We start from the raw sequence: 288,358 nt of genomic DNA, 5'->3' as shown, positions 1-288,358 counted from the left end.
GGTTAAATATCAGTTTTGAAACTGTAACCCAAGAGTGCAAGAATCTCTATGCCCAAGTCAGTGAAGGAGATAAGAAACTCCATGAATTAGGTGAGGAGATGAAACAGTTGGCCCGGGAAAAAATAGATGTGCAGACAGCACTGCAGGATGCAGAGAGAGTGCTGCAAGAAGAACGTGTCTCCCTGGAGCAGCGCACACAAGCAGAAAATATGCTACAGAGTCAGCTGCAAGAACTGCATACACATCTGCAAGACACAAAAGAGAAATGGGTTAAATCTGAGGAAAAGCAGCGAGTTCTGCAGGAAGAAAATTTCCAGACTGCCTACAAGGTAAAAATGCTGCAAGAGTATTTAAGTACCAGTGTGTCCCCAAAGAGCAGCATGAGGAGCTGAAGGCCACACTTAGCATAACCAGAGCCTCTCTGGAGGAGGAGCTTAGAGCCCAGGTAACCCTGTATGAGAGGGAGCACAAGGCGGTTCAGACACTGAAGCAAGACTTAGAGGAGCAGAGACTAACACTAAGCTCCATCCCTAACAGCCAGTACACCCAAAAGAAAGAGACCTGGAAAAGACAAGCTGCTGAGACCATAGCAAAGGAATTTGCAGAGCTCCAAGACATGATGAGGGATGCATGGAAGCGGGCTCAACATGATCACAGTGAAGAGATGAAAGCCCTGAGAAGAGAATTGCAGGATGCACTTAACCAGGGATCTCTCACTGAGGAGTGGAAATTGCAACAACACCTACAAATGAAAGAGCTAAAGCTGACAGCTGAACACATATCACAGTATCTCACAGCGCTACAGGCGCAGATCGCTGAGCTCAAGACACAGCTTGCCAAAAAAGAGAGGGAGGAGGTGTCCGTCCGTCAAGTGGCTGGCCTGACACTGCGCTGTGGGGGCAAGATGACTGATGCCTGCAAAGTGTTGAATCACACAGCCCATGAGAAGGCCTGGCTGCAGCTGGACAAAGTCTGTGATGAGTACCGGCAGCTACAGGTCAGAAATAAAGAAAAAGAAACACATTTAAGCCTTGTTCCAAGTCAGCTGGGAGAGATAGAGTTGCGACTCAACTCCAAAGAAGCTGAACTGACAACTGCTTTGAGTGGGAAAAGAAGTGCAGAAGGACAGCTTCAAGAGCTGAAAACTCAAATAGCTGGTCTTTCATTGGTGATGCCACGAAACGGCAGTCGCAGGAGGAGACCATGGAGAGCGAACTCTGTGTCCCCACTGACTCATGTGGAAAGGCAGCACCCGACTTTGATGCCCACTTTCCTGATGTCTCTGCCCCTGCATTTGGATTGAACGCACCCATTCGGAGGTTCCTTGCAGCACTCAATGTACCTGTGCAGTACCCTCTGCCTGCTGACAAACCACCAGAGGTGGGTCACCTTGAGTCCACTTTTCATCAAGGCCTCCGGGAAGAGCCTGGAGGATCGTCCGGAGAACGCTCTTGGGAGGGGGTAGTAATGTCATATTCTCTAGCCTGCTGTACCCATGCTTGGCCACCGGGACTGCTGCCACTCTCAATGTCTTGTTCTAGCCTGCAGTACCTATACTTGTCCACCGGGATTGCTGCTGCTAAACTAAGGAACATTCCAGACTTTGATACCTGACACCTCTGCACCTGTGCTCCCTCTCAGCCTGCATATATAAACCTCCCTTTCCTGTTCCTCCCTTGCCTCTGTTTCAAGTCAGACTACTATGCACATGCCTCTGATCCTGATCTGTTCCTGTACCTGTATTTGAGTCTGTTCGCAGTAAAGGCCCTTGCTGGTAATCTGGCTTGTCCCTGTTTGTTCCCGTTCTCATTCCCTGCTCCCAGACCTGTCCCTGCTCGCCTGTCCTGTTCCAGTCTCCTAGTTGCCGACCTCTGCTTGTTACCTGAATTCGCTACCTGCCGCCTGCCTCGGACCCCTGCTTGTTACCTGACTTCGCTATCTGCCGCCTGCCTCTGATCTCTGCTTGTGACCCCTACTACGCTCCTGCTGTTCCGGACACCGAGATCCTACACGCCACAGGAGTCTCCCGTGACAGTCTTATCTGTTCCTTGTGGTTTGGAGGGAAAATCTTCTCTGTCCCTGGTTCAGCTCCCTTTTCCTCAGGGTGTGTCAGCATTCAGGTTTAGAAGTTTTCCCTGTGTCTGGAAAGCAGCTCTGCTGTGTCTTCTGGCAGGGCTCAAGACAAGTTGTGAGTGTCAAAGACAATCTCTGCTCTGTCTCCAAGTTCAGCTCAAGTATGAGCTAAGGAGTCTCTCTTCCTGTCTCAAAAGACAGGCTTTTGTAAGCAATCTAATCAGGCAGGTGGTGTTTGTTAATTGACTACCAGCAGTTAACCACCACACTGCTGGATTAGAGGCACATTACGTGAACAGGGATAACTCCCCTGTTACAGGTCCCAATAACAAACCAGTCTTACTCCCCTCTTTGGAACCATACATTTTGCGAATGGCCCATGGGTTAGCCCATGCTGTTATCTATCAGAAATTACTGGTTTGCCCCTAATATCAAGCCTAAAGTGGAGGAATATTGTTCCACATGTCATATTTGCCAACTTCACAAAGTTGCAAACACGCTCTGGTCTGTACAGGTAAAATTTTGTGCCCCCAAAGTCTTTTTCGCAATTTGCAAATCGATTTTATCGAAATGTCTCGCAGTCTGCATTATCAATATGTACTGGTTGTTATTTGCATGTTTTCAGGATGGGTTGAAGCATACCCTTGTCAGCACATAGACGTGCGCACAGTGGCTAAGAAGCTGCTACAGGAGTTCATACCTAGATATGGAATTGCCCAACACATTTTTTTCAGACCAAGGAACACATTTCACTGGAACTGGCTAAGGTTTTAGGTATTATTTACCATCTACATTGCCCATTTCACCCTCAGAATGCAGGGAAAGTTGAGAGAACCAATGGAGTGCTGAAAAATAAGATCAGCAAAATTTGTGCTGAGACCAAATTACACTGGCCAGATGCGCTGCCCTGGTGCTTATGTCAATAAGAAGCACTCCACAAGGCAAAACTAAATTAACCCCTCACGAAATCCTGATGGGTAGATCCATGATTAATGCAGCGAGTAGTTTAAAATTACTGATGCATGATCATGCTATGACTGATAATTTAATTAGCGTTTATTGTAGGAAATTAATGCAATTGATTCAGTCTTTCCATTCTCAGGTGAAGACCACACAGTCTACCAAAGAGAATACAAAGCAGCATCATCTAAAAGAAGGAGACTGGGTGATGGTCAAACATTTTCCACGCAAGAACGCTCTTCATCCCAGGTGGCGTGGACCATTCCAGGTACTACTTGCCACCAATATGGAAAATAGCTGAAGCGCTCAAATGCAGGTATATCTCAAAATGATAATAAGCCAGACCACTGTACCAGGGTACTAACAATTGATATAGTACCTATTGTGTCATATAATGGGTACTATCCTCCTGAAGACAGGTGGTGTGTGGTGCAACCCACTCACCATATGTCTCATTGGCAGGTTCCCCTGAAAAATATGCAAATACTCACATCCTGGTAGGGCAGGCAGGCAGGCTGTGCAGCTACTCAATGCAATACAGGGAAAAGGGAGACCAAAAAGCGCACCAGCACAAACGGAGCAGGAAGAAACCAGAACAAAAAAATGATTAAAAGGGCACTTTAATGTGGCAAAAGACCCATCCAATGCATTTCGAACGTCGCAGCGAAAAAGAACGCTGCGACGTTCGAAATGCATTGGATGGGTCTTTTGCCACATTAAAGTGCCCTTTTAATCATTTTTTTGTTCTGGTTTCTTCCTGCTCCGTTTGTGCTGGTGCGCTTTTTGGTCTCCCTTTTCCCTGTACTACTTGCCACCAACACTGCAGTAAAAGTTGCTGAATTATCTTTTTGGATCCACGTCACACACATAAAGAAAGTGCCAGCACCACCGCAAAACAGCTAACAAAGACAAAGTGCCATCAGGTTAGTGAATTGACGGGATCCTCCCTGACCACTAACCAACCAGTTGGTGTATCTGAGCAAAATAAATCCCAGAACAAATAACCAACGAGGGAATAAGACTCCAGCCAACACATGGTCTTATCCGAACAATTTGTTTTTTCAGGACTCAATATAATTTTTTATTCTTTAGAGTCTGTTTTTAAGATGTGTGCCCCGCTAGGCAAGATCCGCCTACGCAATACAGATGATAAGGCAGTGTTAGGGATGATGGGTTTTGCAACATTTGTAATGTTTTTTGTTTTGTGGACACATCATTTTGCAGACAACCTCTTTCACAATGCTACACGGGTTAATGGGTCACAAGAGAATATATATAATGATTCTCTGCCATTCTCTAGTGGCCCCCAATGACACAAGAGAGAATTACATTTAACCCCTTGGGAAAAAGACAATACGTTCATTGACGTTTGCAGATCCATATATAATAAATCTGGGGTAAATTAATCCTGCTGGGTCTGCGATTACATACCACATACACAAACAGCCCCCTGGGTAGGGATACCTTACACTGATGACGAATTTAGAAAAGGGAATATCAATTTGAATTTGTTTACAGGGAACTTTTCTAAACTTTTAAACCGAATTCCACTGGTAAATGAGGTTCCAGTAGGTGGATTTTATATAAATTACACTGTGAACAACAATCAATTTATGGGTCAGGTGCCTCCACCAACCAATGAAACTTGTGTAAAAATGTGTTTACAGCCCAGAGCTACAATTTTACAGGGAGGATGTAGCCTTAATTTTACAGCTTTAATTAATATAGTAAAAAGTGCTTGCAAAAATGCTAGTTTACCAAGAGGGCTGTATTGGATTTGTGGAAAATGGGCCTACAGAGTATTACCATGTGGATGGATCGGGTCTTGCTATCTAGGTACAATTGTACCCGCCTTTACTATAACCAATGAATTACCCACTGGCAGGATCAGGAATAAGAGAACCACACCCAACACACAGGGGTTTAACAGTAGTCTATGGAAAGAACAATTTTGGGCTAACCTATTCCCTAATGTAGGAGTTGGATTGCTATATGACAGGCTCAATGTACTTACAGATGTACTGGATGATGTCCTCAATCATACAATTATATCCATTAACTCATTTAACCAAGAACAGGTTCAGATTCGATTAATGCCCTACAGAATAGAATGGCTCTTGACTATATTTTAGCATCAAAGGGTGGGTGTATGTGCCCTTGTTAAGGAGCCATGTTGTGTCTTTATTCAAGATCAAAGTGGTAAGATTGAGCATGAGCTGGAGAAGATAGCAGAGATACAGGAGAGATTGAGGAAATGCGGAGATGAAAGTTTGGATCCGTTAGGAATTAGCGGGTGGGTTTGTTCCCTGGGAGCGAAGCTAATGAATGGATTTGTCTGTGTGCTTGCAGTTCTGGTTGTCTTGTATGTCTGTGTCGTATACAGTAAATGCCTGCTGCTAAGGTGTGTAACACCCCCTACCCAGGCCATGCCACTGATCACAGACGACCCGCAGAAGACGCAATCTCGGAAGGAAAAGTCAGTCCCCCCCAATGGAATAAAGATGAAGATGACGGCAGAAAGACCAACCTGGCTGATTTAATAGCCTACAGCTCTGTGAGTTATCAGAATGATCAAAGTCATGCAATCTTTGACCCTTCAGGCCAGCACAGCGTTTATGAGTTTTTATCTGAATTATCCTTAAAATACTATTTTTTAAGAATAAAAAGGGAGGACTGTGAAGATTGGAGATAATGTATGTGTATGGCAGCTGTTTACTTGGGTATGAAAGCTGCAAGGATGAGGCTGCAGAGAATCGCTCCTGGCAAGGACCAACCCTTGCAGCTGCACACACATGGCTGAGAAAGGTTTACTCCTTAAGTCAGGAGGTTGCAAGGCCCCAAATTCTGGGGGAAAATGTAGGGTAAAGGTTAGTTAGCTTACGAAGCATATATTTTAGCCTGTGTAAGGTTTTTTGTATGTCACTATTTTTTGTCTTTTTCTCTAAGCCAGTCCCCTTAAGGGGCGTATTACTCATTGGAAATGTATAAAATGTGATGTCAATCATTATGTGATGGGGAGAGAGAGCTCATTTGAATTTTTTCTCTTCTGCATACCAAATAAACTCACTGTGATATTTTTAACCCTTTGACTTATTGATATTATTTCTACCACTTTCACAATTTCTTCACAGCGAACATAGAACATAGCCTCACAATCTATGACCTCTGGGAAATCCTTACTCCATCTATCTACAGTAGTAATGTTTTTGAGGCGGCAATTTCTCTTTCTTCTTTAAGTAAATTTGTCACTAAGGCCATGGAGAACCCATTCTTAACTGACTCTCTTAAAATCATATTCAAGTAAAGCACATGCGCAACAGCTAAGGATATGGAGGACTAATTTGTGAGTTCCACTATACCCCAGAACACTTATAAGCAAAACCAACTAAAATCACCCCAAAATAAAACAAAAGCGGTAGTTTCCTAAATCGGAATACTTAAAGATGACGACGAGATCGCAGAAGAAGCGTACGGGCTCGGGTTTAACAGCCTATTTTCATAAAGAGAACGGAGTGCAGGAGCAGGCATACAGCGTGGGCTTAAAGTCTGAAATTGACTCAGCCATGGAGCAACAATCGGACCTACTAAGTCAGATGGTCACAAAAAGTGACATGAAGAAGTTTATAATAGATATAAAGGCATTTTTTTCAGGAGGAGATGAAAGAACTCAAAAAAGATATTGGCAGCATAGAGGAGAGGACGGACATTTTAGAAAAAAAATTGGACACCACTATTAAAGCTTTACGAAAAATGAGAAACTGACTATTTTTCTGAAGGAACAGGTCTATGAATTAGAGAGCAGAGAGGCAGGAAGATTCTGAAAATAGGGACCGACGCCATAACATTCGCATCAGAGGAGTCCCTGAATCAGTCACTGAGCCAGAGGACTTTGTTTCAAAATGGCTGAACACCATGCTGCCTGAAAAGACAGAGGCAGTGCTGGGCCTGGACAGTTGCCATAGGGCTCTGCAGAGCAAACCACAGGCTGGAGACCCTCCCCGTGACATTATTTTACGTTCCACTATTTCAAAAAGAAGGGTGCCTCTGTCAAATCACGCATAGCTCTAATAATCACATACGAGGGAATAAACCTACAAATCTTCCAGGACTTATCCCCCCTGACACTAGCCAAAAGGCGCAAACTACAGCCCATAACAAAATGTCTGCGAGAAAATGGCATTCAGTACCAATGAGTCTTCCCTTTCAGACTTCTACTAATCAAAAATGGCTCTGCCAATACCATGAAGGAACTAGAACAAGGTGAAGAGTTCCTAAAGAAATAAAGAAATTAGGAATATTAACAACCATTACTCACGGAGCTGGTGATGAAGAAAATTCCCCGGAACCGTCCTGGAGTGTTGTGAGAGCTAAAGCAAGAGGTGGGAAGGCAAGGGCGACAAAATAGAGTCAATTATCCAATTAAGGAATCAATTAAGGACTTAAAGGGAAAGGATCCTAAAATCCCGCAAGTGACTTCAGGAAACTTAAAGACACAGCACACCAAGCAGGTACCCACACCATTATCACGGACTTACCCACAGCTCCGGTACTGATCTTGCGAGCCATGATGATCCCAGGTTAGGCAGGGGAGAAACACACAGCTGAGGAAGCCAGGTGCCTGGTTAGAGAGGTTCGGCACAGAAGACCCGGTGAATTGTAGAAAGTGGAGGAAAAGAGGAACTCCGCTGCGGTCTGTATAGGGAATGGGTACGGGGGCTGGGAGGGAGGGGGGTGACCCAGCAGAAAGTGTCCACTTAGGTGGAATAGGTTGTAACACTGGAAGGGCCCAGGCTCCGGACCCATGGATATGCATCTCAGGGAGAGAAGAGTCCGGCTGGGAGCGTGTGGGCTGCAGGGGGTGGAGGCATAGGAAACATGGCTACCCACGGCGCACAGTTTGCCGAGATCTAAGAAAACTGACATAGAATACCGGTGACGTTATGTACTTAACACTGTAAAAAGCGTTAATAAATAAAAGTCATCTGGGGATTATTTTGCATAATAACAAATAAGTTTATTGCCGTGTACGGTGCACACGCAGAAGGCAGTTTCAAAATAAAACTCCCCCAACGACATGGTGGCATACAGGTCTTATTTATACACAAAATACTAAGCCCACGCCCCCTATACAAGGTTTCTTGTGCGTCACTACGTAAGCATATAAGATAAACAAAATATGAACATGAACACATTGAGTTAATTGCCTTACTATGAGATTCATATTAGAAATGAAACGACTCAGCTAATATTCCTTATAAAAGCCGTTCACCTTTTCTCTACATATGGGACTTCATGGGAACCTCCCTCGGAATGCGAGACGTGTGTTATCTATATTTTATTTTCATAACATTTGCGCTTTTCACAACACATAGTGCGAGGCATGGGACTTGGCTGCTGAACGCTCCCGGATTATAATGCCCAGATTAATATGCATTAAACAGAGAATTGGGGTTGGTGGATGGGTCAGGAAGAAAATAACAGAGTTACACGGCATCCCTCTGGGGAACGGAGGAACAGGGGCTATGCCTTTATGTGTTATTTCCTTGGACAATATTATTATTACTAGTATAATTGTTCCCGAAATGTTATTATTCTAATGGTGTACGGTGTCTCAGGGAGAAAATACAAAAACATTTGATTTGGGAGGAGTCTCAGAATAAAGAGTTGGATTAGAAAGCAACAGGTTAAGACCTATCCTGGAGCCTAGATTCACACAACAAAAGAAGGTGATTAACAGTTGGTACATAAGTTATAAATAAAAAACATGATTAGTTAGATAACAGTAGGTTTTTGAGGTACATATTGGGATGAGAGAAGGATGAGGGGCAGTGAGTGTAACCCTATACACCAAAAGGCTGTCCAAACTGAGATAGGAATGTTGAATAGAGCAGAAAGAGAATGGATAGTCTAGCGGACAAGGTTAAAAAATAATTAATACAGCTGACAGGGTGCAGATGGACTAAAAGTTACAAACATCAGTTAATTCAATGACAAGGAGATAGGTGAAAATAAATGTCAGCAACTTATAAGGCAGCTAGAGAGAGGCGCACACACTGCTCAAGAGACATCATTGTAATATGTGAAATTCCATTGATTAATAGATCCTATATGTTGCAGGTTGGTTGGATGTTAGTATAACGTTTACTTAAAATTGGTTGTGTTTTGGGGGCAGAGGAGAAGAGTAGGTGCCCCGGCTGTTCACATGCATCCTCACAAGGTGGCCATGGGAGGTTCCCACGACACCAAAAAAAGTCCCTTGGGTCTCTGATGGTCTATTAACCCAGAGACACAGATTCAGTGTCTATGCTGATCCGAGGTTAGAATTTCACCCAAGGGCAAACTGTATGTCAGGGTCTCAGTGGACCATGACTGACTCAGTCCAGGTTTTGGTTTTATTTGTTTTCCCATTAAAGTTTAACCCCCCTCCCTGTCCCTTACCCACCTTCAGGTTGGAATCGTCCACATTTCCAAGAGTGCATCTCAGAAAGAGCAGGATAGTCCCCTGTGAGGTAATGTTAAATGGTTTGCTAACTTAGGCAAGAAATTGATACCTATCCAATGTCAATAAACATTTTATCACACAACTTCAAAGGTTTCAATAACCCAGGCAAGAGGCGGGTAGCTGTGGCAGATAAGCGTAGAAATGTAGATATTGTCCTGTTACAGGAGACACATTTCAGCATCAATAGTTTTCCCAAATATATAGATAAACATTTCTGTCAATGTTATTCCTCCTCTGCCAAAGTAAAGAAAAGAGGAGTGGCCATTCATTTTCATAAAAAATTCCCATTTGTGGAAGAGACGACCAAAATAAATAAAGAAGGTAGATTCCTGATTTTGAGTGGCTCTATACAGGGACAATATTTAATGATTGCCATGGTATACGCCCCGTGTAAAGAAGATCCCAGGTTTTTCTCAGCATTTTTTTGTACATTAAGCAAAGTTTCCAAGGGTCAAGTAAATCTTCGAGGAGATTTTTTTTTTTTTATCTGTTTTTTTCTTTATTGGCATCTTACAAGGTACATACATGTAGAAAATAAAGTTAACATTCACAGCATGGTAAATAATTTTGGGACATAGGCCTACGACAGTGAAGAACTTTGAGACACTCAATAAACCTTTTTTCTTCTTTTTTTAGTGAAAAGATAGGGAACGACGAGGGTCGGGTGGATAGTTGGGAACGACATGGGGATGTAGGGGGGAGGGGGAGGAGGGGGAGGGAGGGGGGGTTGTGGTGGGTGGGACTCCCGGGCCCCCCAGCTCAGGGGCATCAGAGTTGGACCAGGGCTTGTAGTAGTGACGGAGCGCCTGAGCCTGGCCAGGGTTCCCAGGTTTTATAGAATTGAGGCATTCTCTGCTTCAGCATGGCTGTCAGTCTCTCCATGTTCATGACCATATCTATTCTCTTAATTACTGTTCTTCTGGAGGGGGCTTTTATTTGTTTCCAGGCCGCCGCGATACAGCATCTAGCGGCCGTGAGGATCGCTGAGGTCAGTCTGGCCAAAGGGGCGGGGCGGTCTTCAATTGGTTTTCCCAGCACATACGTCAGGGGGTCCAGGGGGACCTCCAGTCCCAGGGTTTCTATCAAGAGACTCTGGATCCTGGTCCAGAACCTCTGGATCTCTGGGAATGCCCACCAAATATGGGGCATGTCCCCAGTTTGACCACATCCTCTCCAGCACACATCTGTAGTGCCTGGGAAGATCTGATTCAGTCTACTCGGGGTTAGGTACCATTGGAATAGGATTTTGTATATATTTTCTTTGGTGATAGAACAAATTGATGTCTTGGTGGCGGCTTCCCAGATATCCTCCCAGTCTTCCAGATCAATTGCATGTATATCTATATATATATATATATATATATATATATATATATATATATATATATATATATATATATGCAGATCATATATGCATGCGCGGGGGGGGGAGGGGGGGAGGCCTATATTGTTCTATAAATTTCAGAGATTAATCCTGTCTGGTATTCCCCCTTCAGGCAGAGGGTTTCGAATCTGGTGCACTCTGGGAATTTATGGTTTGGGGATAGGGCTCTCAGGAAGTGCCTTATCTAAAGGTATTTGAATCTGGGGAGGTCTGGGGAGAAGAATTTGTTTTTGAGCTCTTGGAAGGACAGAACCTCATCACTTTCCAGCAGATCCGCAACCACTCTGATGTTTAGGTCCTGGAATTGACCAAATTGGGTACGGGAGCACCCGGGTGGGAAGTCCGGGTTGCCGAAGATGGGGGTGAGTTGTGAGGGGGAGGAAGCTAGGCCATGTAAACCCTTGGCTTTAGTCCAAGTAGACCATGTGCACCTCATCGCCCCAAGCTCAAGTCTCAGGGGCCTCCTTTCTTTGTGAGTCTGAGACCATAGTAAGGCCGAGAGGGGGTGGGGGCCGCGTGGTGGGTTTCTATCGCCAACCAGCAGTTGGAGGTCGGGGGATTATTCCAGACTGCAGACTGCCTCAGCTGGGCTGCCTGGTAATATCTGACCACATCCGGGGCCCCCAAGCCCCCTCTCGTCCTAGAAGCCAACAGCACCGATCTCGGCACCCTTGGTCTGCGCTGCCTCCATATAAAACGGAGGATATGAGCCTGCATATTTCGTAGTTCTACTAGCGGGAATGGGACTGGGAGAGTTTGAAAATAATAGAGTAAGCGGGGGAGGATGTTCCTTTTAGTGGACACAATTCTTCCAAACCAGGAGATCTGGTGGGTATGCCAAGTCTCCAGGTCTCTTTTGATCTGGCGGAACAGGGGGGGTAATTAGCTTGATATAGAGAGCTGTATGAGCTAGCTATTTTTACTCCTAGGTATTTAATGTGGGAGTTATTCCATTTTTTTTTATAGTTGGCTTGCAGGAGTTTCCATATAGGGTCTGGGAGGGAAATGTTGAGCACTTCGGACTTGTCCATATTTATTTTATAGTCGGACACTAGACTAAATTGGTCAAGCAGTTTCTGCAGATTGGGAAGAGAGGTATGTGGGTCGGCCAGGGTCAAAATGACATCATCGGCAAAGAGGGAGATTTTATACTCCCTATCTGCAATTGGGAATGCTTTTATGCTGGGTTCGGCTCTGACCCGGGCTGACAATGGTTCTATTGATATGGCAAATAGTAAAGGGGATAGAGGGCAACCCTGTCTGGTTCCATTTTTGATTGTTATAGGGTTGGAGTGCCCGCCCGGGAGTTTTAGGAGAGCGGTGGGGTTGTTGTAGAGGGCTCGTGCCCCCTCGAGGAACGGTCCCGAGAAGCCAAACCGGAGCATGGTTTGGTCGAGAAAGGACTATTTGATTCGGTCAAATGCCTTTTCGGCATCAAGGCTTAGGATCATGGCTTGGGACTTGTTAAGGTGGAGGTGGTCTATGATATCGATAATTTTACGGGTGTTGTCAGAGGCCTGTCTTCCTGACACAAAGCCACTTGGTCTATATGAATCAATCTGGGGAGAATAGGGTTCAGTCTGTTTGCTAGGTCTGTGTTGAGTAGGGAGATCGGTCTATAGCTACCGCATTGTAGTGGATCCCTTCCTTTCTTGTGGATGATGGCAAGGTTGGCGGCCGAAATTGTACCTGGGATTGGTTCCCCATCTAAGAATGAATTGAACATATCCAATAGGTAAGGGGAGAGGGATGCTGCAAACTTTTTATAATATGCATTAGACAACCCATCTGGGCCCGGTGTCTTAGCTATTTTGAGAGAGCTAATGGCTTGGGACAGCTCTTCCTGAGTTATTTTTTGATTAAGGAACTCAAGCTCTTCCGCTGATAGGGATGGGAGGTTGCATTGAGTTAGGTATTCTGCGGCTATTTTGGCACTGTCCTGGTCCTGGCCGGGGGGGTGGAGGTTGTAAAGTTCTTTGTAGAATTTTGCAAATTCCTGCACTATTTCTTTCTCGTTATAGGTTAGTTGCCCATTTCTGGTGCGTATTTTTGTGATCTGGGCTTTGGCTTTTACCCCTCTAAGTTTTGAGGCCAGGAGTTTGTCTGCTTTATTGCCCCTGTCGTAGAACTTTTGGTTAGTCCATTTCAGTGCTCTCTCTACCTCGTCAAGCTGCAATAGTTTAAGTTCTGTTCTTGTTTTATCTAGAGTTCTGAACACATTTTTTGATGGGGTTTGCTTATGTTGGAGTTCTAGGGCCAGGATCTTCTCTGTGAGTTCTTTTTGTGCTTTGAGTTTCATTTTCTTCCTATGGGAGGCTAATGAGATAAGGTCTCCCCTGATGGTAGCTTTGTGCGCTTCCCAGAGCAATGCTGCTGCTGAGACCGAACCGCTATTTATTTGGAAAAAGGTGTTTAGTTTTTGTTTGATTGACTTAACCACCTGGGGGTCATTAAGGAGTGAGACATTCAATTTCCACTTGTACGCAGAGCTTTTGACGAAAGGCAGAGAGAGGGTGAGTTCGACAGGGGCGTGGTCTGACCAGGTAATTGGGCCTATGTTGGAGTGGGAGGATGCCTGGAGAACATTGTTGGTACCCAGAAAGTAGTCAATCCGCGAGTAAGACTGATGAGGAGCTGAGAAGAACGTGTAGTCCCTCTGGCCTACGTGCTGGGCCCGCCAGATATCTGACAGGGAGTAGTTTCGCAGAATTTCACGGAACTTTTTGGCCTTTTTCTGTGTCTGGGCAGTGTGTGGTGTCGTGGGCAGAGTGGATTTGTCTTGGTCTGGGCAGAGGACCATGTTGGCATCTCCAACTAGCAGTAGCGAGGAGAGTACCGATTGGTCTAACTAGTGAACTAAGTAGATTCTGGATAAATTGGATTTGATTGTCATTAGGGGCATATATATTCAGTATGGAGATAGGGGATCCTGACAGTGTACCCTGTAGTATGTATGTATGTATGTATGTCTTTATTTGTATAGCGCCATAAAATGTACATAGCGCTTCACAGTAGTAATACATGTCATATAAATAACAAATATAAATAACAGATCATGGGAATAAGTGCTTCAGACATACTGTAAAAGTAACATTAAGGAAGGAGTCCCTGCTCCGAGGAGCTTACAATCTAATTGGTAGGTAGGGAGAACGTACAGAGACAGTAGGAGGGAATACTAGTAAGTGCATCTGCAGGGGGCCAAGCTTTGTGTCATGTGTCCATGATTATCCAGTGCTACTCATATGCTTCTTTAAGCAGATGTGTCTTAAGGTGGGTCTTAAAGGTGGATAGCGAGGGGGCTAGTCGGGTATTGAGGGGAAGGGCATTCCAGAGGTGTGGGGCAGAAAGTGAGAAAGGTTTAAGGCGGGAGAGAGCTTTAGATACAAAGGGGGTAGAAAGAAGACATCCTTGAGAAGAACGCAAGAGTCGTGATGGTGCATAGCGAGAAATTAGGGCTGAGATGTAATGAGGGGCAGAAGAATGTAAAGCTTTAAAAGTGAGCAGAAGAATTGAGTGTGAGATACGCGATTTAATCGGAAGCCAGGAGAGGGATTTCAGCAGGGGAGACGCTGAGACAGATTTAGGAAAGAGTAGAGTGATTCTGGCAGCAGTGTTTAGGATAGATTGTAGGGGAGACAGGTGAGAGGTAGGAAGGCCGGACAGCAGGAGGTTGCAGTAATCGAGACGTGAGAGAATGAGGGCCTGAGTCAGAGTTTTAGCAGTTGAGTAACAGAGGAAAGGGCGTATCTTTGTGATATTGCGGAGGAAAAAGCAACAAGTTTTAGAAACGTTTTGAATATGAGAGGCGAATGAGAGAGAGGAATCAAGTGTGACCCTTAGGCAGCGTGCTTGGGCTACTGGGTGAATGATCGTATTTCCAATAGCAATGTGGAAGGATGTAGTAGGGCCAGGTTTGGGAGGTAGTATAAGAAGCTCTGTTTTTGCCATGTTAAGTTTCAGTCGGCGGATGGCCATCCAGGATGATATTCCAGAGAGGCATTCAGAAACTTTGGTCTGTATAGCAGGTGTAAGGTCAGGGGTTGAAAGGTAAATTTGTGTGTCATCAGCATAGAGGTGATATTTAAACCCAAAAGATGTGATTAGGTCACCTAGAGAGAGTGTGTAGAGAGAAAAGAGAAGGGGTCCCAGGACAGAGCCCTGGGGTACCCCCACAGAGAGATCAATAGAGGAGGAGGAGGTGTTAGCAAAAGAGACACTGAAGGTACGATGGGAGAGGTAAGAGGAGATCCAGAATAAAGCATTATTCCGAATAACAAGAGAATGGAGAATGTGAAGGAGAAGAGGGTGGTCCACGGTGTTGAATGCTGCAGAGAGGTCGAGTAATATGAGCAGAGTGTAATGACCTCTGTCTTTGGCAGCGTGGAGGTCGTCAGTTATTTTAGTGAGAGCTGTTTCAGTAGAGTGAGCAGTGCGGAAGCCAGATTGTAGAGGGTCTAGTACAGAATAGGTGTTGAGAAAGTGTAGCAATCGAGAGAATACAAGACGTTCAAGGAGTTTGGAGGCAAAAGGCAGGAGGGAGACAGGTCGATAGTTAGAAGGACAGGTAGGGTCAAGCTTGCTGTTTTTGAGTAATGGTATAACGGTTGCATGCTGGAAGGATGAAGGAAAGGTACCAGAGTAGAGGGAAGAGTTAAAGATCTGTGTGAGCATAGGGATTATAGAAGGAGCAAGAGGTTTTAGGAGATGGGAGGGAATGGGATCAAGAGAGCAAGTGGTAGAGGGAGAAGAGGAGATCAGCAGTGATACATCCTCCTCCGAGATAGCAGAAAAAGAGTCAAGAAAGACAGGAGGAGAGTTGGGAAGCATTGTGGGATGGGAGGAGGCAACAGATGGGATGTTCTGCCGTATGGACTCCACCTTTTTCTTAAAAAAGTCAGCAAAGTCCTGAGGTGAGATGGAGGAAGAAGAGGAGGCAGCTGAGGGTGGTCTGAGTAGAGAGTCAAAGACAGAAAAGAGACGGCGTGGGTTAGACTTGTGTGTGTTGATTAGTGATGAAAAGTAGGTTTGTTTAGCCTGGAAGAGGGCAGAGTTGAAACAGGATAGCATAAATTTGTAGTTAATGAAGTCTGCGAGCGTATGAGATTTCCTCCAGAGGCGTTCAGAGGAACGAGTGGAGGAACTCAGCATGCGTGTGTGGGAGTTTAGCCAGGGTCTGGGGTTAGAAGGGCGAGGACGGCAGAGAGAAAGTGGGGCATGAAGATCAAGAGAGGAAGATAAGGCAGAGTTGTAGTTCCTGACCAGGTTGTCAGGGTCTGAAGCAGAACTGAGAGAGGAGAGGGAGGAGCGTAAAGTGGAATCAAGAGCTGGTAGGTTAATAGAGCGCAGGTTTCTGCAAAAACGAGGGCGAGATGGAGATGGAGATGGAGAGAAGCGAGAGAGAGAAAATGAGATGAGGTGATGGTCGGAGAGAGGAAAAGGGGAAATGGAGAAGTCGGAGAGAGAGAAGTTTTTAGTGAAAACCAGGTCTAAGTAGTGGGCATCCTTGTGGGTGCTGGCTGCAGTCCACTGTTGAAGGCCAAAAGAAGAGGTTAGAGAAAGAAAGCGGGAAGCCCAAGGGAGAGAGGGGTCATCAATGTGGCAATTGAAGTCCCCAAGGAGAAGAACAGGGGAGTCTGAGGAGAGAAAGAAAGAGAGCCAGGATTCAAAGTGAGAGAGAAAGGCAAAAGGGGGATGAGTAGAGGAAGGTGGGCGATAGATGACCGCCACATGGACCGGGAGAGGAGAGAAGATCTGGACAGTGTGAGTCTCGAAGGAGGGAAAAGCAAGAGAGGGGGGAATAGAAACTGTTCTGTAACGGCAGAGAGAGGAGAGCAGGAGCCCCACGCCTCCACCCCTGCCACCAGGGCGTGGAGTGTGGGAGAAGGAAAGGCCACCATAGGAGAGGGCAGCTTCCAGAGCAGAGTCAGACTGAGTGAGCCAGGTCTCAGTTATAGCAAAGAGAAGCAGGGAGTGAGAGAGAAAGAAGTCATGCACAGAGAGGAACTTGTTAGAGAGGGAGCGAGCATTCCAAAGGGCACAGGAGAAAGGGAGAGAGGAGGGAGGGTGGCAGGGGATGGGTATGAGGTTAGAGGGGTTGACACCAGAAGGAGTAGAAGTTGCATGTGGAAGGCGAGGACGAGAGCAAGTAGAAATAAGGCAGGGACCAGGATTGGGAGAGATATCCCCAGAAGCAAGGAGGAGAAGCATGGACAGAAAGAGAATGTGTGAGGATGATTTGTAGGGGTGTGTTTTAGTGCAGGCGGCATAACTGTGTGGTGACAGAGGGCGCAGGTAAGAGAGGAGTTCATGTGAACTGAGAAGTGGTGAAGTAAGGAGAGATGGCGAAATATGAATAGAGTTAGAGATATGATGAGGCTGGTGGAAGGAAGTGCATAATTTGATAATAAGTGAGGTTACAGCAAATATAAAAAGTAAAGGCGGCATCACAGCAATAGTAATGTGTTGAGATGTGCAGTGTGGGATGATAACCTCCTTTCCAGCACAGTTCAAATGCAGGAATCAGAAGCAGTAGATTGTGTCCACTTTTTCCACTTCTTTTTGAACTTCCTTTTTTAAACCTCCATACTACTTTAAAGATTTCTACTTAAAAGCATTTCTGCTTAAGAGCAAAGGCTGCAAGCAGCAATGGCTGTTGTAAGTTTACTTATATACATTTAGAAAGTCACCTGGTTGGTACAACAAACTTAATTAGCACATGTGAGGGTAGTTAAAGCAAATGGTTTTTCTAAGGTGGGTGTTGTCTTGCACAAGTGTGAAAGATGAATTAAATTAAGGCAATAGGGGGATGATTTCCATACAGACAATTTGAGATGTTTTTACCTAAATTGATCTAAAATGAGCTAAATAGACAGCAGGGTATGAGGATTGCAGGACACACAGACAATTTGAGATGTTTTTACCTAAATTGAACTAAAATGAGATAAATAGACAGCAGGGTATGAGGATTGCAGGACACACAGACAATTTGAGATGTTTTTACCTGAGAAAAGACAAGAGATGAGATGAGATGAGAAGCAGATCAATGTCCCAACTTCCTTTTTTTAAACCTCCATACTACTTTAAAGATTTCTACTTAAAAGCATTTCTGCTTAAGAGCAAAGGCTGCAAGTATCAAGTAACAAGTATCGTCCTTCCGGGTCTTTTATTACCTTTGTTGGGGCGAAGGGGATGTTATTCTTGATCAGTATGCTACACCTCATTTCTTGTTTGGGGAGGATGCAAAGAACGCTTGGGGGATAGTGTGTTTGAATGTGTTAGGTGGATCTGGGGCATTGAAGTGGGTTTCCTGGATACATATGATATCGCCTTTGTTTTTTTTTAGCTCTTGGAGAGCCAGTTTGCGCTTTCTAACTGTATTAAGGCCCTTGACGTTCAGGGAGATGATTTTAATTGAGGCCATTAGGTAGGGCAATGGTTCCTGGGGACAAACCCCGGGCCCCGAGTGATTCCTATGTTGGGGGTGGATGGGTCCTCTGAGCAAGGGGGTGGGGAGCCATCATGTAGTCCCTGGCAGGACCTCCGAGGGTGGTCATGGCTTAGGAAGGGGGGAGAGGGGTGGTGGGGGAGGTGGACACATGGGGGAGAGAAAGAATGTGGGCTGTCCGGGAGCCCAAAAGAGTTTCCGCTTGACACCGTGGTGACAAGGGAAGGGGGCAAAAACCCCTGGAGAACTTTCCGGGTCGCCAAACATGGGGCGAGACCAGGATACGAGGTCCAACACCCTCGTTGTTTAAGGCAGGGGGGGGGTCTGCAAGTAGCAGGTGTGAGGGGGATAGAACGCCAGACTGTAAACCGTTCAGAGTGGCAACTTTGGGAGGCAGTGAACTCTGCTAGGGGTTGTGTCATGGGGGGGAAGGGGGAGGGCGGGTAGGGGGGGAGGAACGGGGAAGGGGGGAGGGAGGGAGGGGGAGGGGAGGGGGAGGGGGGAAGGGATAGCAGGGAGGGGGAGGGGGGGTTGACAGAGGGGGGACCGCAATATCCAAGGCATATACACGGGGACCTCAGGGATCCTGGAGCATACTTAAATTACACAGCATTACAATTAGTTGAGAGGTACTTTAGGTCGGGGTGAATCAACATTTCAGGTACATATATGGATCAGGAAAACCTTTTTTTTTATCCCCCTTGTTTCAGCATGTGGGAAGGGAGGGGAGGGGGGGGCTGGCAGGGGGCGCCAGCAATTTCAAGGCAAATACGAGGGTTATGCATTAGTCCAAGAGCATACTTAATTTGGGCTGCCGGTTTAGTGGCGCTTGGGCACATATGGATGCTTTGTGTCATGATAGCTCAACATTGCACATACATATACATATACAGATCTGACCAATCGGTTTCTTGACTTGGCGTGTGGGTGGGAGGAGGGGAAGGGAAGTGGGGAAGGAGGAGAGGGAGAGGAGGGGGGGAGGAGGAGGGGAGGAGGGGGGAGGGGGGAGGAGGGTGGAGGAAAGGGGGTGAGGGGAAGGGGGAGGGTGGGGGGGAAAGGGGATGGTGGAGGGGGAGGGGAAGGGGGGACTGACAGGGGAAGTCATCAATATCAGCGGTACATACATAGGGAAGTCAGAGATCCTAGAGCATATTTAAATTGTGCAGCAGTTCTATTGAAGCAGAGATAATTATGGATACTCCAGGTCCTGATACATCAACATTGCAGGTACATACAGGAATCCAAAAAAAAAAAAATTCTTGTACATAACAGTTCCATTAACGCAGAGGCATTTATGTATACTTTTGGTCATAATGGGACACCATTACAAATTTCTAACTCAGACAGATTGATGTCTTACTTCAGCTTGTGGGGGGGGGGGGGTGATATTGCCGGATGTATACTCGGTAGGAGATGAGGGGAGGCAGTGGGAGCGCTTTTGGATGAAATGTCATAATCATTGGTTCTCAGTTCTTGAACTCAAGCGGAATAGGCTTTGCGCATGCGTACATAAATCAATACACCTAAACCACGCTTTGTCACATGGGGGACCCGGAGGGGGGGGAGTTTTACGGGGGAGGAGGGACAAGGTATCAGGGAGGGGGTGTACCGGAGGGTGAGAGGCCTACTACCCGGTCGAGTGCGTTACGGGGGGGGGGACCGGGACAGTGGTTTTAATTTGGGGTGAGCTGGCGGGTACCGACATAGTTGGCCAGGACGAGTTCAGCATTGTTCGGGCATGAACATCAGTGTTTTATCTTGGGGATTCGTTGGGTATAGTGGGGGAGGGGGGGGATGGGGAGGGGGTGTGGGTAGGGGTTGAGGCGCATTTATACAACCTGGCCTCTGTGGTTCAGGGAGGAGGGGGGAGCGGGGTAGTTGTCCCTGGTGGAAGGAGCGCCTCTGGCTTGAGTGAGATAGTGCACTGTGATGCTTCTGGGTGAACATGGAGAGTCTGGGGATGCAAAGGGTTCTTGGTGGCCATCTTTAAAGTGTCCCCGGATCTGGCTGCAGCGACCTCTGGAAGGGGTTGCGAGGCAGGCTGGATCTCGTTGCTGTTCCTGCTCATGGGGAGTCGGCAGAGAAGGTAGCGTAAGACGGGCTAGGTGGTCGGGAGTCCTCATCTGCTGCCGGCGATCTTGGATGGTCAGGGGATGCGGGGGAGGGGGAGACCATGGCTGCCATCTTTGATGAACTGGAGGCTCCGTAATGGGGGCCGGGCGGTTGGCAGGGCCTAGTTGTGGTGTCCGTGGAGTCGGCGGAGCAGGTATGTGAATGAGGGCTGTTGGAGTTCGATGTGGGTAAGCCACCCAGGGGCGCGCCTCAGGTCTTCTTTCAAGAAGGGAGGCAGGATCTTCTGCAGAGGGGGGGCAGCTTGATCCACGTAGTTTCTGGCTGGCCAGTCTCTCTGACGCTCGAGGGGTGTCTGAGGGGTCCGAGCCTGCAGCGGTGCAGGGGGGGCGATTGTTGCTCTGTTGTGGGGGATCCCCAGGGCCTTGAGGAAGTCCCTAGCATCCTCAGGGCCGAGATGGTATAGTGGCGTCCATTATGGAGCACCACCAGTTTAAAGGGGAAGCCCCAACGGTACTTGACACCCTGGTCGCGGTGTTAGTTGGTGAGTGGCTTCATCCCTCGTCTTCTAATCACTGTGGTCCTGGAGAGATCGTTGAATAGTTGTATGTCCACGTTGTCCATCTTGATGCTGCGCAGGCCCCTGGCGGCCTCTTTAGTGGAATATGCGTGCAATCTGATCACCACGTCTCTGTGACGGTTGGGGTCTGTTGGTTTTGGGCCCAGGGCCCAAGGGGCTCGATCCATGAGGAGTTCGTGTTCAGAGAGGCCTGGCACCAGCTGCAGGAACAGCCTGCAAAGGTAAGTTTGTAGCTCCTCGTGGGAGACAGCCTCAGGAATGCTTCTGAGGCAAATGTTCTGCCTCCTCTTATGGTTCTCGAGGTCTTCTAGTGCATTCTGGAGGACCCGGATTGCTTCGCCGCATCTGGAGACTTTGTCGTGGGGTCTCGGTCTGGGAGTTGATGACTCCCTCCATTTTGGCCTCGAGTTCCTCTGTTCTGTCCGTGAGGGCTCCCACATCGGCTTGGATGCTCTGCAGGGCCTTCTCCGTGTCTTCCTGCACCCCTCTTCTCATTTTGGCAATCAGGAGTCGAAGAACTCTTTATTGAGAACAGGGGGATCTGTGTCGGGCTGTTCTTGCTGGTCATTTAGTGCCGCGTGCTCCGGCTCTTCGGCGCCATCTTGAGATTCCGGGCTCAGCTCTGCCTGGCGCGGTGCTGGGGTGAAAAACTTCGTGACCGAGTTTTTTTTTTTTTTTTAGCCCTTCGTCGCCATCTCCTTAGTGCTGGGAGCAGGGGTGGGAGTTACATTCAGGCAGTTTGGTTTGGGGGAAATTGCTTATTCTGGTTGTTTTCGTCTGAGGGTGTTGGGAGCTCTTCTCCTAGTTAGCCATCCGTGGTGACGTCACCGGAAGTCCTCCCTTGGAGGAGATTTTAATGTAGCAATTGACCCTGTAGTAGACAAGTCAGCCCAACCCAAACGCCTGAAAAAAGGGCAGACATGATGGTCCTACTTAAAGGGTTAAAGGACAATCAGATGTCAGACATTTGGAGAGAGTTACACCCTAAAGAAAAAGGCTACACTTTTTATTCTCATCCTCACGAAAGATATAGTAGGATAGATTACTTATTTGTATCTAACAGACTGGTTACAAAGATCTCCTCTACGAGGATCCATGATATTTCATGGTCGGATCATGCACCTATTGAACTAAGGTGCACTGAATTGAACCTAGACAGACCTGGACCAAACTGAAAATTGAATTAATCAATTATTAAAATCATTGAGATAATCCAAACAATTAATGGTGAGAAAAAACATTTTTTTTAGCATTATCCAGGGCAGTTTGGACTTCCAGGCTACTCTATGTGAAGCACACAAGGCAGCGCTTAGAGGTTCCCTCATTAGCATTGCCACAGGGAGAAAAAAGCAAAAGAGGCAAAAATCGTTCATCTACAGGCAAAATTGGCAGAACTTTCTGATCTACACAAAAGACATGGCAGAACAGATACATTGAAGAAGCTAAACGATATCAAAATAGAGCTTAATCTGCTTCTAACTTCCCAGGCTCAGAATGCCTTCAGTTGGTCAAAGAGGAAATTTTTGGAAAAATCAAACAAGCCAGATACACTTCTAGCTAACAAAATTAGAAATAGACAACTAACTATAATATTCACATGCATTGACTCAAATCAGGAACCATAACATCTAACCCTAAGTTGATACTGGAGGATTTAAAAAAAAAAGCTGTGTGTGCGGTGCACGCGCATAGTAAGTGAAACTTCTTTGACTTTTGTCACAGAAATTGACTTATAACGCGCGTGCTCGGCACACATGTGTCAGTCAGTGTATGTGTCAGTCAGTGACTATGTATGTGTGTCAGTCAGATAGTATGTATGTGTGTCAGTCAGAGAGTATGTATGTATGTTTGTGTATTTATGTGTGTCAGTCAGAGATTATGTATGTGTGTCAGTCAGTGTGTGTATGTGTGTCAGTCAGTGTGTGTATGTGTGTCAGTCAGTGTGTGTATGTGTGTCAGTCAGTGTGTCAGTCAATGTGTGTGTGTGTGTGTGTGTGTGTGTGTGTGTGTGTGTGTGTGTGTGTGTGTGTGTGTGTGTGTGTGTGTGTGTGTGTGTGTGTGTGTGTGTGTGTGTGTGTGTGTGTGTGTGTGTGTGTGTGTGTGTCAGTCAGTGTGTGAGTGTGTGTGTGTCAGTCAGTATGTCTCTCTCTGTGTTGTGTGAATGTCTCTCTGTGTCGGTCAGTGTGTGTATGTGTGTCGGTGTGCGTGCGTATCAGTCAGTGTGTGTGTGTCAGTCAGTGTGTGTGTCAGTGTGTGCATGTGTGTCAGTCAGGGTGTGCATGTGTGTCAGTCAGTGTTTGCATGTGTGTCAGTCAGTGTGTGTGTGTGTCAGTGTGTGTGTGTGTGTGTGTGTGTGTGTGTGTGTGTGTGTGTGTGTGTGTGTGTGTGTGTGTGTGTGTGTGTGTGTGTGTGTGGTGTGTGTGTGTGTGTGTGTGTGTGTGTGTGTGTCAGTCAATGTGTGTGTGTGTCAGTGTATGTCTCTCTCTCTGTGTTGTGTGAATGTCTCTCTGTGTCAGTCAGTGTGTGTATGTGTGTCAGTCAGTGTGTGTATGTGTGTCAGTCAGTGAGTGTATGTGTGTCAGTCAGTGAGTGTATGTGTGTCAGTCAGTGAGTGTATGTGTGTCAATCAGTGAGTGTATGTGTGTCAGTCAGTGAGTGTATGTGTGTCAGTCAGTGTGCGTGCATATGTGTGTCAGTGTGCGTGTGTGTGTGTGTATGTGTGTCAGTTAGTGTGTGTGTCAGTCAGTGTGGGTATGTGTGTGTGTCAGTCAGTGTGTGTGTATGTGTGTCAGTCAGTGTGTGTGTGTGTGTGTGTGTGTGTGTGTGTGTGTGTGTGTGTATGTGTGTGTGTCAGTCAGTGTGTGTGTGTGTGTGTGTGTATATGTGTGTCAGTCAGTGTGTGTGTGTGTGTGTGTGTGTGTGTATGTGTGTCATTCAGTGTGTGTATGTGTGTGTGTGTATGTGTGTCAGTCAGTGTGTGTGTGTGTGTGTGTGTCTATGTGTGTCAGTCAGTGTGTGTGTGTATGTGTCAGTCAGTGTGTGTGTGTCAGTCAGTGTGTGTGTTTGTGTGTCAGTGTGTGTGCATGTGTGTCAGTCAGTGTGTGTGCATGTGTGTCAGTCAGTGTGTGTATGTGTGTCAGTCAGTGTGTGTGTGTGTGTGTGTGTGTGTGTGTGTCAGTCAGTGTGTGTGTATGTGTGTCAGTCAGTGTGTGTGTGTGTGTGTGTGTGTGTGTGTGTGTGTGTGTGTGTGTGTGTGTGTGTGTGTGTGTGTGTGTGTGTGTGTGTGTGTGTGTGTGTGTGTGTGTGTGTGTGTGTGTGTGTCTGTCAGTGTATGTGTGTCTCTCTTTCTGTGTCCTGCCCCCTCTCTCCTGACTCCCCCCCCTCACAGACAGGCAGAGCTGCGGACCCGCGGCGGCTCTGCCTGAGACTCTCCTCCTCCCCTCACACCTCCCCCCCCCCCTCACAGACAGGCAGAGCTGCGGACTTGCGGCGGCTCTGCCTGAGATCCTCCTCCTCCCCTCACACCCCCCCCCCTTCACAGACAGGCAGAGCTGCGGACCCGCGGCGGCTCTGCCTGAGACTCTCCTCCTCCCCTCACCCCCCCCTCACAGACAGGCAGAGCTGCGGACCCGTGGCGGCTCTGCCTGAGACTCTCCTCCCCCCCCCCCCCCTCACAGACAGGCAGAGCTGCGGACCCGCGGCGGCTCTGCCTGAGACTCTCCTCCTCCCCCTCACACCCCCCCCCCTCAAAGGCAGGCAGAGCTGCGGACCCGCGGCGGCTCTGCCTGAGACTCTCCTCCTTCCCTCACACCCCCCTCCTCACAGACAGGCAGAGCTGCAGACCCGCGGCGGCTCTGCCTGAGACTCTCCTCCTCCCCTCACACACCCCCCCCCCCCCTCACAGACAGGCAGAGCTGCGGACCCGCGGCGGCTCTGCCTGAGACTCTCCTACTCCCCTCACACCCCCCCCCCCTCACAGACAGGCAGAGCTGCGGACCCGCGGTGGCTCTGCCTGAGTCTCTCCTCCCCCCCTCACCCCCCGGCGAGACGCGGCTGCACCGGGCACCGGGCAGATACCTTAATAAAGGCCCCCCCCCCTCCGGAAGTGCTGTGTGGGCAGAGGCAGTGTTGGCGGGGGAAGGGGGGCAGCGCGTCATCATCAGCGGGAGCTGGCTTCGAGGGGAGCGCTGCAGCGATCCCCTTCTGATGGTGCTGTGGGGAACGCAGCTCACTCTACCCCCCTCCCCCCCCCGTTCCATGCCACAGCCGAGGGAGGTCAGCAGGGAGTGGCGGCAATTAAATTTTGAGGGCTAGCGCCGCATGTCAGCGGGTGGGGGGAGCAGAGCTCGTTAGGAGCTGCGGCGGCGAGTAAATGTTGAGAGGGTGGGGGGGACCGTTTGGGGCGGAGCAAATATGGTTAGGAGCGGCGCCGGCGGCTATCGCCGCCGCCGCATATGATTTGCCAGAACACAGCCTGGCCTCAACTGCCAGAACTGTGACGTCAGCACTTTGACGTCACATCCGTTTCATTTTCTATCCCCACAATCCATTTTTGTCCCATTAGGAATGAGGTGCCACAAAAGAAGTTTCACTTCAAAAATATTATGAGAATCTATATAACAGGGAAAAGGTAACTCATAACGTAAGCACGAGTCAGGCATTAAAGAACTTTCTGGAAGATTCGGACTTGCCTAGATTGAGCAGGAAGGATAACAAAGGTTTAACAAGTGATTTCACAATGGAAGAGCTAATACAGTTGATCAAACAGCTGAAGCCTTCCAAAGCACCGGGTCTGGATGGGTTTTCAAATTTATATTATAAAAAATTTGATAAAGTATTAGCCCCCCACCTCCTACGTATGTTTAATGCAGTTTTGGAACGTATGCTCCAAGCGTCTATTTCTCTCATACACAAACATGGTAAAGATCCGACAGATTGCAAATGTTATAGACGAATTTCCCTAATAAATACAGATATCAAAATCTACCTGTGACAGGGTAAATAAACGTCACCAGCCATATACCTGGCAAACCTATGTTTAGGCTTGCAGTGCAGCAGTGACGAGGTTAAGTTTCAGTTTAGAAGGGCTGCTTAATTAGTCTGACCCCAGCTGCATAATCAAGGTGTGTTTTAAAACCCCCAGGCTGTACACACATGCAGGCTAGCTGGTCAGGAGACAGGACTGAAATACTGAAGAGATTACTGCTATAAGGTCTGTTCTTCAAGGTACATGTGTGATGAACTGTCTGTGTCCTGCATGCTGAAGAGAAGCTTCTTTGTTTTCTATGCTGAAGAGAAGCTATTTTGTTTTTGTCTGCTGAAGAGAAGCTATTTTGTTTTTGAATGCTGAAGAGAAGCTATTTTATTTTGTGTGCTGTATGTTTTTAAGTCTCAATAAAGAAGCCTTATCAAAGAACCCGCGTGTGTGTTTGCATGTACCCTGCAACATATGGTGTCAGAAGTGCCGGAATTTTGAGAGGCCCCTGCAGTTGAAGAAGAAAGAGGAGTGATTGATGCAGCAGCCGCTCTTAATACTGGGACTCACCAGGTAAAACGTAAAAAATCAGGCTTTATTGAAGTTACATTAAAATGAAGACACTCGGTACATACAAAAATAGAAGAACCTCCACCCACGTGTTTCGGGCATGAACTGCCCTTTCTCAAGGAGTATGAGATGAGCAGTGGGAGGAAGCTATTTAAACCTCCCACAAGCTAATAAAAACAGATGTGTTACACCTGAATGAATAGATGAAGTCTAAGGAGAAGTTGCATTGGATACTTCAGGTCTACATAGTATTGTGTTTAATATACTAATTGATATATGTAAAGGAGACCACTGTTACATCACATCTTTATGATTGCACACAAGGAGTTGGGTGCTGCTCATGAAAGATTATCATCAAGTTATTGCCTATATTGGTATATAACCATATATTGGTAAATATTTTGCTTGCAAGGCAATTTTTAAAAATGTTAATAAATTAATTGCCTTGTCTGGTTGGCACTTTAGATATATTTAGGCAGGTGTTGGTATAAACATGAGCTTGTCACTATGTTACATTTTGTGCAATAATTATATAAAATCAAAATGTTAAATTCAAGATATAGGCCCATTGTTTAAGCAACAGTTGAAAATCAATGAGTTTATCCAATGTGTTATCAACAATATTGGTGGTCAATATTCATATAGAGTACATTAAGAATCATAAATTCACTAGGTAAAACATGTTAATAATCAATTAAAGTGGAATCAACATCAGATTACATTGTATATATAACCAGATTTTAACCGGGGAAGGGAAATGGGGGAAGGGAACAGGAAAGGGAGGGGGGAGGAGAAAGTGGTGGGGGTTGGGAGGAGGGGGGAAGCATATAGCAGGGCCATGGAAAAGCTCCCCGGGTCGAGTGTGTGTGTGTAAAGTTGCCTGCCCCAGGTCTGATCAGGTAGATTGGACCTAACATCTTTGTGTCAGAAAAGTGGGATTTGCACAGAAAAGGTGAGTAAACTGAATTTTATGGTTTCTCACCTTTTCTCTGCGAATCTAAAGAATCTAAATTTTATAGGGCAGAAGAATCGAGGGATTGTCCCAGATTTATATAACAAAGGGTTGGACTCCCTGTTGTTTAATTGAAATGGACTGAATATGGTGTCTCAGATATCATGGTAATTTAGGTTAAGATAAGATAATAATTGTTTAAGTTAAGATAAGAATTACATATTATTACATACGCATAAAGTGTTTAGATTTATTTTCTGTATAAATTTATTATGGCCACGTCTGGAGATAAGCCATAGCCACTTTTTGCACTTGACAAAGACCTTAGGGTCGAAACGTTGTGTATGCTTTAATAAATCTCTTTATTTTTTAAATCCGTGTGCCCCATCTTCATCTCTTCTTTTTTTTTCACGTCTGGAGGTAAGCCAGATGTTATTAAGTATAAAACTAACCTTATTGTATATTGTTAAGATAAAATTCCTTTATAAATTGTTTATGGGCTTATAGGTATATGAAGAAATGTATTGTAGTATGAGTTAAAAATAACCCTTATGGGTGAAAAGTGTTGCTAACTGAAATTTTTATCATTTTTAAAATGTATATCTATCCCTGCCCCTATGGTATTGGGACAATTATTACCTCCATATGTTGCCCCCATTTACCCCAGTTTCCCCATTCTCAAACCCCCTGAGCCCCTTGACCCTTTCTGGGTCACAGGCACTGAGGCATTCTTCAACTAAGAAGTTTTTATGACTTCACTAAAAACCCGAACAGCCCCTAGACCACTCACTATTTAAATGCCTTTTACGCAGAGGAGATGGACCCTAGGCAGAATTAACCTCTGTCAGTGACTATTCCCGGGACGGGGAACAGACCAGGGGATGAATGCAGTGTGGCACAGGGATGTACAGGTCCCTCAATTAACACTCGGGCACAGCAACAAAGCTGGGAAGATAAAAGATTTTTCTTTTGACAATCTGTCCCCCTCAAGTTAGGCAAAATGTTATGTTGAAGAAAAGGAGAGTGTCGGGGAAATAAGATAACTCCAAATTATATTAATTACAGGGGAAATTAAGGGCCTGTATCTAAATATGTGAAAATCATCTCTGTCTTTCTTTCTCTCAGTTGCTTGCATGTATAGCAGCTGTAGCCCCCACCTTTTTTTCTCTTCAGTTATTTTTATCACAAGGCATAGGAATGTTGTAGACAGAGATCGCGGAAAAAAAATGACAAGAGTTAGACAAGTTACAGAAATGGTTTTCTTTTTGTTAAAATGTTGTTAGTAAGTCAGAATAGCTCTTAGGAGAGATAAAGACAGAAAATATCATTTTTCCAATCTAATTTCAAAATGTGCAACCCAAATTATTTGTGCCAGATTAATAGATGGGTTAATTAATTGGATTAATTAATGGGTGCTTATTGAGTTGAATTAATAATAAATTACCCGGATTGAAAAGTCTTATATATTGCAAAGCTGAGTGAAAAACGAGATTATAGTAGGTGTAAGGTTTCTTTTCTCTTAGAATGTTTTATTACATTTTCAGGCATGAATATGATAAAGAGGTTGATTGTATGAATAATCCCTGTGTGTGTGCTTGTAAGAATCTAAGTTAATTCTATCCATGTGAAAGTTTTATATGCTTTGAATATTAAGAATACCGGTTTATTGTATGTATACAAAATTACTATCCAGGAACTTGCAAGTGCTTCTAATTAAGAATATAATTAATTGCTCATGTTGAAATTAAAATTTTAAAGGTGTACACCCCCACTATAATATAAACTAATTAACATTGGGCTTAGGAGAGTTTGGGTATCTGTGGAGAAAAAGAAGCATAAAGAAAGGACAAAATTCGGAAAGGTCATTTGATCTTTACCATCTTTTTGTAAACAGTCCGGTCACTGGAATAATAAGGATGTCTATCATACTGGCCAGGCGATTTATTTCCTTATTGTTGATGGAATTCCAGGGGAACGTCGCCGAGTACCCAAAAAAGAAGAAAGGTGGATAGTGTAAAACTATGTATACAACGTGATAATAATTAAGTAAAGAGCTTCCAAATTCCTACTCACAAAGTAGAAAAAGGAGCATTTGTGCCAGTCTGGAACTATAGTGTATCCCGGTCTGCAGGTGTGGTATATGGGTCAGCAATCTCAGAGAGAAGAGAAAACAGTCATAGTGCAGATAAAAAATATAAAATTTATCAATCAAAAGCCCACAAATGGAGGTATACGGCAATCAGAGAAGCAAAAGCATTGGCCGGTCTTTCATGCATAGCAGCTCTTCTCGCCCGGTACACACTGCTACAGCTCTCGCGTACGTCACTTCCGGATCGTGACGTCACAGCTCACCGGAACGGAGGACACCGCCGAGGATCCCACTGCTTCTCTCCTCCTCTAAGATCACTAACAAGCCGGACTCTACGCGTTTCGACGTAATGACGTCTTCATCAGGAGTGGCTAATTGATACTAATAGCTAGGTATATATACCCAATACTTAACTATGATTGGTGCAAACGGCGCACACAATAATCTAATTATTTTTATATAAACATATATTACTAGTGTATAATCCGAAAAATGTATCTTTATTATATAAAATCGAAAGGTTGGTGCTAGCTGCGGTGAATCTGATTGGTCCTCAGCCTCTGGCCAATCAGATTGGTGGGTCTGACGTCACCCAACTGCCACTCTCTTCCCCCTCGGCCGGTGCCTGCCTCTTTCTGCCTCTCTCTGCCTTTCTCTGCCTCTCTCTCTCTCATCGCACTTCCCTCTCCCTCCCCGGCGCTCACTTCCCTCCCTCCCGGCGGGGGGACATGCAGTGGACAGGCAGCCTTGCAGCGCCGAGTGCCTAAGATGGCAGCGCCCAGAAGGACCCCCTTCCTCCCTCGCTGCGCCGAGTGTCTAAGATGGCGGCGCCCGGAAGGAGAGGTGACATATCTGTGTCTGTGTGTGTGTGTCACTGTGTGTGTGTGTGTGACACTGTGTGTGTCACTGTGTGTGTGTGTGTGTGTATGTGTGTCAGTGTGTGTGTGTGTGTGTGTGTGTGTGTGTGTGTGTGTGTGTGTGTGTGTGTGTGTGTGTGTGTGTGTGTGTGTGTGTGTGTGTGTGTGTGTGTGTGTGTGTGTGTGTGTGACACAGTGTGTGTGTCAGACACTGTTGGGTGGGGACCGGAGCTGCGCATGGGGGGGGGAGGAGCTGAGAGAGAGGGGGGAGCAGAGAAACATACAAGGGGAGTGGAGAGGAGGGACCCGGAATATTTTAAGCAACCCCCCTCTGTCCACTGTCCCCCCCTCCTGTCCACTGTCCCCCCCTCCTGTCCACTGTCCCCCCCTCCTGTCCACTGTGTCCCCCCCTCCTGTCCACTGTGTCCCCCCCTCCTGTCCACTGTGTCCCCCCTCCTGTCCACTGTGTCCCCACTCATGTCCACTGTGTCCCCCCTCCTGTCCACTGTCACCCCCTCCTGTCCACTGTGTCCCCCCTCCTGTCCACTGTGTCCCCCCTTCCTGTCCACTGTGTCCCCCCTCCTGTCCACTGTGCCCCCCCTCCTGTCCACTGTGTCCCCCCCTCCTGTCCACTGTGGTCCCCCCTCCTGTCCACTGTGTTCCTCCCTCCTGTCCACTGTGTCCTCCCCTCTCCCCCTCCTGTCCACTGTCCCCCCCTCCTGTCCACTGTCTCCCCCTCCTGTCCACTGTTCCCCCCTCCTGTCCACTGTGTCCCACCATCCTGTCCACTGTGTCCCCCCCTCCTGTCCACTGTCCCCCCCCCCTCCTGTCCACTGTGTCCCCCTCATGTCCACTGTGTCCCCCCCTCCTGTCCACTGTGTCCCCCCTCCTGTAAACTGTGTCCCCCCTCCTGTCCACTGTGTGTCCCCCCTCCTGTCCACTGTGTGTCCCCCCTTCTGTCCACTGCCCCCCCCCCCTAGCAGGAAATTTAACTCACGGGCAATGCCAGGTCTCTCAGCTAGTGTTAACATATTCATCAATTGTAACAAAAGTGTAAAAAGATCGATAATTTTATAATTTATATACTAGGAAACATAATTTAATACCTACTGTATACATGTAAAATTCTAATTGCAAATAAACTACATAGCATCAAACTATATATTAGTGGCCATGTTGTCCCCAAACAACATAACCACAGTATACAGTCTCTTAAAAACAATATACACGGCGGTTGTTGATACCTAATAATCATATGAGAGAACAAGAAAAACAAAATTAACATACAATATATATCTAGCATGTGAAAAATAAACATTAATAATATACCATATTAAAAATTAATTTAAAAATTAATTTAAAAAGAAGGAAAGACGCATAATAACCCATTTAAAGTGCTAACATTATAAAAATACTTTTATGTCAAGCTCAGCAATTAGGCCATCTGGAACTAACGTCTTTAATGTGAATATCCAAAAGGATTACCTTTTGTTCAGTTCCAGATCTCTGTCTCCCCCTCTCCAATGGGGGAGAACATGTTCAATGGCACTAAATTTAAAACCTGACATATCACTTAGATGTTTATTTATAAAATGTTCAGACAAAAGATGGGTCATAACTTTGCGTCTAACGTTACCAATATGTTCTAATATTCTGATATTCATTTGTCTCTTAGTTTTGCCAACATATTGTAACCCACATGGGCACTCAATAAGGTAAATAATATAGTTGCTTCTACAAGTAATGTGTTTATTAATAGTGTATTTTTTCTTTGTTACATTAGAGACGAACTCATGTTTATCAGTTGCTCGATATACACAAGCTTTACATGTGGTGCAGCCGAAAAAAACTTTAATACTTGGTAACCATCTATTTATTGTTAGATTATTTTTGGGCAATGCACTAGGTGCAAGTTTATCTTTTAGTGTTTTAGCCCTTTTAAATATAACAACTGGCTTATCAGGAACCATATCTCCAATGATCTCATGATTCTTGACTATACAGTATGCCAGTATTTGTTTACAATATTAACAATCTTTCCAGCTTGTCTATTATAATTAGTAATAAAAGAAAATTTTAAATCCTTCTAGTCTTGTTTTTTTTGGTACATCTATTAATAAGTCATCCCTTTTTAAGTCTTCCACTTTTTGTATGGCTGACTGTACTGTTTGTTATTATAATCTTTCTCATAAAACCTTTCTTGAGAAAGGGCACTAAGGTGCCTGAAACGCGTAGGGTTGTTATGTAACAGTTTTTTGTTTGTCCTGATTTTCATTTTTTATGTAGTCTTTATTAAACAGTTTTAGTTTCCATTTTTGGTGAGCTGTCTGTGCTTTTTGGGGACCTTGCGCGAGTCAACCTTCCAATCATCAATTCTGCTTCCTTTAAATCCTTCTAGTCTTGTTTTTTTTGGTACATCTATTAATAAGTCATCCCTTTTTAAGTCTTCCACTTTTTGTATGGCTGACTGAACTGTTTGTTATTATAATCTTTCTCATAAAACCTTTCTTCAAGGAATTTAGTTTGAATCTTAAAATTTGCCTCATCGGTACAATTTCTTTTCATTCTTCTAAACTGCCCATATGGCACATTTCGAAGCCAACTTGGGTGATGGCAACTTGTTTGTAATATATAATTATTTTTATCGACATCCTTGAAATGTGTCATGGTTTTAATGGTCTTCAATGGTCTTCAATATAAATTGCCAAATCAAGGAAATTAATTCTATTTTTACTATAGTCACAGGTAAATCTTAGGTTCAAATCATTATCATTGATATACGAAATAAATTTTAAAAGGCTCCCTTCATCTCCCCTCCAAATAAAAATGACATCATCGATAAATCTCCGCCATAGGACACAATTCGCACCCAGCTCTGCAATTGACCAAATATGGTCATCTTCCCATACCGACATGAAAAGGTTTGCGTAGCTGGGGGCGAATTTAGTACCCATGGCGGTCCCACATTTTTGTAAATAAAATTATTTTCAAACAAAAAATAGTTGTGTTTTAATGTAAAATGTATACTGTCTAGGATAAAATTGGCTTGTTCATGAGTCATATTGTGATCTTTAGAAAGTGTTTTGTCTATTGCTTCAAATCCTTGTTGGTGACTAATAGATGTATACAGGGATGTAACATCACATGTGACAAGATAAAAATCATCTTCCCATATCTGTCCTTTAAGAGTTCTTAAAATATCTGTTGTGTCTCTGATATAAGATTCTTAACATATTCTTAAAGAAAAATGTCTACATAGGCTGATAAATTAGAGGTAAGGGAATCAATCCCTGCTATAATGGGTCTTCCCAGGGGGTTCACAGGGCACTTATGCAATTTTGGTAACTAATAGAAGATGGGTAATTTCGGATTTTTTTGATGAAAAAAATCAAATTCTTTATCATCTAGTATACCATCAATTTTTCCTCTATTTAGAAGTACCTGTAATTCTTTTTGAAATTGAGTTGTAGGATCTCTAGGAAGTTTGCAATATGTTGTTATGTCGCCTAAGATTCTTTCAGACTCTTTAATATAGTCTTCTCTATTTAATATAACTACCCCTCCCCCTTATCAGCTTGTTTTAAAACTATTTCTCTGTCTTCAGTTAGTGCTTTTAATGCTTCCCTTTCTGGTTTTGAAAGATTATTATTAAATGGAGAATTATTAGACGTTAACTTTTCAAAATCTTTTATAACTAGCTCAGAAAAGACCTCCAAGTTCCTACCCTTACAATGACCAGGATAGAGCTTAGACGGCATCTTAAGGCCAGAATGAATTATCGGTTTATTCATATCTGGTTTAGGGAGACTTTTTGTATCCATTTTTAAATTATCATTAGTCTTAATTTCCACCTCTTTAGACTTAAAAAATCGCTTGAGAGTTAGCTTTCGTAGAAATTTTTGAGCATCAACAAACAGACCAAAATTGTTTGGACCTGTAGTTGGTGCAAATTTCCATCCTTTGGAAATAATATCTTTCTCTGGCGAAGTTAAAGTTCTTGTACTTAGATTAAAAATATTTTGTGTTTCCCTTATTTTCTTTGAATTTTCCTTTTTTCCTTTTCTTCTCTTTCCTCGTTTTCCTCGTTTCTTTCTCTCTTTTTGGTATACTTTTTGCCTGATGGGGGTTCTTTCTCCCTCAATGGATAAAACCGATTTGAGGACCCCCCTTCCCTGTACAAAAATTTAACAGAGATGAGGAAGATTACAAAGATGGTCCACCTCGAAAGATAATACCTAATAAAAAGAAAATCTTTATCACTAAAAAAGAAGTTAATATTGATCTGCAAGAATTAAAAATTCAAATTCCTCCTAAAATCCCTCAAATTAAAAAACTAATCAATATGTGGATAAAAAGGGAAAAGGAAATTATCACAAAGCCAATAGCAAAAAAAGTCACTATGCTTCAGAGAGGGGTAATTGGAGGTTTGAACGTAAAAGGTCTCCCCCAAGACCTACGGAAAAACCTCCTTAATCCAACCCACATAGTGATAATAGGAAGAAAAGTGACAGTGAAGATTCTGATGATGAAAGTAGCAACACACATAGAGGCCTATGCAGAGAGCAGTGAGAAGGCTAATATCGCCAGTAATTTGCCAAATTTGCCTACAGCAATTCAGAACATGGCGAAAAACTGACGAGCTGAGTAAAACCCGCCAGTTTTGTATGTGTTCTTAAAAAACTCGCTGCGCGGGTGGCGAGAAGCCATATCTCGCCCGTTTAAAAATCCGCCGTACTCTAGTAGCCCCGATCAGCATCTCGGCGCTGATCGAGGCTATGAAATGGAGAGATTTTCTCCAAATCGCTCCACCAACAGAAGTTGGCAAAAAGCTGCTGCTGAGCGGCGATAGGTGACATAAAAAAAAAATCTGGCCCTTTTCCTGCCTCAGATTGACGCAGGGGGGCTCCAGAGCTGATACCCAGGAATATCAGCACCGAAGCCCCCCCCCCATGCATCCGAAGCAGGAATAATGCATTAACAGCCCAATTCATTACCTTAGCGGCCAACCGCTAAGCCCCCCCCATGCACCCGAAGCAGGAATAATGCATTAACAGCCCAATTCATTACCTTAGCGGCCAACCGCTAAGGCAATGAAGGGGTTAACCATCCATTACCATGCTTTCTGTGGGGAGCGGCAGTGGATTAAGGGGGTATTTGGAATTTGGGGGGGTGTTTATGGTTTCCGGGGGTGTTGCGGGTCAACTTAACCCCTTCATTACCATAGTGGTTAATACAGCAACGGTCATGAAGGGGTTAAGTTCGCAAGTGACCCACCCGCAACCCATAAACAACCACTGTGGGGGCGATTACACACTGCACCCATCCCTGCTAACCACAATATATATATATATATATATATATATATATATATATTATTTTACATATATATATATATATATATATATATATATATATATATTATTTTACATATATATATATATATATATATATATATATTATTTTACATATATATATATATATTATTTTACATATATCTTTATAAATGTATGTAAAATATAAGTATGATTAAGCAACCTACAAAGAAATGAGAAAGGATATGCATGTAGCTATTTAAAACATCCGATCTGCAATTGACAACATCACTGCCAAATTCAAAACAAAGCCAAATAAAAATTAAAACACATCTTATAAGAGAATAAAGCAAGCACCTATCCAAAGCAGTAAAGAGTAAATTGGTGTAAAACTTACTATTGAACAATGTGTACATGAAGCAAATAATATTTACATCATGTACACAATTGCAATCAATGCTCCAAAACAAATACACGCTTGAAAGTAAACATTCTATATAAACAAAGCAAGTCGACAATAATAAATTAACAATACACAATTAATGCCATCCGAAATACATTACAAGTAAATCTAAACAAAAATCCCTATTCAAGATTGGTAGACAAACACAAAACCATTGCAAAAACAAATTTATTCCTAAGTAACACGATCATAAACAATCTAAATGCACCAAATAAGCCACATTAAACCATTAAGGCAGGGTCCCAACATATACCCATGCAATCATAATCATCTGAAATGAAAGAAGTAATTCTACATTACACTGTTAATGTTAAAGGGAAAATGAAGCGCAGCCATTCTGATTGGCTGGCTTCATTTCCTTTAAATGACGTCATCATTTGTGTTAGCCCTATCCAAAATCTCATGCTTTTCACGGACCACAAATTAAAATATTTTTAATCTAAGTACAAGAACTTTAACTTCGCCAGAGAAAGATATTATTTCCAAAGGATTGAAATTTGCACCAACTACAGGTCCAAACAATTTTGGTCTGTTTGTTGATGCTCAAAAATTTCTACGAAAGCTAACTTTCAAGCGATTTTTTAAGTCTAAAGAGGTGGAAATTAAGACTAATGATAATTTAAAAATGGATACAAAAAGTCTCCCTAAACAGATATGAATAAACAGATAATTCATTCTGGCCTTAAGATGCTATCTAAGCTCTATCCTGGTCATTGTAAGGGTAGGAACTTGGAGGTCTTTTCTGAGCTAGTTATAAAAGATTTTGAAAAGTTAACGTCTAATAATTCTCCATTTAATAATAATCTTTCAAAACCAGAAAGGGAAGCATTAAAAGCACTAACTGAAGACAGAGAAATAGTTTTAAAACAAGCTGATAAGGGGGAGAGGTAGTTATATTAAATAGAGAAGACTATATTAAAGAGTCTGAAAGAATCTTAGGCGACATAACAACATATTGCAAACTTCCTAGAGATCCTACAACTCATTTTCAAAAAGAATTACAGGTACTTCTAAATAGAGGAAAAATTGATGATATACTAGATGATAAAGAATTTGATTTTTTTCATCAAAAAAATCCGAAATTACCCATCTTCTTTTACTTACCAAAATTGCATAAGTGCCCTGAAAACCCCCCGGGAATACCCATTACAGCAGGGATTGATTCCCTTACCTCTAATTTATCAGCCTATGTAGACATTTTTCTTCAAGAATATGTTACGAATCAAAAATCTTATATCAGAGACACAACAGATATTTTAAGAACTCTTAAAGGACAGATATGGGAAGATGATTTTTATATTGTCACAGGTGATGTTACATCCCTGTATACATCTATTAGTCACCAACAAGGATTTGAAGCAATAGACAAAACACTTTCTAAAGATCACAATATGACTCATGAACAAGCCAATTTTATCCTAGACAGTATACATTTTATATTAAAACACAACTATTTTTTGTTTGAAAATAATTTTTATTTACAAAAATGTGTAACCGCCATGGGTACTAAATTCGCCCCCAGCTACGCAAACCTTTTCATGTCGGTATGGGAAGATGACCATATTTGGTCAATTGTGGAGCTGGATGCGAATTGTGTCCTATGGCAGAGATTTATCGATGATGTCATTTTTATTTGGAGGGGAGATGAAGGGAGTCTTTTAAAATTTATTTTGTATATCAATGATAATGATTTGAACCTAAGATTTACCAGTGACTATAGTAAAAATAGAATTAATTTCCTCGATTTGGCAATTTATATTGAAGACCATTGAAGACCATTAAAACCATGACACATTTCAAGGATGTCGATAAAAATAATTATGTATTACAAACAAGTTGCCATCACCCAAGTTGGCTTCGAAATGTGGCATATGGGCAGTTTAGAAGAATGAAAAGAAATTGTACCGATGAGGCAAATTTTAAGATTCAAACTAAATTCCTTGAAGAAAGATTTTATGAGAAAGATTATAATAACAAACAGTTCAGTCAGCCATACAAAAAGTGGAAGACTTAAAAAGGGATGACTTATTAATAGATGTACCAAAAAAACAAGACAAGAAGGATTTAAATTTTTCTTTTATTACTAATTATAATAGACAAGCTGGAAAGATTGTTAATATTGTAAACAAATACTGTCATATAGTCAAGAATGATGAGATCATTTGAGATATGGTTCCTGATAAGCCAGTTGTTATATTTAAAAGGGCTAAAACACTAAAAGATAAACTTGCACCTAGTGCATTGCCCAAAAATAATCTAACAATAAATAGATGGTTACCCAGTATTAAAGGTTTTTTCGGCTGCACCACATGTAAAGCTTGTGTATATTGAGCAACTGATAAACATGAGTTTGTCTCTAATGTAACAAAGAAAAAATACACTATTAATAAACACATTACTTGTAGAAGCAACTATATTATTTACCTTATTGAGTGCCATGTGGGTTACAATATGTTGGCAAAACTAAGAGACAAATGAATATCAGAATATTAGAACATATTGGTAACGTTAGACGCAAAGTTATGACCCATCTTTTGTCTGAACATTTTATAAATAAACATCTAAGTGATATGTCAGGTTTTAAATTTAGTGCCAATGAACATGTTCTCCCTCATTGGAGAGGGGGAGACAGAGATCTGGAACTGAACAAAAGGTAATCCTTTTGGATATTCACATTAAAGACGATAGTTCCAGATGGCCTAATTGCTGAGCTTGACATAAAAGTATTTTTTATAATGTTAGCACTTTAAATGGGTTATTATGCTTCTTTCATCCTTTTTAAATTAATTTTTTAATTAATTTTTAAAATTGATTTTTAAATTAATTTTTAAATTAATTTTTAAATTAATTTTTAATATGGTATATTATTAATCTTTATTTTTCACATGCTAGATATATATTGTATGTTAATTATGTTTTTCTTGTTCTCTCATATGATTATTAGGTATCAACAATCGCTGTGTATATTGTTTTTAAGAGACTGTATACTGTGGTTATGTTGTTTGGGGGCAACATGGCTACTAATATATAGTTTGATGCTATGTAGTTTATTTGCAATTAGAATTTTACATGTATAGGTATTAAATTATGTTTCCTAGTATATAAATTATAAAATTATCGATCTTTTTAAACTTTTGTTACAATTGATGTATATGTTAACATAAATTTTGCGGATTATACACTAGCAATATATGTTTATATCAGAACAATTAGATTAGTGTATGCGCCGTTTGCACCAATCATAGCTAAGTATTGGGTATATATACTTAGCTATTAGTATAAATTAGCCACTCCTGATGAAGACGTCATTACGTCGAAACGCGTAGAGTCAGGCTTGTTAGCGATCTTAGAGGAGGAGAGAAGCAGTGGGATCCTTGGCGGTGTCCTCCGTTCTGGTGAGCTGTGACGTCACGATCCGGAAGTGACGTACGCGAGAGCTGTAGCAGTGTGTACCGGGCGAGGAGAGCTGCGATGCATGAAAGACCCAGCTGTTCAATGCTTTTACTTCTCTGATTGCCATAAGCCTCCATTTGTGAGCTTTTGATTGATACATTTTATATTTTTTATCTGCACTATGTCTGTTTTCTCTTCTCTCTGAGATTGCTGACCCATATACCACACCTCCAGACCAGGGATAAATTATAGTTCCAGACTGGCACAAATGCTCCTTTTTCTACTTTGTTTGTGAGTAGGAATTTGGAAGCTCCTTACTTAATTATTATCACGTTAAATTACAGTATTACACTATCTACCTTTCTTCTTTTTTGGGCACTCGGCGACGCTCCCCTGGAATTCCATCAACAGTGCATCTCCTAGACTTTTGTAACAGTCTTTTCTACAGGGTCGAGTGATAAGTTGTTTTTGCCTATTTACTCATTTATTTATTTATTTGTTTTATTCACCTTTCACTGTTGTATATATATATTGTTTATTCATTTTTCCCATCACTGTTTTTTGAGTGTAGTAGAGCGCCATCTAGCATTCTTTTTTTACTGATTTATTTCCTTAACCAGAATTACAATTCTTTTCCTCTAAATTTCCACAGATAAAATCAGGTGAATATGTTATATAGAAATAATAGGCAGAATATATTCTAGACACAAAGCTAGACATAAGCTCAGTATTTTTAAATTCGTTTTAAAGAAAAGTTAATTATGTTATGGGGAAAGAGAAGGATATCTTTATTAATATAGTTTGCAGGATCAAACTGTTTTGTTTTTCTATTTATTAGAATAGGTGAGAAAATATGTGTTTTTGTTGTTATTGTAAAAGCTGGTTGAATGTGTGAGAGAAATTTAAAATTCTGTTTGTTTTGTGTCCGTGCTCTGTGTTCTTTTTGTGTGTAACCAGTAACTATAAACTGTTTAAAGTATATGTTAAGCCTATAATTTTCTGTTTAACAAAGATCCAGTTTTAATGTTTGAATACTAGTAAAAGTTATCCTGTATCGGGTTGAGTGAGGAGCTTCATATTTTTAGCTGTCCCAAATTGTATTGCAGTGTATGTTAAACTCCAGTAATTAACAGTTTTTTTCTGTTACCAGGTTTTGGCAGGATGCCCAGAAAGTTATTTCAGCTTGCTGTATGGTTGGAAATGGACAAACAGTTTTAAACTGACTAATGTAGCGTTCAAATGAACAGAGAACAGAAACCTAGAATGGGCACTCTAAACACCTGGTGGGTGGGTAATGAAGTGGTTAAAACGTAAATCTCTATTATCCGTGTAAAATAATGGGGATTAAAACGAATATTAAACGCTCAGATCCTATAGTATGAACACTTAATGTAATTTTCTGGATCACTGATGAACTGCATAGAATCACTATACGTTTTTTATGCTACAGGTTGTTCTTTCAGCAAACCAGATGTTATTTTGTGTTTTAAAAGTTTCTGTCAGAAGACTATAGCAGATTATATTTATATTCAGTAGGGTTTTGAGATTTTTTTAATGTAAATTTTATACCCAAAGGTTTCAGTTTAGTTTTGCTATACATCAAGCATCTATAGTTAAGCCATTAAGGTTATGTTTTAAATACTGTTATCCTTTGTATGATATTGTTCACATGTAATAAGATGTGAAAAAACGGAGGGGTATTGTTGCTGTATTATTGCTGTCTTGTCTATCAGAAAGACATTTTTCTCATGGGTAGACCAATGGTCACCCCAGGTACCTTGTAGATTTAATGTTGTATGATTATGCCCTAACAGACGATTTTAATCAGCGTCTATTGTGTGAAACTAATACAATTGTTTGAGTGTCTCATGTTCAGGTGCAGTCCTTCCAATTAGAGGAAGATAAAGGTGACTGGCTCAAGCATATTCTACGCAAAAGCGCTTTTCATCTAAAGTGGAGAAGCCCATTCCAGATTCTACCCAGTCAGAGTATTTTTCCTGGATCTATGTTACACAAGTGCACCCACAGTCGCTTTAAATTAAATCGCAACACAGGAGGGAAGGCCTAAAGACACAGCTATTTTCAGTTGGTGTTTTGTGTCATAATAAAACCCGGCACTAACCAAGAAGAGAGAAGAGTTCATAGACAGAAATCCGGACTTCAATATATGAACTTTGAAATTTTTAATAACCTTTTTACAGGTTTTAATATTTTAATTATAATGTTTATTCTATTAGGTTTATATAAGTGGTGTTCACATGAAGACGATATGGTAGTAACAGGAATATTTTGTTTAATAATATTTCTTTTGTTTTATTGTCCTGTGTATAGCATATATGCACACCTTTTTGTTATATAATAGAATCCTGGTGAACAAAGCCCACATCTTATGTGCAATGTAACCCAATGTAATATCCATACCCAATAGGTTGCACCCCAGGAACATGAGAGCCCCTTGGAAAAAGACAATATGTTATAAGATATTTGTAGAACTATATATATATAAGAAATTGGTTACGAAGGGAGTGGAAATACGAGTTTTCCCTAGGGAAGTTATTGACTCTGTAATAGAAGGATAGATAGAGTATTATCCTGCAACTAGACCAGATGATTTTATTTGGGAAAAGTGGTTCCAGTGATTAAAGGTAGAGATGAGGAATGGGATTTATTGGGACTTGGTGGTTAGATTACTTTGCTGGGAGCGAAGCCAGTGAATGTTTTTGTATGTGTGTCTGTCCTACTCATTACTCTCTATGTATGTGTTATGAACAGCAGAACTTTGGTCCAGAAGTGTGTTGCACTCCCCCACCGATGCTATGTCTCTTTTTGGTGATGAAGATGTCAGCAGTCCCCCAGAAGAAGAGACCGCAGAAGGAATCAACTGGGCCGATACAATGGTCAGAAAGGAATCAAGTTATGCACTATGGGACTATTTTTTTGGTCCGGCAGGACTATGATATGGTTAACTGTTCTTTAAATAGACTGTCTCTAACAGATAAGAGGGGACAGAGAAGATTGGATGTGAGGAAGGTGGAGAAGTCACCCAAGAGCGTGTGTCAACCACAAGGAAAGGATCACAAGTCAGCCATTTTGACCATGGCAGGCATTTTGTCTATTCTGAGTAAATGTAGTACAGCAGGGCCCCGCTTTTCGGCGCTCTGTTATCCGGCATTCCACTTATAAGGCGGCACCGAGAAGGGGGCCGCCATCTTGGATTTCCAGTCGCGCATGCGCAGAACGGGCGGGTGCGCCCGGCGTGCATGCGCATACCATAGGTTGCACATACACAGAACGGAAATAGAATGTGCCCACTTTTCAAATAATGTCCACTCTATCTAAGCAAAGAATACAAAATTAAAGGGCATTAATCATTAAGAGTAGCTCAGTTAAGAGAGTTGCGGGAGGTCTAATACCCTTTTTAGGAATGTATGATTTATATGCAAAATTAGATTTTTTTAGAAGTCAATATAGATGCCGTTTTTAAACAATACTAAAGACGCTATTTTAAGGCTCAGCTGCAAATAGCAACAAATTAGAGCAACAGTATTGCAAAATTGTATAGCATTAGGTTATCTGATGGCAGCACAAGGAAGGGTTTGTAAGTTAGGGGGTAAAGAATGTTGTGTTTATTTTTACAACCAATCAAAAAGCATACACCATGATATGGACACTCTAGCTGAAACCCAATCTAGAATGCGAGAGGAACCAAAAGGGTTCGATTGGACCTTTGGTCTTGGAAATTGGCCAGGTGCATTGGGAATGAAATTTTTTTATGGAATCATGGTAATTGCAAATGTATTACTTTGTGTGTCTAAATGGCTAGATGTATAATCAGTTCTATTTTTGCCAAAAAGGCTGCTTCTGCTTCTAGCTCTACAGTTATGTATATGTCTCCCACAATGAGGGCGAGAAATACCAATAGTTTTGGTACTCGCAAACCACCCATATGTTCATCTCTAATTACCAAACGAGATACCTAAGAGAGATAGGTTTCTGCATTCACATGGTCTCTTGGAGGTTTCTCCCTTGGAGTTTCTCCTCTCCTGAGTGGTATGCAGAAGAATAAATGGGCCTGGTCAATTGTATTGTATTGTATGTCTTTATTTATATAGCGCCATTAATGTACATAGCGCTTCACAGTAGTAATACATGTGGTAATCGAATAAATAACAGATAATATAAATAACAGATCATGGGAATAAGTGCTTTAGACAAACATAACATTAAGGAAGAGGAGTCCCTGCCCCAAGGAGCTTACAATCTAATTGGTAGGTAGGGAGAACGTACAGAGACAGTAGGAGGGAGTTCTGGTAAGTGCGTCTGCAGGGGGCCAAGCTTTATGTATCATGTGTTCAGAATGTTCACAGTGCTATTCGTATGCTTCTTTAAGCAAGTGTGTCAATTGGATTGTTCTTCCAGAACAAAAGGAGGGTGTAAGGTTAAAAATTGTATCTGTCAGCTCTGTTCCCTTCAGGGACTGAAAAGGTTAAAGCAGTATACTGCTGCGGCCAAGTTTATTCGAGCATTTGCCCGTTCTTGGCCGCAGCAGTAGCCTGGCGCGCACCCGAGAGTGACGGGCGCGCGCCGAAGCAGCGGAAGAGCGCCCTCCGATCGGGGCGCTCTCCCTACCGCTGCCGGGTCCGCCGGGTCCCCCGGAACCCCCTGCCGCCGTCCCGCGATCGCGGGACACCAGGGCTCCCTCGGGGAGCCCTGGATGCGCGTGCAGGGGGCGCACGCTCCTATGACGCGGCACGCCGAGGGGCGGCCACTAGCAAGCCGGGAAATCTCCCGGCTTGCGGATCTGGCCGCAGTGCGATAAACTGTGTCGCCACTGTATGCCAGCTTTGTTTCTCTCAGGGACTAGAATAGTTACATATTTTAGCTTCAAGATTTAGACCAGCTGTCTCAGGATACCTTACACGAGAAATAAAACCCCAAGCCTTGTGTAACCCCATTGATAACTGTTTGACCTTAATCCCTATTCTCAGCAGTAACATGTTTAAGTTTTACAGGAAAGGCATTTTTAAAGGTTACATGTAAATTTAGATGTGTGATCTATATATGGGAACTCAGTTTGTAACAGACGTAATGAACTGAAAACGGCTTTATGTATATAAGACCGCTCCGTCCACATATTAAACAGTTGTAAGAAACCAGTATCTCTTGTGTTCCTGTTTTCTTGCACTCCGGGCTCGTAACTATCATATCTGAGACCATAAGCATATAGCAGGGCCGTGAAAAAGCTCCCCGGGTCAAGTGTGTGTGTGTAAAGTTGCCTGCCTCAGGTCTGATCAGATAGATTGGACCTAATAGATGGATAGAAAAGATTTTACAATCTGGAGTCAAAAAGGCTTTACGAGACTATTGGATCTGGAGGGTAGAAATACTATCAAAACATTTGAACAAATTAGGTCAGAATAAGACGTGCCACGCTCTGAATTCTTTAGATACCTCCAGATAAGAGCATTTTATAACAAATTCAACCCCCGGCCCCCATTAACAAATTTTCAAAAACTCTGTATATTAGAAACAGATACTAGTGTACTCACATCTTGAATGTATAAAGAAGTGATCTGTTCTAGTCCTGAATACTCCAGCAAAATGACGTTTGTATCTCAGTGGGTAGCGGATCTGGGAGAGGTACTAGAAGATGAGGAGTGGGAGGAGATCTTCATTGCACTATCCAAGAGCTCAATTTGCATGACGTTAAGGGAGAACGCATATGGTAATGATGAGGTGGTATCTCACCCTGCTAAAATTGTCAAAATTTGTAGCATGTTACTCCTCATTGTGTCCGAAACAATGTGGAGAAACAGCTGACTTGTTACATATGCTGTGGTCCTTCCCTCAGATTTCCCCACTCTGGGAGAAAATTAGAGATTGACTAGAGAGGATTTTGGGGCTCAGCATTCCATTAAACCCCTGGCTGTTCCTCTTAAATAGAAAATTGCCACGTATTTCCAGGACTGAAAGCAAATTAATTACACATTTTGCTACAGCAACTAGGTGCGAGACCGCAGCATTATGGAAACAGATGTGATATCCCAAACATCCCCAAGATTTGGAATAGAATTTGGTTTGCCTGACAGATGGAAAAGCTGACAAGTTTGGTCAACGATTCTGGGATTAAATATCTAAAGATGTGGCTACCATGGCTTGCCCAAACTGATATCCCTGGGGTGAGCATACAGTAGCCACAATAATGAAGTTGATAAAGTTGTAACACAGCCGGGATGTAGTAAAACCTTAACAAAAGTAGACAAAAAGGAAAAAAGTAACCACACAGGGGACCGAATAGGAAATATGCAGTAAGAGGTTCTAACTTGCACTAGGAGGTACTGGATGCAATGTCGTCGTCCCCCCTCCCAGTTGTAAAATCTTTGTTTTTATTAATATTTTATATTCTACACTTTTTATTTAAATACATATGTTAAGAAAGAAAATGTCTGTACTGTGATACGGACCTTTTGTATGTAATGCCAAAAATCTCAATAAAAACTTTTGAGTTAAAAAAAAAAAAATCATATCCAAGTTAGTTTCTTGAAACAGGTTAAGATTGGGAGCAGAAAAATCTATGTGGGAGATATAATGTCTGCATTGTAGAAACATAAAGAAATGCGTGTTTGACAGAGATAATCTTCCCTTGATATCTTCAAATGTAGGAATGCGCTTATTCAATTGGTCAATGAAATCGTAAATAGAAGCCATACCAGCCCGTTCCCATAGTTTATATGCTTCATGCATATCTGGGTTGCCTCTGAAAGGCAGACATAAGGAGTAATTAGGACTAATTTTAAGTATTTTCCTAAGCATCTTCCAGGCCCTGAGGGAATCATAAAACAATAAATTGTTTTTTACATATTTCGGTAAAGATGCTAGGGGGGCATGAGGCAGTTAAGTCAAAGATATAGGGTGTGCCATGGCAGATTCAACACCATTATTTGAGTATACTGACAATTTATACAGCCAGTCTCTTACGTATTGGCTATGACAAAAGAATAGTATTAGGCCCATGTGCCCATGCTTTATATGTAAGTGCGCTTTTACTTGTACCAATACATTTTAAAAGTATATACAGTTTGCACTATGTTTATTTTTCTTCTTCGTTGAGAGCATCACACCCAGACCTTGACTGTCCTCTGAACCAGGAAGTGAAGCTTTATGATTCAGAGCCACATTTATTGTTTGATATGCTGTTTTTGAACTGAGAAAATGTGAGTCTCAGTCCTACTGAATTTCATAATATTTGAGACCCAGTTGAAACATATTGTGCTATGTAGTGTCGATTTGCTTCATTTTTCATGTGGTGATACCTGCACTCCCCAAATCTTCCAGTATATTCATCTTACGTGTTGGGTTAGACAAGCCATGTTGAAATCTCCTACGTTAGGGAAGTTGGTCCCTCCCCTTTCTTTATCAGCCCACTGTCTGTCAATCTTGATTATATGCTTTTTCCTCCTGTAGATGAAGTCTGAAAAATCTTGTTAATAAGAGAGATGGCTCTGCGCTTTATTAATAGAGGAAGCATCTGTAACGGTTAAATTAACTTGGGGAAGGAGTTCATTTTCAATTGGGCAATCCTGCCAAACACGGAAACTGGGAGCGTGTTCCAATATTCTAGGTCTTTTGAATCTTGACTGTCACAGGAGACCAGGACTAACACACAGGGATCAACTCGCCAAACAGAAAAACAGAGTTAATAAAAGTGAATATATTGGTAAAATAATAACCACAGCCGTCAATACAGAAATACACACTCCCAACTGGGGTAACTGGGGAATTCCCTGCAGGCCTAAGTGCAGGGACCTCAGTGAGGAGATTTTCCCCGTTCTTCTCTCACTCAGTGTCTCAGAAGAACTGGACTTCAGGCCTGGAACTGGCACTGGAACTGACACAGGAACACATGACTGAATAACTAATAAGGCCTCCCTCTCCACCTTTTATACCCCATGCCTCAACATGGGAACATTATGGGAGGGTTAAGGCCAGGTGAATTCAATATAACCCAGTGCCTGATTGGTGGGTTAACATGCAACATAACTTTGGTTAAATAAAAAGAGTTACATGGAAAAATCACATTAAACTGTACAACATTTCTCCTGAGTACAGAGACAACCCCTGGTCCCTGGACACATATATATATACAACCATAATACAGGTGTATTATTGACAGGTAGAGGTAATGGCGGCCTTAACCTTTATTAAAAGCAGCCAAATTTACCCCTACCGTCACATTGACCATGATGGGTTACACATAATTTTGAGAGGTTACGAGGAATAACAATGCCAAGATAGTTAATGGAGTCCTTTGCTACTCTAAAATGTATCTTTCCCAGTTCCAGATCCTTAAAAATCCATACCCTAAAAGACTTTTAGGAGGTAAATCATTGCATGCTGAAATGAAATTTCCAGACAGCCCAAAGCTAACATGTAGAGTCAATGCATGGTTTATTTATTACAGGACCATTTATGTCTTCAAGTAGTTTAGAGCAAAGTTATATCTTGGAGTGAACTCTACTACCTCTGAGGCCTTGTCCCCTTTTCCAGGCTCTGCAGCAACCCCCCCCCCCCCCACCCGCACCTCTCCCCTATAGATGGGGTCTCCGCTATCCCTACCGAGCTTGAAATGTATGTGTAGGGATAGCTGACCCCAATTTAAAGCCATCCCAGGCATTTGGGTGCCCACGGGAGAGAAAAGGCCCCACGCATCCTGATCTTCTTGGAGTTGTGGACTTTATAACTTCAGACTCTTGCAGACTTTTGCACAGTACAGAAGTGAATTATGGGTAAACCGTTACCATAAATGAATGTATTTCAATATGCTGGTGAACCTTAGAAACATAGAAAAAGGTTGCTTATCTAATTATAAACTTTCTTCCTTGCTGGCTGCATTTCTGCTATTACTCCTTTCTCACTATATGGAGGATAAAAAGGAATCTGCACCATTTCAGAAACCTCACTCCAAGGCAATGTACCCAAACTACAAAAGCAGTGGCCTACATGGTACTGGTACCCACAGAGGAGCAGCGAGCAGACGTTAACCAGGTACAGCTGAGGACCAAGGCAGCGGTCCCTACACCATCTACAGCCAGCACAGCGGAGGAGATACTGTAGATGGGCATAAAGTTGCAGCAGTCAGGCTGCAGGTGAATTATGTCTGGTTAAAGCATTTACAGTATGTCTAGTGACCATCAGAGATCACCAGGTGGTCAGTCTGATCGACTCTGGTGCCACATTCTCTCTGGTGCAACCTGATATGGTCGGCCCAGAGGATCTTCTCCCAGGAACAGGGATGAAGGTCATTATGCCAGACGGGGGACCTAAGTTAATCCAGGTCACCCAGGTGTTTCTCGACAGGGGTGCCAGTCGAGGAGTGAGGGATGTAGGTGTCCTGCCAGGGTTAGATACTGAGGTGCTACTCAGTAATGACCTGGGACACCTCATCTGCTCTTTTGCAGAGGAAGATGCTCCTGTAGCTGCGGTCACAAGAAGCCAAAGTCAGGCACTTGCCCAGGCAGGGGAGCCTTTGGTACCCTTGCCCACTGAGGAAATCACAGACCCCCTTAATTTGGGACCAACGAATCCTGGGGTCCCCACAGAGACCGGGCAGGTAAGCCAAACCAAGTCTATACTGTGTCCTGACCTCCCTTCCCATGTACCTGTTTCCCCATCCCCTGACTTAGTGACTGAGGATAAGTGGCCGGAGCTCGGGGCATGGTTCAGAGAAGCAGTGCAGTCCGATCCCAGCTTGGAGGGCATAAGACTTTGGGCGTCCGAGTATACCTCTGAGAGTGGGTCGGATTTTTATCTCTGTCACCGTGGGCTTCTGCACAGAGAGCCTGCCCATGATGCTCCAGAAAGAGTATGGATGGGGAGGAGACAGCTAGTGGTACCCAGGGAGTATATGCAGCAGTTATTGCAGGTAGCCCACTCCATCCCACTAGCGGGGCATTAGGAGGTCACCCACACCAGAACCCGGCTATTGCATAATTTCTACTAGCTGGGGGCATCCATGGCAGTGGCAGATTTTTGCCGCTCCTGTGATGCCTGCCAGCAAGTAGGCAAGTCGGGTCACCGTGTGAAGGTCCCCCTGAACACACTACCCGGTGATTAGCGAACCTTTCCAGAGGGTAGCGGTAGACATAATGTGTCCACTCTTAGTTCCCAGCTTGACGGGAAGCACTACATTCTCACGGCGGTTGATTTTGCAACCAGGTACCCTGAGGCTGTGGCACTTTCGTCCATCGAAGCTAAAAAGGTAGCAGAAGCTCTGATAGGGATTTTTACCAGAATAGGATTCCCTAGTGAGATTCTAATCGATTAAGGGGTGTGTAGGCGGACGCTCACAGAGGTATGCAAGGGAGACTGGTTATGGTGAAATTAAATAAGGCTTTTATTGCGCCTGTTTCCTTAACATCAGGAAACCATCCAAACAAGGGGTAAACAAAGCTTCTATTCACTTGGGAGTATTTCTAGGGAAACACTATGCAGTCCACAACTTCCTTTAGATAAGCATGTCTCCCAGCCCCAAACATATATCATGAAAGGAACAGATTTAAAAAGTCTTATAAATGAAAGTCTTATCTGTTCCTGGTGGTTTGGAGGGAAAATCTTCTCTGTTCCTGGTTGCTACCTTTTCCTCAGGGTTTTGTCAGCATTCAGGTTTAGAAGTTTCCCCTGTGTCTTGCAAGCAGCCTCTTCTGGTAGACTCAAGACGTCTGTCCCCATGTCAGTCTCACAAGTTGTGAGAGTCAGGGACAATCTCCCTTCCTGCCTCAAAAGACAGGCTTTTCTAAGAAGCTAATCAGGCATGTGGTTTTGGATAATTGACTACCAGCAGTTAACCACCACACTGCTGGATTAGAGGCACATTACCTAAACAGGGATAACTCCCCTGTTACATACCTCCCCTGTTTGTGGGAAGCTCGGGCTTGCCACGGCCAAAGCCCATCCTTCCACTCTCATTCTAGTTATCTCTGTGACTTGAATGAGAGTGGATGGAGGAAGAGAACCCTCAGTCCCGCTGGGATCTGAGCCCTTTCTCCAGTTCATTCCTGTCTCCTCCCGAAGGTGCTTGAGATCAGCACTCCTCAGTCGCTCGAGGAGGACTTTTTCTAAGTATAGTCTTTTTGCTACGTGCGCGGTCATGAGATTTCCCTCGCGTCGGGTGCTCGTTTTATTGCAGGTAGACTGTATGCCAGCAGTTGCAGAGCGTTTAAAAACAGCCCTTTGAGTTTTCCGCTCTTGTAGCTGTCTCTCTGCACTTTTTCCACTTAATGGAGTTGCTAGTTCAGCCTCTTTGGGATTAAGTTGCAAATCCATATCCACTTCCAGAGAATGTCCCATCTTTTCAGTTTCATCAGCTAAGGATTCTTCTGGTTTTGATTCAGCATGTGTACCTTCTTTTGTTGCCTGTTGAGTGGCTGAAGGTTTTGCAAGTGCTCGTTTAGGTGGTTCAAATTTTGCAACCTTGTTTTTCAGACGAGCGGTATTCCCAGCTCTCACTACACCCTTGTCTTCATGGGAATTTGTGGCTGTGGGATACTGACGCTTAGTCAGGGTCAATACTTGTCCTTGTAGAACTGTCATCTCATCCGCGAGAGATCACTGTTTATTGAGTGCATCTTGCAAGTCTCTTCTCAGGGAATTTATCTGTACACTTTGTTTTTTCTGATCTTGCTTCCACATTTTCACTGCATTTTGAAGCAATATGAACTTCTTTGCTTGGGCCACAATTACTTGTTTCAGTTTCTGGACCTTCTTGTGCTCCCTTTTGTGCCGAGTCACCTGGGTTCTAAGCTTGGCTTTTAACGATGCTTTGGTGATGCTCAGGGTAGCCTTCAGTTTCTCATGCTGCTTTGCGGGGACATACTGGGTAATCAGATGTTCCTGCAGCACTTGTATTTCTTTAACAGCCTGCAGATTGTCTTCCTGCAGAGTTCGCTGCTTCTCCTTGGACATCTGGAGGTGCGTACGCAGACCTTGCAGTTGGTTCTGCAGTCTGTGCTCTGCTTCAAACTTCTCACCTTCCAACAGTCTATTTATTTCCTTAAGCTCGTGCAGCTTTTCATTCTTTTCCTTGACTTCGTCTGTCAAATGAAAATTTTCTTCTTCCAGATTTAAGTTTTCTCTTTTTAATCTTAAATTTTTTTCCTTTTTCTGTCTCTGTACTATTCAGGGCCTCCTTGCAGTCCTCCTTCCATTTACGCACATCTGCTTTGATAATGACAGTCTCCTGGCGTGAGACTTCCTTCTATAGGTTGAGGGTCTGAAGTTCCTTCTGGGAGACTTGGAGATTTATATTAAGATTGACAATCGTTTCTTTAGAAATGTCCAGCTCCTCAGTGAGACTGTGTAGTTCCTTTCTGGAAACTTCCAAGTCTGTGCGGCAGCTGTTGGTCTCATGATGTGAGGCCTCCAATGCTCTGCGGAGTGTCTGAACCTCTTTCTGAGATACGTCCACCTCTGTCCGGACATTGTTGACCTCCTGTTGTGAGGCATTCAGCTCTACGCGAAGAGTGTGAACCTCTTGCTGAAAGACTGTCATCTGCTTTAGTGCCTCCTCATACTTCCGCTTCAGCTTAGTCATCATTTTATCAGATTGGCTTTGCTTTTCATCCATGGTGGAACTAGTAGTGTTTGCAGTATCTAGCTCAGTCTTGAGATCATCCAATTCTGTCCTGGCCAAAGAGAACATTGTGAGCACATCTTTCTGTAGCTTCATGTTATTTTCCCTGAGCCGATCACAGTCACGTCTGGCAATTTTCAGGGTGTCTTCAGGGCTGGTCAAGGGATCATCACTCACTGGTTGCGGCTCCGCTTCCCTGGGATGATTGGTTGAGGGTTCCTCACTGTTGGCACCAGACAGACACTTCTTTGAGGTACACGACTTCTGCCTTGGGCCCTCTGGATATTCGGTTATCCACGGGACGAATTCTCCATTTTCTCTAGGCTGCAGGGCCTCTCGGTCCCCCTTTATCTCCATAGGATCTGCGGACGTGTCTGTTCCTTCCACGGTAAGTGAAGAACCGCTTTTCTTTTTTCGCCTTTTTGTTTTGCATGACACCGTCCACTCAGGGATACTGGGGTCTCCATCTTCATTTGAAATTTTAGCAGCGTCACTGGATCCACCTGGCTTTTCTTGCAAATGAAATAGCTGATGGAAATATTCGGTGATCCACTGCTCCCGCTCTTTCTCCTGCTCATCATATTCGTCATTATAGGGAGCGTTCTTTTCGGTTCGTGCCGAGTTCAGGCACCCCCACCATTCTTGGGGTGTTTTATGGGTGTGACTCAGTTCGGGTTCCTCATAAGAGATGTCTTCCTCTTTATTGGACTGGAAGGGCCACTCTTCCGTGGGGTAGGGTTCATTACAGGAAAGCTGCATCTTGTCCTCCATTTTGTGGCTATCAGGTGTAATTTTCTTCCTGACCTCAGGAGGCGCTATTGCAGCTGTTGCCACTTATTTGCTAGAAGCCCCAATTGTGGTAGTCCTACAGGTGGGCATATTTTGCTTGTAGAGGTCGTAGCTCTCACAGGCATCTCTGCAGACTTTTTCTTTCTTGGGTAAGTTTTACAATATCAGCAGTGCTGTGCACACATTTTCTCTCATCAGGTATACAGGATGTGCAGTTGCTACAGTAGTTAAAAAAGTATATTTGCTTTACACCATTTACTTGCTAGGTAACTGTAATCTCTCATTAGGTATGCTGGATGTGCAGTTGCTAGGTAAAAACTTCTGTTTGCTTTACACCATTTACTTCAAGGATCTCAATCACTACAGATGCTTGCGGAACATGTGCACAAGTCAAACAAGGCATGCAAAAGCACAATATTACTCTGACAATCTCCACCAAAATACATCAAACCCAGCTAACTTCTGGAAGGTTATCAACAATATATTCCAGCCTCCTAACCATCAACAACCAAGTAATATCACTAAGGGGGATATTACTCTGACAAACCCCACTGACATTGCAAATGCATTCAATGATTACTTTGTGGGGTGTGCCACTAACTTATTAGCGAAACGCAGCCCAAACCACAAACCTGAATCTCATCCTGAGAGTGCCCACATAGCCCCACCCCTTCCCAACACTGCCCACAATTTTCAATTTGGCCCAGTATCTGAAGAGGAGATTACACAAGCGCTCCTCAAATTAAAACTAAGCAGCCAATGTGGACCCGACTTACTACAATCTAGGTTCCTACGACTTGGTGCCCCAGCCATTGCCAAACCAATTGCTTCCATAGTCAACTCTATCCTGTCTGCAGGCCATATCCCTAAGACCTGGAAAACTGCCAGAGTTGTCCCAATCTTCAAAAGTGGGGTCAAAAACACTGTCTCAAACTACAGACCAATCTCACTTCTCCCAATTCTATCCAAAGTCATGGGAAAATGTGTCCACTCCCAATTAACCGACTACAACACCAAGACAAATTCCCTAGCCAATACCAATCTGGCTTTCGCCCCAAACACTCCACCGTAACTACCCTGCTAAAAGTTTGCAATGAAATACAGTGTGGAATGGAACGGGGACAACTCACTGGTGCAGTATTCCTAGATTTTGCAAAGGCTTTTGATACAGTTGATCATGCTATCCTGCTTAACAAACTCCAGAGCTCTGGAATAGGGAAGCATGCTTTAAACTGGTTTCAGTCCTACCTATCAGGAAGATCCCAACATGTGTCCATCTCAGGCTCTTACTCCAACCCCCTGGATATCACCTGTGGTGTCCCGCAAGGCTCTGTTCTGGGGCCCCTACTCTTCTCAGTGTTCATTAATGATCTTCCCATAGCTTGTAAGGAAGCCTCATTACACATGTATGCAGATGACACAATCCTATATGCACACAGCCATAGCCTCTCTGACCTTCAACACATACTTCAGTCTGACTTTTTCAGACTCGAAAACTGGATTTCCCAAAACAAACTGTTTTTAAACACTGACAAGACTGTAACAATGGTATTTGGGACCAAGACTAAATTCTTAAAGCTTCCAGCGACTGAGCTCCATATTAGAACCAACACTAACACCACCCTAACTCCTGTTACCAGTTTTAAATATCTGGGCTTATGGTTTGACTCCCACTTAACATTCGGGATGCACATTGATACCCTGACAACCAAGATCTATGCCAAACTAGGGGTACTTTACAGGAACAAATCCTCCCTAAGTCTCCTGGTCAGAAAGCGTATCGCACAGCAGATGCTAATGCCAATTATTGACTATGGAGACATAGTATATGGCACGGCACCTCAAACCCACCTTAGCAAACTTGACACCCTCTACAATTCAATTTGTCGTTTTGTTCTCCAATGCAACTACAACACACATCACTGCGAAATGCTCAAAGAACTAGATTGGTCATCACTAGAGTCTAGGCGCAAAGTTCACCTTTCCTGTCTTGCCTTTAAATTATTTATGGGCAAGCTACCCAGCTACCTGAACAAGCTCCTCACCCCTACCACATGCAGCACCTATCATCTGAGATCTGACTCCAAAAGACTGTTCATGGTCCCAAGGCTCAACAAAGTATCCGGCTGTTCCTCCTTCTCTTACCGTGCACCCCAAAACTGGAACAACCTACCAGAGACTCTCACATCCACCACCAGTTTAAGTTCTTTCAAATCTAAGGCTGTCTCACATTTTAATCTGGTCTGTAACTGTTACATACGCCCATCTTATACTATATTAGTGAAAGCACTGTATGCATGCATGCATGCATGCCTGCCTGCCTGCCTGGATGTCCGGTGTCCCTAGGGGAAATCTGATTGGTCCCTTGGCCCGCCCCCGCACACCTCTCATTGGCCTGAGGCGGAGTGACGGGCCAAAGGACACAGGGACACAAACACACACACACAGGGACACACACAGGGACACACACAGGGACACACACACACACAGGGACACACACACACAGACACAGGGACACACACACACAGGAACACACACACACAGGGACACACACACACACACACAGGGACACACACAGGGACACACACACACACACACACACACACACACACACACACACACACACACAGTAGGGGGGGGTGTACATTAGCAGCATGTATAACCCGGGGGGTGGGGCTCACATACCCACCGGTCCCGGAGCCTCCGCCTCTTCCTCCCCGAACATCAGCCTCCACACCCGCGCGCACCTCCTCCTCTCCCGTGTCTCCCTGTTTCCCGCGCTTTTAGCCCCCCCCCACCCCCCCCGGCGCCGCTACAGTCAGCGGGGGAGCGAGCGAGCCCCCGGGACACAGCAGGGGAGCGCCCACAACAAGCTGCCTCCCGCCTCTGATCCACGTGGGACCTTCCGGACGGGTGAGTGAGCGGCCTTCACCTCCCCTCACCCCCCTTCACCCAACCCTCACCCCCTTCACCTCCCCTCACCCTCCCCTCACCCCCCTTCACCTCCCCTCCACCCCCTCCCCCCCCCCGGCGCCGCTACAGTCAGCGGAGGAGCGAGCGCCCGGGACACAGCGGGGGAGCGGCCACAACAAGCTGCCTCCCGCCTCAGATCCACGTGCGAGCTGCCGGACGGCTGAGGGAGCGGCCGGACGGCTGAGGGAGCGGCCGGACGGGTGAGGGAGCGGCCGGACGGGTGAGGGAGCGGCCGGACGGCTGAGGGAGCGGCCGGACGGGTGAGTGAGCGGCCTTCACCTCCCCTCACCCCCCTTCACCTCCCCTCACCCACCCCTCACCTCCCCTTCACCTCCCCTCCACCCCCCCTTCACCTCCCCTCCACCACCCCCTTCACCTCTCCTCCACCCCCCCCTTCACCTCCCCTCCACCCCCCCCTTCACCTCCCCTCCACCCCCCCTTCACCTCCCCTCCACCCCCCCTTTACCTCCCCTCCACCCCCCACCCCCTTCACCTACCCTCCACCCCCACCCCCTTCACCTCCCCTCCACCTCCCCCCCTTCCCACCACCTCCCCCCCTTCCCAACACCTCCCCCCCTTCCCCCCCCCTTCCCACCACCTCCTTCCCACCACCTCCCCCCCTTCCCACCACTTCCCCCCTCCTCCCCACCACCTCCCCCCCTTCCCCCCTCCTCCCCACCAACTCCCCCCTTCCCACCACCTCCCCCCCCCTTCCCACCACCTCCCCCCTCCCCCCTTCCCCCCTCCTCCCCACCACCTCCCCCCCTTCCCCTTCCCCCCCACCACCTCCCCCCCTTCCCCCCTTCCCCCTTCCTCCCCACCACCTCCCCCCCCTTCCCCCTCCCCCCTTCCCCCTCCCCCTTCCCCTCCCCCCCCTTCCCCTCCCCCCCTTCCCCTCGCCCCCTCCCCCCTCCCCCTCCCCCCTCCCCCTCCCCCCCTCCCCCCCCTCCCCTCCTTCCCCCCCTTCCCCCCCCTCCCCCCCTTCCCCTCCTCCCCCCCCTCCCCCCCTTCCCCTCCTCCCCCCCTTCCCACCCTTCCCCTCCCCCCCTCCCCCCTCCCCTTCCCCCCCCTCCCCCCTTCCCCCCCCTCCCCCCTTCCCCTCCCCCCCTTCCCCTCCCCCCCTTACCACCTTCCCCCCTCCTCACCTCCTCCCCCTCCCCTTGCCACCTCCTCCCCCCCCCCTTCCCACCTCCTCCCCCCCCTTCCCACCTCCTCCCCCCCCCCTTCCCACCTCCTCCCCCCCTTCCCACCTTATTGGTCCCTTGGCCCGCCCCCGCACACCTCTCATTGGCCTGAGGCGGAGTGACGGGCCAAAGGACACACAGGGACACACACACACACACACACACACACGTAGACACACACACACACGTAGACACACACACACACACACGTAGACACACACACACACACACACACACACACACGTAGACACACACACACACACACACACACACACGTATACACACACACACGTAGACACACACACACACGTAGACACACACACACACGTAGACACACACACACACACATGTATACGTAGACACGTACGTATACTCACACATGGAGACATACACACAGGTATACACACACACAGGTATACACACACAGGTATACACACAGGTATACACACACATGTATACACACACATGTATACACACACATACACACACACACATGTGTATACACACACATGTATACACACACACACACATGTATACACACACACATGTGTATACACGCACACATGTGTATACACACGTGTATACACACGTGTATACACACACAAACATGTTGTATACACACAATGTATACATACACACATGTATACATACACACACATGTATACACACACACACATGTACACATACACACACACACACATACAATGTATACACACAAACATGTATACACACACACACTATCCCCAGCACCACCACATCAGCACACCGGTATCCCATGCCCCCCCAGCACACTGGCATTCTCGGCTCCCCGCCATTCTCAGCCCCCATCAGCACCCACACATCGCCACCTTTGCACCTCCCCCATCGGCACACCCACATCAGCACCAAACCCTCCCAAATCAGCACACCGATACAATCACCATCAGTACAGCCACAGCAGCACTACCACCACACATGGGCCGTGTGGACCACTCCCCACCCAAATGCCACACCCACACCACAAACATCCCGGGCAACGCCGGGGCTCTCAGCTAGTAACATATATTTTCTTTAACGGTGCATGCAATGTCTTGTATATAATGTATACCCTGTTCATTTATGTAACTGTATTTGTAACCATGTATTATTTGTCTTAACTCTGTGCCCAGGACATACTTGAAAACGAGAGGTAACTCTCAATGTATTACTTCCTGGTAAAATATTTTATAAATAAATAAATATCAGATTTTTGTGCGTGAATATATATGTACTGTATGGGCCATTTTACACATTTACACGGCATGGTGTAGCTAAGCTGTGTTCGGTGCTGCTGACACCTGTACAACTCTATGTATAAAGTTCATGAGCATGTATTGTATACTCAAAGCACAGGATATTTTGTTAATCATATCTTTATTGTCGGTTTTATGCTACATTATAGAAAAATTCTTCAAAGTTTTTAATGCTCTGTACCTTATCATTTAATCTGTGAAGAATCTTAAAACCAGTCCCTCAAAAAGTATCACAAACTACAAAAGCAGGAGCAAGTGTCGGGGCCCGTTCGATTCTGGAAGTTGCATACACTGTCACAGGAGACCAGATTTATTAACACCTTTTATACCGGGATCATTTGATTGAGCAAGACAAAGCAATAAAATAAATTGTAATTTATTCCACCATTAGACATACACACAATGTAACACAATTTGCACTGAAAACACACTTACTGGGAACGGGGCTAACAAAATAAATGTTCCTTGGAACGAAATTCCAATGACCGGGAGGTACTCACAAAAGTCCTGGAACGCAATTCGGCATACAATACCAGCCGCGACCGCTACGTCCCCGAAAAACGGGACTTAGAAAATGTCTTGAGTAAAAATCTCTGAAACCGGCTCGCGTCTATTTCTCACAGAGCATCTTTTTCGTAACTTGAATTTGCCGCTGATGGTTTGGAGCTTGGAATCTGAGGTCCTGATTGGCTGCAAAGTTCCTTATATGTTTTGGATTCACATTCAGAAACCACTACAACCAATCAGAGCGTGGGAATTCTCCTGCCAGCCTATCACCGATTTTCCAGTTTGCTGAAGCCGTGTGGGTACCGATTTTGATTCTGCTAAGGAGCATGTGCCAACCTGGCACCTCTGCCTCTAAGCATATCGATCCCACCCACTGTCCAGGCTCCGCAGAGTCTGGAGAAGTGCAAATGGTCACCGGATAACCCTTTGTTAGCCCAGGATGGGGATACTCAGATAACTACAGTACTACTCCTGTGCTAACACCTTGGCATCCCTGAGGCTTTCAACTCCGGGTCCCGAGCAGACTCAGTGGTGCCAAGCTGGGTAGCCACCTAGTCTCTAGGAACCACAGACTTGGAAATCCCAGTCACATTTACATTTATCAAATAAACCTTTAATAAAATATACTTTGACTCTGTGTCTTGTGTTTAAACATGTCTAAGTCTTCTGCTCTGGTGTCAGGGATAGAATAAGAATATATGTTCCCTACTCTTACCAGCCTTATCCCTGGCACACTGCAAAACTCTGACTTTAGCTTCATACACAAATAAAAACCACACAGCTTTATTACCTAGCTGGAGTACCCCCTGAACCCCTGTACCAGGTTCAGGGTGACTGGGGCATGAACTGGGCATGTCACCTTATGCTGGGAATCCCAGGACCATTCTGGGGATACCTTGATCCCCAATGCACTTTTTACCTTTCCTGTTTGTGCTGAAGCAGGGAACCCTGGCGGTGAGTAGCAAGAACGTTTCCAGGGTAGGATTTTGCCGGAGCACTGTGCTTCAATGTGCCCGAGAATCTCTGGGTACATCTTTGGGGTATCCCATAACTGGGATCTCCGCTACATAGCCACAATCTGAAAGAAGTTTCTCCGCAAAACCCACCCTAAAACTCACAGCCACACAAGCTCCTCTGGCCAGCACTTCTGGAAAGGTAAAAACACAAAAATACTGTATTGCCGCATAATTTAAACACAGTCTCAGTGATGCATATACGACAGACAGGTCCAAGAGCTGACACTCTAGGACCTTCACACACAGATCAAGGGTAACCAAGTGGGCTTAACCTTTATTATTGAGCCTGGTTACCCCTCACCGTCACAGACACTTGTTCCTGCTTTTGGGTTGGCCGGCTGGGCCCCTTCCTCTGGCAGACCACGCTGAATTGTGCCATGTGCAGGTGGGCCCTCCTCCATTCCTCAACAACTCCCCGCACCAATGCTCCTGTTCAACAATTATGACCTTGATTGTACCAGATGCCGGCAGAGCGATCTGGTGACGTCCCCCTCACGCTGCTGCCAAGCGGCATCTTGAACATACAGGGGAGAGAAGAGAAGCAGAGACAGGGAGGCGTGGCCGTGAGTGGTTCACCCTCATTGGCTGAACCACTCACATGATGCGGCCGTTGCATGCCAGAAACTATTTTGAAAATCTCTTCAGGAGTCTGCCGCCCTGCAGGTTCAAGCGGCGCGCACGGTGCTACAGGTATGTGTACATTGTTTTTTTTGTATGTTGTTTATGAGCAGCCAGCGGTTTTAGTTATAATCATGGCCTAAGGACCCAGAGCAAGACTGTAGTACTAAACCTGGGAGAGCTGCAAACCCGTCAATGCAGCTTTTAGACCAGTCATTTTCAATCCGGGGTTCCATGGAACCCACCCCTCAGGGGTTCCGCCGCTGCCAGGGGGGAGACCTGGGACAATTCTTCCAGCTTTCCCAGGCTCAGCAGCACTCCACGCAGATGTGACTCGGTGGCTACCCAGCTCAACAGCAGCACGGTTACTGTGATCCTTCCTCTCCCTGCTCCTGTCTGTGCCGGAAGTCGCGTTCAACTTCCGGCTGACAGGAGGAGGGAGCTGCACATCGGTGTAAGAGAGAGGGGGGAGAGTGTAAGGGGGTTGAAGAGTGTAGGGGGAAAAGACAGAGGGGGTGAGAGAGGGGGAGAGTGTAAGGCCGAGTCCATAGTGGAAAGCGCTAGCTTACGTGCTCCTCCGTGATCCAGCATCGCGTTTGAAATACAAACTTGTTTGTATTGCGAAGCGCCACTCTTCCTGTAGCGCATGTGCACGGGCGCACTATTCGCATATGCATTGGCATCCAAGTGTTTGTTTCAGCGCGAGCTACGGAGCTTGCGCCGTATCATGCAGTAGGGACGCGGACAAAGGGCAGAGTGTAAGGGGAGAAGAGTGGGGAGAGTGTAAGTGGGAGAGTGTAAGATGGAAGAAAGGGAGAGAGTGTAAGGGTGGAAGAGAGGGAGTGGAAGGGGGTAAGAGAGAAGGGGAGAGTGTAAGGAGGCAAGAGAAAGGGGGTGAGTAAGCTGGCAAGAGAGATGGGGAGAGGGTGAGGGGGAATGGAAGGGGAGAAGAGAGGGAGAGTGGAAGGGGAGGAGAGAGGGGGGAGAGTGGAAGGGGATAAGAGAGGGGAATAGTGTAAGGGGAGAAGAGAGGGGGGGAGAGTCCAGGTCCCGCTGGAGGCTGCTGCACGCGTGCCAGGCATTCTAGCGGTGCGTGCACAGCTGAAAACTGCGATCTGCAGTCTGTTAGCAGCAGAGGCACGGGCGGGTGTGCACAGCCATGACGGGGGGCGTCAATACTTTTTATTACAAACAGAGAGTACCGATACTTTTTAGTTACACATGCAGAGTACCCATACTTGTATTTGCACTGTATTATGAAAGGGATTTATCTTATTGCCCAAAGGCGTGTGTTGCAAGCCAGTGAAACGCGCTGAGTGAAATCACTGTGAATCACTGTGTAGGACACTTACACAGTGCTGCTTGTTCTCCTGCTCATCATCCGGGTATCCAACCCGGAAGTGCGGGAGCCGATACGAGAGACGCAAGCACCGCTGAGGAGAGGAGTGTTGAAAACGCCAGGGATCCCAGCGTGCACTCGTTTATGCTCATAATGCTTTTTACTATCTGAGTGTATAATTTTTACTCATTTATCAATAAAATTTTATATCAGTCTGCACTATTGCTCTTTTACCTTATTCACGGAGGTCACCCTACATCAAGACGTACAGAACCATACATCATTGCCACTGATTTGGGATATGTACAAAAGAAAGGGGAATGTTAGTACACCACCTGTTGGATTCAAAAGACAGTCTCTACACTGCCACAAACATGTTGCACTATTGTGTGTTTTTGTATGTAACCCTGTTTCCCCCGCCCAATCTCACATTGGGCCTCTCTCTGGGAAACTCGCTCTGGTTACATGGCATAGTGTGGTGCAAACCTGCTGGTAACAAGGGGCCCTGGGCTTTCCGCATGGTGTTGTAGGGGAATGACAGGACAGGCTTCTGGAGTCTTGCCCGAATAGTACTTACAGGTGCAGCGCCTCCATCTCGTGCAGCCCCCAGGTCTCTGCAGAAGAATCTCGTTCCCCCTCCTCCCAATAGACTTCACTCTCAGGAAAGAGGTATAATAAAACTCAGGATTCTTTATTTGTCTTTCTGTATTTGGCAGCAGTTGGAAGGGTATCCAACCTCAGGATGTCCCTGGATCCACTCCCAGCCAAAGGGCACCAGGAGCGGTCCTTGCTCTTCCCTTATCCCCTGGAGGAATAGGAGGTAACAGTTTCCCTTCGCTCCCCTAAGAGAGGGCCTCAAACTACCAGAGCCCTGACAGCTTAGTTTGGGTAAACCAGCCTCTCTCACGGTAGAGGCAGACTGCCTAAATACAGACAATGCAGTGCCTTAAGTACCAGTCCAGTAGGAACCAACCCTGTGCCTCTGATTGGACACAAGGCCTGATTAAACTACCTTCCCTGACAGTGGGGAAAATCCATGATTACTCCTGGCAACCTACCCTTACTAGGCTTTACTGCCAGGAGAGCAGACCTATAGCCCAAAAACCAATCAGGGCTACATGTATTTTTCATATACACCTGTGCTCCCCAAGACCTGGAAAACTGCAAACACAGGATTGTAGTGTATGTCTTTATTTATATAGCGCCAAAAGTGTACTCAGCGCTTCACAAAGAATACATACAGATTGAAAAAGAAATCCACTAAGGGTTTAAGCTGCACCAACAGCTATCACTTATGATTTATTACACATTTATTGTGATTACATTGCACTTGTACTTATCACGAATTTCACTTTAAATAATCTCTCGTATCACCGGGCACTCTCTTATTACAAAACCTGCACTTATTTTTGGTTTAAGCGCCATTCTGAGAGCAGTTTGTTTCCTACGCAGCACGGAGGAGCCAGAAGACACACAGCAGTTTTCTCCTCACTTGACCCCTGAAAGCAGGCGGCCGCGCGCACGACCCCCCTCCCTTGCACTTGGCGAGTACGCGAGAAGCCACTGGGAGGGGCCAGCGGGTGGGAGAGAGGGAGGGAGGAATCACCGCTATGTGACGTCTTCCGCGCGCCAGGCCGTACAAGGGGGCGGGGACACAGCTGCGCGCGCAGGGACATCTCACGGGAAAAGGAAGAAGCTGAACATCCAGGACACAGCGGCCGCTGCCTGTCACTCCATCCCCGCCAAGGAAACCGGGGGAACGAGAATAACGAAATAATAATAATAAAAAACAGTTTTAAAATAACAAAGGCAGATTTAAGAGGGGGAAAAAAAAAACTCATCATCATCACACCTTCTGGCTGAGGGAGAGCGCCCGCGCGCGCTCGTGTAGATCCTCCCCCGGTCAGGCTCGCGCACGCTCGTGCAGATCCTCCCCGGTCACAGGCTCGCGCACGCTCGTGCAGATCCTCCCCGGTCACAGGCTCGCGCGCGGGTAGCTGCGGCTTTCGGTCGCCCTCGGTGACGTCACAGGCCCTCGCGAGATCCGGCGTTAGTGGCTGCGCACGGCAGAGGTTCCGTGGTGTCTGCGAGAGAGGACAGGGAGGGATGATGATGATGGAGCCGCCGCCACCACCACAAGAGCAGCAGCAGCCGGCGGCGAGAGACGACGACGAAGACGACGAGGAGGAGGAAGGGGAGAGCCCGGCGCAGGTCAGCCACGAGCCGAGTCACGCGCCGGCGGAGCTGAGCAAGTCCGCGAGAGGCCTGGTGAGGATGTGCGACCTGCTGCTGAAGAAGAAGCAACAGCGGCAGCAGCGGCGGAGGCACCAGGGAAGCACCGCGGCCTCCCCCACCGGGGCACGGCCGCCCAGCGCCAGCCGCAGGCAGAAGAGGAGCCGGAGCAGCCGCACGGCCAGCAGCAGCAGCGACACCGACAAGACCAGCGACAGCAGCCAGGAGGAGGAGGAAGAGGAGGAGGAGGTGTCCGAGGTGAGCAGGGGGCCGCAGCGGGCTGGGTGTGATCGGGTTAGGCAGGGGATCTGCAGCATAGTGGGGAAGTTGCAGCTATCTATGTATCTATTCCTCGTATGTATATATATATATATATATATATACACACACACAAATCACAGGTATTCACTGTCCCTCTTAAACATGAAAGATAATTTTATTAAGGAAATGGACCGTTTGGTCCACACAGCGCAATACAAATATTGGTCATCTTTAAAAGTTACCGTGTCTGTGATTTGGACTTTTCTGTGCTATGGACAAAGGACGCACCCAGCCAAGTGAATCCTATTACGTGAGTGAGAGGGAAGTGCGTGCCACATAGCGTAATCCAGTATAACATTTAATGTGGTTATTAAACCTCTTAAATAGATACTCAAACATAGTAACTGAGCCTTTTTTTAGCGAGAAAATCTCACGGTATAACCGATGCTCGCGTTGTCCAGCTGGATCAGCCACAATGACCGAGAAGCAATTTCTCACCCAGTCAGATAATAAATATGGATTTGGTGCTCCACAGCAGGAGGAGAAAGACCGGCAACCACTTACTAGTAAAACACCAATGTGGCAAAGTTTCACTGAGTTCAGTAACTCTCACTAGTGCAATGACGTACACCTGATGAAGTTACGTGGACCGTGAAGAAATGCGTAGGAGCGTTTTGCTTACTGCGTGTACGTCATCACAGTTATTGAACTCAGAGGAACTTTGCCACTGTTTGCATTGTTCGCTACAGTGTTTTACTAGCAATTAGTTGCTGGTGCATCTTCTCCTGCTGTGGGCCACTGCATCCACATTTATCATAATCTGCCTTGAGTATCGTGGCTGGGCGACATTAGCGTTGGTTATATCGTGAGAGGACTGACATCTGTTGTACATCATGAGATTTTATCTCCCAAAAGCGCCATTCCTTACTATATTTGTGAATTGATCTATTTACGATTTTTTTTTTTAATTACCACCTTAAATGTTATACTGGGTTACGTGGCACGCGCTTCCCTCTTCTATTTCTAGATCTTCCTTAGGCCGAGTCCCCTGTGCCGCTGACCGTGCGGTGCTTGACGAGGTTGCTTCTGGCAATTTCAATTTTTATGTCCCCGCTCACGCGGTGTGCGCGGGCACGAACACTCACCCACGCTTGTATAAACAAAAAAAATTTGACTTTGAGCCGCGCTCAGTTTGCCTGCAACCCCCCCCCCCCCCCACACCGTGCGCGCTTGCGAAATAGACAGGACGCCGTTGCTCATGCTTGGAGAATTGGGGATGTCACCGCTCAAGCATGAGTGCAGTCAGCGGCACAGGGGACTCAGTCTCAGATGTTTTTCATCCCCTCGGTAGCTGCGTTATCTGTCGCTGCCCTTATCGCATTAGATTCTATATTTATTCATGGACTATATATTATTGTTTTGCATCTTTTATTCACGTTCTATTATCACTTATTCATTTATTCCATTTGTTCAATTGTTAACCAATTTTTGTGTAATGTTTGTTTCACTTCACTTGATACAAGGACACGTTACTTTTCCCATACTTGGGTATAACTTAAGGCTATTTTCCGTTGTGCACGCGCAGTGGTTACACATTTGTGGCGGGCATGCTCAGGCTGAAATGTCAGTGAGGATACTAGGATCAGAATACATTGATCTTCATCATTGCAATATGTACCCAGATCAAGCGCAGCTTTTCCCACTAGTAAATAAATCTCACTACTCCTGTTTGACACACATTCAGATGGTTTGCCATCTGATGTAGGGTAATATAAGTGTTGTATCTTCAAAACAAAGCGTATGCACATTTAAATGATAATTGTATTGTAGCAAATATGGTTGTAAGTGCTGCCTGTCTGGCATTGAAGGTGCTAAAGTGTGGTGATTACTGCCAATGCATGGCCCATCCAAAACAATAGACCTGTATGGGGAGGTGTTATACTGTACTGAACTGAAAGTGGTTTATAATACGTTTACTTTCCCTATTGGATCTTCATCATGCTCAGACAGGCTCACACTTTTATTGTTGTCTCACTGGGGACAGAAACATTGGTATTTTTTGTTTTTTTCCCTCCCCCTATTTGCATGCATGGGCATTTTGTACTTTAACAATGTTTGTACTCCTTAATGCACGTTGTATGTGTATGCAACTCAGTAAATTGTTAGGACCTTACAGTACATAGATGTGCCAGACCATGCTGTAACAGTAACCTATTGCTTGGGTTAATTTGTGTTAGAATAAGCATGTGGTGTGTGCATCATATGTAGAATGTCAGCTGCATCTCTTACTGTTGGGATAGAATTAAAAAATATCTTTCAAAGTGGTGCGGGCATGTTCAGAATAAGTTCAGAATAATAGTGAAACTCCTCCACGAGCGCTGCTTTTGAAAAGCAGGCTTGTCGCTGAAAATATGTAGAATCAGTAAGTTAAAAAAATGAAATGACTGCAAAGTTACACTGATTTTTAAAAAAAAAATTGTTGTCCCTATGTTACGTGGAACTCACATCTTCCTCTGTTATACTTCGGTTATAAAATGCCGCATGTGCCTGAGTCTTTGGGAGTTTACTGGCCAGCAGGGTTCTCCCCAGAGCCACTTATCCCATACATATTACACTACCCAAGCAAATCATAGACTATTATGAAATACAAGGCACATTTGACTGTTTTCAGGTGGATCACACCATGCTATTAATAATAAAAAAAACTGGGTTCATTTAAATATGGCGCCATGGTCTATTGCAGGTGGTAAAGAGAAATTGTAAAATGTTTAATTTTATTTCCGTAAAAAATTGTCATTATAAAGCATATGGTTGTGTGGCATAAAACGGACTAACAGTTTTTCTTTCAGCTCATCAGAATGTGATGAAATGCCAACTTTATAGAAAAATCTGCAGTGTTGTCAGTGTCTGCTTCTCCAAACATTAACCACATCAAGGAAGATTTCTATAAAACAAATGAGAAACGCACGCGCCTTAGTGTGATCAAGTACAAAAAAGAGTTTAATAAGATCTTGGACAAGCTCACTAACACGGTATCAGATAAACACTTACATGGTATATAGAACTGGCAATAGGTTTTACTGGACATCCATTTCGTGTAGTACTCTCAGGTCACAGCAGTAATTGGGAGTGAGGAATAGATCAAGGACCTTGGTTTATGCGGGCAGAGTCCCAACCAAATCCTGCGTGTTCCTGGGGCACGTGTCTACTATGGACACCCGTACTCTCAGTGACTTAGGCTACGCTTATAGTGCCGGCGACGTCAGGCTACGGTTGCTGGAAAAATCAAATTGAGATGACTTCAGACCAAGCCGCCGCGTCGCGCTTACTATAAGCGCACGCGACGGCGGCTATGCATTTGTTTTGACACTACTTGGTTGTCGCCGTCACTATAAGCGCAGCTTTACTGTCACACCGCAACATAGCTTTACTTGGTTACTGACACGGATTTGAAGCTGTAGAGGTGATTGTTAGTCTTCATTATGACAGTAACTTCCATGCAGAATTTGGTTCTTGGTTGGAACTCTCCCCACATACAATTTGGATACTTTGCACATAAACTGAGGTCCTTGATCTATTCCTCACTCCTGATTAGTCGATTACTGCTGTCACAAGATATTTGTTTAATATTGGGCATTGATCGACAATATAATTTTGAAAATGTACTTGATGAACATGTAGATTAAATAAATGAAATGTTTAAGTGCAGCTTGTCTAGGTTCTGTCTTGGTGAAACCCTCTGGCACATTAATGGAAACAATTGAGAAGTAGCATATATTTTAATGTCCAAGTGATATGCTACAATGCACAACCTTTACGTGCAGAGAACTGTACATTAGGTGTGTTTTGGCTTTGACGTGCTGTCATGTGCCCTTTTTGCACATTGTCTCGAGCCAGAGAGAGACCTGTATTTCTGTACCAAAACTCTGGCTGAAACATAAAAATGTATGTATTTCCTCACTTTATCATATTACACATGGTACGGGAAAAAGAACCACCTGACTAGCTATCACTTTTTCTACCTAGTTTTATAGCTGCGATGTCATGACGAAATGAGTGCACACGCACATCCAGTTTCGACCTTGATTGTTTTCGTAGTTCTCTAGAGTAGACAATACTTCTTGTTGACTAGGTTTTCAGTTTTTGCTATGCTCAGAGCCATATTCCCCTTCACTCTACTTTTCTGTGGTATAAAAATAAGGGCTTTATTCTTCCATTATTCATATTGTGCCCTGAAGCAGTTTAACAAGTCAGTAGTACTGAAATGTATTTGTATTGATGTAATAAAATCTTAATTGTAATAGATATTACACTGCAATATTTATTACATGTAAAGTGGCATAGTTTAAAGCGGCAATCCTGCCTGTGCGCCATCTCCCCCACCTTTCCCCCCACTCCCTCTGTTCTGATTCTCATCACCGGGCACCTCTTCCAATATCGGTGCTATATGTAGTTTTTTTTTTTTTTTTGGCCAGTTTTGACACGCACAAAACTACAAATGTCAGTGGACTACAAACTTGGGAGTCACCGTCGCCAAAAGAGAGCTGTGACTTCGTCTTCCAGTGACATTCCAACTTTTCTATTGGACACCGGAGCGAGCACTGACCGTTGTGGTCATATTGTTTCCTTAATTTGCTCTGTGCTCACTGCTCCTGAGCCTGGGGAGTCCCTGGACGTTGGAGGACCATAAATGAGCTATGTGGGACCCACTGGTTCAGGTAGGATTGCTGCTTTGTCACAGCCTGCAATCTGAGTGTCCAGTAAATCTCCCAGCAGCGTTTCATACTGTTTCATAATGTTGGTGGAGGCTGTTATTTCCCGGCATCTTCTGCTGCAAAATACCTACATTTCATGCTATTAACTAGAAACTTGTGTTTGCTTAACACAATGTTAATCAGTGGTCCCTGCCCCTTCACCATGTTTGATATTAAGGGCTTTATTCTATATTGTCTGAAAGCAGTTCTTTACAACCTGAAAATGGTTTCATTCGACTACATAGAATTGTACCCCCTAACTCGTGATTTTTTTTTTAAGCTGCCCCTGCTGCTCCATGCTGTGAAAAACAAATAGGTCTCCTACTTTATCTATGCAAATATGGGGGAAAAGATTCACTTTAAGTAGCTTGGCTCACTGTAAGGCTAAGGCCCCGCTCCCAGAGTCAGCGCACCCGCACTGCAGACAGGCGGTGCGCTGACATACACAGACCGCGATATGCGGTCTGTAGGGAGCGGGAGGTGGGCGGGAGTGGGAGGCTTGACAGGGAGGGGGGCGTGGCTTGAGCGGAGGGACCCGCTACTCTACCCCCCCCCTCCCTCCACGGACTCGGGCTGGAGCTGCTGAGGGTAACTTTAAACACACACACGCAGGCACTCATACACATACATACATACACGCTCTCACGCACTCATACACACACACGCGCGCACTCGGGCACACACATACACACACGGACAGGCACGCACTCAGACACACACACAGACAGGCACTCGCCTGCTTTCACTCCACACCGCTCCCCGAAGCCTCTCCTCCCGAAGCCTCCCCTCCCCATTGGCTCACAGCCACACCACGTGACGCGTCAACGCTAGGAAACACCATTCTCTTGTGTCTCCTAGCGGCTGACGCGCCAGAGCGTGTAGTCAGCTGTGCCGCCAGGGGAGACCGGGACCGGCTCGCGAGGATTCCCCTGCTGGTGGGGAACTCGCGACATGGCCGCCCGCGCCAACGAGCGCAGCGGGACCGAGGCCTATGGCCGAGTTTATAGTACTTGCTACGGCGACTGCGGCGTTGTGCAGCCCGTAGTAAGTACATGTTGTCCGCGGGAGTAAGCTTGGAGTTGGGAGGAGTTTCATTTCCTTTTGTGTGATTCATGAAGTGCTTGTTCAGCCAGTCTCCCATCCCCTTATCTTTATTGTTTATATGATGAGGACAAGGTGAGATAAGGGTAAATAAAACACTTAATTGACATCATTCCCCATTCAGAGACCCCTAAGGCCTTGGATATAGTGGGCACATGCGCGATGGAGCGCATGGCGTCATGCCCGCCTGTTGCCTGAGTGAACTGTGGACTCAAATCGCTCGCGACAGGGTGGTGCAGGCGTCACGAGGCTGGTTCACCCTCATTGGCTAAACGTAAGAAGATCCAATTTTTTTTGTCTGCTCAAAATTCTGCGTGCGTTCGCGCTCATTATGGCCGGCCCTTTAGAGCTGCTGCATTTTGTTTGCGCCGTCGCTCGCACTATGGACGTAGCCTAAGGCTGCGTTTAGTTCCGGCTACGGGTGACATCACCCATCTCCATAGCCCTTGCGAACGTTGTAATTTGAGTTTTGAAGACGTCTCTTGCTACAAGGAGAGTGACGTCACACAATTACAGAAACGCACACACCCCCCCCCCTCTCCCTGCACTCACACACACAGACACATCCTCCCTCTCCCTGCATCAGAATATCTGATTGGTTTACATGGTGAGACCGTCACTGTAAAAATCAAATTCTACTGACTACAGAGATTTAGATCGCGCCTACTATAAGCGCATGCAACGGATTCAATGCATTTGTTTTGACTCGCTGTCACCGACACTATAAGCGCAGCCTAAGACATGTAATTTGTCATTTCTAAAAAATTAAAGCAGCCAAATCTATGCTACCATGGTTGGGTATGTTTAGCGAAGCCGGGTAAACTGTTACATTATTTTAAGAGAGGTTGTTTACATGCTTTTATGTGGGATTGCAGTCAAAGCACATCTTTAAAAACAAAAAGATTGAAGCAGGTGGTTTCCGGAGCTGAATCTCTGATTTCAACTCTGGGGCCCCCTGCTTCCTGAGATACTGGTCTCCGTATGTCGTCATTCGGAATGGCGTCTTTAAATGTCCCCAATAGGAACGTCATCCGCTGTGGCTTCCTAATGGGCTGCATGACTGGGACATTTAAACTGAAGAGACACTGGCACCCTATACAGAGGTAAGTATCTCAAGAAGCAGGGGGTCCTTGAAGCTGAGATTAACTTAGACACCTTGCTTCAATCCAATTAAAAAAAAAAAGCTGCTCTTGGACTCAACCTTTTTAAGGATTTTTTTTTTTTATGTTGGCCGTGTTCACGTTCACAATTGGGAGAACCCTCCAAATGTCCATTACTGTGTCAATGAGGAAATACTCCATCACTGAACTTGCCATCCACTCATCCATGATTACTGTCTCTGAAAAATCGAAAAATGCTCTAGTCCTGAACTCTCTTGAGGTAAATATTAAAGCGGCAATCTCGGCAGAATTGCCTCCACCAGTGTTGGAACAGAGTGGTGCTATTTTACGGCTCTGGGGACCCTCTAGTTCTTGAGATGTTCACCTGTGTAGATACAACCACAAACACACGAGCAATGATGTTGCTCCTTCTTATTGGCCCGCTGGACCCATGGAATTTGGGGGCCATTTTGTTTCTACTGGATTTTTTTTTTTTAACACCAGTTACACTGATAACATCTTGGGAACTGGTGGATCACAGCTAAAAATAGCGCAATTTATCTCTGGAGGACCTCCACCCACTTCTAATAGGAAAGGAAAAAACGAGCAGTCGGGATTGCTGCTTTAACCAAAAATAATTTGGTAATTGATTTATATCGCAGTTGACACAATGAACTGATTGCACGTACCTTAATTCCATTAAGATCTCTTAATTAAACACAGATTCAAGTAGCTTACATGTTATATTAAACATACAATGGGTTAAGGAGTTGATTAACAAAGTTACAGGACTATGATTTCACACTTTTGCTATGACCTATTTTTCTGCATCGTGGGATAATGTTCTAAAGTTCAGTGATGTTTAACTTGCCTGAACCAGGAGAGGTCCCCTGATGTCCAGGGTCCCTCTGAGGCAGGTTTGGCAGAACCAGCTCCTTAAAAGTACACATCTCGGTATCCGAGGGTTCTTGGATATTGGGACGTCACGATCTGCTCAGTTCAGGTAACCTAAATAAATGAGCAGATGGAATTACTGCTTTAAGACAACACCTATTGTTGCTGTAACATGTTCTTCCGAAATCCATTTCCCCTGTTTAAAGGTATTATTAACCTGTGAAGTCTGGCAGCCTCATCAACAGCCTTTTACGGCTACAAAGAGGATATAGGCCTTTCTGGCAGTGAAAGGGTTAAGATATGTTATTACTTTGGTAATGGAGGCTAATGCACATCACTGGAAGAAGCGCTATAGCATATATTAGAGCTGGGGTGCGCAAACTGGGGGCACGCCCTCCAGGAGGAGTGCAAGATTTTCCAGGGGGGGGGGGGGGGAGTTGCGGAGGGGGCACGGCGGTTGCAGACGTCCTCGCTGTTACCGCAAGGCATTTAAATTAAATGCGGGGGGGATCGCGTGAGGCTTCTTACCTTACCTTCGGTCCAATAACGCCGCATGGTCACGTTATGGTGTCATTTGACGCAAAGACAAGGTAAGGAGGAGGGGAGAGCAGACGGGGGCGCACTGGGGAAAGTTTGCGCACACCTGTATTAAAGTATACATCATTTAGAGTTTAGGAAATGAATAAGGACTTTATTTACACGCAGCCTCTGAATGGGGGTGAATACTTTTCAGTCAAGTGTTTGCTAAACCCCTAGCCCACCCTGCCCCTTTTAGAGGGGGTGACAGTTTGCCCGTGCAACTTTCTCTTCAGCACCATCTTATCGCACAGGGGAGTAGCTAAAGGTAATGAAATAATATGTCAATTTACTAGTTCGGCTTATTTTTGGGGGGGGGGGGGGGGGAGTTCTTACTGGTAGCAGCTGGAATGTGTAAAAATTGTCACTCACTTAGATTAAACGCCATGTATGTATATCTTTATATAGCGCCATCCATGTACATAGCGCTGTACTTCAGTAATACATGTGACATAGTAGAAATAAGCTATTAAATTGATGGTAGACATATTGCTGTACACGTATTTAATCCACTATTTGAATATTCCCATTTTCTAGATCCTCTACATACAGCTGTAGATAGGTTAAAGAAACGTACAGCAATATATTTATTTCTACAGCTGCAAGTTTATTGGTTGGAAGAAATATTAAAATATGGCCTAATGCAGGCCTGCACAACTTGTAAAGCGAGGAAGGAAAACAGATTTGGGCGCACGGGTAAAATCATCATCATCCTATCTCCCCCAGCACCCCTCATCCTCATATATCTCCCCCAGCACCCCTCATCCTCATATATCTCCCCCAGCACCCCTCATCATATATCTCCCCCAGCACCCCTCATCATCCTCATATATCTCCCCCTACACCCCTCATCATCAACCTTTGTGAGACTCACACCCCATCTCTCCCCCTCACCCATACACAATACTCCCCCTCCACATAACACACAATACCCCCCTGCAGACCACACGCACCTCACTCCCCCTGCACCTCATTTCACATCACCCCCCTGCACCCTACATCACCCCAATACACCTCACCCCCTGTACCTCACCTCACCCCCCTGTACCTCACCTCACCCCCTGTACCTCACCTCACCCCCCTGCACCTCACCTCCCCCCCTCCTGCACCTCACCTCCCCCCCTCCTGCACCTCACCTCCCCCCTCCTGAACCTCACCTCCCCCCTTTTGAACCTCACCTCCCCCCCTCCTGCACCTCACCTCCCCCCCTCCTGCACCTCACCTCCCCCCTCCTGCACCTCACCTCCCCCCTCCTGCACCTCACCTCCCCCCTCCTGCACCTCACCTCCCCCCTCCTGCACCTCACCTCTCCCCTCCTGCACCTCACCTCCCCCCCTCCTGCACCTCACCTCCCCCCCTCCTGCACCTCACCTCTCCCCCTCCTGCACCTCACCTCTCCCCCTCCTGCACCTCACCTCTCCACCTCCTGCACCTCACCTCTCCCCCTCCTGCACCTCACCTCTCCCCCTCCTGCACCTCACCTCTCCCCCTCCTGCACCTCACCTCTCCCCCTCCTGCACCTCACCTCCCCCCCTCCTGCACCTCACCTTCCCCCCCCCCTCCCCTGCACCTCACCTTCCCCCCCCCCTCCCCTGCACCTCACCTCCCCCCCCCCTCCTGCACCTATCCTTCCCCCCCTCCCCTGCACCTCACCTTCCCCTCCCTCCCCTCTCCTGCACCTCACCTTCCCCCCCTGCACATCACGGCGGCAGAGCAGGCAGGAGAGCATGCTCGCAAGCAGCGGGCACAGGAAGTGTCACACGCATAGAGCGTGCAGTCCTGAGAGCAGGCTCTAGGGGGAGGAGGACGGGGCTTGCGGGCTCCCGGGCGCGGTGAAAGCGGGCTCGCGAGGGGGGAGAGCAGGATCAGGAGGGAGAAAAGGGAAAGCCGCCACGGGCCACACAATGGGCCCACGGGCCGTGTGTTGTGCAGGCCTGGCCTAATGGTTTCTTCATGGGGGTAGAATTGGTTGCTCATTCACTCTGTGCTCTGCTTGCTACAGACTCAAAAGAATGTGCCAAGTGTAAATGGGTTGTGGTCATTATGTATCTGTAAGAACTGGCATTAACTTTGTGTAACCTGCTCTATTTGTTCAGGAAAGACTGACAAAAGCATTGTGCGTACATAAGGACATTTCCTCTTTCAGATTTTAGTTTTAATAACTGCAGCAGTTTCTTGCCTTTACGGCAATGCAATTATCTAAGCTGCTGGTCGATTTGCTCTCCCGCGATCGATCATTGAAGATCGTGTGTGTGTGTATACCTATCTATGTACTACATTGCACTTTACAGCAGTAATATACATGACATAATATAACACATAATGGGAGTAATCGCTTCAGACATTAAAGTAACATTAGTAAAAGGAGTCAATGGTCAGAAGAGCTTACAATCTGTGGTAAGTAGGAAGGTGTTCTGGTAAGTGCGTCTGCTAGGGGCCAAGGTCAGTGACTGAGGTGTATAGCATCAGCCAGCGGAGCTCCCATATTCTTCGTTAAAGAGGTGAGTTTTAAGACAGAATCAGACGTGGTTGCGCCCATTCCGGCGCGACCAAGTCTCCACCGACGTTTGTCCGTAGAGGGACCCTTCGCCTCAGCCGCTACGTCGTTGCTGGACGCTCAGCCGCCGGCTGCTTCTCCAGTAAGGTAAGTTAATTTTAAGGGTGTTATCGGTTAGAATAGGGTGTTAAGGGTTACATTTTTCAGGGTAGGGGGTAGCATTAGTATTGGGGGTTATAAATAAATAAGATTAGGGTTTTTTTCGTGGTGGCCAAACCACCACGACCAAATGTCCTAGATCAGTTTTAAGATGGGTCTTAAAGGTTGATATCAGATATTGAGGGGAAGGGCATTCCAGAGGTGTGGGGCAGCGAGTTAGAGGTTTTAGGCAGCATAGGGCTTTAGATACAAAGGGGGTAGAGAGAAGACATCCTTGAGCAGAACACAAGAGTCGGGATGGTGCATAGCGAGAAATTAGGGCTGAGATGTAAGAAGGAGCACGAGTGTAAAGCTTTAAGTGAGGAGGAGAATTGTTTAAGTAATACGGGATTTGATATGAAGCCAGGAGAGGGATTTCAGCAAGGGTGACGCTGAGACAGATTTAGGAGAGAGTAAAGTGGATCTAGCGACATTGTTTAGGATAGATTGAAGGGGAGACAGGTGAGAGGCAGACAGGAAGGCCAGACAATAGGTTACAATAGTCGAGACGGGCGAAAATGAGGGCCCATGTTGGTTTTAGCAGTAAAAGGAAAGGGCGAATCTTTTCAGTGTTGCGGAGGAAAAGACAACAGGTTTTAGCTACATTGTGAATGTGAGGGAGAAGTCAAATGTGGCCTCCAGGCAGCGTGCTTGTGATATTAGGTGTATGATAGTGCTGCCAACAGTTATGTAGAAGGTGGCAGTAGGGTAAGTCTTGGGAGGAAGTATGAGGAACTTAATCTTTGACATATTAAGTTTTAGTTGGCGAAGAGCCATTCAGGATGATATAGTGGAGAGACATTCAGAGACTTTATCCTGATTCCCAGGTCATGCAATATGTCTGCCTATTTCAAAAGAGGAAGTGTACCCTCTTAAATAGTTGCTATAGCGACCCAAGGATGCTTAATACATTAAAATTCATTAGTGGAAAAAAAAATGCAGAGAATATAATCTAATATAGGGGCGCGCAAACGTCTTTTGCTGCGCCCCCTCTGCCTTTTCTGCTCCGGTGGTGCGCGCCCCCCCTTACCTCGCGTGGCGTCAAATGACACCGCGGGGTCATGTCACGTCACCCACAACGTCATTTGACGCCGCGTTGCCATGGACGTGAGTCCTGACGCCGACAAAGACAAGGTAAGTAATAGGTTGCAGGGGCCTCACGCGATCCCCCGGCATTTAATTTAAATGCTTTTGGGGAAGAGCGCGGGGCCTCTGCATCGCCACTACATAACTGATTTATTTAAAGAAAAAAACACCTGTAGGATTTTAAATGAAATGCTGCTTTAATTGGATAAATTTTCTTCATTTAAAAAAAGTTTGTCACTAGTATCTTTAGCGTGAAATTTGTGGTGACGTGTCAATTGCTAAAAATAAATAATTGCATTAAAAAAGTAGGAACTATAATTGCTTTGAGGTTTGATATTATATTGATATTGTACTTTAAACAATCAAATTAGAAAGTCTTTAGGTGCATGGGAAGCATAAGAAAAAATAGTGTCATACAAAAGCTCTTCAACTAGCGTCGTACTAAGAACCTTCATGTGACCCCGAGACTGCTACTTTCATACTAATTGCTTAGACAGCTAAGTGCAATATTTCACATGGAACAGATGCTTGTAAAATGTTGAAATATAAATAAGTCTTTCAATGTATCTAAAATTATATCTCAATCTTGTGACCCTTTACTCGTGTAAAAAATATTTTGTGTGCTGATTTGGCCTTTTTGGAGAACTAGATCAAGAGCCCTGTTGTATGCTGGTAAAAACGAATAAACAGTTGATAAGGATAAGCTCTCCACTTGATGTTAGATGCCTGTAGTTAGTATCACGGTTGGTCATCTGGATAGGCCCACTGTGTTCCAGTATCTTTGTATTTTATTTTTTGAGATTAGTTTGTTTGATCACTTATTTTTCACTAACTTTTGTCTTAAGTATTGTTTTTCATTCACTATGTATCTTTAAGTGTGAATGATCTTTATCGCTTTCTTAGGCCGCGCTTATAGTGCTGGCGACGCGACCGATGACGTCGCCACCAGCAAAAAGTTGTAACTAGCCAGCGACGTCACCAAAGGGGGCGGGCCGCGGTCTCTGATTAGTTTAGAGACGGTCACATGTGGCGACTGTCTCTAAAAAATAAAATAGACCCGGCTTCCAAATTTTCAGACGCGACGGAGACGTCGCGCTTACTATAAGCGCTGGCGACGGAGTCAATTGATTTGTTTTGGAGTGGCGTCGTCGTCGCGGGCACTATAAGCGCAGCTTTGGCAGGGATCATGTTTTAACCAAATTTGCCAACAGGTTTTTAGCACCACATTATTTCAAGCTTGTCAATCAAATTAGAAAGTTGCTAGTGCAGAAATTACCTAATATGGACCCCCAGCCCAGTTTCCTCATGAACTGGGGTTACTGTCCGATGCTTCTCTTGTCCAAAGATGGAAGACGTTTATTCTTTCAGCATGGCCTTAGATTCGTTCCTGCTCTGGAATCTGCTGATGAGTGCGGAGGGACAACGCTGTCTTGTATTTTCTTTGGTTGCTATCCCATTTTGTGTAAATAAAGCAGGAATCATTAGAAAATATCCCATTCTCCTTCCCAAGAGAATATCATCAAATTCCACACTCTAGTACATTTCTCGTAGGAACATGTGTGCTTGCTTGTTGGAGCTGTGACCGTCAGTTGAGATTTTAGTGGTAAATTAGAATCCTAAACGCCAGTTTGAAATAGAAAAATGGAAATTGGTTGGGTGTTAATGCACAAAATCAGCATTTTCTAACGATTCTGTTCCTACCGCATTGATTGCATTAAAGCAGTTCTCACCGCACAACCATTTTTTCTAAAGATTATATATTAGGATTTAAGACATGCACATGCACACGCACACACACACACACACACACACACACATATGCACACATACGCACACGCACACATACATGTATACGCACACATATGCACGCACACATGCACGCACACATATATACACACATACACATACACACATACATACACACGCACACACATATATGCATGCGCACATATATGCATACGCACACATACGCGCGCACGCACACATATGCACGCACGCACACATATGCACGCACGCACGTACACATATATGCACGCACACATATATGCACGCACACATATATGCACGCACACATATATGCACGCACACATATATGCACGCACACATATATGCACGCATATGCACACATGCACGCACATATGCACGCATATATGCACGCATATATGCACATATGCACGCACGCGCACATATATGCACGCACGCGCACATATATGCACGCGCGCATGCGCACATATATGCACGTACACGCATACACACACCCTGTTTGAAGGGCCCAATTGGTGGGCTCATTGCAGCTCTTGCATTCCAAAATAAAATGTACCACTCACTTACTATTCCTAATTGTGCGAAGGCTCAATGCATCGCATGAATAGATGCTCCAGAAGGAAAGCCACCTGCAGCTATTAGGAAATGTTTATTAACTTGTCGCACTTGTTTTGTTCGTTTTTAATATTTTTTTTTATGAGATGCAACTTGTTTCCCTGTTAAGAGAGGCAGTCCCACTTAGGGTTAAAGTGAATATATAAATATGTTTTCTTTCGAGTGTAGGTGATTTCGCAGTGTGCCGTTAAGTATTTAATAGATAATGAAATTCACAAAACGTGTTTACAGATTTTTCACGGATTATATAGATAACATATTTTCACCTTTTTCAGATTAAATATTTATACAGGAGCCAAACATTTTTTTTTATTTGCCACATCTCACTACTTTTAAAGTGAGCATATGCATTGTTTTAATAAATAATCAGTTACTTTTAAAAATAAACGTATACATTTGAATGATTTTTTTTACTGATTTAACCATGGCATAATGTATAGCTTTACTTTTTATTAAAAATGAGAATTTAAGCATTTGAATTAGTTTTATTTGTTTCCAACGGGATTTTCTTCTGCCTTGTCTTTTGTACACTCCAGTTTGTGTTGCAAACGTGCTGAATGTGCTCCCAATCACTAAGAGTAAACCTTTACCTTACATTTAATAAAATGGTGTTGCAATGTATGTCCCAGCATGCATCTGCAGAGTGTAATTGCGTGTGAGTTGTTGAAGCGCTGACATCTTTGCTTCTTGAGCACTATGGGAAATAAAACCAGGAAATTGAGCTGATGAGGGAATAGTTTTTGGTTTGCTTGAGACATTTTTTTTTTTTTTGCACCTGTTTTTTTTGTAATTAGAAGCTGTATACTCTAAGGTTTTAAGTGAGAGTATAGAAAGTAAAATATCAGATGCTTAATTGGTAATCTTTATATGGTGCTTGCTAGTCTTTAGGTAACAGAAGCAGCAAGAGGTGACGCAACAGGAGTAAAGGAGAAGAATCGCAAAATTGATATTTAACATTTGATCTTTTCCTCATTTTCAAAATGAAAATTTATGACCGTTATAGATCAGTCAATTTATTTGCAGTAAAGTGGCTGTCATTACTACCTACATATGCAGCTTTTACACAGTTAAAGTGGTCTGTTTTGTTGGTGACCAGTACTGCTAGATTCGATACCATCAGCTGTGCAGACAGCATATAAAGTAAGGACTGAGAGCAGTTGTTCATGAATGTGGACAATTCATTGAAGCTTTGACAGCACTAAGCAAGTACTGGGAACCTCTTTGTAGGGAACACACATTGAAAGCAACAGTTACTATTTCAAGAGCTTCTTAAAGTAAGAGAATTGTTCTCATTGGGCTGCGAAAATATTTTGGCAGCAACTTCTAACTTTGTTTGTGGGAAGAGAATGTTTTAATGTATTTCTGAATATCTGAATAAAGTGGTGAAAATACATGGATATGGGAAGTATTTGCTTTTTTTGTTGTAAATAAGTCCTTTTGATATTACCAAGGCATCCTAGAGGATAAACATAACCTGGTCTGGCATTTTGCAGATATAAATATATATTGTAATGTAATATTTACATATGACTACTGTGCAAACAATGTTAGATAATTTAACCTGACTTTAAAACATTAATTTATAGGGATTATTAATTGGGATGCAGTCTGCATTTAATATTTAATGATAAAAATAGGAAAGGCTTACAGGAAATATATATATATATATATATATATATATATATATATATATATATATATATATGTGTATGTATATATGTATGTATGTATGTATATATATATATATGTGTATATATATATATATATATATATATACACACACACACACACACACACACACACACACACACACACACACACACATATACACACACACACACACACACACACACACACACACACACACACACACACACACACACACACACACACACACACACACACACACACACACACACACACACACACACACACACACACACACACACACACACACATATATACACACACACACACATATATACACACACACACACACACACAGTGGTCGACGAATCACCAAAAAATCTACTCGCCGAACAAAAAAAATCTACCGCCACCTAGTACCAAATAAGTGTGTGTATGTGTATATATATATATATATATATATATATATATAGCAATACTCGTATACATACATACATACATACACTACAAGGATGGAAAAATCATGGGCACCTAAAATTCCCTCCCCCTGTGCGGTGCGCAGTGATGACTGACCTGATGTGAGGAGAGCAGGAGACCGGGGGCGGAGCTAGTACCACCTGATAGCTGAAATAAGTGTGTCTATGTTTCTCTGTGTGCGTGTCACAGACATTGACATATACACAGTGACACAAAGCCAACGACAGGTGGGGAAAGGCGCTCCCTGCGCCTAACGAAACGCCGACTCCTAACATTTTAGTATTTTATATTTTTGACCACCCCTAAAAAACACGTCTCTTTGTTTGTGTGTAACAGATGCCGTTACAGCCACTCCTGTCCGCCTCACGTGTGTGTGTGTGTGTGTGTGTATGTATCCACCCCTATATACTGTAGTTATCCTACATGAATGGAACCGGGATACAATGAAAGGTTGGTAATTTGGCTTGTAATGTGCATATTCTACAGAAAACACTGTTGGTTGTAAAGGGGACATTTGCCAACTTCCAAGATGCACGTTGAGCTTTTTCCTGCCTCTGAGCCGATTATAAACAAAGATAGCATTGGCTTACTGGAAGTTTCCTAATTGCTGCCATTTTAAAACTATAAAAAATTTGTCTTCCATTTAACAATAAAAATTGGGGGGAAAAGAATTGCAGCATGAATTTCTGCTGTAATTGTTTAATGTATAATTTATTTACCAAATTAATTAAAAACATTCAACTCTTGAATTAAATCCTGAAAAGTGATCAGATTTCTCTTCTCGTTACTTTCCCAGAAGTTCGAATCAATATAAAAGCATCAAAATGTTTGCAGATCATCACACCAACACAACCAAAATAGTTACAGTACCGGTATTTGGTGTGTAGTTGTAGTGAGGCAATTCAATTCCCTTCATTTATTACGACACAGCATGTATATTAATAGTGTTGTAGGAGTGTCATTTTAATCCTAAAGACTATTGGAGCCTTTGATGAGACTTCCTGCACGATGGCTAACCAAAAGTCCGCTCGCTCAGAGATTGGTTGTGAAGCTGGTAATTGGCTAAGACACTACTGAAGGCCGAAAGGTGTTACTTACTTCTAGCCTACCATTGTTAGTCTTAAGGCCGTGTCCATACTCTGTGCGACGCAATGAAAAGGCCGTACTTCAATGAGGACGTCCATAGAGCGCGCGAGAGCAACAAGGCGGACGATTTTTTTTGGCAAGACACTTTTTTGTTGCGCGACAGCCGGGACACGTACGTGGTTCAGCCAATGAGGGCAAACCGCTCAGGTGACGTCACGGGCATGCCCTCGCCACCCCCCAGTCGCACAAACCTACAGGCCACGAATTGCTTCTAGTACAGGCGCGCGTATGATGCTCCTGTACTATATCCGAGGCCTTAGGCCTCGTTCAGGGTGCAGGCTTCGGAGGGAGGGCGTGCTGACGTGCGTGCGGCCGTCCGACACAATGTTTTCAAATTGAATTGTGGTTGTCGGGGTAGCAGCTGCCCTGTCTCTGAAGTACGGAGTTGACGCTGTCTACAGTTTCAATAAACAACCCAAGTCGTTTTTTGAAGCTGCAGCAGCGTCACCTGGACCTCGGCAGCCAATGAAATCATTCTTGAGAATGATTTCATGACTGCAACTTGGATACCTAAGCTGCTGTTTGTAGCCCCGCCCCCTCCCCCGCCTCCTCAACTCCTGAAAAAGTCTGCTGGGGAGGATGTACACACATCGCCCAGCAGACTGCCGCTCGCACACGCGAACGCATGCCCTCCAATTCCTACCTCTGGCACCCTGAACGAGGCCTTAGGGAGGCAATTTTGTTGCTTTTGTTATTTAGTGGTAACTGCAACACAGTCGTGGAAAACTTATATTTTACAAACCTCAGTCTTTTGTGAAATGTTTTTGCTTTACTGCTTTCGTAGTAAAAACAGATGCGCTTACAGTAAGTAAGGAAATGTCCATAATGGAGCGGAGACGAGTCTTCAGTACAGTTTACTTTAACATTCAAACTATTTTTGTATGTTCAAATTTAAAATGTGGAGTGTTGTATGTGATCATGGTGCATTTCTAGTAACGGTCTGTGGCTCGGCATTACAAATTGAAATCTATGGTCCTGTATTAAAATATAATCGGTAATTTTTGGTTAATACTCTAAAACAGGGCAAATGTCTTTACCTCGTCAATGGTTTAAGCCAAAGCTCTGGTTCAAAGTAGCGTTATCCAAATGATGGGTACATTGACATTTCTGAATTTAGCATGCCCAGTTTTTTGTTGATTGAAACTTAATTATTCCTGCAATTTTCACCCAGTAATTAAATATAAGCGTGATAATCTCTTAAATGCACCCACAGTGTATTCTGTGATGCCGTGTGTCCCTAGCCTAGCGCTTGGTTTCATTTCTCCTGGTTTCAGATATGATGGAATTACTGATCTTTTCTATTTTATTTTCTTAAATTATTTCTACGGGAGTCAATGATGAGCATTTTATTATCCCTGGAACAGTGTTTTTCAAGTCTTTTAATGGAAAGTGACAGGAAGCTATCAAAAAAGGATACAAGAGCAGGAACAGCAATTTCAAGGGGTGTCAACGGGTTTTTTGTTTTTAATGTATCGAGCCGCGCGTATTGTGACTTTAGAAATAGGCTATGTATCTGATCTTAAAGAGGGAACCTGCTTTAAAAAAAATTGTTATTTTAATATATGTAGCATTTGATTAACTTCATTGAAAACTACCCAAGCTCCCGCGATCGATCAACAAAATCCTGTTTGCCAGGGTTCACTAAATGGCGGCCTTTCAGTTTCAAATCAATCCTTCAGTCAATGTAACTCAGCAGCTACAATGTATTCTTATATTACGAAGGTAACATTGTCTATTATAGTTTACAGCTCAAACTACTGGGAATATTGGCAACACATTATCACAAACAAGTGTATCAAATTGCACTGCTGGGAACGTGCATGATCATCCTAACCAAACATTACTAATTTTGTTTAATCTTTGCTGCCAATTTGTTTTTTAATGCTGATTATTATGTAACATCAGCTGTATTGCACAAGGACAATGAATCTTTGCCCGAACAGGAGATGGTACAGTTGTGTTTCAATGTGGGTAGGGTCTCCTGATTTCACAGTCCAATGCTCTTTGAGCCCCTCCCCCCTCCGTGAACTAGAAATGTAAGAAATCTTTTTCTGTAAAGATTGTAAATGTAAATATAAATGGTTGCTATAGTACCATAGAGTTGAAAGAAATGATGGCCACAATTTTCGTGTGTATCAAGAGAGAGCCACCTAGAAGGTGTGCTGTCGGTTGTGATTCCTCTGTTCCCATTTTCTTTTACACTGTGCTCGGCGGCACCAGGAAGAAGGCAGCTACTTTTATTTCCCCTTGTAATATACATCTAAAGAAAGTAAGGAATGACTTTGTTATATTGGGTTATAGTGTCTTATCTGTGGGGCAACACTGGGCCACAGGGTTTTCCATAGGACTCACTGGCAGTGATAGTACAGAATATCACAATATACCTCATCATATAAATTGGAGAGAGATATGAAGTCTGCATTTGTGTTTAGCTTGTTGAATATATTGATTATTTAACTCTACGTTATAGAAAAGTGTGAGCATTCTTTTACTGTTAGTCCAAAGTAGGGGTTGAGTTACCAACAAGCCAGGTTTTCAGGATATCCCTGCTTCAGTACAGGTGGCTCAGTCCTCTACTGCAAACCTGAAAACCTGACATGTTGGTAGCTCTTGAGGACTGGATTGGCTATTCCTGGTCCAAAGCTTTGATTTTAGATGGCTCCTCCGAAATGTGAAACCCTACAAAAGCGCAGGGGTTTCAGAAATAAAAAGCAGTTAATGGGATTTGTGGTAAGATTCACATTGTTATTATAATAAAGCACAGATACAATCCCCCATGAATAGAAAGAAATACTAGAAATATTAAAGTACATTTAAAAAAATCTTTGTATCATTTCTATTGACTTTTCTTTCGTCGCCCTAATTTCTAAAAATCATTTATTTTGCAGATCTTATATATTTCTGTTGGGAAAAAAAATAGGTTTCTTTAAACACTTTTTTTAAATCTAGCAGCATGGGTTATAATTTCAAGGGAGGAGTAACCAAGTGGTAACGTCATTGCCTTTTGAAGTGCTTGAATCTGCAGGAGCTGGATATTTCATAATTCACCTTTTTGTTTTCTAAGGGCTTTAACAATTGATAAGGCTGGTGCCCACTAAACTATAAAGCAATGCAGCCATGGGATTTAACAGTTGGAAACGCCGTCCTTTAAAGCTGGGTTACGTCAGCAGCTTTCTGCTGTAGGTGGAATAGAAAGGGAAGGAAAAACAGAGCCTGTGACTTTAAAAGCAGATTGCGTGAGTCACCCCTGCGTGTTGGTAGAGGCCTGCTCTGAAACTGCAGGGCTGCTCAGGGCGAGAATAGAACCTTCCATTTCCTGTTCCTTCGCTGGCTGACAGAGGAGTGCTCCTGCTGGCACGGATCTAATCACAGTGCAGCAAGAGACATGGCTGTTTGAGAAATCATGGTGGAGACGGCAGCCGAAATGGAAGCATATGTTTTAGAAGACATCCTGGAGGTACAGATACAGTCGTTGCAGCTGCCTGAGCGAAGGCTGCAGACCCAAACGGGAGGGGGGTGGGTAGGATTTCTGGATAATGTGGAGAGGGGGAGGCTTGAAGATTAGCTAGATCTCCTATGCTATTTCCTTGTGAATATGGTCAGTGTTAGCTGCTGAGGTTGAATTGTGTGTGTGTGTTTTGTAGCTGGTTACACAAGGAAAGAAAGGGCCTTGGATTACATAAAATGCATGCGCGCCTGTGACCTTTAGATTAACTCATTAGAAGGTGGGGTCTGCAAAGCAGCTTTCTCCTGGGTTTAGTATCGTATGGCTTGCACAATTGGTTTATATAAAAAGGCCTAAAGCTCTCCTCGCACTTTAAACAATCAAAACTGCTTCATATTGTTTTGCTTCTGCATTTCGGATTCCTTTCAAATAATTTCAGAGCTGTTTTCGCGCTAGATTGCTTACATCTAATAAAATAAGACTGTTCGCAAACCAACCCAACAAAGTTGTGTATTGAAAGTTGGTTTATTTTTGGTGTGTATGTGTATTAAATATATATATCACCTGTTTAACTACAGAACGTTATCTCTCGCTCTCTATAGACCTGTATTTGTTTCTGTGTATATGGGATGTGTATTTATATAAACACATCATGTATGTGTGTGTAATTGTAGATGTATGGGTGTATATATACATATAAATGTATATATGGAGTTAAACGTAGTTTGTTTTTAAATATGGTAATGAACATACAGTTCAGGACTTGCATGAATAAGCAAGCCGTTTTAGCACATTCATGCTACCTTTGTTTAACTTTTTAGTATAAATCTCCCTTCATATTTGTATTTTAGTGTTGGTGAAACACATGTACAGCACTTAACAGATGCTTGCTGGGGGAGGGGCAAATTAAATGCACCTTTTGGTTGAGTTCCCTGCTTTAGTGATGTGCCTGATATTTGCATCAATCCCCCACGTTTTATACACCAATTATTTATATATTTATATATTTGTATTTTTCAGGAGCCACTACCCTGAACATAACACTTCAGATATATATATATTTTTTTTGTATACGATTTTTTTTAAGTTAATGCTACTGAATGGGGGTGGGAGAACTTCAACTACGCATTATACAGTGCTGCATGATCAATGAGCGGTTTCTGTTGTCCCTCTGTGTCTAAAGCTGACATTGCAGTAAGAATCTTCCAGCTTTTAGCTGTACTACAAGAAGAGAATGGATCACCTATCTTATCGCCATGTGACCGTATTGCTTTTTCTTAAATCCCCGCTCTGGATCTCAATGTACGCTTGCTTTTTCTTCCATTTTTGGTCAGTTAGTTTTTTCTCAGGGCAGGTGTTCATCTAACCATTAGAAGCAGCGCTTGTAGTTATATCAGTTTAAGGTTCTTGAGCAGAGCTTTGAACTTTCAAGAGGCCTGAATTGTCAGCGATGCTCCTTCTTTCCCTTCTAGATGCTCCAAGTAAACGTCTGGGCAGGTGCGGTGCAACTAATTAAGACCATTGAAAAGAAGTTCTGTCCAGCTGTCTCGTATGTGCTTGAAATCCACAAGCAGATGTTTTTTCTTTTCTTTCTGTGACTTAAAGAATTAGTCTGATGGTGAAGGCACTGATCAGATTTGAGAGAACTTCATTTGGCATCCAGCGTCTGCTGAGTGTGACCTTGGGCAAAGCATGATAAAGTTGTTCATTAAAACGTAGACTACATTCTACGATCTTCCATGACTAACTTCGATTTACAGTGTCATGCATGCAGGCACTGCCGTACAGGAATGCATTATTGCACTTCTTGTTAACCATGGCCTTTTCAGCCCATTTCATTTCCTGTTGCAAAGCAGCATTGCATACTGTATGTTGGAGATCGCTTCCCTCCTGAGAATAACCATCTTCTCTTGAAAGAAATACAAAGTATGCATAAATATTTATAGGCCTTGTAAAGCTTCTGATGCTGCTGCTTCTGCTTTGTTTCCCCTCACTTTTTTATTTGTGTGTGTAGTGTGCTGGAACACCCTCCTAGAATGTAATAACCTGCTATTGGTGTGTGGTGACCCCATGAAGATCAATGCAATTGTCCTATGTAGGTAAAGGTCATTAACATCAGGTTGGTGGCAGATTTCACATTCTAGTGGGCCAAAGGGCTGAGAGATCTGGTGCGTATAGTCGGGATTTGTGCTTCAGACATTGCTCTCCTAGTCAGTCCCCTCTCTGGTAAGGTGGAAAATACAAGGATGACTACAAAAGTCAGCATACATGATGAGGTTTAAATGATATATTTGGAATTAAGTTCTTATAATTGCTAATCCTGTCTGCCTTATGTATAGGGAAACTCCAAACCTGGGAAGGAACTCCTGATGTTACTACTGGGATTGGAGTACATCTCGCAGATTTCATGGATCCGATTATTGGAGCTCCACTACTTGTATTACATTTGCAGGCCTCACTGTTGATGCAACCGTTCAACAAGCCACTGAATGCTTTCTACAGTGATTCCTGTCTTATGTTTTAGCACAGCAGCCGCATGGATGCCTTTTTCTCCTTTATGCATTTTATGATGAGTCGTCTGATTTTAAAAGCTTGGTAAAAGATTAAGTGCTTAATCAGAAGACAACTGGGAAGAAAGAAAACCCAGCATACTGTATTCTCGGGAATGCTTTGTTCTTCAGTGTCTCCCTTTCTCGCTTCAACCAAGTCGTTCTTTAAGTGGTGCACGTTAAATGTGAATGCTTTTAGATCCTGGAAGTCTATCGTTACATTGCACCTATTAGATTATTGGTAATGGAGCTGGAAAGTGTGACTTTACCCTTTTTTCATCCTCTGCAGGAGCTGCAGTAAGTCAAAGGGCTGAATATCTCACTTTCCCATTCTGATGCCATACATGGCGTAAATACTTCAAAATAGTGTCCATTATACATTTGTGTTGATGTGTTGAAATCTGGCCTGATAGCTGACCATATTCCGTATCAGTGTATTGAGATTCATGGTTGGTTCCAGTGGCTGGATATAGTATCTTTACTCATTTATTTATGTATATATCTATATAGATTTCTTACGGGGTATTCACTTCTAATAACCTGTGACATTTCAAGATGTGGTCCCTCCTAGAACATGTTTTTAAATTAATGGCTTGCTTGGCTGCTTGAATTTTTTGACATAATTAAGTAATTTCCAATCAAGTGTTTTCTTTACCCTTATTCCCACCCTGTCCTTATGAGAGAGCTAATAGAGAGGATGGGGAGGAGGATGACTCAGACTGTACTGTACTTGCACTTGCTGATCATACAGTGACATGACACAAAAGTAGGCAGAGGAAGTCTAACTCATCCAAGTCCAACTGTAAAAACCTATTTAAAAATACACGTAGGTTTCAAATTTGGATTAAAAAAGGCATCAGCCACCACTAATAAGTATTTTTAAATCGTTTTTTAAAAGTTAGTTTGCAGACATGAGCTAAGTGTGGGGTTTCGTTGTGTGTGTGTGCCCCTCCCCCTAATATTTATATGCTCTCTAAGTAGGCCGGGGGCTACAGTTAAAACACTTCCATGACAAACATCCCCATCCAAAGGACCCTTAGAAATACAATTTGTAAGTCATTTTTACAGGAAAAATAATTTTAGCTTTGAGCACCGGTTTTTATTTATTTAAGGAAGCCAATTAGATTGTTTATATTTTTTAGGTTTTTTGGGCCAGCTACGTGGATTTGGAAGATGTCGGTCATTTACCAACCGTGAGATCAACATTGCAGATTGGCCTTCCACAGGTAGCTTCCCAGCGTCCATTTTATAAAAAGACAAAAGCTTGCTTTTTAAATGGCGTTGTAAAAAAGTGTGGTCTTCTCAGTGCAGGCCCGCCACCACCCAAAGGAAAAAGGGTCAGACGGAAGTAATTGCTACAGAAGACTTCATGCAGAATCCGTAAAGGAAACATTGAAATGGATAGTGTGTGTGTGTGAGGGGGGGAGGGTGTGATATGTAAACTGTAAACAAATTGCTTCTAAAGGTTTTAAAGGCAGGAATTTCAGGGAGTCTTTGAAACCTTATCAGGGCCCTTTACAGGTACGCCATTTGCATCTGGTCATTTTCTAGGGCCTGATCAAGGTTGGCTGCCATGGAGCTGCAAATATGGAAATTGAGCCCCCTTCTCACTCGTTTATTGCAACAAGTGTGACAGTTGTGGTTGTGATCACCCATGAGCGATATGATCCAGATGTGCCGGTGGTTCTGGACCCTCAGCACCAAAGGTTTAAAGTGGTATCCTTTCATTAGACTAAAGTGAACTTATTAGTAGCAGTTACATGTTTAATAGGTTCAGTGAATGTAGTTGGCATCATATTAAAGACAAGTACAGTAGAAGTGTTTTAAAATAGTCTTTATCTAGTCTTTTTTTTGTGTGTATATATAGATATAGATATAGATATATATATATATGTGTATGTATATATATATATATATATATATATATATATATATATATATATATATATATATATATATATATATATATATATATATATATATATATATATATATATATATATATATATATGTGTATATATATATATGTGTATATATATATATATATATATTTTTTTTTTTAATGTGCAGGTAAATTATTAGCAGGATTTCAGTGGGGTTTATTTTTATGGGTTACAGAGTAACATTTTTACTTGAATGATTTGATGCTTACAGGTGCCAATTACACTTAAAGTTCATTTATGTTTTTGACCCAAGAAGAGATTAGCTCAAGAAGATATTGAATTTGTTGCCTTAGGTAAGGCATTCTTATAATTGTGTACTGCATTTGTACAGTTCTATATAAAGAAATACAGTATGGTAATATTGTTGTGAACCAATAGGTCATCCTGGTTTTCATAGTTTGCTGATAATTGGCAGGGCGTAAGTACTTGAACTCGTGCTGTATTATTTCTCACAAGCATTTTTGAATTCCATTAATGAACTAGCCTCTGCTGTGAGGCTACTCCATGAATCCACTACCCTTTCTATCAGCAGGTTCTTCCTCACGGTTAACCTGAGCCACATCCACCCTCCAAATCCAGAACTTGTAATGTTTTCTCTGTCTGTATCAACATTATTGTATTATATGTCTTTATATAGCGCCATTAATGTACATAGCGCTTCACGGTGGTAATCAAATAACAGATAATATAAATAACAGGTCATGGGATTAAGTGCTACAGGCATAAAAGTAACATTAAGGAAGAGGAGTCCCTGCTCCGAGGAGCTTACAATCTAATTGATAGGTAGGGAGAACGTACAGAGACAGTAGGAGGGAGTTCTGGTAAGTGCTTCTTCAGGGGGCCAAGCTTTATGTATCATGTGTCCAGTATTATCCACAGTGCTATTCATATGCTTCTTTAAGCAAGTGGGTCTTAGAGGTGGATAGAGAGGGTGCTAGTCGGGTATTGAGGGGAAGGGCATTCCAGAGGTGTGGGACAGTCAGTGATAAAGGTTTAAGGCAGGAGAAGGCTTTAGATACAAAGGGAGTATAAAGAAGACATCCTTGAGAAGAACGCAGGATTCGGGATGGTGCATAACGAGAAATTAGGGCTGAGATGTAAGGAGGGGCAGAAGAGTGTAAAGCTTTAAAAGTGAGGAGAAGAATGGAGTGTGAGATGCGGGATTTGATCGGAAGCCAGGAGAGGGATTTCATGAGGGGAAATGCTGAGACAGATTTAGGAAAGATCAGAGTGATTATGGCAGCAGCGTTTAGGATAGATTGTAGGGGAGACAGGTGAGAGGCAGAAAGGCCGGACAGCAGGAGGTTACAGTAATCAAGACGGGAGAGAATGAGGGCCTGAGTCAGAGTTTTAGCAATCGAGCAACAGAGGAAAGGGCGTATCTTAGTTATATTGCGGAGGAAAAAGCGACAGGTTTTAGAAATGTTTTGAATGTGAGAGAGGAGTCGAATGTGACCCCTAGGCAGCGTGCTTGGGCTACTGGGTGAATGATCGTAGTTCCAACAGTAATGTGGAAGGAGGTAGTAGGGCCAGGTTTGGGAGGAAGTATGAGGAGCTCTGTTTTAGCCATGTTGAGTTTAAGGCGGCGGAGGGCCATCCAGGATGATATAGCAGAGACACATTCAGAAACTTTGGTTTGTACAGCAGGTGTAAGGTCGGGTGTTGAAAAGTACATTTGTGTGTCGTGAGCATAGAGGTGATATTTAAACCCCAAAAATGTTTATTAGGTCACCTAGAGAGAGTGTGTACAGAGAAGAGAAGAGGTTCCATTACAGAGCCCGGGGGTACCCCCACAGAGAGATCAATAGAGGAGGAGGATGTGTTAGCAGAAGAGACACTGAAAGTACGATGGGAGAGGTAGGATGAGATCCAGGATAGAGCTTTGTTCCGAATACCAAGAGTATGGAGAATGTGAAGAGGGTGGTCAAAGAGTGTCAAATGATGCAGAGAGGTCAAGTAATAAAGCCTAGCAAATTATCATCATAAGTGGGGAAAGAAACATTAAAAACTAAGGAGAGAAGTAATGTTTATCAATATAGATAGCGTTACAGACCATACATTGGTGTTTAATAGAGCATCTAATTAGTGTCCATCTATGAAAGCCTGGACAACATTTTAGTTTCTATTCCCTGTTTGTTGTGAAATCTCCTCCTCCACTTCAGCCTATGTCGATCCACTGCAGGATGGAGACCTCCTGTTGATCTGCCAGGTACTACCATTGCAACGTCATCATTTTTGATTTAATGCTCCCATCTTTTGATCGTGTTCTTGACTGGATTCATGGATATCAAAAGGCCACGTACCATATCTGTCCTACGATGGTCATTTCTTCTTGCGATTGTCTCACTGCCATTTTTTTTCCACCCTTTTGTTGTCAGACCGATATTGTTTCTAAGCTCTCATTCTTTTTTCCTATCTCTGATTAATACCCACCATATACTCCAAACACTAAGTGGTCTGAAGCTTTTCCATTATCTTTGCATGTGGGGTCCAAGTTTCACATCCATACGTGAGCACAGGTAGGATTACATTGCTCCAAATTTTTCTTCTTGTGGCACAGTGGAAGGTTCCCTTGAAAGATGGTCTTGTTTCTTCCAAATACGCTCCAGCTCATCTTCATTCTCCTATTGATTTCATTCAAAAGGTTTCCATCCATTGATACTTACTGGCCAAGGTAGACATAGTCTTTGACTTCTAGTTCTATTCCATTTGTTTTGATGTTTGTCGAGTTTACATATTTATTGACTATCACTTTGGTCTCACTGAGATTCATATGGAAGGTCACCTTTTTCACTGCTTCCGCAAGTTCTCTGATCTGTTGGAGGTTTTCTGAAATTGTGGCAAAAATAGAAATGTCCACTAATTGAATTTTTTTTTTAAATTTATCATATAGAAATGTAAATAGTGTACTATGGTTTTCACAACTCCACTTGATCGCATCCCAAGAACTTAATTGTGCCTGACAAAATTATAGTTCTAAATTAGCATACATGTCTCTGGTCCTGGTCTACCTTTCTATGCATATTGACTAATATGATTAGAATATGCTTAAGTGTTAGATAAGCTAATCAGATTGGTTAAACGGACAATGACTGTTAAAAAAAAAAAAAAAAACCCCTAAGTTAAAAGCTGCAGTTTAAGCAACATCCTACATGTTTAAAAAAAATATTAGTTCTGTACTATGAGAAAATAATTGTAGCATTTTTTTAGGGGAAAAAAAAATATTTTGAATGTATTCTAATGTAGCAAGCATTTTTGTTTCTATAGCAACCATTTACAAAGTCACACCCCCTTCCTCTTCTGAAACAGACTCTGGCTCTTGAGCCCTGCCATCTCTCTAGCAGTGCACCAATTGTATCTAGTGACTGCCTGGTCACATGATTGTCCACACAGAACTTTGCACCTTGGGTCCTCTTCTGCTGCACTGACAGATTTAATGAACCTCTGAGCCAAATCTTCACGGACCCATCACAGGAGAACAGATCGATCGACAACTTATCACTTATCAGTGTGCAGATTGTATTGATGCACATATTGAATGTGGTGTTTTTGTTTTGTTTTTTAAACGGCAGCTTGAACTGCAGCTTTAGTGCTCTTGTTGACTTCCTTAAAGTCTGGTTTAGCAGACCAAAAAACATGTAACTGAAGGGAATATACTGTCGAGCGCTTTGGAGTGCGCTCTTGAATAATCGTATAAATGAAGTATATTACGTGGGAAGTGATTATCTGAGGTCTGTTAGAGAACTCCCCGGGGTCTTGGAGGAACAATAAAGTGGTCTTACCTTCTAGTGTAGACCCGGACCGAGGCAGTGTCGTGCTGGCTATATAGATGCCAGACCGCTTGTCTGCAGTAATGCAGAAACCTCCTCCCCAATCGCATGCTTCCAGGATAAGAGTGATCACGAAAATTGCATTATCTGGAGCTTCAGCTTTGCTTGAGAAAAGCGCCACAACGGCGTGAAATGCGTGGGTGGAAACTCTGCTCTGTGACTGCTACATTTTTACATGTCTCAATAACGCCTTTGTATTTTTTTCACTACCTGGGTTCCCTTGGTCATTTCAATTTGGGTTTTCACCTTTGCTGATGCTCCAGATTCAGATCAAATAGTTGTTGCTTTGGTTTGTTTTCAAATTAAGCTTTTCTTGCTCTTTGAATGGGGTATTGTTAAGAATGTGTTTCCTTTAACCTTTGCTCACCCTGTCCTTTTCAGAGCCACATAATGGGAGGGGAGAGGGGGAACGCTGGCTGTGCAAACTCTTGCTTAATATGTGGCTTCAGACAAAAGGGAATTAGCCAGAGGAAACAAACCAACATTAGTATATTTTAAAAAATAACAAAATAAATTACAGTCCACACAACACCTTAACACTCTTATTGGTTGGGGAGGGGGTAGGAGCTGACTATGGGCATGTGATCGCTAAAGCAGAAATCACATGGTCACAATGCTGGACGTCCAGTGACTTTCATCCTAAGTAGAACTTCCCCTTATATGTCTGTTTCTTCGGGAAGGTTAAACGCTGTCTTGTTTGTCGGCCTCTGCTCCCCTCTGGGTGTTCCCTGATTGAGGCTATACACCTACCCTCCTGTTATACTCTGGCTTGCTGCATTTCCTGCATCATAAATCTGCTTCTGTAGTGTGTCACATGTGAACCAATGATTACAGATACATCTTCAGGGTAAGGCTAAGGCCCCGCTCCCAGAGTCAGCGCACCCGCACTGCTGACAGGCGGTGCGCTGAGATACACAGACCGCGATATGCGGTCTGTAGGGAGCGGGAGCCGGAGCGGGAGGTGGGCGGGAGGTGGGCGGTTTGACAGGGAGGGGGGCGTGGCTTGAGCGGAGGGACCCGCTACTCTCCCCCCCCCTCCCTCCACGGGCTCGGGCTGGAGCTGGAAAGTAAGTTTATACACACGCAGGCACTCATTCATACACGCGCACACACGCGCACACACACAGGCAGACACACACACACACACACACACACACACACACACACACACACACACACACACACACACAGGCACGCACGCACTCAGACACACACACAGACAGACAGGCACACACACAGAGAAAGGCACTAACCTGCTTTCACTCCACACTCCTCCCCGCTCCCCGAAGCCTAAAACCAGCCTGCATGTGTTGGGCCTCGGCCAAGCTTCCCGCTGGCGCATTGAGGCTCAGAGAAAGCGGGTGCTTTCCCTGGGCTTGCGGATGCTTTCCCTGCGCGACGTCAGGGGGCGGGCCAGTGACGTCACGGAGCTGGTTCGCCCTCATTGGGCGAACCGCTCACGTGACAGGCCCTGCGCTCCGGCAAGCGGGGAAATTTTAAATTTCCCTAAGAACTACGCTTCAGCGCGCTTGCGGAAGCGTAGACGAGCCCCTACTAAAGCCGCTCTAATTGCGGCTGTAGGGGCTCAGTGCTGAGTGGGAGCGCGCCTCAGCGCCCCTCCGCCAGCAAGCAGGTAACATGGCCGAGGCCTTAGAAAATCATGAGGGCTCCTTTTATGGTACACATGATCTCTAGCAAACCTGCAATAGTCCACCTATTGTGGCATCTGCCGGTTGAAAGAGGAGACTTTGGATAGGAAATTTGATTCACAGGACTGTCTGTTCTTTGCACTTTAATGTGTCTGCATACTCGGTTGGCCGAGTTTATAGTACTTGCTACAGCGACTGTGACGTTCTGCAGCGCCGTAGCAAGTACATGTCCATCGCAGCTGCCCATAGTTGGCGCAACGGCGACCGCGTGACGTCAGCCATTGCGATCGCTGGAAGCAAGATGATTTTGATATTTCCAGCGATCGAGGGTTGACGTCACGGGCACGTGAGCGGTTCAGCAAATGAGGGCGAACCGCTCACGGCCACACTTCCGCTCTGGTCTCCTGCACCAGAGTGCAGGAATCTCTGTAGGACGGCGACCCGTAGCCCCTACTATAAACTGCCGTGTACTTGCGTAAACCATGTGCCCTGTAGTACATTGCTGAACTCTTGTCCGATAAAGCAGTTAAGTGATGAGGCATCGACGACAATTTTGCAAGTCCGTTCGTGGCACAAAATGCAGTATTGCGTTCGACAAAATAAGCGTTACTTTTACAAATATTTGTGGTGATTAATTAAATGGTTTTCTCCCGGAATTTTTTTTTTTCTTCCTTCCTGAGCTAGATGAGCAATGTCCTTTTACCTCGCACTTTCCTACTTTGGTCACAAATTAACCCTTTATCGGCAAAGAAATTACACAATCAAATGTTCACAATTTGCTTTGTCGAGGACCTGTTGCCCACTTTCCTAAACGTTTAATATCTAGTGAACGGCCCAGCATTATATTTAATGTGCACTGTAACCAGTGGGAATGCAGCAAGTGCGGTGCTACTCCAAGAGCACTGGCAGGGTTATTGGGTCCCTAGCTTTGCAGAGTTGCTGCAGGAGGGTTTCTGTTTTCTTGGGTTCAAGGGGGTACAAGGCACTTCATTGTTTTGTTTTACTGGAGCATAGTCATTTTGGGTTTTTTCATTAAAGCAGAAATTCCCCTGAAAATCATGTGTATATATGTGTTTCTAACCTTAAATAGAATTGAGGATCCTAAACTGCAGCACTCAAAGCTTCCAATTGCTGACATTATTTAGCTTGTTTTACTTTTAAAGTACTTGCAAGAAAAAAACCAATATGGCTACTGGGTCACCCAGTTGGAAAGCTGCCATGTCCTCTCACGATGTCACAGCTTTATATTAGCCGCCCGAGTGGCCTTTTTTTAATTTATTTTTTTCTCCCGTACAAGAATTCTTGTAAGTGAATTTCAAAAATAACCTTGATCTATCTGGTATGTCACGAGCTGCCACTCCATGGGCCCTTGTTGGCGTTTCAAGGACGTCATGGACATTCTGTCCCCCTCTACAGCCGGTGGTAATGTGAAAGGGGGGTTGTGATTTACCATTGGTGTCCTGTCTCTTGGTATTTTGTTTATTTTTTTATGTTAAGCTTTTACTTTTTGTTGATTTTGAAATGTTTTTGTTCTTGCAATACCCCTTAAATCAAGAGGGTTCTGCCTCCTTCATTTTAGGTGTTATTTTAGAAGAGGTGATCATGTAGTAATATAGCCATGCATGAAATGAGGGGGGAAACATGTAACCTATGTATCAATTCCTTGTTGTGTACCTTCCTAAAATATATACTTTAATTGTGGTGTTTTTATGCCAAAGGGTAGTTTTGCCTCGTCAAAGATGTGCATCTTTTGTGTTCAGCCCTGATGGATTCAGGTCTGAAGAACATTACGCAGTCTTACTGATTTGGAGGTTATATTTGCCAAAATAGCATGTATAGCTTTATATACTGGATCTGGTACCAGTGTACCCATGGGACTCGGGACGGTAACATTTAGGATCACTTTCCATCATAACAATGAGCATGTGTGAGGAATTTTGATAAACTGTGGTCTTCACAGTTTTCTCATAAATTGACACTAACAGACTTTTACAAAAATGTGCTACTGATTCACACATTTATTGCGACGTGTATTTTTATTAAGTGACGTTTTTACCATGTCAGTGATTGGGTGCACCTTTTGCATTCATGACGAGCCTTACACGGGTTTAATACTTTGCGTCTATTGGCCAAAACGGTATACTCTGGAGACCCAGGGCAATAATATTAACTTTGAGCTGGTATGAGATGTTACGGTAATGCAAAATCTAAAGTTAGTGGTCTTGATCATTTTCTCAGAAGTGTATAGTGTTTTAACAGATTTCCAGCCAAAACATTTTGTGGAGAAAGGCACACCACCCCAATTCATTTCACTGACCTTGTAACGTCTGAAAATCAATACATAATGGGTTTATTTTTATGTTAGAGCGTAGTTTTTCTGGTCAATGATGGTGTGTACATTCGACATTCAGCCCTGAAAAATAAAATAAAAATAGATGTGAACAGTCTTGCTAATGTGGGGTCTGCATTGGCCAAATAACAATGAACCTATACTTATCTGGTATCCAGTGATGGAACTTCCGCTGGTTCGGCTGCACCCGGGTCCTCGACTTTCAGGTGCCCATCCTCCTATGCGCCGGAGCCCACCCAGGCGGTCATAACATGCAAGTTGGGACCAACCTCTGCAATCGCAGCATGGGTGGGCTCCGTCCGGCGCCGGGTAAGGCCCCGGGGGCTAACCAATCACTAGTTTTGTTCCTGTTGGTAACCTTGTACTCATAGGAAATACAAAATAATTATTGTTCACTCTAATAAGAGTTTAATTGTTAGTGATAAATGGGACAATATTAAGATGTATTTTTTTGGGTGGGGTTCAGCTTTGAAGTACCCCTTGTTTCCAGATTGCTGCTTCAATGTGGTAGGGCAGCGTTTCCCAAATGGTGGGTCGCGACCCGGCACCGGGTCACGGAAGCAAAATTGCCGGGTCGCAGCGAGGCTGGCCGCACGGCGTCCCCCCCTCCCTCCTTGCGGCGGCCCCCCTCCCTCCTTGCGGCGGCCCGAGGTGAGGTGCGGGACGGTGCTGAAGTGGTGCAGGCTGCTATCGCTGGGGTGTCAACGGTGATTCGCTGACTCGGGCTCCTACTGCAGCCCCGCATCATGATGTTGCCGCCCATGACATGCTCCGCCCCCCCACAGGACACGATGCCCGGCATGAGGTAGGAAGTGGTAGCGGGGGCGCACCTGTGCCTCCGTTCCTGGCACTCCCTTCCCCTCAGTCCCCTTGGTGCGGGAGATAGGCGCAGTGGTGGCTGCACGGTCGCTGGCGGGCAGAGGGAGGCGTGGAGCCGCCTGCTCGGATCGCTTGGCCTTTCCTCTCTCCCCCCCCCCCTCCAGTCACTCACATCCGTCGCTGCCTCTGTAATAAATTGTGTGTGTGTGTATATAGGGGAGTGTATCTGTGTGTGTGTGTGTATCTGTGTGTGTGTGGGGGAGAGAGTGTGTGTGTATGTATCTGTGTGTGTGTATATGGGGGAGAGTGTGTGTATGTATCTTTGTGTGTGTGTGTGTATATATGTATGTATGTATCTGTGTATGTGTATGTATCTGTGTATGTGTATATATCTGTGTGTGTGTATATGGGGGAGAGTGTGTGTATGTATCTTTGTGTCCGTGTGTGTGTGTATGTATCTGTGTGTGTGTGTGTGTATATGTATGTATCTGTGTATGTGTATGTATCTGTGTATGTGTATGTATCTGTGTATGTGTATGTATGTATCTGTGTGTGTATGGATCTGTGTGTGTGTGTGTGTGTGTGTATATGTATGTATCTGTGTATGTGTATGTATCTGTGTATGTGTATGTATGTATCTGTGTATGTATGTATCTGCGTGTGTGTATGGATCTGTGTGTGTGTGTGTGTATATGTATGTATGTATCTGTGTATGTGTATGTATATATCTGTGTATGTGTATGTATATATCTGTGTATGTATGGATCTGTGTATGTATGTATCTGTGTGTGTATGGATCTGTGTGTGTATGGATCTGTGTGTGTGTGTATCAGTGGCTGTGTGTGTGTCTGTGCAGGCAAGCAGTGGCTGTGTGTGTTTGGTCTGTCTGTGTGAGTGTCTGTAGGTCAGTGACTGTGTGAGTCTGTGCAGGTCAGCGAGAGGGTGGGGGGGGGGAGGAGAGAGAGAATAGAGGGGTTTGGGAGAATATATGAAATCTGTATGGACATTCATAACGGTTTTATTTTACCTATAGACGATAAAAATTTTAGTGGGTCACGAAGGAGAAGTTCAAAAATAACCGGGTCACGGAAAAAAAAGTTTGGGAAACGCTGTGGTAGGGCATCACTGCACAGACTCCAATTCAAGTCAATGTGAGTTTTCCGTGTGGTTGTGCCCAATTGCACTTTGATGAAGGTTTTGATAATTTGTGTCAATATTCCCACTAACTCTCCTTTCTTGGGGGGAGCGCGGAATCGGACATGTATTTCTTTCATTTTTAATTTGTAACCATGTTGAGTTGAAATGTGAGAGGATTTTGATTTGCTCTAGCTACTCCCTTTTGTCTGATCTCAGTGTGTTGAACAGGAGTTTGCAGAGGGAAAGCACACCTGGATCTTACACCTTCATCTGGATTGTCACTCTAGCTTGTACAGGGTAGATTTAAGTTTGGCAAACACTTAATTGACGAGCACTTCCGAGGTCCGAAAGAAAAGAAAATTATTTTTAATTTCTCAAACTGAACACACACACCACACACACACCACACACACACCACACACACACCACACACACACCACACACACACCACACACACACCACACACACACCACACACACACCACACACACACCACACACACACCACACACACACACACCACACACACACCACACACACACCACACACACACACCACACACACACCACACACACACACACCACACACACACCACACACACACACACCACACACACACCACACACACACCACACACACACCACACACACACCACACACACACCACACAAACACCACACACACACCCACACACACACACACCGTCACTTTCTTTATCAGTACACCGTGACCTCTGCTGCAAAATGAGTAGTGAAAAAGGACACACTATCTCTTTATCACTGTACAGCTAATAGATTTGAATACTTTAAAAAAAAAAAAAATGCGCTTTGAGCAGAAGCTCCAGCATCGCATCACCTCTGTAGGGATTTCCTTTCTCCCCTGTAAGGCCGCAGGTATACTGCCGGCGTGCGTGCGACAGCGTAAACTCACGCAAAACCTGCACTGGAGACAGAGGTGTGGCGGTGACGTCACGTGAGCGGTTCGCCCTCATTGGCTGAACAGCTCATATAACGCGGCAAGAACAATTTCAAATGTCTTTAAAAAAAACGCGCGCTTGGACGAGTTGGTGTCGCGCGCACTATGTGCATGCTCATTGGACAACATAAATTTGTTGCGGCGTCGTGCGCGCCACCACTATAATCCCGGCCTAAGAAAGGGGTTGTTTCAAAGTTATTTTCAGGTGTTTAGGACAATGAAAGAGAGAACTTCAATAGGGAATGTCAATGCGTGTGGCAAAATACCATTTTAGTTTGGGTCTCAAAATTATCAAGTGCAGAAATGAATCTCCTCATGCTTTTGTTAAGCAACTGGGAAAAATATCCCCTGAAGTATGAAATCAATCCTGGAAACTATCTTTGTGTTGCTTAGGAGGAGATCACTCTACCCCTCCTAACTGTGCAGTCACCGCACATAGGAGTGTCTTTCCTGTCCTCACACGCTTTGCAGATGTCTCACTGTGACCACTGCAGTGTGAGCAGCAATCCATGCTGCGTACTGCCGGTTATCTGTGTCCACGCTGCCGCTGACCTCGCTTGGCGTTTAGCGCGGTTAGCACAATCAATTTTAATCTGTCAAGCCACGCTCACGCGTTGCGGGCGCTGTGCACTTGCCCAGACAGATAAAATTGAGTTTGAGACGCACTTAGGGGTCAGACCTCGGCCAATCAACGCCAGTCACTGTTAGGCCACGTCCCCCGTTCACGCTTACCTAAAAATTTGCCGGACAACCGAATGCTCATGCATGGAGAGTTGGTGACGTCCCCACTCGAGCATCAACGCGCAGTAAGGGGATGCAGCTGGGATTCTATCCCCAATCCTTCTTTGTGGTCTCCCTAAACCAAACTCTGTTCTTCTCAATCATGGCAAGGGTAGTATTTAAGTGGGATCAGGGATCGGGATAACCGTTTGTCCCTTTTTCTCTCTCTTTTTTTTTTTTCCTTTTCTTTTTTTTCTCTTTTTTTATTTTTTTAAATTTTTTTCCCTGTTTGCCTATTTGAGGGATTATTGATAGTTCGACTTTCCTTTGAGTTGCTTTTAACTACGTTTTTTTTAAAAGTGATCTAATTGGTAGATACCACCAGGTGCAAGTAAGTAGTGTGCAGTTTTTCCGGTTCTCACATATGCATTAGTTGTGCTGTTGTAGATTGTATTACTTGTACTGTACATGGTTACACTGTGTATGTTGTGTAATTAATTTAAAAAAAAAAATACCGTTTTGTTCCCATTTTTCCTTTGGTATCATAAATCGGCATTTTAAGCAAAGTTAGATTGGATTGCTTCCTTTAGCACTGTGCTACTAAATCATTTAGAATTCCCACCTACTGTTCAGGAGCCCATGCCACAGCCTTCACCTATTCACCCAGTGACAGCCTCTCCAACCGTGGTACCCTGAGGAGTGCTTAGGCCTCGGTCCCGCTGCGCTCGTTGGCGCGGGCGGCCATGTCGCAAGTTCCCCACCAGCAGGAGAATCCTCGCGAGCCGGTCCCGGTCCCCCCTGGCGGCACAGCTGACTACACGCTGTGGCGCGTCAGCCGCTAGGAGACACAAGAGAATGGTGTTTCCTAGCGTTGACGCGTCACGTGGTGTGGCTGTGAGCCAATGGGGAGGGGAGGCTTCGGGAGGAGGAGAGGCTTGGGGGAGCGGGGAGGAGTGTGGAGTGAAAGCAGGTGAGTGCCTGTCTGTGTGTGTGTCTGAGTGCGTGCGTGCCTGTCTGTGTGTGTATGTGTGTGCCCGAGTGCGTGAGTGCCTGCCTCTGTCTGTGTGTGTGTGTGTATATGAGTGCGTGAGTGCCTGCCTGCCTGTGTGCGCGTGTGTGTGTATGAGTGCGTGAGTGCCTGCCTGTGTGTGTGTGTGTGTGTGTGTATGAGTGCCTGCGTGTGTGTGTTTAAAGTTACCCTCAGCAGCTCCAGCCCGAGTCCGTGGAGGGAGGGGGGGGGGGGGGGAAGAGTAGCGGGTCCCTCCGCTCAAGCCACGCCCCCCCTCCCTGTCAAGTCTCCCAATCCCGCCCACCTCCCGCTCCGGCTCCCGCTCCCTACAGACCGCATATCGCGGTCTGTGTATCTCAGCGCACCGCCTGTCTGCAGTGCGGGTGCGCTGACTCTGGGAGCGGGGCCTTAGCCTTAGAGGGAGAGGATCTTTCATTTGCCTTGCTTACTATAATGGTTAATACATTAAAAAAAAAAGTGTCTAAAGCTATGAATATAGCTGTAGACACTTTTTTTTTTTAATGTATTAACCATAATTTAACACATTTCAAAACGTATTTCTAAATCCTTAATAATCTACTTTTTATTACAATCATAATATACCAGTGACATCTGTGACGTAATAATCCGTTTGAAAAAGTAGTGTAAAAACATGTGACATGTATTTTGCAGCTTTGACCTTGAACATCCAAGTATGCTCTTTTGTATTTCTTTTCCACCAAATCGCTCCAGCCAAACCACCTTCCAAGGTCTCAGTATCGCTGTCTGTCTTTCTGGGTTTTTTTTGTTTGTTTTATTTTTAAAGATGCATCACTGGGGTGTTGTCAATGCCATCAAATTGATTGGCTGCTCAATTACCATACATCGTTTTGCAAACAATGTGAATTGGAAAAGGAGAATGTACGTTTTATATCCAGTACCTGAGTAAAGCAATAGACCTTTGTGCCCCAAGGTGTAAGAAATCCATGCTATAAACCAGCGGTGCGCAAACTGGGGGCCGCCAAATTATTTAGGGAGGGCGCAGGCTGTGCGGCGAAACCTGGGGGCGGGCAGAGCAGTGCACGGGCGGCCAAGCAGCTGACAAGCTCCGTGCTGCTGCTCCCTGTGCCTGCAGCGGGGGTGGGGCGTCTCTCTGCACACAGACACACGCCCGCCTCCTTCTCTTCCGTCTGTTTACTCGCTCCAGTGTTAAGCAGTGTGGGGGACCGGAGCTTGCAGTACAGGAGTAATACTTTCACCTGTGGAGGGGGAGAAGGGGGGGGGGGGGGGGAGTGTGTTGTGATGTGTGCGCAAAATTATGCAGGACACCCTGTGCTCATGTTTGGAGAATTGGGGATGTCGCCGCTCTCAGCGGCAGCGTGGACGCAGCCTAATTTTGCAAACGCGAGCTGTTGAAATAAGTATTTAGACATATTAGTATTTACATTGTATACCGTTTCATAAAGTTTTTTTTCCATGTGATTTTGATTACATCAGGCAGGGGGGCCCGAGAAATGTCATGGATGAAAAGGGGGGCTCGGCATAAAAAGTTTGCTCACCACCACCACATGAAAACTGGTTTGCCGTCAGTGGAAATTATTAGATGTAAATGACTGCTCTTGCACAGTCCAGTGTTTAAAACTGGATATTTCTGCTGTCTGCTGCCTAACTATCAGTGCAATCATGTAACACATTTACTTAATACTGTAGGTGTATGAGAATTAGAAGACCCATACCCAACAGTTTTATAAGTCGGCAATGTTGATGTTGATCTAGATGAGTGTGCCAAACTTTAATAAATGGAGAGGACTGGTGTATTGCCCAACTTTGATCATCTTTCGTAGAGCCATATGATTCATTCATGTTGCATTTTTATATTGTAGGTGCTTAGGGGGCCGACTGACAAGTGCTTCGTATATAAATGGTGTAGGCTTCATATTTCTGGTGTGTTTTGTAAGGCCGTTATTTGTTAGTGTGCTTCTTTCTTAAATTGTCCCACCTTGTCTTTCCATTGACCTTGCCATACACTTTTCTTTACTAGTGCGTGGAGCAGGGGAAGAAGCAAACACTCTTTATTTGTGCCTCTCAGCCATATATTAGCACGGTTGACCTCATGCAAAACAATGGACATGGTTTTGTGGGGCTTTTCCTATATTTTCAAAGAACACAGATTTAAAGCTAAACCATAGAGATTGTTATAATGTTTAATAAGCCCTTCCTTGCAGGAGAAACTTGTAATGAATTTAGTGTGTAATTATCAGCTGTAGAAAAATATCCTCTGAAAAAGTGAACCCACCACAGTTTGAATGTGTGAATATACTAATTCAAGCATTTAAAGAATATCCTCTGGTAACCTACACTTGAATGTTTTAACAGACAAATCCAGACTAGTGCATGTGTGACGGAGACTGATATATTGACAACACCGACTAAAAACTAATTACAGTATGTTGGGGTATATACAAGGCAGAAAAAAGCCCAGCATTTCCAACACAAACACTGATTGAAAAGGATTTGTATGTTTACTTATTTTGCCACATGCTTTGTAACATTTGAAGTAGACACACATACTAAATATTTTTTATGGAATGTTTCAACTTCACATACCATAATTTATTAGATGTAATATACTGATTATATGTTAATATGTTGAAACCAACTCTTGGCTTCCATAGGCGCTTGGAAACCCCCTAGAAGTGTAGGGGTTAATAATAACATATTTGAAGAAAGAAAAAAAAAATTAATGTTTGGGTGCAGAAATAAACTGTTTTTGTTTTCTGTCCCTTCAGTTCCACAATATGTGCAACAAAAGGATAGCTTAAAGCAGTCTGTTGCAGGTCGTTTTTGGGGTCATAAATCAATTTGGGCTCTTTCTACCGGTTTAGTTTTTGCATGTAATTTATTTCAAGTTTATTCCACTCTTTCTGGGCAAAAACAATAATTTTTCTTTCTGTATGATAACACCCAATATGTTGAGATAAAAGCGTTGATTTCACATCTTGCTGGATATGCCTCCATAAGAATGTGCTCCACTTTTTAATATGGAGGTTCAGTGCAGTAGTTGGCAATACATTGCAACTCTCCAGCAGTGATCAAGTTGAACCATTGTTTGTTTTCAGGTTTCTTTAGCATTTAACACTTTCTGAAGACTAGGACTACAGTACAACTAGTAATTTAATCAAGAAAATGGGGTACGAGTTAGGCTGCGTCCATAGAGCCTCAGCCCCCACTCCTCTGTGCTGAGGCTCGCCTGCCCGGTCAGGAGCGATCCCATGGACTGGCAGGCGAGCTAGTGTGCGCGATCGGGAGGTAGGGCAGTGACGTCGCTGGGCCAATAGCTCGCGACGCACCGACAACGTCACGGAGCCATGACGTTGACGCTGCTTTGCTGTGATTGGAGGTTTTCAGCCGACAGCGCGCTGAGAAACAGGCTCTGCTGTCGGCTGAAATTCCAACGCCTCAGCACGCCTGCGGACGCTCACGTGAGTCCCCTCTAAAAACATCTTCATTGAGGATGCAGGAGCTCAGCGCGGCTTCCCCTGCTATGGGCATAGCCTTAGACAACACTGACACTTAGAACTAGAGTCATATTTAGTAATTTTTAACGGGGGGGGGCATACAGGCATCCTTAAAGTGTTCCGTGGCTGACAGGGAAGAGCTGGGACAACTATCGCGGGCCTGGTGGCTTCCCAGCTACAGGTGATTTTCACTGCAACACCTTGTGTGTGTGTGAGATGGCGAGGATTTGAGAGGGAGGCGATGTGAGAGGATGGGGGCAGAGAGAGGGTAGAGTGACGGAGAGGGTGAGATGTGGGGGGAGTTAGAGGGTTATGAGGGGGAGAGGGCTGTGTTTTTCCAAGACTTCACAATATATTTGTAGGGTTGCTTAACAAAAAAGGTTGAAAACCACTAAACTAGACTTACTGATTTGAAAATATCAGCCATAGATTTAGCCACGATCCTTGAAGTACCAGCTAGGCAAAAGAAGCCTGAAGGCCACATTTGTTTTGTGCTAATTAATACTGTGATCATTAGCCAGATTAATTGAGAACAAGTATCAGCAATATTATGTAAATGGTGATGTAATCTTTCTAAGAAAGCTTACTGTATGTGATTAAAGGAGAAGATTAGTGATCACCTCCCTACCTATGAAGTTCAAATCCCAGTGTCGGCTTTCCTGGTGACTTTTTTTTAATGAACCAGCCACTATCACCTTGTGCTCCAGGCACCACAATGTGATTGACTTTCTGGGGCAGTGACTTGTTGCTGCAGAATTGTATATACAAAGCTGTGTACATTGTTGGCCCTAAATAAGAAAAACAATATCACGTAGAACGGCCCCATTAAAGTTCTTTATGCTGATTAATTTCTCATGCTGAAGGCTTGTCTAGAGATTAGTATTTTAAAATGCAGAACCAGGTACTGCTGCTAATGAATAAGAGGGTCTGTGGGTAATAATTTGTGACTGCAGGCAGTGCACCTGTTCTGACTTCACAAGGTGCCGCTATGGTTTGCTTTGCTCCCAGTGTGACGAGCAGCCGCAGTGTTTTTCTCAGTGTGAAGGAAAGCATTGATACCTGGCAGTCCCTGTCCATAGCCAAGCACAAACATATCACTGACACATAGCGATAAACTTGTTCCCAAGATATCTCCCTCTTTGCAGCGTACATGAAGTTTGGTTTAGTTTATGTAATATGTCCCCTGGGAGACCTTGTTTATAAATGAGTGACTCGCTATGGTTACCTATTTAAAGCTGCAGTTCAAGCTGCCGTTTAAAAATAAATAATAAAACAAACACAATTATTTTCCCCATTCAATATGTGCATCAATACAATCTGCACACTGACAAGTGATTAGCTATGTTGCAGATTGATCCGTTCTCCTGTAATCGAACGCTTTGCTCAGGGTTATTTAATTCAGCATTTTGGGTAATGTGGTCCAGTAATATTATGTGACTGGGCAGTTACTAGATACCATTGGTGCACTGCTAGAGAGAGGGCGGGGCTCAAGAGCCAGAGCCTGTCAGAAGGGGAAGGGGGCTGTCACTTTGGAAACGCTTCCTACATTAGAAACATTAAAAATGTCTTTAAAACATAACACACATTTTTTTTAAATGCTACAAGTATTTTCTCATAGTACAGAACTGATGTTGTATTTAAAAAAACACACACAGATAGCATATTGCTTGAACTGCTGCTTTAAAATGCTTCCATGTTGCCATTTCCAAACTAAAGGATTTGGTTTCACTTCATTTCCTCGTTGGCAGCAGTTTTAATACGCAGTTCCTTGTCCGCTGTGGATCCTGGAAAATAGATTTATAGTTGTTAAACATTTACATATCCAAATTTCTGAAATCTCACATTCATTGTTTACTTTTCAGTAGTGATGGTCTCGCTTAACTAATAACTGTGTTCTTTGTTGGTGCCGTTTTAAAGTTAATGTAGTAACACAGCCTAAAATACTACCAGTGCCATGCACTACTGCAGACAGTCACAGTCAGAGATTAGAGAAGTTAATGCATGGCTAAGAAAGTAGTGTAGAAGGAGGGTTTTGGGTTTTTAGAGCACTGGGACTCCTTTTCTGAGAGGTGCCCTCTTTATTATAGGGACGGATTGCACCTCAATGAAGAGGGATCTTCTGTGATGGGGAGAATGTTAAAAAGGTTGGAGGAGATGTTAAACTAGGATGGAGGGGGGAGTGGAATTAAACAGATAACGAACTAAATGAGGAAACAAGGGGTTATGGAGGTAGAATTGGGGTAAGTGCGAGTTTGACAAACAGTGAGACACTCTCATAGTACATACAGATACAGGCAGTCCTCGTTTTACAACGCTTCGCTTTACAACGAATGGCTTATCCAACGCTATTCAATGCATACCTCTATTCATTTTTACAACGCCAAAATGGCTTATCCAACGCTCTTACGATGCTTTGCAATGTTGTGTATGTGTGTATATATATACACATTCACATAAACAACGTTGCAAAGCATCGTAAGAGCGTATATATATAATATTATACTATATAATATTATATTATACTATATAATATATTATTTATTATGTTATATCTTATACTATATTAGTGAAAGCACTGTATGCCTGCCTGCCTGGATGTCCGGTGTCCCTAGGGGAAATCTCATTGGTCCCTTGGGCCGCCCGCCCCCGCACACCTCTCATTGGCCTGAGGCGGAGTGACGGGTCACACACACACACACACACACACACACACACACACACACACACACACACACACACACTCCACCCTCCTCAACACACACACACACACACACTCCACCCTCCTCAACACACACACACACACACACTCCACCCTCCTCAACACACACACACACACACACTCCATCCTCCTCAACACACACACACACACACACTCCATCCTCCTCAACACACACACACACACACACACACACACACTCCACCCTCCTCAACACACACACACACACACACTCCACCCTCCTCAACACACACACACACACTCCACCCTCCTCAACACACACACACACACACACTCCATCCTCCTCAACACACACACACACACACACACTCCACCCTCCTCAACACACACACACACACACACACTCCATCCTCCTCAACACACACACACACACACACTCCATCCTCCTCAACACACACACACACACACACACACACACACACACACACACACACACACACACACACACACACACACACACACACACACACACACACTCCACCCTCCTCAACACACACACACACACACACACACACTCCACCCTCCTCAACACACACACACACACACTCCACCCTCCTCAACACACACACACACACTCCACCCTCCTCAACACACACACACACACACACACTCCACCCTCCTCAACACACACACACACACACTCCACCCTCCTCAACACACACACACACACACTCCACCCTCCTCAACACACACACACACACACACCACCCTCCTCAACACCCCCCCCCCCCTTAACACACACACTCCACCCTCCTTAACGGCTGCCCGGCCTTGACCCCCCCCCCCCCCCGCCCTTCCCGGCGGCTGGCCCGCAACAACGGAACCCCCCCTATCACCACTCCGCGGGACCTCAACATCACCCTCACCCTCTCTCCCGGTGCTCACCCTCTCTCCCGGTGCTCACCCTCTCTCCCGGTGCTCAACCTCTCTCCCAGTGCTCACCCTCTCTCTCGGTGCTCACCCTCTCTCCCGGTGCTCACCCTCTCTCCCGGTGCTCCCTCCTACAGACCGCTCCCCCCCCAGAGCACGCTCTCGCCGCTCTCACCTTCAGGCCTAGAGGCCGCGCCCCGAGCTCACCATCCCCGCGAGCGCTGCTCCGGCTCTCTGTCGGGAGCTGTACGGGCCGGCTGCCCACACCACCTCCTCACCTGAGCGTCTCAGCTCCGCCTCGCCGGGGGAAACGGAGACCGCTGAGGAACCCGAGGAGGAGCGCGGCCCGGTGCGAGGTAAGTAACCGCAGGGGAAGGGATCTTTCACCCCCCGGCCCTTCACCCCCCCCCCCGGCCTGGCTTCACCCGGCCCGGTGCTTCACCCCCCCCCCCCCCCGGCCTGGCCCTTCACCCGGCCTGGCCCTTCACCCCCCCCGGCCTGGCCCTTCACCCCCCCCGGCCCGGCCCTTCACCCCCCCCGGCCCGGCCCTTAACCCCCCCCGGCCAGCCCTTAACCCCCCCGACCCGGCCCTTCACCCCCCCCCTGGCCCAACCCTTCACCACCCCCCCCCCCCCCCGGCCCTGCCCTTCACCCCCCCCCCCGGCCATGCCCTTCACCCCCCCCCCGGCCATGCCCTTCACCCCCCCCCCCGCCCATGCCCTTCACCCCCCCCCCTCCGGCCATGCCCTTCACCCCCCCCGGCCATGCCCTTCACCCCCCCCCCCCGGCCATGCCCTTCACCCCCCCTCAGCCCTGCCCTTCACCCCCTCCGGCCCTGCCCTTCACCCCCTCCGGGCCTGCCCTTCGCCCCCTCCGGCCCTGCCCTTCGCCCCCTCCGGCCCTGCTCTTCGCCCCCTACGGCCCTGCTCTTCGCCCCCTCCGGCCCTGCTCTTCGCCCCCTCCGGCCCTGCTCTTCGCCCCCTCCGGCCCTGCTCTTCGCCCCCTCCGGCCCTGCTCTTCGCCCCCTCCGGCCCTGCTCTTCGCCCCCTCCGGCCCTGCTCTTCGCCCCCTCCGGCCCTGCCCTTCGCCCCCTCCGGCCCTGCCCTTTGCCCCCTCCGGCCCTGCCCTTTGCCCCCATCCCCACCCTCCCTGCCCTTCGCCCCCACCCTCCCTGCCCTTCGCCCCCACCCTCCCTGCCCTTCGCCCCCTCTCTCCCTGCCCTTCGCCCCCTCTCTCCCTGCCCTTCGCCCCCTCGCCCCCCTCCCTGCCCTTTGCCCCCTCGCCCCCCTCCCTGCCCTTTGCCCCCCTCCCTGCCCTTTGCCCCCTCGCCCCCCTCCCTGCCCTTTGCCCCCTCGCCCCCCTCCCTGCCCTTTGCCCCCTCGCCCCCCTCCCTGCCCTTTGCCCCTTTGCCCCCTCGCCCCCCTCCCTGCCCTTTGCCCCCTCGCCCCCCTCCCTGCCCTTTGCCCCCTCGCCCCCCTCCCTGCCCTTTGCCCCCTCGCCCCCCTCCCTGCCCTTTGCCCCCTCGCCCCCCTCCCTGCCCTTTGCCCCCTCGCCCCCCTCCCTGCCCTTCGCCCCCTTCGCCCCCTGCCCTTCGCCCCCCTCCCTGCCCTTCATCGCCTCTCCACGCCCCCCGCCCCAGCAATCACGGGCAACGCCGGGTTTATCAGCTAGTTATATATATATAATACAGTATACACTATATAATTTGTGTTTGCTGCATATCTTATTGCCTGCATAAAATATTTGGTGTATTTTAGTGTTAAAAATGCCTTCAGGAACGGAACCTTTAATTTAAACAGTGTTCCTATGGGAAAATGTGTTTCGCTTTACAACGCCATTTTGAGTAACGCATTGTGTTGGATAACCGAGGATTGCCTGTACTAGAAAACTTCTAAAGACTAAACCAAATTGGTGCAGAAAGGAAGGAGTAGATAAAATAGTACAGGCTGAAAAAAAACTTAAATGCATGCTTGGTAATACAAGAAGCCTGACAGAGAAAATGGGGGAGCTTGAATTAGTAGCTGCAAGGGAGCAGTATGATGATATAGTCATTACTGAAACATGGTGGGATGAAAAATCATTACTGGGCAGTTAGTTTAGAGGGTTATTACCTTTTTCGGAAGGATCGAGCAAATAGAAGAGGAGGTGGAGTATGTTTATATGTTAAACCGGATATAAAACCTATTACAAGGGATGATGTTTATGAAGGGAATGATGAAAATGTAGAGACCTTGTGGATAGAAATTAGCAGTGGCGGTAAAAGTGTAAAGAAAATGTTTGCAGGGATATGCTATAAACCACCAAATATCTGTGAGATTGAGGAAGCTAAAATACTTTTGCAAATGGAGAAGGCATCAAAACTGGGTCATGTTTGCATAATGGGGGTTTTAATTATCCAGACAGAGACTGGGGCAATGAGATTAGCATTACAACAAAAGGAAACGGGTTTTTGGGGGTGCTTAAAGACAATTATATGACCCAAATTATTGAGGAACCAATCGGGAGAGGGAATACTGGATTTGGTAAAATCAAACATTATAGAAGTAATAGCAAATATTCAAATCCTGGAACATTTGGGTAACAGTAATAATAACATGGTCTCATTTGAAATAAATGATCCAAAAAAAACAGATTATTTGGGTTCAACAAAGACCTTAAACTTTAGAAAGGCAGATTTTAATAAACTGAGGAGTAATCTACAAGTAATACATTGGGATGATGTTTTTGCAGGGAAAATGTAGAAGATAAATGGGCAGTCTTTAAAACATTGTTAGAAAAGCACACTCAGTGTATACCCATGGGTAATAAGTAATAAGTATAAAAGAAAATCCAAACCAATGTGGCTAAATAAACAGGTAGGGGAGCAAATGGAAAAGAAGAAGCAGGCGTTTAGATTCTTGAAGTCAGAAGGGACGGAGGCATCGTATCAGAATTATAAGGAATGTAACAAAAATTGCAAAAGGGCAATCAAATTGGCAAAAATGGACCATGAAAAAGGATTGCAATGGAAAGTAAGATCAACCCTAAAAAGTTCTTTAAGTACCTTAATAACAAAATGAGAAAAGAAAATATAGGACCCTTTCAGTGTGAGATGGGTAGATTATTGGAGATGAGGAAAAAGCAGGGGTATTAAACAAATTCGTTGCCTCTATACCAGGGATGAATCAATTTCAATAGTAGTGCCGCAGGATGAAGCCACAACCTCCATATTAATGAAAAATTGGTTAACTGAGGAAGTTCATAGGCAGCTTGATACAAAAAAATTAAATAAGGCACCTGGCCCCGCTGGCATACATCCAAGAGTTCTCAAAGAGTTTAGTTCAGTAATAGCAAAACCATTACATTTAATATTCAAGGACTCCATTTCACAGGCTCAGAACTACAAGATTGATATAAAGCAGATGTGGTGCCTATATTTAAAAAGGGAGCTAGATCACAACCGGGGAATTACAGACCTGTAAGCCTGACTTCAGTAGTGGGGAAACTACTTGAAAGTTTAATACGGGATAATATTCAGGAATACCCAATGGAAAACAAAATTATTAGTAATAGTCAGCATGGATTTATGAAGGATAGATCATGCCAAACTAACCTTATTTGTTTCTTTGAGGAGATAAGTAGGAATTTAGACCAGGGTAATGCAGTTGATGTGGTCTACTTAGATTTTGCAAAGGCATTTGATACGGTTCCACTCGAGGTTGTTGTACAAAATTAAGCAAATTGGACTCGGTAAAAAAAAATATGCACCTGGATTGAAAACTGGTTGCAGGACAGACAACAGAGGGTCGTCATAAATGGAACTTTTTCAGGTTGGGCTAAGGTCGTGAGTGGCGTACTTCAGGGATCGGTACTGGGACCCTTGCTTTTTAACTTGTTTATTAATGACCTTGAGTTTGGCATTGAGAGCAAAGTTTCCATCTTTGCTGATGACACTAAATTGTGTGAGGTAATAGAATCAGAGCAGGATGTAATTTCTCTTCAGAAAGACTTGGAGAGACTGAACTTGGCCACGTAAATGGCAGATGAGGTTTAATACAGATAAATGTAAGGTTATGCATTTGGGAAGCAAGAATAAACAGGCGACTTACAAATGAAATGGGGATAAATTGGGGGAATCCTTGATGGAGAAGGATTAAGGCCTCGGCCATGTTAAGCGCTTGCTTGCTGAAGCGTGCTGACGCACGCTCCCGCTCTGCACTGAGCCCCTACAGCCGCAATTAGAGCGGCTTTAGTACGGGCTCACCTGCGCTTCCGCAAGCGCGCGGAAGCGCAGGTCTTAGGGGAATTTAAAATTCCCCCGCTTGCCGGCGCGAGAGGCCGGTCACGTGAGTGGTTCGCCCAATGAGGGCGAACCAGCTCCGTGACGTCACTGGCCGCCCCCAGCCAGTGATGCGCCCGCCCCCGGCCTGCCCGCTGACAGAGTGTGCGGTAAGCAACCGCAAGGCCAGGGAAAGCACCCGCTTTCCCTGCGCCTCAGCACGCCAGCAGGGAGCCTGGCCGAGGCCTTAGGGAGTGCTTGTAGACAGCAGGCTTGGCAATAGTGCCCAATGTCATGCAGTAGTAGCAAAGGCAAACAAGAACTTATCTTGCATTAAACGGGCAATGGGTGGAAGGGAAGTAAACATAATTATGCCCCTTTACAAAGCATTAGTAAGACCACACATTAAATTTGGAGTACAATTTTGGGCACCACTCCTTAGAAAAGATATTATGGAACTAGAGAGTACAGAGAAGAGCTACAAAATGAATAAAGGGGATGGACAATCTAACTTATGAGGATAGGCTAGCTAAATAAGATTTATTTACATTAGAAAAGAAGCGTCTAAGAGGGGATATGATAATTATATACAAATATATTCGGGGACAGTACAGGGAGCTTTCAAAAGAACTATTGATCCCAAGGGCAGTTAAAGGACTCAGGGGCATCCCTTTAGTTTGGAGGAAAGGAGATTTCCCCAGCAACAAAGGAAAGGGTTCTTTACCGCAGGGGGGCGTGAGATTTTTTTTGGGTGGGGCGCAGGTGGTTGCAGGTGTCACGCGCTCTTCCCCGTGGCATTTAAATTAAATGCCAAGGAACAGCGCGAGGCCTCTGCATCCTCTACTTACCGAGGTTCCGCCGGCTTATTGACGTGTGGCCATGGCAACACTGCGCGTCACGTGACGTTACACCCAAATGATGATGGCGGCGACGCAGGAACAGAGGGAGCAAGGCAGGGGTGCGTAGCAAAATACGTTTGCGCCCCCTGCTTTACAGTAAGGACAGTTAAAATGTTGAATTCATTACCCATGGAGACTGAAGACGGATACAATAGATTTGTTCAATAAAAGGTTGGGCATCTTTTTAGATGGGAAAGGTATACAGGGATATACCAAATAAGTATACATGGGAAGGATGTTGATCCAGGGATTAATCCGATTGCCAATTCTTGGAGTCAGGAAGGAATTAATTTTTCCCCTTAATGGGGTTTTTTGTTTGCCTTCCTCTGGATCAATAAGTATAGATATAGGATAAAGTATCTGTTGTCTAAATGTAGCATAGGTTGAACTTGATGTATGTCTATTTTTCAACCTCATCTACTATGTAACTATGTAACAGCTGTTATAGCATTCTGTTTCCAATTAATACAACATCCTGTACTATGCTGTTATTGTACCAGAGAGCGTAAAGCTGTATTAAAATTGTATTTTGCATTTGCTATTTTAAATCAGAAGCTTATGGGACATGAATAGCGAGGGAATAAATTAACTCCCTCAGTTCCAGATGTGCCCTCAGTAAATGTCTGTGCAAGGCATTCTACGGCACCTTGGAGAACTGCAGATCTAACCAATTTAAACCCTTCAGACACTAATCCCCTGACCACCAGTGGTCTCTGAAGACTTAGGCTAGGTCCCCAGTGTAGGCGGCGCGCGCGCCTCTCACCAGCCCCTTGCCTCCTCCCTGGCTGTCTCCAGTGCCCCCTCGCCTCCTGGCTCACTACACACTGACGCGTCAGCCAGCAGGGGCTACAACAGGATTGTGTTCCCGTGGTGCACCAGGAAGCCAATCAGAGAGGCGGTTTGCTCCTGCTCCTGCCCCTCTCATCACATCCACTTTGAATCCGCCTCTTTCAGCTTCTTTGACCCGTAATCTTTGATGCACGACCCCTCGTGCAGCATTTGCGGGGGGGGGGGGGGAGGGGGAGAGCGAGCGGCGGGGGACTTTATTTAATCTTTTTCAACATAAATGCAGTCATGGCTGCGCCCACCTGTCCTGTTTTGGCCCCGCCCCCTACGCCCTCTGCCTGCAGATCGCGGTCTAGCGCTGTGCACGTGCTGCCAGGAGGCCGGGCGCGCCTGCAGCAGCCTCCAGAGGGACCTTAGCCTTAAGTGGTGGTCCATGAAGCCTTCAAAATTTCACATCTGGCAACTCTCCTGCATGTGTATATCACTACTGAAGGCTGCATTTCAAGATGTCAAGTATTTTTGATTTGGTGGCTATAGATACAGATATAGAAATTTATAGAGGGATATTACTCCTAATTATGGTGGAAATAGAAAACTTAGAGAACCCCAGATTTGAATGATAACCCATCATTACATCGTCCATAAATCTGTCCATCCTATTTCTTGTTTGGTCACCAATCCTATTATAGTTGGTGATAATATTCAGTAGTACTGTGTTCCGTTTTGGGGACCATATATTTTCAGGACATCCGCAGTTTAGAGGAGGGCTACTAAAGTGTTGCATGGTCTACATCAAAAAACTTATCAGGAAAGTCAATAGGTATAAGAAGGAAGCATGATTCAGGGAAAGTGTTAGAACAAGGTCATGCTCTATAATTGAAGGCTGGCAGCCCCTCCTGTTTCTAATGGCAATAGGAAGGGCTACTTAGTGTGGTTGATTCATGGAATAGCCTCCTGACAGAGGTGGTAAGGGCTAATACATTTATGGAATTCAAACATGCTTATGTTACATACACCTCTATCGTAAATACGGAAGAAAGCCAAGTAGCAAATGGGATCTGAGGTTTCACAGCATATAGGTAAATGGGCAGACACGGTGAGCCAAGTGGTTGTTTATGTGCTATCAAATTATATGTTTATATGGAATTTATAGGCTTCAAATGTTTTAATGAACAGATATCCTCGTTAAAAGGATTACAGAACAGTATTTTTAGATTTGACGAGATCATACGGGTCATAGATTCATAACCCACTTACAAATGTTTGACATGTCCCTCACATTAGAATCATTCCTTGGCCAGTTGGGATTTAAGGATACTGTCAACCTGCTAAGTTGTTTTCCGAAAGATGATCGCACAAGTATTTAGTGGAATGCATTTCACTTTCCAGTCATAGTGTACGCTTTTATTCTTTACACATGTTGCAATACTTTTTTCTAGTTCCAGTTTTTGTTTTGGCATCTTTCTAGACAGGTGTGGCTGAAACCTTTGCCAACATGTAGTGCCAGACAATGCAGGCATAACTGAATTCGTAATGCTGGCAGATGGGGCCGTCTGTGTGTTTTTGTAACTCGCCATGTACCAGCATTTTTGTATTTCTTCCGTACTCGTTGGGAAACACGTTGATATAAATTGACAGGTTTTGATTTACTTCTGTGCTAGCCAACTTCGATTTATACCATATCTAGAAACAGACTAGGCAACATTCACATATGCTGATACTTACTGTGTCTGGTGTCAATGTTCTTTAACAATTCAAAATTGAAGCAGAGCCCTCTCTAGATGGTGACTTAAAACATTTCTTTGCAACAGTGAAGAGGGTAGTTAATCATTTCTGTCTGCACCCATAACCAGGTCTCCAGCACCAGCAATTTTACCTTTCGGCTTGCTGCAAAGATTAATAACGACAGCTGATAAAGTAATCAATACTGCCAACGTGGTGAAGCACCCACATTTTGGTACTCATATGTATTCCTCCATTATTCTAACTGTATATGTGTCCTCGCAGAAAAATCCATGATACCTAGACATTTCAATTGCTCAAGAACTGGAAGAAAAGCTGATCCTATTAAATTCATACTCGCCTGAAGCTTCATTTTTCTACACCTTTAGCTGTTTGGCTAATGATGGCATAATAACAACTTTAAAAATGCAGAACAAAAATAATCTGTAGATTATAGGACCAACAAACGATTGCATCACAAGAGCTTAGATTGGCAAAGCCCTCCGGATCATTTGGTTACCATGGAAACAAACATTTAATGGGGGGAAAAAATGACAACTATTTAACCTGTCAGGATGTGCCTGGTAAACATGCTGCTGCCATTAGCTCACTGGCCCAGATTCATTAAAAGGTGCCATGCTTTTCCAATCCTTAATTCAAGTGGTCGTGAGTTAAGGTGTACACCCTTTGGTGCATTGATTGAGCCTTTGTTCTGTGAAATGTGCTGCGACCTCACTTATTGCCACTGCATCAGTTTGGCCATAATTAGGCTGAAGGTGCCCAGTCACTTAAGAGATTAAAAAGCATTTTCTAACGTGCCGAGTTTCCAGTTCAGGTGGGTGGAGGCGTGCCGTTAAGGTTATGGCAAATGTGAAACCTATAATTTAGGAATCGCCACTTACAGCGGCACATGGTCTCTCACAACAAACTGATGTGAAAGTTGGGAGCAAGGCAGCCTTCTTGTGAAAGGCTTTTTTGGACAATTCTTCATTCAGGACAGTGCAATGTATTGCCATTTGTTGTATGACTTACGATTATAAGCTTTGTCTGATCCATTGACAGCTTTGCGAATCCTGTGGTATTTTCCACCTTTTGACTGCCTACAATACATGGAGTAACTATTTTGCACATCAAATTAAAGTGCAGCTAGGAGTACATTACCACACCGCAGATAGTCGGTTGGGAACAGTTACCAATGTATTCTGGGGCATAGGTGTGTTACCTGTAAAATGTTGCGTCCCAGCCTTTGTTTAAAGAAGCCGCAGCATCAGAACCTGGGAAGAATGGAAGAGGCTTTTGCTGTTCTCTGAACCTTCTTTTTATTAGGTATTCCACATTCAGGTGTACAACAACCAGTTCCCCAGCGTGATGTCTCCATACAGAGAGTAGCCAGCAATATCTGCATTAGAAAGTGTGCATCCTTTCACTGAAGTTCCACAGACATCCTCATATCACATAACAGCAACAAGGAATGCAGAAAAAGAACAACCTCCTATCACACAGCAACAACAAGGAGTGCAGCAGCCCCAGGGAAAGAAACCCCCTCCCTTTTATTACTGATTAATTTGGACCAAACCAAATTAAGTATACCACACAGGGGAGTTGTCTCCTAAAACTTACACAATTAGCAAACATAATACACTTCACACAACATACAATTTTCTATAGCAAGCCCCAAAATAAACAACAGTACCTTTTACAAACATCCCATGCATGTCTTTACTCTGCAAAATAAATGACATTCAGTATCACTTACTTTAATTCCCCCTCCATGGTATAATCTACCCTGGATGGTATGCAGGAAGGAAACACCCTTTTCCTTTTTAACAGGGACTGCCCATGGCTGTGTAACATCAAACTGTGTTTAACACCAACCACACCTGCATTGTACTGACTGACCTCAGGACACCACATTAAAGGTTAGTAAAGTTTCAGATAAAGGAAACAAAAAAAAAGATCGCTGGGTCCAGCAAAAAAAGACAGAAACAGAATGAAAGAAAGATAAAGTGGTGCACTTGATGCCAGAAAGCAAACATGCATTTAACTTATACAAAAGTGCAAGCAGCCCTGTCACATTCCCACATACCCCTGCTTTGTAGAACTTTGTATGTGGTGAGTTTTTTCTTCTCTGGGATTTAAACTTTCTCTATTGTAAAGTTCATATGCACTAAAACATTTAATGTCTGTAAAACAAATTTCGTTTTGGTTACAAACAAATAAAGGTAATTAAACAACTGCATTAATATGATATCCATGGGAACCAACACATTCTTAAAGCAATGTTTTTATATAGATCTGGCTTCATGCAAGTGGGGTCACAGCCCTTATGAATGATTCAAATTCTGCTACATGGCAAGTTTACGGTCTAAACCACTTAGCCAAGTATAGTTTAAAAACACAATTCTTAAATCTTTATAGCTTTAGATTTGAACATCTTAATTATTAATTCAGTAGAAGCAGAAACCATTTTATATACAAATGTTATTGACTTTCGCATGCATACAATTGTACTATCTTACCAGTTTATATAGTGTACAACAGAGTTTCTCTGTTAAAAATTACTTGAGGGTCTTCAAAAACGCCTCTCCTTATCAGAGACTGCTATAACAATGCCTTGTTGTCCTTTATCCAAGGGTGGGATCCACCCCCTCACAATTCAGAATGTGAAATGTGCAATAGATGGAAAGGATTAATACAAAATATAAAAATAGAACCCAAGAGAAGACAAAAGCTTAAACACTATTCTGTTAGTTACACTTCCTTTTAAAAAAATTAAAAAGAATGGCATGTTACATAATCTTATTATAATTATTAGTGGGTCTCAGTATTTGATTCACTCCCATCAAACTCAAGTTAATTCAGGTGCAATATACCAATGTTTAATTTTTTTCTTTTCCCTCGAATTTAATGTCAAAGCCAAGTCTCTAGATGTGTCATTGTTGAATATAATTTTAGCGCGTGGCTACCTTTCATGGATCACATTTGTAGATTGATATATATATATATAAATGTTCCTTTTTGTTATACTCCTGTTTCCCCTATGTCGAGCCTGTTGGTACCAGACTGTTCCTTTCAGGGTTTTTTTTCCTTGTCATCACTTTAGCTTTCATTATGTCACTGCCTTGTTTTAACGTATTCCTTTTTTTGGGGTGTGCATGTTCAGTATTAACATTGCATTGCAATGCGTTGCACCCTCTGAACGCAGAAGGGTTAATGGTCGGAGTGCTGCGATTTTGTTACTTTGGAGTGAGCTGTTTACAATGTGACCGCTGTGCAGAACTACTGACCTACATCTGTTGTAATCCATGGCAATGATGCAGGCCAGAGCTGGAGAAGAGGGTGGGATGTTGAGGAATGAACGTGCAGCATACACACGCCATTGTTTAGAGTGGTTGTATCTTTGCTCTGTGCTGGAAGATGGACGTATGTCTACAGTGCATTCTGGTATGGTTAGTCACATTGGTTAAGCAGCAACAAACTAAAATGGTTAAGCTACAAGTGGTCTTACCTTTAAACTGGTTTCTGAGTAACTACCCTAAAGCTGGATTTTAGTGTATAACAGACCCTGGAGAACTTTGAGCTCTGTAAACTGGTTAGTTCTAAGTTACTCCTGGTCTCTAAAGCCCCCTCCATCACCCGTCACTAAAAGAGGCTGATGAAGATGCTGTCAACATTAGTGGTTACATACAAATCCTCATTAGGAAATTTGTATATGGTATTCTCTTCCTGAGGCGATCCAACGGTGAAGTATGTATCGTTTTATTTATATAGCGCTAATAATGTATCCAGCACTTTATGGAACTACATGTACAAAGTTGTATAAAAACTTTTTGGAAGTGTATTGCAACTTTAAGGTTTTTTTGGTCGGTTATATTACTGTGGCGAAGATAAATGTGTACAAATCCACTGTCAATGTTTGTTGCAACTGCCCTGCAGCTTAACCCTTTAGCTGCTAGAGGGGCCTGCAACGCATTGTTTCACTGTCTGACAGCGATAGGGTTAACACATACAATGGTGTTCATCGGTGTTAGTGTTTTTAATTCTTTATTGAAATGGAGTAGTAGTAGGAAGCAGCAGTAATTATAGGTTGTCCTCCAGTAGCATCGTTTTTAGAAACTTAGAGGCTTAGTACTTGCTGTTGAGGGGGTGTTAACACAAATGGCTTCCTAGCTTTAAAACATCTTCAAAGGCGGCCTACAGTGGTATCGTGTGTAGAGGCCACTGAGCTGTTTCTGTGTTCCCAGGAAGCATCCCAATGTATGCCTTTAGCTATACGCATGCTGTGGGAAAGGAGTGTGGGTCGAACTTTGCTGATATCTGTTTCTAGTATGTTTTTAAAGGCCAAAGTCTATCACAGAGAACACAGGTGAACAAACAAGGAAATGTTTTTTTTGTTTTGTTTACAATCTAGCAGAGATAAGGCTGCACTAGTGATATTCTGTCGGCGTGATAATCCTGGCGTTTAACGAAACATCTTTTCTGACACGGTTTTCAGGCTAGAGCAGTTGATGGTGTGCAGTTAGGCCCAGTATACATCAGGTTACTCTGTGTGGCGCAAGTTTAGCCTGCCAGTATATACAAGCACGGTATCGGTGCAGGTGTGAATACCACCTCCTGGACAAATTACTGTGTTTAATGTTTACTTTTACACCACAGACCACCTAAAATATTGTGTTCTGTTGTCCTGTCCCGCCAGAATTTATAAATCCAATCAAATAAGCTTTATTGGCAGAACAAACAGACATTTCAGTATTGCCAAAGCGTGAATAATAGGGGGTGGGGTACAATGATAAAACAGTACATGAATAATATGGGGTAGGGTATAATAGTTACATAGTACATGAATTATAGCGGGTAGAGTACGGTACGTGGGTAACAGTTAAACACAGGGATGTGGGGGTTAGTTGGCGTCTCTCAGCCGGTGGCAGGTGCTGATATGTGCAATCAGTACTGCTGTGGTTTCATCTCCCAGGAGGATTGCTATTTTTTGGTTCTCTTATATATTAAAGTTCTGGTTACGAGCCGAGAGTTTCTCCAGGTGGGCACTCCTCACTTCAGAGTATTGTGTGCAACGCAGCAGGAAGTGTTTCATCTTCTACATCTCCTAGCTCACATCTCTGGCACAGTCTCATCTCCCGGGGCTTCCAGTTGCGTCTGTGTCTGCCTGTTTCTATTTCCAGGCTGTGGGCGCTCATTCTGTACTGGCCCGCGGTCTGTCTTTGCTTTGGGTCTTTTACCTTCAGTAGGTAGGGTGCCAGAGTGTGTTCTCTGTAGGCGGTGGTAGGTCTCGGCTTCTTTGATGAGAACTGGATATAATTTTCCCACATAGTCACATACTGCTTCTTAATTTCTCTGGCAATTGAGTTGATTTGTTTTTTCGGCAGGTTGTTGATCTGTGGTGTTGGAGTGAGAGGACAAGTTGTTTGGCACAGGGTTTAATGTGGAGGTCCTGGTTTTTCATTGGTCTGTAGCAGTAAGCCTGTGGATGGCTGTTGTTAATCTGAGCCCAGAATGTCCGTGCTCTTGTACAGTGAGCAGTAGAGGAAAGCGGCCCAGCTCAGCCCGGCATGCATTGTTTGATGTACTACTGTGTACTTGGAGAAGGTGTTTGCAGAATTCCAGATGCAGTATTTCATTTGGGCTGGTATCCCATTTTGTGGAGTCTGGGTATGTTACAGGGCCCCACACCTCGCTACCATACAGAAGGATGGGTGTGATGATGCTGTTGAATATTTTCATCCAGATTCTTATTGCTTGTTTGAGGTGGTAAATCTGTTTCCTTATTGCATAGAATGCTCTGCGGGCCTTCTCCTTCAGTGTATTTATGGCTAGGTTTAATTTCCCTGATGAGCTGATTGTTAGACCAAGGTATGTGTAGCTCGCTGTCTGTTCCAGTGCATTGCCATTCAGTGTGAATTCCGATATAGTTGGATGTTTTTTTAGATTTTTTCTGGAATACCATTATTCTGTTTTGTTTCTAGGTTCACAGAGTGCCCTGGTATGGCTAAATTTTTCAAGTATTGCCAGTTTCTGTTGGAGGCCTTGTTCTGTTGGAGACAGCTGGAGCAGATCGTCTGTGTATAGTAGAGACTTAATCTCTGTTCCAGCCAAGTTGAGCCCAGGTGCTGAGGAGGATTCTAGGGCTGCTGCAAGCTCATTGATGTATATGTTAAAAAGTGTGGGACTCAGGCTGCAGCCCTGTCTAACTCCACGGCCTTGATGGAAGAAGTATGTCCTTTTGTTATTAATTTTCACACAGCATTTGTTTTCAGAGTACATACTTTTGATGGTCTTGTATGTTCTCCCCCCTATTCCGCTTCCTAGTATTTTCAGCAATAGACCTGGATGCCAGATGGAGTCAAAGGCCTTTTTAAAGTCCAAAAAGCAAGCAAAGATTTTGCCCTTGGACGTGCTTAATGATCAGACGGTGTAGGGTGTAGATATGATCTGTGGTGCGGTGGTTTGGCAGGAAGCCTGTCTGGCTCTTACTCAGTACACGGTGCTCTGTCAGGAAGGTGAGGATTCTGCTGTTAAAGATGCTGTTGAACAGTTTCCCCTGTTGCTGACACAGATGCCTCTGTAATTGGATGGGTCCAGCCTGTCTCCTTTCTTTTGGATATAGATTATCAGTCCTTCTTTCCACAGTTCGGGGAAGTAGCCAGTAGTAAGGACCAGTTTGAACATTTTCAGTAAAGCTTCTTGTATAGATGCATTGTTGTACTTCAGTATCTCATGTAGAATGCCATCTGGTCCACTGGCTTTCTTGGTTTACAGTTATATTTGTTTGGTGAAGATTTGTTTTTGTTCTAGTCAGGTTTTCTTTTGGGATTTCTTAGTAAAGGTCATCAAAGTAGTTTTTCCAGATGTTGCCATTCTGAATGGCCAGGTGTTTGTTACTGTGTTTTGTATCCAGATGTTTCCAGGTTTGCCAAAAAAGTATTTTCATCCACTGCTTCTTCAATTCTTTCTGTTTTTTTGGCAATGTGGTTTCGTTTTTTTCTTTCTTAGGGTGCTTCATGTGTTGGTGGTACCTTATTCGTAGTTCTGTATTGTTTGGGTCTCTGTGTTTTTGGTTTGATATTGTTTGCAGGCTTTTTCAAAGGATGTTGTATTCCGTATCAAACCATTTTTCTTTGATTTTGGCATTTGTTGTTGGTTTATTAGGGCTGGTTTTTTTTCAGGTTTGATTTCCTTGCTATTAGATGGAATATTTTGTTCAAGTTTCTCACTGCCAAGCTTACTCCGTGTTTGTTCTGCTCGTAATTTGTGTTCTGGAAGCTTTGGAGTAGGTTTCCGACTTCTGAGCTGTTTGTTTCTGTATATGTCGCAAGCCTCGGTTTTGTCCATTTGTAGGTGGCTTTCAGGCTATGAAGGTTGGAGAGGGTTTTTTTGTGTTGTGCTTGGTTTGTCTGGTCTCTTAAGAAAGAGATGGGTTTGATTGTGGTCTGATAGGGTTGATGCTGGTGTGACTTTGAAAGCACTGATGGCTTGTGGCTCTATATCCGTGATTGCGTAATCCACTACGCTGCTGCCCAGCACAGAGCTGCATGTGTCTCTGCCCAAAGAGTCTCCTCTGATACCATCCATTGATAATATACTGTCCCAGACCGTGACACAGGTTTAGGAGCTCTTTACCATTCTTGTTTATTGCGCGGTCGTTGCTGGTCCTTTGGCATGTCACAGAGCTATGACAGTAAGTGTTATTTCCAAAGATGTCGATATTTCCCTCTGTAGATATGTAGTCCTCCTGTTCTCTGCATGTTCTGTCGCTGAGGTCTCCACATATCAGCACTTTACCCAGGGTCTTTTTTGTAGTATTTGGAGGTGGGGGGGGTGGATGTATGCTGCACATAGGTATGAGTCATATTGGTGGGTGAACATGGAGACTTTTATTTGTAGCCATGAGGGTATCTCCTCTTTTTTTTATTGTGTTTAGTTGGCTTTTAGCTCCTCCTTTATATATCTCCTTCAATGCCAGGGAGTAATACCTTACTCTGCAATGGAAAAACTATGGTAATGTATGATAGCGTCACTGCATGAAGGTGCGATTTGAGGTTGGTCACAGTCCCACGCAGAACACTGTTATTGAATCCTCTGAAACTCTTGTGATATTCTGCATTATAATGGGTTGTTGTGTAGTCTGGGGGAACAATTTCACATGTCTGTAAATTTAATGCACTATACAGTGCTTCTCAAGCAGGGAGCCATGCCACCTAATGGTGTCTCAGATGAACTTAAATGGTTCCCCAGGACAAAAATGTTTTTGTTCTCATGTATTGATAAAAGATCACTGCATCGTGTAATCATTTACATTTATATGGAAAGTTCTATGGAAACTTCATTAAACCGAACTATTTATAAACTGATAATGGATCAGTAGGAATTATCTTAGGAGTAACGTTGAGACACTGGGTTTAATACACAACTTTGGTAATCGTTTTTGACAGATCTTTTTTTAGTGTTGTGGATGTTACTATAAATCAGAGCCAACTAGGTAGGTACATAAGGGTGAATGTACTTAATATGCAGTAAGACACAGGCAAAACATAGTGGGGCGACTACATTTCCAAGTTAAACAGAGACTGTAACAATTCCTTAAAAATACATGCCTGTTGTATTTTTAGGAGGCAATTGTCTGCATTGAATTAATCTTGTTGCCATTTATACACCTTACAATTTACACTGTTAAATTGCCCCCCAAGACCCACCCTCTTCTGAAATTCTAGTTGGCAAAATCTGGCTCCCCTTTTCTAAGCCCATCTTGCTTGCTGGCATCTACCGCTCCCCTAAAGCCCCTCTACAGTCCCTGACTGACATCACCCAGTTTCCTGGCTCCATTTCCTCTCTGAATGAGATGAATGAGCTGTTAGTTCTTGGGGATTTCATCTTCAATTGGCTCGACCCTTAACACCACAAAATCCAGATAGAACTAAAGTCACTTAACCTAATGCAATTCATTTCCCAACGCACACGGACAAACCTGAAATCTCACAACCATTCCTTGCTAGACTGGATTCTCTCCTCAAATCCCAGCAGAATCCAATCCTCTGACATCCTTCCTGATATTTTCAGTGACCATGCAATAGTATACTGTGTAAGGAAAATGAAACCACCCCAATCAAGCCCCAGAGTTCTCCTCACCAGAACATTTAGAAACTTTAACCCACAACAGTTTCTGGCTGACTTTACCAACTGTCCTTGGCAAAGAATCGATTTAATTCCCGACCCCGATTCTGCGCTCGACTATTTCCAATCCAAGTTCTTAAAACTCTGATACCCATGCTCCACTACCCAGAATAAGAGTACGGGGGGCCACCTTCCATGGGTTACACCTGACCTTTTAGCACTCTACCAGTTCAGGGATGCCTTGTGGAAAAGCTACAAAGTAACTGGCACTACCAATGATCTCAATCACTACAGATGCCTGCGGAACATGTGCACAAGGCAAACAAGACATGCAAAAGCACAAAATTACTCTGACAATCTACACCAGAATTAATCAAACCCAGCTAACTTCTGGAAGGTTATCAACATATTCCAGCCTTTTTAACCATCAACAACCAAGTAATATCACTAAGGAGGATATTACTCTGACAAACCCCACTGACATTGCAAATGCATTCAATGACTACTTTGTTGGGTGTGCTACTAACTTATTAGCGTAACGCAACACAAACCACAAACATTAATCTCATCCTGGGAGTATCCCTATAGTCCCACCCCCTCCCAACGCTGTCCACAGTTTTCAACCTTAACTACCCTGCTAAAAGTTTGCAATGAAATCCAGTGTGGAATGTAATTGGGACAACTCACTGGTGCAATTTTCCTAGATTTTCCAAAGGCTTTTGATACTGTTGATCATGCTATCATGCTTAACAAACTCCAGTGCTCTGTCATAGGGAAACATGCTTTAAACTGGTTTCAGTCCTACCTATCAGGTAGGTCCCAACATGTGTCCATCTCAGGCTCTATCTCCAACCCCATGGATATCACCTGTGGTGTCTCACAAGGCTCTGTTCTGGAGCCCCTGATCTTCCCAGTGTTCATCAATGATCTTCCTACAACTTGTAAGGGAGCTTCAATACACATGTAGGCAGATGACACAATCTAATCTGCACACAGCTCTAGCCTCTCCGACCTTGAACACATACTTCAATCTGACTATTGAGATTCGAAAATTGAATTTCCCAAAACAAACTGTTTTTAAACACTGACCAGACTGTAACAATGGTATTTGGGACCAAGACTACATTTCTAAAGCTTCAGTGATGTGAGCACCAGATCAGAACCAACGCTAACACCACCCTAACTCCTGTTACCAGTTTTAAATACCTGGGCTAATGGTTTGACTCCAACTTAACATTCGGGATGCACATTGATACCCTGACATCCAAAACCTATGCCAAACTAGGTGTACTTTACTGGAACAAATCCTCCCTAAGGGTTCGCTCACACAGGCTGCTGTGGGACCGTGCTTGCGTTCGCGCCTCCGCCGCACGCTCCTGCAGCCCACCGACCTCTGCAGGCGTTGGGTCGCGGCGTTTGGGGGTGTGTTACGGGCACGTCACCGAGCTGGTTTGCCTCTATTGGCTGAACAAGCTCACGTCATGCGACAGTAGCGCCAAATTTCAATACGGGTTGTGGCGGCAAAATGTCGCAGCTACAACGCTGCACTTTCCGCCGGTGGAGTTTTCAGTATTAAAACTCCCACTGAACAACCTGAAATTGCGACGGACCTTAGCGCGCACGTCGAATCGCCTTCTGTCTGAGCTGGCCCTAAGTCTGCTGGTCAGAATTCGTATCGCACAGCTGATGCTAATGCCAATTATCGACTATGGGGACATAGTATACATCTCAGCACCCCAAACCCATCGTAGCAAACTTGACACCCTCTACAATTCTATATGCCATTTTGTTCTCCAATGCAACTACAATACACATCACTGCGAAATGCTCAAAGAACTAGATTGGTCATCACGAGTCTAGATACAAAGTACATTTTTCCTGTCTTGCCTTCAAATACTTTCTGGGCAAGCTATCCACCTATCTGAACAAGCTCCTTACCCCTACCACATGTAGCACTTACAACTATCTGGCCGCTCCTTCTCTTACCGTGCAAACAAACTGGAACAGTCTACCGGAGACTCTCACAGCCTCCACCAGTTTGTTCTTTCAAAACTAAAGCTGTCTCACATTTTAATCTGTTCTGTAACTGTTACATACGCCCATAATATATATATTATCTTTAACTGTGCATGCAATGTCTTGTATATAATGTATACCCTGTTCACTTATGTAACTATGTATTGTAACCATGTATTATTTGTCATCTAAGGCCGCACTTATAGTGCTTGTTACGTGATTTATGACATCACGCGTTGCCAATGGCAAAAGTTGTAATTTTGATTTTTAGCGACGTCGCTGGCGACAAGGCCAGTGACGTCACTAAAAGGGGCGGGCCGCATCATTTGGTTTAGAGACAAACGTGGCGACTGTCTCTAAAAAACAAAAAAAAAAACAAATCAAATTTACCCAGCGTAAAAATTTTTTGGTTGCTCCGTCGCTGTTGCGCTTACTATAAGCGCTTGCGACGGAGTCCATGTATTTGTTTCGGAGCGACGTCGCCGGCACTATAAGCGCAGCCTTAACTCTATGTATGTATGTATGTATGTCTTTATTTGTATAGCGCCATAAAATGTACATAGCGCTTCACAGTAGTAATACATGTCATATAAATAGCAAATATAAATAACACATCATGGGAATAAGTGCTTCAGACATACTGTAAAAGTAACATTAAGGAAGGAGTCCCTGCTCCGAGGAGCTTACAATCTAATTGGTAGGTAGGGAGAACGTACAGAGACAGTAGGAGGGAATACTAGTAAGTGCGTCTGCAGGAGGCCAAGCTTTGTGTCATGTGTCCATGATTATCCTGTGCTACTCATATGCTTCTTTAAGCAGATGTGTCTTAAGGTGGGTCTTAAAGGTGGATAGCGAGGGGGCTAGTCGGGTATTGAGGGGAAGAGCATTCCAGAGGTGTGGGGCAGAAAGTGAGAAAGGTTTAAGGCGGGAGAGAGCTTTAGATACAAAGGGGGTAGAAAGAAGACATCCTTGAGAAGAACGCAAGAGTCGTGATGGTGCATAGCGAGAAATTAGGGCTGAGATGTAATGAGGGGCAGAAGAATGTAAAGCTTTAAAAGTGAGCAGTAGAATTGAGTGTGAGATACGCGATTTAATCGGAAGCCAGGAGAGTGATTTCAGCAGGGGAGACGCTGAGACAGATTTAGGAAAGAGTAGAGTGATTCTGGCAGCAGTGTTTAGGATAGATTGTAGGGGAGACAGGTGAGAGGTAGGAAGGCCGGACAGCAGGAGGTTGCAGTAATCGAGACGTGAGAGAATGAGGGCCTGAGTCAGAGTTTTAGCAGTTGAGTAACAGAGGAAAGGGCGTATCTTTGTGATATTGCGGAGGAAAAAGCGACAAGTTTTAGAAACGTTTTGAATATGAGAGGAGAATGAGAGAGAGGAATCAAGTGTGACCCCTAGGCAGCGTGCTTGGGCTACTGGGTGAATGATCGTATTTCCAATAGCAATGTGGAAGGATGTAGTAGGGCCATGTTTGGGAGGTAGTATAAGGAGCTCTGTTTTTGCCATGTTAAGTTTCAGTCGGCGGATGGCCATCCAGGATGATATTCCAGAGAGGCATTCAGAAACTTTGGTCTGTATAGCAGGTGTAAGGTCAGGGGTTGAAAGGTAAATTTGTGTGTCGTCAGCATAGAGGTGATATTTAAACCCAAAAGATGTGATTAGGTCACCTAGAGAGAGTGTGTAGAGAGAAAAGAGAAGGGGTCCCAGGACAGAGCCCTGGGGTACCCCCACAGAGAGATCAATAGAGGAGGAGGAGGTGTTAGCAAAAGAGACACTGAAGGTACGATGGGAGAGGTAAGAGGAGATCCAGGATAAAGCTTTGTTCCGAATACCAAGAGTATGGAGAATGTGAAGGAGAAGAGGGTGGTCCACGGTGTCGAATGCTGCAGAGAGGTCGAGTAATATGAGCAGAGTGTAATGACCTCTGTCTTTGGCAGCGTGGAGGTCGTCAGTTATTTTAGTGAGGGCTGTTTCAGTAGAGTGAGCAGTGCGGAAGCCAGATTGTAGAGGGTCTAGTACAGAATAGGTGTTGAGAAAGTGTAGCAATCGAGAGAATACAAGACGTTCAAGGAGTTTGGAGGCAAAAGGCAGGAGGGAGACAGGTCGATAGTTAGAAGGACAGGTAGGGTCAAGCTTGCTGTTTTTGAGTAATGGTATAACGGTTGCATGCTTGAAGGATGAAGGAAAGGTACCAGAGTAGAGGGAAGAGTTAAAGATCTGTGTGAGCATAGGGATTATAGAAGGAGCAAGAGGTTTTAGGAGATGGGAGGGAATGGGGTCAAGTGGGCAAGTGGTAGAGGGCGAAGAGGAGATCAGCAGTGATACATCCTCCTCCGAGATAGCAGAAAAAGAGTCAAGAAAGACAGGAGGAGAGTTGGGAAGCATTGTGGGATGGGAGGAGGCAACAGATGGGATGTTCTGCCGTATGGACTCCACCTTTTTCTTAAAAAAGTCAGCAAAGTCCTGAGGTGAGATGGATGAAGAAGAGGAGGCAGCTGAGGGTGGTCTGAGTAGAGAGTCAAAGACAGAAAAGAGACGGCGTGGGTTAGACTTGTGTGTGTTGATTAGTGATGAAAAGTAGGTTTGTTTAGCCTGAAAGAGGGCAGAGTTGAAACAGGATAGCATAAATTTGTAGTGAATGAAGTCTGCGAGCGTATGAGATTTCCTCCAGAGGCGTTCAGAGGAACGAGTGGAGGAACGCAGCATGCGTGTGTGGGAGTTTAGCCAGGGTCTGGGGTTAGAAGGGCGAGGACGGCAGAGAGAAAGTGGGGCATGAAGATCAAGAGAGGAAGATAAGGCAGAGTTGTAGTTCCTGACCAGGTTGTCAGGGTCTGAAGTGGAACTGAGAGAGGAGAGGGAGGAGCGTAAAGTGGAATCAAGAGCTGGTAGGTTAATAGAGTGCAGGTTTCTGCAAAAACGAGGGCGAGATGGAGATGGAGATGGAGAGAAGCGAGAGAGAGAAAATGAGATGAGGTGATGGTCAGAGAGAGGAAAAGGGGAAATGGAGAAGTCGGAGAGAGAGAAGTTTTTAGTGAAAACCAGGTCTAAGTAGTGGCCATCCTTGTGGGTGCTGGCTGCAGTCCACTGTTGAAGGCCAAAAGAAGAGGTTAGAGAAAGAAAGCGGGAAGCCCAAGGGAGAGAGGGGTCATCAATGTGGCAATTGAAGTCCCCAAGGAGAAGAACAGAGGAGTCTGAGGAGAGAAAGAAAGAGAGCCAGGATTCAAAGTGAGAGAGAAAGGCAGAAGGGGGATGAGTAGAGGAAGGTGGGCGATAGATGACCGCCACATGGACCGGGAGAGGAGAGAAGATCTGGACTGTGTGAGCCTCGAAGGAGGGAAAAGCAAGAGAGGGGGGAATAGAAACTGTTCTGTAACGGCAGAGAGAGGAGAGCAGGAGCCCCACGCCTCCACCCCTGCCATCAGGGCGTGGAGTGTGGGAGAAGGAAAGGCCACCGTAGGAGAGGGCAGCTTCCAGAGCAGAGTCAGACTGAGTGAGCCAGGTCTCAGTTATAGCAAAGAGAAGCAGGGAGTGAGAGAGAAAGAAGTCATGCACAGAGAGGAACTTGTTAGAAAGGGAGCGAGCATTCCAAAGGGCACAGGAGAAAGGGAGAGAGGAGGGAGGGTGGCAGGGGATGGGTATGAGGTTGGAGGGGTTAACACCAGAAGGCGTAGAAGTTGCATGTGGGAGGCGAGGACGAGCGCATGTAGAAATAAGGCAGGGACCAGGATTGGGAGAGATATCCCCAGAAGCAAGGAGGAGAAGCATGGACAGAAAGAGAATGTGTGAGGATGATTTGTAGGGGTGTGTTTTAGTGCAGGCGGCATAACTGTATGGTGACAGAGGGCGCAGGTAAGAGAGGAGTTCATGTGAACTGAGAAGTGGTGAAGTAAGGAGAGATGGCGAAATATGAATAGAGTTAGAGACATGAGGCTGGTGGAAGGAAGTGCATAATTTGAAAATAAGTGAGGTTACAGTAAATATAAAAAGTAAAGGTGGCATCACAGCAATAGTAATGTGTTGAGATGTGCAGAGTGGGATGATAACCTCCTTTCCAGCGTAGTTCAAATGCAGGAATCAGAAGCAGTAGAGTGTGTCCACTTTTTCCACTTCCTTTTTTAAACTTCCACTACTTGAAAGATTTCTACTTAAAAGCATTTCTGCTTAAGAGCAAAGGCTGCTAGCAGCAATGGCTGTTGTAAGTTTACTTATATACATGTAGAAAGTCACCTGGTTGGTACAACAAACTTAATTAGCACATGTGAGCGTAGTTAAACCAAATTGTTTTTCAAAGGTGGGTGTTGTCTTGCACAAGTGTGAAAGATGAATTACATTAAGGCAATAGGGGGATGATTTCTACACAGACAATTTGAGATGTTTTACCTAAATTGAAGTAAATTAGCTAAATAGACAGCAGGGTATGAGGATTGCAGGACACACAGACAATTTGAGATGTTTTACCTAAATTGAAGTAAAATTAGCTAAATAGACAGCAGGGTATGAGGATTGCAGGACACACAGACAATTTGAGATGTTTTACCTGAGAAAAGACAAGAGATGAGATGCTCAGGACACACTTGGTAACTTTCAATGTATTACTTCCTGGTAAAACATTTGATAAATAAATAAAAATGTATTGGTTTTGGCTCTGAGGGATACTGGGCTAACAGTTGGCCTTACTAGTATTGCAGGATTTATAGTCACACGGGTGGATTGTTCTTCCACTGCATGAACTGCTTTATGTTTAAATATCACAATTATAACGTTTCTTAAATAACAAAACCTTTTCAACCGTGTTCCTTTTGTTTGAAAAAACAAATGGCTTTCTCCTGCTGAGACGTGCACGCCTTATTAAAGTTTTAGTTGGCTGACATATTTTACTAAACGGTTAAAATTCTTCTTTCCCAATTTTTTTAAAGGCGTAATTTTTAGCTCTAGGCACTTAAAAAAAAAAAAAAAAAAAAAAAATATAACGAAACTTTCTTTTTCCCCTCGATTCTCTTTTTTTGTTTGTTATGGAAGAATACATAAAAAGTGGATTTTTAAACATGAAGTCACTGTAGGCAAGCAGCTGTTTCTCTGATACTTTAACTTCCTCTGAATGTTTATCCCAAAAGGGTGGGACCCTTCTAGGCCTGCGCTACGGTATAAAGGCAGTTACAGTGTGCTGTCTTATTATACTTCGGTTTGCTGCATTGGTGATGCCCTTGTGTGAAACTGGAAACTGGAAAATGGTGTGAAAAATACATCACCCATAGGGAGAAAACTCTTTCCATATTAGCAATATCCATTAGTTTCAGGAATTCTGATGGATAGAGGCACAGTAGACGTTGGAATCTTTGTTTCATTTTGTGTTCTGCTTCCTGACTAAATTGCAGCGTCAAATTTAGTTACCGTATGTTCTTCACCAAATCTATAGGAAGAGGAAATAGTTGGTCAACCAGTCTTGGATGTTTTGATGTAGCCTGACTTCAATGTTATAAACATGACTTCTAATGTAGCTGTATGCTGACCGGAGGCTGCAACACACTGTTCATCCTTATAGCAGCAAAAAGGGTTAAAACAGCAGTCTATTATTCAATAAAAAAAAATTCAAGTAATAAAAAAAATACAGCAGTCTACTTAATTTATGCAGTTCTATAACAAGCTTTTTATGTGGTCATGGTGCCATCCTGATGTACGTCTATCTTTATTTATATAGTGCCATCCAGGTACATCGCACTTTACAATATACATGACATATTTAAGACAGGGGAGCGTGAACTTTTGTTACTGCGCCCCAATGCCTTGCTTCCCCTGTGCTCACCCCCCACCCCCCAACCTTGATGCGGCTAAATGTGACACCACGTGAAGCGCGGCGTCATGAAGACAATAGCATCAAGGTAAGTTGCAGAAGCCTCACGCGATGCCTTGGGGAAGAGCACAGGGCCTCTGCAACCCCCACTCCCCCTGAAAAATCTCTCACCCCCCAATTTGCGCACCCCTGGCTTAAGACAAAACAATTGGAAATGGAGTCCCTACTCGGAACGCTTACAATCTATCCAGATGTATCTACTTATCTTAGCCAAGGAAAACAATGTGTGTCTGTTACATACACACATACCTTGATAGGTACATAGTATATGTATAGCTATATCTCAGCCCTGTTATAGTGCAATCCGATACAACGCGGATCCGCTTATAACACGGTTTGAGCGTGTCTCCCAATAAAATAAGCAGCAGATCTCCTTCTGCCATGCAGTTTTCTATCTTCCCTGCTTTTCATGTACCAGGGAGTTTGCTGCCTGTGCCGCCGTCCCCCCTCCCCCCTAGCTCCAGCATCAAATGACGCGGCAGGGTCATGTGACAACACGTCACCATAGCAATGCAACATCACGTGACCCCGCGTCGTCATTTGACGCCGGTTACCATTAATGGGAACTGCACGGTGATCTGCTGTGACAGATGATGAAAAGGAAGGATTGGGTTTATAGAGCACGATTTTGGTTCAGAAATGAGAAGACAAAACCGCCAGCAGTATGGAATAGTTAATGCAGCATTTCATGCACAATGTCTCCCTTCGCTCTGAAGGTGGGTATGCTGCATTGTAAAGTCATTTAAAGTATGACTACATATTGATGCAGCTTGCAGAACATGACGCCTCAAATTACTGCTGTCTCTTAGTATTTACAGTTGCTGGTCCAATACTGCCTTAGCATGTGCCCTGTATACCGCTCATTCGTACCCATAATGCCTTCTACCCTGCCACTTATTGCCCTACTATAATGCCATCTCTAGCCACTACATGCTCTCTAGCCCTCAATTAGTGGTTGTATAATCTCCCTGCATGCTCCTTGGAGCATCAGATCTGAAGTAAACCTTTATTGTATAACTTCTTTTATTATACAATTTGCCCTGCAGTGCCTCAGGGTTGCAGACCTGACTAAGACGTGACTGTGCTCACAAGTGATCTTTTTATTTGCTGTTTGTGTGTGTGTGTGTATGTGTATATAATAAGTAGCAACACATTATTAAAGCTAATCATGACTATTTTAAAAATGAAATGCTGAATATTTAGATCTCTGCGTTTCCAAAAAGCTTTTGTTGGTATTTGATGTCTTTTTAATAATGGTCTTTACTTTTATCACAAAGCTTGAAACTTGGATTTTGTAAAGAACTTTTGACCGTGATGATAAAAAGAAATCCACGTGTAAACCTAATGCTCATCATCTAAATTAGTCGTGCAACTACCATTTAGTACTGATTTTTGATGGAGCTTTTACTGCCTTTTGACTAGTAGCTTTAAGACTGTAATTCTCTTGCAGGTGGAATCCTTCATTCTCGACCAAGATGATTTGGAAAACCCAATGCTGGAGACTGCTTCCAAACTGCTTCTATCAGGCACAGCTGATGGTGCCGACTTAAGAACAGTAGATCCAGAGACACAAGCTCGACTAGAGGCTCTGCTGGAAGCCGCAGGTATGTCCTCCCCTTATGAGAGTGGGCTACTGTTTTATAAGGGAAGTCTACTTAAGCAGCACTAGGTAGGCATATTTGTGTTCTTAAAGGTGGTTTGGCCACTTAAGTGCCGAGAAATTGATCAAAATCAACTTTAAAGGAGCCAGTTCCCAGAGCTGAAATTAATTCAGTTCAGCTCTGGATACTCCCTGCTTCCCTTAATACCCTTCCCCTTTCCCCCCGCCCCAAAACAAACAAAACGCAAGAGGTGTAGTGCCACTTTAACCTACTTCATTCAGTTGCATGCAGCTATCATTTTGTGGGAACCTCTGCAACACCATGTTTTAAGAATGACCAATAAATTGTTCTGGAATAATGCATACTTAAATTATCATATTGGAGTTTTTAAGATACATAATTATTAGTACATGATTACCAAACCAATAGGTCAACAAAAAGAAAGCCCATAGCTGTGATGTTGATATTCAAGTATATGGTACCAATTTATCTTCTGGATAAATGGATGTCCAACTGGGCATGCTTCAGTGACCATGAAACCACCATTTTATATAGTTACCTAGCCAGTTTTGGCTCCAGATCAACGCTTTCTCTGTCTTCTCTGCTTTGCTCTTGGGGATCCCACTTTGGCTTGCTAAGAAATGTGGTGTTGGTGCCAGTGGCAGTTAATGGTGCAATACAACCTACTCAGGGCACACAATTGATTCTTAAACAATAAATATTTAAGCTGCAATCCCCTCTACTAACATCCAAATATATGTATATTTATTTCCGGTTTATCATTGTGACGGGCTGCTGCTGAATTTAGCAATGCCATCCTTAATTCTGTAGTTGCATTCCGGCGATGATATTGGCTGGAAATGAGCCTCCAGGGAAAATGGTAATGCCTGCTTCTCTGCAGACACATTAATACAATAGATGTCTTTGTGGTAACAGCTGATTCCAGTGAAATAATAAGCAGGTGAAACAGCAGCAAAAAAAGTTTTGGGGGAGGGGCAGGCAAGAAAATGCCTGAAATAGGTCACCACAATACAAACGAACAGTTTGCCCTCTATCAATCAAGGCTACCCATATATTTGTAGGAATACAATTGCATCCTTGAGCTCTTGTCATTGAACGCCCCAAGACCAAATAAATGTAACGCTGATCTTTTTAAAGAATTGTACTTGCGTTGACAAAATCTAAAAGCAAACTGCATATACAACCCCTGGTTGAAGAGGGAGGAACTCCCTCTCTCTGTTTGTTCTTGCCCCTATAAAACTACGCATCTGATCATATAGCATAATGCAATAAGACGGGGAGACACCTTGTGGTGATCAGTTTTATATATTGGTTTACCAAGGTAATCCTCCGGCAAACTAGGTATAATCCTTTGTTTTGGGGTTTCCGCTCGCAAATACCATCTGTGACCTTTACAGATGATAAGTCTGCTCTGGATTTTGTGCAGCGGGGAGGAAATACTATTCATGATCACCTCTTGTGGTGATCATGGAGGAGGTATTACCAAAGCAATCCCTACAATTAAGGAGAATGATTTGGGATTTGTGACCCCAAATTATTATTATAAATGATTAATATTAGAAAACATAAACACATCATTGGCCAACCCCACACACTGTCATTAGCTTGTAATCACGGCCGTTTAGACTGCAGCGTGGTATGAAAGTTACGTGCAGGAGCCTCCTAGCTGGGAGAGGTTTTGCCGCTGTCCATGTTCACAATGGAATATAAAACCAATTAAATACAGAGAAAAGGATATCTACTGAAGTTTAGGTCGGCTGTTTTTACTTTTATGTTTACAATTCCCCCCCCCCTTTTTGGGGGGGGGGGGGGTAAATGAATGCAGTGTTTTTTGCCCACAGTAGTATGAACTGCCCGTTTTTAAATAAACCAATTCATAGATGAGGGCAATTTATACAATTTAGTGACATTATAAATAGTCTTAAGGGTGCAGCTACTCAAAAATTATCCATCTTGAAAGTGAGCTCAGTGTAATTGTCTTTTTAAGGCAGATTAACAATTATATTTCTTTTCCCACCTGTTTTTGATTTTAAAAAAAATATTTAATAAAGTGTAAAATCTGCAGTAGTGGGCTCGTCTGGGAAACGGCTGCAGATTCTCACTTGCCCCATCCCAGCAAAAAGTAGAGAGCTGGTACTGCCACGCAAACTTCAAAACTGAAGTCCGGTGATATCACAAAGTGTAATGGACTGTGGCCATTTTCTGATTGGCTTTTGGCTCTGTTTTTTTATAAATAATGCACAAAGTTTAGAACAGACTTCTTGAAAAGGAAAAAAAAACTAGATGTTGAAACAGACACCCTATTAAACAATAACGGGAATAAATATATATCCAAAATAAATTGGGGAAGGGAGAACTGCACCTTTTAATACCTTAATATTGTAGAAGACACAGGGTGGTGTTTTTCCAGTCTCATTGTTAGGGGCCATTGCTGCATGTAGCTCTAATTTGATGGGAAAAGCCTGTACATACTTGCAGAAGGTAACATTGAGCTATAAAGATGCAGTCCTACAAAGGAAAGTATGTTAATGTTACAATAGCGCTTCTAGTTTTACACAATTAGACATAAAAGCCCAGCAGCAAAAAGCTCTATAACAAATATTGTAGCATAGTTACCACATGCTGCATTTCAGGACTGTTCAGGGGCGCATGGAGGAGTAAATAATGCTGCAGTTCAAAAGCTGTAATCCTGGTTTAAAAATAAAGCAGATTTTACCAAATTGTAGTTAAAAGACCTGTCACTGAGGTGTCCGTCTTGTACATAACTCATTACCTTATTGGGTTAAAGTAAACAACATCAATTATGCTTTTCTGTAAAAATGTATCAAACGTAATGATTTTACTCTAATCAATCTCAACTATGAGATGACTGATCCCACGTACAGTTGTGCCTTTAAAGCCGCAACCACCCTTTGTTCACAAGTGCAAGGTGCAATTGTGGAGCTGATTCTTACTGGTCCCAGCTGCTCCAGAGATCTCACGGTTCTCCATCTATTAGTAGTTCAGTTTGCCATTAAAATAAATAAGCAAACTAGACATGGCAGCCAAACTCTCCCAAGTAGGAAGTCACAACACAATCTTCAAACCAAATGTTGATGACTGGATGCTTATTCTTGTCCATTGGCTACTGCTTTTACTACCTGGGAAATCGGAGGTATGCTAGAGGTTGACCCAGCACAAATAAATTGAGGGGCTGGTCAGTTTAGGTACTGTTTTTAAAATGAAATATAACACTTGCAGCGCATATTGCTGTTTTAAACTATTTACACAGAAGCCATGCTTGCTTTTAAATTGCTTTGTTTTCCTCGTTAAGTTTTACCTTGTTTCACCATGTGCAGGTTGTCTCGCTGTGTTAAACCCTTAATAATAAACAATATAGCATAATCTTTATAACTGTTAACCCCATTCTGATCGGTGCTTTTGATTTCACTTTGCATGCAACCCGCATAACCCATGCATAAAAAGCCTTGTAATCTGAATTATTTAATTGTTCTGATGTGTTATACTGCACAATAATTCTTTATTATGTCCCACAATTAGATTGGTAATCAATTGAAGTCCAAAGGGATTTTTAGTTAAAATGTAATTCCTGCTGTTTGTGTCTGGTCTGAGGATCCACATAAACAACTGTTCTAGGTTTAGTTGGTACATTGATCATATTAAGGTCATGCTTGGGTGAGTTTCTTGAATTTTGTAGACAGTGCATGATCTTGGTAAAAATTTTATTTAACGGGACTCTGTAAATGTAATTATTATTGTACTATATACTGAGTATGGTGTGAGGCCTCATGGAGAGAGATGCAAGTGATGGTGTGGTCATTAGCTTGTCCACTACAACCAAAGCCAACATGAGTTGTCAGCCTCCTCCAGACTATCAATCCCATCCTTCTTGCTATGTTATGTATCTCAAAGAACCAGCACTAGTTTTATGTCCATTTGATTACATTGGCAGAACTATGCCCTTTGCTTAAAGTACCAGCCCAGCAGCAGACAATTAAAACTTCTAGCCAGTTGTGTAACAGACAATCACTTGCTATTATTGTATGTTCAGATCCCCCATGAGAATCCTATTAGAAGTGCCTGTCTGGAGATGAACACCTCTGCCTAAAAAAGAAGCCCGCAGTACATCTCTCATTTAGAAGATTATTATTTATATGTAATGGTTAAGGTAGTCTAATTTTTAATCTGCTGAGCTATTAGAAAGGTGGGGATGTGATATGAAATTAAAGTGCTTTTTAGGGTAGTGTAATGTCCGGCTGCTAACTCTACTGCAATGCATTATTTGTTGTGACGGGCAGCACGGCAGCTATAAATATTCTTAGTTTCGTAGTCTACCAAAGACCTTTCGCTCAGTTTCTACTAATTTTTTTTGCATGGATTAAACTAACACTGGGCTTTCTCCCCCCTCTTGTTATTTTTTGTTTGCATTGATATATTCACCTACTAACCGGCATGGTGACTTGTGCTAAAAGGAATTGGTAAATTATCCACTGCTGATGGTAAAGCGTTCGCAGATCCTGAAGTGCTTCGCAGATTGACGTCCTCGGTCAGCTGTGCGTTGGATGAAGCTGCTGCTGCACTTACCAGAATGAGAGCTGAGAGCACCTCAAATGCAGGGCAGACGGACAAGTAAGTCACCCTGACATATATTATTGTCACTGCGCAGTAGGACCTCGGCTACAAAAAGTGCTGCACTCATTTGAAGTAGTGTTGGACACATGCAGACAAGCGTAACATTGATGTACTGCTGGGAGTCGGTAAAAGTCAGTCACATGGCACAAAGTACATCTTTACTTCACTTTACATAACTGGGGATCTGCTCTTGCATTCAGACTTTTATATAAATGATGCAGAACAAAAAGAAAAAAAGCAGCGCTAAACACTAATCTAATAGAAATGAGTTAATTACAAATTTACAATGATAACAAACTTAATAGTGCTAACGGAGGAAGGTAATGAGTTCAATATAGATATACTTAGATTTAGCAGCCAGAGTCCAGGAGAGAGTTCCACGTCCCTCCAAGTGTGAGCAAAGAAGAAAAGATGTTCTCCGGCGTGTTGTCAAGTATATTCGTTTTATTCAATTTTGCATAGCTTGTGTTGTAATTCTTTTCCTATCGGGAGTGTCAGAGGTTAATCTAGACAGGCTAGGTTTCCAATACATATAGAGTTGCAATGGAGATAGAAGAGCGAAAAGATCATGGCACAATAAATTTATTACAAAAGGCTAGATTAAGAACAATATTGCACTTACAGCCAGTATCATCAAACAGTGTTTTTGGATAGCTTCCCAGCGTGTGGTAATAACTCTTTGCTTTGATGGTAATATTGCTCACATATTGTAGAGTCCACGGTCCCCTTCCGCTGTGTTTCCGCTGCGCCCGTCACCTCCGATTTTCCTCGAGGGGGGACACTGCACCGTTCCTACTTCCCTGCACCTTGTGCACGGTCAGGGGTGCTGGGAGGAAATGTTACAGCAGCAGTCTCATTCACACTCGTATTTGCATACAAGTAATTGCAGGGCCAGCAGCCACTTGCTTCAGCAAAGGGGAATCCTCACCACACGGCACACGTTGTTGGGAGCTATGGTGGCTCAGTAAGTCCAAAAATCTAACATGTTTCGCCAATGCTTCATCAGAGATCTCTGAAGATAACGCATTGTTATTCTCACTATGATAGATTGAGTCCACTTATGTCTTATTTTTGCTTATGATTTACCTTGGCGATTAACTCAAAGAAAGAATCGTCCATTTCTGTTCGAAGTAAAAAAAAATAGCTGAGATGTAATTGCGCTTAGTACACCAGGCCTTAAGCCTTTGAACCTCTCCACATCTGCAGAACTAGCGCTGAATTATCCGAATGTTGTGGTGCCACTTGCCAGGATGTACTAGAATAGTTTTTGTATTAGTTTATTAATCTTTTAAATGGCAGTAATAAGCATACATTTGAACAGTAATTTAAGAATGAAATATTTACGTATTAATATTTGGATGCGCATATAACAAAATTACAAATATTAAAAAAATTTTTAAAAATGTCTACTATGTCAAATTGTAAAGTAAGTTTGGTAATTGTGTGATGGTATAACCATAAAGGTTATTTTACATTCATATATTAAAATGAATTTAAAGAACATATCAACATTTCAAATAAATATATTTATATTATCCGGGTTTGTACAGCCCAGCTCTGGGTTTCCAGCGTTTCTGGAACCTCTCCCAATTGCTAGAAACAAATGTGATGCACTGCCCATTGTAGCACTCTTGGTAAGGAAATAAGTGAGAGTTCCCATAATTATTGAGTTAAATCTTCATTGCATGAGATTGGAGCATAGAATTTCTATACCATGCGTGCAAAAGGCTTTTGTATTATTTTGCTCTTGGCATCAATTTCATATTTACCCCAATTTTTATCGGTATAGTTTTGTTCAATTTTATTTGCAAAACTGTCCAGAAACATTGCTGCATAGATATCTACTTTTAGTTTACTACCATTTTCAATATTAGAAACTCTCTCTATATTGAGGATCATTGACTGCTTAAAAATGAAAAGGGTTAAAAAAATAAAAATAAAATAAGTTTCTTAAATTTGACAATTCTAGAAATAAAATGTAAGAATTTGCAAACCCCAACTAGTATCAAATGTAAAAGCGACATTTATTAGCTAGTCTTTAATAAAATGTATACCATTATGTCTCTAGCTTTAATTCTGTGTTTCATGAAACTTTTCTAGGTGAGAGGATGAGCTTAAAAAGAATAACTTCACATTTTTTGTAAAACAAGTAGGAGACATGCATGGAGGAAGCGCTTATATCGGACCTCCTTCCAACCATTGCATTATTTATCCACCCTTTGACCCGGAAGTATTTTGTGTATTCTTATTTCTGTTGCATCCCTTCCCAGAGGAAATGACCAATTCATTAAGTTTCTGCGCTTTGCTTTTACAGCCGCAGTTTGGCAGAAGCTTGCTCTGAAGGGGATGTGAATGCAGTGCGGAAGTTGCTAATTGAAGGCCGAAGTGTTAATGAGCACACAGAAGAAGGAGAGTCCCTCCTCTGCCTCGCTTGTTCAGCGGGATATTATGAGCTTGCTCAGGTTGGCGGTTCAATTTCTGGAGACTGCAGTTGTGGCACATTCTCTTGCACAGAACTCATGTATTTCTTTGTGAAAGCGACGTGTAATTGACATAAATCATTGGTGTAGGTTATTTTGCATCAGTCGCCAAAATAATAGTCCATAATATTAAAAAAAATTGTTCTGAAAACCTATAATCTGTACGGTACCAGTAAATATCTGTACGGTTAACTTGTAAGCTTTAGTTACATGGTGTAAATGAAAATCTTTGGTTATTTATTGATATATACAGTATATAGATGAGTGCTTTTTCAAATGAGGATTATAAGATGGATATAGAATATTAACTTTTTTTGTGATTAACTAAAAATGTTTTTTTTTTTTTTAAGTTTATTAATGGAAATGCAAGCCGTTCTGGAAAGTGAAAGAAAACTCGCTAGATTACAGAAATCTAGTTTTTTAAACCGTAAACACTTTTCTACCTGGGCTATCTTTTGATTGTGCAGCTGTGCAAGTTTTATTCATACATGTAATCTATTATCAAGTGAAGCACAAATGTCATCTTGTGCTGTTGTCTTCTTGAAAAGTAAGGCTATGGCCCCAGTCCTCCCTGCTGCACGCGCGCCTGGTGACATGGCGGCGCGTGCAGAGACTACAGCAGCGATCGGCGGTCAGTAGGGGAGACCTTGGGAGAGCGCGGCAATGACGGGGCATATCTGCCCTGCCATTGGCTGCGCGCGGCCACGTGAACACGTTGCGGCACGGGAAGATAACCTACCCGCCTGTCTTCCCTGCCAGCGTACGGTTCGCAGCGCTTTGCGTGCCCACACACCACCACTGGGGCCTGCCCCATGGAGGGCTGTCGTGGTGTGTGGTGCGTGCGCCGCAGTAACCACCGGGGACTCTGCCTTGGGCAAACACAACCTGCAAAAAGTCAAGAGATCCTATTTAGTGATGTGGGGGTCTTATGCTAACCTCTCTAAGAATTCACAAGGTCCTAACTGTCTCCCCCTCTGTTAAAAGGTTCTTCTGGCTATGCATGCGAATGTTGAAGATCGAGGAATAAAAGGAGATATAACGCCTTTGATGGCGGCTGCTAATGGGGGGCATGTTGAAATTGTGAAGCTGCTGCTAGCCCATGATGCCGATGTTAATGCCCAATCATCCACAGGTTGGCAGACTTTTTTTATTTGTACCTCCTTGGAAGAATTCTATCCTTAGTGTGTTTTATGTACGTTTTGCAATGCTTTTATGATAACATGCTATGTTCCTAGTAAACTGCGATTGTGATATCTTTTTAATACACCAACATGAACCGTTATGAAATTTTTTTAGAGATGAAATTAGACTATACAAAAGTTCAAAACCTTGCAGGTTTCTGCACAGAGGCTAGTGCTCTGTAGGAAGCGCTGTACATTTTTCATACTGTAGATGAAATAATCTATGGACAACTCACGTTGGTTAATGAAAAGAAATCAGAATTTAATGATATTCCTAATGTGGATTGGAACGACCCCATTGGCAGTCATAAATGCTTAACAAAGCTGCCATAGGTCTGTTGTGATTGCAGCACTCTTGTACTCTACAGCTGCAAGGGCAAAATGTGGTAAGGAAGACGGGTAAACTTTGGAGATTATGGATTTTTACCTTTTTTCCCCCTAAAGGTTCTAGACCTAAAATGGTGATCTTCACCAACATTTTTGTGATATCTGTGGTGTTAGGCTACGCTTATAGTGCCGGCGACGCGACGGTCTCTGGAAAGTCAAATAGGGATGACTTCCAGCGATCGCGACCTATCCGTTGCGTCGCGCTTACTATAAGTGCACGCAATGGCGGCAATGCATTTGTTTTGCCGCGATGTCGCGTCTGTCGCCGGCACTATAAGCGCAGCGTTAGCCTTCCTTTTTAAAGATTTCAAATGTCTGCAGATATTTCAATTTGGTTTGTATTTATTTTTATTGGAAGTGGCTTAGTCCCCATATTGACATACAGGGAATTCCATCACGTGGATTGAACATCCTTCTGTCCCTACTACTGGTTTTATTTTGGTTCTGAGAGGGCTCCCATGTAATGAGATTACACTTTCATTTACTAAATCACCAACTCTTGATTAGCCTGCTCTGTGCATGATAATAGCATTGTTTGGTTTCAAAATACCCATCACCTCTAAAATTGTGATAGCAGGATTTCTGCTTTTGTGAACTGAAAGAGAGCTATTGTGCCTGAAATTGTGGTGAAGTTTTGGGAAGTTCTAATAAATTGTATTATCTTGCTCCCCCCTCGATGTTTTAAATGCACGTTTCTTCTATCTCACCCAGGAAACACAGCCCTTACATATGCCTGTGCCGGCGGCTATGTAGATGTTGTGAAGGTGCTGCTGGAATCCGGTGCTAGTATTGAGGACCATAATGAGAATGGTCACACGCCTCTTATGGAGGCAGGAAGTGCTGGGCACGTGGAAGTGGCCCGAGTCCTTCTGGAGAACGGAGCAGGAATCAATACGCATTCCAATGAATTTAAGGAGAGCGCACTTACATTGGCATGTTATAAAGGTAGGAGTGATGTAGAAACACACAGTATCCATGCCCAGCTAACTTTTCCCTTGGCCATGAACTGTCAGGGAAGCAGTACTGCAGCAAAGAATCGCAGATCTGGCTATAGTTTTTATCATTCACTTAGGGTTTAGTTGTAATGGATTTTGTAATGTTAACGTTCTGAGTGCCGTCACACCAGCAGCACCGGGTTTCCGGATCCCGACCACATGGTTGCGCCCCCCCCATATGACGTGAGTGAAAGGGGAGAAGGCTCAATTCCCAATCCGATCTATCGGCGTACATTTTCCCATTTGAAAACAAGCAGTTATAGCATGATGTGCTCTGTCATAGGGCCCTAGGGGGTTAGTGACATTGAACCGTTTATTTGAATTAGGCGTTAAATTTTTTACCTGTACCTGAAATGTGTGGTTGTGAATAGATCATAACATTACTGATTCTGTTTGTTTCTGTGATTATTTTCTGTCAATACAACTCTGTATGTCAATATGATTCAGTTTTTGAAACAAATCTGGCGGCTTAATATTTTTCTTCCCCGTGATGCAGTGCTATTAGTTTGGGCAAGATATTATTTAAATGGGTAAATAAGTGTGAGAACTCCCAAAATGGCACCGTTTGTATGCTTGGTATTTCTTTCTTACTTTGTTAATTAAGCTGTAATGAACTGTTAATTTGACACACTTCCCTTGCCTGCAAGCTCCAGAGTTCCCTAAAAGCAGAATAAGTGGAGTCCTGGAAGTGTTTCCAGTCTTTCTTTAACATCCATATCATGTAAAGGCATCTTCCCCATGTTGGAGAAGAGTTCAGCTTCATTTGAAATGTATGGGACTAAAGTCTCAACCACAGGCAAAGCTGCTTCACCTCCTCTATGGGGACTTACGTTTTAGATGAAGTGTTTGTGGTTGGACTACATTAAAAGAAGCTTTACACATTAAAACTTTGTTTTTGTCACGTTCCATTTTAGGGCATTTAGAGATGGTAAGATTCCTCTTGGAGGCCGGGGCAGACCAAGAGCATAAAACTGATGAAATGCACACTGCTTTAATGGAAGCTTGTATGGTAAGGTGCCCTATATCTTACAGCATGGATCACATTGACCACACGTCATTAAGCTCTTCTCTGTTAAGAACTAATTAAGGACTATAAAATTACAATTATATCGCTCTCTGTTCTTACATTATTTCTGTTACCTTTTCTTTATACATATTTTAAGAGCTTAAAGACGTCATAATTTTGCTAGTGTCATTTTCTAGTTGTGTAATTTTCCCTTAAAAATTGCATTAAATAAATGTAGAAAAAGAAAGATACACTATTGGAAGCAACATGACAATTTATGGTTCAAATGTTTTTTATTTTTCACTGTATTTACAAACTACAGCTCAACCCCGTTATAACGCGATCTGTTACAACGTGAATCCGCTTATAACGCGATGCAAGCGTGGCTCCCAATTTTCATATTTATATATACTTTACAACACGATTGGTATCTTAAATACTTAATTGTACATTATTTGTAACGCGATCCGCTTATAGCGTGATGTGATTCTTTGGACCCAAGCACAGCGTTATAAGGGGTTGAGCTGTATACATATTAGGAATTACTCGTTTTACATATTTAACATTTTGTAATGATGTCCAACACATCTCCATTGTCTGGGCAAATGAAGAAGCTAAAACTCTTATTCAAACTTTAGAAAGCCGTGAGTTGGTTATCCGAGGATTTAGGAACGGTTTTGTGAGCTGGTTTGTCATATCCCAGCACAAGTTGTTGTTGTGTCCGTCTCTATCTGCAAACATTATAGTGCAGCAACTAAAGTTTCAATCATCAAGATGCCATTGCCAAAAATGATCTTTCATAAATCTAAAAGTTACCAGCCATTTAGATGATAATAACTTTACTACAAAGTAAACCCTTAAATCATATTATAAATGTTTTGCCCGGGCTATAGTGAGTGCAGGTTGCCCTCTATGAAGTGCTAGATTTTAACAGATCAGTGGCAATACACAGATGTTCCACGCACTGTCCTTGCATTCATTTACATAAACATTGCTTTGTAGACGATAAGCTGACCACCGTAAGGTAGTCTTGGAGAACATTGGTCGCATATGTTTTCTAATCTCATTTTATTTCATTTATACCAGGATGGCCATGTTGAGGTTGCCCGGTTGCTTCTTGACAGTGGAGCCCAAGTGAATATGCCTGCTGACTCATTCGAGTCCCCCTTGACCTTGGCGGCTTGTGGTGGTCATGTAGAGCTGGCGGCCTTACTCATCGAGCGCGGTGCTAACCTGGAGGAGGTGAACGATGAAGGCTACACACCCCTCATGGAAGCAGCAAGGGAAGGACATGAAGAAATGGTGGCGTTACTTCTAGGGCAAGGTAACGGCTCAACAGTATCCATTTATCTGAGTTAATTTAGGAAGAAGTTTCTCTAAAAAGAACATCTTGTAGGAAGTGACCTTGTCTGTTTCAATGAAGATGCGTGTTTACAAACATTTTATATCTGCAGTGACCGGTTTACAGGTCTACATTTATTTTCTTTTTAGCTCCAGATCTTGCATGGTTGACGACCAGGTTTTAGTTGAAATGTTCTTTTCCCTAAAGCTTGGCCTGGTTCAGTATAGTCGGCCTCTTATGACATTTGTAAAAATTGCTTTGTCTCTGCTCTTGTGCACCAAATCTTCAAATTATACGGTGCTGGGAGGAGTCATTTTTACATTTACCTCTTGGTTTAGGTAATTGAAATAAACTATTTGTTTTTCAGTTTAGTAATAATTGAAGTCTCAATGTTGGCTTTGTTTAACCCATACATTGATATTATTCCAGCTGCAGAGCAAGCTGCAGGTTGAATATGATGGTAATCAGTTTGTGAAGCAGAATAAAACAGAACTGTATTAATTCACTCTTGCCCTCCAAAAAGCATTATGAAAGCCTGTACTTTATATATTCTAATACTTTCTAAATTGTAACAAACCAAATGGAATATTTAAGTAATAATCCCCGAAGAACAGGGCAGTACTGGCCAATAATGCCCTGACTGGAAGAGTTGTTCACCTCGGGCCTTTAACCCAGCCAGGGCATTATTGGCCAGTAATGCCCTGTTCTGAAAGGATTATTACTATTATAGGCTAAATGTAGGCTTTTTTCATAAATAGGCACTTTTGTATAGTTATATAGATTTGTTTATTAAAATAAAATGGTAAATACATTAAACCACCCCTATATACTCTTAAACTGCAGCTATCTATATCCACACTCAGCCACCCTCTCTGTGCACACCACAGCAGCTCTACACAGGTACACACACACACCACTGCAGCTGTTCACGTATACACACACACCACTGCAGCTGTACACACACACACACACACACACACACACACACACACACACACACACACACACACACACACACACACACACACACACACCACTGCAGCTGTACACACGCACACACACCACTGCAGCTCTACACACACACATACACTGCAGCTCTACAAACACACATACACACCACTGCAGCTCTACACACACACACACACCACTGCAGCTCTACACACACACACACACCACTGCAGCTCTACACACACACACACACACACACACACACACCACTGCAGCTCTACACACACACACACACACACACACACACACACACACACACACACACACACACACACACACACACACACACACACACACACACACACACACCACTGCAGCTCTACACACACACACACCACTGCAGCTCTACACACACACACACACACCACTGCAGCTCTACACACACACACACACACACACCACTGCAGCTCTACACACACACACACACACACACCACTGCAGCTCTACACACACACACACACACACCACTGCAGCTCTACACACACACACACACACACACACACACACTACTGCAGCTCTACACACACACACACACACACACACACACACACACACACACACACACACACACACACACCACTGCAGCTGTACACACACACACACACACACACACACACCACTGCAGCTGTACACACACACCACTGCAGCTCTACACACACACACACCACTGCAGCTCTACACACACACACACACACACACACACACACACACACACACACACACACACACACCACTACAGCTCTACACACACACACCACTGCAGTTCTAAACACACACACACCACTGCAGCTCTACACATACACACACACCACTGCAGCTCTACACACACACACACACACACCACTGCAGCTCTACACACACACACACACACACACACACACACACACACACTACTGCAGCTCTACACACACACACACACACACACACACACACACACACACACACACACACACACACACACACCACTGCAGCTGTACACACACACACACACACACACACACACCACTGCAGCTGTACACACACACCACTGCAGCTCTACACACACACACACCACTGCAGCTCTACACACACACACACACACACACACACACACACACACACACACACACACACACACACACACACCACTGCAGCTCTACACACACACACCACTGCAGTTCTAAACACACACACACCACTGCAGCTCTACACATACACACACACCACTGCAGCTCTACACATACACACACACCACTGCAGCTCTACACATACACACACACCACTGCAGCTCTACACACACACATACACTGCAGCTCTACAAACACACATACACACCACTGCAGCTCTACACACACACACACCACTGCAGCTCTACACACACACACACACCACTGCAGCTCTACACACACACACACAGACACACCACTGCAGCTCTACACACACACACACACACACACACACACACACACACACACACACACACACACACACACACACACACACACACACACACACACCACTGCAGCTCTACACACACACACACACACCACTGCAGCTCTACACACACACACACACACCACTGCAGCTCTACACACACACACACACACACACCACTGCAGCTCTACACACACACACACACACACCACTGCAGCTCTACACACACACACACACACACACACACACACACACACACACTACTGCAGCTCTACACACACACACACACACACACACACACACACACACACACACACACACACACACACACACACACACACACACACACACACCACTGCAGCTGTACACACACACACACACACACACACACACACACACCACTGCAGCTGTACACACACACCACTGCAGCTCTACACACACACACACACCACTGCAGCTCTACACACACACACACACACACACACACACACACACACACACACACACACACACACACCACTGCAGTTCTAAACACACACACACCACTGCAGCTCTACACATACACACACACCACTGCAGCTCTACACATACACACACACCACTGCAGCTCTACACATACACACACACCACTGCAGCTCTACACACACACACACACACCACTGCAGCTCTACACACACACACACACACCACTGCAGCTCTACACACACACACACACACACACACACCACTGCAGCTCTACACACACACACCACTGCAGCTCTACACACACACACACACACACACACACACACACACACACACACACACACACACACACACACACACACACACACACACACCACTGCAGCTCTACACACACACACCACTGCAGCTCTACACACACACACACACACCACTGCAGCTCTACACACACACACACACACCACTGCAGCTCTACACACACACACACCACTGCAGCTCTACACACACACACACACCACTGCAGCTCTACACACACACACACACACACACACACCACTGCAGCTCTACACACACACACCACTGCAGCTCTACACACACACACACACCACTGCAGCTCTACACACACACACACACACACACACCACTGCAGCTCTACACACACACACCACTGCAGCTCTACACACACACACACACCACTGCAGCTCTACACACACACACCACTGCAGCTCTACACACACACACCACTGCAGCTCTACACACACACACCACTGCTGCTCTACACACACACACCACTGCAGCTCTACACACACACACCACTGCAGCTCTACACACACACACCACTGCAGCTCTACACACACACACACACACACACACACACACACACACACACACACACACACACACACACACACACTGCTGCTGCTACAACCATAAACACTGCTGCTTAGACACACACACATGACCTCTGCACACATGACCTCTGCACACATGACCTCTGCACACATGACCTCTGCACACATGACCTCTGCACACATGACCTCTGCACACATGACCTCTGCACACATGACCTCTGCACACATGACCTCTGCACACAAGACCTCTGCACACAAGACCTCTGCACACAAGACCTCTGCACACAAGACCTCTGCACACAAGACCTCTGCACACAAGACCTCTGCACACAAGACCTCTGCACACAAGACCTCTGCACACACGACCTCTGCACACACGACCTCTGCACACACGACCTCTGTACACACGCACACACGACCTCTGCACACATGCACACACGACCTCTGCACACACGACCTCTGCACACATGCACACACGACCTCTGCACACGCGCACACGCACACACGACCTCTGCACACCTCTGCACACGCACACACGACCTCTGCACACACGCACAGGCACGCGCACACGACCTCTGAGCACAGGCACGCACACACGACCTCTGCACACACGCGACCTCTGCGCACACGCACACGATCTCTGCGCACACGTACACGACCTCTGCGCACACGCACAGGCACATGACCTCTGCGCACACGCACACGACCTCTGCGCACACGCACACGACCTCTGCGCACACGCACAGGCACACAACCTCTGCACACGCACAGGCACACAACCTCTGCACATGCACACGCACAGGCACAAGACCTCTGCACACGCACACTGCAGCCACAAACAAACTGCAGACAGCCACTTACTACTTTGCAGACACTCTCCCCCCCCCCCATACCCAATTCAACTGAATCTGCTCAGTCAATCTGTCAGCTCGGGAGGGGGAGGAGTCAACCCATAGCTGATACTTACTGACCAATCCCCTGCCCTGTCGCAGAGCTGTTCTGAAAGCTGATTGGCTGGAAATAAGCACACTGTAAGCTGCAAAAATTCCGGCCATTACTGAATGAATAATGCCCGGAATTTTACGGCTTTAGCCTATAATACAATGTAATAAATGTTAGTAATACGGCTTCTCATGAATGTCATATAAAACAATATTTTTTTCATTTGGTTGCGTTGCTGCATAGTTGCATATAGAATATAAAACTTCAGGACATAATACTGTACTTCTAAGAATATGCACTCTTAAACTGTGGCTACCTCTGTGCCAGTAGGGTCACTGTTTAATAAGCCGAGTAGCCCTGCATACTGTAGTTATGGGAGTAAGTTTGGGAATTGCTTGATATTTAGGTATCTTTTTTTAGATGCCAGATATGAAACATTTACAGCAAATGACCATCTAACTGCTGCTATAGAGCATTTTAACCCAAATTGTGACCCAGCTTTTACTGTCAATCCTCAACATTTCTGAACTGTTATACTATCTCTCTACAACCTCTACGAGGAGACTGTTCCATGCATCTGGGCCACTAACCTCTCAGTGAAGGGGTCATCTGGTTTCCTTGAGTCCAGCTGCCTTCAGCTTCATCTTCAATTTTCCATAATTTTCTGCAAAATGCCAACGTGTGTTACCTTGAAAATAAACATGCCATAACCGCCTTTATTTATTGGATGGAATAATTTAAGGAGCGAGAAATTCCATTTTTTTTTTTTTTTGCTCCAATGTTCTCTTTTTCTTGTCCAAAAGGAGCAAATATCAATGCTCAGACAGAGGAGACCCAAGAAACCGCCCTCACGCTGGCCTGCTGTGGAGGGTTTCTGGAAGTAGCGGACTTCCTCATTAAAGCTGGAGCTGATATAGAGCTGGGGTGTTCCACGCCTTTGATGGAAGCTGCTCAAGAAGGTCACTTAGAGTTGGTCAAGTACTTGCTAGCAGCTGGTAAGCAAAAACGTATTCCTTTTGTATTGCAGATTTCAAAGTTGTCTTGCACAGTACAAATCTTTACACATCTATTCTTTATTGGAAGTGCTTCTATATATAAAGTATGTCTTCATTTCAGACTGTTTATTCATCCAAATGTTAGTAAATGCAATTTTTTTTTTTTTTTTAAAGATACATGATTAAGTTAGTACTTGGGCTACTTGGACAGAAAAGGGTGTTTATACTTATCCATGACTTCTTAACGCTAAACAAAACTAATATACGCATATGGGATCTTCCCCACAATTTTTTTTATTTTAACAAGTGTGATTGTTTAAATGTAGTGTAAAAATAACCAACATTGATGTGAGATGAGCAGTATGGGATAGCTTGAAAGTTGTTTCACAGAATTTTTGTTCATCCAAAAAAAAGGAATAAATAAAATATAGTGGAAACTTGTATATAGATTTGAGGAGAATTGACATGTATATAATGCATTATAATTCTAAATACATTAACAGAATACAAAAACATAATCATATGTCAGATATTCAGACTCTCCCCCATAATTATGTCTGTGTATGTATATATTAAGATTGGCTCATACATTATCTCCATTTGTTAAATGGGTAATGTTGAATCCTTCATTATTGCAATGCACCAAAATGCTTAGTCACGAGCACTTTACCTAATTTGGCTATTGTAGATATATTGTCTAATCTGTCTTGTAGTAAATAGGTTGACCTTACATACTGTACTCAACATTTTAATGGTGAGGTGTTCTCTTTACCTTTCATGGTAAACTCTGCTGTTTTGTACCATCAACATATATGCTTAATTATCATGTTTGCTTTTTCTCCCACACCTGAAAATGCAAACCATATGGAAAATGTGTGTGTATATATATATATATAGATAGATATATATCTATATATATCTATATATATATATATATATATATCCTGTGCACTGTTGCAGTTTATATTCCCATTTTGTGTGGAGTAGTAGTAATTGATCAACAATGATGACTTGTCTGCTTACAGACTTACATTGGTTGCCTCAGCCTTACACATTTTTAAAGTAAAAGCAACCTTGTTTTCAGAAACTAAATTCAACTTCTGCAAATTAAATTCCGATACCTTACATGTCACGTAATGAATTGGTATGTTAGTTTTTGATGACATAGACCAGGAGTGCTCAACTCCAGTCATCCGCCCCCCCACCCCCCAAGAGGTTAGATTTTTTCGAAGATTGAGCCACCTGCACTGAAGCGGGGATATCCTGAAAACCTGTCCTGTTGTGGGTGCTTGAGGACTGAAGTTGAGCACCTCTGCTATAGACTAATAATAAATATGTTGGATTAGAGCACTGGGTTCCTGTTGGCAGGTTTATCACTTGACGTTTCGCTTCCTTTAAATGGTGTCACTTCAGGGTAGAAACCTGCAAGTCATTGCAAGTGTTAGCTGTGCTTACACACTTACACAGATATCAATTTAAAGTGACTATCGTATGTATGCACATGTACTAATATACATTATTTTTATAGGAGCAAATGTCCATGCAACGACTGCAACCGGCGACACAGCTCTGACATATGCATGTGAAAATGGGCACACCGACGTGGCAGATGTGTTGCTTCAGGCTGGTGCAGACTTGGTAAGATACTTTCTTTCCGTCTTTGGCGGGTTTAGTGTGCAGCATATTCATAAAGAAATGCTGTGATGGTCTGGGTGTATTTATAAGCTCTGACCTCATAACATTGGGAACTTTGTAGGCAATGAAAAAAATCAAAGCCAGCCAGACTGTCACATTTAGCTGTTCTGGGTTTTATTACCTTTGACTTCACAGCTAATGTTGACTAAATGGTGTTTTATTTAGCTCTCAAGGAAGTTGAGTGTATTCCAGCATATGATCAAAAATATTTATTTCTTCAACATGTAGTAAACAGTGATTTGTATTTGTTTCCATTTTTTTTTTCCATTATAAAATTTGAGTCAAGGTGTAAATCCCATGAAATGTGTATTTGGAATAAAGTTTAGGTATTAGAAAACAAAGACTTCCCAGTTTAAAAAAAAAAAGTTGAAAATCTGGAAATTTCTCCTTTAATAATAATAATAATAATAATAATAATAATAATAAAAAAACGGCACTTTTGCTGTTCATGAATATTTGGCAGTGAATAAGATATTTTTGTTTTCACAATTCCCCTAAATGCACACATGTATGTGATGTTCTACACTGATTTATATTTTTTGCCTCGAATGTCTGTTTTTTTTTAACCAATTCGGTACATTATGGAAAGCAAACTGGTGATTTTTGCACTTTGAAGACAGCTCGTTTTATTTTCAGGAGCATGAATCTGAAGGAGGAAGGACTCCTCTAATGAAAGCTGCAAGAGCGGGTCATGTCTGTACTGTTCAATTCCTCATTAGCAAAGGTAGGTTTCTGAAATTCTCATTGCAAAAAGATCCTCTTTGAGACCGTATAGAATGGAATTATTTTTGCCAGTAATGTACTATCGAAAGAAACATTTTGGAGAGTGTCTTTTTGTAGCGAGTTCCTAATTGAAGAATAAGTTGTAATGGGGAGTGCATAACCTTAGTGTGCCTCTGTCCTCTGTTCTAAGCAGCATGCTTTTGCTGGGTTGTCCAAGAATAAACAAATCTTCTTGAGCTTTAGGAAGTGTGCATGGATAAATTATTATATGAATTACATTTTAATGAGGACAGAAGCTTCCCTCCGTTGTATTAGAATTGACATAGTCTGGATATGCAGTTAGTTTGTATCTGCCAGGAATGGCAGGCGTGACCAGTGCCACCAAGCACAGTATTATAATATCTCACTGTCATCTAAGTGTTTTATGGGTCATAACTTATCAAAGAAGCTCTTATCCTGTGTTTTTCAGATAAGGTCCTTTGATGTCTAATAGTCTAATTAAAATGTCTGCTAATGTCATTTCAATTTCGGGTTTGTGCTTATTTTAAAGAATACCATCAACATAGAGCGGCACCCCACATCTTTTTGCCCGCCTTTAACCCAGGGTGCCTATCTAACAAAAAGCTTCTTAGTACTTGTTCGCCCCCGAGAGCATAAAAATACAGCAGATAATGTAAATGCAAAAATATATATTGTATCGCAGCATATCAAAAACCAGACATTTTGGTTCCCAAGAAGGTATTATTTTTTTTTTTACGAGTAAAATGCTATAGAGATATTGTAACAATAATCCGCCCCATTTGTATTATTTTAGGTGCAAATGTGAATCGGACAACACTGAACAATGACCACACCGTGCTGTCTCTGGCCTGTGCTGGGGGACACTTGGCTGTTGTGGAGCTGCTGCTGGCTCACGGAGCTGATCCCACACACAGATTAAAGGTAAAATGCATTTCTGCATCATTTTATTTCTAAGGAGTGGGATTACAGTAGATAACTCTGTCCTGAAATGCAGAGCCTTATTTTTATTTAGCAGTTATTTTTAATCGTCATCTTGTAGCATGGTCTATTGCTGGAGGCCTTTGGAGAGTAAACCCAAAATGACGTTCCTGAGAACTTTGTGTGTTAGAATGCAAAGGTTCATGATTTATAAATGTACAATTAGATGACATTCACTATTAAATATACATTTGTAGCATTTTGGGATCATTAAGTTTTTTTCAGTCTGTTAAACATCCTTTATGTACAAACGGTAGATTTCAGATTCTAATTTTAGCATCTAAATTTCTTCTCAGACAGGAATTTCCTTAACTTCATCCTGTTGCATTACTGAGCAGTAGTCAAGGCAAACTGCTAATTCAAATAAATCTCAAGTGCCGCTTTTATCCTAGTGATAAAGTGATCTGATTTTTCTAAATAATTAGCTGTACCTGGCGTAACATACACCGATCTAGCAGATCTTAAAGGTTACTAATTAAACATTTATCTTTATTTTCACCCCTCCCTGTAATCCTTGCTCTCTTGTCCTTTCTTCCCCACCTTACTCTCTCCTCCATCATGCCCTTTTCCTCTTTGCACTCTTCTGCCCCATGTGCACACTGGTCTCCATTCCCTCCTCTCCTTATCTGTCTCCTTCTGTACTTGCTGTCTCTCCTCCCCTGCCTCCATCATGCCCTGCTCCTCTTTGCATTCTCTCTACCCCTCTCATTGCAGTCCCTGCCTTACTGTCTGCTGCTCTCTGCACACTACTCTCCCTTCTCTCCTTGCTGTCTCTCCTCCCATCTTTGTACTCCCTCCTGCCACATGTGGCCACTGCTCCCTCCTTGCTTGAGAGAGAGATTTATTTTCAGGTGTAACTTGTTTAATTTCTACAATCAACACAAAGTAAAGTAATATTGTTCAAATAAGTATGAACAATTAAGGGAAGGATAAAATAGAGAAATAAACAAATGTTTTAGCTTCTGAGAAAGGCGTAAGCTGGCATGATGTATTTTGTTGTATTACATGTTCGTGAACTGTTTGACTTTAAATTGAAAGGAGAATTACATATTTCCTCAATTCTCCTCCACATATGACACCATTTTGTTTCTTTTTGAAGGACGGTTCGACAATGCTAATTGAAGCTGCCAAAGGTGGTCACACAAGTGTGGTTTGCTACCTGTTGGATTATCCCAATAACCTCCTGTCTGCTCCCCCGCCTGATGTCGCACAGTTCACTCCGCCTTCCCATGACTTGAACCGGGTAACGTATGATTATGTTCTTTTCGTAGGAGCGAGTCAGTCCAGATGTCAGTCCTAAGCGTAATTGTTGTCGCTTGAATCTCCGTGTATGTTTTTCCATGTCCATTGATGTCAGCACTTTATTGCGTAGCGCAAAGCTATTTCTGTTTGATAGAGCCCTTTTCTATGTTAGGGAAGCGTTTTACAAATTCCACACTAGCCGGATTGGGTTAAAACCATAAAAAGGAGGCATGTTCTCAATATGATATGCATGTTTCAAAAGCTGTAACATTTGACCAGAGAAGTGTAATATTGAGTCCAGCTCATAGAAAAGAATGTTAGCAATGACAGTGTCCAATGTTTTAGGCTCCTCGTGTACCAATGCAGGCACTGCCAATGGTCGTCCCACCCCAGGAACCAGACAAACCCCCTGCCAATGTCGCTACAAACCTTCCCATCAGAAATAAAGGTCAGTTGTAGCTTTGTAGACTTTCTTTTATTGGTTTACATTTCGGGTTCATTTTTCTTACAGCCACTTAAAGGCAAAATGTCTTAATAAAAAAATATTTTAAAAAGTTCAATTAAAGTCCAAGTTAAATTATTTGTTTTAAACTTTCATGGATGCCACGTGCCGTCTTGTTTGTTTTATTATTTTGCCCTGTAAACTTGTCCGTGGAGCAGATAGAACAAATAAGGCTTCATGTTGGCCTACATGCTGCAGCACGAAAATAATACTCAAAAACTAAATATAAACTAAATATAATTTTAAATGCCTCCTAATTGTTTGTAGAAGCTTTAGCAGAATTCTTCACTGGATTCCGCAAATATTAGGAGCAGAGCGTTAGTGCTCATATCAATTGTATTCCATGCTCTCTTCAATACCCAGGGAAAATAAGTATATGTTTAACAGTGTTTATATTTAGAACCATATTTGTTTTTCAAAAGCATGGATACGTAATACTTTGAACTTGCCATGCTTTAAATTAGTATGCATCCCAGTGACCCGATTTGGTTTAGAATTCAAAATGAAATAAATAAGTGCGCCTAAAAGATGCCAGCAGACGGCCCAATTTTAACAATCTGGCTTCGTTAAATACATATGACCATTCCTAAAGCAAATATCCGATTGCTTTGTTTCTTTGGAAATTGAACCCAAAATAATTTACGTTGGGGCCTGTGGTAGAGCAATGGTCAATCAATTGTTTCCTGAACTCCTTCCTTATCTCCGAGCCAATGAAGGCAAACAAGGGGAAGAAAGAGGATTGTCCGTGCAATCTTGTGTTCATTACGCAGTGATGTTACAAAAAGCTAGAGGAAATCAAACCCCCTCTAGCAAAAAAACATCTTGAATGAGACACTTATGGTGCCGGAAAGTGTTTTTTTTGTTTTGTTTTTTTCCCCCACTTTCTGGGCAAACCTGACAACAAAAAAGCCTGATTAAACATTTTAATGAGATTATAGTTGGTATTTGAGAGCGTGTGGAAAACTTAAAAAAATAAAAAAAAGTTTGCTATAACAATTTTGAGAGCCTGTTTAAATCCCCTAAATAGTTTGAGCCGTTGTTGACACTAAGGCATTGAATCTGCACGGCCCACAGTGGTACCACCCCTTTCTGTTACTTGGGAAGAAATTCCACAGATTCATGTTTCATTTCTCTCAATCCGATTTCAGTGTTGCATTCCATAATGTAATTCTTGGAAAGTTATTGGAGCCTGACTCAATTTGGCAAAAACATGTCTGAATATTCCTAGTATAGAAGTAGAGGAGCTCCACCTTATTACTTGCTTGTGCATTGCTATTATATCAGTGACCCTCCATCAGTGGCATGGGGGGTGGGAGGAACGCCTTTGCATCTCCCCCACATGGCTCATAATCTGCAGAATGTTGGCGTGGCTTCTGACACGTTGGCCTTCACATCGTGGAAATACACTTTCCTTTGCAGTGTGTTTCAAGTCCCTCAAGCTATGTGGATCAATATGTACACGTTTAAGCTTGTCAGTTGTATGTGGCTCTTTGAGACTTTGCCAGCTATCACTTTATTAGTCTGTTAGATATTTCCTTGACTGTTTGGGCTCTTTGAGTTCTCACTGTGTGTTCTGTACTTTCTTCCTGTATGTGCTGTGTACCTTGTTTTGTAAAGTTTAGTATTCCAGATCAAATATATATTTTTGACTTTTTAGATCAACAAAAAATCTGCTAATTGTAAACCATTATCTGCCTTTGCTTTTAATTCCTTTTGTCCATCTCCATCTCATTTAAATTTTAATGTCGTTTCTGAAGTTGGATCACCATAATACTGCATCATACTCAACTATGGTCTTGCGTGATGCCACATTTTAATTTCACTTTCTTTTATTATAAGTTGGTGTTTTTCAGAGAAACTTTGTGTATCCCCAGCAAATACTTATTGCAAGGCTATTATATCCTTTGTATTAAAAGTCCATATTCTTAGTAAAGTGGCAATACTAGGTTTATCACCCTCCCCATAGCTTTTCAGCACATCCATTCCAGTATATTTGCAAAGTTCTCCATAGGTCTCTGAAATCCTGCACACCTCACAGAAATCATTGTAAAGCATTTGCACACAACCACTTCCATGAGTGACTTGATGTATCAAATGTAGTTGATGTATTGAATCAAAACTCTTGGAAATACACTATACTTTTCCATCTGTACTTTTTATCAACACATTAGAGATGTAGATGTTTAAAGATGGAAACCCCAAGCTGAACATTTTATTAAAATGTCTTATTTTTTTTAATTTATTGTAGTTTTCAAAACATTTGATCTTGGAATTGCTGCTTTAACTACATTTTTCTGTTCTTGTTTTGTGTTAAAGCTGTCGTCCTGTTCAATTTTGTGTATTCCTTACCTGTTAATTTACATGAGATGGGCAACTCGAGATCTAGAAGGCCACCTGGAAAGTTTCAGCAAAGCACATTTGCAAATCCAATGGGTTCGTTTCTAAAAGTAGACTTTGTATTTGGATTGACCCATGTTTATTGAAGTTTCCCGGTTTGTGGCCCAACAGACCTCGTGTTCCCTATTCTACTCATAAGACATAACTAACATTGTAGTAACATGTCTTTGTCAAAACACTTCTCTAACTTACCTAACCCCCGTGCATGTTGTCTGGTTGAAGAAGTGGGGTGATGTTCCTTTTTCTGTGTATTAGAAATAACAATCTCGATAAATATCAAAACCTTTGACGCAGAGTTCAGAACAGTGGATTGAGTCCTTTTGACCTATTCTCTTTGTGTAAACATCTCCTATTTTAGTTGGGTTAGAAGTGTTTTGGTCTCTGCGTGCCGGCATTCTCAAATGCATTCTTTTGAGCCCTGTCAGGAATTAGGGAAGTCATTCATTTTCTTAATGTAAATGTATTTAATTTTTTTTTCTTTCAAATTCCTGTTAAGTTTCAGAGTTTTGGATTTGCAAATTTCAGATCGTGAAAAAAGCGGTGCTTCTTACTTAGACACTCATAAGTAGGGAAGTAAGAGATGCACTTACTTTTGTGGCTATAAAGTTGCAGCATTAAGCAATTCTTTGGCTGCAAAAATGGCCATAAAATTGCAAAATATTTTAATTTTGTCGTATTTTAAAGCAGAGACCCTCTTAGATCTCCGACTACTCTGACTTCCCTGTGATTAGCAAATGCTGCCTTCCCTTTTCGGTAAGGTAGCAGGCAGTGAAAAGGCTATCGTTTCTGGCAGGTTCTCGTAATCTTTCATCCTCTTGTGGGTGTAGTACATGTGCCTGTCCTTCCTCCCCTCCCCATGCACGGCAGTAGCTCAGTGATGAGGATGCCATTCCTTTTGCGCTTCCACTTGGTTCTGAGGGGGTTTCTTTTTCACACAGCTGCTTCTAAGCAGAAGTCCAGTGGCCATGTGCCAGAAAACGGCCAGGACGCGCAGGGCTACATCAGCAGTCAGTCTCCAGAGAGCATTGTAGAAGAAGCTCAGGGGAAGCTGACAGAGCTGGAGCAGCGGATCAAAGAAGCCATTGAAAAGAACGCCCAGCTGCAGTCCCTGGAGCTGGCCCATGCCGACCAGCTGACCAAGGAGAAGATAGAGGAGCTGAACAAAACGCGTGAAGAGCAAATCCAGAAGAAGCAAAAGATTTTGGAGGAGCTGCAGAAAGTAGAGAGGGAGCTGCAGCTGAAAACCCAGCAGCAGCTAAAAAAGCAGTACCTAGAAGTGAAGGCTCAGAGAATCCAGCTCCAGCAGCAGCAACAGCAACAGTCCTGCCAACATCTGGGGCTGTTGACTCCAGTAGGGATCGGGGAAGAGATCACAGAGGTAGACTATGCCCACTTACAGCAGGTTGATACCATCCTGCTCAAAGAGGACTCCCATCAGGCTGCAGTTCAGATGGGTTTTACTCCCATGCAGCCTCTGGCAATGCCTCAAGCTTTGCCTCTGGCAGCAGGTGCCTTGCACCCCGGACCTATTGCAAATCTTACAGACCTCCATGGAGTTCTAATGGGACAGCAAGAATTGGGTCAAGCACAGCTTACAGGGCTGGGACAAGGTGTCCTGGCAGAAACACAAGAAGGGTTAATGGTAGCCAGTCCTGCTCAGACCCTCACTGATACGCTGGATGACATCATGGCAGGTGGGTATGATGATTTGAGCAGGTTTCAATAAGTATGCTTTGTTAGTGCAACTGAAGGGGGAGCAGCATTTTGTTTTTTCCTTCTCTGTATGGTCCACTTTGTATAGTCTTCAGTTGTTCCCATATATTCTTTAACAGTACAATGCCCCACAGTTTCATGTACTCCTCCTCCTTTTTTTTTTTAACATTTATTTAAGGATTAAGATGAGAATAAACATTTTAGACATGAATTATGCATTTTAACAACATCCAGAAAAGAAAGTATCTCCTAACTTGGCACTTATCCAATAAACAATTTTTTTTTCCTGAACATTTTTTGTGCTTGGATGCTTTTCCCCTCCCTGAGAATAGGCGGCTCTCAATAAGAAGTATAACAGCCACATTTATCAGAGTATGCCCCAGCGGAAGCCCTAACCTGGCTTCCTTCTAATGCTAATCAGGGCTCAGCCATGTGAAAAACCCAATTGCAGACATCCTAGGTCTTAAATATTGGGTAGACATCTGACTCCCTATCAACACACACGGATAGTAAGAGCCAGACATAACCAGTGTGTCGGACACGACAAATATAGAGCCGTTCATCACTGAATACATGTATAAAAAGCTGGTGATGTGTAAAATCTTACTATGCAAGTGTCTTTGAGTATAGCAGTTGACCTCTATGAGCTCCCAGTAGAAGTCTAATTTAACAGTTGTTTTTAAGTTTGCATCCCACTCCTCCATGCAATAAATACAATATATTTGTCACTTTAATGGTTTTTTTTATTTTATTTTTTAAATAGTATTGTTTTATATACTGTAATCTGTCTGCCATGTCTGCAGCCACTGAGGTTGCTTTCTAGTACAAGAGCATTTTTGTTTTTTTGGGAAGAGTGCCTTTCACCGCTCGTACAGTATTGTTCTGTTTCTCAGGGTTGGACGTATAATTCCTACACCTGATGGCAGTTACATTATTCATGGTTGCATTAACTGTATTTCAATTGGCTCACGATATCACTTGCACACCCCCATAGTTTTACTTAAGCGGGTCATTTTTTTCAGACACGCTTTTTTGTAATCTTCCTTCTACTTGCTCCCCCTGGTGGTTATTTGGCTGCATTATGTAAACATGTGAGTTGCTCAGTGACTGTTGGACTTTTTTTTGTATTACATCATTCAGTATTTACTATTTTTTACAACTAGACAGCCAAAGGCAACTGGAATTACTGAGGATTTTCCTCTCCATGGAGTGTATCCCATTTAAAATGGAGGCGCTCTTTGTTGCAAATTAGAATTTTGTAACCATTTTTTTACAGGATTATTGCAGCGTACTACCATCAATTGAATAATTTTATAAGACGCTTAGTATTTTTTTTTAATTATAGTTGCAAATTACCATAACAGCACATTTATGTTGCTTATTTGTGTTTTTTATACACCTTATTTACTTTTTTCTTTCCCAATAATATTCAGTTTAATAATTTCATGTACCAAGGTGTATAATTTGATTTTCCTTTTTTTTTCCTCTAAACTCTAAAAGCTGCCAGTTGCACTTTTTTTTTAAAGTTACCTTTGCTTGTTTGAAATGTTTACTGTTGGATAGTTACTGATTACTGTATTAGTTCGGTTGTTTTTAAAATGTAAAATTACCAACTCCTTGTACAACAAATCTAGAAGATCGTAAAGCTACATCCATGTGTTAATTTGCCCTGGTTTATTTTTAAGTAGTTATTTACAGGTTTTGAATAGATTATCAAATGCTTCTTTTAACCTTGTTAGATTTCATAGCCCAGAGATTACATTAAACGTTTTATTGCCTGGGCCTTAAACGCATTCATTTGGACAAGCTTTATAGGCACGGAAAGTGTTTGACATCACAAAGTTCTGATCTCCGCCTAAAGGTGCATGGTTTTGTTTTTTCTGCATAGGTACAACACAGTGCTTTTTAATTTACTCTTTTCTAGTCCGACTAAGTGTAGACATTTTATTCAACAGCGGTGAGTGGAAGAACCCCTGCAATATCAAACACTCCTACCCACAGCATTGCAACTTCCATCTCCCAACCACAGACGCCAACGCCAAGCCCCGTAATTTCTCCTTCAGCCATGCTACCTATCTATCCTTCCATAGATATAGACGCACAGGTAAGCGCAAAAACTACATCCGCCAGGTTTTCATCTCACTGGATATCATAGCAGACTTATGTAAAACATACACTGGTGTTCTGTTCGTATTATTCCGAACTAATACAGCTATGTTAAACAAATATTTCAAATGTGTTTCAGCCGAGCTGTTTCTGGTTTACTGGCTGATGTACACATAATACAGTACACGGCAAGGTGCATCCAAAATGTACTTTAACTCCGTTATTGAGAAGGTGTGAGTGCTTCTGATCTAAATGTAGATGACACAATAAAGGCTTCTGAAGTCTTGGCTGACACCGCTCCTTCAGTCCACAGCCATTGTATTCTGAGAGTCTCCTCCTGTTGAGGGACAAAACCTGTGAATAAATCGGGTTCACGTTTCCAACTGGTATGATACTTCAAAGGTCTTTTGTCTTCAGGTCTCTGGTAAAGTTGGAGATAGGAGCGTAGTTCAAAGTTCTAATAGCTGTATTGGTCCTTGAGAAATGTAGCTTTAATGCAAGTTGTGAACATTTAGAGGACCAACTTTCTTTACAGATGAAATTACAGAGCATTCAAAACCTTATAGGTTTTTTCTTTCAGCAGTATCAGTACCAATACTTATACCAGTAATATCACCCACTCTTGGAGGAAGAAATGTGCCCTTTAATATTGTTCAATTGCATAGCAATTGACATAATTGTAAAAAGAAATGCTGAGGCCAAATGCAATAGTAATTTGTTCGAGATACTTCAGATGTTACTGAGCACTTGTTTATCCATTGCCTAGACATGCAGCAGGAATAACATGTTTATTTTATTACATAAAGGCGTACCGAAGTTTCCGGTTTGAAAGCTATTTCAGCTGCCTTTTATCCCTGGATCTGTGTGCCTTTGCCTTGTCTTAACGCTAGTAATTGCGGACTGTAGTAATTCTATAATTGTGGATCGCCATGAACACACCGGTGAGCGCAATATTAAGATCATTCTGCCCAAAAAACAAACCATTTAAGATTAAAATAATGTTTGCTCCCAAGCATGACCGTAAAGGACCATGACTGCTGTGTTTATTTCTTTATCTTAAGTAAGTAATGTCAAGTGTACGGAGCGCTATGGAATGATAATGGTTGCTGCTTGCGCTGGACAAGCTGAGACTTCTATGGGGAATAAATGTAAAATGAAGCTCTGTATTTTTTCAAAGCAGGAGACCGGTTTCCCTTCACAGTCACTGCCATTTCTTTTACAGTAGGGATTAAGGGAAACCAAAGGGCTGTAATTCTGAACGGTTGGTAAGAACACTAAAGCATTAATCCGAGACATGAAATTTTGCTTTTGCACTTTTAGTGAAGACATGTTTTCATATTGGCTGGAGTTCTATTTGTTCCAAATGGTGCTGCGCTTTTGAGAAGATATAGTTGGTTCAAGTACATTTTGATACTGTACATTCTTTTATGAGCCAGTTGTTTTGTATGCCTAATTTTAAGTATGCAATCCAGAAAATCCAGAAGCCGACTAAAGCTGTTTTTTTGGGTTTTTTTTAAAAAAAAAAAAAATATAAATACGCAAGAAAAAAAATGTACCTTTTTTTTATTAGATGGTGCAATGTGTGCAAAATAGGTAAAAAAACAAATTCCAAATTTAAAATAAACTGATTAAGATTAGATAAAACCTCATATTCAAAAATAATAAAGGAATGAAATGAAAAGACAAACCAAAGGGATGGTGGGTTGGCAGAAAGGGGAAAAAATGCCAGAGTGAATAAGGTGTGGCAGTTCAAATGTAAAGTAGAGGACATGTTCTAATCTGTTAGGTACTCTAATACCATAGGACTCCTTGGTGACCTAAGTTATGTCAGTGTTCTTTTAACCATTCCAATAAGACACATTTAAGTAAATAGGGGAGTATAGAAACGATGTGTGAATTGGAGACTATCTTGATAAGTTACATTTGTCCCTGTTAATAATAATAATTGGTGTCAACTTGCATGTTTCCTTCACTTGCTCATGTAATGGTTACTGACATTTGCATACAGTGCTGCTTATGAAACCCAGCAGTTAAATTAGTTTAGTAGTTATGCACATTTTTTTTATTGACCCATATCGGTTTCCAGTCCCAAAGTTATGGCAGTGCCTATTCTCTCTGAGTAATACAAAAGCTGCAGACTGTCGTGGCACTAGTGAAGTTTCTTATCCGGGGTTCCCCAGGCATCCCTAAAGGGTACCCTGCAATTTTCAGGTCATTTGAATACAAAAGAATTTACAAGGCATCTGATCTCAGATGGGCTATTAGAGAGGGTTGGGGTTCCTTAGAATTTCACAATATAATTATAGGGTTCCTAAACAAAAAAAAAGTTGGAAACCACTGGTCTGTCTAGTGGTTCGGTTTTGTCGTGTCAGTTTAGGCATGTCAGTTGAGTAAACGAAAGAAAGAAAAGCTCCCTATTATGTCGCACTGGAGAGAACACCCTTAACTGAATTAAAAATATTTTTTATTAAAATATATTTTGCAGCGAGATATACAATGAACCAAATAATTAAAACAAATTAAAAATGAAGGAGGTGTTTGTGTGCTATATCTAGACGACAGTGTGAATAAGGGAATAGCTATTAATCCAGTGCAATTTTGCATCATTGTACCATAAATTAGCACAAGCAAACAAAATGACTCACATTTTCAATGTGACATTAAAAATGTTAACACACACAAACTTAATTTGTTGCACAGCTACAATTTTGCACAACTGCAAATGTTTTTCTTTGTCCTGAGCTTTGGAAAGTGTCTTTAACAGTTTAATCTTCTGTTCTTTGGTGTTCCCATTGTACAATGTTTATTTTATTCATAACATTTATATAGCACCCTTATGCAGGGCGCTGTACATTAGTTCGTAAAACAGAGTAATTGTTAAGATGTCTTTGTGGTGGGCAGGGATGGGAGCATTGTGGTCGGGGGCTGTATGTTATATATACAATGAGGGCACTTTTTTGTTTTGCATGGGTCCTCATTCTGTTTCTGATTTAGTTCAGAGTAGTTCTCCTTGCATTGTTTCTTTGAACTCTGCATAAATGTAAGTGCTTAACTTTGTTTTTGTTTTAAAAAAAAAGTGAGAGCTTATGAAAATTACTCCTTTTTTTTTTCTTCCGACTGGCAGACTGAGAGTAACCATGACACCGCTCTAACACTCGCCTGCGCCGGCGGCCACGAAGAACTTGTGCAGACGCTGCTGGAAAGAGGAGCCAATATTGAGCACAGAGACAAAAAGGGCATGTATTTCTTTAATAAAGCGAAGAAATGTACACAGCTGATGCTTGGTTTCAATTCTCACGTTCTGCTAGGTCTATTTTTTGGCCACCATTTCTTTTTTTGTTTGTGCATGAAGTGGTTAGAAGACACTGGTAAGGAAAGATTGAACAATTGGTGGGCAAATTAAGGGGGAAAATACAAGAAAATGTTCAATAGGTATGTAAGTGCATAAATAGTTTTATATGAACCATTTAGGCTTTAGTATCCCAATATAAAAATAACAAACCTGAAAGAATTTAAACTAGGAAATTGAAAATGAAGTCTGCTCTTTCAGTTCCCAAATGTTGTCCAATCTCGACATGGATTTGGTTAAACCTGAAAGCTTCTCCATTATCACAAGATTAGTATTTTGGCACAGAATTGGAAGACGGGAGGGGGAGGGTTTTTTTCCCCCCCTCTTCTAAACGCTCAATAGAGCATCTAGTGTTAAAAAAAATATATATAAACATTTTCCGGGAATTATGCAGTACGACTTTCGAAATTAGAAAGTTTTTTCTCTTTTGAAAATGCTTCTGGAATCGATCTGTGTTGTTTTGTAGTGTAGCACTTCATATTATTTTTTTAGGAGGGTGTGTAGATAGTGACTGCCATTTTAGTTTCCGATAAAACTGTTTGACATCACTAGTACGATATTTCATTTTGTTATGAGTGTAGTATGTTTTTCATGAAACTTGCCTGTTATTTTCTTATTTTGAGGGTTTTAACCACTTGGTGATTTTCATTTTTTTCCCCCCTCCCTGCATTCCTTTAAAATAGTTTTCGAAGATTTTGCTGCTTTATGGACAGATTATAGGATCTGACCTTTCACAATGCCTTGCTTGTTAAACATAAAGCAAGCAGCTCATTGGGCATAATTGTACTTTATATAGGTTTTACTCCACTCATCTTGGCAGCAACTGCCGGTCATGTCGGTGTGGTGGAAATCTTGCTGGACAACGGTGCTGACATCGAAGCCCAATCTGAGAGGACCAAGGACACGCCGTTATCTCTCGCCTGCTCTGGGGGTAGACAAGAGGTGAAATAACATTTTTGATGAAAGCTTAACCTGACACGAATATGTTCATCATTTATAAAGTGTAGTTACCCAGTTTGTAAAAGTAGCAGCCAAGCGTAGGCCGTAACCCGTGAAACTGCTAGAGTATTTGATTATACTGATGTAGGCGTTTGACACTTGTTTGAACAACTTGTTTCATAAGGCGTCATGATGCCATTTTGTTTTGCTTGTAATGAAAAGTAATGGCCTTGCCAGAGGTTTCATTTGAGACAAATAGCCAACTAGAGAACCTAATTCAAAATACCTAATCTGCTAAAAATCTACAGGGCATGTGGTTCAGATTGCAAACTGCAGTAAGTTTTTGGAGTTTCTTTATAGATGCAGTGCACTAAGGCAACCTTCAGCTTTGCTAGGACTGTATAGTGATATTCAAAGGGGCATTTTCTCTTGCCTGATTTTTGTTTTAATGCAGTAGTTCCTTGCCTTTAAGTCAATGCAGTTACCCAAAGAAGCGTAATACATTAAAAAACAATTAAAGGGTGTAAAACGTGCCGTAAGAATAACCCAATACTACACAACTGATTTATTAAACACATAGGATCTTGAATGAAATGCTACGTTACATCGACATTTTAAATCTTTGATCCTCAAGCTTTATACACAAGGTGCTATTATGGTGCAAAGACAGTGAGAACAGAAGTAACCTATAATATGGTCATATACATTTCCTATGGTGTCAATCTATTGTGGGCCAAGTCTGGTTCCTTTTGTCAAATGAAATTGTTAAAGCAGGGTAGTATTATATGCATGAACACGTAATACAATACTCCTGTCCACACCTGTCCTCTATTTTCTTTTAAAAGCTAGTTCTCTGGTATAATTATCTACATCGGAAAATGTATCTAAGAACAGATTACAAATAATTAGACTGGTATGAATAATCACTTCTGTTTCACAATTTAAACAAATATTGCTTTATAACAATAAAATTAAATGAGATGTTTTAAATGTTGCAAGGAAAGAGTAGAAGATACTTTACTTGGATCATTAATGCTGAAAAAAAAAACCTATGTAGTCGTGTAAAAAACAGTTACAAGTGCAACATTGCCTGATGACTTCTGCTTATTCATTGCTTCTTTGCATTCACTGTATGTCTTATGCTAAACGTGTTGCACATTTTTAGGTGGTGGAGTTGCTGTTGGCTCGAGGGGCAAATAAAGAGCATAGAAATGTTTCCGACTATACCCCCTTGAGCTTGGCTGCCTCCGGTGGTTACGTCAATATCATAAAAATCTTGCTAAATGCAGGAGCAGAAATCAATTCCAGGTGCGTACTCTGCGTTACTGGCCCGTTGCCTATCTAGCTATTAAATACGTATCCATCCGTCCATGTTCATTTTACAGCATTGGAAGTGTAGGGTGGAATGAACCACTGTGTTTGGAGCTCTGCCTTATGTCAGGCAAATATGAAGCCACTACAGTATCAGTTGTGGCTTCCTATTGGGAGGGAAGGATCCGCAGAGAACAAAATAGTGCGGCTTTGAATGACCCCTCTGTTCTCGTAATGCTTAAAGGATCAGTGATACAAAGGCTTTCAACTATGTATAGAAAATGTCGCTGGTTAGGAGGTAAGAATTGCATTTTGCCACTATTTTTGTGAACAATGTTAGAAAAGCCTCCACTCGATATAATAATCAGGAAACCTGGTTCAGTTAAAAAAAAATCCGCATTCTTTTATTCTTATATCATCTTTCATGTAGCAAGGATACGTATTATAAGATACATCTGTATGGCTTCTGTATCTAAGAAGGTAGCTTATTAGATGCTTCTATTCGATGTAACAAGCATATGAAGATGGTAGACGGTAGTAATGTATTATTAACATTGCACCCTTATTCACTCAGAACAAAGAGACATTAATCACTCGCTGGTCTTAGCTACAGTAACTAGACTAAATGACATACTTGTTTCTCACAAAACTAAAACACACTGAGTGGGAGAGAGACAGAACTCCTAGGAACTGTTTAAAATAACAGACATAGCTATAAAAACAGCGTCACGCCTTTCAGAATATGAGTTAGCGCGTATAGAATATAATATGTGGGAAAGAGAGTTTGAATCTGGGCAAAGCAAGTAGTATCTCTACCTGTCATTCTGTTTCAAGTCGCCCCCTGATACTAATACATTGTATACCATTAGTATCAAGCTGCCCATAAGAATCCTTTCACGAGAAAGCATGAGCAATTCTGTAACAAGTTAACCTATTGTGTGCTGGATATAGATATATATGTATGTGTATATGTATATATGTATATGTGTATATATATATGTATATATATATGTATATGTGTGTGTATATATATATATATGTATATGTGTATATATATGTATATGTATATATATATATCCTACTTAATAAAGAAAATATATAGATATAAAATAATATAACAAACAAGTACTTTGAGCTAGAATTATATTTGATTTTCAGTTGCACATCCTGATTTGTGACAAGACCTAGGTTTGCCCATTTCAAGCCCCTTTTCACTTTTTTTTTTTAAACTTATTTTTTTAAATTAATTTTCTAATAAACTTAGGAGGGGTTAGAAAATAGAGGGGATGGGGGAAGGAACCCTTTTGCCTTTTTTATTTTCCTATGTAAAACCTTTATAGATTTCCTCATTCAATCCTGATGCTCGTTTGATTGGCAGCAGCTCCCTACTTGGTGAGGGCACCTGGAATCATGTCATAAAGTTCAGAAAACAATTAAGTTGACACAACTAGCAGATAAAAACAAAATAAGAGAATTTAATGATCTATTTTACTGATGCCATTAGTATTTACTATTCACTAATCAACAGTTTCTAGAATGTAATATCTGTTTGGGTTGTAATTTCATGCAATGAAGATGAAGTTTAATTTTAAACACTACACTCACTCACACATTTTTTTTTTAAATTATGGAACTGAACTTTTATGCTCCCATTCAGCATATGTTAAAAGTGGTAGAGAAGTCATTGCCTGGCTGGATTGGTTTTTGTTGTTGTTGTTCTTGTTGTTGTTGCAATGTCACATCTTTAAACGTTGGTGGATTGTTTTTAACACTTGCATTTAAAAATATTTTTTGTGAAATTTGTCTAAATAGCTATTTAAGAAAAAGCATAGATTACTGTGTCATTAACTCTGTGAATATCTATTATTTGCTTCAGAACCGGGAGCAAGTTGGGAATCTCTCCTTTAATGTTGGCAGCAATGAATGGTCACACTGCTGCTGTTAAGCTGCTTTTGGATATGGGCTCAGACATCAATGCCCAGATAGAAACCAATCGGAATACTGCGCTTACTCTGGCATGTTTCCAAGGGAGGACCGAAGTGGTCAGTCTGCTCCTTGACAGGAAGGCTAATGTGGAACATCGGGCAAAGGTGAGAGAACAAAACTGCCAAGGAATGGGTTAACGTCATTGTTCTATGGAACCTCAGTTCTTTCATATTACTATACAATTGTGATGGCTCAAATATATTCGTAAAATAATAGATGTCTAACAAAACATTCGTTGCTTGTCGTATTGAATATCCGTGTTTCCTTTTCTTGACTAGAAATGCCTGTATGCTGGTGTCGTAGATCCAGTTGTGTAAATTGACACCATTACAACATTTTACGTTTTTTTTAAACCTTTCAGAGCTGATTTTTTTTTAATGTAGCATTTTTACAAGTTCACGTCCCAATATAAAATATTTTGTAACAACTCCATGATTACTAACCCTTTTTTAATATTTTTTCCCCAGCTGTTTTTTAATTTAAAAATCCCTGCAGCATGCTGTACGTAGTGTTTACATGGCAACTCCTGGCAATTTCTCCACTCCTCTTGGCTATTATCAATAGACATCAAAGGATGTGACAGAGAAAAGGCCTTATCCTAATCTTTATATCAGGTTCTTTGAGGTCTACTAACGTTTCTAAGTGAGAGGAACTTAGCAGCCATATTAATTTAGATTTTGATTAAATTTTTAGATATGAAATAGCTTGGGGGGGGGGGGAGAACGGAGATCAGGGGAAAACAAGATGCATGAAAACAGACATCCTACTATAGTGTTTTGAATAAATATTTAAAATATTAAAATAAATAAATATGCTGAGCAAATGGCAAATTTAAGGGACAATGAATTGAATGCAATAAATATTGGTAATATAGTGACTGCAGGTTGCAAAAATTCAGACATGCCGCATAAATTACTCTTATTATATGCAGTGAACATAAATGCTCTATCACTGAAGTAAGCTATGCATTTCATAGATAATTCATTAAAAAATAACTAGATCTAAAATACAAATAGATTGTAAGCTCTTTGGGGCAGGGACTCCTTTTCCTAATGTTACTTTTATGTCTGAAGCGTTTACTCCCATTATGTATCATTTGTTAGGCCTCGTTCAGGGTGCCGGAGGCAGGAGTTGGAGGGCGAGCGTTCGCGTGTGCGAGCGGCAGTCTGCTGGGCGATGTGTGTACATCCTCCCCAGCAGACTTTTTCAGGAGTTGAGGAGGCGGGGGGGGGGGGGGGAGGGGAGGGGGGCGGGGGCTACAGACAGCAGCTTAGGGATCCAAGTTGCAGTCTTGAAATCATTCTCAAGAATGATTTCATTGGCTGCCGAGGTCCCAGTGACGCTGCTGCAGCTTCAAAAAACGACTTGGGTTGTTTATTGAAACTGTAGCCAGCGTCAACTCCGTACTTCGGAGACAGGGCAGCTGCTACCCTGACAACGACAATTCAATTTGAATACATTGTGTTGGACGGCCGCACGCACGTCAGCACGCCCTCCCTCCGAAGCCTGCACCCTGAACGAGGCCTTATTTATAATAGTATGTCATGTATAGTACTGCTTGAAGCGCTATGTACATTAATGGTGCTATATAAATAAAGATACATACATATATCTTACCCACTTTCTAACCTCTCAGCTTTTGTCTTTGAACAATGGATGGTTTTCATTGTAGCGCCCTCTGTTGGTCCAGTAAAAGATTTCATACTACATGATATTTTTTCTTTCCTATGGAATAGACCGTACAGTATCAACAATCCCCTGATCCTATAATGACATTGATATAGAGGATGTTGGTTACTGCATATACATTAGTTGGTGATTTCCAGAACTTGGCCTTCTATCGCAGGGGTGCGCAAACAGGGGGCCCGAGGGGTGCAAGATCTTTTTTTGGGGGGGCGTGGCACTTAAAGGTCCCACGCTCTTCCCCAAAGCATTTAAATTAAATGCAATGCCAGGGGACCGCACATGGCCTCTATAACTCACTTACCTTGACTCAGACAACTTCGGGCGACCCAGAGTCAAATTATGCCGTGATGTAACGTCACATGACCCGCGGCATCCTTTGATGCTTGAGTCAAGGTAAGGAGGGGTGAGAGCAAGGGGGTAGAGCAGGCATGGGGGGAGAAGGGGGGGGGTTGCATGGCAAAAAAGTTTGCACACCCCTGCTCTCACATCAAATGACAACACTGTTAAAAATGTTTTTTGTAATATTCCTTTTTCTTTAAAATAATCATGAAATGACAAAGCAGAAGGGAGCATAGCTGCAGTAATCAGGGACCCATTTCTGAGCCTTTTTCATCCGTTTTAAAATAAGAGTATTGTAACCTTTAACCTCATGTTGTGAATTTTTACCCTGCACAGCTCATATTTTCTTACACAAAATCAATAATTGTCTGACCTGTTTGAATGCTCTTTAGACTTTATTATTGTTTTGAGCACTTTTGTGCATGTACATCATAATATAGTTGTATCTGTTCTTTAAAACTCAGAGTTATTTGATTGGTTGGCAAACCTGATATTGGTTGTGAAAATTCATATGTGAGACGATGAGATAGAGATAGAGATATATCTATCAGCTCAGTGAGCAAACAAACTGACTGGCTCTGAGTTTGAAGCAGGGGTTAAACTCCCAGTGTCTTCTCATTGTGACCTTGGGCAAGTCCCTTTATCTCCCTGTGCCTCAGGCACCAAAAACATAGATTGTAAGCTCCACGGGGCAGGTACCTGTGCCTGCAAAATGTCTCTGTAAAGCGCTACGTAAAACTAGCAGCGCTATACAAGAACAAACTTATTATTATATTAAGCATATACTCGCTATAGTACTGAGTTTTTTGGTGGGTAGCGCATTAGAAAAAAATCGAAATAAATATTGGGGGAGAATTACAAAGTAGCAGTCTGCATCGTGCCTGGAAGAAGCCATACCGCTGTATTTGATGAGCAGAGTTATAGAAATCGGACCACATCTTTTATAAATGCCTTTAAATAGTACTTAAACTATCCCTTTGCATACAATAATATTTTTTTGCAGATTTGTATGTATGTTTAATGATAACAATGTATACAGCAATTTACTAAATAAACAATAGTATACAAGGAATTATGATTAAAAAAACCATGGAGTTCTTCCTTAGTGCCTGCTTAAAACAGGTGGAATTCAAAGAACAATGGTGAGGCTTTGTAACTGGTCTTGTAATAACCCCTGGCGGTGCCCCGGTGACTTTCCTAGAATGTCATAAAGTTAGCTCGTTCTCTAGAGAGCTGAACACACCTAGAGTGGTGTCGCTGAGGACCTGTCACAGCCCGGTGGCAGCGAAAGCATTGGAATGAAATTGCTATAATGTAGCAATCACATCTTCTGGCCCATGTCTACCAGCAGCTGAAAGACGCCTTGCAGGTCCTTAGTAAATACAGGGATAGTTGGGAGGTATTTTATGGCCCAGAATGCATGGTTTGGTCCTGACCACCTGATCTTCTATCTCCCACATAGTACATATAACTTTCTATTTTTGTTGGGCATAAAGCATTGCAATGTGAGTCCCTTTCCTGAAATTTTTAAGTTTACATGCATTTTTAACAGACATTTCCTTTTGCCTCCCCTCGTCTCCCCCCCCTCCAAATACAGACTGGTCTCACTCCCTTAATGGAAGCTGCCTCCGGTGGGTACGCAGAAGTCGGAAGGGTTCTTCTTGATAAAGGTGCGGATGTCAACGCTCCTCCAGTGCCCTCCTCAAGAGATACAGCTTTGACCATTGCAGCAGACAAGGGGCACTACAAGTTCTGCGAACTGCTCATTAGCAGGTGTGTTTGCCGAAATGATTAAAACATTTTTTAAGGGAATGGAGCATATCATTGAAGCAGCAAGTTTTTTTTATACAAAAAGTCCTAGAAAATATTTACTGGAGCATTTTAGAACTGTATAAATCACATCTATTAGATTTAAGACATCTTCTTATATGTTTTTGCGTAAATTACTGATTTATGTAGACAGCATGACTGCCTTGCAAAATTACAAATATTAGTAAGTGAAAGCGTGACGTAACCCTAACAAAGTGCCAGTGCAAAGTGCCAATGCAAAACTCTTCTGCAGTTTAAAAGTAGCCTTTGACTGCAGTTTGAGTCCTGTGTGTTTTTAGCTTTACATTTGAGATTGTATTTTCAGTGTTTGTACTTTGACTGTTAGACTTTGCAATTTCTCCATATTAACTCCTATTCCCAAAATCTTTTTGAGCACATCAAAACTGAAGAGCCTTTTCCCCAACTTCTATTATAATTTCGTAGGTTCTGTATGTAAGTTCTCCTCCAAGACTTCTAGATTGTGACCGCTCAGTTTTATGATTACTTGGTGAAAAGGAGAGCATGCTTTCTTCAATATGGTAGTAAGATTAAAAGAAACTAGGGGCCTCTTCTAGCCATGTAAGATTTTTTAGGGGCTCTACACTGCCACATTGTGCTGTTAGAAGAGGAAATAGGAATTCTCATGTAACCAAACATGGGATCTTTACATGGGATCTTTTCGAACTTTAGTTTTACATGATAAATCTTTTTCAATTGCTTTAAGTTAACACACAATAGCTACATTGTACATGAAATATGTTGTGAGCCGTTTTCTGTGATTACAGGGGAGCTCATATTGATGTGCGCAACAAAAAAGGGAACACTCCCCTCTGGCTGGCAGCAAATGGTGGTCATTTAGATGTTGTTCAGTTGCTGGTTCAAGCTGGAGCAGATGTAGATGCAGCTGATAACAGGAAGATAACTCCTCTCATGGCAGCCTTCAGAAAGGTATAGTGTTCTCCGTCCGCTTAGTGTTCCTTCAAATGTGCACACAGGTGTGATGAAGCCTTTGTACTTTGAAGTAGAATAGTATCTACTTGGAATAGTAACTTTTACATAATATTGAATCTAGCGCATAAGCAACAAATGATCACTTATACATAATTTTCAAGATAGAACAATAATGTAAAGCTTTTAAATATTGAATGAGTGCATTCTTACATAGAAGTATGGAAGGTAAATGTAGGTGCTCCCGACATAGATGCGAGTGTGTTCATTTTACTTGTATTCCTCTGGCGTCTCTGCCGATTTGCGAAATTGGTCTTGGGCGTTCGTCTTTCATACTGCGTTCTGTTTTTGCTTTTCAGGGTCATGTTAAAGTGGTACGCTATCTCGTGAAAGAGGTGAACCAGTTTCCATCAGACTCCGAATGCATGAGATATATTGCCACCATAACTGACAAGGTACGTTTCCCGAGTCACAGTGACTAGTTACAGTAGTAACGAAACTCTCTTATCAGTTGTGTCCAGAGTAAATAAATATTTTGTACCTATATACATTTCTACAACTCCACTTTTTCCATTAAATCAATGGGGACTTTGATGTTGCCATCAAACTGTTGTCACACTGTATTTACTGATAATTTTCTTTCTTGCCGTTGAGTTGACACCAATACCTAAGTCCTCACTCATTAAATAACTATTTCATGTTCTTGGAATAGGCATTGGTGTAATTAGTTAATTCCTGAGCTTTAATAAGCTTTATAAAAGCACTTTTGTACGTCTACTGTATTTCAAACTTGTGGGTTCGTTCCCCGACTGTTTGTTCCAATGCAAATCCAGAATCAATCTACAGCTATTTAGATCGATTGATTTTTCTTTTAACCAAGCATGCAAAACATCTGGTTATGCTGTAAGCAATTGATGTGGATCTTGTGTAGCAGACTTTTGATTGGAAATTAACTTAAACGTGAGAACCTTTGCCAAAGACCTGAAATTAATAAAAATGTAGGACATTAGAAAATGTGTGATTTGTTTGAAAATACCCGGTCCACACGGGTTTTCGAAGTGGGTGATCTTGAAGTAGTTATTGCATTCATTCTTTTTAAACATTTCACTACCAGAGGGGCCTGAAGCTCATTTCTATGAAATGGTTTCTGATTATAAAATGAATTCATAAGATTAATATAATCTGTCAATTACAGGAGATGCTGAAAAAGTGTCACCTCTGCATGGAATCAATCGTTCAAGCCAAAGACAGACAGGCAGCTGAAGCGAACAAAAATGCAAGCATCCTCTTAGAGGAGCTGGATTTGGAAAAGGTAAAGCGCTTGTCATTCTTCAGAATTGGGTTTGAACCGAGACTTTCCATAGTGATTGAAGGCAGCTGTTCTACTGCTCATGAAAATTCAAGACGGTGTCACACTGCCTTATTTCAGTAGAAATGGTTTACTGCTTACCAGACACCTACTGTGACAATGTGCTCCAGGCTTGTTTATTTTGGCCTTCATGTCTTAAAAGTATAAGACATTATTATTCTGTATTAAAAAAAAATTTTTTTTAATCTTTTTCTTTGTTTCGGCTAATTAGGATATCTAACACAAAAAATTTCTAGGACTCAGAAGAAAATTAGCTTTGTTTGTTCCTTCCTGTTTCCTTCCCTCATTTACAGGAAACTTGAAGCCTTTCACTTTGATGTTTTCAAAATTGCATGTATTAAGCGAAACTAGCCCTCTGACCACCTATATTTGCAGTTTAATTCAGACACAAAACATTGCAGGCTCCGTTTCCGTTAATGATACAAAGCTACAATTGTTACAATTCATATTTCCCATCTAGATTTTGTCAAGTGGTATATTGTAGCCCCCATGCTCACTTCTGTGGCTTTTTCTACATCCTCCAAAGAGACTAATCGAGCTGTTTTTGGCCGATAACCCCTATCGACTTCAATTTCGTCATTTCGATTGGTCTATAGTCTCTCGATTGGCCTCTTCGTTGCATATAGAATAAACCCCTTAGTGTGGAGAGTTTTTCCGATCTGATTACCTCCCCAACCATCAACAGATTTTTGTTGAAACTTGAAGCCTTCCAGTGACTGACTCCGTGCTCCTGGGTCATTTGAGAGCTGTGATTGCAATCTCCTTTAGAATTGGCAGAAATGTCTGTGACATTGGGGTAACATTACACGGCCACCAAGGAGTCATCCAGTGTGATGTTGCTCCAATGACATGTAGCACTCAGATGGTTAAAAGTAATGTATGGAGTTTCACACAAATAACAATTGGCTCCTCCATGAGTGTCAGTACTAACCAAGGTCTGATCAATAACAAGTTTGTTATTTATGTGTAAAAAAAGTGCAAGCGTGCTAGACATAGTATATTTACTGCTTCAGTCTTTTTCAGCTCGATTCCTTTTAGCCAACAAGGAAAGGTAGGCAATTTGTAATGCTACTTTAAAGCTTCTCTGTGGAATTTCCTTACAGTTGAGAGAAGAAAGTAGAAGGCTGGCTTTGGCTGCAAAACGAGAGAAAAGAAAGGAGAAACGGCGAAAGAAGAAAGAGGAGCAGAGAAGAAAACTTGAAGAAATTGAGGCAAAAAATAAGGAGAACTTTGAGCTGCAAGCTGCTCTTGAGAGAGAAAAGCAGAAAGTTGAAGGTAAGATTGGTTTAGCTCCTATTTCTTGTAGCAACATTATAATCTTAGATGTTTCCTTATACTGTACATACAAAGATAGTGATGTGCATCTATTTGCCTGTTTTTGCATTTATTTATATACACTTGTAGGGAATGTTGCATACTTTATCAATTGTTCGGCAATTTCCAACAAATAGAGATACAGAATTACTCAAATGTATTCTCTTAAATGTACAACACAGAGGTTAATCTTAAAATCTTTACAAAATTTGACATTAGTCACTAATGTTTGGACAGTCTTTTTTATTCTGGTTAGATCTTTCTATCATTTAATATTTCAATTTTAAACATTCTATGGTTCGAAAAATGTGTTTTATGATGTTTTCCAGTGGGTCCCTGAATTAGAATCTGAGTGACGATTTTGTAAAATACTGTGTGATAAAACTGTAAGAATCCTACTATTATGCGGCTTTTTAGGAAGAACCGCCCATAGCATGTGTTTGTTTATTTAACAGATGAGGCACAAGTCTTAACGGAGCCACCAAGTGCAACCACAACCACCACTATTGGAATATCTGCAACCTGGGCCACACTGGCCGGCTCTCATGGGAAGAGAAATACTACAATTACCACAAACGGCACGAAGAGGAAATGCCGAAAGAATAAAATCACCTCTGACAATGTCCAGATCATATTTGAAGACCAGCTGCCAATTGCATACGGTCAAGAGGGAAAACTCAATGGAGAGTCGAAGAGCAGCAGCACCAGCGAAAGTGGGGACAGCGACAACATGAGGATCTCCAGCTGCAGCGACGAGAGCAGCAACAGCAGCAATAAGAGCGACAATCATTCCTCCACAAACGATACAAGCCTGCAGAGCAAGAAGAAACCCTCGGTCCTTGTGACTTCTCCCAAGAATGAGAGAAAAGTGGTGTCTGCTAAAACGTCCGTAAAGTAAGTCCTTGCATATTCCACGGACTGGCACAATTCTGTGACCTGTTCAGTCTAATATTTTTTGATGCATTTACTGTAATTTAAAGAATGTCAAAGGTCATGTTTTTTCCTTTGTATTCCACTTGTTTAGCTGATTTTATTTTCATATATAAAAATGTTTGGCACAACTTGACATGCATTTTTTTTTTTTTGTAGTAAAACAGATACAATATTTAGGAATGTCAAGATCTCTTGGTAAATTCATATTGAACCCACTTACAGTAATACTATACATTATATTTCTAATATACAATATTCTTTCTAATTTGTTTTGAAATCTAGAATAGGTGTGCATGACATGCAAAAGATGCTGCAGTTGCATTCACGGTGGTTGGGGAATACCATGAGATCATTGTTTTTCTCTCTTGTGTTCTTAAGGTTATCAGAATCAATTATTGAAGCGACTAGTAATTCGTTGTCCACAAGCACTAAGTCAGGACCAACTCCACTCACCTCTCCAAATGGAAAACTAATCATAGCTAGTCCTAAGAGAGGACAGAAGAGAGAAGAAGGCTGGAAAGAAGTGGTGAGAAGGCAAGTATAGTAACTACTAGGAAAGGTTGACTACCTTTATTTTAGCACGTGCACAAATGTTATCCGAAACGGGCCAGTCTGAGTAGAACAGTGTTTATATATTTTAGGCTGATTTCTTCTAGATTTGCATACCTTAAAACAAATCCCGTTTTCTATGAAAATCATAATACAGCTGTCTTTGTTTTCAACCACCGTCATAACTATTGTATATTATATATCTATTGAACACAGATTGAAAATCTAGAGGGATGAGCACATAATTGCAGTTCATTTATTATTTTTCTATTACATTCTGTTTAGGTCATAGTAATATTGATGGAAATATAGATTTTTTTTTTTTTTAATACTATTTTTTTCCTGCACATTTATTCCAGAATTTAGGCAGTAGAGCCATGCCAAATGTGTATATTATTTTGTCTACACTAGTCTGTAAATGTACAGGCTTGGGTTGCATGCCCCTTCATTATTGCGGTCTTTTATAGAATATATTTTTTACACCACAAGTTTGCACTAAGTTCCCTCCCCCAAATTAAGTGAAGCATTAATAGTCTAGTTTTTGAGAGGTAATTATGAAGGGCGCAGCTGGGTTCTCACTCCAATGTCGATGCTGTTGGCACTAAGGTGCATCTCCCCTTTTACACTAACACACTTCCTCTCATATCCCTGATTATTTTCTCATTAAATAGATTACCCATGAAGCCCGAATGGTAAACATCTGGGCATTGTAACATGTAGGCTATATTAGGCCATATTGACTAATTTAGTTGTACATGTGTGCAGTCTTTCAATGTGATGGTCCCTGCAGTATTATGTGGGATCTTACATTGTTTAATATACTGATAAGCTTGTGTTTAACCATGTTAATCAGATGAATGGCAGATGCAGTTGGTATTAAAACCCTTGGTGCTGGGAATTCATTGAATATATATAGTTATAGTTATAGTGATATAGTTATATAGTTATAGATATAGTTATATATATATATATATATATATATATATATATTATATATATATATATATATATATATAGTGGTTGACAAATCACCCAAAAATCTACTCGCCACACAAAAAAATCTACTCGCCACCTAGTACCAAACGTGTGCTGTTTGGGCCAATATTTACTCGCCCGGGGGTTAAATCCACTCGCCCGGGGCGAGCAAATGTATAGGTTTGTCGAACACTGTATATATATGTATATATATATATATATATATATATATATATATATATATATATATATATATATATATATATATATATATATATATATATATATATATTTATGCAATATAATAGAACACTCTGTATACCTAATTAGATTTTCTTTTTCATGCTTTGTTGTATGAAAAGTGCTATATCATAAGCTTTATGGTCTTCTTCCTGCAGGTCTAAGAAAGTCTCTGTACCATCTACAGTAATTTCACGAGTGATTGGGAGAGGTGGCTGTAACATCAATGCTATCAGAGAGTTTACAGGAGCGCATATCGACATTGACAAACAGAAGGACAAAACTGGTGACAGAATAATAACAATAAGGTAAAATGCAGCAACTTAATGCGATATGCAGCCTTTAATATTCAAAGATGTAAAATAAAAAAATATATATATTGGATATAAATGGATTCTTGAATCAAGTCACACATTAATTGACACTCCACAATATTATTATTTTGGTGTGCACTGGACCACTGATTTATTTATTTTTGTGTGTACACACACACACACACTATTGATCACACCATTCTCCTGAACACACCACTCCACTGGCCTCCGTGACGCAGCCCTCGCTCCTAGTTCATGTTCTACCTATTCAACTGCTCTAGTATCTCCTCTTCACAAGGCCCTGTCTTTGGCCCTTCGCTCATCTCACTCTACACCTCTTCTCTTGGTGAACTAATGCAGTCTTTTAGCTTTCAGTGTCATCTCTCTGCTGAGGAAACCCAAATGTACCTCTCCTCCCCTGTCCTTTCCTGTGTCACTGTCTGACTAATTTCTCCTTCATTCCTCACATTGTCCCTCACAAACTCCTGCTGTTTCCACCTCCGAAATATCACCAGGATATGCTATTTTCTCACTCGTGGTGCAACTTCAATCCTAATAAACTCATCTTGTCCTGCCTTTACTACTGCAACCTTGTCCTAGTTGGCATTCCCCTTGCTTTGACTTCTAAAGTTCTCAACGATGATGCCCTCCCCCTTACATCTCAGCCCTCATCCCCAAATATATACCCCCTACGTTCTGCCCATGACTTCCACCTTTCCTCCAGCCTTATCACCTCTTCTCACTCCCGTGTAAGACTTCTCCCGTACTGCCCCCTCTCTGGAATTCCCTACCATGCACCATCAGACTCTCCCCCAGCTTTCAGACATTTGTAAACTCACCTCTAACATACAACTCCCCCCCTCCCCCCCCACTTCTCTTCCTCCTCCCCAAACACCATTTGGAGCTAGCTGTTCATCTGGACCAATTTTCACGCTATGTAACACCCCCTAACATCGCCACCCTCGAACTTAAATGAGATCAGCTGTCAGGCTGGACCATGGACCAACCTGAGATATACACCATCCCACAACATGCAGCCACTTTACCTTTTCAGCTCAACATTGTCCCTCAATCTCTCGATTCTAAGCTCTCTCAAGCACAGCTCTCATTACCTTTTTTATCTGTGTGCATGTTTGGCCTTATTTGTATACCACTCCTTTTTATGTAATTAGCTCATCTCTGTACCTCCATTGTACTACGTTGCGGTATATGTTGCCGCTTTACAAATAACAATAATAACCTCTGACAAGCTAGCCTGGGTGCACATATATAGGGATAGATGGATATCTATCTTTAGAGTGGTGAAGACTGTACCTTCACTCATTCCTATTAAACTCTTCAATTGCAGATGTTTAATTTCACATGTTAGATTTTTCTAACTGAATTTGAGAAGTCCAAGACTATTAATCTGTATTACTTGTTGTTACTTGTCAACTGACATACAGCCAAAATTAAACAAATGTATTGCTGCATACTTATACATTTACTTTATAATCACAAGAATTTGGATTTATAAATGTGAAAATGTTTAATTCCCTTTCATCATACCAGGCATTCTGCTGTTTTATGTCTCTTTCTTTATTAGGCTTCTAAGAAAATAAACATATTTTAGAAAGTGTTAAGTACTTTGTTAGTGTGTGAGTTAGATATGTAGATATCTATATTGATATATAGATATCTATCCACCGATTAATAAACAAGTATATCAAATAATTTACAATTTGGTTTCTTTTATGCAGGGGTGGAACAGAATCAACCAGGCAAGCAACACATCTGATTAACGCGCTCATTAAAGACCCCGATAAAGAAATAGATGAACTTATCCCAAAGAATCGTTTAAAAAGCTCTTCAGCAAATTCAAAAGCAGCATCTTCAACCTTGGCCACCATTTCCTCTGTTAACAGCTCAGTTATGGGTATCAAAGTTACTGCTGTCACAGTCTCGTCAACATCACAAGCAGCCTCAGCCCTCGCCTTGCCAGCCATTTCTTCAGCATCTGCTCACAAACCCTTGAAAAACCCAGTGAATAATGTGCGGCCGGGGTTTCCAGTCTCACTCCCGTTGTCTTATCCCCCTCCACAGTTTGCTCACGCTTTACTTGCTGCCCAGACTTTTCAACAGATCCGTCCTCCTCGGTTGCCCATGACGCATTTTGGAGGAACCTTCCCTCCAGCCCAGTCAACCTGGGGTCCCTTTCCCGTCAGGCCTCTAAGTCCCGCACGCGCTACTAACTCGCCTAAGTCTCACGTGATGCCTCGCCATACTAATCAGAATATCATCAGCCCCCAGGTGAACCTTGGAGTCCCTTCGTCCACTAGCCCGGCAGCTACCACAAACTCTGCGGCCACAAGCGTGCCTGTTTCGTCAGCAAGTGGAAGCCACAGTTCACCTTCAGTCAGAAGACAGCTTTTTGTCACAATGGTCAAAACTTCTAACTCCACTACAACTACAGTCACCACCACAGCAAGCAACCATGTCACCACACCAACAGCCTCCTCCTGCCCCGTACCCACAGCCAAAGAACACCACCCAGCGTCATCACCTTCATCACCATCCCCACCATCCCTGCCTGGAGGGGGATCTAGGAGCAGCCCTTCTGATTGCCTGACATCCTCTCCAAACAAAGGGGCCTCCGTGTCCTCTGAGCACGATTTGGGCAACCAGCCTGTCGTGGAGACAACTAGCTCAGGCAGCAGCAGGCAAGTGAGTTCTACCTCTGGAAGTACCTCAATGCATTCAACGCATCAGCAGTCTCAAGGTTCTGTTTCTCAAGATTCCCGACCTCCCGTAATGCAGTCACAAGCACCTCCTGCAGACCCAAGGGCGGCACTTACTCTCAACTTAGCAGCAAGTGGTTCCGCTCACCAGGCTACGTCTGTTCCTTCTAACATTTCTGCATCCTACTCCTTGTCTCAGCCATCCATGGTGTCTACTCAGTCTGCTGCTAAAATGGAGACCTCTGCAGTTAGACCTCACTTACACGGAACAAGCCCTGCCCACAAGAACCACGCTCCTGTGCAAAATTCCTCTGTCTCGGGCCTCATTGTGCATACAAATATTAAACGGCCTCAAAGTGTTCCATCTTCTGGTCAGCTTCCTTCAAATCTAAGTGCACAAAGTGCTTCTCAAAATTCAGGACATCCCTCAAACAAACCCATGGCCCCCAACTACAGTTCAGCTCTACCTTTTGGTCCTTTCAGCACTCTCTTTGAAAATAATCCATCTCCCTCACATCCCTACTGGGGTGGCTCTATGGTTTCATCTCAGTCCACTCAAGAGTCCATGCTTTCTGCCCAGTCTTCATATCTGCCAAATTCAGAGTCAATGCTTCCGTCTGATACTTCCAAAGCCCCAGGTTTCCGGCCACCAATGCAAAGGCCAGCTCAGAGTCCCTCAGGTGAGTGCACATTTGTTGCTTTTCATAGTGGGTCCAATTATTGAAGCAAAAAACAAACGTAGAATGTTAACTTTTAGGTACCCATAATTTATAGGCAATTAATATTAAGTCAATATTCTAAATCTGTCAGCAGTCGGTAATATAATAGACCCACAGGGGCCACACACTACTCATAATTGCGCCAGTAGAACACATGGTGGAGAAGAGGGTGACGTGGAAGGGGCTGTACCTCTCTCCCTGGGGCACCGGCAGCAGGGACGTTGCAGCTGTAGGTAGGGGAGCCTCCCCGTCACCTCCCTGTCATACACGCCAGTGTGCTCATTAATACTGTCCCTTTTTGGTAACCTTAAATAGCCCACTTTGCTGGACTGAAACGGTTGTGATTTATTCAAACTGCTTCAATATTCCTTTAGGAATACTACACTTTTTTTTTCTTCCTTTTTTTTCTTCTCTCCCCCCTCCCCTTCATATAACTATGGTACTGTTGCATTTCAGCACCCACAAGTATTCCTTTGATGCAACCACTGAGTGACTGTATATTGCTCTCGTGGCTATTTGATGCAGGTTCACGTTTAAAGGGATCTAGTCAAGTCTGGGCTAAAGAAGTGCATGGCCAGCACACTTACGCACACTCTTTTGACCTCTTGGGTCTCGGTTGTAATCGCTGTGTAAAACGGCAGGCATGAGCTTAAATGGATCCACGTTAAAGTGTATAAAAACCTAAAAGTGATGTGATGAATACTCATTTGCATGTTATTACTCGCTTAAAGAAAAAGTCACAACCAGTGATGTAACGGCTTCTTATTTGTGTGAGGTTTGGTGATTATTTTGTTTCCCCTGGACTGGCATTTAAACTTGGTAACTTAATTGGAGTACCCAGAGTAAAAAAAAATAAAAATAAAATAAATGCATAACAGTAATTGAAATAAATATAAGGTGTAGAAAAAAAAGGGGGGTTTGCTGCTTTAACCCTTTGGGTGCCCCAAGACATAAACACTGCATCATTGAGTCTGGCAGCTATATCATGCCCAAAGAGGGTGGGGTGTTTTTTTTGGTGTAAAGCTTTGCTGGTGCCTTGTGTTCCCGTGGCGTGCAGAACGCGATATGAAGTATAGAGAAATAGACGAAAATGTCTGTTTCCAGGTTGAGGGCCGCAGCGGTCACATGACCGCTTTCAAGAGCTGGGACCCAAGAGGTCAAAACAGTGTGCGTAGGTTTGCTGGCCATGCACTTACTTTGCTGGATCCCTTTAAACGTGCGCCTGAATCCGATTATCTACAAGAGCAATATACATGCACTCAATGGTTGCTTCAAAAGGAATACTGGCGGGTGCTGAAAAGCAATAGTATAATACAGTTATATGAAGAAAATAAGAGTAGCACTCCTAATGGAATTTTTAAGCGGTTTGTGATTTATTCAACCAACGTTGAACATGATCTGGGCCCGTGGCCCCTCCAGCACTCAGGGTTATAGGTATCCATGTGAAAGTGGATACGAAGCAAAAAGAGATGCACAGAATTTGCATTTGCAGGTCATTATCCAGAATCCCTGGCTGCAGTGGAAGCATTGTATGCTGTGTAATTCTGCTTTTTGACAAGGTTTAACTGCACTGTAACTCATATATAGCACATGTAGTGATTCTTTTAAATGTTAACCCTTTAGGCACCGTATGTCTCCTCCCCTCCCTCCCCCGGTCCCCCCCACCGTCCCATGTCTTAAATCACGTTCTTGTTTGTGCGTATTCGATTGATTTTAGATTCAAAGATGTAACCACCGTATTTAAACTACTTTTATTCCCCCCAAAGGTATTGTGAACATGGATTCACCGTATACTTCTGTGGCATCGTCCGCTACTCATCTGGGTACCTTTGCCTCAAACCTTTCTGGAGGTCAGATGTATGCACCTGGAGGTGCACCGGCAGCTTCTAATTTCAACCGACAACATTTCTCTCCACTCAGTTTATTGACTCCATGTTCATCAGCATCTAGTGGTAAGAAGTGAAACGTGACATACAGTATTTGTTACAGTAATGCTTTAAAGTGCATTTTAACAACTTTTCGAGGACCGTACATTAAGTTCCTGCATACAAGCTCATTACCATTTAACTTCTCCGGCAGGTTTTTTTTTACCTACCGGTGGGGGGAGAGAGAGGGGAGGGCGGGGGGGGTGCAACAGAGCTGCTGATTGGTCTCCAGGAGCTGTTCCTATGGTCGCCTGGTTGCTCAGTGGCCACAACATGGCCAAGTGATCAGGCTCACTCCGGCAGCCAATAGAAAGTTGTAACGCCATCTGGAACTGATATTGCAACTTTCTATTCGTGCCCGGGTGGGTGCTATTTGTACGTTTGTTTTCCTTTTCAAACCCGACAAATATCTCGTGAACAGAGAGGATTGCCTGAGATTTTGGTCCATGGATCAGCTCTGAGGGACCTATCTCTCCCCTGTCTAGGTAAGCTTTAAAAAAAAGCACATCATTTGGGGGGGGCGCTTGCTTGCCAATTATAACCATTATTTAGTTCTGACTCTCATCCAGAACTATGGCGTGATTTAAAACCGCTTAATATTAAAAGGTACTGTACATGCGAGCAAAATGAATTACATTTTTCTACACGAAAATTCCGAAAAACAATTGAATCAAACAAAGAAAGACATTACACAAAGTTTGAGTGTCATCTTTGCAGCTGAATTTAAAGTGAAAATCTGGATTGACCATGGTATCCTGGTTGTCCATAAAATAAATGTGTAATGTTTATTGATAGATATGGACAGCAGCATTGTGTCACTTATGTTAGATGTGTCTTCACACTTACGTATTTTTTCAGATTCTTCAGCCCAGGCTGCGTCTGCCGGTGTTCGAGCGCAGTCTCCTTCCCCTTCTGGTGGACCCATGGTGTCTGAGAAACCCAGCTCTGTGCCTCAGGACAGAAAAGTTCCTGTACCAATCGGAACAGAGCGCTCAGCACGGATACGGCAGACTGGGACCTCCACGCCATCGGTGATTGGGAGCAACTTGGCCACTTCTGTAGGACACAGTGGGATCTGGTCTTTTGAAGGCATGGGAGGCAGTCAGGGTAAGCCCAAAAATACAGGTTGATCTTGTCCTTGAACCTTGCAAAACCCAAAGATAATCCTAAGTAACTGTATTTAGTTTATTAAAGAGGGGTCATCAACCTTTGCACACAGCTAATGTGGAATGTTATTTAGACTGTGTTAAAATTACTTGTCCAAGTTCATTTTGAACTGCTGAATCAACATAAAATATTGGAATACGCAGGGATGCAAACTGCTGACCTTAATGGACCCAGAGCAAGTTTAGAGGTGTTATGTTAGTAGAGTGAAACTCCTGTATGTAACTGGTGCAACCAGGGCATAGCCCCACTTGTTTTTACATATAGTTTGTCTTCTTTCTGGTGAAAATAATCTAGCGGCATGCCAGGTCCTTCCATGTTCCCTCAGTAGTAGCTAGCAGCATGCCAGGTCCTTCCATGTTCCTGCAGTAGTAGCTAGCGGCATGCTAGGTCCTTCCATGTTCCTGCAGTAGTAGCTAGCAGCATGCTAGGTCCTTCCATGTTCCTGCAGTAGTAGCTAGCGGCATGCTAGGTCCTTCCATGTTCCTGCAGTAGTAGCTAGCAGCATGCTAGGTCCTTCCATGTTCCCTCAGTAGTAGCTAGCAGCATGCTAGGTCCTTCCATGTTCCCTCAGTAGTAGCTAGCGGCATGCTAGGTCCTACCATGTTCCCTCAGTAGTAGCTAGCAGCATGCTAGGTCCTTCCATGTTCCCTCAGTAGTAGCTAGCAGCATGCTAGGTCCTTCCACGTTCCTGCAGTAGTAGCTAGCAGCATGCCAGGTCCTTCCACGTTCCTGCAGTAGTAGCTAGCAGCATGCCAGGTCCTTCCATGTTCCCTCAGTAGTAGCTAGCAGCATGCTAGGTCCTTCCATGTTCCCTCAGTAGTAGCTAGCGGCATGCTAGGTCCTTCCATGTTCCTGCAGTAGTATCTAGCAGCATGCTAGGTCCTTCCATGTTCCCTCAGTAGTAGCTAGCGGCATGCTAGGTCCTTCCATGTTCCCTCAGTAGTAGCTAGCAGCATGCCAGGTCCTTCCATGTTCCCTCAGTAGTAGCTAGCAGCATGCTAGGTCCTTCCACGTTCCTGCAGTAGTAGCTAGCAGCATGCCAGGTCCTTCCATGTTCCCTCAGTAGTAGCTAGCAGCATGCTAGGTCCTTCCATGTTCCCTCAGTAGTAGCTAGCAGCATGCCAGGTCCTTCCATGTTCCATCAGTAGTAGCTAGCGGCATGCTAGGTCCTTCCACGTTCCTTCAGTAGTAGCTAGCGGCAAGCTAGGTCCTTCCACGTTCCTGCAGTAGTAGCTAGCTGCATGCTAGGTCCTTCCATGTTCCTGCAGTAGTAGCTAGCGGCATGCTAGGTCCTTCCACGTTCCTGCAGTAGTAGCTAGCGGCATGCTAGGTCCTTCCACGTTCCTTCAGTAGTAGCTAGCGGCATGCCAGGTCCTTCCACGTTCCTTCAGTAGTAGCTAGCGGCATGCCAGGTCCTTCCACGTTCCTTCAGTAGTAGCTAGCGGCATGCCAGGTCCTTCCACGTTCCTTCAGTAGTAGCTAGCAGCATGCTAGGTCCTTCCATGTTCCCTCAGTAGTAGCTAGCGGCATGCTAGGTCCTTCCATGTTCCTGCAGTAGTAGCTAGCAGCATGCTAGGTCCTTCCATGTTCCTGCAGTAGTAGCTAGCGGCATGCTAGGTCCTTCCATGTTCCTGAAATAGTAGCTAGCGGCATGCTAGGTCCTTCCATGTTCCTGCAGTAGTAGCTAGCGGCATGCTAGGTCCTTCCATGTTCCTGCAGTAGTAGCTAGCGGCATGCTAGGTCCTTCCATGTTCCTGCAGTAGTAGCTAGCGGCATGCTAGGTCCTTCCATGTTCCCTCAGTAGTAGCTAGCGGCATGCTAGGTCCTTCCACGTTCCTGCAGTAGTAGCTAGCGGCATGCTAGGTCCTTCCACGTTCCCTCAGTAGTAGCTAGCGGCATGCTAGGTCCTTCCATGTTCCTGCAGTAGTAGCTAGCGGCATGCTAGGTCCTTCCATGTTCCTGCAGTAGTAGCTAGCGGCATGCTAGGTCCTTCCATGTTCCTGCAGTAGTAGCTAGCGGCATGCTAGGTCCTTCCATGTTCCTGCAGTAGTAGCTAGCGGCATGCTAGGTCCTTCCATGTTCCTGCAGTAGTAGCTAGCGGCATGCTAGGTCCTTCCACGTTCCTGCAGTAGTAGCTAGCGGCATGCTAGGTCCTTCCACGTTCCTGCAGTAGTAGCTAGCGGCATGCTAGGTCCTTCCACGTTCCTGCAGTAGTAGCTAGCGGCATGCTAGGTCCTTCCACGTTCCTGCAGTAGTAGCTAGCGGCATGCTAGGTCCTTCCACGTTCCTGCAGTAGTAGCTAGCAGCATGCTAGGTCCTTCCACGTTCCTGCAGTAGTAGCTAGCGGCATGCTAGGTCCTTCCACGTTCCTGCAGTAGTAGCTAGCGGCATGCTAGGTCCTTCCACGTTCCTGCAGTAGTAGCTAGCGGCATGCTAGGTCCTTCCATGTTCCTGCAGTAGTAGCTAGCAGCAGTAAATGCTCTTCCCCAATTCCATATACAAAAACAAGAGTATGGAAACCTATTTGTGAACAGATGGTAAACTTCTAGCAAGGTAACAAACTTCCGTTTTTCCTTAGACCACTGAAATGTTTAAAAAAAACATAACCGAACAAGCTAGCTAAAATAAAGCATGTTTTGTCAATTCCAATTTGTATACAATCTAGTTCTAAGGAATTCAATATCACAGCACCCTCTTCTAATTTATAAGAGCATATTTACATTTTTTTGAAATACAAAATATATTCAAACATACACCTGTTTGTCATGTTTTAAAGTGTGCTGTATGCATTCAGTCATTGTTGTGGTGTAATCTACTGATACAGACAGATGCAATAATAACCAAAAACAAGTGCAAAGTCCATTCTTATTTCACAAACCTGTTCATTGCAGCAAGTTGAGCAGAGTTGGAGAAGGTTACCGTGCACAATATGAGATGTATCAAAATCCGCACCTAAATCTGCTGCAGTTTTCTGTTTTCTTTGCGTCACATTAGCCTGGTCCAGGGGTAGTGATAAACTTTGGTTCTATGAAATCTGCCCCAAACGTAAGGAGCAAGATGAACCAGCTGCTTAATTCCACCGGCACACATTAACGCTAGTCATATTTTATTTTGTGCTCTTATCTGGATACATATTGAGAACACGAAAGAGAGAATCTCTAGTGATGCATTCGCCTCTACCAATAATGAAAAATAAATACATTTTATAGAAAGAAACACAATACAATTTAAAAACTCATAGCGCCAGTGTGCATTTGAAATATGTCAACTGTCTTTAGCAATAAGTTGCTCTATTTATCTCTTGCAAAATAACAAATTGAGTTCAAACGAGGCCCCTTTTCTTGCAGTGACCTGTGGAAAACGTTTATCAATCATCATAAGCAGTAGACGTGGCCCAACTGGGCAACCACTAGTATCAGGATTCAGGTTTAGTAGTTTGATTAGTTACGCTGTACATTTACCCTTCGCTAGACTACAGCTGCAGCTTGGAAGGAACACTGGGACTACTGAGGCAGCATTATTATTTCACCGCTGTTGGGGCAAATAGCCTTATAGGATGTAGGCATGAGATCTGCCACCCCCCCTCACTGTCGGTGACCATTTGGGTCGTCAGCCTGCTTTTAACAGGGGGTTACTTGCCCCATTAATATCCTCCATCTTGAGTATTGTCAATTTAAAAGCAAAATCTTATTCTAAACGAGTTTGGGATAATTCTCGTAGCTACATATTGGCACACAGGGTTGTCATTACAGCTTACCTGCGGGGTATATATTATTGACCCCTTCCTGTGCAGTTGACATATTTCACAGAGCACACTGGCACTATTTGAGGTTTTAAATGGTAAGGTGTTTTTTTCTATAAAATAAAATGTATTTATTTTTCATTATTCGTATAGGTGAATGCATCACTGGGGATTCTCTCTATTTTGTGTTCTCAATAGTTATCTTCCCAGATAGCACCCCTCTAGTACGTAATTAAAGGGCTGAGCAGGGACCTCTTTCCTGTTTTGCTATCTGGATTCATGTCACCCAGAGTGCGTGATGATATGATGATGATGTCTTTGCAGATAAAGTATCAGACTGGTGCCACACAGGCATGGGGAATCACATGATGCACAGGCCCATGTCGGATCCAGGCGTGTTTTCACAACATCAAGGAATGGAGCGAGACAGCTCTGGCATTGTACCTCCTTCAGGAGCATTCCATCAGCACATACCTGCTGGCTACATGGACTTTCCAAAAGTTGGGGTAATGTGAATTGTGCCCTTGAAAAATGTCCATCTGCATTAGTCAATGTACAATACTTTGCAAAATGTTCTGTCTGCTAAATGTTGGAGGTAGAAATACAATCATAATGTGCTGAAGTAACCAGTGCAAATTACCAATGATCCACACACAATGTTCTTGCTGATAAGTCTAAGTAATTCGTTTCAAAACCTGTTGAAAGATACTGTGCAATAAGCTCACAGGTATGCAGTTTTGAATCTTCCAATGACCAGTCAATACATGAAGAATTGTATGTTTAATCAAGGCATGTCTACCACACATTATATTAAATGTGGATAAGTGCTAATGCTTAGTAAAGATTTCCATCACATGCCACCAGTTTTTGTGGACTTGAGTAAATTAAATACATATTGTATAGAAAAGTGTTTCCAATTCTAACAGTAATTGCAGCACCCATTTAATAGCTACATCCTGAATCCATAGTGGTAAAGTTAACTTATGTGCTGATGCACCAGGCATTTGCATTCACAAAAATCCAGAATGGTCTAGTTAAATATAAATATGCTATACAGTACCCATTAATTAAATAGGTTGGTCCTGAATGTACAGGTCGCTCATTCTGTAAGGTATTGGATGCTAACTGTTGGAGTACCTAAGAAAGGACCTATTGTATTTCTGCCCAGAAGAGGAAAATTGAATCGGTTTGCTCCTCTACATATTAAAGAAGTTTGGAAAATATAGCCAGACGTGTCCTTTAAATGTTGTTTTATTAGTTGTTACTAATGTAGTCTATTCTGAATGTATTTGGAAACTTAATTGCAACCTTCTCTTTGTAGGGCATGCCTTTCTCGATGTATGGAAATGCAATGATTCCTCCTGGAGCTCCAATGCCAGATGGTACTGGGGGACCTATTTTCAATGGACCTCATGCTGATCCATCTTGGAATTCGCTCATAAAGATGGTTTCAAACTCTACAGAGAATGGGCCTCAAACAGTAAGGACCCTGCTAGAAAGATATGTGCTCTTTGACCATGAAGTACTTTCTGCCATTTCAAGCAGCAATCTTGCATTTCTTTTTTTTATATAGCAATATAGAAGCAGGGGGTCTCCAGAGCTGAACTGGAAATGTCAGCTCCAAGGACCCCCTGCATCCCGAAATATCTCCGCAGGGGGTGCCAGTAGCAACTCCGATTGGGCAAGCATGGGCTATCAAAATGGCGGATTTAATGCTCTCGCATCCTACTGGCCAATAGGAAGCCGTGATGTCATCCCTTGCAGCTTTCTATTGGCCCACATAACAGGACCTTTAAGCCTGCGGGGCTGCTACCGGTGCCCCGTACCTCCTCTCGAGGAGCAGGGGTTCCCTGGAGCTGAAATGAATGTGGTTTGGCTTCGGAGACCCCTGCTTCATATGTATTAAAACAAAAAACATGTTCTGCTACTTTAATGACAAATTGATTCAGTGTGTAGTCTTAGGAACAAAATGATCCAATGGCTCTTAAAGGCTAAGAGCTTTAGTAATCCATAGCAAGCTGATTTTTTTTTTTTTTTTCCCCAAAGGGTCTGAATTGTTTTTTTTGCCATAGGAATGATTTAAGAAATACATTTCTTAGTTACAGCTTTATAATCTATTCTGTGAGGAAAGTGGGCATGCCTTTGCATATTACTCAAGGCTATCTCAATTTCTAATATAGAGAAAATACAAAACCAGTTATTTTACATGCTAGATTCCTCTGCAATTCATTATCAATAGTAATTACAATTCATTATTAATAGTGTGTTGCAGGACACAAGTAGTAGTTTCATCTTCATTAAACCTTTTTTTAATGAAGTTTTATTACATTCATAATTTATATTGTTATTTGTTGCCTAATGTGTGGGGGACTACCTTTCTGGAAAGATACATCAACAAGGTGTTTTAAAATGTAAATAGGGTGTTTGCTACAATAAGCTATATAGGGGTTTGTAAAGGATCATGTTTTCTGAAGTGGTTGACCAGCATTTTAAGTAGAATGTGTTTGGGCTCCAGGGTGATCGTGAGCAAAAATACCTCTAGTGCTCTTATACCATTCTGAAGTCACCCATGTGTCTCTGATCTTCGGTAAACAAGTTCTTTCTCTCTCGACAGGTCTGGACCGGAACCTGGGCCCCTCACATGAACAGTGTGCACATGAACCAGATGGGTTGATTGGGATCGTCTCGATAGCATGGAAAATCCTTCCGTGAGAAGGAGGGGGGAGGGGGAAGAAACCATCCCACAGAAGCAAAAAAAGATGACATGCTTCCAGATCATTCTACGGATGTGGTTGACTGAAGTGTGTAGGCTTTCTGCAGAAGAAATTACTAACTGACCTTTTTCTGTGACCGTTGTGACCGCCCAGTCCCCATCACCATAATTCTCACTATAGTTAGCCTTTCCCTTCCTCTTTATTTTTTTTTTCTTTTTGTTTATGGACATAACTTTTTTTTTTTTCCTCCCTTGAAGCTGTTTGGCTGGTTGGTTTTAGTACTGTAAACTGCTTCTGAGCAAACACAGAAAAATTAGCAAAATTATGTAACTGATTCTGAAGTTTTAGAATGGCAAATAAATGTACAATTGTTTACATAACAGAAATGGCTAAGCAGAGAATTCAATATGTCAGTATAGAGGCTCTACATGATGTAGACTTAAATTAATGTGAGATGTACCTTCATATTCAGAAATCTGGATGTTTCCTTCATACATTAAACTATTAATAAGCAGAAATGTTCTACTTGTGTAATTTTAAGTTCTGTTCCGGTTCGTATACATGCTTTGAGATCTAAAGTCTAACCCCCACCCGGAAATCTTTCTTGGTTTTATTCTTCTTAAAATCACAATATTCCAAATGGACTCTTCCACATTTTAAGATATTTTATGTGCACTATTTCTTGCCACAGCTTGCACAGTACAGAAGGTTTATGCAGCGTGGTAATATTGGGAGTATAGAGGAAATTGTTAATATATTACACTTTTTAAAAAATTATTACCATTGATTTGCGAGCCAACACTTCACAACTACGTACCACATGGGAGATGAAATCTAATCACATATGTTTGTAAATAAATTATACTCAAGTGTAACAAACTCATAGGGTCAGAGGCCCTGTACAGAGGAACTGGCAATTAGAGGCACTCCTGTTTCCTGACATACTTACCTCGGAATAGGGGATGATACCAGCGAAGATGGGGCTAGTTAGATGTATCAGTATGGTGGCTTTAAATGTCCTGCATCCTGCGGGACAATAGGAAGCCGTGACATCAACCTTTGCAGCTTCCTATTGGCCCTCGCGATGTAGGACATTTAGAAGGCAGAGATCAGAGATACAGGCACCCCCTTCACAGGGATCTCTGGAAGAAGGGGGTCACGGGAGCTGAAATAAACACGGTTCAGCTTCATACTGATTTTAACTGTTTTTTTTTTTTTTTTTAATTTAGGAGTGCGCCTTAAAGTGGAGAGTTGTGGATAAACTTTTCATTCATGAGTAGGAAGTGTTTGATTTTTTTCGCTGTGTGAGTAACTCATAAACTACTACTTTTGAGTTGTAAATAGTTTAATTGATGTCACTAGGAAGTTGAAATAAAGGGGGAAATTGTCTCGAAGACTGATATGCTCCCTTAAAGAGTGTATTGAAGCAGCAAGGGTGTTAACAAATAAAGCTATTTTGAAATAATTGACTGCAAGCGAACTTGGGATGTATTGAGGTAGAGGCAAAACAGATGTTACTGCCCCAGTTCTACTTACACAGCCCAGTTTTATGATCAATATAGTACACATTGGCTGTCCTTTTTATCATGGGGAAAATACTTTAATGTAAGGGCCAAGTTTATATATATATATATATATATATATATATATATATATATATATATATATATACATACACACACACACACACACACACACAGTGCAAACAATTTATTTTTTCAGGTCCTCATTTGTTAGGATTTTTTTTTTTTTTTTTTTACAACGTATTGGAACTTTTCAGAAGTCTTGCTGTGTTTCATGAATTAAGCAAATCCTTCAATTGCAAAACGACTCTAACGTATGAGGAGAGGCTAGCTAAATTAGATTTATTTACATTAGAAAAGAGGTGTCTGAGAGGGAATATGATAACTATATACAAATATATTCGGGGACAGTACAAGGAGCTTTCAAAAGAACTGTTCATCCCACGGGCAGTACAAAGGACTCTGGGCCATCCCTTAAGGTTGGAGGAAAGGAGATTTCACCTGCAACAAAGGAAAGGGTTCTTTACAGTAAGCGCAGTTAAAATGTGGAATTCATTACCCATGGAGACTGTGATGGCAGATACAATAGATTTGTTCAAAAAAAGTTGGACATCTTTTTAGATGGGAAAGGTATACAGGGATATACCAAATAAGTATACATGGGAAGGATGTTGATCCAGGGATTAATCCGATTGCCAATTCTTGGAGTCAGGAAGGAATTTATTTTTCCCCTTATGAGATATCATTGGATGATATGTCACTGGGGTTTTTTTGTTTGCCTTCCTCTGGATCAATAAGTATAGATATAGGATAAAGTATCTGTTGTCTAAATTTAGCATAGGTTGAACTTGATGGACGTACGTCTTTTTTCAACCTCATCTACTATGTAACTATGACTATTAAAAATGGTAAGGGGAGATGGTTACATGGTGGGACACCGTCATGAACTGCATCTCCAGGAACTGGTGTTAAGAAAGCACATAAAGCAGAACAATATGGGAAGATCATGGAAATACTTTGAGGAATATACCTACATTTACTAAAGATTGGCGTTGTGGAATAGAACAGGTTCTGAAACCCCCTCATGGTCTTAACATCTGTTCATGACACGGTTTTTCATAACCACTCGAGGGACAAAAAGCACAAGCTAACAGTAGGATGAAGACACCTTTTAGTGTGTGTGTGTGTGTGTGTGTGTGTGTGTGTGTGTGTGTGTGTGTGTGTGTGTGTGTGTGTGTGTGTGTGTGTGATGTTAAACCTTTACAAAGGCACGAATCCCTGAAGAGGGTTTTTTTTTTGTTTTTCATGTCCCCATTTATGGATATGAACAGTTGGAGCAGCCATGTCTTTAAAATTTCTATATGTCTAAGGCTCAGATAGAATCTGTATGAAAATCTAATTTACTAGTTTGCTGCCTGGCTTCAATACACAAACTAGTTCTCAAATTGAAATCCTCTGTGGTTGAAGCAGCATTCTAAAGCCAAGATATGATATCGGGAAATAAGAACACTAAAAATGTTTCAGCCCCACAATCCCCCAGGGTTTCCCGTGCTCTGTTGCACATTTGCACATGGGCAATAATCATGCAAAGATGCTGATTGAAGACAGTATTCCTCCAACATCATTATTGAAAAGCTTGCTGGTTTAGGCTAAGGCCCCGCTCCCTCAGTCAGCGCGCCCGCACTGCAGACAGGCGGCGCGCTGACAGGCACAGACCGCGATATGCGGTCTGTATGGATTGGGAGGGGCGGCGTGGTTTGAGCAGAGGGACCCGCTACTCCCCCCCTCCTCCCTCCACGGGCTCGGTCTCCCGGGCTGCAGGAGGGAGCTGCTGCTGGAAGGAAGGTAAGCTCCCGCTCCCTCCTCCTTCCCTCTCCCCCCCCCCTCCTACACGCTGAGACACACACACACACCACCCCCTTACCTTGTGTAGGAAGCTGTCTGACCGCTCCCGCCCCCGCAGCTGATACGCTCATCAGCGCACCACGTGACGCGTCACCGCTCGGGATCACAATTTTCTTGCATTACCTGGCGGCTGACGCGTCACAGTGCGTAGTGAGCCGTGCAGCGAGCGGGGACTGGGACCTGCTCAGAAGGATTCCCCTGCTGGTGGGGAATGCTCATGCGGCCACCCACGCCACCGGGCGCAGCGGGTCCCAGCCCTTACTAATTTTGCATTTGTTTTTTCAGTGATCTGGACCATTTTAAGCTGTCCTCCTCAAAACTCTGATACTGCCATATTTAGGAAAAATAAAACATCCAGATCACGTCATTAAAATGTAAATGTTTCAAAGCAATTAGGGGTGTGCGCTTTCAGTGTCGGGTGTCCTTTACATGGCCATTACAAAGGACAATCACTTTCATTTTAGAGTGCATGTTTTACTACAGTTGAAAATTACATAATTTGTGATGACTCAATAGCATTTGTGAATAAGACGGAGATTAAAAGCTATGTGACAAATTGTAGTACTTTTGCACTTCTATTCTTAATGAGAAATAATGCCACAAGACAAAGTATGGCATGGCTATTACTGCTATGATGTGACATATCTACAAACACACACACCCAATACCATTTTCACTGTACCAAATTTAACATTAGCATTTTAGGGGTGGGTGATGCTGGTGAGACACAAGCTACATGTTGTCTTCAGACAAAGTTTCATGTATTGGAGGCTCATGCTGCAAAAACAACTTTACATGGTGCACAACTTTTATATATTGCTATCAAGCTCGTGCAAAACCCAACGGCTGCACGATAGCAATTTGGGGATTTTCTACCTCAAGTTTCTTCTGATTCTCGTTGCTCATCCTAACTTTATACCAAAGGTTTTGAATGCTGGGATTCACCAGGAAGCCACCAAGAATTCCAGCAAAAGAAAGTCATGGTGTTTAACTTTTTTGATTTACAATTAAAAAAAAAATATATATATATATATATATATATATATATATATATATATATATATATATATATATATATATATATATATATATATATATATATATATATATATATATATATATATATATATATATATATATATATATACATATACAGTATATATTTTTTTCTTCTTGGCTCTTTAAATTTGACACGTTTGACAAGTATTCAGTGAAATCATATCTAACACATTCTTAAACAGTGCAGATAGATTATGTGGATTATGAAGGCTGTCTGATTTGGTTCCATGGTTTAAACAAAATATAAATGCACTTGCAGTATATGCTGTGGACAGTTTAGCATGCTGCAAAAACAAGTATCGCTACTGCAATAGGAGCTGGGCTCATCCTCCCACTCAGAAGTAAAAACAATTAAAGGAGTAAGGTTAACGAGTTATTTCTATGCTTATACTTTAATTTACGTAACATTACATGTACCCAGCTTCATTGTTCATTCTAGTGGGGTATACTGGGATAATTTGCAATTCCATACAAAAAACTATGCTAAAAACATTTCCTCCATAAAAGTTTGGAAATCGTTTAATGAATTAAAAACAATTCTTGTCCCCTTTTGCATTAGCATTACATGTCACATAGTTGTATATAAAGTCACTATGTCAAATTTGTTTTCATTTTTATGTTTTTATTTATTTAGCGTTATATTTATAAAACAAAATATATAGACTGGAGTGGGATATTTTCTTTAGTAAATCAGTTACTACCTTGTCTAATTTAGAGATTTTTCAACCTAATCCCTTTTGATATAACCTTTTGGACTTTCAACCTAATCCCTTTTGATATAACCTTTTGGGATTACTAAAACTACATTAGTTTGTCTCCGCATAAGCATGTTTTTAAACTGGTCTGAAAAAAAACTGCCAAATCTCAGACTGCTCTGATTTACAGATTAAAGCAGCAGTCCAAACTGCCATTTAAAAAAAAAAAAAAATTATGTGAATCAATACAATCCACGCAAGGAGTAATTGGCTAAATTGCCAATTGATCCATTCTCCTGTGATCGATCTGTGAAGATTCGGCTCGGGGGTTCACTGTCAGTGCAGCAGAAGAGGACCAAAGATGCAACGTTCTGTGGGGAAGATCATGTGACCAGGCAGTCACTAGATACAATTGGTTCACTGCTAGAAAGGACAGGGCTCAAAAGGGTGTGCCAGAGCCTGTTTCAGAAGGGGATGTGACTAAATGGTTGCTATAGAAACAAAAAATGCTTGTTACATTATAATACATAGACATTTTTTAAAGAATTGTTGTTTAATAAAAAAAAGAATGCTATAAGTATTTTCTCATAGTAGAGAACTGATTTAAAAAAAAAAAAAGGATATTGCTCGGTCTGCAGATTTAAATAGAAATAATCAACCAAAAAATATCTGCACAGCTGTATTGACATGATATACTGTTAAAAGGAAAGAGCAGTGAAATCAGCGCTAATGCTATTGATATAAAAGAGTGACAATATAAGTGACAGAAGTTAATATTTTAAACTTAAAGTAGGGGCTGCCTAGGCAAAATATGGTTAACACAGACCAATACAAACAATAAATACAAAGAACCGGCGCCTCCAAGGTGAGAATATATAAATCTAACCAAATATAAAGTCCAAAACGAATGGCAGCCAATCCTGAGGGGAATCTTCAATAAAGTTACCAGTTTTAAATCTCCCTTCAGGTAAAAAAACAAAATGGCTGCCAAATGTTACAGATCCCACAGGACAATAGGAAGCTGCAACATCATTGATGGCGGCCTACTATTGGACGTCCATTTACTTCCCTTTCAAAAGCCAGGAAGTAACACTGGAAACATCACCGGTATCTCGGAAACCATGGACAGTTCCCATGAGTACGTTGCCAAGAGAATCCTATCTTTCAGGATTCCACCGCAGAAGATGTGGTCTCGCAGTTTTCACCCATCGGATTACACCTGTATGCGGAAGGCTCGTTGGAATCCGAATTGAGTCCCCCCAAAAATAAAAGTAATCGTTCCTATTGGGAGCCACTAGATGTCCCTGTACAATAAAACATTTTCTCATAGTAGAGATCTGATTTAAAATAAAAAAAAAGGATATTGCTCGGTCTGCAGATTTAAATAGAAATAATCAACCAATAAATATCTGCACAGCTGTATTGATATGATATACTGTGCCAATATGACCATTGGATTCTATGGAAACTGATATTCAGATCTGTTAGCTCGGGTGCGTGTGATTCTCTGCAGGGCGCACAGGGTTTACAGAGGCCCAGCGTGCTTCCCTGAAGGCATTTAAATTAAATGCTGAGGGAGTGGTGAAGACCTCAATAAACTTCACTTATCATGGCTCAGACTGCTTCTGGAGACACCTTGCCATGCAATGGCTGCAGCAACGTAACGTCAATGCCGCGGAGCCAAGGTGGGGGGGGGGAGGAGATATTATGCACCCCTGTGTTAGGTCATCAATGGCGCTAATGGCAATGCCTCTGTCTGTAGATAAGCAGGATACAACTGAGCTTGAAACTAGATCATATTTTTATATACTTACATACATACATACATAATGTGAGCAGTTAAGGAAAGTTGCATATGGCAAAACAATCTTCCATGCACCCCTTGAATTTTTTTGTATTTACATTATTTAAAAATAGGGGATTCTTAAACTTATTGTGGGAAAACTTAATAACGGCATATGGGGGGGGGCTGTACTACTATAGTCACAGATATATATATATGCGTAAAAACATTAGTGCTATCTAATGATTGGTATGAATGTGTCACACACTGTACACAAATACCCATCTGCTGAAGCATTTACTAGCAAACCCAACATTTTATGGATTTGGACTAACGCTTGGAAGTACCTGGACCTGCTATTTTCATCACTACACCAATTATTTTTGTGTATACCATTTGTGTTGCAGGGTGTACATGCCTGCTTTCCATGGATTTTGGTATAGTTGGTGCCTGTTTGTTTGGAGGGGGGAGTCTGGACGCGCTTGCTCAGATGCACACTAGGCATTATAATCTTTTAATTTAATATTTTATTGTCAACATGTTTCTCTGGTGTGCCAGAAAACGCACACATTACACGCCCTCGGTTATAGTTTGATCTATACAAAATATATATAGAGCTTAATTTATTTGAAAAATATAAGCAATAGCATCCTACCTATTTGTGGTTTGTCACATAAAAATGTTTTTTTTTTTTAAATAGATTAAAAACATTTGGCGCAGAGTATTCAGTCATGCAGCCGCATTGTCTGAGTAGATATTAAACATCATCTTCCTTCTATCTTCACATTTAACGCCCCAACTTTAATATATGGAAACATTGTGCGTGCAATCGTGCAATATATTGCTACAGCTCAACTTCCATATGCCATTTAGTATTTCACAGCAGCAAAGTGAGCAGCACAGAAACAACAAGTCAGCCACGCAATCCTTGCGCGTGCGCAGACACGCGGCAGAGACGGAGGTCCGGTCTCGCATTCCCTTCCTGGGCGCGTCACACAGGAAGAGGAGGGCGAGAGACCTCCCGGCTCATAGAGACGGAGAGTTTATAGAGCGCGGCAACTCCACTTGCTGGTGACGTCCTCGAAGCGCGCAGAAAGGTCAGCTCTGGGAATGTGGGGACACGCAAAGCGCCCTCTGCTGATTGTCTTCTGGAACTGCACCCGCGTGTAACACTGGGTGACTTCTCTTCCTATGTAACCCATACACTGCAAATTGCTGCTGGCAGGACACAGCTGCACCCTGTGCTGCCCTGGGTGAGTCCCCCTGCTCGTCCATTACTATCTCCCATTGCAAATGCACACACATACTGTATTCACACTCTCTTAACACAGATTGATTTGCAGGGCTGACAAGGTCAAAAGACAGCAGTAGGGAGTCATCCGGAAGGGGCACTAGAGCAAACTGTTTTAAATGGAATACAATATTTACGTATTGTCAGATAAAATCACACGGAATCTTCTCAGACTTTTTGTGATTTATTTGTAATTGTATTAGTAGTATAGTTTGTATATATAAATATAATTAGTGAGGGTTGGAGTTCATTACAATGCATCTGATCTCCGACACTATTAGGTTTGGTCCATAATACAGACGTGCGCGAGTCTGCGGACTCGGATCACTTGCAACAGGGAACCGTGACGTTACAAGGCTGGTTTGCAGTAATTTGTTGAACCGCTCACGTCACGCGAAAAGATCAAATGATTTGTGTTTGCAAAAGTTTGCCGCGCCGTCTCGCGTCCTCACGGTCATGTGCACTATGGCCGTCCCCATAGATCTACTGCATTTTGTGCGTGCTGTGACCAGGGTTGCCACCTTCAACTGATGGCTAACCCAGAGAAAATTTTTTTTCCCACTTACCTTAAGCACGTCTTTCTGCATACTCCGGCGACCTCCCGGCATCAAATGTCGTATATTGCATACAAAGGGATCACAAATCAGATATTAATATAACAAAAATAACAATAATCACAAACTTTGGTACACACCAATATTTTATATCAATAAAATATAAACACAAATCAGATATAACGATCATGTATGTATGTCTATATAGTGCCGTTAATGTACATAGCGCTTCACAGTAGTAATACGTGACAATCATAAATATCATATACTTTTTTCAGTGTAATGGTGTTTCCCCCACCCAATCGCAGATAGGGGCCATTACAGGGCTCTCAGTTTTTTTCTTCTGTATGGGGTGCATACCTGCTGGTAACAAGAGGGCTGAATAGTCAGCGATGACTTTGGGACACAGGAACAGGCTTCTGGGGTTCATACCCCACATAACTTAGCAGTGCAGCGCCTCCATCTGCTGTAGGCTCCAGGAATATGGAGGTGATCTCCCACAGTAGAACTTGTACTCTCCCCCCAGTTAGATCACACACCAGGCTGGAGGTATATTGCAAACAGGAACGGTTTATTACTACACACACTTTGCAGTAACACTACAGCTACAAAGCAGTCGTCTGCCGGATACAGTCTCCTTAGATCAGCTCTCACTGGAGATGGTCCCTGGACCGTCACTACAGGCCAAGTGCACCCGCAGCCATCCTAGCTCTTCCCCACCTCCCTAGCGGAGGCAGAGGTATAATCACACTCACTCCTCCCCGCAGGGAAGATCACATTGGAAGGCCCCAATCTCGAGCTCCCTAACGTGTGACCTTCTGACGTAGAACAACCTCCAAATTTAGGTCCTGCCGTTAAGAAGAGCCAGAAGGCAGGCACCCCATTGTCCCAGCTACAACAGGATGTGCCACCCTCTGCTGTCACGCAAGTGCAGTACCAAAGGTGAAGGGGAAAACCCCATACCAACTACTGGCAACCTGTTAATACCACAGTTTACTGCCAGCCCATTGGGTAGAATAGTAGCCAGGGGATACCCTGCTACATCAGTATAGTTATGTAACACCTCTCCCCCCCCCTCCCCCAATCGCAGATTGGGACCATGTGGGGAAATCTACATATGTTACCAGGTGTATGGTGCGTTACCTGTCAGGCTCACAGGAGGCCTGGACCTCTGCCACTGGGAGCCTGGGGTGTATCCTGGAAAGTACTGCTTACAGCACCTCCACCTGTGCAAGGATTCTTGTGTGTTGAATAACCCCTGACACAGGAACCATATACAGTAAGTACTTACACCAGGGTATGGATAAAACAGTTTACTATATGCAACGACATGATAACACATCACAGCATCACAGTAGTGTCACCCTTTAACCTGGCCTCAACCCCACAGCATATACCCAAGTGTCTCAAAAGTCCCACAACCCCACCCATGTTTGAGACAGCGCTGCCCACTAGATTGTGTATAGTTGGTGCACTTGTTGTAAATCTGCCCAGGGCTCCTGCACCCGGGTACAGCAGAATAACGGTAAGAGGATCCATCTGCGTCCAGCACTGAAGCCGCAGCAATGGCGTCCTCTTCCAATTTGGAGGGTCTCCCTCTGAGTGATCTCACCGTCGGATAGTCTCTATCTTGAGTGAGGTAAGTCTGGTCCCAGACCACACTTGTCAGGGTCTCGCAGCACTGTGTCCCTGAACTTACACACTAATAAAGGGTAAAGGTCCCTAACTGAAGGGGCCTTCCCTGCAGCAGCCACAATCTAGAATATGAATCAGGACCTAGGGGGGGGTAAACTGGCCTAGTGTAGGGGCTACTGCTCACTACACACACTCTTCCCTAACCTGCTCCCTGCTCTGACTAGCATGGTGTAATGCACAACAATGTATCTCTGCAGGGAAGTCTCTAAGCCTATTGGCTCCCTGGCATCAGGTGGTTTAGCAGCCCCAGTGGCTGCTGGGTGTTGTAGTCCTTTGCAGAGCTCTTTTACATTGGGACCACGTGCGCGATCGCAACTGCATGCGCGAGTCTGTAATGGCCGCCACAGACTGTCTGCGCATGCACCGACTGGGGAAGTGCCTGCGACACGGAGCGCCATCTCTGCCCATCTGCAATCTCGTTAATGGCCGCCGCAACTTTGCTGCACATGCGCAAACGCTTTAAAGATGGCAGCGCCTGGCTGTAGATGCCGCCTGGAGCCCCCGGCGACGCGCTCGCCTCTGCAGCTCCCCGGCACAGTGCAGGGGTCCCCATGCTAAGTGGAGGTAAGGGGGGCCCAGGGGGAACCCTGCTACACTTAACAAAAATTAAGAACACAACTTCAGACAGAACTGACATTTGGTTGAGCAAGGTTGCTTACCCCCATCTTGTGTACTTTTAAATATTGCCTTTAAATTTTAAACTATATTTTGGATTACCCATCACACTTTTCAGTAATTCAGTTTGTTCTGGATCACCGACATATATAAGAAACTCTTGACAGGTCATGTTATAATTAACTTTTTACAAATCTCCGCTTTCACTAAATTTAGTGACATTCTATTCCTTCCATCTGTCCAAATGTTGCCCATTAGGGAAAAGATGCTTTCCACGAAAGCATTTCTTACCGGCATAGCTAAAATTGTAGCAACAACTTTGGGTAATGCTGTCATATTTTCTGCACTATCAAATATATGTACCCATTTTTGATCTACAGGAGAAGTAGATGCACTGGTTTTTATTTTGGGTAATAGATTTTTTCATGTGTGCACCTCATCAAATAGGTCTTCATTCAATGTAATTTTAGCACAATGTTCTATTTTAAGAACATCGTCAAAAGAGAAATTTTCTTCCTTTTAAATTTAAAAGTGTAAACGCCTGAAATGGACTATTTTCGAGATCGTACCATTTCATCAAATAAATATTTGTCGTTGATTTTGGTTTGCAATTTGTTTCTTACGGATATCATTATTTCGTTTACTTCAGTACATGTTATCGTTCTATATTCCAGTAATAACAGCGTTTGGGTCCTTAAATGCATAAAATGGTGTACGAAATATATGTAAAGTTCTGGGATTGATAAATGTGTACGTATATCATTCTGAAGTTTATCCTGTTGGTCTTTGATAAAAACCCAAACTAATTTATTGCAGTTATCTTCACCTTGCTAAATGAAATAGGTTTTTATTGCTGGCCAACACAACAATAAACGTTCAACAACTTTAAATAATGAAAGCCACCGTGTTGGAGCATGCCTCAAAACTTTTTCGTATTCCATATTAAGAAAATCAAAGCATTGCTTTAATTTGTCTGTTCTTTTCGCACTGTTGGAAAATTCAGGGAAAACTTTTGTCAGTAAATTTTCAACATCATATGACAAAACATTTACATGCATTTCTTGAAGCATTGTGTATTTATATGGCAACGGCAAATAGTTTTAAACATGGTTCAATTCAATAACAAAAGTTTCTGGAAGACAGTTATTTTTGCCATAATGGACCGATGCATTGTCGGCTGTGTAAGAAACCATATTTTCAATTTTAAGATTTGAGAGACAATGTTGTATTTTATCGGCAATAGCCGCAGATGTCTTGTGGGAGTCTTCATAGAAGTTAATACAGGCATACCCCACTTTAAGTACACTCGCAAGTAAGGACATATCGCCCAATAGGCAAACGGCAGTTCACGCATGCGCCTGTCAGCACGTCCTGAACAGCAATACCGGCTCCCTACCTGTACCAAAGCTGTGCGCAAGCGGGGAGACTGTAGAGCCTGTTACAAATGTGTTATTTACATCAGTTATGCACGTATATGACGATTGCCGTACAGTACATGCATCGATAAGTGGGGAAAAGGTAGTGCTTCACTTTAAGTACATTTTCACTTTACCTTCATGCTCTGGTCCCATTGCGTACGTTAATGCGGGGTGTGCCTGTAACTTTGTTTTGAATTCCCTTTTTGATATGAAAATATCTTACAGCAATTGGGAAAAACTTCCTATTGCCTTTATTTGAGGTGTCGGTTGCCATGGAAAATGGAAGTTGCAAATTACTACAGTATCACTGGTCATTTCATGCAATATAATTTCGATAGATTTAGGACATAATACATCTTCTACCAACATCTCTGACTTCATTCTTCCGCAATGATTTTTTTGGCCAAACTTGAATCATAGTAAACTCAACATTTTATTTTAATACCACAGTCTGTACTCGGGTAGCTGATGATGGCTTACCCCATGGTATACTTGGGTAATTTCCTCTATAGCAACTTTCAAGTCTTCTGCAGTATTCTTCTTTGGAAAAAAAGTTGTCAACACTTGGTTTGTTGAGACAGTGTGAACCGGTCTCTTATGTTTCTTGCTATTGAGGTGTGTCTTTATTGCCTTCTCACTGTCATGCCTTAGGCCCGGGCCATAGAGGGGTGGGGAGTTCCGAGCTGCGCTGATGCTGAGGCTCGCCTGCTGAAATCTGGGCGATTTCATGCCCATACAGGCGAGCCAGCGTCCGCGATTGGAGGCGGGGGGAGACTGAGGGAAGCGGGGCAGTGACGTCGCTGGGCCAATCACCGTGACGTTGACGCAGCTCCGCTCTCATTGGATGTTTTCAGCCGACAGCGCGCTGAAAAACAGCTTGGCGCTCGGCTGAAAACTCCAGCGCCTCCGCACGCTCGCGCGAGCCCCCTCTCAAGGCATCCTCATTGAGGATGCAAGGGCTCAGCGCGGAGCGTCCGCACGGCTCAGCACGGCCTGTCCGTCTATGGACTCGGCCTTACTGTAAACGTTGCACGCAAATTTTACATTTTGCAGTTATTTTGTCCAGTTTTGTTAAGCAGGACATGTATTCTGCCCTTTCCAACGATTTGTACAGAAAGTGTGCATCATAATCAATTTTTTTTTTGTTCCTGATGGTCCTGCCTCAGCCTTATCCATATTGAAGATCAGCCTGTATTAAAAATATTTAAACCAGTTAAGGATAAAAATTTAGCGCCATTTAAAAAATTATTTATTCACAGCGTATGAATTTTAACAGGATCACTCTTACACACAAAACTAACCCCATAGACCTTAATAGATTCACCCTCTTAAACAAACCAACCAAACCAAACAAAAAAAAAACAGTCTCTGAAGTGCTTGATGACTGGGACTGGGCAATGGGCATGCAAGGATGTCCCCCCTCCCCACTCCTCCAAGAATTTTAGGCCAAGGTGAGTCAAGCAGTTTATATGTTCATTACTTTATTCTGTATTAATCTCATTAACCATTGTTGGCGTCAATGCACCACCTTTGGTTAATCTTTAACATTGCATTGCCAAAAAAAAATTTCATAACATGAATCTTGTTTTATTCGTAAGTAATCGGGGAGTGCACATAACATTTCAGGTCTATCCCTGGACCTTTCATCACCCTAAAACAAGATTCGTAAGCAAAGCGTTACGGAATATTTTTGACTTTGCCAAGTCTATTTGAACTCTACATAAGGGCATCTGAACATTTTCTTCACTTGATTACATTTTGGGGATTGGCCGCACTCCTGGCTTCTGTTGCCCCACGAGAAGTGTATGATGCTCCTTTTTTGTTCCAAATGTTACACAGATTATGCACTGCTGGGGAGGTGTGCTAAAACCTGCTATAGAAATAAAAGGATGCTCAGTATATTCAAAGTAATTAAAAAAAGGCATTAAGCGTTCAATAAAAAAAAGTTAGCTAATACTACAGAACAGATTTATTAAAAAAAAAAAAAAGATTTCACATGTTTTGTTGCTTCAATGGAATGAGTACGCCCAAGAGTGAGACTTCCTTGAGATCAGTCAGAAGTTGTGCTGTGAGGGAGGTTGAGCTCTTCTGGAAATTAAGCTATAAATCCCAGCCAGTGAAGGTGCCTTTGCTGGCATGCTGCTGCTGCTGCTGCTTCATCAAGTTCCATAATGTCTTTTTTTTTTTTGAGTGGTGCTCAAAACTGTATTGCATATTCAAGGTGTAGTCTTACTAATGCTTTATAGAGGGGCACAATTATGTTCACTTCCCTTCCATCCGTTTCCCATTTGATGTAAGATTAGATCTTTTTTGACTTTGCAGTTACTGCATGACATTGAGCACTATTGCTAAGCCTGCCGTCTACAAGCACTCCTAAATCCTTCTCTATCAAGGATTCTCCTAATCTTTCCCCATTTAATTTGTAAGTTGCTTGTTTATTCTTGTAATGCATACCTTACATTTATTTGTATTAATCCTCATCTGCCATCTACCTGCCCAAGTTTCCAGTCTATCCAAGTCCAAGAAATTGCATCCTGCTCTGATTTTACTACCTTACACAATTTAGTATCATCAGCAAAGATCGAGAGTTGGCTCTCTATGCCGACCTCAAGGTCATTAAAAAGCAGGGGTCCCAGTGCTGATCCTCGAGGTACTCCACTCACAACTTTAGCCCAACCTGAAAAAGTTCCATTTATGACAACTCTTTTGTTCATCCTTCAACCAGTTTTCAATCCAAGTTCAAATATTTTGACAGAGTCCAATTTCCTTTACTTTGTACCCAACCTCTTGTGTAGAACTGTATCAAAAGCCTTTGCACAATCTAAGTAGACCACATCAACTACATTACCCTGGTCTGAATTCCTACATAACTCCTCAAAGAAACAAATCGGGTTAATTTGGCATGATCTATCCTTCATAAATCCATGCTGACTATTACTAATAATTTTGTTTTCCATTAGGTATTCCTGAATATTATCCCGTATTAAACCTTCAAGTAGTTTCCCCACTATTCATGTCAGGCTTATAGGTTTGTAACTCCCCGGTTGTGATCTAGCTTCCTTTTTAAATATACTGTAGGCACCACGTCTACTTTATACCAATCTTGTGATACTGAGCCTATGAAAATTGGAGTCCTTGAATATTAAAGGTAATGGTTTAGCTGTTACTGAACTTAACCCCTTAAGAACTCTTGGGTGCATGTCACTTGGGCCAGGTGCCTGATTTACTTTAATTTTATCAAGCCACCTATGCACTTCCTATGCACTTCTTCCTCAATTAACCAATTGTTCGTTAATATAGAGGTTGTGGCTTCCTCATGCGGCACTATTTTTGTAATTTGATTCTTCCCTGGTAAACACAGAGGCAAATAATTTGTTTAATACTCTGCTTTTTTTTTGGTTACTTGATTGCCCTTTTGCACTTCTGTTACATTCTTTATAGTTTTGATATGCTTCCTCCGTCCCTTCTGACTTTTAAGACTCTAAATAGCTGCCTCTTCTTTTCCATTTCCTCCCCTACCTTTTCATTTATCCACATTTGTTTTAGACTTGTTTCTCTTATATTGATTACTGTAGGCAGATCTTGGTTATCCGCTGGAATCCGTTCCGCAAACTTCCATCGGATTGCAGATCCAATGTTAATCCACGGTGGTGAGCGTCAGATAATCCGTTCCGACGTCCGATAACGCGTTCAGCGGAATGCATTATTTGGTGACGGATAACGGACTATTGGATAGCAAGAACCTCCTGTACACGAAGTGTGCTCTTTTAAGAATGTTTTAAAGACTACCCATTTATCTTCTACATTTTTCCCTGCAAAAATGTAATTCCAATGTATTCTTTGTGGATTATTCCTCCAGTTATTAAAATCTGCATGTCAAAAATGTCAAAGTCTTTGTCGAACTGCTGTAATATGGTAACTGGTAAATTGTATGACCTAATCCAATAATGGCCCTGCCTTGGTTGGTGACTCAATAATTTGTGTCATGTAATTGTCCGGTAGCACCCCCAAAAACCTGTTTCCTTTTTGTTGTAATGCTAATCTCATTGTCCCAGTCTGTCTGAATAATTAAAATCCCCCATTATGCAAACGTGACATAGTTTTGATGCCTTCTCCATTTGAAAAAGTATTTTGGCTTCCTCAATCTCACAGATATTTGGTGGTTTATAGCATATCCCTGCAAACATTTTCTTTATACTTTTACCTCCACTGCTAATTTCTATCCACAAGGTCTCTACATGTTCATCAATCCCTTCATAAACATCTTCCCTTATTATAGGGTTTTAGATCTAGTTTGACATATAAACATACTCCACCTCTTCTTCTAGTTGCTCGATCCCTACGAAAAAGGGAATAACTATCAAAATTAACTGTGCAGTAATACATTTAGTCCCACCATGTTTCAGTGATGCCTATGATATAATACTGCACCCTTGAAGCTATTAATTCAAGCTCCCCCATTTTATCTGTAAGGCTTCTTGCCTTAGCAAGTATGCATTTAAGATTTTTTCCAGTCCGTGTTATTATTTTCTGCTTTTGCCTTTCTACTCCAATTGGATTTAGTCTTTAGAAGTTTTCTAGTATTATCTGTATTTAATATAGTTGTGTCCCTGCTTGCCTAACTCCTACTTCCCTCCGTGACCCCTAGCTATTTCCCCAATCCTATCTTTTCTGTCTAGTTCATAATCTGTTTCTTGTCCCTCCCCCCTCGTCCTAGTTTAAAATCTCCTAAAAAACTCTCAATCTATCAGAACTATATTGCTATGACTGATATTGGCTCCATGCCATTTGGGCCTATTGCTTTATTTACTTTAATGTTATGTCCCACTTCTTCCTGTGTTGCGGTCTCCTTGTTTTATTGGTTTTGTAATTGGCTCCTCCTTAATATATCCAGAAGCGAATCGGTGTGTATACCTGTGTACACCGGTTGTGCTACCGCTCTGTATAACGCACAGGTACATCACACACACGGAGCAGCTAGAGGAAATAAAATCCCTCCCAAGTCTAACTTAAAAATTTTTATTAAAAAGAAAAAGTAAAAAATACTTATAGGTGTCATATTTGGATAGAAAAGGCAATCACCCAGATGAGACCCCTTAAATATCACTAGAATGACACTTTAAAGTGGCAATTCCAACTAGGACCAAAGTGCACAAATGCCCATGACGTGTTTAAAGGGTTACACCTGTGTGATTGCCTTTTTTACCCAAATCTGACAACTGCAAGTATTGTTAAATCATTTTTTAATTAAAGTTGGTTTGTAAATATGGTGAACTGAGACTTGGGAGGTTTTTGATTTTCCTTTTGGCTGCTCCCTTTTGTTAGACTACGTCCCCAGTATTAACTGCTTCACTCACACCTGGCGGGGAATGCACCGATTAAAGCCGCGATCGTCTGTCTGTAGGGGAGCTATGGGATGTGCGATGGACGGGGGGGGAGCCCATGATGGTGGGGCGCGACCATGACTGGGCATATCTGCCCTTCCATTGGCTGCCCGCCGTACATGTGATCGCGGCACGGGAAGACAACATTCTTGTTTCTGCCAGCGTATGCGTCATAGCGCTTTGCGCGCACACACAGCCACTGGAGTCTGCCCCATAGAGGGCTGGGATGTGCTGTGTGCCGCGCACGCTGTAGCACACGCCGCAGCGGCCACTGGGGACCTGGCCTAAGATTTAAATGAGTGTTCAAAGGTCTTACCCCCGTCTCGCCACCTTATCTTTATTGGTTCCCCGACGATGACTGGCTGGGCTAATGGTAAAGAAAACACTTGATTGACAAACCATTCAACCATTCAAAGGCCCCTCAGAAATTCAACTTGTGATACATTTCAAAATATATATAAAAGCAGCCAAACATTGGCTCTTGGCATAGTTAGATTTGTTTGTTAAATTATTTGCAAAAGATTGGTTTCTGGATGGCTACATAGCATTGTTCCTTTTTAATAGTAACATTGTTCAGCAGCGACTGTTAAAGGATTTTTCTTTTGTTCTTGTATGTCATTTTTAAACAAAAGAGGTGTTGATACATTTACTTCGATATATTTGATTGGATTGATATTAGCTACTATAATATCTTTGGAAATCTTGTTAAGTAGTTTATTGATTTCGAAGAGATCTAATTGAGAACGGGATTAAAGCCGATTCTGTCTCAGTGGTGTCTGGTATCCCTAGGTTCTGTATTAAGACATGATTAGTATTGAGTCCTATATCGATAGCCAGCACACTGCCCTCTCCCACACTAGAGATGCTATTGTTTGGAGTCAGTAGCTATAACGCTAAAACCCCGAAATTATTATAGTTGCACTTGTTCCGGAGTAAAACACAAAAGTGAGTCTTGTTTTATTCATCTACAGTGTTGCGATGTAGTGCCGTTTAATTGTGTAAGGTGAGTAACCGAGTAAAATCTGGCATCACACGCTGTATTCACTGGATGTCTCTATACCAGAATCTCATAGTTTATGTTAATACTTTAAATAGTACACAGAACTGCATGTCCACTTAATCATTACTTATATGAGCATGTAACACTTAGGTTGTGCTGACAGGAAAGTAAGTGATTTAAAAAAAAAAAAAATATATAATATTACAAGCTACACAGGAGGTAAGAAGTCCCTGCCTAAAACAGCTTGTGATGTATTTGAGGCTGCATTTGGTATACGTGAGTTGGTGCCTGGAAAGGAACAGGATATTTCTGTAAACTTTTCCTTCAAACTATTTACTTTCAATTTTGTACAGGTTTTTGAAGATGTTGTTCCGGTCTCTGATGATTTGGGGTGTCCCGTCCAGTTGTGCAAAGTTCCGTCCCCACCACATGCGGCTCATTTCAAGATATCAACACACAGGAGCTTGTAGGACTCTGGGTTATACAATCCATCACCAAGGACCAACGCAACAGGAACAGCTCCCAACTGGCTTTCTCCGCTTTCATGCTAAGGGGGGCAGACGTCTACTGCTTCTGCCATGTCTGTCTGGATGTCTCCAGACCAGGACTATTGCGTCTGCAGCCTCACTCACAGCGGCATCGGTGGGCCAGCAAAGTACTGGGTTCGGTTGGTATGAAGGCATTGCAGACTCTGCTCCTGTTCACCTGGCCGAGAGCATGCTGATTACCCTTCAGGAGACCTCAGGGATGCCGTGGTGGGCAAATATAGTCTGTGCTACCATCACACTTCGAACGGCAGTCACCCTCCCTCTGTCAGTATATCAGCTGTACATACTAGCCAGGGTGGGTGTTCAGTCTGATGATGGGAATGGAAAGGCTTGGCTTATATCTTGATTTGCATTTAAAAAAAAAAAAAGATCTGAGAGCCTTAAAAATAAAGCCTTTATGACAAGCCCACTGATGTGAAAAAAGTTGCAAAGGGGCTATTATCTTGGATATATATAATATAAATATTCTTGAAGTTTTTTATTGGTTTTCAAATCCTAGTACATATATACAGTAATAAACATTATACATATTTGCATAAATTGTCGACATTTCGCATCTTTAACCAATGCGTAATGTATAAGTAGGGTAACTAAAAAATATTTTAACATTTTGTTTTCATAGTTCTTACGAGTTTGAAGCTGTTATGTTTCAGGCCAGAAGTAAATGTGACTTTCTGAAGGGCTCCTAACTTCAGCTAGAATCTTTAAACTCCTGAAGGTTATCGTTGTTAATTTAGATTGGGACATATTTACAAAGCTCGGCCCATTTACTTGTACTGTATGCGCTGTAAGGTACCTTACAACTTGGCAACCCTCCGTAAATGTGACCCTACATTTCAACATGTGTAGCCCCAATAAAAGGCACTGGTGTATAAAGTGTTGGCATCTTTAAAAAAAAAAAAAAAGAAGAGATTATAACAAGCTTTGAGAAAATATCCTAAAATAACTGGTAGGCCATTTGAAAATAAATTTCCTGTTCACTATGGCAGTGGGCACCCTAGGGTTAACTCTATTAGCTGAGTAGGAAAGGAAATTGAATTCTTGAAGGTAGGCCATAAAAAGCCCCTCCCACTTCCTACAGCTAGGAGTAGAGTTTATTTTTTAAAAGGTACTCACCGGACTAGTTACTGCAGTCAAGCCAGGGGGCTCTCAGCCTCTCTCCTCCTGAAGCTCTGTCAAGGCACCGTGGGTGGTAGCAAGACAGAGGTCTGTGCGACCGGGCAGAACCGCTGGTGTGTCATGGAACGCGTCGGGCAGACAGTAGGCTGTAGAGCATATCTGAGGCTCGGTTAATATTTACCGCAGAGGCGTCTTAGAGAGTAACGGAGTGGGGGAGACAGACCGGCAAGACGTTCGAACATGTGCAAGAGCCAAGCGCTACGATTAGGCGGATTGATGCTAACGTCAGGGTGACACACAGAGCTTTGTGAAAGTGTCCTGGAAACAGCCGCAGCATGGAACACTCGGCATACTGGAGAAGTCAACTGCAAGAAGTTTGGAAGCTGGGGGAAGTAAAGGAGTGCTTACAAAATCTAGGTGAGTCTTTAGTTTAGTAGAGAAAGGAAGAAAATGAAAGCGTTGATCATGGAACTGAATTTTTTTTTCACCTTAGTGCTATGGTTCTACAACCGGAAGAAGAAACTACTACGGGGGCGTTAGAGTCCCTGCATCAAAAGAAGAAAGCTGCTAAAAAAAACTTCATGATGTGCAGCATGTGAAAAGCCAGCGTTCTAAGCCAGACTGCATTAACGCAGCAGCAGGAGAGTCAAATGAACAGATTAATACTTTTCTATCATGTATGAAAGATACAATAAAGCAGAGTGTGGCATCTGTGGTACAACAAGCAGTGAAACCAGCACAAAAGAGAGCAAGATCTCAGACCAGCCTGGATGTAATGAGACTCCTCATCGGACAAATCGGAGATGTTATATCACCAAGCGTCAGAAGGGGAACAGGATTCATCGGAGCAAGAAATGCAGGCTGAAGAATCAGAATTTAATTCAGAAATGGTGGATCCTCATTTTTAAAGGCAATGAGAGAAACATTGGAATTGGAGGATACAGAAGAAGTTACTCAGAAATCAGATTTGTAACAAAGCAGAGAAACTACATGTTTTCCAGTTTATCAAGTAATCAAAGATATGATACAAATGGAATTGTCACAGCCGGATAAACTAAATATTCCCCCAAAATTTAACAGGATGTATCCTTTTGTGCAAGAGGAGGTAAAATACTGGGAAGTCAATTCTAAAATTGATGCAGCAATTTCCAGTGTGTCAAGGAAAACAACGATACCAGTCGAAGATTCGTCATCACTCAAAGATATAATGGATAGGAGAATGGATAGTGTTTCGAAGAAAGCATATGTGACAGCAGGTACAGCATGCAAACCAACGATATCGGTATCGAGCAATGCGGATATGGATTGCTAATATTGAAGCATTGGAAAAAGGAGTCAAGAGAACTTCTATTCTAAAAGCATTGTCACAAATCAAATTGGCAGCCGACTACGAAGCGGGATGCGGTAAGACTGGCAGCCATATCAATGGCCTATGGAGCAACTGCAAGAAGAGCGCTATGGCTCAGACCACTGGATGGCAGGCGCAGCATGCAAAAACAGTTTGTGTTAATTGCCCTTTGAAGGAGAATTTCTATTTTGGGAATAAATTAAATGCAATTATAACCAAAGCGCCAGGAGGTAAAAGCACAAGAAGGTAGAAATAGAAGATATGTCCCTCCATATCGGACTAAAAAACACAGTATAGGGAAGCAAGAACATATCGTCCTGGAAGCAGAAAAAAGGTGTAAACGGCGATCACAGCATCTCCATCAGCCAACGCATTGAAAGGTAAAAAACTTTATTAACTAACGGTGAAAAAGTCTAATCTAGACGAAACGCGTCAGTGTACTGCTGATGTTCACCGTTAGTTAATAAAGTTTTTTACCTTTCAATGCGTTGGCTGATGGAGATGCTGTGATCGCCGTTTACACCTTTTTTCTGCTTTACGTTACTTCCGGCTGAAGCACGCCGACACCACGTGGACACCAGGAGCAGCGGACTCAGGAGCTGCCGAGGAGTTATGGATTACAGTGTACACACATGGTATCGTGAGTACTGACCATCCGAGTACCCCATCGCGGGACGCAGGGCGGAGGTGAGGCGGAGGGTGACCGGGCCGTGACTTACTTGGGGGTACCTTTTCAGTAGGGACCCTCCTGTAATTCTACCGGGGAATCACCATAGCCCACCACCCTGACGTTATTACCGGAGGGCTGCATATTGTTATAGTGCTTATATTTTATTATGGTGTCTGTCTCCAATCAAGCGGATAGAGAATATACTCATTAGCTGGGGTAGTAGCCTCGGTAATTTCTAGGGTTCATCCCTATTTTTTCCATATCGTCCTGGAAGGCCGTTCTCAAGACAGATGTCATGGAGAGGCGGAGAAAATAAGCTTTTTTTTTTTTTTTTTTTTTGTGGCTCCAGAGGGAGAGTCATTTCCCAGAGGGAAATTCTCATGAGGGTTAAGGGGTTCAGTGGCTTCCAGCTGGGGGAAGACTGAGCCAATTCGATGCAGCATGGACTCAATCAATAGACAGGTGGGTACTGCAGATCCTTTCTTTTGGGTACCACCTGGTGTTCAAGTACATTTCAAGAAAGAATATATTCTTAAAAACAAAATATACACAGACAAAACACAAAATGAAACAAATGTTTTTTTCCTGAAAGCGTTATTACAGGCCAACGTAATAACAAAGGTTCCTCAAGAACAGAAGAGACTAGGGATCTATTCCAAGATTTTTTTTTGGTGGAGAAGCATCAGGAGGTTGCAGAGCAGTATTGGATCTAAGAACCGTAAATACTGTAGTGCCGGCGAGTATTCTAAAACCAATCTGGGGCAATCACCAACAAGACCCAGGTACATACTGGGTACATGCTGAAAACATGCTGTAGTAAACATTTCATGTACAAACATTTCTGCAGACAAGATCCAGGTTTACATGCTGCAAACATTTCAGTGGAAAGTATAAAAACAGGGCTCCACGGAATTTTCTTTTTTATTATTGTCATGTGGTGTGCAGCTTTTTCCTTTTAGTAGCAAACATTTCAGTGACATTTCTGCAGACAGACTAATGGCCCATCGGATTAACAGTGGGGGTCCCTGGCAGTCCCATTCAAACTGAATGGAACTGCCAGGGACCCCTGCTGTGTTAATCCTATGGGCCATTAGTCTCTGCAGAAATGTCACTGAAATGTTTGCTACTAAAGGGGAAAAGCTGCACACCACATGACAATAATAAAAAAGATACAACTACCGGTGCTCCTGGTTCAGGATTCTCTGTGATGATCCAGCTTACAATGGAAATGGCATATGCCATTCTACTTTGAGAGGCCAATTGTGGCCGAAACGTCAGTCAATTTGTTGGCAATAAATTTATCTTGAAAATTCCGTGGAGCCCTGTTTCTTATACTTTTCACTGAAATGTTTGCAGCATGTACCTGGATCTTGTTGGTTATAGCCCCAGATTTTCCAAGGCAAGTGTTAGAATACTCGTCGATGCTCCTGTACCTACTTACAGGTAAAGTTAAAAATGATTTCACTAAACATCATCATCTAAGAAGTAAAGCCAAACAATTGGATATCAATAGATCTAAAAGATGCTTATTTACACATCCCTATAGCAAAGAGGCATCAACAATTCCTCAGATTTGCAGTAAATCAGGAACACTACCAATATACGGCGCTGCCGTTTGGACTAGCAACATCACCCAGAACGTTTACAAAGGTTTTAGCCCCGTTGATAGCAGAATTAAGAAAAAGGGGCGTAGAAATGTATCCACATCTAGAGGATTTTCTGATAAAATCACAGAAACAGAGTCTTGTCTTTTCTAGAACATCATGGCTGGATCATAAATATCGACAAAAGCCAACGAATACCAACACAGTCTTTAAAATTCTTGGGAGTAGAATTTCACACAGCAGAAGGAGAGGTGCGATTTACCATACTCAAGGATCCAAGACATTGGAGTCCAGACAAGAACGCTCAGAACAGCGAACATCTCTTTAGCAGCAGACTGTATGAGGCTCCTGGGAAAATTTACATCAACGCTAAATGTAGTCAAATGGGCAGGTATACATACACGAGACCATTACAACACAATTTCTTACAACAGTGGACGGGGATCCCAAGGATGTAAAACAAGAAATATACATATACCCACACACACAGAACTAAGATGGTGGGAAAATGCCCAAAACCTATTAAATGGACATACGTTACACCAGGTACAATGGGTAACGATCACTACAGACGCAAGCAGAAACGGTTGGGGAACCCAGATGGGAGACCTACTGGTACAAGGTACTTGGACAACCAAAGAACAGCAGTTACCATCAAACCTGCTGGAGCTCACGGCAGTGCAGAAAGCATTGGAAGCATTCTAAAGTCAGGTAAAGGATGGAAATATACAAATAAAATGAGAGAACAAGGCCGTGGTAAAATATATAGCCAAGCAAGGAGGAACAAGGAGCAAGAGACTGATGAAACCAGCTTCAGAGATTCTATCTTGGGCAGAAGGCTATGTTACAGATATAATAGCCATACATATACCAGGGCCAGAAAATATTACAGCAGATTTTCTTAGTCGCAACCGAATTCACCCGGGAGAATGGTCATTAGACAACCAAGTATTCCACAAATTGATAAAATGTTGGGGGCAACCAGAAATAGATCTGATGGCTACTTGCCAAAACAGGTGGAGAATTATTGTGCAAGGCACCTTCATCCCAGCGCAAGGCACACAGATTCCCTCCGTTTCAAGTAGCAGTTCAAACTGGTTTCTCCAATTTCAAAGATGCTGAGAGATCAGGAGCGATCAAGCAGAGGTGATACTGGTGGTACCATATTGGCCGAGTAGACCATGGTTTCCCCATCTCATAAACATGGCAATAGACACACCGTGGCGTCTACCGGGGACTGATACAACAAGGACCAGTATATCAACCAGAGCCCAAAGAATTGGCTTTGTCGGCTTAGAGATTGAGTTGAAGGTTTTAAGAAAAAAGGCATGTTCAGATAGAACAATAAAACCCCTGTTGGAAGCAAGGAAGAGATCTACCTCAACGGTATACTACCGAATTTGGTTATGCTTCAGAGACTGGTGTGTTAAGTAAAAACTGGAAAAAAAAATTCTCCAAATAATGTGACACTAGTAGAATGCCTACAAGAAGGGTTTGATTGATGACTCGGCCTCCGTTCATTTAAGGTACAAGTGTCTGCATTATAAGCACTGTTGGAGAAGAATCTAATAACTGAAAAGCTCGTTATTCAATTTTTGCAAGAGGTTAAGGCCGCAAATCAAGAATAGAGTGCCAGCATGGGACCTATCACTAGTACTGGATGTTCTCACAATGCAGCTGTTCGAACATATAGATCAAATACCCTTGAAGTTGTTATCATGGAAGGTTGCATTCGTTATAGCTTTTACATCAGCAAGGAGAATGGGAGAATTACAAGCCTTGTCTTGTAAAGAACGGTTTCTGGTCATCCACCAGGATAAAGCAGTGATGCGACCAGTATACCATTTCTTACCGAAAGTAGTTTCTCCATTTCATAAAAAAGACATTGTAATTCCCTAATTTTGCCCAAAACCGGATAATAAGAAGGAAGAGAGATTGCATAATCTTGACGTAGTAAGGTGCTTGAAAACCTATATCGATAGGGTGAAAGACATATGAAAGTCAGGCTGTTTATCATTCCAGAAGGACCAAGAAAGGGGCAAGCAGCGTCCAAAGCGACAATATCCAAATGGATTGTATCATGTATCATAAAGTCGTCCGAAAACAAAGGACAAAATCCGCCGTTTAACTTTAAAGGCACACTCAACGAGAGCAATGGCCACTTCGTCAACATCCATGGCACAAATCTGCAAAGCGGCAGTATGGTCTTCTTTTAACACCTTTTATGAAGTATTACAGATTGGACACTCGGGCTTCAGCTGACGCCCGATTTGGTATAAAAGTACTACAGTCTGTAATAAAATAAAGTGGAAGACCTGTAATAAAATGGCTGAAACTGATATTAGCATTGTTTTTTTTTTGTTTCCCTCCCTAAATAATACTGCTGGGGTATGTCCCTAAGGTGCCCACTGCCAGGGTGAACAAGAAAAGAGAAAATGTAAACAACTTACCGTAACTTTCTTTTCCTGGAACCATGGCAGTGGGTACATAGTTACCCTCCCTATGTATGCCTAAAATATATCCGTTGTATTTTTCAGTGAGGGGAGAATCCAAAGACTATCTACAGGTAGTGGGAGGGGCCTTTAGGGCCTACGTGCAAAAATTCAATTTCCTGTCCTACAAGGCTAAGGATAGAGTTAACCCTACGGTGCCCACGGCCATAGTTCCAGGAAGAGAAAATTACGGTATGTTGGTTAAACTTTCTTCTTTCTGCCTTTGTATTGTTTCCTTGTTTGTACAAGAGTCCGTGTAGTGGAAAACAGTGTATACACCAAGTTAATGTAATTTACCTTATAACTTTTTCTTTATATCTAGCTAGGTGGAAAATTTGCAACCTGAGATAGAAAATTTAGCGAAGCGACTTCGTTATGAAGTGTCGGTTTATGGCAAGCAGAAAGGCTGGTCTGATAAAGTTGCCAAGTAAGTGTGTGTTTTGTTTTTTTGTTTTTAAATGTATGTAACTATTTTTTATTTGTTTTGGTTTGTGGGTGGACGTGGAATAGATGATAAATTGTATTTGGGTGTATTATTAAATGCTTATATTGCCTTTGTTCAGCAAGAGAATAATGATGTGGTGCTTGCTGTGAGGTCTATAAACCAGAACATTGCATTGTTGGCACTTTACTGTACTAAGTGTCATTTGAGAAAAAACAGCAGTGAATCATTTTTTTGTTATCTCTGATTTTCCTTTGTGACTGGAGCTGAAGCATGACATTTGTGTGTGTGTGTGTGTGTGTGTGTGTGTGTGTGTGTGTGTGTGTGTGTGTGTGTGTGTGTGTGTGTGTATCTCTCCATCCCTCTCTAACCCTCACTACCATTCTGGTGAAAAACCACCTTGTGTAGATCTATGGTATATTTCTATTGCAGATAAATATGAATGGGAAATAGTCTTAAGTGGTTTAGTACAATTCCAGTACATTTGGACTTCAAGCCATATTTACCAAGTAGTGCAATACTAGAGGACGCCTTCCTATGCTGGAAGATTCCTTGCAGTCCCTTCAAGTAAATGGGCCAGAAAGTGTCTTGTGGAATAGCTCTGTTTAATTAAAGTGTGCCTTTTATACTGGTGTTTCTGCTGTTTCACAGAAGTAATATCCCCAATGCATGGTTTGACTTGCTTCTCAATAGAAGCATTACATGTATAAGTTATGGTTATCACTTGGATTGTAAGCTCTTCGGGGCAGGGACTCATTTTCCTATTATTTTATGTCTGAAGTACTTATTCCCATTGTGTTATAATATCATGTTGTGTATTATAAAGGACTATGTACCTGGATACGTACGCACGCGCACCACTCATCCCCCACACCGTTCCGCCATTCATTTTAACAGTAAGGCCATTGTGTTGGTAAACACGGGTCAAAGCTGTACGAACCCAAACATGTAAAGTTTTGGCATCAACCCCCTTTTATATGAAAACATATATTTAAAGTAACAAAATTGGAGAGGGGTGCCTTGCACCACAAATCAATAAAGTGGGGAAAGGGTGACTCCCATAAAATAGAAATGTATTGGGTCATAGGACAGGTACAAAAATAGGACCACCCACACATTTTGCGCCATTAAGCTCTTTATCGAGGTGCATTTAAAGTAAGTTTGTCATTTAAAAAAATAAATAATTAAATAACAGGCATGCCATGGAGCATATGTTTGTGGTTCATTTTGTAGACATTGTTTTAAACTTTTTTGTTTCTCAGTATTTTTTAATATAAATTATAGAATTTAGCAAGAACTTTAAGTTTGTAGAGGGAAAGGGATACAGAAGTTAAACATTTAAATTGGAAAGAAAGTACAGCTGATCTTGTATATCATAGCAGAGTAGATGAAACACAGTTCATGCATACAGATATATTTATTTTTATGTAATGATTCAAACAGGTGTGTGTGTCTTAGTGCATCCTGAAGTTCCCCATAGAACTCTTCCTCTTCAGATGCGTTTGTTGGGGAGTATATTTGCAGAACCATAACGTCACAAGGTTTCCCCCTGATTCGGATGGCCATTATTCGGTTGCCGAGTGTCTGATAACTCTTGGCTTTGGCAATTTTCTTGTTCACGATAAAGGCAACTCCTCGCCGTCTGGTGGTGTCATTTGCCAGAATAATACACAGTGTGCTCGCCGGACTTGGAGAAGCCATTGCCAGTCCAATGCATTTCACTGATGCCCAAAATGTCGATTCATTTCCCTTTTCACAATGTCCAATTTTCCTGCTTTCAGACCTTTCATGTTCCGATCTTGTATGGTTTTGTATAGCGCAGAGTGGTTGTTTCGCTGCGGGCCACATCAGCAGATGGGCGTCCCAATGGCTTTATCCTATCCGCGTCATCACTGCCCCAGCTACTCCGACCACCTCCTTTCTCTTCCCCAATCGCATTTTGGGTACCTTCCAGCTTTGGGGTCCCACTTTCCAATACCATGTTGGAATCAATGTTGAGTCCTTGATCCATAGAATATTTTTTGGCAAAATACTGGGGTAGGTTGGCAGGTCTTTCCCCAGGCCATAGCTGTATAGCCAGCATACTACAGTATACCGTTGTCACCCCCAACACCACGATGAGGAGAAGAATGGTTGAACTTTGAAGGGAAATTATGGCAGAACCCGAAATCGCTGGAAGATTCGGTTTTAGGAATGCGGAACGAGGCAGGAGACTGGTTCAATTCTGTCAAGAACATCGGCTAACGATTACCAACACTTGGTTTGAACAACCCAAACGACGGCTGTACACCTGGACATCATCAAGTGAAGAATACAGAAACCAAATCAATGTCATCCTGTCAGAAGAAGTGGCAGAGCTCGATCTTGGCTGTGAAGACATACCCTGGTGCTGATTGCGGATCAGATCACCATCTGCTGGTAACCACAGTCAAACTCAGATTCTGTAACACCAAACAAATGGCAGCCACAAAGAAATTCGATACAGACAAGATCAGCTATGCCGTTGAAGTATAGAACAGAATCGACCTCCTCGCTACAGAAGAGAGGCATCCAGACAAGCTGTGGGGAGACGTGAAAGCATGAGTTATCGTAACAGCCTTAGAACATGTCCCATTCAAGAAACAATCGAAATCAGCCCAAGGGATCTCCGATTCGACCATCAGCATCGCAGACGATAGAAGGAAGGCCAAATCTACTGGGAATAGAGAAGATTTCAGAAGACCAAATGCAGATTTCCAAAGAGAGGCTACAAAGGACAAAGAGAACTATTGGAATGAACAGTGCCAGAAGATGGAGGAAGCGAACAGGAAAGGTCATACGCGAGAACTCTACACACACGTGAAGAGGGCACGGTCGACATTCAAGGCTTGGAGGGCAATAGTTCGTGGGAGCCATGTTCCAGGAATTGCATGGCCAGAAAGCAATATGCAATCGGTGGAAGGAATACACAGAAGTTGTATGAAAGTGAACATCAGAACCATCCGACAAAGGAGAACGAGACACTGGAACTGGAGCCAGATATTCTGGAGGAAGAAGTCGTATGGGCAATGAAGCAATTAGACAACGGAAAAGCCCCAGGAATCAATGACATACCAGCAGAATTGGCGTGAAAAAAGCGGCAGAAACATCAATAACCTCCGATATGCTGATGATAGCACACTGCTGGCTGAAAACAAGAAGGATCTCTAACATATGATAATGAAAGCAACAGCAAAAAATGTGAGCGTTAATATCAAGATCAATAACGAGGAAATTGAAGTGGTTAAAGATTTCATCTTCCTTGGCTTCAAAATGGATCGCGATCGTGACTGCACCCCTGAGATTAGGAGACGGTTGGCACTTGGAAGAAACGCGATGATCAGTATGAACAATGTCTGGAAGAGTAAAGACATCAGCTTGGCAACTAAATGCAGATTGGTAGGTGCGATCATTTTCCCAATAGCAATGTATGGCTGTGAAACCTGGACTCTCTTGGAAAGGCAGATAGGCGAAAAATCGATGCATTTGAATTGTGGTGCTGGAGACGTCTGCTGCACATTCCGTGAACAGCCAGAATAACAAACCAAGCAGTCCTGGAACGGACCAAACTGATAATCTCATTGGAGGCCGAAATAACAAAGCAAAAGCTCTCCTACTTTGGTCACATCATGCGAAGCCAGTCGCTTGAGAAGGACGTCAAGCTTGGAATGACTGGTGCTAAAAGAGGAAGAGGCCGCTCAAGAACTCACTGGCTAGATACCATCAAGAAAGATACTGGACTGAACATAGCAGAATTGAAAGAACCCACGAGAGATCGAAAGACATGGAAAACTGATCCATAAAGTGGCCGAGAGTCGTACTCGACTGAACAGAGAGAGGTGTGTGTGTGTGTATAACAGTGTCCCCTCTGACCTCCGGTGCCGGAGAGGGGGACAGCTGCGGTGTATGGGAGCGGTGGAACTCCACGGGGGCCGCTATCTTGTAGTTCGCTCATGCGCAAATGCAGCCATGTGCATGCGCAGAGAGGCGAGAAGTTGTGGCGGCCATTTTAGGTTTGCGCATGTGCAGTCGAGTCTTTGCGCATGCGTAGTCCCCAGAGTTGCTGCGGCCATCTTAGGAGAGGCTCCGCAAGGGACTACATGTCACAGAAGCCTGAGGGACCTGCAAGTAGAATGTTGACAGTTTTGGCAGTTACTGGAGTTGCTGGCAGTTGGAAGAAGGGGAGAACCGTTGAGGTAGTGTCCAGGGAGCAGTGCTCCCCTGGACTAGGTTTGTCCCTTGGGTCCCAGCTAGATCCTAAATCCTATTTTAGGTTGTGGCTGCTATAGGGAAGACCCCAGACAAGGACGCTACCCTTTAGCCTTATAGTGTCAGGGGTAGCACCAGCGAAGAAACGCCACGCGGTGAGCTGCAACCTGTGGTTTGGGTTCAGACCACAGGCAACTATAGACATTGGGGGACACACTCCAGCTGGAGCTCCCTCAAGAGGCAGATGCCTATGCGGACCAGAGAGAGAATTCAGCAGACGTTGTGGGATCAAACAGATCTTTTTTGCTCATTAAGCGGTACCTGTGTACATGAGTGCCAAGGGAGGTAAAGTGCACTAACGGTCCACAGGGGTAGCGCTGCTCCCTACACATGAGTGGGACTGGCTCTCATTGGGGGAGGACACCAGGGGTATTGGTGCCACGCACCCTAGGTACTTTGGGGGACACTCACCCTGTGTTGTTGTTATTGTATTGTGTGTTATATTGTATGGTACCGTTATATCGTTATTCTATTGCTAATAAACCAATTGGTATATACTGGTGTGTGTATCATTTCACTGTAAGGGGTCCTGAAAGGGGTTGTCCCGCTGCGCTGGGATCCCTCTCAGGTGGAGGCGCTGCACCGAGGAAAAAGAGAGCTCACCCCAGGCTCCCAGCTGCGGAGGCTCAGGCCTTCTGTGAGCCACAGGTAACGGCAGCACACGTAGTTCCCTTAGACATGGGAAAAGGGGGTTACGTGTGTGTGTGTGTTTTTCAAGTAATAATTGTACTTGTATAGAGCTGCTAGTTTTACATAGCGCTTTACAGGGACATTTTGCAGACAGTCTCTGCCCTGTAGAGCTTACAATCCTATGTTTTTGGTGATGAAGCGACTTGCCCAAGGTCACAAGGAGCAGACACCGAGAATTGAATTCCTCTGCTTCAAACTCTGTGCCAGTCGGTGTCTTTACTCACTGAGCCGCTCCTTCTCTCTGTTATCTTCTCATGTATGCTGGAGACACGCAGCAGAGAGGTCTGTCCTTCTGTGTATGCTTTGTCCTGTTCCTAAATTGGGCAATATAACAATGCTGAGAAAATGCGTCCATCTGAGAAATAATTTAATCCGTTATTACGTCTGCATGTTCCATTGAGCATGCAAGTTAAAAGAAAAGGTTTATTGTATGTAAATGGGAGTACTGCACATTGAAATGCCTGCATATTCCAAAATGATTTGAGTGCTTTGCCATGTGGTCCTGGTCCTACCTTAAATTCATTCAGCATCTGTTAGCATTTCCTATTCTGTGGCTGTTACTTAATTTTTATTTTAGGTCACTCATTTCGTCGAAATGCCTTCAAATCAGTATTATTATTATGGTCTATTATTTTGGTATTTATGGTTTTTATTTCATGTTGCCTTGTAGAGTTCTTTATTACAATACTTCTCTTTTTTTTTTTTTTTTTAATTGTCAAATCTTGATAAGAAAAAGCTTAGTAATAGTCAGCTGAACTGAATCATTTCCCGCTGTACCTGTTGAGGATGAGATCGTTCCATTACCTATTTTTCTTTTACACCTCCAGGTACAACTAATGTCTTTTATGTATGTCTCACTCTTTTTTTTCTTTTTATACAGGTTTAATTTCAGAAAGAATTTGAGAAGGATTATCTCTGGGCTGTATGTGAGAGACAACTGTCACCCATTTAAGGCCAGTCTGCTGATCTGGATTCAAATTCCTATGTGGATATTTGTCTCCATTTCCCTGAGGAACTTCAGTTTGCCAGCAACGGGCCCATATGCAGGTATTTCTCCACCAGGCTCATAAAGGGGTTCAAATCACCTCGTTAACGGAAAAAACCTAAAGCTTGGCATTAGAAGGCTGCAATATAGGATATGTTCTGTTTCAAATAGCTTATTTGATTTAATTCCTAATGTGATTGGCATCACCTTTAAATATATAGTTGCTTCTCTGATGGTCAGAAAGAAATGTTGGACTTTAAGACTTGGGATCCAGTTCTTTGGTTAGTTGGGTGACACAAACACTTGTAAGTGGAATGTCTCAAAATGTTACCTGTTCCCATTTTGCGTTTGTGACCTGTTCTTTAACAGAAATGTATTAATCAACAGATTGGTTGCCATACATAAATTTTTTAAAAAAAAGCACAAAATTTATATTTTTCCTTAGACAAACAGGAACCAGTTAAAATGTTGGTTATATTGGTAGAGTAGCTTTTTCTCTCTTCTTTCCTATACTAACTTGTGTTTAAGTTCTTGTAGGGCTAGACCAGGGGTCTGCAGCCATTTGAGGAAGAAGAGCCATGTTATAAAAATGTCTTTGTCCAAAATATTCCGGGAGCCGCAAACACATGCATGAATATTACACCCCCACAAACGCATACATATACAGAACACACACTAATAGGTATATACTGTATTAGTGTTCACATATGACAAATTTACTTTAATCAAAATTAGGGAAAAGAAAAATGCGGGGGAATAAAATGCATTTCACAATAAGTCCTTTTTTATTTAGTTTTTTTCATTGTTCTGTGCAAAACAGTTTGTCATTTTCAAATACATACATACATACACACTTGCATAGATACGCACTTGCATACAGGCATACCCCGGTTTAAGTACACTCACTTTAAGTACACTCGCGAGTAAGTACATCTCGCTCAATAGGCAAACGGCAGCTCACGCATGCGCCAGTCAGCACGTCCTGAACAGCAATACCGGCTCCCTACCTTTACCGAAGCTGTGCGCAAGCGGGGAGACTATAGAGCCTGTTACAAATGCGTTATTTACATCAGTTATGCACATATCTGACGATTGCAGTACAGTACATGCATCGATAAGTGGGAAAAAGGTAGTGCTTCACTTTAAGTACATTTTCGCTTTACATACATGCTCCTGTCCCATTGCGTACGTTAATGCGGGGTATGCCTGTACATACACACTTGCATACATACACACTTGCATACATACACACTTGCATACATACACACTTGCATGCATACATACACACTTGCATGCATACACACTTGCATGCATACATACACACTTGCATGCATACACACTTGCATGCATGCATGCATACATACACACTTGCATGCGTACATACACACTTGCATGCATACACACTTGCATACATACACACTTGCATACATACACACTTGCATGCATAAACACACACTTGCATACATACACATTTGCATGCATACATACACACACACTTGCATGCATACATATACACACACTTGCATGCATACATACACACACACTTGCATGCATACATACACACACACTTGCATGCATACATACACACACACTTGCATGCATACACACTTGCATGCATACATACACACTTGCATGCATACATACACACTTGCATGCATACATACACACTTGCATGCATACATACACACTTGCAAGCATACATACACACTTGCATACATACACACTTGCATGCATGCATACACACTTGCATGCATGCATACACACTTGCATGCATACATACACACTTGCATACATACACACTTGCATGCATACACACTTGCATGCATACATACACACTTGCATACATACACACTTGCATACATACACACTTGCATACATACACACTTGCATACATACACACTTGCATACATACACACTTGCATACATACACACTTGCATACATACACACTTGCATACATACACACTTGCATACATACACACTTGCATACATACACACATGCATACATACACACATGCATACATACACACTTGCATACATACACACATGCATACATACACACTTACATTGGGCCTGCCTCCTCACTGTCCTAGGTTGCTGCTGCCTCTCCCCCTTCACTGTGCGGCTCTGGGCTGCGGGGGGACCCAGCTGGCGCTGGTCGGGCCTCTTGTTGCCGCCCGGCATCTCCGCAGCTGCGGCATGCCTCCTGCACTGTCCCATGCCAGGCCTCTCTGTGACGTCAGAGCGTGCACTTCTGGCATGATAGAGGCCCAGCCCCCCGCAACCAAGAGCAGCACAGTAAAGAGAGTCACATGTGGCTGCTGAAAGAGCCGCAGGTTGCCTACCCATGGGCTAGACCAGGGGAGCACAAACTTTTTCCCTGTGCGCACCCCTGCTTGCTCGCCTTGCCCCCCCCCCCCCCCCCGCCTCGGCACCTCGCCCCCCTCCCCCCCCACTCAACCCTGGCGTCAAATGACGCGTGGGGGCATGTGACATCACGTTGCCATGGTAACCTGATGTCACGTGACCCCGGGGTGTCATTTGACGCTGGGTTACCAGGGCGACGCTGGAAGGTAAGTGGGTTATAGAGACCTCGCGCAGTCCCCTAGCATTTAATTTAAATGCCTGCGGAGAGATCGTGGGACCTCTATAACTGCTGCGCCCCCGCCCCCCCAGTTTGTGCACCGCTGGGCTAGACAAGTAGGGGAGCAGCACATACAGGTAAACCCCGTTATAACGCGGTCCTCGGGGTCCACCCCGAGTCCACCGCGTTAGTAACGGGGTCGCGCTAATTTTTTTTTAAAAATGGCCGCCGCGCGCCTGATGGGGAGGGAGGGAGTGAGGAGGGAAGGAAGTTAATTAAATAAATAAATAAAAAAAAGTTTTTAAAAAATGGCGACGATTCATCCCTCCCTCTCCCTCCCAGCCCCCCGCGAGGTATGCCCCCGCAGGGCAGTGCCCCTCTCTGGGTGCAGGAGGGTGGTTTACATGTCAGCCGCACGGTGTACTCAAGGTCACAAGTCCGAGCTGCAGAGAGGCTGCAAAATGGAGACGGAGCCCCCAGGAGGAAAGCTGGGACCGGAGCCAAAGAACCAGATGCTGCTAGAAGCAAAGCATTCTGGGAGTGGACGGGGCTGCCTCTGTCCAGCCTCATCTGCCCCTCACAGGGAGGTGGGATCCCCCATAGAGACCTGCCCCCCTCACTCCCAGCCAGGGCACAGGGGTGACCCCCATACAGAGACTCTGTGTGTCCCCCTCACTCCCAGCAGGACACAGTATCAGGGCAGACAACGGATTGGAGACTTTGTTGCCAATTATCATATTAAATCAGAAGCCTGGCATTTGCCCTCTCCTGCCCCCCTCCCCCCATACAGAGACCTGTCCCCCTCCCTCCATACAGAGACCTGCCCCCCTCCCAGCCCTCTCCCTCTCAGCCCCCTCCCTCTCCCTCCCAGCCCCCTGGTTTTGCGGTGCGCGGCAACGTGTCTCTGTGTCCTCCCAGCCAGATCTGCTGCTGCTGCAAGAGGTGTGTGTGTGTGTAGGTGTGTGTGTGTGTAGGTGTGTGTGTGTGTGTGTGAGAAAAATGGGCTGCTGACATGTGAAAAACGGGCTGGTGGGCTGCTGACATGTGAGGAGGGGGTGGGCTGCTGACATGTGAGGGGGGGGTGGGCTGCTGACATGTGAGGGGGGGTGGGCTGCTGACATGTGAGTGTATTGTGAGAGCTGTGTGCAGTGAGTGTGTGCAGTGTGAGCAATGTGCAGTGTGTGTGCAGTGAGAGTGTGTGCAGTGTGCAAAAAAAAACGGGAGCCACGGGAAAACCGCGTTATAACCGAATCGCGGTATAACGAGGCGCGTTATAACGGGGTTTACCTGTATATGTTGGTTACCATGGCACGGATTTGTGTTTTGCAGGTGAGGCCGTTCAGAGGCAACTGGCAGAAGGGGGAGTGCTCTGGTTTTCTGACCTCACATTGCCAGATTCTACATGGATTCTACCAATCTCACTAGGGATCCTCAACTTGCTGACAGTGGAGGTGATGAATTGTTTTGTCATTCGTGTTACTGGCATGCTGTGATTTTAATTAAACATGCTTACTACGCCTATGCAAATTTCTGCCGTATACAACTGTGTGGTGCTGTGAGTAAAAAGACTTTCATAAACGCATCATTAAATAATGGTCAAATAAATCGGCATATGATTTCCAATTGTAAACAAACAAAATAGTTCCCAGCACACAAAAATGAAAGGATCAGATAATCCGCAATCAATGAATATTTAATGTGAAAACATATAGTCATAAAAAAATATACAGAATGGAGAATGTGGGAGTAGACTGTACTCCAGGTGCTAGATGGCACCTGTGGGGAAAGGGTGTAATGGAGGATACGGACGGGGAAGACAAGGGGAGGGAAAACAACAGTAGGGAGGGCAGGGCGGGGGATTGTGTGAAAAGGGGTGAACGGCAAAAACGAGGAGGATAAAATGGAAGGTAAGAAGAGGGGGGCAACGTTTCAGGGATGAACCCCTTCTTCTGGCCCGTTCCCTATGGTCTATGAGACCACAGGTACTTCCCTCTCCCTTGATCCTAACCTCCAAACAAATCACTGCAATGGAACAGAAAACACAACCAGCAAAATAAGGGAGTAAGCCCAAGCGAAGTCAAACCACAGTTTTACTGGTTAAGGAGTCAAGTTCAATCAGGAAAAGTTACCAAACAGAGTCCCACTATGACTAAATAGCATAAAGAATCCCAAACACAGGGGTTAGGAACAATGAGAGCAAACCGAGTCCGGGCTCGAAGTAAACAAGCTCACGATTTGACTGGAACACTGGAGAACTGCTACCAGCTGCGTTATCTCCAATTGGTTACAAACACATTTTGCCTAGGTAGGTATATTTCAAGCCAAATGTTTGTTAGCTTGGAGTAAAATAGTATTAAATAACTCACCTGCGCCCAAAGCTTCTTTAAATATCACTGCAACCATATTAATCTAACAAAAATCTCTAATTTAGAGATCACAAATATATGGCATTCGGGTATATTTATCTTCGTTTTACAGTTTTAACTAAAGGGGTGCACTATTTTCCACACTGCCGTTCAAAGAGCAGTGTTCGTCTATCTCCTTTTCATACAGTGGTCATCTACCATGTTGGCCATTAGGAAGATAATAATTCAAAGATTCGAAAGCAATTTATGGGAAACCTTACCCAGTCTGCTTGTGTAAACCCAATGTTTTTAAGTTACCAATTTATGGGCTCCAAGCGAATTTATACTGATATTTAAATGCTCCGTTCAGTCAGTTTTGATCACGTACATGCCTGAATATATGCAGGGGGTCTCATTCAGAAGCGGGGAGTTAATCCTCTCGGGGGGAGTGAAGGGGGGGACTTGCGTAGTGGATATTTAAATGTATGGGGGCGCGGCAAAAAAGTTTGCGCACCACTGCTCTATTGTGTAGTACAGCTTTTGTTCTGTTGAAAAATGTATCAGAGTAGCACCATGTTATAATGTAATCATTACTTATGGACTTTTGGTTACACATGCCAAATACCTGATTCAAAGTGCAAAATAAATATCGTTCCGTGTTTCATGGCTGTTTTTCTTTTTATCTTTCCAAACAGCTTTTTGCATTGCGGAAAATAGAACTGTCTAGATTTCAGAAGATTGTAACCAACTTTATTCGAGCAATATCTGTTTTAATGATCCCTATTGCTGCCAGTGTTCCTTCAGTAAGTAGCCTTGACCTGGCACACAGCAGAATGTTTGACATGTTCCTGAGTGTGTATATCCTTCTTTATTAGAATGTCCTGGCTTTACTGTATGTTTGGCCAACAATGGTGTTTATAATGAGTATTTTAACCATCCCGGTTTAATACATAGATGTTGACACCAAGTAAGGAGATGTATAATTTTTCTGTTGTCCTACTTTATTAAATCCTGCATATCGAACTTAATCACTGGATTCATTCTCTTTATTTTCTCTCCAATATATATTTATTTTTTTAATCCTATTGCTTTTTGAACTGTTTATGGTATGTCCACCACAATTTTTATATGTAAGGTTACTTCGTATATATATCTACTACCTTTTCCCTGTATAACGGCTTTCACAAGTTACCACTGGCTCTGCATAGTTAATATGACGATAATTTTCCCATTTAATAATAAACTTTATTTTATATAGCGCTTTTCTACCAATGAAACTCAAAGTGCTTCACAATTACAGTATAATGGACTGTACGCAGCACAAAGGAGTTTACAATCTGTTTTTGGTGCCGGAGATAAAGTGAGTTGCCTAATGTCACAAGGAGCTGACACTGGGAATTGAACCAGGTTCCCCTGATTCAAACTTGGTGTCATTGGTTTATAGTAAGGCGTCGGTGTCTTCACCCACTGAGCCACTCCTCCCTTTAGAGCTGTATATTACATTTAATTAATCATAGCATCTGTTGTTCGTCAAGTTGCACTTTGCATCCATTGCTTAATGGTGGCCACATGACTGTTCATTGGATCTTCTGACGACTCTTGTTTCATCTCTTGTTTCCTGCAGTCCATGGCTCTGTATTGGTTTTCTTCCAGCTGTGTGGGCCTGGTGCACAATCTGCTACTCCGATCTCCAGCACTACGCCGTCTGTGCCGAATTCCAAGGACCAAGTCTGACTCGGACACTCCCTACAGAGACCTATTGTCTGCATTTGTAGTTAAATACGTTCGAAAAAAATGATTTCATTTTTTAAATGTAGTTTGTGCAATTCATATCACTGTAAATACAAATAAACACATCCAACTCTTTTTAAGGGTGCAATCTTTACACTTTATTTTATTGTAGAATATGGGCAGAATACAAATTTAGATATCCCTGGTCCTGTATTACCTAGCTTGTATTGTGTACTGCCCGGGAAGTAATAGAAGCAGATACATTTATTTAGAAAAAGTAAAAAAAAAATTTAAGCAAGGGTTGCAGACTATAGAATTGTTGAACCTTCTAACATACATGCTTGCCAGTTCGATAAATAAATGTCAACTGCTAATCAAGACTTTATTTTTTTATTTTTTAGCCAGTAAGAAGTTTGTAAAGTTCAGTAGTGACTTTAACTGCAGTAAATTACTCTGGACCAGTGTTTCCCAACTCCAGTCCTCAGGGAACCCCAACAGGTCAGGTCTTAAGGATATCCCTGCTCCAGCACAGGTGTGTCAATCAGCGGCTCAGTTATTTTGACTGAGCCACCTGTGTTGGAGCAGGGATATCCTTAAGACCTGACATATTGGGGTTCCCTGAGAACTGGAGTTGGGAAACACTGATCTGGACAAATCACGGACATCAATGAAGAATTCAAATTGTAATAGGAAACTCTCTGAATAAAAGCAGCATTGTACAATGGAAAACCCTCTTGTTTCTAGAGTAAAAATTGTTTGAGGGCTGAAAAATACTTGCTTGGATTTGCTACTCTGATGCGTTTCATTTCCATGTTCCACTGATCAGGGACTTCCTTGATTGACTGTACAGAGATTGCCTGAGATGAGAGACCTTTAGAGGTTAATACGATCTCAACTGGGTAGCTCACAGATAAATGGTCAATGTAGAATGTACAGTAGTCATGCACTAGGTGGGAGCCTTTCTCAGAAGATTGAACAAAATACATAAATTGCATTGCAGAGGAAAATACTGGTTGAATAACTCAAGTAATACTAATCCTGTATTGCGAAAGTAGTATAAAAAAAAAGTTGGCAATATTGCAACAATGACATGTAAGGTTTAATGCAGTGGTCAGTACTGCTTGATTTGTGGATTTAAAACTATACACACACACACACACACACACACACACATACACTCTTCAGGAAAAAAAGGGGGCTATTTTGTTTTTCATCAAATGTTGTATTTCTTCCTCAATCCCCGATGAAAATTTGCACAATTGTAGGTCTGTTATGTAGATTAACACTATATAAAATACACAATGTAGCCAATCGACCGATAACAAAATTAATGTCGCTGTATTATACCAAGTACCAGATACACTGCGGTAGGTTCATTAAACGAGAAATAGTGTGTTCCTTCATAGCTCATAAATGTGTTAAACTACAGTAATCTTCGTGTTTCGGATTAGATTACAGCAAAGTGTGAGTTCAAAATGTCGTCCTACTGAAACCCACGCTGAAGACGAGAACACCACTGTCTGCATAATAGATAACGTGTTAATCCAATGCAAACAATATTTATTAGATTATCAAATAATTCTTAAATGTAATCTGTGACAGATTTCTAATGGCTAAAATTGTCATGAAAATATAGTGATTTTTCTGTAATGATGAAAAATAACTTACCTTGCTTACTTACCTTGCTTCAGCCAGCGTCTGGAAGCGTCTCCATGGCAATGGGTGATGTCACATGACGCACTGAGTGAGGAGGGGGGCGCAGGAACCAAAGTTTGCGCTCCCCTGCCTTAAGGTACGCTAAAGTTCAGTACTGTTTTTTTTAAATTTCTGTAGTAAATATGGGCCTACAGTAGGTGATAGAAAGGGACTATTAGCTGCTGAGGGACAGTTGGCTGTGGCCGTTTCGTCCTTGAGGTAGGAGTTGTGTTTAGGACAAATAGGGGTTATGTTTTGTTTTTAGGGGATACATTACGTGCAGCGGCGAAATGTCCTGGCGACCAAATATCTTGGCAATTAAACATCCGCGGCTAGTTCTGATCTGACGAAGATGGAAAACTATTGGTGCTAAAACAAAATGTCTGTATTTATAGTCCTGTTACATTGATCCAGCACACCCACGTGCCAGGTGGCTAATGCAGTTATTCGGAGCTTAGATTCAGGTCAGAGAGCTCTATGGAATTAATAGAGGGGGTGTTTGTAAACCTCCCCTCTGACATATGGTAATGATCATAAGCAGCATTCCACTCTCGCATTATTCATTTGTGTTCCTGGAAGACACATCTGCTCAACATCTTTCAGGCCTTAATATTAACCTATAATGAGCTTCGATTATAACTGTTGCCTGCAGTTTGTTCGTTTGTCCAATATGTTACCAAGAACAAGGCCATTTACAGTCACATTTTCTGGCACATACTGTAGCTATTCTAAAGCAAACATAATTACTCTTTGTTAAATATATGTTCATGAGAGCCACATATTTTGCTCACCATTCTATTGGAATTATTTCTGTATTTGCAATACTCATATCCTCACCCCATATCAACTTGCTTACTTTTTTTTTTGTCACCTATTGCTGGTTTTCAATACTCTGACAACACCCCAAAACTGCACCAGACTTCAAAACAATAGACCATTGAAAATCACTTTGTTTATGCCGCAGGGAGTCTTGAGTACCTGCCTGCTTGTCTTATCTATTAACTCCCATTACCTATCTGTATATACAGTATAAAACACCTCAATTCAGATTTCACTGTGGTTACCTGCAAGGCTGCCTCCACCCCCTCCCACCCTGTCTCACCCTTCACCCCTCTCTACCTCACTCTCCCCAGCTACTGCGGGCCTCCTGCCAGGCCTCCCTCTCTCATCTGCGCCAGGCGTTTTGCCCAGCTTCCGGTGTGCTCCGGCGTAAGAGAGAGGCCCGCAGCAGCTGGGGAGAGCTGGGACCCAGCGGAAACCAGAGGCCCAAAAAACAGACGCAGAAGTTGGGCCTGGCACTTGTTTCAGCTCTCCCCTGTTGGAGGCCCTGGCTATCTGACTTTTTTTTGGGGGGGGGAAGGAGGTCACACCTCTGTTCAGAAGTTTCTGCTGTATTTAGAGCTACTCGGGCCTCGGCAGAACCTTCCTGAGGTTCTCCCTCACTGCACTCAGAAATGATCCATGTTTAGCAATTCATATAAAAGCTATTACAACTATCAGATGACCTTAATCCCTCCCAACCACTATACTAAAAATAAAAACCTTCACTGTTAATACTTATGCTATGGCTCCAGGCTTTCTGAAGTAAAGATCACCTGCCTGAACAGTATAACATAAAATGGCAAGCCGAGAATGGTGCAGGGGCCAAGTGTATGCTGGCTTTGTTTTGCCAATGAAGCAGTGACATAACCCCCCTATTGTAACCACGCTTTCCTGCCCTTTGTCTTGCAGCTATTGCTGCAGTGATTGCCTGAGTCCCTATGAACACTTAAGGTGCCAGGCGGGGCCACAGGTCAGACAGTGACAAATGAGAACACAGTATATGAGTGTTACAATGGCTTTATCTATCCCCCGAGTCAACCTTAACAACTGGTGGTCATCGGCAGAGGACCCTTACACATACATGTACAGTAACGATACAATCATGTTCAATAGTAACGCTGTGCAGGTGTAGTGTATGTCAGTGTCAATATTTACTGTGCCACCCAATCCTGTGTATGTTGGCTTTGTGATGGTGCTGAACACCATGGGAGCTCGTTGTGTTACATGTTGCAGGCCTGTGCTTTGAAAGAGGTGATTCAGTACCACTATAATTGTAGCCATTGAAGGTCCCCTCCTACAGCGTTCCAACTCCTGGTCTCGTCCTGACTGAAATCCTCTGATCCTATTGCCATGTGTTCTCATGCACACCGCAATCCTCGGATGAATCTGATAGCCAGGGGCTTAGCTATAGCCTGGGGGCTCACGCTCTTGGGGGCCCACTCTCCCTCCCAACTTAACATCTCTCTTCTCACCCAGGTAGAGGCAGGCAGGGGGGGGGGGGTGATGGTACGCGGCGGCAAGCCACCACAGTGAAGCAGAGGAGCAGCCGGCAAAGGACTTAGGCGTTGCATGGAGGCAGAGCAGGAAAGACAGGGAGAAGCCCACCCCAGAAGTCGTTCTTACTTCCGGTGTCTGTGCGGCTGCAGCGCGCTCCTCCCTGGCCGTACTGCTCTGCTTCAGTGCAACTCCTAACTCCTCTGCCGGCTGCACCTCTGCTTAACTCTGGCAGCCCCCTGCCGCCACGTACCATCAGCTCCCCCCACCACCACCCTGTCCCACAGGTAGGAAGAGAGATGGAGGAAGAGATAGCTGAGGAGAGATGATATGGGGGGATGATGAGAAGGAGGGGCAGAAAGCTAAGAAGAGATGGTGAGGAGAGATATCCAATTTAAATCAAGGCAAATTTTTCTCCTGAATCTACGGAATACGTTCACTTATAATGGGGCCCTGAAAAAAAATGTTGCCCAGACATGTTGCATGCCGAGCTATGCCACTGTTGATAGCACTCAGGTTCATGCAGATATGAACTCATCAAAGCTCCTCTCCCTCTTAGTTCCATCTCTTCTACAGCCGTTATCATTGGCTGCTATCATGTCCATTAACAGTCACATGTCCATAGCACTTTGGAGAGGGCGGCAGTGTGTGTGTGGATTGCATCACACAGGGTTAGAGTATCTACAATATATCATAAAACATAGATAATATATTGCAACTATTAATTCAATGCCTTGACTCGAGAGTTTGTGATTAACAATTATTTTGCAATCCAAGTGCCATAAAATAAATATTGCAGCTATGATCAGAATTTCAAGGCACACGGAAAAGTGAATAATAATAATAATAAAAATGTAATGTTTCAATACAAACATAAATCTTTCAGGTGTGTGTATTAGATAAAATACACTTGGACCAAAGTTTAGCATTTCTGTTTGCATTATCTTTAACTAACACTTTTTACAACTATACTGTAGAATTTGTTTTTGTATGGGTTAATCATAATTAGCATTGCTATACAGAAAATACAACGGGTTCTTTAAAAAAAAAAAAAAAAAAAGACATTGGAAAATACAGAATCACCTTCATGGAAGTTTGCTTTGTAATTTAATTTCCTCCTGGAAAAAGTGAGTGACTGTGTTAAGGTGAACAACAAATGACTTATTTGTAAGTGAACAAAAATAGCCAATCTTAGCTCAAGGAACTGAAATATGTTACTGGAGCAAAAAAAAAGTCCTTTGGTATGGTATAAATATATATGCTGGGTACTGTCAGCAGTAATACGAATGCAGGTATATAAAGTGGTATTGTAGTGAGCCAAAGATGGTTAGAACATGGAGATTGAGACTGTCAGAGTAAATAAGAAATGAGCATGTGCGCTCGTGCCGAACAAGCGGTGGGTGTATGCAATTCAGAGGAGAAGTGTATTACCGCTGAATCCCCGCTCCATATAGAAGTTCCTCCTTGATCTCTGCAGTCACGATGCGGAGTATGGCAGCTCCGTGTAAGGCACTGTCTCCATCAAACCTGGCTGTGAATATCCAATGTGACGAATCCAGCAAGGCTGCTGCGCGTCACTCCAATAAAAAAAAAGGATACAGGGAAGCAATGGAGGAATGGTCGGACAGGGGACCCAGAGAAAAGCATCAACAACTCACCGGGTAAGTGAAAAAATAAAAAGTTTATTAATTACATTCTTAAAAACATAGAAAATGATGAGGACAAAACATAAAATCTCCCACGGATTTCATGCTAAAAGCGCTTTCTCAAGGAGAAAAGTCGTTATTTTTTACATAAGGCACAGTACCACTACCTTTAGTAAGCCATTTTGATCACTACCAATATATAATTAAGGCATTCACAGTCACATTAAGGCACAGTAGTGTGCAACATGCTGCATTGTAATATGATTAAGCAGTGTTTAGCAATTATATCCACATGGAGACAGGCTCACCATATAGCGAATATTTTCCGATCAATGTGTTCTTTCCAATTGGGACCTTTTTTTCCCCCTTGAAATCTTGATTAATGTGTACTGAGTTATTGTCTATGTAAACATATGCTTGCTAATGAAAGAATGTCACGTCTGTGGATCATCATAATCAATAATAGAAGCAATATCTTCTGTAAAATATTCATGCATATGTCAGTTTTTGGGTGTATAGCACTTTTCTTTACATAATTGTAAATGTTAATGTTAAAAATGAAAAATCAATTAACTGTAAATGTGTTAAATGATTAAATGATTGATGATTTGTCAGTGCTTACACCAGCTAATTCATAGCTGATTCATAAATAGATTTATTAGTAATATAAAGAGAAAAAACTATTTAAAATATGTTTTTCCTTAATGTGATTTTTTTTTAAAGGGTGGGGATAGTGGCCCCGGAGTGAGTGGTTGGCCTCCCGGGTGGTTAGCGGGGCAGAGGGGTTATCCCCTTAATTACTATAGCGGTTACTAATTGCTAAGTTGATTAAAGGGTTAGGGGACATTAGATTGTATTTTTTATTATTGTGTTCCTGCCAATGGAGGACATGGATGCGGAGCAAGGTGATGAGGATGCTCTTCATCCTGGCAGGGGTAAGTAGACGTTTTATTTACTTTATGCTGCTCTATATTGTTTTATTTTGAATGGGCAAATGCACTATTATCCATATCTGGTTGTGTTGGGGTTGGTTGTTGGGGTAGAGGAGATGGGTATCAGGGTTGTTGTGTTTTTTAATGTTTATTGGGGGTAGAGGGATTGGGTGAAGGGGGTCATTGCCCCAAGGGTGGTTAGGCCAACCGGGTGGGTAGTGGGAGTGATTAACCCGTTCATTACCTTAGCGGTTCCCACCGCTATGGTAGTGAAGGGGTTAACCACTCCCGCAACCTTCCCAGCAGGCCTAACCACCCATCCTGGGGCAACAACCCCGCTCGCCCCCCCCCTTCTGCCCCCAATAAACATGCTATTCAGGTTTAACCCCTTCATTGAAATGAAACGTGTTATTGGGCGCTCTATAACTAATGATAGAATTGTATGAATCTAAAACCAAATGGCCTTAACAGTGCAGCTTTAAGTGTGGATAATACAAGAATGTGTATGTTAATTTAAATAATTAATAACAGGTGAAGAAACACTCAAATAATCATGTGAAGTAAAGTGATCAAAATAACACAATCTCAACATACAAGGTGAATAATATGTGAATACCAATTAAGTAATAATCCCCGAAGAACAGGGCATTACTGGCCAATAATGCCCTGGCTGGAAGAGTTGACCCAGCCAGGGCATTATTGGCCAGTAATGCCCTGTTCTGAGAGCATTATTACTATTATAGGCTAGACTTTTTTCATAAATAATAGACACTTTTGTATAGTTATATAGATTTTTTTATTCAAATAAAATGGTAAATACATGAATCCACCTCGATATACTCTTACACTGCAGATATCTATATCCAAACACTGCCGCCCCCTCTGTGTACACACACACACACACACACAGCACCTCTACACACACAGCAGCTCTACACACACAAGCACACCATACACACACACTGGAGCTTTACACACACAACACAGCACCTCTACACTCACAACACAACACCTCTACACACACACACACACATACACACACAACACAGCACCTCTACACTCACAACACAGCACCTCTACACACACACACACATACACACACACAACACAGCAGCTCTACACACACACAACGCAGCAGATCTACACACACACACACACAACACAACACAACAGCTCTACACACACAACACAGCAGCTCTACACACACAACACAGTAGCTCTACACACACATGCTACACCCATAATCACTGCTTCTGACACTGACACACACACACACACACACACACACTGGAGCTCTATACACACACACATCAGCTCTACACACACAACATAGCCGCTCTACACACATAAACTGCTGCTACACACACATACAACAGCACAACACAACACACACACACACACACACACACACACACACACACACTGCAGCCACAATAAAAAATGCAGCCACTTACTAAACTTTGCAGACTCTCTCACCCCCAATTCAACTGAATCTGCTCAGAAAATCTCAGTCAGCTCGGGAGGGGGAGGAGTCAACCCGTGGCTAATACTTCCTGACCAATCCCCTGCCCTGTCTCAGAGCTGTTACTTCATTCTGACCAATACCCTGCCCTGCTCAGCTGTTCTGAAAGCTGATTGGCTGGAAATAAACACATTGAAAATTACACTTTGCAAGCTGCTAAAATTCCGGGCATTACTGATTGGATAATGCCCGGAATTTTAACCAATCAGAGAGCAGGGTTTTCAATAATGCCCAGAATTTTACTACTTTAGCCTATAATAATAATTATAAGATACCACTACCCATTTGTGTAATGTGATCAAGTGATAACATTTGAAAAGCAACTGAAAACCCTCGAGAAACCGTTCTCTGGCTTCTGTAGTACTTGGTGATTTCGCCAGCTGGGACGAGAGAAGAGTTAATCACAGCCAGAACATGAAAGAGATAAGAAGACACACAATAGTGCGACCAATATAATATTGTTCACTTTCTAGACGTATATATATGTCAATCCCACTCACAGATTCAAAGGTGGTTTAAAGCGTGTCAGAGATCTAACCTCTCTCTGACGGGAGCTGTGTGACCAGGAACTCAAATATATATTCGTACAGTATGCAGGGGGCTCCCAGGAATTATCATAAAAGTAATAGAGAGAAAAAATTCTCATAGGACAATACCGTTGGCACAAATGTGTATTGTACAAATAAAGATAGGAAATACACTCATATTTGGCAAATAAATTACATACAATGTACGAGGTCTTTGCTTTCCCCTTGTCTCTTTGTGGCGGTGGTGTCTGCTGCCTCCACATGTTCCCATGTTTAACCGGAAGTGACGTCTGTACCGGGCGGCAGCTGGCGGAAGTTGACGTCACTTGTCTCACAGCTGAGGCTTCAGGGGATGCACCTGCACGATCGGTCAAATGACACAGGAACAGATTCTACGCGTTTCGCTAATTGCTTCTTCAGGAATCATACTTAGCAATGTGCTTTTCTGGTATATATATACCCCATCCAATTGGTATCATTAATTGGAAAGATTATTAAGTACAAGATTAATAACCACCACTACAACATAGTGGTATCCCCCAAAAGGCAAGACAATGTAATAGCACATATAGAATATATATAATTAATCTAGAATCATACTCAACAGTGTAGTCTATAAATATACAGTATATAGACCAAATCTGATTAATATACAATTTATGGACACCATAACCCCTTCTTAAACCCTTCATTGCCTTAGCGTTTAGCCGCTAAGGTAATAAATCTGTTTTAATAAAAAAAAAATAATAGTAGTGTGCGGGAGCAGGGGGTCTCCAGAGAAGAATCGTGTTGATTTCAGGTCCAGGAACCCCCTGCTTCCCGAGATACAGGCCACGTTATGGATGCCGGTATCCCCATGCAATCTTTAAATGTCCCGCGTGACTGTGACTGTGGGAGTGAAAAAATATTGGCATTCTTGCATTTGTTACTTAAATGATAGATCAATCAGATTTATGTGTGATTTCCCACCTGACCGTGAGCTACTGTAATGAGAAAGGGGAGAACAAGGCAAAGATAAGGGCACTAAATACACTCTTATATTACAATCTGTGCCAGCATAAACTTTCATAATATTATTTAAAAACACGTATTTATGTGCGGCACCAATAACCTCGCTCTACCCTGTTAAAGAAATAAGTGATATAACTGAAAGGATTATAAAGTTTGTCATCCTCTAATATAGCCATGAGTATGCAAATTGTTAACCTAAAATGTTCCCAAGTTTTTTCAAAGCCAACATTGAACGGTTATGAATATCAGAATGTATTACTTCAATAAGATAACATTGTAAAAGATAGATTGTAAGCTATTCGAGTGGCAGGGACTCCTTTTCTATTGTTTTTTCTGAAATGCTTACACCTATTGTGTTATAATATTATGTAGAGATGGGTGAATCCTAATCCTTTTCCCGGATTTTTCTCACATTTTCAACCCAAAATCAGTTTCGCGGTTTAAAATCCACAAACTAATTTGGTCAGTTTTAATTTGCGTTGATTCATCAAGAACTGCCAGTGATCACGATGAGTGGATTCTACAAATCCAAACTGCGGATTCAGCAGTCCATTAGCAAATTCTTAAGAATCCACAAAGGGATTTCTGAATCCGCGGAATTGGTTTCTTCACATCCATCAATGGTCGTGGAATCCAAGGAGTGTATTGGTAAAAATAATTGTTAAAATCAGAAAAAAGCGAATCGCCCTTTTTGAGACTGATCCGCTGAAATCCGCGGACCAAAGGAACCAGCCGATCCGCTGCAGATCCAAATCCGCCCCCAAAATTCGCCCATCTCTAATATTATATTATGTGTATTGTGAAGTACCTGGATGGTGCTATATACATAAAGATATACACACATATATAGATACATACAGTAAAATGATACAAAATAATGTTTTGTAATCATTTGCAAAACACTGACATCTTGTGTCCACTTGGGTTAGTACCACATATACAATTTGCTGTACAGTGTTTTATTAGTTTCAGTGTGTGGTTCACTTTTTTGTAAATACTGATTTATTTTCCTATTACTCAGGAGAAAATTATCATGATGATGAACAGAGGAATCCGAGAGAGAATCAGTCGCTCTGAAAACAGTTTAAATGTCCTGTCCAACCCGCTTGATGACATAGATCAGGGGGGCGCAAACTTTTTTCCCTGCGCCCCCCTGACGGCTGTCCCCTCGCTCCCGCGCCCCCCCCAACCCCAACTTACCCGCGCTCCGGCGTAATGACGTCACGTTGCCATAGCAACGTGACGTCACATGACCTCGCAGCGTCATTTTGACGCCGCGTTGCCATGGCGCCGCAGGGAGGAAGCCGCCGGAGCCACGGTAAGTTAGGTTTACAGAGGCCCTGCAGCTCCCCCGGCACTTAATTTAAGTGCCTTCGGGAAGCGCGCGGGGCCTCTGTAAACCCCGCGCCCCCCGTCGGCAGTGTCGCGCCCCCCCTGGGGGTCGCGCCCCACAGTTTGCGCACCGCTGACATAGATGACTGAATATGGTCCTACAGTATCCCCCTCATGACATGGATATCAATATTCATCTATGCAATCAAGGGCAGGACAGATACAGAGAATGCTTTAGAACTGATCTGGGGAGACACAGAGAGAGACAGGTTAGGGTATTTATAGCCAGAGGAAGGGGTACCAAACATCACCCATGAGGAAGTTTGGCAAAGTGAAAGGCGTAGGGTTAATTTCCTGGACCCCAGACAGATCTCAGCAAGCAGCAAAGATCAGTGCTACAGCAGCACAAGCTTCCAGGCGTTGCCCGGACATTTGATGTCATCAGGTGGAGACAAGGAGGAAAAGATCCACAGAGAGTGCAGGAGAGACCACACTGGAGAGACAACATGGCGTGCAGCATCTGTGTGTCATTTCTTTGTGCTGGGATTGTCCCCAAATGCCTGTTTTCATTGGCAGATTGTAAGTGACTTTTCATAGTTTGCGTAGTAAATATTGTTAACAATAATTCACTATGTTTTGCCTTTTGAACATTTCTTTATAGAACTTATTCCATCAGAAGATTTGATCAAGAGCTTCATAAATCTACATATCAAACAGTTACTATCAGATATTGTTTGGGAACCCAAGAAGAAAATCGGTGGACTTATTATCCACACATAGGTGCATGGTGTAATATCACTGAGGCTGATCACACTGAATGCCTTTTTGTTTCACTGGTAGCGTGTGTGCATGCATGCCTCCTTAGTATACATTTATATATACACACTGCCCCCTGTTGCCTAACACAGGATCAAGTGTATTGATAAAGATGAAACTGCCGGTTCTAGCCCTCTTGCCTTGCGTGTCCCGCACAGCACCCTCTTCATAGCCGTGAGATTCCAGCGGTCAGATTAATGGCCCTTCGGATTAACACAGCAGGGTTTCCTGTGTTTTAATGGGACTCATGCGGTGTGAGTCCTACCGGGCTGCATCTGTCTGTAAGAGACGCGCAGTAAGAGATAGACTGAATATGTCACTCTACCTACGCTCCTCTAACAGGCGATCGTGTGACTTTTATTTTGATAACATATTATTGTAGCAGGGGGTCTATGGAGCAGAATCACATTATTTTTAGGTCCGGCGATCCCCTGCTTCCCGAGTTTACAGACCCCATTATGGGGTGCCAGTATCCCAGCAGCCATGTTTAAATTCTCCCACATCACGGCCCACGGGATTGGGAGATTTAAACAAAGCAGAGGGATACCGGCACCCCATAACAGGGCCTGTAACTTGGGAAGCAAGGGGTCCCCAGATATGAAATCAATGCGGTTCAGTTCTGGAAACCCCCAGCTACAATAATATGATATTAAAGAAAAATAAAAGCAGTTTCATTACCTTAGAGGCTAACCACGAAGGCAATGAAGTGGTTAAGCTAGACTACCTGGTATATTGACAGAAGATTTACAGCCGGTTCCCGTGAAGGCCAGACTAGATCAGCCTTCATGGCACCATCTACCTCACAGGCAAAAAACGGAAAAAGTCCAGACGGGGAAAAAAGAACCGGGCGGCAAAACGGATCCAACAAGAGAAAGAAATATTCCTGAATCCCTCTAAGAATAATGTAATCAACATCTCAGATACCGTCTTGACTCCTCTACAGATCTTGTTATTGAATAAAGTCCTCAACTTTGCCCCACAGAGAGACTTTGATTTGTTTAACACAATCATTGATCTTATTAAATACACCAGGAAATTGGCACTTAAGAAACTTTTTTCTAAGAGAACTAATGATCCAGAGGCACATGATGGGACCACTCAAGACGACCAACCCTTGGATAAACATATCAATACGTTTAAAGAGACAGTGTTCAATCTGGATATGGAAACCTTGTATCAAGAAAATTGTACTGAAATTGACAACTTTATCTCCCCACCATTTTTCGGTCACATAGACTCGGGTCTTAAGAGGAAATCCTTATTTACTCCCAGCTCCTCCAGGGGTCCATTTATCATCTTCGAGGCCTTCGAGAGTTTGGTGGAGAGGGACCTCAGGACATTAGCGGATGGATTTTCCTTTTCGACCCCAACCTATGATAACCTTTCACACCAAGAGAGAATAGATTTGAAACAACTCAGTGATAATGATTCCATCATAATCAAAAATGACGACAATGGGGGAGCGGTTGTCCAGTCATCTCACAAATATACAAACACAAAATATAACAGGACCAGCACTAAGGGAATTGCTCTATTAATGTTATAGACAGAGTATGTAGTGACCCCCAGTGGAGGAGCAGGGTGACGAAATTAAACCCCAAAAAACAGTACAAAAGTGAGAAATAGTGAGAGATATTAAAAAGAAATAAAAATATACGATATAGTAGGTCCACTCAACCTTCATATGAGGAAAAAGTATTCTTGATCCTTGGTGAACAGTGCGCAAAGGGATGAGGGAGCGGGATACCATATGCATATAAAAAGAAAAATGACAAGATTGTACAGCACAGTTTGGAATAAATAACCAGTAGAAGCAGTAGTCTGTAGATGTTATACTCACATACGTGTGAGACAAATCAGCATGTCACACTCAATGGTGTTTTGAAGTTGAGACTCCGCGTAATGGACCCTCTATATGTAGAAGATGGATGTGGGTGTACTAGGACAGAAGGCGGAGAGACACCATAGCGTAGACCAGTAATTCCCAACCAGGGTTCCATGGAACCCTGGGGCTCCTTGAAGCAGTCTCAGGGGTTCCTCCTACTGACCACAGACCCCCCCCCTCCCCTGGGGTTTTTTTTGGTATGTATTTTGTATGATGGATAGAGAGAGAGTGGGGTAATTGATGGAAGGTAAGGGTGAGTGAGAGAAGGGAGGGGGGCAGGAGGGAGTGAGTGAGGAAAAGAAGGAGTAAGAGTGAGACGCAAGGGATAAATACATGCAAGGCGGGGAGGGGGGGGAGAGTTAGTGAGACGGATAGGAAAGAAATACATGGGTAGATTGTATGAAATAGAGGTGGCTTGTGAGGTGTGAAATGTTGTGACTGACCCCTGTCGAACCTAATATGTGTCAGCCATATAGGGGTTCCCCAAGATTTTTCGAAATACTTCAAGGATTCCTCCAAACAAAAAAGGTTGGAAATCACTGGCGTAGACTGTATAGAAACCAATTTAATATAAAAGCACTTCACAAGTGCGCACTTACAATGTGAAAAGTTAAAACAAGCAGATATGAAATGGCATGCGGAGCAGATATGTCCTCACCACTCCGCACCCGTTGTTCCACCTTGATAACCTCCTCCTTTGCCTCGATTTAACGCGTTTCGCTATATCCAATAGCTTCGTCAGGAACCGTCCTAACGAAGCTATTGGATATAGCGAAACTCGTTGAATCGAGGCAAAGGAGGAGGTGATATCAAGGTGGAACAACGCCGAGCTTGGAGTTGGTGTTTCCTGCGGCCGCATCTGGAAATACCCCCTGCGAGGCTTCTTTTGGGTTCCATCGGGTGCGGAGTGGTGAGGACGTATCTGCTCCGCATGCCATTTCATATCTGCTTGTTTTAACTTTTCACATTATAAGTGCGCACTTGTGAAGTGCTTTTATATTAAATTGGTTTCTATACAGTCTACGCTATGGTGTCTCTCCGCCTTCTGTCCTAGTACACCCTCATCCATCTTCTACATATAGAGGGTCCATTACGCGGAGTCTCAACTTCCATACACCATTGAGTGTGACATGCTGATTTGTCTCACACGTATGTGAGTATAACATCTACAGACTACTGCTTCTACTGGTTATTTATTCCAAACTGTGCTGTACTATTTTGTCATTTTTCTTTTTATATGCGAAAACAGAAAAAACTTGCGCTCAATGTGGTCTGTGCTGAAAATAGTGACTTTTAAATAAATTAATAATACAACCTGATAGGTGAAGTTTTATGCTGCTGATCAGTGGGAATGGTTCAAACACCAAGCTAGATAAAAACAGAAAAAGAACAGCGCAAAAAAACCATTGTGTAGTATATTTAAATAATTTTATAAAAGGTGAAGGTGAGTATTGCACGTACATAAAAAAAAAGGGTTAATAGCAAGACATGTTAGGGACATGTTACCACTCGGCAGGCACAGCGGGATACAGGCACCAGGAATTGGACGTCCTCCCTCAGAATGCTGGTATCTGGATGCAGAGTGTACAGCTTAGCGTTGGGGAACCTTCCCGCGCCTTCACGGAGCTCGCAGCAGTTGTTTGCAGGGGTAGATCGCCGCGTCTCTTCCTGGTTAGTCTTGTTTGGGACTCTGCATACCGCCCGAGTACATATCACTAAGGAGTGACGCACTAAAGACGCGACCGGCTGAGAGACGCTGCTGGATGACGTCACACGCCAACGTGGAAGGTTCCCCAACGCTAAGCTGTACACTCTGCATCCAGATACCAGCATTCTGAGGGAGGACGTCCAATTCCTGGTGCCTGTATCCCGCTGTGCCTGCCGAGTGGTAACATGTCCCTAACATGTCTTGCTATTAACCCTTTTTTTTGATGTACGTGCAATACTCACCTTCACCTTTTATAAAATTATTTAAATATACTACACAATGGTTTTTTTGCGCTGTTCTTTTTCTTTTTATATGCATATGGTATCCCGCTCCCTCATCCCTTTGCGCACATCTCATAAATATAGACTAGAAGCATTGAGTTTACTAGGAGACACAACATTTTACGCTAAACTCAGGGAAGATCCCACTAAATTATTTTTGAGAGAATTACAAGATTTATTGGAGCTTGGCAGTGTATTACATGATTTGAGCACCAAGGAACATCAGTTTTTGAATTGTGTCCATCCCATCATACTGGTGTTCCACCATCTCCCAAAGATCCACGTCACTCGACAACCCTCCAGGCCGGCCCATTGTGTCGAGTATTGGATCTTTGGGAGATGGTGTTTCCCGGTATGTGGATACAGTTATACAGCCATTGGTACATACCCTGCCATCCTACATCCAAGACACTACAGCCCTTCTGGTGGCTTTGGAGGGTATTGTCTGGAGTGAAAATTATAGATGGGTCACCATGGACGTCACGTCGCTTTATACAATTATTGCACATGACCATGGCCTTCGTGCCATCCAACATTATTTACAATTATCACCCTTATTCACAGCACAACACACCTTCATCACAGATTCTATTTTGTTTCTAACACCCACAATTATTTTTTGTTTGATTCACATTTTTATCTACAAACACAAGGCACCACACTTCCTTTGCCCCCTCCTATGCTAATCTCTTTATGGGCTTTTGGGAACTTACTCACATCTATGTTAACACTAATGGTTTCCGTTCCAATATAATTTTTTACAAATGCTATACAGGCATACCCCGCATTAACGTACGCAATGGGACCGGAGCATGTATGTAAAGCGAAAATGTACTTAAAGTGAAGCACTACCTTTTCCCACTTATCGATGCATGTACTGTACTGCAATCGTTATATACGTGCATAACTGATGTAAATAACGCATTTGTAACAGGCTCTATAGTCTCCCTGCTTGCGCACAGCTTTGGTACAGATAGGGAGCCGGTATTGCTGTTCAGGACTTGATGACAGGCGGATACGTGAGCTGCCATTTGCCTATTGGGCAATATGTACTTACTCGCGAGTGTACTTAAAGTGAGTGTACATAAAGCGGGCTATGCCTGTATAGACAATTTACTTTTCATGTGGGAGGATGACACCAATAGTCTTAATACAAAGTGTCTAGTGGGTATGGAAGAAGTGTTGTACTTAGGGCACAGAGTGGGTGGAGGGCACCTTAAGCCAGAACCAGCTAAGGTGGAAGCTATAGTGCAGTGGCCAGTACCTGGGACAAAAAAGCAGGTCATGGCTTTTTTAGGCACCGCAGGCTAATATAGGAAGTGTGTAACTTGACTCAGAAACGACTCCCAGTTCTGGTATCCTGGTCTCGCCTGTGAAAAGGCTCTCCTATCATTGAAGACAACACTGGCTAGTGCTCCTATTCTGGCTGCACCAGATTATTACAAGAAGTTTCTTGTACAGACTGATGCCTCAATAAGAGCCAGGCTGGTGGAGCTACCGGACGTGTTGACTGCCACCGAGCAGGGGATGTGTGACAGTGAGGGGCTAACCAGGCCATCAATAAAGGTATTATGCCTGGCTGGTTACTTCTGATCCATATTTGGGGTTTTAGAGTGTCAGCTCTTGAACCTGATTGTTGTACATGGAATGTATGTAATTGTGCGACAATAAATAATTTTCTGTGTTTTACCTTTCCAGGTGTGCCAGCAAGCAGAGATTGCTAGGCATGAGTTTCAAGGGGGGTTTTATGGAGAAAGTTTTCTCAGAATGTGTCTAGGTAGCGGGGTTCCAGAGTTGCTGGATACCCCAAAAATGTACCCTGGAATCAGGTTGGATTCTCGGATACATTGAGACATTGCTCCAGAAAAATCTCCCCTTGAAAACTCTTGCGCGACTCACCGCTAGGACTTCCTGCTTCAGCAAAGACCAGAAAGGTAAATGGGGCATAGGGATGCGTGGTATCCCAAAATGGTATAGGGGTCCCTAAGATAAGGGGGCATTCCCAGGTAAAGTCCTGATCACCCAGAACCTGGTATAGGGGTTCTGGGGTTACTCCAACCATATATAAGGTTGCAAGGGTTTTTATGAAACCTAAGTCCGGTTTTCAAGAAGGGAATGAGATACAGCCCTGAGAATGTATATTTTATTAAACATGTATGTTTAAAATGTATTATGCTTGTGCCCTGTAGAATAATCTGAAACTTTCAAAGCTGGTATTCTGAGTGAGCCATGGGGCTACCAAACTGTGGTGCCACTATGTCTACTCAGGGTCCGAACTTGAAAGTCACAGATGCTGCCAGAGGTGTGAAGAACATTTGGGCAGGATGGCTGGGTGAATGTAAGGATCCGTGTGGCACGTCAGCCTCGACACATACCCCACTTTCACCCATCTGTGGTCGGGAACATGCTCCGCCCGTGACCCATGGCACCTCCTCTCCTGGAACCGGTTGCTGTACTGGGCGCACGCACACACCTTGCTTGGGTCTTAATGCATCTGCCTCCAGTCCCTCCTCCGGACTCATGGCGGCGTCATCGGTGCGCGGTGCACAAACTGAGATAACATAAAACTCACACAAAACTCAGGAACCTGACGAAGGATTAGTAGATCCGAAACGTGTTGTTCATGCAGAGACCTGGACCGGAAGTACTGTTTGACTGCACGAGGACACTGTAGCCGGCGCCTGTATTGAGGGGTTGCAGTCCTGTGTACCGAACGCGGTGAGCAGGCTCACACTGCAACGGAGAGCGGGAGGCTGGCGCCGCAGTCCTGGAGCAGCTACTCATGTGTGAGTTTTATGTTATCTCCCTTTTATCTTTAATAAATGCTTTCTTAAATCTATTTTGTGTGGTGCTGTTTCCCACTGCATGTGCTTTGAGAGGCTATAACTGAAGGATAGAGGGGGAAGGAGTGTGACCCGCTGCAAAGAAGGAGCAGCACAAAAATACCTATAGAAACCTTCAGTACCACACAGGGCCGTGTGAGTACATCTATAGTTCATTTCCCTATCACTTCTGTGCTAAAGCATCTGTGTGTATTATGGTCATATATTGCATCTGACTCTTGTTTGCGCCTCCCTATTTCTTTTTTCACATTTGATGCTTTGAATGATATGCTAATAGACCAAGCTAACATGCCAGATGGTCTTGAAGTCCCGGAGGGTCGCCTTTTCATCTCTTCACCTTATCGTAGAAAGATTCTAGAATGGGGTCATTCTTCAAATTCTTTTGGACATCCAGGTACAAGAAGAACCACCGATCTGGTGGAGCGGACTTTCTGGTGGCCCAGCATCCAGAAAGATATCAAAGAATTTGTTGCTGCATGCTCGACATGTGCTCATAACAAGACTCCTCGGAGAAAACCACCTGGACTTCTGCGCCCGCTTCGCATTCCGGACCGCCCATGGACTCACTTGTCCATGGAATTCATAGTTGAGTTGCCGGTTTCTAAAGGGATTGTAACAGGGGACTTATCCCTGTTCAGTAATGCGCCTTTAATCTGCCTGATTAGATTGTTTACAAAAACCTGTCTGTTCAGACAGGAAGTGACTCTCCTTAGCTCTGACTGAGAGCTGACCTTTGGAGAGACAGAGCAGAGGTTCTTGAGTCCCAGGAGAGACTGACCAAAAGAAACCCAGATCTCTGGAGCTGACCAGTCTTGAGCTCTGACCAGCAGAGCTGATTTCAAGACACAGGGAAAACTACTACACCTGAAGCTGAACCAGGAAGTGAGAAGATTTTCCCTCCAAGGAACAGATAAGACTTTTATTCTTAAGAGACTGCTTATATCTGCTTATTTCATGCTATATGTTTTGGGCTGCGAGAAATGCTTGACTAAGGGAGATGTGAATTATTGCATAGTGTTTCACTAGAAATACTCCCAAGTGAATAGAAGCTTTGTTCCCCCCCCCCCCCTGTGTTTGGATGGATTTCCTGATGAAAAGGAAAAGGCACAATAAAGTCTTATTATAATTTCACATTATAAACGTCTCCAAATTGTGTACCTCTGTGAACGTCCGTCTACAGGGATGAACACCATCTTAGTGGTCATAGATCGTTTCTCCAAGCAAACACACTTTGTTCCGCTCAGAGATCTTCCCAATTCTTCTAGGTTGGCAGATGTTTTTGTCAAGGAGATTTTTCATCTGCATTGGGTACCACAAGTCATCATCTCTGACCGAGGGTCACAATTTGTCTCGAAGTTCTGGCGCTCTTTTTCTCAACAAATGGGTATATCCTTACATTTTTCTTCTGGGTATCACCCCTAAACTAATGGTCAAACAGAGCGAACCAATCAGTCTTTGGAGCAATACATACGATGCTTCGTTCAAACACCCAGGATAATTGGATGGATCTTCTTCCCTGGGCCGAATTTGCGCACAATAACCTGTGCAGCAATTCCGCCCTCGAGCCTTTCTTTATAAATTACGACTTTCATCCTCTCCTGCCTATTTCCACACCCAGTTCTGGGGTACTGGCAGCGGACGACAGTTAGTTTTTTACAAGATTCTTGGAAAAAGATCCAGGAGAATCTTAGGAGAGCAACTTCTAGACAGAAGATTCAGGCAGATTGTCACCGTCGCAGGATCCAAAAATTCAGCCCGGGAGACAGGGTGTGGTTGTCATCCAAAATATCTGCCTCAAGGTGCCCATGCTGAAATTGGCGCCCAGGTTTCTTGGTCCCTATTCCATAATAGAGAAGATCAATCCATTGGCATATCACCTGCGTCTCCCTTCATCTATGAGTATTCCCTCTGTTTTCCCTGTCTCACTGCTTAAACCTGTTATCCAGAACCCTCAATCATCCTATTCTTCCTCCATTCCAGCCTTTCTCCTCGAACAAGCCCAACAGGAGTATAACGTACAGTCCATCGTGGACTCCAGGTTTTCCAGAGGATCTATTCAGTACCTGGTGCACTGGAGGGGTTTTGGACCTGAAGAGTGGTCCTGGATTCTTTACCACCGTCTCCATGCCCCCAGACTCGTACAGCGCTTCCACCTGAAATTTCCTCTCAAGCCTTTCTGGAGACGCCCGGAGGTCACTCCTGAAGGATCTGTTTGGCACGTCAGCCTCGGCACGTACCCCACTTGCACCCATCTGTGGTCGGGAACCCTACACCACATGTGATCCATGGCACCTCCTCTCCTGGGACCAGTCGCCTCATGGGGCACACGCGCACCTCGCTCGGATCTTAATGCGTCTGCCTCTGGTCCGCCTCCAGACTCCGCCCACACGGTGGCGTTATCCCCACACCTGTCTCTCACACCAGAACGGCAGCCACCATTGCTGACGCGCCTCCACATCACCTCCTGCCTCATTGGTTGCTCTCTCATATTTATGCTCAGCTGCCTCACTGACTTATCGTCTGAGCATAAACCTATGTTGCGTAGTGTTCACTGCTTCCTTGCCTCCATAGTCCTGTCTTGTTCTTCTGTTCCTAGCTCTCTGTTCCTGACCCGGCTTTGTATTGGACCCCGCTCTTCTCAACTCCTGACCCTAGCTACCAACAACAATCTTTACCTCTCCAACCTGACCTCGGCAACGTACCATGACTACTCTTACCTCTCCAATCCAGACCACGGCTAATAGTACCTGCAACGATCCACTACTCTCCAACCCCGACCTCAGCAAGTATCACGACTATAATTAACTCTCTAATCCCGTCCCGGCTATCTCGACTAATCTACACTCCAGACGCCCCCACGCGGGTGTGGGTGGCGTTTATATCTATCCCCACCTCTGCCTCACGGTCACGCCTTGTTTGTGATGAGCACTCCGTTACAGTGAAAGACTCACGTTTTGGGATCAATGCAAACCGTTCCGGCTAGCATTAGCCTTCCCAGACCTGGAGGCACTTAGCCCCATGGGTGGCTTCTGCATAGCAAGTGGTTAAGGTGGCAAAATCGCCACCTTGTTTCATTCAGAAGATCCGCTTGCCCGGCTTCAGAAGACTGGCAGCCATCTGATTGGCTGGTTGGAACGTTCCCATGCTGGGATTTGCTGTAGTATTTTGTGAATGAACGCCAAAATACTATAAGAAACCCTGCAGTTAATCCGGACAAGAGATTCTAAGAGCCAAGACAGCAGTGGCAAATTCGAAATCACCAAAAGATGCTCAGAGAGAAATAGACACGAGCCAGCTTCAGAAATTTCAAGGCGAGAATTTTTTTAAGTCCCACTTTTCGGGGCAAAGTTCTGAAAAGAGAATACAGCGGTTGCAGCTGGTATTGCAAGCCGAAAAGAGTACCAGGACGTTTGGTACTTTCTCCCGGTCAAGGGATTTCTGCAACACCAGAGATGATACAGAGGTGGCGTCAGGAACTTCATGCCGATTTGAGTGCCAGGACATTTCGGGCCAAGTCCCGTTCAAACAAAAGACTTTGTTTTATGGACTGTTTCACCTAGGAAAGGCTAGTTTTGCAGCCCAGACCCCAGTAAGTGTGTTTTCTCTTGTGTTTTGTAATCCACTGTGTGTACGTCTGTTTCAATGGAATAAATGACAATTTGTTTTACTATTTGGTTTTGCCCAGTGATATGATCCCGGTATAAAGGTGTCAATGCCTGGTCTCCCGTGACATATTCGATGTATATTCAATGTGCATTGAGTCAACAGAAGTGATTTATGTATTTATTGTGTACCTGCACAGCTAAAGCCCCTGTATGTCTGATGCAGGAGGGCGACCTGGAGGTGCCTTTGCCTCCCCAGGAGGAACCATATACACCCCCCAGTGCTCCCTCTCCATCCCTGGAATTGACCTTCACGGTGCCAGCACCATGCACACCACGGGAGCACCCCCGCCCACCTCCTATGTCTCAAGGATATACCCTTGTGTTGGAGCCGATGACAACCCCGGTAAGATCACAGGTACGACAGGAGGAAAGCATCATCCCAGACGATTACTCTTGCCCACTAGCAGAAGCACACCTGATTCACCACCCAGGAGTGTACAGCTGCAAAGACCACTGGTGACCCAGATCATCCCAGATCATGTACCCCCACCCACTGCACCACCCACTGCACCCAGTTGTGTGGTAATCCCAGACATCATGTTTAACGACCTCCCGCAGAGCACGCAGGAGAAATACGCTATGTGTTGTGCCCTGTTTTTTCTTCTTTTTCTTCTAGTACCTGAGGGGTGTTGAGCCATCCCTCCTGAACAGCTGCAGACCATTGTATATACACATTGTTAAGGTTCTGTTATTGATACAGTCTCCTGGCTATATATGATTCATTTTATTTTATTTTTCCACTTTTTAAAGTAATGTTTTTCATACTTTAGTCACTGCACTATTAATTGTTTGTTTCTTACTGGAAATCACTTAGACAATAGCACTTTATCACTTTTTTTTCCACCCCATACTCGGGCCTGTAACTCGGGAAGCAGAGGGTCCCCGGACCTTAAATGCATTTCATCTTCGGAGACCCCCTGCTCCCATACACTGTTATTAAAATGTAAATAAAAGCATAGCGATTGCCTGTAAGAGCTCTGCAGGGAGATGCGGCTCTCTGTGCAGCTCTCTTCGTGCAGCTCTTGCAGATCGTACGGGGAGAACTTTAAAGATGACATTACATCGCTGCTGTCCCGATTGCTATTGTAATTTTCCGACCTCACGGTTTCAGACTTGTTGAAATGGTTTCAGATTCTTTCTGAATACTATGATAACACAAATGACAAACCGTTCGGTGGGGTCATGCCACACCATTCGAGATAGCAGTGATTTTATCGAAGCTACTAGACAAGGCCCCATAGAATTCTAGAGCTTGTACCAGCACAAAAAAGGAGTCCCGATGATAAATAGAGGAGCTATAATCCACTATCATAAAAAAATCAGATATGTAATCTATATCAGGTATAGCTATAACAGCCTATAGGCATATCCACAATATCCAGTTATAATCCACAGTTAATGTAGTTGGTAAGCATAGGAAACGTAGTATGTCAAGCGCAGGATTGTATAGAACAATAGTTGTATCATCAGTATTAAGATACACAACATTAGTGTCACTTAGGGTCCCAATCCATAAATATCTAAGCAAGCCTCTTCACAAATGACATCCATCAGAAACTTGTGTGTACTTAACTGTTTATGCAAAGCATAGCCACAGTATTAAAAAGAGAAAAAAACATCCTATAGTAGAGTCACTCTACAATATAGGTCAATATACTGCATTTCAATGGTTGTGGAAACTGATTTTAATATGTTTAGAGGCTGTGGTGAACATACTAATGAAGCAGAAACGTGGGTCAGTAGATCTATTCACACATCCGGCCAGTAACTCATCCCTATTAATGGCGTGTATTAGCCATGTCCACAGACACCTCTTATTTGATTATAGCCTTGCAATTAATCTGTCTGCCATTTTTACCAATGCAGGATCCAAATCAGCCGTATCACTGGTATTCCTGACCATCCGTAATAAATAAGAATATGGTAAGCCATGCTTGAACGCAGCTTGATGATAAGAGACTAATGAAAGGATATTGCAGTCAGTATACTTGTGATAGAGTCTGATCCATAGAGAGCCCTTACGTTTATAGACAATTGGGTCAACAAAATAAATCTGCATTTTAAAGTAAGCGTAAGATGAATAATAGATGCCAGTGTAATAAAAATGGAAATACATTGGATCAGTAATGGCACAAAGCCCTGCCAAATCAAAAATACATCGTCGATGTAGCGTCAATAAAATGAAATATGATCTGAATATTGTTGATTAGCAAAAAAATGCAGTTGTTCATATTCATCCGTAAACAGATTGGCATAAGATAGGACCATATTAGACGCCATCGCTGTGTCAATCAGTTGTAAGTACGTTTGTTCAAATGTAAAAAAAATAAAAGACATTGATACAGTACATATTATTTGTCTGCAAGTGTCTGTGTGTGTGTGCATATTTATGTATTTTATAATGTCTTCCTCCCCAATTGGGCCTTGCCATACCAAGAGCACCTCCCCCAAACGAGAAGCCCTAGTTTAGCCACTGAGTAGTACAGTGCAACCAGGTGAATAATTGAATTTAGCTCTGTATCTTTTTGCTTGTTTGATTGCTACTGCTATACGTTATGCCTAGACAGACTTTTTTTTGTTGTGAGATAATATTTATTTTTGACTATTGGTGGGATGTGCATATATTCTGGGCTTATTTCAGTATGGATGGGGAAATTCTTTATAAGTGTAGCAAGGTACCCTCCCTTGCCTCCTCCCTGACAGTGGTCCCATCGCATGGGAGGGTTTAGTGAGCTGTGTCAGCCATGCTTTGGTTGGTGCAGCTGCATGTATATGGACTGCGTGTAAGGCAGCGACCATCTTGCGGTTGGCACTGCCGGAAGAGGAGGCCCTGTCGTTCAGGATTTCCTCCACGGACTGGAGACGGCGTAGTCTGTCCTGACAGAGCTGGCAAAGGGAGGGGTAGTTTCTGGGAAGCTAGTCAAGCCCCCTGGACTAGGCCAGACCCATTACCCATAGACCCCATTTAGTTTCCCCTTGTAAGGAATCTGGTGTCTCAGCACCGTCAGCACAACCATTACTCACCTCCCGTCGGTACTTAGGCGTCCAAACGCCTGCAGCGCAATTCCCACATACCTCCATTGTCTGCCACTGGCACTCAGGCTCCTCGCCATCACAGGATTGCACCAACCGAAGAGGTGCCTGTTGATCCACAGCCTCTGCGTGTGTCTCCAGCTCCGCGCTCTATGCGCACACATGCGTCTGTCACTGACCCCATGCGCATACGCGCGTCAGTCACCAAATCCACGCACACACACATGCCAGCCCCAGACGTTATGCGCATGCATTCCCAGCTTACAGAGCACACGCCTAACAGAGCACTTTTAACCACTGCTCTTGCAGTGAGGCGTCGCCCCCAAGCATCACACAGTTCCATGCAAATCAATGACTACACTCAGCTGGGCAGTAACACTCCCTCCTATCAGGGAGGACTCCTTGCAGTCCTCCAGGCCTGCCCCCTTTTCCCATTGGCCTGCCCAGCCTTATTATGCCTGTGCTTCCCATCACTCGTCGCTCGACATAGTTCTGTATGAAAGCATTTGACTACTCTCTCAGTGACTCCTCAGGTATTGACGTGGATTGGATGACTACCCCTTCTGGCTCTCGACTTTGGCTCTACTTGGACTTCGTGACTTCTGGTATCCCTGACACACGGCTTATACCTTTGACCTTCCGCAACTCTCCAATCCCTGACCTTGGCAACGGCAATAACTACTCTTCCTCTACTACCGGTACCGGCAAGTATTGTCTTCCTTACTATACCTGGCCTGGCAACACTAACACCACACTCCAGACGCGCTCCCTTTGCTGCGGGTGCGTGTAACCCTACGTACCACCTCAGCACAGGGGACGGGTCTGGTCTGCGGGCAGCACCGGCGTAACATTATGTCAAGCCCACAAAACGCAGACCAGAGTGAATTAAGTATGGTTTCCACGAATCTGCTTCAGCAGAATCAAGTAATGGCCGATCAAATTGTGGCGCTTACACAACAACTAGCCGCACTGGCGGTTCAGGTACCCGACGAGTCTGCGCCCACAACCTCCACTCAGGTTGCCGGGGTAGCTACCACATGCTCCTCCGATATGAAGATTCCTAACCCCAAACCTTACGCAGGTGAATCTCAAGGTTTTCGGGGCTTCATTAATCAATGTGAGGTACAGTTTGAAATGGCCCCCCCACCAGTTTTCTACTGGCCGAAAGAAGGTGGCCTACATTTATAATCTGTTGACGGGTAGCACACTGGCTTGGGCCTCCCCCATCTGGGAGCTGCGAGATGACCTTACCCAGAATTACTCAGCCTTCAAGACGGAATTCAGGCAGGTGTTTGATTCTCCCGCACGTCGGGAGGTGGCGTCGTCTTCTCTTTTACAGATTACTCAAGGGCGAAGATTGGTGATTGAATAAGCCATAGAGTTCCGGACCCTTGCAGCAGAGACCAACTGGAAACAGGAGGCCTACGTCGCCGTATTCTGGCAAGGACTGTCCGACAGCATCAAGGATGCACTTGCTCTCCAACCCAGGCCAGGTCTTTTTATAGGATCTCATCACTCTGGACCAACGTATTCAGGTACGCCGCACGGAGCACCAGCGCACTCGCTCGGTAACCTCTTTGTCTCCCTCTCTCAGTAGTACTACAGTCACCAGGTCCACTACGCCACCCTGTCCTTCCTTGGAGTCATCCGAACCGATGCAGTTGGGGGTTCAACGGGTTCGCACACCAATTTGGCAATTCCGCCACGCCGGGGAATTGTGCTATTATTGCGGACCTGCAAAAACATCTGACCCAAGAATGTCCTACATCTCCGGGAAACGGGAACACCCAGTGAGTATGAAGGGGCTCTCCCTGGGTGTTATGTCTCCTCGTCCCCTTCCCCAAAAAGGATTCCCTAAGAAACTCACTATACCCGTGTCTCTCAAGCCGTAAGTTCCGCGTCTCACAGTAGCTTTCATAGACTCCGAAGCCGGAGGCAATTTCGTGGATCAAGAGTTCGCCAAACACTATCAGATACCGCTCGTGGAGAAAAAGATCCCCATCGACTTGGTCGGAATTGATGGGCATCCACTCACGCCGGCATTTATCTCATTAGAGACGGTTCCGGTTGTACTTTCCTCTGATAATCACAAGGAGACCCTGACCCTTGACGTAATCCAGGCTCCTGGAACACCCATAACCCAAGGATTGCCATGGTTGCAACTACACAACCCACGGATCAATTGGGCATCCACCGACCCCATCACTTACCAAGGTCAGGCGAACCACAGCGACTCCTAGCGAATACCACCATTCCTGAGACGAACCTCCCTACGGTTTACCACCAGTTTCTGGACGTATTCAATAAGGTACAATCAGACCTTCTACCTCCTCACAGGTCATATGACTGTCCTATTGACCTGATTCCTGGTTACACGTTACCTAAGTCCAAGACTTATTCTCTGTCTCTTCCCGAAACTAAGGCTATGGACGAGTACATCCAGGAGAACCTGAAGAAAGGTTTTATTTGCCCGTCTACTTCACCAGCTGGAGCAGGGTTCTTCTTCGTAAAGAAGAAAGATGGAACTTTAAGACCTTGTATTGATTATAGAGGGCTCAACCGCATCACCGTAAAGAATCGATACCCACTCCCCCGTATCACTGAACTTTTTGATAGGTTGCAAGGTGCCAAAGTCTTCTCCAAGCTGGACCTCAGGGGAGTTTATAATCTCGTACGCATACGTCAAGGAGACGAATGGAAAACGGCCTTCAACACGCGTAGTGGCCACTACGAATACATTGTGATGCCCTTTGGACTGTGTAATGCTCCGGCCGTTTTTCAAGATTTCATTAACGATGTCTTCCGCAAAGTACTCAACGACTTCGTCATAGTCTATCTGGATGATATCCTGATTTTTTCGAGGGATTTACAGGACCACATCTTTCATACATCTTACGTGCTCCTCACCTTCGTGAACATCGATTATATGCCAAGATGGAGAAATGTACCTACCATCAGACTTCGACCCAGTTTCTAGGCTACATTATTTCCAGCGATGGTTTCATGATGGATCCAGACAAATTAAAAGCCGTTACTAACTGGCCTAGACCCAACTGTCTTAAATCCGTCCAGCGCTTCCTGGGATTTGCGAACTACTACCGCAAGTTTATCCGTAATTTCTCCAGAATTGTTACACCTATCACAGCCCTTACGAAGAAGGGGGCATATCCGTCGGTTTGGTCACCAGAGGCCATTACCGCCTTCAACACTCTTAAGGAGGCTTTTGTGTCCGCACCGGTTCTCCATCACCCCAACTCTGATCTCCCTTTCGTGTTGGAGGTGGACGCCTCTGATTCTGGCGCCGGTGCCATTCTATCCCAGAGACCTTCTCCCCAAGAAAAATTGCAGCCCTGCGCATTCTTTTCGAAGAAATTTACCTCAGCGGAGAGGAACTACGACGAGGGGAACAGAGAGTTACTGGCCGTTAAAATGGCACTTCAAGAATGGAGGCATCTCCAGGAAGGGTCGAGGGAACCGTTCACCATCCTCACGGACCATAAGAATTTATTATATATAGAGAACGCTCGCCGTCTGGGCCCACGGCAAGCCCGATGGTCTTTGTTCTTTTCCAGATTTAATTTCCAACTGTCGTATATTCCTGGGACTATAAATGTCAAAGCTGATGCTCTCTCAAGACAACATTCTTCTGAAGAGAGACCTGAAGATTCCATGGAGTCCATTTTACCTCACGAGAAGATTTTCAATGCATCTTCTTTCAGAAGCTTTGACAAGATCGTCAAGTCACAAAGGTCCATTCCAAGGAACCTGAAGGTCCCCAGGGGCAAGCTCTTCGTGAGACCTAATTTCATACCCGAGGTTCTGGATTGGGGACATGCCTCGAGAGCAGCTGGGCATCCTGGCTACAAAAAGACTTTGGACCTTATACATCGCAACTTTTGGTGGTCCAAGATGTCCAAAGACATTTTCGAATATACGCACGCTTGTCCGGTCTGTGCGCAAAACAAGACAATTCATCAAAGGCCTCACAGTCTTCTTCTTCCTCTGTCATCCCAGAACGTCAATGGTCACACATATCAATGGATTTTATTGTGGAGTTGCCCAGGTCCAAAGGGATGAATACGATTTTAGTGGTGGTGGATCGTTTTTCCAAAATGGCTCACTTTATCCCGCTCAAAGGACTTCCCACCTCACCCACCCTTGCTGATATCTTCACTGATCACATCTTTCGCATTCATGGTATTCCTTCGTCCATCGTGTCTGACAGAGGGTCACAGTTCGTATCCAGATTTTGGAGAAATTTTACCAAAAGACTAGGGATCTCTTCTTCTTTTTCCTCAGCTTACCATCCTCAGTCCAACGGTCAAACAGAAAGGGTCAATCAGTCCCTGGAAAAATACCTGAGGTGATTTATTTCCAATTATCAGGATGATTGGGCACAACTTTTGCCATGGGCCGAATATGCTTTTAACTCCGCTACCAATGAGTCCACCCGGGAGTCGACATTTTTCATTAATTACGGTTTTCATCCCCCATGTCTTCCCATTTCCAACATTCCTTCTGGAGTTCCGGCCGTAGACGACCGCGTCTCATCTCTGCAATCAGCATGGTCAAAGATTCAGTCTGCTCTTATTACCGCCTCTCAACGGGCCAAACATCAGGCGGATCGCCACAGCCGTCTGGCACCCAGGTACAAGCCAGGGGATATGGTATGGCTGTCCTCAAGAAACATTTATTTGAATGTACCTTCCCCAAAATTGGCGCCGAGATTCCTGGGCCTTTTTCCTATAATTGAACGGATTAATCCAGTAGCATTCCGGCTTCAACTTCCCGACAGCATGAAAATACCAAATGTGTTTCACACATCTCTACTCAAGCCATTCGTATCCAGTCATTTCTTCCCCAACCATAACCGTAGGCCTGATCCGGTTATTACCCAGAATAGGGAAGAATATGAGGTCCAGTCCCTCCTGGATTCTCGCATATCCAGATGTCAACTGCAGTTCCTCGTGCACTGGAAGGGTTTCGCCCCAGAAGAAAGGTCTTGGGTTCCACTTCGTGATATCCACGCTCCGGTTCTTCTGAAGACTTTCAGGAAGAAGTTTCCGAACAAACCATTTAAGGACCGTCCTGGGGCCGTTCCTGAAGGGGGGGGGGTACTGTAAGGAATCTGGTGTCTCAGCGCAGTCAGCGCGACCATTACTCACCTCCCGTCGGTACTCAGGCGTCCAAACGCCTGCAGCGCAATTCCCACATAACTCCGTTGTCTGCCACTGGCACTCAGGCTCCTCGCCATCACAGGATTGCACCAACCGAAGAGGTGCCTGTTGAACTGCAGCCTCTGCGTGTGTCTCCAGCTCCGCGCTCTATGCGCACACGTGCGTCTGTCACTGACCCCATGCGCATACGCGCGTCAGTCACCGAATCCACGCACACGCGCACGCCAGCCCCAGAGGTTATGCGCATGCATTCCCAGCTTACAGAGCACACGCCTAACAGAGCACTTTTAACCACTGCTCTTGCAGTGAGGCGTCGCCCCCAAGCATCACACAGTTCCATGCAAATCAATGACTACACTCAGCTGGGCAGTAACACCTCCCTCCTATCAGGGAGGACTCATTGCAGTCCTCCAGGCCTGCCCCCTTTTCCCATTGGCCTGCCCAGCCTTATTATGCCTGTGCTACCCATCACTCGTCGCTCGACATAGTTCTGTATGAAAGCATTTGACTACTCTCTCAGTGACTCCTCAGGTATTGACGCGGATTGGATGACTACCCCCTCTGGCTCTCGACTTTGGCTCTACTTGGACTTCGTGACTTCTGGCATCCCTGACACACGGCTTATACCTTCGACCTTCTGCAACTCTCCAATCCCTGACCTTGGCAACGGCAATAACTACTCTTCCTCTACTACCGGCACCGGCAAGTATTGTCTTCCTTACTATACCTGGCCTGGCAACACTAACAACACACTCCGGACGCGCTCCCTTTGCTGCGGGTGCGTGTATCCCTACGTCCCACCTCAGCACAGGGGACGGGTCTGGTCTGCGGGCAGCACCGGCGTAACACCCCCACATGGTAGTGGATGTATTGTAGGGCCGGCCATAATAAGAGACTTGCCCCTTAGTATACCGACGACTCAGTGGAGCAGATGGAAACGCAGCGGAGGATTCCCCAGGCCTGGCAGAATCGCTCACGCTGTGCTACCTGACGTAAGGCGAGAAGGGGATTGTGGTGGAGGCCCTGCATCATGGTACCACTCGACGCCTGTCTACAAATCCGCTGGTGTACTCGCGTAGCCAGGAAGGTACCACCACGTACACCAACACCACACCGGGAGGGTAACGCTGCCCTCACATATATCTGGGTGGGACTGTTTCGACAGACCTTTGGATTTTAGGTGCCCAGGGCACCCTTAGTACTTTGGGCGACGGTTATTATGATTGTGTATACTGTATTGCTGAGACTGTGGGACCATAGTAAATAGGTTGTATATACTTTGTTGTGATTGTAGTTATTGGAGTTACACCAAATAGGTATACCGATTTCCATCCAATGCATGGATCCTCACGGGTGGTGGCCCTGCACCAGCCACCCCAGGCTCCCCAACAAGCACAGAGGCTTAGGCTTCTTGTGAGCCTAACAGGTACCACCATAACACCCGTAACACGCATATCTCCCTGAGGTGGAGGGAAATGGTGCTACATTTGGAGGCGATGCTGAGATTCAGACCTGGGGTGCCCAAAACCAAAAGTATATTTATAAAAGTTCTGCAACAAAATGTCGCTACTGACCAGAATGGAGGTCCAGCAGTCCTGGCAGGGCAGGAACTCCCAGCGGCGTTGTGGCCATTGGCCACATGCCAAAATTGTCTCTCTCTTATGACATATGCCTGGCCTTAATGCAACATCCAGGGTTTGCTAAAATCTGGGAGGTGGCACGAATATCTGATCCCAATTCTGCCTGGGACATGGTGCTTATAGCCAGTGGTATAGACCTTGATGCGAAAAGGGGGCCCAAGTGCGTGCACCTCCACAGAGCCCCAGATGGGGGTTGCCCCTAATATATCCGGAGGCCGAGATTAAGAGAGTAATCTGTAAAAGAGAAGAAGACGCCACCTCCCGACGTGCGGGAGAATCAAACACCTGCCTGAATTCCGTCTTGAAGGCTGAGTAATTCTGGGTAAGGTCATCTCGCAGCTCCCATATGGGGGAGGCCAAAGCCAGTGCGCTACCCGTCAACAGATTATAAATGTAGGCCACCTTCTTTCGGCCAGTAGAAAACTGGTGGGGAGCCATTTCAAATTGTACCTCACATTGATTAATGAAGCCCCGAAAACCTTGAGATTCACCTGCGTAAGGTTTGGGGTTAGGAATCTTCATATCGGAGGAGCATGTGGTAGCTACCCCGGCAACCTGAGTGGAGGTTGTGGGCGCAGAGGCGTCGGGTACCTGAACCACCAGTGCGGCTAGTTGTTGTGTAAGCGCCACAATTTGATCGGCCATGACTTGATTCTGCTGAAACAGATTAGTGGAAATCATACTTAATTCAGTCTGGTCTGCGTTTTGTGGGCTCGACATAATGTTACGCCGGTGCTGCCCGCAGACCAGACCCATCCCCTGTGCTGAGGTGGGACGTAGGGTTACACGCACCCACAGCAAAGGGAGCACGTCCGGAGTGTAGTGTTAGTGTTGCCAGGCCAGGTATAGTAAGGAAGACAATACTTGCCGGTACCGGAAGTAGAGGAAGAGTAGTTATTGCCGTTGCCAAGGTCAGGGATTGGAGAGTTGCGGAAGGGGTGGTAACCAACCCTACCAAGGTGGAACAGTAGTAAGCTGGCCTTGCCCTGAGAAGGTGGTAGAACTCCGCTCCTTTCTAGGATTTTGTGGCTATTATAGGAGGTTCATCAACGGGTACGCTTGTATCTCCAAAGCACTGAACAATTTGTTGAAAACCTGTCCCGAAGACCCTCACCAGCAAGCCATCAATCCCAAGACCCCTTTCGGTGCTAAATAGACTTCCGCCTGCGAAGAGACTTTCACGAAATTAAAGAAGAGCCTCACTGAAGCTTCTGTCCTTGCCTATGCCGACCAAGATCAGCCGTATGTGCTGCATGTGGACGCCAGCTGTGATGGACTAACAGCGGTGATTCATCAGAAATATCCTACTGCATATTGCCTATGTGAGTCACAGTTTAACCCTGAGTGAAAGAACTATCCAGTTCACAAGTTAGAATTCCTGGCATTGAAGTGGGCCATTGTGGATAAGCTGCATGACTACCTTTACGGGGTGCCCTTCGAAGTAACGGACAATAACCCCCTGACGTACATTCTGACATCCGCTAAATTAGATGCCATGGTCACATGTGGTTGGTGGCCCTGTCCAATTACAGTTTCACTCTGAAATATATCGGGGCCTAAGAATATTGGGGCCGATGCTCTGTCCCGAAGGCCGGGGTTGGAGCCCAGATCTGAAGACGGAGAATGGGAGGAAATACTGTGTCCTGGTATCCGGCTATGTGTTCTAGTGCGGCCATTTTGGACGGAAAAGTGGCCTTCTCTGAGTTACGAGTGGTGGATTCTCTGGGTTGTCAGTCCAATGCGCTCCCAGCAGTGTATAGCTAACCAGAAGCACTATCAAGGGCGGAAGGACCAAAAAATGAAGGAAGGATATTATTTAAGCACAGATGGCTGATTCCGTGTGCTGTCCCCTGAGGCTGGCAGTATAGAAGAAGAACCCTAACTTAATTAAATGTGCCCCATGACATACATTGGGTCCCCTTATAAAGGAATGGGACAAATTCCAATTTGACATTGGGTTGCTTTATTGAGTGATTCCTTACCGTAATCATCGGGATAGGAGGCAACTATGCTCCAGAGGAAGCTGCAATATATGGCGTTGAGGTCACTACATGATGACCATGGACACTTGGGTATAGAAAAATGTTTGAACTTATGAGGGATAGATTCTACTGGACAAAAATGAGGGAAGATGTGGAACGCCATTGTCGGAGATGCTTGAGGTGCATTTAGAGGAAAACACTGCCTACACATGCAGCTCCAATGTGCCATCTGAAGAGTTCTGGTCCTATGAGCCTCGTATGTATGGACTTCCTGTACATATAACAAGACTCCAGGGGCATTGGGAATGTGCTAGTAATCACCGACCACTATAATTGCTATGCCCAAGCGTTCCCCACTAAAGACCAAAAAGCTCTCACGGTGGCTAAGGTATTGTGGGAGAAATATTTAGATCATTACGGACTACAGAACCATATGCACCCGGATCAGGGCCGTGACTTTGAGTAGGCTTTTAACGGAGTTCCTGAAGTTGCTTGACGTTGAGAAATCTCACACAACCCCCTACCACCCGGTGGGTAATGCCTTTCCTGAACAGTTCAATCGAACCTTGCTGGACATGCTGGTCACTTTGAAAGACTCTGAGAAGGCCAGCTGGAGCAAGCATGTGGAGCATCTGGTGCATGCCTACAATTGCACCCCCCACGAGTCCACGGGATTCTGACCATATTTTATGATGTTCAGTAGGCGAGCTAGGCTACCGGTGGTCATCCGATTGAGAATCTCCACTGATGGAGTGCCCAATGTGGCACACTACCAGTATGTCAAGACGTCTAGGGACAGATTTGCATCCATTATGTCTGTCTTGACGGAAGTAAATCATGCCATTTAAGCTATGCTGTATAAAAGTTGAGTTATATTGTTCAGGCAACTGTATATTTTCCATTATATAAGTGTTGTATTATAAGCACTGTGTGATTATGTTTTCTCATGCAGGGACGATGAGGTCTTTGCCAGGGGAGAGTGTAGCAGGGTACCCTCCCTTGCCTCCTCCTGACAGTGGTCCCATCATGTGGGTGGATTTAGTGAGCTATGTTGGTCATGTTCTGATTGGCGCAGCTTCATGTATATGGACTGTGTGTAAGGCAGTGGCCATCTTGCGGTTGTTGCTGTCGGAAGAGGAGGTCCTGTCGTTCAGGATTTCCTCCACGGACTGGAGATGGTGTGGTCAGTTCTGACGGAGCCGGCGAAGGGAGAGGTAGTGTGCGGATAGCTAGTCAAGCCCCCTGGACTAGGCCAGACCCATTCCCCATAGGCCCCAGGTAGTTTCTCGCACACGGTAGTGGATGTATTGTAGAGCCAGGCTATAATAAGGGACTTGCCCCTTAGTATACCGATAATACTGCGGAGCAGACAAAACCGCAGCGGAGGATTCCCCAGGCCTGGCAGAATCGCTCGCGCTGTGCTACTATACGTAAGGTGAGAAGGGGATTGTGTTGGATGACCTGCATCGTGGGACCACACTTGCCACTTGTCTACAAATCCCTTGGTGTATTCGTGTTGCCAGGAAGGTACGACCACGTGCACAAACACCACACCGGGAGGGTAGCGCTGCCCTCACATATATCTGGGTGGGACTGTTTGGATAAACCTATGGGTTTTAGGTGCCCTGGGAAACCTCAGTACTATGGGGGACGGTTATTGTGATTGTGTATACTGTATTGCTGAGACTGTGGGACCATAGTAAATAGGTTGTATATACTTTGATGTGATTGTGGTTATTGGAGGTATACCGGTTCCCATGAGGGGCTATGCCGCCAACGCAGGGATCCTCATGGGTGGAGGCCCTGCACCAGCCACCCCAGGCTCCCCAAGCATGGAGGCTTAGGCTTCTTGTGAGCCTAACAGGTAGCACCATAACACCCTTAACACGCATATCTCCCTGAGGAGGAGGGAGGGGATGTTACATAAGGTTTTCACATAGAATATGGGTCTATGAATCAAGACCATGCTGGTGCAATTCTGGACAATAAGTTGCACCAGATGTAGGAAATAAAAATCATATTGCCTTTATTTAGTTTGTTTTTCTTTGATACATCTGGTACAGATTTTTTGGCCCAGAATTGTGCCACTTTTTCCTTGTTACAGTGACCCCAAAGTTTAAGAAAAAGAAAAAAAAAAACTAAATGGGATGAACATAGAAAAATAAATTGGTCCAGCAACAGATCAGGCAAATATGCTTTATATTCTGTTAGCTAATGAGATTTACAAGGAAAATAAACATTTGCAGAGTTGTCCAGGATACTGTATGTTGATCTTTTCAGCATAAACAACCTATAGGTCATACTTTCTTCATAGATTATCATTTTGCTTATACTTTGGTGGTTTGTTTCAGTGACTAGGAATGTGTTCACATTTGGGATTCTGTATCAGTTTCTGAGAAAATCTTATTTTTCAGATTTCAGGGAATTCTTCTGATGATAAATTAGGTGACCATCATAGAAAAGAGTACTCCAGTACTACAACTGAGTAGAAAGAGAAAATAATGTGGATTTATCATCACTTGAAAGTGTTTATCGCTTTTTAGTATGAAATGAGTTTCCCAGATATTGCTCTCAGAAACATTTAGCTCTCTGTCCATTTTCTGTGCTTTAAAGAAATGTGTGTTGTAACGAAAAATAAATAAACTGTCCTCTGTTTCTGATGTAGAAGGAGCGGCTGAGTGAGTAAAGACACTGACTCTGGCACTGAGTTTGAATCAGGGGAACCTGGTTAAATTCCTGCTCCTTGTGACCTTGGGCAAGTCACTTTATCTCCCTGTGCCTCAGGCACAAAAAAAAAGCCCCATAGATTGTAAGCTCTACGGGGCAGGGACTGTGTGCAAAATGTCTCTGTAAATCGCTATTTAAAAAAAACTATCAGTGCTATACAAGCACAAATTATTATTATTATGATTATGTGCAAATTTTGTACCATCACCATTATTTCACATGATTATAGTGTTCATATAACATGAAATAGGGTGACAAAGTGTTAGCATTATGTTGTGGATGATCAAATTATTGAACAAAATATTTATCATACAGTTGTTGTGACAGATACCACTCTCCCTATATTATTTGGAGGGAGGTTTGAGGTGTTATATATAGAACTTGAGACTCTAAAAAATAGCTCTCTCTCACTTTCTCGATTTTTAGTTCATGAAACGTGATAAACAAGCTCACATTGACTTAGACCTAAAGGATTGTATTGTTTCTACTAATTTTCTGCATTCCATGAACACAATCTCTATGATAGTGAACGAACCAATGGGCTCTTAAAATGTGTATATTGATATAATTCTTGGACTTGCTGCATATTGTTATTCGGAGAGATTTACACAATTTCAGAGATGGTGGATTTTTTTACACTAAGAAAAGTGAGAACAATGATGCACAAATACATGTTGTTAATATATTTGGGTCCTCCTATTGATGATCCCCAAATCTTAAGCAGATATAAATTGCTGAAGCAGTCTCAATTGATGGTTGAATATGTCCCAATTAGAAGCAAAAACAAACTTGACAAATAACCTCACCATTTTATATACTGTAACTCAGTTTGTGACTGTTCTGTGGCTACTTACTCTTGCTGCCTGTAGGTTAAATCTCACAGAGTTGTCTTTCCTGACACATCTTTACTGTCCGATAATTTAATGCTAAAAGTACTATAATCAGTTATAATTTACTTTCAACTGGATGAGAAAATAGAAATTAGTACTGTAAAGCCGTAGGTCATATCAGTTAACCATTGGTCTCGGAGAGCAGAGTCCCCCACCAGTAACCAATCTGTAATTTGCCTAAACAACAAACAGACTTTTGCTTTTGTTCAAGGCAGTTGAAAACATGTTGTAGCCAAATGGAAATCAAATAGGTAGCGCTATATCCCAATAGGCAGGCAGCCTGAGATATAATCCTGACCCCCAGTCAGGTGATGAGTATGGCAACAAATTATATCTATGGCGCTCTGCACTAGTGATATACCATATATATGATAAAAAATCAAATAAATTTATACAACCAGTATCGTGGATATTCTCCCTTTGGTATTGATGCTCCACACGTGGTGGGTACACATGTAAGGAAAGAAAATCAAAACATAGTGTAATATTGTTAAACACACATATAAACATGCAACATGAGACAGACGCTGAGAACAACAGGTGACAAATTACAAACACATTTAATAAGGTATATGATTAAAAATACATAAAAATACATAAAAACATATATAAGGATCTGGTAGGACACTCCAACTCAAGTGGGGGTTCCTGCTTACCAAACGTAAGATGGTATCAGGCAATGGATATTGTTAAAGAGTATCCCCTCTTGTGGATGGCCGCTGCTGTAGCAAACTCCTGGGCTCACACGTGAAGTCTCCGTCTCTGTGACCTCCGCCTCTGTCCGCCGTGGACACGTGATGCTGGCGTGGAAGCTGACCGCTGTAGACACCTCCTGCCTTGCCGCTGAAAGCGCGCCAACCGGAGCAGATTCAAATGCGGATGGATATGCGCCAAAGATACAGCAGCCCGCAGGTAGCAGTTATTAATTCCAAGGGGGACAGTGTTCACCACTGAGTGTGGGAGACCTCTCAGACCTCTCAGTAACACCCTACGCGTTTCGAAAGTAAGACTTTCTTCCTCAGGGGTAAATGTGATATGACAAATGTGATATGACATATATCACATTTACCCCTGAGGAAGAAAGTCTTACTTTCGAAACGCGTAGGGTGTTACTGAGAGGTCTGAGAGGTCTCCCACACTCAGTGGTGAACACTGTCCCCCTTGGAATTAATAACTGCTACCTGCGGGCTGCTGTATCTTTGGCGCATATCCATTCGCATTTGAATCTGCTCCGGTTGGCGCACTTTCAGCGGCAAGGCAGGAGGTGTCTACAGCGGTCAGCTTCCACGCCAGCATCACGTGTCCACGGCGGACAGAGGCGGAGGTCACAGAGACGGAGACTTCACGTGTGAGCCCAGGAGTTTGCTACAGCAGCGGCCATCCACAAGAGGGGATACTCTTTAACAATATCCATTGCCTGATACCATCTTACGTTTGGTAAGCAGGAACCCCCACTTGAGTTGGAGTGTCCTACCAGATCCTTATATATGTTTTTATGTATTTTTATGTATTTTTAATCATATACCTTATTAAATGTGTTTGTAATTTGTCACCTGTTGTTCTCAGCGTCTGTCTCATGTTGCATGTTTATATGTGTGTTTAACAATATTACACTATGTTTTGATTTTCTTTCCTTACATGTGTACCCACCACGTGTGGAGCATCAATACCAAAGGGAGAATATCCACGATACTGGTTGTATAAATTTATTTGATTTTTTATCATATATATGGTATATCACTAGTGCAGAGCGCCATAGATATAATTTGTTGCCATGTTGTAGCCAAATGCTACTTTCTGAGCAAGGAAAAGTGGGAGTGAAAAAAATGGCACCCCGTTGCTTTAAAGAAAAAGTTAACAATATTTTCTACCTTGGTGCTCACCTTCTGTTGATCCCGGCGTCTCAAAACTGGAGACACATGGACATGAGAAGGTATTGGTAATAGAGGAAGCACACAGGAGACTTTGGTTGAGTTAAATTAACTTCTGCTGTATTAAGGCATCAGAGCAGGTATATACATATAGTAACGTTTCAGGACTATCAAGTCCTATCTCAGACCATACATGTATGCCCCTTTAGGGCTATTGATAAATGCAGTGACAAGCAATGCATTTTTTGGCAAATGCTTCTTTTTATTTCTTTTATATGTATTTTTGTTGATTGCTTTGTATAATTCTTGTGTTTTTTTGTTGATTGTGTTTTTAATTCTTGAATATATTTGGTGTTTTGTTTTTTAATTCAGGTATTTTTTGGGTGTTTGCTTGTTTTAATTCTGGTATTTTTTTAATGTTAGCTTTGTATTTCTTTGTTTTTTTTAAAAGTTATATTTAGGGAGGAGGGAAATGGGTACAAAAGAGAAAAGGGACGTTGGGGGTATTGGAGGGGTACATTTCCATCTTATTTCTGTTAATAGTGATAAGACATTTATACTTTATTATATATACAATTGCATTTCAACTTGAGTCTCGCTATGGTTGCTTAGTTCTTGTGTGAAAAGTCATTGATCAGTAGTTCCCAGTACGTCACCCATATATTAAAAAACCCTACATATCTGTCCTGAATTAGACTAGAAAGATTTTCCATGGTCATTATTTAGTTTACCTTGCTTCTGACCTCTGCTATTGTCGGTGGGTCGTTTTGCTTCCAGCTTCTAGCTACAGTATAACTGCTTTAGACGAGGAAAAAATATGTACCATCAACTTGTCTGGTTTCCTCTCTATATACTCTATTGGTTTTAGGATTAATATTGTTTCCATATTCCATGGACAGTAATTCTTTTATTATCTTTTTAATCTTTCTCCAGAATAAAACTATCTTGGGGCAGATACACCAGATGTATTTAAATGTGCCTATTTGGCCACAATTGTGCCAGCATAGGGGGAGGAGGTTGGAAAAAATAAGTGGAGTCTAGCAGGAGTATAATACCACCTGTGTAATATTTTAAGATTAACTACGTGGACTGCCAAGCATCTAGATGACCTGGCTGATCTCTCGTAGATGTCTTCCCAATCTAATGGTCGCCCTACAGTATCTCATTTTCTCAATCTAGGATATTTGTATTTATTTGTTCAGTGTTCTGTGTAATCAGGACTTGATATAATTGTGCTATTGTTCCTTTGTGGGATATGCTTGCTGAATATAGATTCTGAAATATAGTTAATGATCTTAAAACATCCTGCTTTGGTTGTATTGATGAGACATAGTGTCTTATTTGGAAATATTGGTATACATGCATAGTGTATTTGGTCAATCAAACTCCTCCTTTATTTCTTGGAATGTCTTAATACTATCTGTTTTCAGTATATCTCGAAGTCTTATACCTTTTTCTCCCCATGTTTTATATACCTTTGATTGGAAGGCCGGAGTTAACGCCGGATTGGATATGATTGGGGTCATGGGTGATGGGATAGAGAAGTAGATTTGGCTCTACAGAACTTATCCCATAATTTTAGAGAGTGTGATATCACTGGATGGATCCTGGTGCACTCGGGTCTCAACTCTTTCTTTAGCCACAGTAGTGTCGCCATATCTATTGTCTGGGCTTCTGCTCTTTCTATATCTACCCATGGCTTCACCCCCTTTTCCATTGACCAGTATATCTGGGGGACTTAGTCTAGCCGTTTTATAAAATTTCATCAGGTCTGGTTGGGATGTCCTGTCTTATCTCTTGTGTCATCCAGTATAGTGATTTAGTCACCCCCAATTAATCATCCTCTCCTATGTTGTATGATGGTGTGAAAGGCCTCATCTAAAAAGGATTCTTGACCTTCATTTGGGGCATATAAGTTTGTGATAGTTAGGTCTACTGTTCCTATTTTATCTGAGATTATAATCATCCTTCCTGACTTGTCTCTTTTTATTTTTTTCTGGTGAAAAAGTTACAGTAGTTCTGAATAGAACTGCCACTCCTGCTTTTTTGCTCTGTGCCAGTGAATGAGATATCTGGGGAAACTTTTATCCTTTAATCGTGTTATATCCTCTCTATTTAGATGGGGTTCTTGTATAATATAGATATCCCCTAGGTTTTTCTTTAAGACTTTAAGCATTAGTCTTCTCTTCCATAGTGAATTCAGTCCCTTAACATTTAGGGAGACTATTTTTAGTTTGCTGGTCATTTAACCGCATATGATCAAGCTAATGGCCTCTTGCTGTCTGGCGCAGTAATAGTGGAAGTGATTGGGTGTGAGTAAGGAAAGTGGAGAAAAACTAGGTGTAGAGGGTGTACCCCTGGGGTACTACAACTGCGTGTGCTGCTGTCACTTGTGAGGATAACAGGAGGCCTGAACCTCCGCCACTGAGAGCCTGGGGTATACTTACACACTGTGCAGTGCCTCCACTGATGAGGGATCCCAACGTGGGGGGAGTGTTCCCTTACCAGACCAACATATACAATAAATACACACAGTTGGATAAAACAGTATTTACTGAGCATGTACTATAACTTCTGCATAACTCTCATTGCATAGACATCATTGCATCATTCATCATAATTATCATGGTACCACCCCACATGTCAATCATGGCGTTACTCCACATATTAGTTAGTCATTGCATCACCCTTTGTCCTTGGTGTACCAATGTGCCAGGGCACTTAACCCCTGAGTGTCCACCAGCTATAATGTTAATGTGAGTGTGAGGGATAGCGCTTCCCTTTGTTGGGGGCCCGTTTGTGCACTTATACTACCTCCCTGGTCATAGTCCTGACCAGGATAATCCTTGATAATCAGCAGCTCCACAACGTGGTCCCATGTCACGACGCTCTGCTCCTTGCAGGAATGATTACACTGTCTGACTCCCCAGAGGAGGGATCCCCATCCAGATGATCCTTTGAGAACAGTCTCTGCTATCGAGTCAGATGCTCTTTCAGCTACACGCTATATTGACAGTCAGGCACTGTCCTGCAGCATCTCTCACTCTCTCTATGATTATAGTGAAGGAGTCCCTATCTTAAGGCCTTTCCCTATATCATACAGTTATTATACTGTGTCTCCGGGGACTAACTGGGCCCTGGGGGTTTTCCACTGGCCTAGTCCCTGGAGCACTTCTCCATGGACACTACCTGCACCTTCAGTGTCCAGGTCTTGACTCCTCACTTCCTGTCCCAGCAGGCAGTAGTCTTGCCTTCCTTCAGAAGCAATCCAGCCATCCCATTGGCTATCGTGGGTCACCAGGCAGCTTCTCCCTAAGTATCATGGGAGTTGTAGTCTCTCTGCTGCACCATTAACATTGGAACCGTGTGCGCATAGGACACTGCGAATGCGTGACTCTAATGGCCGCTGCGACATTGCCCAGCTCATGCGCAACCTTTCAGGCACTCTCTCAGTTCCTCTCCGCTTCTGCACATGCGCGACTCTGCGCTCGTGCGCGCGCACGCCCAACATGGGGGCGTCCTGCTGCGGGAGCCACCGGCCATCAACATACTGAGGGTAAGGAGGGGGAAAAAGGGAGCGTGAGTGTGAGTGTGGCGGGCTTTGGTACCTGAGATCCATAGTTCGTCTTATGAACCATCTCGTTGTGTCCCCTGATAAGGACCTCCGTTGGAAATGGATTTCTAAGTGAATTTTTTTTATATTTAACCTGAACAAAATACACATATTATTAACTTTGGTTTTGACCGCAGCTTAAAAACTGTTAGACAATAATCTGTTATAAATTTCTTAACATATCGATTCTAGATCCTAGCTTATGAAAAGTGTATCCAAAAAAAACAGTAGCATTCTATGTTGATCTCGTTAGCTCTGGCCCAACCATTATATCATAAGCGTCAGTCATCTTTTCTCCTGCTATAGACTTTCTTTATCTCTGGATTTCTAAAAAAAACAGACTAAGGGGCCTATGCAGAGAGCAGCGAATTTTAAAATTGGCGAATTTATTAAAAAGTAGCTTTTTTGGAGAGTTTTAATCTCCATATGCAGAAAAGTGCGAATTCTGCTATGTTTAACATGGATGCGTGTGGCGAGTTTAAATTGGCGAGATGCGCGCTTCAGAAATGTGTTAAAACAAATTCGCGCCTTTTTTTTTCCCTTTGCAATGGCCGCGAGCGGCAGTTTTTTCTGGCGAGGCACAACGGAGACAATCGCGCCATTTTATTGGCGCGAACAGCCGCTAGATGCCGTTCGCGCCTCTCTGCATTAGGATATTTTTAAAACTGGCGAGATTGAGGTTCTCGCCAGCCGCGAGGCGAGTTTTACAAATAGAAAAGAAAAATTGGCGCGTTTTTCGGAACTCGCCATTTTCTGCTGCTTTCTGCGCGATTTTCTCCAAAAAATGGCGAATTTCGAAATAGCGCTGCTCTCTGCATAGGCCCCTATATTTTTACCTGTCAAAGAAAGTTCAGTCCACGCTCTTGCTTCCTAGTGTTGCAGAAATGAATTCTTCTCCCTCCTCTTGCTGCTCCTATGGCTTGAAGTGTATCCCCTCACTCCAAAAAACGAACTCCGGTGGAAGACCCCGCCGGCGAACAGAATGACCAAGAAAAGAAGCACAGGAGCGCACCAAGGTAAGGAAAAATTGTAAATGTATTAATGAATAAGGCAATAAAATAACTTACATGTAAGTAAGAATAAATGAGTATCCAGGTCAACGAAATGTTCAACAGATCGGAATCATCATCAGTCAGACAGGGGGACAATTTCAGTTCCGTTTATGTAGAGATTCCACGCGCTGGGACTCACTCTATAGCACTTGCTGCAGGAATCGCCTCCGCATGTATGCTGGTAGTGGCGTGGTATCAAAGCTAATGCGCATGTGTGGAAGGAAAGCCCCCTGTAGGCGTCTGTGGATGCCGGTTACGATGGAAAATCGTGACCGGAAGGGTACACAACGGTATAAACTGGCCCCCAAAGATGGAATAGGGAAGCTAGTTGCACAGTTCACTCGCGATGCTTTTCGTATAGTAAATATACTTCATAAGGCATATCTTGGGCACCGTGTGGGGTCCTTTTGTATCCCACCAACTGCTATCATTAGCTGTTTGTTCTCAAATTACAAGCCAATCAGAGGACTAGAATGAGTAATTCATTCAAATCCACAACACTTGAGCAGACCTATAATTATGGCCGCTATAGTGGTAAAATGATAGATCTATTAATAGACAATATTATTGTTATTTTTGAAATGGGAGGTAACATCTCAAAAAAGGGGAGATGACAGGACAATAGACACTCTAATGGTTGGATTTGGGTACACACAGTCACACCCACGGGTATTCAAGAATAACAAGTGTACATTCAACAAAGATAAAACCATGATCATAAGTAATAATAATCACATAAATGCAATATAAATGAGATAACAAATTACAACAACATGAAAACAAAAAGGAAAAAGAAAAGAAATAAGAAAGAAAAGATTAAAATGGGGGAGTAAAAAAAATTAAAAAGAGGAAAAAATGTATGATTCACATACAGCACCTGGTATTCCCAGGCAGTCTCCCATCCCGGTACGAATCAAGCCTCACCCTGCTTAGCTTCCGAGATCAGACGGGATCGGGCACTTTCAGGGTAGTATGGCCGTAGGTATTTTGTGATGCTCTCAATGGGTTAAGCAAAATAAATAGAGTAACACAAATATAAATGTAAGAGCCAGACCAGGGAGAGTCCATATAAACAATGAGCAATATATAAATGACAGATTGTACAGTAGATATTCCTCTCCTCTAGGTGTTTTGACTCCCACTATTTATCTCAAAAATGGTGTCAACTCTACATAGTCATTTAACCACCCAGGATGTTTTGTTTGGAGGGTAAAGATCCAAAACTGTTCTCTTTTTGCAATTTGAAGATCTCTGTCACCGGCTCTAATATTGGTTACTATGTGCTCAATACCCATATATTTAACTCCTGCAGTGCTACACTGATGAACATCTCTAAAGTGGGTTAAAAGATGTGTGAGGGGTTTAGCTGAGATTAACAGTTTAGGGATATTAACAATGTTTCTAAGGTGTTCCATAATGTTCAAAACATTTTTGAACAGATTTTACATTTATTACACCTGTCATTCCCTTTAATACCTAACACATCTCTTAGATCTTTTTTCTTATTGGAAGTTGTACCTTTTAGAAGATTAGGAGCCAAACTAGTTTTTAAATTGTTTGATTTTGTGAAAACAATAGGGGGTTTACTTGCCAGAAATTTAGACAATATTGGGTCCATACATAAGATATGCCAATGTTTGTTTAAAATGTATTTTATTTTGTTATGAGAACAATTAAATTTAGTAACAAAATATGGTGTTTCTTTTTTCTGATTTTGTTTCTGAGAATCCCTGGTAATTCGAGCATTGATTGGTGGATGAGGAGGACTGGATTCATCCTCTAATACTTGATTTAATAAATCTGGATTTCTATTCAAAGTAGCAACTGAATTCCTTTGTTTTTTGGTTTTATGTGTAATTAATTTTTTCCTATCAATGTTCAATGCTTTATTATAGGCACTAGAAATCAACATATCATCATAACCTTTTAGATGAAAGCGGTCAAAAAGGATTAGGGATTGTTCTTTAAATGCTTCCGCATCTGCACAACTTCGTCGGATACGTAAAAATAGGCTGAAAGGGATGTTATTAATACATCTCCTTTCATGTTCACTTGTGGGGTGTAAAAATGAATTGACATTAGTAGTTTTGAAGTGGGTTTTGGTCAAAAGTTGGTTTTCAGCAACATAAATCTCCAAATCTAAAAATATAATATTGGATTTATTTATTTCACTAGTAAAGGTGAGATTTAAATGATTGGTACTTAATTGTGATACAAATTCATCAAAAGAATCGTGATCGCCATCCCAGACAACAAACACATCGTCGATGTATCTCTGCCACATTACTAATTGCGGCGGAGATACATCGACACCCCATATTTATAGCGACTCCCACCATCCCATATACAAATTGGCAAAAGAAGGTGCAAATCGTGTCCCCATAGCCGTGCCACATAGTTGTAAGTAAAACTCGTGTTCAAACAGAAAATAATTGTGTTTTAGTATAAATTTTATTGAATCGTGAATTAAACAACGTTGAGAAAGTGGTAAGGTGCCATGTAGTGCTAAGAAGTAATCTATAGCCTCTAAACCCCCACTATGTGGAATGGATGTGTAAAGTGCTTGAACATCAAGAGTGGCCAAACAATAAGTGTCCTTCCAAACAAAATCTGTGAGAATAGTGAGAAGAGAGGCGGTATCAAGTAAATGTGATGGTAAAGAAGGTACAAGTGGTTGTAAAAATGATTCAACGTAAACTGAAAGATTAGCAGTAAGTGAATTTATCCCTGAAATAATAGGACGTCCCGGTGGATTAGTAAGTGATTTGTGAATTTTGGGTAAGTGATACATAATAAGGATAGTGGGAGCCGCACAACACAGAAAGTCAAACTCGTGTTTAGTAAGAACATTATTCTTGTATGCATTTTGGAGCATACTTGTTAAATTTGATTGATATTCTATTGTTGGATCCCCAATTAATTTACAATAGGATGTATGATCCAACAATAATCTTGTTGCTTCCAAACAGTAGTCAACCCTATTTTGAAGTATGATTCCCCCACCTTTATCTGCCTCCCGTACAACTGTATTCAAATCTAACTGTAATGACTTCAGAGTATGTTTTTCTTGAACAGTAAGGTTATTTGTATGGTTCACTGACATTACCTTAGATTGACCAAGTTCATTGAAATCCCTTTCAACTAATTTGTTAAAAATTTCAATGAAATTGCCCCTTGAATGATATGGATGAAAGTAGAATTTGGTTTAAAAGATGAATGTTGGATAGACATATCATCTATTGTATTGGTTGAGCCTTCATCTATTAAGGAAATTAAATTCACTAGGTGGTTCTGTTCATCTATGGACAGTGTATCAACAATAGGGTTTACAGTATCTGGTAATGATATTTGTTTGCCTTGTTCTGAGAAGAAGTGTCTACTTAGAGTCAATTGTCTATTAAACTTTTGAAGATCTATATATAGGTCAAAGTTATTGACTCTGCGTGTGGGAGAAAAGGAGAGACCTTTTCCCAATAGATTCATGAGGGTATGGTCTATACGATAATTGGAGAGGTTGAAGATGCCTTTGGATTTTAATACTAAGTCATCTGGGTAGGTATTGAGGGGGGGTGTGGTTCTCTTTCCCTTTTATCCCCTTCCTCTGTTCCCTCTTCTGATTCCTGTCTTTTCCTTATCGCCTTGTTTGATGTCTCTAATATGGGTGGGTGGTTTGAATCCCAGGCGGATATTGTTCGTCTCATTTTCTTCCTTTTTATCAGTTAGAACCTCAAATTTGTTTTGAAGTGGAATTACAGTTGTTTGTTTCTCTATTTCCTCTCGTTTGTTAGTGTAGTTTCTATGATTACTGTTATCTCTCCTATTGTGTACAACCTCTTGTTTTTTGTGATATTTGTGTTGCCTAGAATAATTAGGGTTCCAATTTGTAGATTTTATAGTATTGGCTCCCCTTCCAACATCATCTACAATGTCATTTCTTTGATATTTGAATGGGCGTCTAGTGTGCTTTTCATGTGGGGGTCTTGAATGAAAGCTGGGGTCTCTAGGTGTTCTGGGAATATTCTGATTAGATTTAGTCTATTTTGTCTGTAATAAACCCTTTTATTGGGGTTTTATTTGTGACTTTGGTTTTCTTAGCCTCATATGGAGTGGTAGCTCCATCTATATCAGATTCTTTAATTGTTTCCCAACACCTCTGAATATTTAAAGCGTAATCCCTTTTATCTCTGAGGAATTTTTTGTTTTTATTTATCAAGATTAAATTCTCAGATTTCCTCAACTTGACATTCATATCTCTAGTTAGTTGAGGTAATTTATCTAAACATGGAATCTTTAAAATTTCATTTTTAATTTTAGTTATTTGAGTATCCACCTCAATTACTTATTTTTTCCTTTCTAAAATAAGTAACCGGATTAGCTCAAATGAGCAATGGTCGAGAATTCTCTCCCATTCGTTAGAGAACTCTGTATTAACCGGGCCAAATGTTGCGGGTTTTAAAATTCTAAGTCCCCTAGGTATACGGCCACATCTTACATATTCCTCCAATGTGGCCATATCTAACTAAGATTTTGTCTCTTTTTCTAATAACTTATGTAAGTCAGTCATAAGAGCAGGTAGGTTAGGGGTGTCTTTCTCAACTGTATGTCAGAGAATATTTTACTAAAAAGCTCTGGTTTATTAAACCTGTTATTAAGACAATCTAAAAAATGGCTTGTATTTGAATTAGCCATAGTAAGCCCATGAAGTAAGGGCGACAAAGATGGTAAAGGGAGGGGAAGTATGGAGGGAAAAAAAGAAAAAGAAATGGAAGAGAGAGAGAGAGAGAAGAGGGGACAGGGGGACGATACATGGACAGACGGACAATACAACCAAATCACAAAAAAACTATTTGAAAATGTCAACCTAATACAACAGTAATGTAAATAGGAAAAAATTAAAAACTGGAAGTCTGATAGCTGCTGCGTATACTGAAATGGGGAAAGAGGGTGTGTGTAACTCAACAAGTGGGTCTCACAGATTACCAGTCAAAGAAAGTTCAGTCCGCGCTCTTGCTTCCGCGCTGTTGCAGAAATGAATTCTTCTCCCTCCTCTTGCTGCTCCTATGGCTTGAAGTGTATCCCCTCACTCCAAAAAACGAACTCCGATGGAAGACCCCGCCGGCGAACAGAATGACCAAGAAAAGAAGCACAGGAGTGCACCAAGGTAAGGAAAAATTGTAAATGTATTAAACAATAAGGCAATAAAATAACTTACATGTAAGTAAGAATAAATGAGTATCCAGGTCAACGAAATGTTCAACAGATCGGCATCATCATCAGTCAGACAGGGGGACAATTTCAGTTCCGTTTATGTGGAGATCCCGCGCTCTGGGACTCACTCTATAGCACTTGCTGCAGGAATCGCCTCCGCATGTATGCAGGTAGTGGCGTGGTATCAAAGCTAATGCGCATGTGTGGAAGGAAAGCCCCCTGTAGTTGTCTGTGGATGCCGGTTACGATGGAAAATCGTGACCGGAAGGGTACACAACGGTGTAAACTTGTCCCCAAAGATGGAATAGGGAAGCTAGTTGCACAGTTCACTCGCGATACGTTTCGTATAGTAAATATACTTCATCAGGCAATATCTTGGGCACCCGTAAGTAAGTAAGTTATTTTATTGCCTTATTGTTTAATACATTTACAATTTTTACTTACCTTGGTGCGCTCCTGTGCTTCTTTTCTTGTATATTTTTACCTGTACCTGCTACACACCTTTTAACCTTTCACATTTACTTTGCTAACATCTCTATGACTGTTAACCAGCTGTCTGAACTAGATATCTTAATTTGAGTCTGCTCTTGTTTGTAGTTTATATACAGTCTAGGCGATGAGCTGCAGTGTTCCCAATTTCAGGTGCTGCTTTGCTTTCCATCGTCCATTTAATTCTCCTCAAATGTTCAGAATATCTTTTCTTCTATTTTTCTTTTCTTCTATTTTTCTCCATATTCAGCTCGCTGGAGAAGTCTCACCGTCGGGTGCACGCTTGTCCGGGTCTCTTTCCATTATCATCTTTGACTTTGCCGCCATTCTGCTCCATACCTCTCTCCTTGAAAGGGGCTGGGCCCGTTTGAGCCTTTCTGCAGTTTCTGGGGCGACTTCTGCCCCAAGGTTTTGATGAATTCCGGGTCTTCCGCTAATCTCTGCATTATAGCCTGCTTGCCGTTATGTGTGGCCTGGAGGCAAAACGGGAATACCCACCGATATCTAACTCCAGGGCCTCTAAGTAGACTAGTTATTTCTCTCTGGTCTCTCATTTTAGCCAGTGTTTTTGGCGAAATGTCTGTGAAAAGCTGAATATCAGTTTCTTCAAAACGGGTTGAGTTCAGGTTTCTAGTTTTGTGGAGGATCTCTTCTTTCATTAAGAAATAATGGAGTCTGGTTATAATATCCCTGGGGCCTCTTCCTTCGTAATCCCTGGGTCTCAGGGCTCTATGCGCTCTATCCATTTCCAACCTCTCAGTGGTAGCCTCTGGCAATATACTTTGGAACAATCTTTGTAGCCTTGTGAACTCCAAACGGGTTTATGGGACTAACCTTGCACTCCTTTAGTTGTCTTGCGATGTTCTGAGTATTTGACTCTGCAAAAAAGATAATCATATGTAGAGTGCATATTGAGAGGGATTCTTTTTTGTGAAACCCGTTTGGAGTTCACAAAGGTTTTTGTAATAAAAGTTGCTCTATTCCCTCATGCACCACATTTACATCAGATATACAGCACCAACTGTACAGGTTGAGCAGCAGGCTTTTTGTTGGAACAATCTTTGTAGGTAGGGCCTGATGTCACTCGGCGCGATCATCTCTGGAACATTCCTTATCCTAATGTTGTTCCTTCTGGACCTGTTCTCTGCATCCTCCTGTGCCTCTTGTAGCTTCGTTATTTTTTCCTTGAGCTGCTTGATGTCGTGTCCGCACTTTCTGTGACATTCTCCATAACTTCTTCCAGATCTGTAGCTTTCCAATCTAAGGCCCTTCATGGCTCCTTGAAGCTCCTCATGAAACGTCTGTTTAATTTCTTTGACCCACGCTCTCAGGTCCCTCCTGATACTTGACTCTTTTTCTGAGTCTGCATCTGATTCAACATCCTCCTGATCTCGTGATGAGGCCCTGTCGTCTTTCCCTGGTGTGGTCGAGTTCATTGTAATTTTATTGAAGAATGTCGACGCCTCTGGTTTTTGTGGCGGTTTGGGGGGGGGCTCTCTTTATTACGCTGGGCTCTCCTGCTCTTTTCTGTTCATTGTGTTTACTTGGGATTGTCTATTATCAATTAATTGCTCAGTTGTTCAGACACAACCACGATCTCATGTGGCCATTTTTGGTGGTGTCTTGCATGTCTCTATATAGATTCTTCCTTGAGCCCAGTTCGCTTCTCAGAACTATATGTATTTTAATGTGCTCTTTTTTTTGCAGTTCTATTGTAAGTTTCAGTGTGTATCTGAGTTTTTTTCCGACCTTGCATGCCTTCTTGACTGTTGGTCCTGGGTGGCATCATCTCTGCCCCTCTTCATGTCACAGTCCCTGGGCCTCTGCCTCTCATCTGGGGCCCTAGCCATCAGAGCCGGACATCAAAAGCAGAAGAGGGATGCCTGGCCAGTCAGTCAGTGCTCTGGCCAGTTCTGTTGTAGTGCTAGGTGGCTGATTTGGGGGGAGGTCCATGTCGTCTCTGTCTTCCTCTCTTACAGGGCTCTGGTGGCCATCTTGAGTTGGGTCAGGCCTAGCCTGTAGTCTGCTCGCACCTCTCCCCTCTGTCTTGGCTTACCTGTGGTCTCTACCTGGGGTGGGTCTCTTCTCTATCCCCTTGCTCCTCTGGTGGATCTGATCAATCAGGCGGATGGAGCTTGGTCTGCTGATTGAGCAATGCCGCCGCTACTCTTCCTGCCATCTCCCTCTCCTGCTGTATCGCTCCAGCAGCACTCTTGGCTCTCTCCTCTCCCCCTCCATGCCTCTCCTTTTCACCGCCTGAGTGGTGCTCACACAACTGCAGTGTCCATTCGTGTCCTCCACCAGTTTCCTGCCATGAAGGCATTTACTTAGTGGCCATCTTTCGCTTCCACTGAAGTGAGGAGAGAGACCCCTAATCCCGATGTTGGCAGCTGCTCTCCATCTCCCATGGTTGCCGGTGTCCTAGATGCGGTATGTTACAGTGTGCCGGTTCCCACTTATCATGTTCTAGTTCTGGGGCTATTGTGCTTACTTTTTGTGATAATTAAGCC

General features: G+C 43.2%; 2 protein-coding genes and 1 non-coding gene across 11 annotated transcripts; 2 read left to right on the top strand and 1 right to left on the bottom strand.

Annotated features, from left to right (window-relative positions):
* Positions 1-63,610: 63,610 nt before the first annotated feature.
* On the top strand, positions 63,611-196,740 carry ANKRD17 (ankyrin repeat domain 17). Of its 9 annotated transcripts, none has more exons than XM_075608143.1 (35): positions 63,611-64,439; positions 89,434-89,517; positions 135,935-136,088; positions 140,621-140,735; positions 143,053-143,200; positions 144,203-144,350; positions 145,498-145,731; positions 146,696-146,790; positions 147,874-148,111; positions 153,609-153,800; positions 155,329-155,438; positions 156,132-156,219; positions 157,033-157,160; positions 158,317-158,460; positions 158,805-158,907; positions 162,297-163,052; positions 165,027-165,175; positions 168,302-168,413; positions 169,323-169,468; positions 170,631-170,773; positions 172,653-172,866; positions 176,385-176,560; positions 177,382-177,544; positions 177,904-177,999; positions 178,740-178,856; positions 180,017-180,188; positions 180,683-181,121; positions 181,539-181,694; positions 183,083-183,232; positions 184,978-186,635; positions 188,441-188,626; positions 189,458-189,706; positions 193,833-194,014; positions 194,830-194,988; positions 196,123-196,740. In XM_075608143.1, the coding sequence occupies exons 1-35, from the start codon at positions 64,056-64,058 to the stop codon at positions 196,180-196,182; spliced, it is 7,848 nt and encodes a 2,615-aa protein (XP_075464258.1). In that variant the 5' UTR covers positions 63,611-64,055; the 3' UTR covers positions 196,183-196,740. The 9 variants fall into 9 exon arrangements, with proteins under 9 accessions (XP_075464258.1, XP_075464248.1, XP_075464240.1 ...); XM_075608133.1 differs by having other exon boundaries at positions 140,612-140,735; XM_075608125.1 differs by having other exon boundaries at positions 140,579-140,735; positions 158,826-158,907.
* Positions 196,741-204,224: 7,484 nt separating this feature from the next.
* Positions 204,225-236,127, top strand: COX18 (cytochrome c oxidase assembly factor COX18). Its single transcript, XM_075608105.1, has 7 exons — positions 204,225-204,440; positions 215,498-215,987; positions 223,252-223,352; positions 229,225-229,391; positions 233,241-233,362; positions 234,952-235,059; positions 235,881-236,127. The coding sequence occupies exons 2-7, from the start codon at positions 215,508-215,510 to the stop codon at positions 236,052-236,054; spliced, it is 1,152 nt and encodes a 383-aa protein (XP_075464220.1). The 5' UTR covers positions 204,225-204,440; positions 215,498-215,507; the 3' UTR covers positions 236,055-236,127.
* A 44,889-nt stretch (positions 236,128-281,016) lies between these two features.
* On the bottom strand, positions 281,017-281,135 carry LOC142473031 (5S ribosomal RNA). The gene has a single exon (XR_012789963.1). It is a non-coding gene; the product is annotated as a 5S ribosomal RNA (ribosomal RNA).
* Between the last annotated feature and the right edge of the window lie 7,223 nt (positions 281,136-288,358).

This window comes from Ascaphus truei, chromosome 1, assembly GCF_040206685.1.
Source record: "Ascaphus truei isolate aAscTru1 chromosome 1, aAscTru1.hap1, whole genome shotgun sequence".
NCBI lineage: Eukaryota > Metazoa > Chordata > Amphibia > Anura > Ascaphidae > Ascaphus > Ascaphus truei.
The sequence above is the reverse complement of the archived record's forward strand: the minus strand, read 5'-3'. Positions and strand labels throughout refer to the sequence as shown.

What these genes read in the sequence shown, in the direction of transcription:
- ANKRD17 (XM_075608118.1), top strand. Translation starts at nt 64,056, where the DNA reads ATGATGATGATGGAGCCGCCGCCACCACCACAAGAGCAGCAGCAGCCG. An exon ending in TCAATTCCTCATTAGCAAAG is followed by an intron (nt 156,220 to 157,032) that starts GTAGGTTTCTGA and finishes GTATTATTTTAG; the next exon opens with GTGCAAATGTGAATCGGACA. An exon ending in ATCCCACACACAGATTAAAG is followed by an intron (nt 157,161 to 158,316) that starts GTAAAATGCATT and finishes TTCTTTTTGAAG; the next exon opens with GACGGTTCGACAATGCTAAT.
- COX18 (XM_075608105.1), top strand. Translation starts at nt 215,508, where the DNA reads ATGTTGTTCCGGTCTCTGATGATTTGGGGTGTCCCGTCCAGTTGTGCA. An exon ending in TGGTCTGATAAAGTTGCCAA is followed by an intron (nt 223,353 to 229,224) that starts GTAAGTGTGTGT and finishes CTTTTTATACAG; the next exon opens with GTTTAATTTCAGAAAGAATT. An exon ending in TCAACTTGCTGACAGTGGAG is followed by an intron (nt 233,363 to 234,951) that starts GTGATGAATTGT and finishes CTTTCCAAACAG; the next exon opens with CTTTTTGCATTGCGGAAAAT.